This window comes from Macaca thibetana, chromosome 15, assembly GCF_024542745.1.
Source record: "Macaca thibetana thibetana isolate TM-01 chromosome 15, ASM2454274v1, whole genome shotgun sequence".
NCBI classification, from domain to species: Eukaryota; Metazoa; Chordata; class Mammalia; order Primates; family Cercopithecidae; genus Macaca; species Macaca thibetana.
In genome coordinates, this window is record NC_065592.1 from 29079181 (window position 1) to 29299553 (window position 220373).

The 220373-nt window shown below is 37.2% G+C and overlaps 1 protein-coding gene and 1 pseudogene across 4 annotated transcripts; one reads left to right on the plus strand and one right to left on the minus strand.

Annotated features, from left to right (window-relative positions):
* Positions 1-209: 209 nt before the first annotated feature.
* On the minus strand, positions 210-133070 carry MUSK (muscle associated receptor tyrosine kinase). 4 transcript variants are annotated; one of them, XM_050761433.1, is made up of 15 exons: positions 132812-133070; positions 119355-119481; positions 114591-114742; positions 108080-108207; positions 101655-101796; positions 63416-63540; positions 49473-49632; positions 35686-35692; positions 29728-29991; positions 21262-21437; positions 20588-20611; positions 12235-12436; positions 11528-11719; positions 9140-9288; positions 210-2876 (listed from the first exon to the last, which is right to left on the minus strand). In XM_050761433.1, the coding sequence occupies exons 1-15, from the start codon at positions 132888-132890 to the stop codon at positions 2194-2196; spliced, it is 2610 nt and encodes an 869-aa protein (XP_050617390.1). In that variant the 5' UTR covers positions 132891-133070; the 3' UTR covers positions 210-2193. The 4 variants fall into 4 exon arrangements, with proteins under 4 accessions (XP_050617390.1, XP_050617392.1, XP_050617391.1 ...); XM_050761435.1 differs by lacking the exons at positions 20588-20611; positions 29728-29991 and adding an exon at positions 69077-69106; XM_050761434.1 differs by lacking the exons at positions 20588-20611; positions 29728-29991.
* Positions 69169-70678, plus strand: LOC126937840 (40S ribosomal protein S21-like; annotated as a pseudogene).
* Positions 133071-220373: the final 87303 nt, after the last annotated feature.

Genomic DNA, 220373 nt, shown 5'->3' on the forward strand with positions numbered 1-220373 from the left:
ATGGTAAGATTTCAATACATGCTAGCTGATATTACAATTTTTATGATTACTGTTACTCTATTTCCTGTCAGCCTGATTTCTATGTCTGTCTTTTACAACAAAACTTTATCCGTGGAGAAAGCCCGAAGCTGTCTTTGAATTTTGCAGAGCATACATGAACCATCTAAAATAAGCCATGGATATCTATGCTAAAGTTCTAGACTTGCTGGTGGCCCTCTCCAACTTTTCTGCTTTCTTGGCGTCTGACTTTCTGTTTTGGACGCACACTGCAGCTTTATTCTTCATTCAGTCCTTTGGATGACAGTATCAATTTTGGACTTAGAATCATGATTTTTATCTGAAGCACTTCTCTAGGTCTCAGTCCTCAACGCTGACCTCGCTATTTGTGAACCAGAACTGTGACTAAGGACTGCCGTACTGTCATTGTATCCTGCAGAATCTGTTCAGGCCTGAAATGAGAGGAAGGCCAGATAATAGACAGGTGGACAACGGTGGAGGTTCAGTCGTCGGCTCTTGGGTTGAAGGGAAGAGGATGTCAGCAGGAGGATTTTAGGAAGTGAAACTAAATGAAAATTGAGGATGAAAGAGAGGGCAAAGTTGAGGAAAATTTCTACATTTTTATCTTGGTTGCCTGGAGGCACTATGAATAAGAAATGGCAGGTTTCCCGTCAAAGATGTCAAGTTGTTACATGAGGCAGATTTGGGGATTTCAGGCAGAGTTTTCCAGCAGACAGTGAAAATCTACTTTCAAGAACTCACACCATTCCTCCAATGCCCTAACTACCAATTAGTTTGAATTAAGATAAGCCGGTATAGAGTAGACTGTTATTTTCTCTTCCCTGTTCATTTTCAGGAGAATTTGGGTTCATGCTATATTGGAAATAAACTCAGATCATGTATGGACTTAGATAAAGATGTATTGTGTGAGGGTCCACTAAGAAAAAATCTGAACCTCCAGGAATCTGAGTTCCAGAGGTTCTTTTTTTTTTAAAAAAATAAAGTCATGAAATACAACAAAATCAGTTAATTCCACAGCCAATTGAATTTGTTTCTAAAAGGAATAAAATGTCAGAATGCACAGATATATCAGTTTTGAAATAACTCAGAGCCACAAGTGTATCTTTTGAAATCCCATATTATAAATTATGGTTAAGAGATTTAAATAGACTCTAGTAATAATATTAATAGGTGAGAATTTTGAAATGTGTGGCTTCAAAGGCAAATGCAGAAAAAAATAGTGATACTTTGCAAAAGGCATATACATGTCAACCTACAATGTTATTTAAAATGTTATTATTTCTGCCAGAGTGTTTATTATATGAATGAAATAAAAGGGAAAAAATAGCTAAATAACTAAAAAAGGACAGAAGTTCTGGAAAGAAGAAGAAATAAAGATTAAAGCAATGGAAAGGACACCAATACAATTTTTAAAGGAAAAGGTAAATCAGTAACATACAAAAACTTGTTTCAAGGAAACTGGAGGAATAAAATAAGCAGATTTAATTCATGACAAGTGCACAGAAAGGAAAAAAGGAGGGACACAGGACAGAAAAGTGAACTCAAAGTCACAGCCTTGCTGATTTGCTGTTTCATTCCTTAGAAACCCTCCATCAATAAAATATAACCACAACTCCGCAGAATACAAACAAATATAAAATTATGCATTAAATGCAAGAAAGATTTAACAAAACACTGAGACTCATCTTTGGGTGGAGAGAAAATGAGTGGCTTTTCCTTCTTTTTAGTTTTCTGTACTTCACCTAAGTGTCTTACATGAAGATTAAGCTATTTTCACAATGGACAGGAATTAACTCGATTAAAAAATGAAGCTCTGAATCCCATTTCATATTAAAATTTAATACAGGAGAGCTTTACTCTGTGACCAGCTAATTTGGAAACTGAACAAGATGACCTTCTTCCCTGTGCAGTGTCTATTACAAACCTTCATAAAGAAAAATAGTTGTCTCCATTATCTGACACATTACCTAGCCTGTGTTTCCAATCACTGGCCTTCAACAGGTCCGTCTACCACATGGGTTTTGCACTGTCTTTGCTCTCCCTGGGAAAAAACATGCTACTCATGTCTACTCTTACTCTTTCCTATGTGGGTCTTGTCGGGCCTCTGGTGTAGGATTCCCCTGGCTCACAGAGTCTGAGAGGAAACTGCAGCATTTTATTTGAACGTCTTCAACCTTAGACACTCACAGTTCCCTCTGCCCTCTCACACATGCGTTCCAGAATTCGGTGAATACTGGTGAAACTGGGTCTGTCTGCAGGCAGCTTGCTCCAACATAGACGCATGAGATTGTACAGCTCCACGGGGCAGTTCTCAGGGCAGGAGAGGATGTTGCCATCTCGCACGTAGTAAATGACCTCCTCATGGGCCATCCCATAGTAGGGCTGCAGGCCATAGGAGAAGATCTCCCAGAGGACCACGCCGTAGGCCCACACATCAGACTCTGTAGTGTAGCGGTTATAAAAAATGGACTCTGGTGGCATCCAACGGATAGGGATAGCGTCGTTTTCATTAGCTTTGTAGTAGTCTGCTGAGTAGATGTTCCTGGAGAGGCCAAAGTCGGCAATTTTTACCACCATGTTCTCGCCCACCAGGCAGTTCCTGGTGGCTAAATCTCGGTGAACAAACTTACGTTCTGAGAGGTAAGCCATACCAGCTGCCACTTGCCTGGCAATGCAAAGCTGCTCAGCACAGGAGAGGGGTGGGGGTCCAGGGCTGGAGACCTGGGCCCTCATAGACAAGTCACTGTGACTGAGGCTGCACATGGTGTGAGGGGACATGCTGCGGAGGAACTCATTGAGATCACCATAGGCCATGTATTCAAAGAGCAGGCACATTGGCTTCCCGACAGCACACACGCCTGGAACCAAAAGACCATCCTCTGTTAGTCTCAGTTTCTACAATGAAACAATGGAAAGAGCACTCCAAAAGCAAACAACCAGGTCAGAACATATGAAGCCCTGTTTTTTGTTGTAGTATATTTGTTTTTTAATATTTACATCCTTTTAATCACAACACAAAAGAAGTCTCAGCTAGGAAATGCACTCTGGTTAGTGGGATTTCCGTCCCTTGGCTAAAGTTTTTGAGGACTTCCAGCAGAGCGCTGTTGTCCTGGGCACTTGTCACAAGTGCATCATACATGGCTCATCAAGTACATGGTGCATATAAGTACATGGTGTATCAGTTCATTGGGGTGGCTCTTCTCTCTGAGATCTGGAGGCTCTGGTTTTTTGTTGACAACACCATAGTTGAACCATGACCCTGTTTCTCTGCCTAAACATCTCTCTTTGCCTTTAAGATTCAGTTTATTTATCTCTCTCCCTAGGGTGCCTCAGCTCCTGACCCTTCCAGTAACTGTTAGATTTTCCTGCCATCATCCTTTCACAGAGAACCTACCATCCTGTTTTATAATCATTTGACTATTTGAGGTTTCTCCCCGACATTTTAGCACTTTGAAAGGAGAGATTGCACCTTATTCTTCTTTAAAAATTCCCCACACCTACCACGTGTCTGGCAGAGCAGATGTCTCATAATGTTCGGTGAATTAATTTATGAATGGATGCTTGCTCTGAGTATGTAATATAATTGCTGTCTGTTTCTGTTTACTTCTATGAAGGATGTTAATAAGAAAGATGTGTCAAGTTTGGAAACAATAACAAATACAATTCAAGTGTCTTAGATGAAGTATTTAAGTTGCTGCCGTAAAACATTTTGAAATTTAGGTTTTACAATGTTCATGCTACCAAAAAATGTTAATATAAATAAAGTCTTAGATTTAAAGCCAGAAGATCATTTTCAAATCTTAAAGTCTTGATATTTGAGAGGGAAACTGGAGAACCTGGAATATTAGATAAGATGGGCATAATTTCACATCACCTTAAAAATAGATTATTAGATCTATTGGGTTTTTTTTCAGGCAAAAGTTAAAAGTAGCTGTTTGAAAAAGAGGAGAAATGAGGAATACTGCTATCTTGGTTTATTTATTTTGGCATTAAATTTTAATTGCAAGGACCTCAATTAGCATATTTATATAAACTAAAGGGAAAAAATAAAGAAATACCAACTGGGTAATACTTAGAAATTTCCTCTATGGGATCCTTTCTGGATAATCTTTAGTTAACAGGGACTTACCTATCTCATCAGCTGGCTTTACCATTGTTACGTTGGTTGAGTTTATTTAAAAATAATTTCTTATACTGGAAAAAAGTGAAAAATATTTCTCTCAGAAATAGAAAAAATTTCTAAGTTTATTTAATGAAATTTTCCAATCTGATAAAGAAAATATTATATAAAAGATTTCTACTTTGTGATCATTATGAACAATTACATATATATGTGTATAGATATAATTTATAATTATATATGTATATACATTTATTTAAGACCTTGAAATGTTTTCTATATTGTAATTACTCAAAACCAACTCTTAGTTGGGACTTCAAAATGGAATAATTATTGAGAGGAAGACTGTGTTTTATTCATCCTTGTAACCTCAGGTCTAACATGGCTCACTATGGGTTTTCAATATATGTTGATGGGTGGATGGATGAATTAATGGATAGGTGGATGCATGGATAGATTTAAGGATGGATAGGTAGATGGATGGGCATAAGAAAACCTCATGCCTAGCCCAAGCCATGTCTTTAAACTTTGGCATGACATCTTCAATGAATAATCTCACCTGATTGTTCTACTATTTGCTCCACTGCCAGAACATTCCGTAAGAGTCTACAATATTTAATGCCTACTCCCATTCTAAAATTCTACATATTTCTTTAATTATACCATTTTTTCCCAATTTATGACTACAAAACCATTGTACACTTTAGGATTTCAATAAAGGGGAGTCAATTTTTAAGATACGAACATGTTCAGTAAGTGGCTGATATTTCAAATATATAAAACAAAGTAGATTTCTTTTATTGATAGAAGTGAAATTTATGGACTTTCCCAATTCCCCTTTCTTCCACTGTTGTCATCTTATTTCATTGGGATTCACTTCCAAGAAACTATGAGACTAGTGGAATCACTTGCGTGAATGATTACTGCTTATGCATACTTGATAAAAAATAGAACCTGTGTTCATTGGATATTGAAATGGAATTTAGATATAGCATTTAACAAATGGCAACATAAGTTTCAGTTCTTGTTGGACAATAAAAATGAGAGAAAACTCCAAGTAGTGATGTGTAAGTATGCTACTGTGGTGATCATAATTTGAAAATTGTACATAGTTTGTGTTTGAGTCAATTTCAGGAATTCAGGATGTTATAAACTGTATATGAACACAGAGTCAACATTTTAAGAAAAGTTGAAATAGGAATTGCTTGATAATCTTGAAAATATACATGTGTATATGTTCGTTTAATGAGTAAATGTATACTATTTGAGAAAGTAAATAAGGAGGGTGGGGGCAGAAGCCAGATTCAGATTTTTGTGTGATGAAGAATGAATAAATGAATGTTCAGGATTTGAGGAAAGGGAAGAAGTATTTTCGAGATGAATTGTTATGTACTGAATATCTTTTACTCATTTATTGAACAAATATTTATAGAGTACCTACAATGTGCCAGAAAGTATTCAAGATGCTACTATAGAAATTCTTGATTTTGATATTTATCTAGATTCCTTCCAATATCCTGACCACTAAATTACTTTACTTCTTTCCTTAGTCCTCTGCCCAACTTCAGCTAATTACTCTCATTGTCATACTCCTGACCTTGTCATTCCATACATCTGTATACCTCCCATAATCTCATTTTCAGTTACTCTATTTGTTCATCACTTCCTCCCTTTTTCACCCTAGTTCACTGCCTCGAGTGCCCTAACTCTAAAAATCCTTTGACCCAACTGAAACTTTTAATCTATTGATCCTACCCCCTTTTAATGATCCCTCACTTTCTTCACGTTTTGTCTTCCTTCCTTAAACAACTTAAGTTCCTTGATCAATCATAATAATCACTCCTTTGCATATACCCCTCTTATTTGCCTCAATTTGACTTCAACTTACTTGCGTGGCAAAATGCTAATTCTGATAAAATTTAATTCCTCATTAATGGGTCTATGCCCATCTGGTGGCATTTGGATGAATACACAACCATGCTGACCAGTCTCATGTTAAATGTGTAATCTCTAATTTCAAGTAAGTTTTTAATTTTCTTGCCAATCATACTATATTTCTCTAGTCCATTTTATATTTTATGTAAAAATGGATTTTCTTAGATGACGATTTATTTCTTCTCTTCCCTCAAATCTTCAACTCTTCTCCCATTCCTCACTCTCAGATGAGATCTTGATTCCTACCTCACAGAGAAAACTAAATCAGTCAGAAGAGACTGTCTACAATCTTCAGTCAATACTGTCTTATTACTATGGTTGATCTGAGCATTCTCTTAACAAAGGCCAATCCATCCAACAGTGTCAAGATTCCATTCCCTCTCACTGTTCAAAGATGTTACTTCCACTATTTGCCAACCCTATAATCAATTTTTCTCTTTACTGGATCATTCTCATTAATTTACAAATATGCTATTATTTCTACATGAAAGGAAGCATGCCTCTTTCTGCCCCCTTCAGCTCTATCCATGTTCCTTGGTTCATCTTTATAGCAAAACAAGTTGTTTATACTTTTTCTCCAAATTTTCTCTTCCTCTTCTTTTGAGCTCACTTACATTTCCTCTTGCCCCCAACATTCCTAAGAAACTTCTCTTCTCGGGGTTACCAATAAACCTCCATGTTTACAAATTCAAAGTCACTTTATAGTCCTTCTCTTACTAGACTTAATGCATAAGACACGCTTACTTTCACCTATTTAAAATACTTCATTTGACTTCCAGGACACCACACTCTCTTGATTTACTCTATTTCATTGATTGCTTGTTTTCAGTTTGTTTTTCTTGTTCATCTCCTCTTTCTCATCCTAAATGCTGGAATGCTCCTGGCCTTGGTCCTTGGACCTCTTCTCTGTTCTGGCTTGCTTTTTCCATCCTTAGGTGTCTTGCCCAACCTCATGGCTTTAAATACTCTATATACTGCAATAGCCTTGGATTCATGTCTAACCAGATCATCCTTTTTGAACTCTAAGCCTCCATATCCACATGCCTCCTTAACTTCATGTGGATGTTGAATAGGCATCGGCAAAAAGCACATCTTTTTTTTTTTTTTTTTTTTTTTTTTTCAGATGGAGTCTTGCTCTGTCACCCAGGCTGGAGTGCAATGGCACAATCTTGGTTCACTGCAACCTCCGCCTCCTGAGTTCAAGCAATTCTCCTGCCTCAGCATCCCAAGCAGCTGGGATTACAAGCGTGTGCCACCACGCCAGACTAATTTTTGTATTTTCAGTAGAGATGGGGTTTCACCATGTTGGCCAGGCTGGTCTTGAATTCCTGACCTCAGGTGATCTGCCCGCCTTGGCCTCACAAAGTGTTGAAATGATAGGTGTGAGCCACCGCGCCCAGACAAAAAGCACATATTTAAATGAATTCCCACTCTCTCCACTAAAAGAACCTGTTCCTCCTGGGTATTCCTCAACTCAGCCAACGCCACCTCCATTCACTCATCTGCACAGCCAAATACCTTGATACTATGTTTGACTTTTCTCTTTTCTGCACATCTCAGATTTGGTCTGTCAGCAAATTATTTGGCTCTACTTTCAAATTACACATGAGAATCACTTCTCACGATCTTCACTACCACCACCTGGTCCATTCCACCACCTTCTCTTGCTGCATCATTGCAATACCTGTTTGCTGTCTTCCTGAGTTTATTGCTTCCTTTCAGGCAATGCCCTAGAAAGCAGCCAGAGAAGATCTGAAAAAATGTGAGTTGTGTCATGTCATGTCTTGGCTGAAACTCTCCATTTGTTTCCCAACTTAGATTAAAAGCCAATGTTTTTAATAAGGCCTGACAGAACCTGCCCACCTCCCCTATTACCTCTCTGATCTCACCTTTGATAACTCTCCCCATCTTTCACTCTGCTCCAGCCACATTCATCTCCTCACTATTCCTCAAGCATGCCACATCTGCTCTTGCCACAGTACCTTTGCAAATGCTTCTCATTCTTATTGGAATGTTCTTTTCCAAAATATCCACACTGTTATTCCCTTGCCTCTGCCAGGTCTTTATATAAATGTAATATTTTCACTGAAGACTTCAAACATTGTAGCTCACATTCCAAAAACGTCTCTGCTTTAACATTTTAAAAAGTCTTTAGAACTTAATATCCAGCATCCCATACTTTTGTGTTTATTTTTATTATCTCTCTCCTCCAATAGAGTGAATGTATGCTCTATGAGAGCACAGATTTTTTTTTTCTTTCTTTTTTAAAGATGGAATCTCCCTCTGTCGCTCAGGCTGCAGTGCAGTGGTGTGATCTTGGCTTACTGCAACCTCCACCTCCCCAGTGTAAGCAATTCTCGTGCCTCAGTCTCCTGAGTAGCTGGGATTACAGGCCCACACCACCACACCCAGCTAATTTTTCTATTTTTAGTAGAGATGGGGTTTCACCATGTTGGTCAGGCTGGTGTCAAACTCCTGACCTCAAGTGATCCACCTGCCTCAGACTCCCAAAGTGCTGAGATTGCAGGCTTGAGCCACTGCTCCCAGCCAAGAGCACAGATTTTTGAAAGTTTTATTCATTGCTGTGTAAGTAATACAAGCTAAATATTTGTAAAATTTGTGTTGAATTTATGAATCTGGGAATAAACTGGAACTCAACAATGAATAGAAAGATACAAATCACTGCTCATGACATTCTAGTTAGGGAAGAAAGAGGAGAAACAAAATAAATAAGTAAAATATATAGACTCTTCAATATTGACACATTTTGTGATGGAGAAGCAGTATTAATTTTTTACAATGGGGACATTTTAAACATTTTTGTAAATAGTAAGGAGGCAGCAAAGACAGAGACAAATTGAAGTGATGAATGTAAAGAGGGATAATCCATTAAGCCATGAACGTCCTATAGGGTTGGGATAGACCAAGGTGAAGAAGCTAACTTTGAAATGGAACAGAAATGTCTCACTGATCAAAGGAGAAAAGGAAAAAGCATAAACAAGGGAAGAAAACTTGGAAATCCTCTGTTTTCTGATGAAATGCATATCCTCACTTGTATTTTCATACCTAAGAGCTTCACAATGTTAGGGTTGTCAAATTCTGCCATGAGGGCTGCCTCCCTCTGAAAGTCCGCTTGCATATCTGCCGAGGCTTCTTCTTTGAGCATCTTTACTGCCACCATAGTGAAAGGTTCATAGGGAAGTAAACCTGGTGCCCTGAGAGATACATTTATTGAAAAAGAAACCAAAGATCATGGACATCATACATATTCCCATTATACCTAACCACATTTATACATATCCTCCCACTTCCCATGTGTAAAAGGCTCGTGCAGCCTTTCCCAGAGCCATAGGATCAAAGAAAACATACTTGAAACTCCTTGATGTCAACTAATAAAAATCACTGGTGTTATTTTCAATAATTTCAAACAATGAAGTTTGAAAGATGCATTATTTACAAATTATAGGAATTCTAAAGTATACACCCCCAATGGGATTACCATTGCCATCCTAACCTTTTTTTTTTTTTTTTTTTTTTTGAGATGGAGTCTCGCTCTGTCCCCCAGGCTGGAGTGCAGTGGCGCAATCTTGGCTCACTGAAAGCTCCACGTCCTGGGTTCATGCCATTCTCCTGCCTCAGCCTCCCGAATAGCTGAGACTACAGGCGCCTGCCACCATGCCCGGCTAATTTTTTGTATTTTCAGTAGAGATGGGGTTTCTCCATGTTAGCCAGGATAGTCTCGATCTCCTGACCTCGTGATCCGCCCACCTTGGCCTCCCAAAGTGCTGGGATTACAGGTGTGAGCCACTGTGCCCAGCTATATCTTAACCTTTTAATCTTTGTCCAGAATCTAAATTCCATGATGTAGGAACCATGGCTTACTCATCTTTGTACCCTCCATTGAGCCTAAAGTGCATCTTTGTACCCTCCATTGAGCCTAAAGTGGTGCCTTGCAAATTTTGGTTTCCAATACATATTTGTGTGAGATTTTCATTATGTATGTAACCTCTATGCCAGGGCCACCATGAGTGGAGATTAAGTTGTGTCTTCCCCAAGAGCACCAGGCCAAAGTGACAGTTGAAGATTAAAACCAAATTCATATTCTCTGGCTCAGCTGTGTGTCTGTAGAGCCACATCCATGCAGCAGAGAGGGTATTTTATTCCAGTTCACGCAAAGGTGATAAATAGGCTAATATTGGCCCTAATACATACTCCTTTCTTGAGCTCATTGTTTTATAAATTTTTGCCTTTTTATTCCTTTTCTGTTTGTCATTTCATGAACATCTACTTAATATCTACACATTATAATGTAAGGAGTTATTATTTAAAACAATGTAAGAAATTATGATTAAAAATATATGATAAATTCTTTCCTGAAAAGGAAATATTATTGAACTGTATTACTAATTTCTTATTTGAAAACTGTAGAAGTGAAGATACATTTACATCTCCCATAAATTACTTACTTTAAATGCAAAAAAAATATTATCTCCATATATACTACTATTTTCCAGCAAAGAGGAGAAATTAAGATTTGAAGTGTATTATGTAATACAAATAAGGTTAATGATGTAATGATGTAAATAATTAACTAGTCTTTTTTTTTTTTTTTTTTTTTTTTTGCGGGGGACAGAGTCTTGCTCTGTCACCCATGCTGGAGTGCAGTGGCACAATCTTGACTCACTGCAACCTCTGCCTTCTGGGTTCAAGCAATTCTTCTGCCTCAGGCTCCCGAGTAGCTGGGATTACAGGTGTTCACCACCATGCCTGGCTAAATTTTGTATTTTTAGTAGAGACAGGGTTTTGCCATGTTGGCCAGGCTGGTCTTGAACTCTTGACTAAGGTGATCCTCCCGCCTCAGCCTCCCAAAGTGCTGGGATTACAGGCATGAGCCACCACACCTGGCCAGAATTAACTAATTTGATAAAAACTTTTTATATAGTATATGAATACTATATAATACTGTATATTACACTGTGTGTGTATATATGTATGTGTGTATGTGTATATGTGTGTGTATACACACACATTATACATATATGTACTATATCATTAGCTTGATATATACATGTGTGTGTATATATATAATATATATTACATATATTATGATGATTTAATATAATTATAATGATTTAATATAAGGGGATATATTAATATAACATATTACAAAGTCAAAATAAAACCTTTATGGCAGTAGATGCCTAAAGCCATTTGAAATAGGACACTTGCAAAATTGGAGGTTACAAGAGACGCCCATCTATGACTTCTTAGTCTGAGTGTAGACCCAGTGATTATGCCCTGAGTACCAATGGCTAATATTATATATATATATATATATATAAAGCTAATATATATATATAAAGCTAATATTATATATATACCAAGCTAATAGTTTGGTAGCTTTTCAGACATAACATATTTCAATGGAGACTGTTTTTCCAAACATAACTTTACCTTGCTTGAAACACCCTTCCAAACGCTCCCTCTCCAATGTCTCTCACATATTCAATGTTATTTCTTGGATACTCCAGGCTGAGCAATTTGGGGTTCAGAAGGAGCGGCATCCTCTGGTACATGGGGTTGGGATGAAGTCTATCTAGTAAGAGCTCAGAAGGCAGTGTGGTGAGGGTTACTGCTGCTGATTCTCTGCAGGCAAGACAGGCAAGATCAGGAATGAGCTCAGAAGTAGGTACGATCTTTGTACTTAGACTTAGATTCTAAGAAATATGGCATTTAAGAGTAAAGAAAACAAATTATACTTAGGCAGCCAAAGATCCTTCGGTTTGAGAGCAATAAAATATTTTGTTTGTGGTCTAGAGTCAAAAGGCACATTTTCTCAGAAATGTTTAGCTCTCCAAGCCAGCAATGGCAATGGGCCTGAGAGAGAAGACAAGGAGCAGGAATAGCCATTTTCCTCCAAATTATTGTTTAGATTTTACCTTTTGTGAAACAGTAACCCTAGGGCATTTGATTTGATCCTATGCCAAAAAGTCATTGACATTTGTAAAGATCGTGATGGGGGTGCTTAATTTTAAAGCAGGGCTACGGATATATTTAGAGAGTTGCAGTGTCATATATATTCCTCGCGTCATACCAACTCCATATTAAACATGAGGTTTTAAAATATTACTACACGTGGTTAGCTGAAACTAGAATCTCACCTTTTCTTATTTTTCCATTGTTTTCTTCTTCGGCAGCAATAGAGAGTAGTGATGGTAAGAAGCGCAAATATTGCAAAGCTGGACATGATGGAGATTATTACAGTCATGGAGTATGTAGGTGAGACAGAGAAGGAAGAAGAGGAGGAGGAAGGCAAATTTGGAATGTCCACACTTGGCTTTGAGGATGTCATTGGTGGGAATGCTGTAAGTAAACAATAATTATTCATTTTCAAACCTTTAAGAAGCAACTTTTTTTTTTTTTTGTATTTAAGCAATCAGTAAAATAAATTTCATGTTAAGAATATATTTATGTATCAGGTTCTCCCTGGTTATATATCTATAAAGTTCAGTAAGGTCTAGTTCTAAGTAAATCCAGCTTGTAGAATAATAGAATTTTAAAGATGAGAGTCAGAGAGAGGAAATAGGTTTTTGTTTTTTTTTTCCCTGAGCTAAATGCAGATCTTGGTCTGGTGCCATTTATACTGAATCATGTTATCTATGACCTGACATAAATCATGGAAATTATCAAATAAAATATTTTCATGTAATTACACTTGACATCAGGATTGTCTAGAGCTGAACTTTTATACACATTTACTGTCAGTTTACAAACAGAAGAAAAAATCATGAAAGAAGATGAAAAATGAAAATATTAGGACACAAATGAGAAAAAGTTCATGTAAAAACTGAACTCCTGTCAAACTTCAATTTAAAAGTCCAATGTGATATATATATAAGTAAAATCAGCATTACTTTTGGAAAACAAAAGATGCCATACTCATACCACTATTTGTAGAGTACAAAGTCCATTGTATATGTATTAAAAGAACCTTATTAATCACATTTTAAATCCTTTTAATAGATTGAGTAAAGACAAAAACGGGGATACAGAGTATTTTAAAATAATCAACAACAATGTTTTAATAGCTAAGAATGACCTTTGTACCCCAAAATAGGGGATAAACCTTCTTTTCAAATATTTGTGGATTAATCTCAATAAATTTTAAAAGCAGAAATTATGCATATCTACTTAATGGCCAAAGTGCAATTAATAATAGATTAAATAAAATCCAATGGGACATTTTTAAAAAAGAAAAAAAATCAATGATCTTTTTATCAAAAAATAGAGAGTAACCATAGTTACAGATTAGACACAAGCCTCTTAAGAGTGTGTATTTTATTTAGCCAAAGTTGTGCTCAAAGATAAAGTCATAGTGTTATCTCCTTTCACTCGATAAAAAGAATGAAAGTGAATGAACTGAACATTTAACCCAAGACTTTGGGTAAGAAACAATAACTACAGAAAACAAAAGATAATAGGTAATAAAGTAACAGCCATACACAAGCAGAAATTAATAAGTTAGAATACACATAACGCAAATGATAAAATTAAAAGATCAATAGTTGGTTTTATAAATATTCATATAGTAGTCTAATCAATGGAATTTTAATTAAAAAGATAGAAAGGGTGCAAACATAGAAAATTAGAAATGATAAAAAAGTTATAACAGATTCAAAGTTAATTAAAATAATATGTAATTATATATTTCACACCTTAAAGAAAATGATAGGAACATATTAATCACCAAATTTGAAGCATTAGAAAATATAAATATTGCCATAGGCAGGAAGCTAGATTTTTAAGTCATCACATTATAAAAGACATTCTTTTAGTCTTGAAAGAGATAAAATTTCCATATTTATAATATGTTCCAGTAAGAGAAAAGTCTGTCAAATTATTTTAGAAATTATTATAATACTAATAGCACAACCTGGCAATGTTAGCAAGAAGAGTGCATACATAGATTATACAACCTAGGTTTAGAAGATCCTAAATGAAATGTTAGCAACTGACTACATTATAGTCAGAGAATAATGATTTAATATAAGGGGATATATTAATATAACATATTACAAAGTCAAAATAAAACCTTTATGGCAGTAGATGCCTAAAGCCATTTGAAATAGGACACTTGCAAAATTGGAGGTTACAAGAGACTCCCCATGTATGACTTAGTCTGGAAGTAGACCCAGTGATAATGCCTTCAGTACCAATGGCTAAGCAAGTGATGGTCACCACTGTGACTCAGGCAGGCACCTGGAACTGGAAGAACATCAGCACAGCAGTAAAACATCTGTGCAAGACCAGTGACAGCATGCCTCATCCAGCACCACAGGAGTGGTGGACTGTACAGACTGACTAGGTTCCTCTCTGACCGACTTGAAAGCTAGTCTGATTCTCTTTGGAATGAGTCATCCCAAGTTTTCTTGATCTAAGATGGGTGGGTGGGTGTGGGGCTTAAATTGAAGAGCTTTGCTTTCTGCTAATAATAAAGTTGGAACAATTATTAAAAGATAGGGAGAAACAACTATTTTTGTGTTTGGAGTTTACAGAGCCACTCACACCGTATATAACGCATGAGGGAATATAATGTAATTGATAAAATTGGTAGTGTAATTTCATTGGTAAATATAAGGTTAATTTTTCTAAGAAGAATCAGAAAGAATTTAATGTCATTTTAAAAAGAAAAATCTATGATGATTTAGTGAGTTTTTTTTTTAATGCAAGAAATGGCATAGTTGGAACAATATTTTTGCTTTATGGATTTAAATGTTTCTTTCCTTCAAGATAGTTTTGTTTTGTTGCTCCTTGATGACTGCTTCTGATTTGATCTGATCTTCCCTTGAACTACATTAATGAGTTCTTTGGATCTAAATGATCACTTTGAATCTTCATTCTTTTTCCTTTTTATCTTTTCTCTTCTCTCACCAATTTTCTCTCTTTATTCTTCCTCTGAACACTACAGGAGTTTATGCACTCATTCATCCATGTGTAAATGCATTCGCTAAATCAATATTGACTGTTAGGTATCCAGAAAACTGTGGTGAACATGACAAGCCTTTGCTTGTCATGAGACACAAGTGAGTAAATGGAGAAATAAAACAAAATATAAGAAGCATTATAAGAGTAGTAAGAACATGATGCTTATGAATGTTCAGGGCTGGCACTAACTCAGGTTTAGACATACTGGGGAGGTTTTCTAGAGTGAATAACTGTAAGTTAAATATAAATGGTGAGTAGCCAGTAACCAATTGAAGGTTATGATGATCTGAGACTTTGTGTCTTTCCCCCAAATTCATATGTTGAAATGAATAAGAATAGAGTCCTGATGAATAGGATTAATGCCCTTACAAAAGAGGTCCAAGAAAGCTCCCTGGCCCCTTCTGCCACATGAGAACACAGGGAGAAGACACCTATGTCTATGAGGAATGGGTCCTCACCAGATATCAAATCTGCTGGCGCCTTGATCTTGGACTTCCTGGACTCCAGAACTGTGAGAAATAAATTTCTGTGGTATAAGCCACCCAGTCTGTGGCATTTTGTTATAGCAACCTGAACAGACTAAGAAAAAGGTGAGGGCCGGGCGCGGTTTCTCACGCCTGTAATCCCAGCACTTTGGGAGGTTAAGGCGGGCGGATCACGAGGTCAGGAGATTGAGACTATCCTGGCCAACACGGTGAAACCTCGTCTCTATTAAAATACAAAAAATTAGCCAGGCATAGTGGCGGGCGCCTGTAGACCCAGCTACTCGGGAGGCTGAGGCGGGAGAATGGCGTGAACCCGGGAGGCGGAGCTTGCAGTGAGCCGAGATCGCGCCACTGCACTCCAGCCTGGGCGACAGAGCGAGACTCCGTCTCAAAAACAAGCAAACAAACAAACAAACAAACAACAAAAAAAAAACCAACGGTGTGTGTGGGATGGGGGAATTAAGGGAGTAGAATGGAGTCAGGGTAGAGAGACAGTATTCTACAAAGAAGGAATAGCATATACCAAGATCTGAACTAAGCAGATGTGATATCTTGCTAAAAGTGCACCTAGAAGTTTCATTGTTGGAGTTGGGGAGTATCTACAGGTAAGGCTGCAGATACCAGGTTTAGTGAGAAAAGTCCTTGTATACCGATTTAAGTAATTTGAACTATGCCATGCAGCAAATGGAGGGTCTCATAGGAGTGTTTTAAGAGGTGGAATAGCATAATCAACTTTTTGCATTAGAAAGATCTGTCTGCCATCCTGATTTCCATGGGATAAAGATTCCCCTCATAGCTTATGTCAAGCTCCCAACGTGAAGCCCTGATCATGGAGTTGGAAAGAGATGTTCAATAGCACATCATTAAACAGGATTTTCATCATACAGATATCACGGATAAAGAGAAAAAGCTAAAAGTTTCTACCTAGAAAGAATAAATTACTTATAGGAAAACAATAAACAAAATTCACACCGGACTACCTGCTTCCAACACTAGAAGCTAGAAAAGAGTGAAATCACATCTATAAACCACCCAGAGAAATGTCACTCAGGAGTTCCATTCCCAGCTAATACACCTTTCAACTACCCAAATAAAAGAAAACAATTCGATAATATACAAGGCTTCAGGGATTCTGTCTCCCAAGACACTTTCCCTTCTGAGGAAATACATGAGGTGACTCTTAATAACAATTGAATCAGAAAGTAACTTCAATATAAATCTAAATGGGCTGCGATGGGTGGAGTCTTGGCTAATTCACTAGATGAGACTCAATATTGAGAATCACTCTGCAAAGAGAAACCTAAGAGTACTAGGGGAGGTAAAGAAGAAGATCTGAGCATTCTGAGGATCTCATTGGAGGTCCTGAAAGTCCCATGGGGTGGGCAGAAATAAGGAATAAATAGAGCACTGCAATGTGTAGAAAGAATTGTGGTCTGACTTTCACTTAGCAGTGGAGAAAATATAACCAGTAACAAGTAAAGAAAAGGAAAAAGAAGAAGCAAAAACATAAAGTGACTAGAAAATGTACAGTTAAGATAGTAGGGATAAAATAGAGTATATCAGTTGTTATATAAAATATGAACAGGCTAAATCCTCCTATTAATAGAAAATAGCTATCAGACTGGAGTAAACCCAGGTATATGTTGTTTATAAGAAAAGAAAAATAAAAGAGGAACAAAGAGGTTCTAGGTTAATGTAAATACAAGGAAAAAATTACCATTATTAATACTAGAAATTTAAAGCTAAAAGCACTAAAACAAGATGAGAGTGACATTTTACATTGATAAAAGGTTTCATATAAGAAGAAAAGTGTCTTGGATCACCATGCCTCATAGCACATAGTACATAGAACACAGAACATATAAATTACAAATTATTATAAATGCTAGAAGAATGTAATAAAAATAATTATGAATTAATTGGTCTAGTAGAAAATGTATTAGAAAATCAATGAAATCAGTAAACTCATATGTGTATAGAAGGGCTATTAATGTCATGAGATTATTAGCCAACTAGCATGAGTTTATACTCATGAAAGAACAAGGCCTTGTCACAGAAAATACGGTTGCATTGAAATTCTGATCAGATCATGCTCTGTGCATTGTGTTCTATTCTGGATATTCTCAGGCTTGTGTGCAGCCAGTAAAGAGTAAACATGGAGGTGAAGATTTTGGAAGTCAGTTGCAAAAGAAAAATTTGAAAATTGGAGATATTTAATGTGAATAAGAGAAGACTACAGAGAGATTGAGTGCCTGTCTCCAAATATTTCAAGGACTGTCATATAGAATATAAATAAATCAAAGAAACAGAGTGAAGATCAGTTGTTGAAAGTTCTAGAGAACCAGAATTTAGTTCTACATAGCTAAATTGTTCAAATAATGTATTCTACAAAGGAATTAAGAAATAAATTCAGGAGGGAAAAGGGAATGTTTCTGTCAGAGATGCTCTAGAAAAGATTCTTTCATTGTGGGAGAGTTTGGATAAAATACCTGTTAAAGTTACTTTAAACTCCAATTTTCTATGAATGTGTAACTTTAATATTACCACAAAATTACCCAAACTACATTTCAATTATGAAATAATGCATGAGTTTTACACACACACACATGCACACGAACGCACACACAGAGACACTGACATTTTATGATTTCATTTGTGGGCAAAATGGTAGCTGATCATTATGGAAAAACGGTCTGGGACACAAAGCATGTATTCATTTAAACGTTAACAAAAAGTCAAATCATCACGTGGCCTGGGTGATTTAAAATTGTGAACAATACAATTTTTATCAATTGGACCTTCTTAAGAATAATCAATTAAAACAAATGTAAAAAGGTAGTGGTATTTATTCAAGAATGAACCAGTTAAACAATCAGTTAAGCTTTATTACACATGAGGTCTTAGAATTTTTTAAAAAATGTTAGTAATAACAGAAAGGCATGAGGTATAACATTCTGGCTCTGAAGACAGAGCCAGAATCAGATTGATTTGAGTTCAAATTCTGGCTTATCACCTTACTAGATGGATAAAATTGGACACATTGCTTAATCTCTCTTTCTCAGGTTGTGTTGTATGTAAAATGGAGGACATTCATAGTACTTAATTTTGTAGAACTATTGGGAGTATTAGGAGAGATAATGTATGTATCACACTAATCAGTTTGGATTTGGGTACATTCATTGGGTCCTTCATTCTCCATGTATATGTATAGAAAGAGCAAAGATGGGAGGAAAAAGAATTCAAGAGAATAGCAAATCATTATTTCAATGATTAAGACAGATTATCCTTTTTTCCACAGAAGCTCTGAAATAGAAGACAGATTCACTGCTGAGTGTTTCTGTAGTAAAGTATGTGAAGTCTCAAGGAAGAGGGGAATAGTGTAATCCTTGCTTAGCAGACAAATAATGTAACTAGCACAAAGGCATTGCTTGCTCAAAAAGATGTTTCACTTCAGCCAAAGAAATTATAAAAAAGGAAAACTACTGAAATTCTAGTCCCTGTGCTCAAGGAAGAAGAAAATAATACAAAGATAAACAAATGATTAACAGCTCTTTTGTGACCCCTCCACATGAGCTGGTGATATTCTTTAGAGTTTACTCAGAAATCAAGACACTCTTTGGAAAATATTTGAGGTCTTTACACGCTCCTATAAAATATGGGACACTGCCTAATAAGGATGTTTTCTTTGCTTCACTATTAACCTGCTAAAGCCAACTCTTTTAATAGTAATTGCCTTTAACTCAGGGAGCATACTTTCAGACATTCCCTACCCTATTTTCCATTTAAATGGTCAGTTCATGACATTAGGAGCTCATTTTCTTATATGTATCAAAGATTTCATAAAGCTTTTTTTTTTTAAAGACTAGAAAATTTATTATTGTAGCTAGTTTGCGCTGCTCAAAATTCCTTTATAATTAGTGTGAAAGGCAAAAATGTGGATGATTTTTGTGTATTGTTCCTGTCTAATTTAAGATGAATGGTCTGGTCCTTCCACACAGTAAACCCTCCATGAATGTTTGAATGGATGACTGAGTAAACAATTGATGGATAACAAAGAGCAGAGTAATCAATTCAAAGTCCAATCAAAGTAAACTTTGGCTGCTCATATAACAAAGAATTGAATTTTTTTTTATTCCTTCGATTTGGGAATAACAATTTGACAGGCTACCAGAATAAGAGATTTTTAAGGTTTCCATAACTCTTCTTGTTTAATAACTCTGAGTGATTCAACTAGGACCAGTAGCATTCTTTCTTTTAATACATTAAGTGTTGGTCCGTTAAGCAAGCTGGTAAAAATCAAGTCCTGGCACCTAGCCAAGTGCAGAGGGGATTAGGGCTGAAATATGTATTATAGGAAGTAAGTGCGATTTAAGCCTTAGAACACTGAGACCAGAGGAAGTTAATTGACATGAAAAGCTTTTCTAATTTCATCCTGAGGATTTCTGCATTCTGACAGGTTAAAGCACTATCTGATACAAGTTATTTTGTAGGACATCCCTTTTCAAGCTACCTTCTTGAATTATTTCCTAGAGATTTTTGTGATGACCTTTTTAGAGCCATTTGATTTGATCCTATAAACTTTATACTGGAAATCAGCTGTCTTAAAAAAATACCTAACTTTCAAAAGAGGGATCTGTTGTCACAAATGAAGATCACGAATTGGCTCAAGGAAGCAATAAATGTTGGGTTTCATCTATACATAGTTAGATTCTACCAAATCAAGAATATAAAATAAAAAGGTGACTTTTAAAATTTGGCTTGCTTTACAGACGTATAAGAAATAAAACAGGCTAATGACCTGGAGGTGGGAGATAGTATTTGTATGATTCGCTAAATATGGTACTCTCTACGGTCTAATTAAAAGTTACAAACTGAGACCTTCCATGACCTTCTCTCATGTTCTACACTGGATGAGTATGGTGAGAAGCCTTTGTGAGGGGCTGTACATTCTGTTCTGGGCATCAGGAAATATGAGTGTAAACACACATGCATGAATTCAATTACATACACATAAGGTTTCAAGGGCACAAACACAATTACTTACTTTTTGGGTTTTCTTTGTTATAATCTGAAGGGGAAAGGATAAAAATTTGTTTTAAGTGAGTATCCAGATATCTCACATATTCTGTGAGAGAGTGCTAGGAAATGCAAGCTCTCTTTCAGCTTTTTAATATACAACTGGAAAACATTCTTTGCATTCGAATGTGAAAGAGTTGGGTCTTTGAAATTATACCAGCTGTTAGGGATAACAACATAGTTCCTTACAAACAGAGTTCATTAAAGCAACATGAAGCAATTCAGTTTTGTTTTGTGAGATCAGCATTTTCAAACATGTGTCTTATTTTAGCATGCTTTCTTGGCTAAGAAAAAGGACTTTATTCCTTTATTCCACTCTTCTGACAAAATATGAGATGCTTCTTAGCCATTTTTCTGCACATTCCAGAAAATGTTACAAGCTCTCATAAGATTCCCTATGAAAGAATCTAAAATATCAAGCAGTAATTAAAAGTGCTGTTTCGTTTATTTTAGAGCAAATGAAATAAATCTTTATCCTAATCTGTGCAATTAGGATAGCATTAGGATTCCACTAGTAGGTATCTAAGGAAGGCAGAACTAAAAAAAAAAAAAATTAGAAATGTTAGAAGCTTTCACACCTTAGTTTCTTCAAAATAGTAAATTTCTCTTAACCTACAAAGTCTTGGGAGAACTCTTTGTTACCTAAATGTGGCAGTCTGGCACAGGCTGTAGGGTCCCAGTGCATGCTGGGAAGCTTGCTGCATTCTGGCACCGACAGCAAATGCATCTCAGATCTGTAGAGTCCTCTGTGGGTCTTCTCTTCCATTGCCAGCCATTCTTTTGCACAGAAGAGCTCCTTTACTGCCAAGCAGTACTCTCTAAAATAGTATATGGAGAACAAAACTTGATGAATCATAACATGTTAAAGCAAATTTGTGGCAAAGCCTAAATTCTATGTTTTCAAGACATCATCATAGTAAATTGTCTGTTCTTGAAAAGCGTTTATGAAAGAAACTTTTTACTGCAAATAATATGAGATTTCATGAAATCTAGTGTACTGTCCCATGAGATGAAATACTCTCTCGTTTTGTTGTGAAATACAATTAATGTTAGTCTAGGGGAAAAAATGTCAAATTTAAAATGTGTTAGTTTGGGAATCTCTGATATGTCTTCTCCCAACTCCATATTCAAATAACAACACAGGTAGAGAAATAAGGTATACAGATTAAAAAACACACCTACTAAAAGTCAGGATCATTGTCAATCAGTTTCCAGCTTGGAAGATTTTTCTACGATCTTGGGGCTAATGGGCAGGGCTTGAGGACCATAGTCTGGACCTCTGTGTGCTTTGTCCTCTGAAACAGAACAGCGCCACTTCCCTGGCAGCTTAGAGGAGGGCATGTGGGTCCTTACTCAGCCCTTACTTTGAGGCACAGAATCCTGTCCCATGGCTATGCGTGTTTCTATCTGAGAAAGCCAAGGTAATATCTGTTTGAATATGAAGCTGTTATGTTCATCTACATGTTGTATTATGAGTGAAGGGGCTGAAGAAACACTAATTGGACTACTTGGAATTTTGCAGATTAGTATTTGCTTAAGCCTGATAGAAAATAGGACAGACTGCATAGGAAAAACCTGGTTAATTTCAAATTAAGGTATTTGGGGTTAATAATAAGAGGAAATTAAAGATAATTAAATAAATTAAACATAATAGTAGCAGATGTCCTTTATTCAGTATGTGAAGGATTCAGAGAGGAGGAAATTGTGAGTGTGTGTGTGTGTGTGTGTATATGCCACAATGGTGTCTTTTTAAATACTTATTCCCACACTCCTGCTTTCCTAACTTGCCAATATGAGCTGATGGAGCATGCATAGAATAAAAGACTGTGCATATGAATGTGATGAGATGCAAATATATTCTTATATGAAGATAACAATGGGATTTATAATTCTTGGTGGGTGTGAGGGAGAAGGGAGTATAATGGGGCTTTCAAGACTTCTCAGGAGGTAAAGGACCTGAGGAGAGTTGCTTATCTTAGTTCCACCCCTGGGTTGTATAAACACATTTTTTTTTTTGCATGCAGACAGCATAAAGTGTGCAAAAATCAATATGGGACATATGAAAAAAATTCCATATTCCACATTATGCAGAAGAAGTAAATACCTGGGAAATTTTTTATTCTAAATAGAAGAACACATTAATGAATGACTTTTGGTTTGCTTTGTTTTCATTGCCATGCACTAAAGCATGCCCTCTATAGCAGAGTTGTTCACAAGAAAAAAACAAATCAAGATGAACTATAGACTGAAAAGTAGGATAATTTGAACATGGATGTAACTACAGAAAATAGAAACCACAAAAAATAAAACCAACACTTACAATCTTCATTGAAAAATAGAAAACAAATGGCACTGCAAGAAATAAACAAATTTGAACTAAATATTCAATTGAATGCAGAAAGAAAGGACCTAATTGAATGCAAGAAAGGCTAAACAGATGAAAATAATGTGTGAAATAACTGATAAAGTAGAGCAAGTAAGAAATTCAAAGTCAAATAATACTGTTTCTCAGCAAGAGAACCAGAGACATAAAAAATAGAAAATAATCAAAGATACGGTATAAGAAAACATTTTTAAGATGAAAAGGGCATAATGTTTAGGGCATATTACCTATTATATTTATATTCTTTATATTACATGAAAGAAAACAAAATAAATCTATCCCCAAATGAATTTTACAAATATTTTGAATCTCAACAATTAAAGAAATAATCTTTCTACAATCTGGAGAGAGGAAAATGTTCCTTACAAAGGAACAAAAGTCAGGATTGCTTTCTGCTTCCTCTTCATTACAACATGGCCAGAAAATAATTGGTCGGAGTCCATAGTGTTTGAGAACTAACGCAAAAGCTAACACTTATGTTAACACAGACTGAAATACCCAGTCAAAAACACATATGTACAAAGACAGAATTTTTTTTATATGTGAAAAATACCTACTCTACCTGAATGAGAGATGAGTAAAGAAGAGATGAATACACAAGAAGTGAATTTAAATTAAGAATTTAAGAAAAAGAAAGATTTCATTTGAAATGAATGAGTATCAATGATAAGTAACATAGTAAACTTCTCCAAGTATCTACTTATATATGATTATGAAATCAAATGTAAAAGCTAAGAATAATATTCCAAAAATTGAGCATATGCAAATAAAATGTAATTGAACAATACAAATATGGTTTATAATTTCAGATAAAGCTTCAAAGAACAAGTGTGGAAGATTCAGTACAATTATGCTAACTTAATTAGGTCTACCCTGAATACCTTATTTTTAAAGTTACAACTTTCTCCTCTTCCTTTGGTATTCCCGGTCTTCCTTACCCGAGCATTCCTTTTTTCTTTTTCCCTGACATTTAACACCTTCTAAAGTTATATATAAGTTGTTTATTATGTTCATTAATATGTCCTAAATGCCTAGTGTAGTACTTGGAGCCCAGAAGGAGATCAATAAATATTTGTTGGACAAATAAAATTCCATGTCATCATGCAAAGAGGCACACATCATTGAATGACTACTTATATTAGGTTGGGGCAAAAGTAATTGTGGTTCTTGCCATTACTTTTAATGGAAAAACCACAATTACTTTTGCACCAACCTAATAATTAGAAAACCATGAGTGATAGCATGCTTTTAAAAATCTCACAAGCAAGTAGAGGTAGAATATAAAATGGTTGACAACTTCTGAACTACTTTGATGAATAAAGGCAAACAGAGACTTTTTCAAAAGATATAACAAAAAAATGAAGATCAAACTTACCAGTTATCAGCAGTAAATTCAATTTTAGTTTAATATTTCTTGGTGCAAAAAGCAGGAGTCAGAATTGCAAGAAAATATTCTTAGAAACACAATTATTGTGAAAATTTTGATATATCACTATTAAACTATTGGATCAAATAGATAATACTCATTTAAGAGCAGAAAGGATTGAACATAAATATATGAATTTTATATGTTAATGGAAGAGACTATGTCTTTATAAATGCCAATTTTTATTTTTAATTATATATCAGAGAAAAGAAAACCTCTATAAAATATTAAAATGTAAAAATTTTTAGATTATATTTTCTTCAATTGGAACAAAATGACGATGAGGATTTTAAAAGATAACATTTTTCCAATAAAACTACTTATTTAAGTAACAATGGGAATTAGAAATACATTTTTAAATGTACACTGCAAATGACACATAGATTTAGGAAATAACTATGATTTTCTAATAAAGTTAAAATTTCAGTGAAAGAGATTTTTTTCTTTAAAAAAGGTGAATTATTTTCAATATAAGAAAGAACATCTGTGGCTCATGCATGTAAACTGAACTGGGACATAAATGTTGGAAAGTTAGTCAATAAATGTATTTTGTGCTAGCACACAAAGATAAAATTTAATTTTAATTCTAGTAAAAATTTCCAAAATTTCAACTAAGAAAGAGTACAATCTAAGATTTATAGTTTTATATTATATATAAACAATATATAATAGTTTATAATTATTTATAGACCATATTATTTCCATCAGAGGAACCACAGACTATCAATCAAAAATCTAATAGAATATTGTAAAGCAGTTGTTGCATATAAATACAATAAAATGAAATGGCTTTATTATATAGTAGTAACAACTTGTTAACAAATAAAATGAAAAAAATACTTGTTGGCAAGGATTAATGATTTATGATTGATGAGACTTGATTCCTCTTAATAACTAGGAGGTATAATATCAAACAAAATTGGAATAAACTACAAATTGCAGGAATAAATTATTTGGTTGATCCTTTGTGTCTAAAGCTGGTATCTGACTTTTTTGTTGCTGTGGTTGATGAGTCAGTCATCTTGAGTGGCCTAACATTTCTATACTAACTTTCCTTTTGATACTGCAGTTGTTCAAATGAATTGCTTTATAATTCTTAGGCAAAATGAGGGGGAGCTTGACCCTACCTACTTCTTCACGTAATTATTTCCATCTCAACCACGCAAATAAAAGCGGCAATGAAAAGAAACAAACCACTGTTACATGTAGCAATATGGATGAATATCAAAAACGTTATGATGAACAAAAGAAGTCAGACACAAAGCAGTATATATTACACCATTTCATGAGTATGAGATTCAGGAACAAGCAAAACTAGTTGTATGCTATGGTCAGAGAAATCAGAACAGCAATGCCTTCAGAGATAATGGGGAATTGATTAGAAATGAGCATAACAGGGCTGGGCGTGGTGGCTCACGCTTGTAATCTCAGCACTTTGGGAGACCGAGGTGGGTGGATCACCTGAGGTCTGGAGTTCGAGACTAGCCTGACCCCATCCCTAGTAAAAATACAAAAATTAGCTAGGTGTAGTGGCAGGCACCTGTAGTCCCAGCTATTTGGGAGGCTGAGACAGGAGAATTCTTGAACCCGGCAGGCAGAGGTTGCAGTGAGCCGAGATTGTGCCACTGCACTCCAGCCTGGGCAACAGAGCAAGACTCCATTTCAAAAAAAAAAAAAAGGAAAGAAAGCATAAGAGAACTTTATGGGTGGTGAAAACATTCTATGTCTTGATTGGGGTAGTGGTTACATAGTTGTATACTTTTGTCAAACTCTGAACTATATGGTTAAAGGGGTACAGTTTCTTGTATGCAAATTATACTTCTATAAACTATCTCAATAAAGAATACACTTTAAAAAATCTGATTAATATGATCCAAAATGTTACATAGTTCAACTCTAAAATGTAAAAATTCTAAAGAAATTAATAGCAGTTTTATTAAAATAAGGAACAAGGGAATTTAATTGCATCGCAATGTTTTATGGACATTCTAGCCTCCTGTAATAACTATATTATAATTAATACTCTTGCAACAACAGCAATGACTATAAAACACATCTAGTCGGCCGGGTGTGGTGGCTCACACCTGTAATCCCAGCACTTTGGGAGGCTGAGCAGGGCGGATCACGAGGTCAGGCGATTGAGACCGTCCTGGCTAACACGTTGAAATCCCGTCTCTACTAAAAATACAAAAAATTAGCCAGACATGGTGGTGGGTGCCTGTATCAGGAGGCCGAGGCGGGAGAATGGCGTGAACCCAGGAGGAAGAGCTTGCAGTGAGCCGAGATCGCGCCACTGCACTCCAGCCTGGGGGACAGAGCGAGACTCAGTCTCAAAAACAAAACAAAACAAAACAAAAACACATCTAGTCATAAACTTAATAAAAAAAGAAACATGTAAGACAGAAATCATCAAACTTTACTAGCAGGCATAAAATAAGATCTACATAAAAGGAATGGCATACCACACTCCTAAATGAGAATACTCAGTAATGTAAATATAGCTATTTGCCCTAAATTAATTGTATAAACTTACCATCATTCTGATCAAATTCTAAATGGTATTTACATGTGGACATTGGCAAAATGTAAATTTCATATTTAAAATAATTATATAATAAGTTATATAATATCATATAATTATATTAATTATTATCTATTATAATTATTAATCATATAAGTTATATAATGCAATATATAATTGTAATATCAAATTATAATTATATATAATTATATATTATATAACTTATATAATTATATATTATATTGTATAACATATAATTATATTCTCTTATATATTAATTATATAAGTCAAATAATATAACATAATTATATAACTTATTTAATATTATATAACTTATAAGTTATGTAATATAATTATATAACTTATAATATATATTATATATTTTATGTTATATAACATATATAATTATATAATATATATTTTATATAAATATAAAATATTATATAATATATAACTTATAATATGTAATATATAGTTATATAACTTATATGTTATATAACTTATATATTATATAATATTAGTAACTATTATATTATTAATTATTATTAATATAACTATTGTTAACTTTGTTATATAATTTATATAGTTATTTTTAGATACGAAATTTAGAAACATTTTGCCAATGTCAGCATGTAATAATTAAAAATAATTATATGAGTAAAGAATTTTTTAAAAGATGAAAACCTGTGAAATTCATAGCACAAATTGAAATTAATTATAAAGACAGTAAATAAATCCAAAGTCTGCAAAAATAGAGAAACCATCAATGAAATAGAATTCAGAGTACAGAAATATAGATATAAGTAAACATAAGTAAACACACACCTCAGTAGTGACCAACTCTCTGGGTTTTAGCAATGAAAGTACTGTGTTCTTTTTTTATACAACGGAGTCTTGTGGGTTGTGTAATCAGAAAACCACAATAGCTGTCACACACACAAAGAGTTTTTCTAATCTAATTATTATTTCTCTCAAGCATCTGTCCATGGTGTTGAGCTGATTTGCCTGAGTGTCACTGTGTAAGCATGATAACAATTCTGTGGCCACCACACATTATGTTAGTAGTACTAAAGGATAAAGCTGATAGAATCTACTCTCACTTTATTTTGCTGGTTACATTTCTGTTTATTATACACGTGCTACTTTCTAGCAAAAGGATTTTCATTGATGAGCAGTACATCAAATAAACAATTTTGGAGAATCCTATAAAGAAGCCCAAGGAGGAGAAATCTAAAGAAGTGATAATTAACAGAGGCACTATTTTTTCAAATAACTGCAAGGACAGTTGAAATAGCATCAGTATTTCTTAAGTCCTATTAAAACAAATTTTACTGCCTCTCACCTACTCTTCCCATTTTTTTTTTTTTTTTGGAGTAACTTTACTTTTTCTCTCCTTCTCTTTCCCCTTCTTATTCCGTCAATGCTGAAGTCCCTAGAGATTTTTAGATGACATGCCTGATCACAATACAATCTTCTTAGAGGAATAAACAAATTATATTACTCTTATAGTGTCTCCAAACCCTCAAACTTTGCAGTAAATTGAGGAACACAGAACTCTAATTTAATGACCATACTGTTGTTATTATATGCTAAATAGAGAGTGTCCTAAAATTATTGCAATATTTAAATAGTTTCTGGTTTTATCAAAATAGTGGAAATGTGCTGTGTTGGTAGTTTTCATGGGGTTTCTTCAACAGAAAATTTCAGAATAACAATGTCTATCTAGTTTCTGACATACTCCATGAGTGTGATTTATCCTTTAATCCTCTCAATTCTAGTGTGCAGATGAGGAAACTGAAGTTTAGCCAAGACCACACACATCGAGAAAGCAGAACTAACAGTATTTGAACTTTGTTCTATTTGGCTCAAAAATTAGATTGATTCTTTTTTTTTTCCTACATAAGGAGTATTTAAAGGTGAAGATAATTCTATTGAACATAAGTTTATCAATTTCAATATTTAAAAAGTATGAGAATTTTAAAAAATATCTATTTACAGTATAATTCCCTCCTACCCCACCCAAATGAGGCAACAGCATTAGAACTTAGAATTTTGGATGGAATGTACTTTAAAATAACATTCTGAAATGCTTGGCATGATCTCATTTATTGACAAAATGTACAGTTTTTATTTTCTCTATCTTGGCTTACTAATGAGGTCCATGTTAGTTTAAGATTTCTCCTTTCATTTGATAGAAATCTGGGATATTTATGGATACCATAATAATGTGAGCAATAACAAGAGTAATGGAATATTACACCATTTATTACATTTTCTAGAGGTTCTAAGTACTTGTATTTTAGGTTATCTTCAGTGATTTACATGATAGACATTTTGTCTGATTAATTACCTCCTATTTGTTTCTTTGTTTGAGATGGAGTCTCAACACTCAGGCTGGAGTGCAGTGGTGCAATCTCGGCTCACTGCAACCTCCGCCTCGCCGGTTCAAGTGATTCTCTTGCCTCAGCCTCCCGACTAGCTGGGATTACAAGTGCGCCACCACACCTGGGTAATTTTTGTATTTTTAGTACAAACGGGGTTTCACCATGTTGGCCAGGCTGGTATTGAACTCCTGACCTCAAGTGATCCACCCACCTTTGCCTCCCAAAGTGCTGGGATTACAGGCATGAGGCACTGTGCCCAGCCACTACCTCCTATTTTGGATGAAAACCGCTTTTTTCCTTTTACTGTTGCACATTACAACATTTTTCAAAAACTCTTTCTGTTGTGCAGATAGAAAAATGGAATTTTTCCTTTGAATTATTTTTGAGATTTTACCTGCAAATGGGAATAGGAGTCGGCACTACTCCAGGACTGCACTCCTGGAAGACGTGGTTACACAACAAAGCCTCAGCAGCTGGCCTGCAGAGTGGGCTCACTACTTTCAGTTCATTCCAGGCCGTGTGGACCAGCAGCTCTTGGGCCTCCTCAGGGTCCGCATAGGAGGTGTTGAGAAAAACAAGAGCGTCTTTTGCCAGGACTGCATTACACACCTCCCCTCTATACTGGGCGCAGTAGCCTTTGTTATCTTTCTGTGGTTTACTGAAAGAAGAAATGAACAACATTTCTAATCACACGCTATTTCTTGGCATTCATTCTGCTTTTCTTTCTTTCTTTTTTTTTTTGTTTGTTTGTTTGTTTTCACATCTGTGTCACAGAAATAGGAGAAAATTGTACTAGCAAATTGGTTGACATGCTCCATTTGAATATGGTCTTCATTTCCAGCTGCAATTATATCATCTGTAGCTACTCCACAGGGCTATTGAGAAGGCCAAATGTGATGATGGATGTGGAAAGCTTTGGGAACTATAAAGGACTGAATAGATTTGGGTATTTTTATTATTCTACATTATAAATAGAATCTGACTACTCTTAGTTAAGCCACCTTACAGACTGCTTGCAAAGAAGCTGATATAAGCAAAGATGCATCTGGAAGACATTTCATCATGATGGTTAACAAATAATTGAGCGTAATAATAACTGCTCTCAGCTAAAATATTTGCAGCTTTAGGGACATAGTTTATTTATGTGTTATGATAGTTTACCTTAGTTTTTTACAACATATACATCTTTGCAACACCTTCCATACTCAGATTCTCTCGCTCACACATCTTCCCAGAATTCCATTAAAGAAAAAGAAAGTGATGTAGGGAGGAGAAAGCGGAAATATGGCTTCCAGAGGAGCCAAGTAGAACCTTCAGCTTTGCTGTTTTCTCATCACATCTCATCACATGGAAAGTCAACTGGTCACCCAGTGCCTCAATGATCTATTCTGTTGAGTGATACAAGTAATTACTCTGAACTCAGATTATTGTGTGTTAATGGGCCATATATCAGGGAGAAACCTGTAAATGCTAGTGCTAGCACAAACATAGGATTAAAAACTTATCTGCTATAATAACTGAAGACAATTGGGAGAATGGAAAATGCTGCTGGTACTCTCTTCACGTATCTACTTGTTCCCTTAATGTAATGCTGGGAATTATAACAACTCATATACTCACCTGACAAACATATGTGGAATACTTATTATGTGTAGGCACTGTGATGGTCTCAGTATTTTCTTATGGCTTCTATCAGATCTTCCATAGTGTTAGTAATGACAGAAAAGTCTTAAGTTGTATTCTTATTTAGATTTGTACAGCTATTGAATTTAGCTTTTCATTGTCTTTATATGAAGAATTTAAAGTAAGAAAATTAAACAAATTAGAATTTGTGTCAAATTTTAAAATTGTTACGTGACCCCAGTTGAATTTAAAAAATTAATACTATAATTACAAACCATCACTGGCAGGTCTTTAAAGCAAATTCATTAGAATGAGATCTACTACATTCAGGTGAAACAATGAACTTCCAAGAAGCACAGCTATGCTTTAAAACAATATTTTGTAATATAGAGTCTTCCTTTAATTCATACTAGCCTTTTACTAATTAGGCAGCATGATTTTTACTGTATCCCTTTGTTTGTTGGGGATATTTAAAATGAAGGCCTTGAATAAGAAAGCACAAAACTCCATGAAAACTTTCTCAAGGTAAAGGTGAGAAAACCCCCAGAGAAAATTAGAAACAAGGATGCTGTTGTTCAGGCTCAGTAAATGACACCCCAAAGTGAAGGCCTAAGAAGCAGCCTCAGAAACAGATCTTCCGCCCTCCTGTCTCTCCTCTCTTTCTTCCCCGAGGCAAATCTTAGACACTAGAATCCCTCTTTTCCAAGACAGATCATAGACATCAGAATGCCTTTTCCTCAAGGCTAGCCATAACACCTAAATATTTACTCTACCCACCCCCCCCCCCCTTTTCTGTATAACACCTGACCATAAAGAAATTCAGACCTTCATTCCAGAGGGATCCTACCTCTTACCTGGGAGGTGCGAGTGCTGCACAGGGGGGCTGAGAAAAATCGGAACAGGCAGGATGGGCTAGTTTCCCCACTCAGCCTGTTAGCATTAGATCACATTGTGTCTAATCATATTTCTACACAGTTGTTCATACTTCATCGAACCTAAGCATAAAAATGGATTGCTTCGGCTGGGTATGGTGGCTCACGCCTGTAATCTCAGCATTTTGGGAGGCTGAGATGGGCAGATCACTTGAGGTCAGGAGTTTGAGACCAGCCTGGCCAACATGGAGAAACCCAGTCTCTACTAAAAGTATAAAAATTAGCCGGGCATGGTGGCGGGCACTTGTAATCCCAACTACTCAGGGGGCTGAGGCAGCAGAATCACTTGAATCCGGGAGGCGGAGGTTGCAGTGAGCTCAGACTGCACCACTGCACTCCAGCCTGGGTGACAGAGGAAGACTCTTGTCTTAAAAAAAAAAAAAAAAAAAAAAAAAAAAGGATTGCTTTCCCTGTATCTAGGGTCTTCATTCTGAAGGGTCCCACGTTATATAAAACTGTGATCAAATAAATTTGTTATCCTCTTCTCTTGTTAACCTGTCATTATTATACAGGTGTCAGCCATGACTCTTAGGATGGGAAGGAAAGGAATTAATCCCCATCCAGCTTCTACACTGTGCTTTAAGAAACTATATAATAAGTAGTGACCAGGAATATTTCAAACTGGTTTACAAAATGGCCTCACAAGTTGATGTAATATCTCAGTATAAAGGGGGGATGAATACAATCATGTGTGACCTTTTATAGGTAACAGAAAAAACCCCACCATGTAAAAATTAAATATTTCCCAGTGTCTCTGAGCTGAGAATTATTCATGCAGGTTTTGCTGTCATGTGTTAACTATTCAATGATGCTGGTATTCATTTCCTATGAGTATTTTTAAAAATAATACACATTCATGATGTTTCCTTTAATTATGCATCAAAACACATTTTTTTTAAACATTGGAAACTAAGAAAAAGTACACAAAAGAAAAATTGATGAAAATAGCTTCAGAGATAAGGATTACTAACAATCAACTAACAATGAATCCCTTTGTCTGAATTTCTGCTAGTATTGAATCCTCATTAGTTTTACAGCATTAAATATATAATGCAAAATAAAAATGAAAAAGAAAAAAGGACAATAGGTTTTGAATAGAAATGAGAAGATCTTGGTTTTAATTTCATTTTTTTCTTCCTAACAGCTTGATGACCACTAGCCTATACAAACCCTTTATGTGCTGGGAAAAAACCATACACACACAAAGTATATGATTATTATTAGTTTTCCACATTTCATTTCTATGATGTTCCTGGAATGATTAAGGACTTGGCTTTGGTAGTATATCGATGCTTGGATGAGCTCTAAAAGGTAAGGCACACATAAGACCGACTATCTATCTACCTATCTATTTAGATAGATAGATAGATAAATTTAGATAGATAGATATATAGATCTAAATTATCTATATATCTAAATTATATATACATCTCTGAATCTGTTGATCAACTACCTAGTTATAGTTTCAGTGTTTCAAACACTTCCTTTTCCTTTTCCTCTCCTCTTGTGCAGAAATATAAGCCTTAAATTTTACACAGTGATCAAATTTTAGATGCAAGACATAGAAGCCAATTGGGACATTTTGTTCCTCAGCCCCCTAAATCTATCACTTTCAACATTTTAAAAAGGAGCTCATGGCAAGAACTGGGGAATAAATTAAATGCAAATAATTTCCATTGGTGTCTTCTGTTGTCTTTTGTAAGTGACAAGACCCCTCCACATCCAGCTAAAGTTTTGTTTCTCTGCCTGAAGTTCGTGGGACTGCTGATGGGGCAACATTAGAAGCAGCTGGTCCTGTTGCTCATTAGAACAGTGGGACAGAGGTCACAGGGATCCATTCACAGAATGCTGGTTGTTTCGGAATGACCAGCCAGACTAGCTTCTAAAAATGCTAGTTAATATTGCACATGGAGCCAGACCCTCTCTTGCCTCCTTATAATATAAACTCAGTTGACTTCTCTTCCAGTGAAGTTCCTTTTCTTGTAGAGGCAATGATGGATATTTGATCTCACATCTCCTTTTCAACTTCTTTTATAACAGACAACCCTATGTGGTCAAAGGAAGTAGGTAAAGAATTCTCACTGCACCTCTTACTCCTATTTCTCTCTACTTTGAAATGTATGAATCACATTCAATAGAACATTTTAAAATGTTATCTTCAAGTTTCTCTGAGGGAGATGTCTACTCCCTTTGAACACATACTACTTTGTCTCAAGGGCATTCCAGATGACCAGCCATGGCATGTTTGCGTTGTGACAACCCCATGATTCTGGTGGAAACTCCACACCTTACTTCACTCCCTCCCTAGCACAGGCACACTTGACAGCTGTACCTCTCCTCTGGCTCAGATAAATCTTCCCCTTTTTAGCAACTGCCTTATCTCTCCTTGAACATTCCCAACAAAGGTAATGACAGATTCTATGCTACTTCCAACCTTCAAAGCAAACAGGAACTGTTTCTATTCTTTCCTGCCTAGTGTCTTTGCATACAATTTATTCTCCAAGGCAGGGGTCAGCAAGTACAACCCCCAGGACAAATTTGGCCTACTGCCTGTTTTTTTAGAAGAAGGGTTATTAAACGGCACTTTTATTAATTTTAGTTTAGATAAACTTTACTCTGCTAAGGCAGTAGCTCCAAAATTGTTAATATAAATTATTAAAGCAATATTTAGATTAAAAAATGGACTAAGAATTTTTTCTTTTTTTTTTGAACTAAGAATTTTTGATACCACATTAACACATTGGAATGCAGTCAATTATGACAAATCACTATCCCATATACTTACAACTAGTTCAATTTTTCATATAATGGGTATCATGATTTTCAGTGCTTTTTTTGGATGCAATATATACATCCAAATGGTATTTCTTAAGACTTTTTTAACAGCAAAACTTTCTTTAAAAAGTGTTTTTAGTTAAAAACTGTATTTTTTGTTGTTGTTGTGTACCACATGATGTTGTAAAACATGTACACATTGTGGGATGACTAAATTGAGCTAATTAACAAATGTATTACCTCATATACTTACCATTTTCTTATGATGAGAACACTTAAAATCCATTCTCAGTGATTGTCAAGAATACAATACATTGTTATTAATGATAGTCACTGTATTGTACTCTAAATCTCTTGAACTTATTTTTGCTGTCTAACCAAATTTTGTATCCTGCTGCCTGTTTTTAAACATAGCCTATGTGCTAAGAATGCTGTCTTTAAATTAATTACATTCCATAGAGTTTTATGAAAGTCAGTTTTAAAAGTACTGCAAATAAAACACTGTAAGTTGCAAAAGGTTATATTGCAAGGGATACCTTCTTATATATAGGATAGAGCTATGGGGGAGAGTTTGGAGTTCTGGGTTCCATTTCTAACTTTATCATTTACTAGCTGTGTAAGCCACTTGAACTCTCCAGTTCAAAGAAACTTTCTTAGGGTTTTTCCTTCTGCAAAATAGAGATAACAATAATACCTATTCCATGGGGATGTCTTGAAGATAAATTTAAATAATGCATGTGAAGCTCAGCACTGTACCTGATCCATAGTAAGTATTCAGTAGAGGTTACCTGTCTTTCACTTCATCATACTTACTAAAAGGATTAGAAATTAGAAAGTTTCTAAAATGTTACAGTGCTCAGCAAATAGTAAACACTCAATCAATGGCATGTCAAATAACAAAAACAAAACACATTCCACTGCACTCCAGCCTAGGCAACACAACAAGACCCACTCACAAACAAAAACAAATGAAATCCCTACAAAACAAAACATTGGAAACATTGGTACAATAAGTTTCTTACCTCCATTCTATTAACAGGAAAGGAAGTTCCCACAGGAAGTCAAATTAAAGGGGAAAAGAAAGAACATTAGTATATTTTCATCTTATGCTTTGAAAGAGATTGTTTTGATACTGCTGATCTCTCAGTTTCTGAAAAGTTCTCTGCTTCTGCCAGGAGGCCAGCTGCTGCATTAATGGGCAGACTTGGAGGAAATTAAGAAAATACTGAGTATCTTTAGGAAACGTGTTCTTTTCAAACTGAGTCAATCATGGGTAACATCCACCAAGGGAATATCTAAGCTCAGAATTTCCCTCCATTAGCTACCCAGGGACTTTACATTAAGAAAGCAAGATGTGGAGGTTAACAGAGAAGATGCATAAAGTAGACCTAGAGGGGAAAAAAAAAAAAGAAAAAAGAAAAAGGAGAAGGAGAAGGAGAAAAGAAAAGAAGATGTAGAGGAGAGAGGGTAGAAGAGAAAGTAGAAAGTAGGCAATGGTTGTTCTCATAGACCTGGCTGCCTCAGGGGTGGGGTGTGTGACCTGGGTAGCTGCACGGCACCTGCACTCAGAAGGGCCTCGGGCTTAATTTAATGTTCTGCTGTCACTACCTTGAAATCCTCACTGTTTTTTGAACACCTAGCCCTGCAAATTATGTAGCTGCCTATGCTCACGGATGTAAAAACTCAGGTCTCTGAGGAGACCATGCCTGTCCTCTGGTGGTATGTGATTTCCAGGACAAACGGCCCCAACTTAGACTCTCCCAAGGCATGAGAATCCTGGCAAGGGTGTGATATAACCAGCATTTCTGAATTATTCCATTTTCTTTCTTGTAAATTAAAAACTTCACACTCTTTACCAAGTGCTTTATAGTTACTTCATTCTGTCATCTCAACTTTCACTATGAAAGTAAACAGTAAAACATATGCTTTGTCTAAAATCAATTTGCCATATTAAAATTTCTCCTAATGTTGAGGTCTAACTTCTTTTTGAAGGTTTTAGATCCATTTGGGTGTCATTTTTAGGGGGATTTTTAAGAGCTCTAACATGAATTTATCTGAGAGGTCAATCTTCTTAAAATACAATGAGCTTGTATTTCTGATCATTCTCTTTTAGATTTGTGAGGGTTGGTGACTACAAGGTTTTTATAACTTTCAGTGTATGACTTTTTTGAATCTCTATGGGCTTTTTATTCAATGATCCTGAAGAATATTGTAACTTTGATTTTAGGTTCAGGGGTACATATTCAGGTTTGTTATGTAGGTAAACTTGTGACTTGGGAGTTTGGTGTATAGATTATTTCATCACCCGAGTACTAAGCATAGTGCCCGAAAGTTGTTCTATTTTTTTTCTAATCCTCTCCTTTCTCCAACCCTCTACCCTCAGGTAGGTCCCAGTGTCTGTTGTTCCCCTCTTTCTGTCCATGTGTTCTCCCACTTATAAGTGGGAACATGCAGTATTTAGTTTTCTGTTCCTGCATTAGTTTGCTAAGGATAGTGGCCTCCAGTTCCATACATGTTCCTACAAAGGACATGATCTTATTATTTTTTATGACCACATAGTATTCCATAATATTCCATGGTGTATATGTGCCACATTTTCTTTGTCCAATCTGTCATTGATAGGCATTTAGGTTGATTCCACATCTTTGCTATTATGAATGTTGCTGCAATGAACATTTGCACACATGTGTCTTTATGGTAGACTGATTTATATTCCTCTGGATATATACTCAGTAGTGGGAGTGCTGGGTTGAATGGTGGTTCTGATTTTAGTTTAGTTATCTTAGGACTTACCACCCTGCTTTCCACGGTGGTTGAACTAATTTATACCACCACCAGCAGTGTATAAGAGTTCCCTTTTCTCAGCAACCTCGCCAATATCTGTTATTTTTTAATTTTTTATTTCTTTTGAGGTGGAGTCTCACTGTGTTGCCCAGGAGAGAATGCAGTGCAGTGGCATGATCTTGGCTCACTGCAGCCTCCGCCTCCCAGGTTCGAGTGATTTTCCTGCCTCAGCCTCCCACGTAGCTGAGATTACAGGCACGTGCTACCACACCTGGCTAACTTTTGGATTTCTAGTAGAGACGAGGTTTTGCCATGTTGTCCAGGCTGGTCTTGAACAGCATCTGTTATTTTTTGACTTTTTAATAATAGCTGGAGTGACATGGTATCTCATTGTGGTTTTGATTTGCATTTCTCTAATGATTAGTGATATTGAGCATTTTTTCATATGCTTGTTGACTGCATGTATGTCTTCTTTTCAAAAGTGTGTTTATGCCCTTTGCTCACTTTTAAATGAGGTTGTTTTTGTGCTTGTATGTGTAAGTTTCTTGTAGATTCTGAATACTAGACCTTTGTCAGGTGTATAAGGTTTGTAAATATTTCTCCCATTCTGTAAGTTGCCTGTTTAGTCTGTTGATAGTTTCTTTTGCTATGCAGAAGCTCTTAAGTTTAATTAAGTTCCATTTGTCATATTTTGCTTTTGCTGCAGTTGCTTTTGGCATTTTTGTCATGAAATCTTTGCCAGTTCCTATATCCAAAATGTTATTTCCTACGTTATCTTTCAGGTTTACCATTTTAGGTTTTACAGTTAGGTCTATAATCCATCTTGAGTTGATTTTTGTATATGGTGTAGGGAAGGGATCCAGTTTCAATCTTCTACATATGGCTAGCCAGCTATCACAGCACCATTTATTAAATAGGGATTCTTTCCCCATTGCTTGTTTTTGCCAGCTTTGCTTAAGTCTAGATGGTTGTAAGTGTGTGGTTTTATTTCTGGGCTCTCTATTCTCTTCCAGTGGTCTATGTGTCTGTTTTTGTACCAGTACCATGCTGTTTTGGTTACTGTAGCCCTGTAGTATAGTTTGAAGTCATATACCGTGATTCCTCCAGCTTTGTTCTTTTTGCTTAGGGTTGCCTTGGCTGTTTGGGCCCTTCTTTGATTCTATATGAATTTTAGAATAGTTTTTTTTTTTTCTAGTTCTGTGAAGAATGTAATTGGTTGTTTGATAGCAATAGCATTGAATCTATAAATTTCTTTGGGCACACTGAGCAGCGTTTTGTAATTCTTATTGCAGAGATCTTTCACCTCCCTGGTTAGCTGTATTCCTAGGTATTTATTCTTTTGTAGCAATTGTGAAAGGGATTATGTTTCTGATTTGGCTTGGCTGTTGGTACATAGGAATTTACTGATTTTTGTACATTAATTTTGTACCCTGAAACTTTGCTGATGTTGCTTAACAGTTCAAGGAGCTTTTGGGCAGAGACTATGGGATTTCTAGATATAGAATCATGTTATCTGCAAACAGGGATACTTTGACTTCCCCTATTCCTATTTGGATGCCTTTTCTTTCTTTCTCTTGTCTGATTGCGGTGGCCAGGGCTTCTAATACTATGTTGAATAGGAGGGTGAAACTCCTTCTTTACAAAAAATACAAAAATTAGCTGAGCATGATGGCACACACCTGTAGTCCCAGCTACTTGGGAGGCTATGACAGGAGGATCATTTGAGCTCAGGCAGAGGTTGCAATGAGTGAGATCACATACCACTTCACTCCAACTTGGGAGGCAGAGAGAGACTCTGTCTCAAAACAAAACAAAATCTTTATCAATTAGATATCCTGATAAATAACATGGAATGGTGATCAAAAGAGGGACCCACTTTTCTTTATTCTTTTAAAATACAGGTACCTCACTAAACAGAAATGAGCTCTGAGAGTATGCTAATTTGGTTAATGCATACGTGTGTGTGTGTATATATATACATATATATACATATATATATATATATACACATATATACATACACACACACACGTAGAGTTCATAGACTCTTATAATAAAAGAAAGTAGCAAGGAGGCAATAATAATCAAAAGGTTCATTTTTTAATGGAATAAATTTTATTTCACTAAACATTTTTAGCAGAAATTCAAAATTGTAAAGAAATAGACTTTTTTGACAAATTGGCTGAAGAATAATGCAAGTGTTCAAAATGAGTGAAACAGAAAAAGACAGTTACAACAATATGTAACAATCTCATGATTCCCTATATGTGATAAAGTATTAGCAGTACAAAAATAAGTCATAAATACTCAGTCATATTATTTGGTAAAAGTTTCTTTTTTCTTTTCTTTCTTTTCTCTTTTCTCTTTTTTTTTTTTTTTTTTTTTTTTTTTTTGAGACAGAGTCTCGCTCTGTCGCCCAGGCTGGAGCACAGTGGCACAATCTTGGCTCACTGCAACCTTTGCCTCTGGGGTTCAAGAAATTATTCTGCTTCAGCCTCCTGAGTATCTGGGACTACAGGCACCTGCCACCCTGCCTGGCTAATTTTTGTATTTTTAGTAGAGATGGGGTATCACTATGTTGGCCAGGCTAGTCTCAAACTCCCGACCTCAAATTATCCACCCGCCTCGGCCTCCCAAAGTGCTGGGATACAGGCATGAGCCACTGCATCCGGCCAATATTTCATTTTTAATTCTAAATTTTCAACATTAGATGCAGTAGTCATCAGGCTAACTGAAATTGAATTAAATGAGTTAAGGCAAACTGGTTTTAGAAGTTGATTCTGGGTGAATTCGTCTATTATAAATATACTGAATTCATCCCATCAAAACACCAGTATTTTTATTTCAACTACTCACAGCATAGACCCCCTTGTATTTATTTATTTTTTCCACCGGTAGTTGACATGCCCTCAAAAAGTAAGACAAATGATTGTAGGAAATATGTAAACACACACACACACACAGACACACACACACACAACTTGATATTTTTCCTTGGAATTTCCTAAAAGGCACAATCACCCCAACCTTTGTTGCAATTTGAAGGCCCTATCAACAAATAGCTTTGGTTCTCATCCTTCAAATAAAGATGAAGGGCATCTCAGCAAATACAAGGAGAAAGGGATGAATTATTTCCCTAGATCTTCTCATTCTTGAGTGATGTAAATGATAACAACACATCTCATGGAGTGATTTTTCAGCTTCCTAAGAATTAAGAAACTAGAACTTAGAGACAAGGAAAGGGTTTGTTTTGTCTTTTTTTTTTTTTTTTTTTTTTTTTTAATAATATTACTGTCTAAAAAGAATTGCAACAATCTGAGGGCAGAGAGAGAGGATCCAGGAGTAGAGCTCCCCACCATTGGGACGGCAGGGACATGGGACATTCCTGTGTGTTTAGTGGATGCTATGAAGGTAGCTAAGTTACCAAGAAGACTGGACACCAGACAAAGAACCCCAGTCATAAGCAATTGCAGGTTACCTCAATAGGGATTGAGATCAAGGACTGGGGATTGTGAGAGGTTGAACCAGTAAAGAATCTCCCACATCAGGGCACTATGCAATACACAGTCCTCTGAAGGACCCTCCAAAGAACCCAAATGTCCTAGGAGACAGTCAGTATTCAGGTGCCTGCAATAGAGAGACATTAATAACCCATCAAGGCATTAAAAGTCTGGATGCTGCACCTGCTGGGTTTCAATACCGGTTCTGCCATTTACTAGCTATGTCAGCCTGGGCACCTTTCTGAACATTAGTTTTCTCATCTGTGAAGTGGGGATAATAAAAGTATCCATTTCATTGAGATGTGGGTATTAAATAAATTCATGTATATATAAAGCACTGGGCACTGAGAATGTACCTTGCAATTGTTAGCATTATTATTATTAGTCAGAGAAGCAATAACAATTAACAGAGAAAGAACTAAAACATATTCCATTTAGGAAAACACATTTGCCCCCTTCCTTGTAAATCCTCTTCTCCTTAAATATGCCAGAGATGAAGAGGAACAGGAGGAAAGGGAAGAAGGGAAGGGTGCATAACAGTAGCAGACTCATTTTGTCTACTCTCCATGTTCCTGAATGAAAGAATGGCTGGCCGTGGAGAGAGTGAAGCAGATGAGGTTTAAATTATATAAGAGGAGAGTTTTAAACTAGATCAGGCTGGGTTTTTAATCTCTAAACATTACCTGGAAATTATGGAATCCGCCTGAAAGTTTGTAAAGGATTTGCTCTCAGGAGGGGCAAGGAGAGGCTAAAAAGCATAATTCCTCAGTCCCCAGTGGTTGGAGAAGACAATATTTTCTCTGTGTACCTGTCAAGTTTAAATTGTTCAATACGCTGGTTACACACATAGCCTCAGATCTTCGTTACCTCTCTGGTTCCCATTTATGAGTGATTCAAAGTTGTTCTGCAGTCTACAATGGGCTTTACAAACAAACTTTTGACCCAGAATAGGGTTTTAGCCAATACTAGCCCTAAAATTTTATCCCTCCCCTAAATGGGTCACTTTGCTTAGGGACCGAAGGCCACATCTTTCTAGCAGTGAGAAAAGCTGGATTTCTTTGTGAAAATTCTTTATACATAAGAACTAACAGTCTCTGGAGTGACTATGAAGGAAATATCAAGATGTGTCTAAGTTTTGCAGGACTCCAGCTACCAGATAAGTTGCTGGACAATAGCTAAATCTTATAAATTTTATACCTATTTCCATTCTGAAAAAATCTAGTAGGTTCTCTCTCTTTTGCCGAGCTAGGCAGGTTGGGCTGTAGGATTGATATTTTGATCATCTAAGAGATGATGCCAATGATGTCTACAAATTATAAATTGTAGAGAATTTAAATTTTAGCGAACTGGGCAAGAGGCCTGCAAGAGTCTCTTAATTAAAATGATCGAAGGCTGTGAAAGAGAATGAAGAGGACTCTATGTCACTGCTGAACTCAAGAAAGAAGTGCCTTCATGCCCCCAAATCTCAAGGCAATTCTGCCATTGTGCAAATAGAATAGTGGGAAGAAAAACATTGGAATACTTGAAAATTCCTCCAGAGAAAATGGCATATAATTTGGAAGCACAAAGGCAGATTCTGATAGCAGCTGAACAGGAAGATCTATTGAAAAACAAGGGGGCCAAGGTTACATAAATTAAAGAGCCCTCATTTTGTACTGTGGAAGGAGGTTCCAAGAGCATGGAGATAAGTCAATGCCAAAGAGAATCCAGCCATAGTACTTGGGAGGAGATAATGAGCTTCTATAGGAAATGTCTCCACTTATAATTTCTTTTCTTTTTGTGGTGGGGAGTGTGGCTAGGAAATGAGGAAGGGGTCCAAGAACCTTGCAACTATAAAGTGCTTTAAGCTCAGAATTCAATTTTTAAAAAATTCTCAAAATATCTAACCAATATTTGTAGTATTTAAAAATTCTTAAAATATCCACCAACATTTGTAGTATCTTTACAATTATCTAGAAGTCAGTAAAAACATTGGCTCTCTTCTGAAACATAGAACTGTTCTAATATAAGAAAGCTGCCTGATTGTAAAAGAATGCTTACCTTTTATGCCTGACTGCAGAACATCTGGGAGCAATTTAGTGTGGCTACTACTGGCTGTTACCATTTATCCTTTTCCCTTTTATTAAAAACAAAAACAAAACAACTTTAATTAATTTAAAACCAGACAAAGCCAGCATGGAATGCCAGGGATAGTGTCTGTTTTGTTGATAAGAGCACTCTACCTACGATGGTTGAAGCACTGAGTAGTAAAGCAAATTACGTGCTACTGCTCTGTTACCAAGTCTCAAGAATTGTCTCCAACATTGGGAGGAAGCAGAAGTGTGGCTATCAGACTTGAGAAAGAGCATGAAACATGTCAAACATGTCAGTACATTTAATCAGCTACACTGATTATGAAATAGAGTTCAAAGTTCTATTTATTTATTTATTTATTTATTTATTTATTTATTTATTTTTACTGTAGTAGTGTGAAACATCACCTCTTTTGAAATAAGAAAAATAAAACCATGTGGTTCATCTGGGGAGTTTGGGAGACTCCAGTACTACCACATCAGATTTTTCCCTCGTGCTCAGTTTTGATAATACTACCTGTATTCATGTGACTTTTAAATTTAGTGACCAAAAGTCTCAGACCCCGAGGTCAATTCAAAGAAAGGGCAACATAGAAAGCGGGGGTTGTTGGTAGAACGGGGAGTGGCTTACATTAGATGGGTGTGTGACCATAGGCTCATCCCTGTACTCTGAGACTGGATAACCATGGACAGAACCATGGACCTCACTTTCTGATGAAGGACCTGTTGGTGCCATTGAGAATGGGATATACAAATACGTATTTTCTTTCTTTCTCTCTCTCTCTCCCCACTTCTCTTTTGAGATGGAGTCTCACTCTATTGCTCAGTCTGGAGTGCAGTGGCGCAATTTCAGCTCACTGCAGCCTCCGATTCCCAGGTGCAAGTGATTCTCATGCCTCAGCCTCCCAAGTAGCTGGGATTACAGGCATGCATCACCATACCTGGATAATTTTTGTATTTTTTAGTAGAAATGGAGTTTCACCATGTTGCCCAGGCTGGTCTTAAACTCCTGACCTCAGGTGATCTGCCCACCTCAGACTCTCAAAGTGCTGGGTTACAGGCATGAGTCACCACACCTGGCCTGTATTTTTCTCTTCTGAATCCCTGTGTCCATTTTGATGGTCTCCAGCTGTTCTGGGACTATGCTCACTATAGGTATCATGGGCTATCTTGCTTTCTTCCACAGGGCCTAGGGTTCTGATGACAAAGAGAAGCATCTTGTCAATTGCCCAGCATCCTGGCAAGTTTACTTTGCAACTTGAGCCTTGTGGGTTTGTGACTGGAGGGGAAATGCAACTTCCTGGTTCATAGGGGGAGGTTCCAAAAGTTTTTCTGACTCCTCTTGATGACTAACAGTAAATGTAAATGAGTCAGAAAGAAATATATCATATTTCTAAAACAATGCATAAGGACACACGGAAGGGTTTTGGAAAAATGAAGGCTGATTTTTTTTTTGGTTATCCTTCAAACACTAGAAATATCATCAGACATAATCCTAAGCATAAGCATAAGATCAGCTTTTTCCATTTCCAGTTTTCCTGCTGGGAAGAACAAATAAACAGATGGAGTAGAAGTTTCAAAGGGAAACACGAGGAATGTGACGGAGGGGGCTGTTGACTACTAGGGGTACTAGTCACGCAGGGGAGGGTAGAGATGGCTAAATGAAGACAGCAGAGTTTGGCATTAAGGAAGCATTGCCAGAATGGCAAAGAGGCGCCATGTCTGACTTGAAGCTCTGGACTTCCGGCCAGCCTCTTTGAATGCTGAGAGACGGGGGCCAAAAGCAGAAATGGAGAAATCAGATACCAAACTTGAGTTCTGGGAGATCTGGGGGAGCATAAGGCCATGCTTCTTTCAAATGACCGTGAATGAAAGAGGCTTCAAGGATCACTTTTTCATCGAAGCAGCCTCATTTCCCTAAAATATCAGTCCACAGAGCACCCCAGGGTTGGGAGGTAGTTTCCTTAGTGATTCCCGAGGGACCTTCATGGGGCTTCTAGCAGGTCTAACTCACAAGAGCAGGTCAAAGAGGAGGAGAAACTGGAAGATGTCTCATGGGACATCAGAAGTCTTATTCAATCACACTCATGACACACCCTTATTAGGTCTGCCTGGGGAAATTTTGGGAAAGGTCTGGGAGCGTCAGGTCCCCTAATAACCAGTGAGAATCAACCAGACAAATAAATCAGGGGTTGGACAAAAGGGTCTTATACCAGGGAATAGCACTAGATGTGTAGCAATTTTTTAATTAATAGACATGTTTCTCATTTATCATATCCACGCTAGACCTTTTTAGTCTTTTCCATTTTTCAGTTGTTAACAACTCTCATTTCTTTACTTGACTGTGAACATTGTACAGCACTATGATTCTGCATATGGTCAGATTTAATTGTTGCCTTTGCGGTTCAGAAGGGCAAAGTCCCAGGTCCCAGTTATAGGTTAACCCTCTCCTTATGCTGCCTGCTCTACCTCTACCCAAATTCCTTGGGTAGCTACTGTAAACATACCCCTGTCCAGAGTGGCTTCAAGCCTCACTTCCAGGGTCTCTAACTTCTCCCCACTCTAAAGCTGACCTCTATCACACTGCCATTGTCAAGCTCATGAAAAGTCATAGCTGGTTCTAGTCTACACAACTGTTATTCCTACAGAGATGACTGCTCTTCACAGGCACTCACCTCTGCTGCTGCAGCAGATTGCAAGCTGTTCTCTGCTGCCACATGCCAATCTTTGCATTGCTCCCAACATCCCTTCCCTCATGCAAATCCCACTGTTATTTTTCCTGGGTGGCCATTGCTGATTGTCCCCATCCTCACTCTGGTCTACTGATATCTAGGATGACCTCTCCCTACACCCTAGGACATGGCCTTCTTGTGCTGCCTGTCTCAGACCTTTAGGCTCTTTCTACCGCTGGAAGATGCAATTTTTTAAGGTTACAGATTTCCCTGTTGGTGTTCTATTTATGGAGTTGGATCAGGTTCTCATTTGGGCTAGGACAGGGATGAAGAGATGATGTTGCTGCATATAGCATGGTGGCAATCATGCCCTTTAATCTCAGCATCTTAAAGATTGTGTCCATGGGATGAATCTCCCCTTGTGTGGAGTAGATATACCCATTTTATTAGGTTCCTCTCAGTGGTTACAGCACTGCCTTCACAACCACCTTTGTACTCATGATGAGTCGGCTCTAAAGATTACTGAACTGAAGGCTGGGGGAAATTCCTGACCACCTGCTCTTCCTGCTTGGTATGCTGTGAAAAGAAGGAAGGTAGGAAAATTAAAAATTTGGTTATTTTATAGATTTTATAGATCCCTTTTCTGAACCCGAATCCTAGAGTAGAGGTGTATTGATCAATTAAGGAAAAAGCCAAAAACAGAGAGTTTTTCTAACTTCTTATTTAGGATGCTATAGGAAAAACAACCCACAGGGATCCCTTACTCCAACATGGATGGCAACATTAATGTGAAAGTGGTAGTATGACAAGGTTGGGAAGACAGCAGAACTGAGTTAGCAAGCCCAAATCTCTCCTGAATTTTGTATGCCTTGAAAGTGATTTAGAAGTTGCTTCAGGCCCTGTGAGGAATACTGAAGGAGCTGTGTTGAAATTCAGCAGGCCAGTGACAGGGCCACGGTAGGGACAGACAGGGAGACCTAGCTGCCGAGGTTGCAGAGCAGAGTGTAGACAAGGGCATGATGAAGGATTTGGCTGACATGCAGAGGGTCCAAAAGATGTCTCAAAGAGGCTGAGCCAGCCAGGGAGGTCCCCTGGGCCCTAACCAAGCCAAGAGATAAAATCACAAGTTCCACAGCTGCAGACTTCAATAGAGACCCAGGGGGTAGCAGTGGTGTAGGGGGTGTCCAGAGGACACCACTGCCTAAATACAAATCCTCTTCTCCTTTGCCATCTAGGGAAAGAGAAGGAAGGAAGAATAGGGGGAAAGAGCTCTGGCAGAGGTATCTTTGAGTGACTGAATAATGACCTGAAATGTTACTAAAATTAGTAACATTAATATTTTTCTTCTGCCCAGTGCAAGTGCAGGGTAAATTAAAGTAGATCAGTTTATTTTCTTAGATTGAGTATTCATAGGTAAATGTGATTCTCTGTGTGTGTGTGTGTGTGTGTGTGTGTGTGTGTGTGTGTATAAACATACATACACACATATCTATCTAAATATATATTGAGAGATTTTTATAAATATATGTTTATTTAACAATAGGTCTTGATCAAATGTCAAATCAAACAAAGACAGCGAGACCAGAATAATTCCAGGTAATTCAAAGGCATCAACATTTTTGAGTATTCTATTATCTCCTGGACCTTCTCTTGTTCATATGCTTTGGGTTTATATATTATTGTTTGTCCTGGGCACCTTTCAAAATCAGATACATCTGAACTCATTCTTCTAGCCCACTGCCATTTTCAAGCATTTGCAAACCTTATTTCTATCCCGATTTGTCCTGTGCATCTCTCCTCTTCCCTTTGAACCAATGCTGCTGCTGCTGTTCAGACCTTCATGACTTTTTGAGACACCTGGAAGAGCCTCCTGACCCCTTGCCACACTTCCCAACCTCCTGACACCTCAGCATCTGTTAATTTGCTAGAGGATATATCTGACTATTACACTTATTTCTTCTAAATCATTAAATGACTTCTCATCAATGAAATAATATACTTGACCTATGCAAGCTCTTCATAACCTGGCTAGAGCCCATGTTTCAACCTTTGTTTCCACTTTCCACCTCCCTGCTATTTCTCTCATGGTCTAGCCTTGACCACTGATTTGCTGTTTTTTGAACAGTTTTGAAAGGTTTGACTTCAACCTAGTTATCTCATATCCACATCTTCTGCTCCAATGATACCTTTTTTCCAAGGATTCCCTGACACCCTCACTCTCTTGTTCTGCTGTTGTATTTTGTGTATGCTTCTGCAATAGAATACAGTCTGTGCCATAATATATGTGACTAACTGACTTCCTTCTAGATTTAGAGTCCCTGGAAGGCAGGACCCATTTTTAAATTAACTTTTCATCTCTTACTCTACCCAACACAATGGGTGTCATCTAGAGTATTCGATAAATGCATGTAAAAGTGCTTTATAAACAGCAAAGTGCTATGTAAATAGTAATTCTTATTACTATTTATATCATATTATTTTACTATTACTGATTATATGATATTATTATTTGTTAAATGGAGTTGAATTTACTTTTAGAAGACTTCATTTTCTGGGAGAAATAATTTCACACCTGTGGAAATGCTAGAATAACTGACATGATGTCTGAAGACATGGTAGGCAGAGATATCACTGGGGGAGAAAGGAGAGGGAGCCTTGATTTTGAAGTCTTCCTTTTCCTTCACAGGCATGTTCCAGAGGGCCAGCCTTGTCCAGTGCTCCTTATCATTTATCTGTGGCTTTTATTCACCTCATATTACAAATCACAGACATTAATGGAAAGTTCCCCATCAGGGAAGATCAAAGAGGTGGCACTGTAATAAGAAACAGCAGGCTGTGGGGAGTTGCCCCTAGGCACAAGCTCTATCCGTGCTTGCCTTACATGTCAGGCCAAGCACCTCTCTCCTGACCCTTGAGCCATAGGCACGCTATGAATCTAATATGCCTGGCATTTCCTGATACAGGGATTATTTCCATCTCTAGGAATTCTATAAATGTTCTCAGAAGCCTTTGGGACATTTACATTTTAAAAATAAACCTTTAGAATTCAACACAAATATCCTAGAAATCCGCGTGTCAGCCTTTTTCTTGAAAACACCTGTAAGTCCTGCTGTGGCTTGCTGAAGCAGGAAAGGGAAAGACCACAAGGATCATGCTCATAGGTAAAAATGCCCGCAAGAAATAGCCATGCAGAAATTGGCATGACCATGTTGAAAGTCTGCCAACTTTTTCCATGAGAGCTTTGGAAAGTTTGATCAACCAAGAGAGAGAACGAAGAGCGGGGAAAAGGAAAGGAAATTAAAGAAAGAAAAGGAAAAGAGGGAGGGAGGGAAGGGAAGAGGGAGGAAGGAAGGGAGGGAGGGAGGAAAGGAAGGGAGAGGACGAAGGGAAAGAAGGGAAGAAAGGGAGGGAAGAAGGAAGGAAGGAAGGCAGGGAGGGAGGGAGGGAAGGGGTGAAGGAGGAAGGCAGGAAGGAAAGAGAAATTGAGAAAAGGAAAAAAGATAAGAAAAACAGAAAGGAAGGAAGGAAGGAAAAAGTGAGTTCCTGGAAGCTGTTACCTATCACTTGGGTAGGTATTGAGGATTTAGTTTTTCAGGCAGCAAATCTGCCAAAATCCATATCTAGGTTACCTCTGGAGTATCCCCATGGAGGAGGAAATAGCCCAAATGCAACTGAAATAAGAGATAAAAGAAAAGGGAGATTTTCTCCAATGCTGGATATTGTAGAATAGTATCAACTCTCCCCTCTCCTGGAACAATGCAAATGTGAAGGGGCATCCTACCTGCTATGCTGATAGTGGCTGCAGCCTTGGCAGTACTGAACTTCTCCCCATGCTTATTGGTAGCTATGCATGTGTAGAGTCCTGGCTTGGTGATAAACAGCTGCAGTCTTGAGTCAATCACTCGGTCTTTCACACTCTCTTGAATGGACCCAGAAGAAACCTGATGGAGTAAAGGAAAATAAAAGATAGAACTCAGTCAAGGATTTCCTACTATACTACGTCAGTAGATTTGAAGGGAAAAGCATTAAGATTATAATCAAGTGCATGTGGTACACTGCAAAAAGAGCCAAAAGATTTTCCCTCCCTATGCCCATGCCCTTGCAATGTGACTTTGTAGCTTTTCCCTCAAGAAGTAGCATTTTTCTCCATAATTTGAATCTAGATTAGCCTTGTGATGTGTTTTGGAATGAATGAGCAGAAACTAAAGTTCTTGCACATTGTGGCTTGCTCTCTGTTTATGGAACCTGGGGCTGCCTATAAACAAGCAAGAGCCAGCATGCTAGAAGATGAAACACACATGGCCCGTTTATCCCCACTGCCCCAGGTGGGAACCAACAACAACCATCCAAGGTATGCATAAGGCTATTCTGAACCAACTAGCACCCTTTCAACCTGTCAGTCACAGGAACTTGACCAACCAAGATCAGGCAGTCCTGCCCAGAAGCAAAACCAAATCAGCAAAACCAGCCAGTTGAACCACAGACTTGTGAGCACTAATAGTTATTGGTTTAAGTCACTAAGCTTTGGGCTGATTTGTTATACAGCCATAGATAACCAATACAAGGTATGAATGATATACAGCGTGGATCGTCCAATATATGTCTTCAATGTCCTGCAGATGACAGTTAAGTATGAGAGGTTGCAGATTTGAGGACTTATTTTCATAACTCCTGTTCAGTTCCCCATAAATGCATGTCAGATAGGTGAATGGTTATCAAGAAAAATGGTTGTGAAGCCAAGTCTGTCTTTGAGGCATGACATACATAATACATACATAATACCTCAAGGTCACTGAAAACATCCTTAGTAGGAAAGAAAAGCAGTTTTTAAACTGCCTGACCTCTCTCCTCCTGGACTTCATCCAGGTGTTGAAATAGTGCAGCAAAGAGACCAACACGTTAGGAGGTTCATGCAGGAGGTACTACTTAAACCAGAAAATCAAATGTCCTTAAAGAGCCAAGATATCAATGCAATATTGACACACAATTAACAGCTTAATTTATACAAATGCATATATATTAGTCAACATTACTCCAGCTCCATAGGAAAGATAGCTGCCCGGCACATTTTACAAGGTTGCATAGTTAGAATTTGCATCCTAGTGTGTCTGACACCAAAGCCTATGCTTTTAATCATTATGTTACAGTGCCTTCCCTAGTCCTAGAAGAGAGAACAAATGAGAAGTCATTAGAAAACAGGAGTAACAATTACCTTAACAAATCAACCAACCATGAACAAAATATGTATCTGACAAGTGTCATTGTTAAGGTGGTGGCATTTTTTTAAATGGTGGTTCTTTTTTCATTGTTTTCTTGAGCACAGTACCACTTTTTCAATAACTAATCTTTAATTAACACTACTTAGAGGAGGGAAATATGATGCCAATTTGAGGGACACTGGAGTGAAATGACAATTAAGGAATCAGCTGGTGTTATGCCTTGACTTTATCTTAAAGGAGTGGAGGTACGTCCTATGTTGGCCTGAGCTTGGCTGCTTGGCTGAAAGAGATTCCTCTGTCCAATATTAGGGAATGAGGCTGAGAATGAGACATTTTGGAGCCAATTATTTTATTGTATTTCATGAGAGCGGATTTTCACAGTTTGAATAGCCAGGAAGAAGAAAGCTCTGAGGTAAGGCCAGCTTTCTTCCTGGCTGCCAGGTGGCTGGCTATCCCTGGCACCAAGCACTGTGTAGCTATCCTACACAGTGAACGTTTGTCAAACTACCTTTTTATTCTTTACCTTCACTGCTGGTCTCAATTCTTATGATAAAAACTGGCTTATGTGAGTATCAATTTACCTTAACTGGGAATCTTTCCAGGTCAGATCAAGTATTGAGGCATTTTCCCCAGATAAGCAACCTAGACTCTATGAGAAATTTACAAAGTGAAGAGAAAAGTATTTTTAAGAGACATGCACTCAGTTGGAATTGAAACTAAACTCATCATTATCATATTTATCAGGAGTGCAATGTCTCATTATATGAGTATCCAAGTTAGATCAAGGGGACTGAAAATATTTGGACTCGACCGATATATATATATATAGCAACAATGAGAAAAAAAGCTAAAGACCCCAAGTCTCTATGCTCAATCAACAGACTTTATGTTATTTTGTATTTTATTTTTTGTTTATATCTCTTTCCAGTTTAGATAAGCAAAAGCAGAGCAGTTTGCAAAATCCTTTGCAAAGATAGTTCCCTCCTGCAAGAAGCAGGAATGCGCAATGCCTTAGAGACAACTTTGAAGCAGGAACTCTCCCCAAATGTTGCCCTAAGTCCCACTGTTTTCATGTTCACACCTAAGAAAGTCATTCTTAAACACCTCCTCAAGGTCACTGAAAACATCCTTAGTAGGAAAGAGAAGCAGTTTTTAAGCTGCCTGACCTCTCTGCTCCTGGACTTCATCCAGGTGTTGAAATAGTTCAGCAAAGAGACCAACACGTTAGGCGGTTCATGCCTGAGTACGAAGTGGCTCCTGAATGCTTTCCCCCCTGCTTCCAGAGGCCTTGCTTGATTCAGTTTGTGACTCACGCACAGCAGGCCCTGTTAGTCATAGTTTGAATTTGTTTTTCTTTCTTAATGGATCGTTCTGATCAACAGTTTAGTATTTTTGATGATCTGAAAATAAAAACAAATCCCTCTGCCCTCCATTTTGATATTTTTTTGCACCTCAGGTTTCAAAGATCAAAGGGGTGAGTCCAGATTAGTGCTGTGAGCTTTTACCAAGGTATGCCTAAGCAAAACAGAGTACTTAATTGAGGTGACTATGTCTGGTAGTTACAGGAAATACATGATTTTCTCCAAGTCACTCAGGCATATGGACCTGAGGGAGCTGGAGAAACAGCTCCCTGCTCTGGGTATGATGTTCTCTCTTTCTGAGTTAGCCATAACTATGTGAGGAGATGGACCTGTTAATTTGCTTGACTGTAGTAATCATTTCACAGTATATGTTTATCTAAACATCATGTTTTACACCTTAAATGTATATAATAAGAATCATAATAAAACTTTTTTTTTCTAAAAAGAAGCAGTAGGATAGGAAGCTCTATTAAATAGGCATAATAATTCGTACCTGACATAATGTGTATAAAAACTATTTGAAGGTGACGGAGCAGTTATAGACCCGTGGACTACTTCTTAATTTATCATTAATACATTACTAATGCTGTCCTGAGAGAATCTACCCCCAGCTATGGATAATCTGATAATTTTATGATTTGACCTTAGCTAGCAAAGACCTCTGAAAGGTATTCTGGCCTCAATGGCCCTGTCTTGCAGATAGTTCCAGCTGGCTGGGAATAGAATGTGGCCCAGCAGGGTGCAGTGGCTCATGCCTGTAATCCCAGCACTTTGGAAGACCAAGGCGGGCAGATCACAAGGTTAGGAGATCAAGACCATCCTGGCTACCATGGTAAAACCCCATCTCTACCAAAAATACAAAAAATTAGCTGGACTTAGCGGCACCTGCCTGTAGTTCTAGCTACTCGAGACGCTGAGGCAGGAGAATCGCTTGAACCCAGGAGGCGGAGGTTGCAGTGAGCTGAGATGGTGCCACTGCACTCCAGCCTGGTGACAGAGTAAGACTCCATCTTGGGGGAAAAAAAAAAAAAAGAATGTGGCCCAGTAGGGTTCATGTTTATGCAGTTGTAATAATGTCTGTTTATGAATCATAGAAAAAGGGATAATAAACCAAGAGGCATTTCCATAGTTTTTCTGATTAATGTAGCCAGAAATATTAGCCTCTTTCAAACTGGCTGCTGAATTATTCCACATAAGACTTGTTACGTGTAATTATTTTGGTTTACACAGCTAGTAAGATAAAAGAACTTCACAGGTCATATATTTTTAACCAAAACTACTGCCTCTTAAAAATATGTCTAAATATAGATAAGGCTCCCTTTAAGAAAATTCTAAAAGACAACCTTCAACCTAGGTGATTTGGCTGTTTATTTGATAAAATTCTTCTAATAAGTTAAAATTATTCAACTTCTGAAATATTTTAGAAATTATATTTATTGGACAAAGCAAGAGGGACATGAAATTTTTCTATATTAGTTGCATGCCAAAATAACAGAGATATATTACTGGTATGACTTTAAATAAATCTGGTTATAAAAATACAAATAATTTTCTTTTTAAAAAGTAAGCTCTGCTCTTTCCATGCCAACCACTATTTCCAAGATTGTAAAACAAAAGGAATATTACTATTTACTCTGAACTTCATCTGTGAATTCAGATTTCTACAAAAAAATGCTTGGTATTTCCATAGGAGGAAAGCAAGACAGTTTCTAATCATTTTGGGACACTGGGACACGTTGCTGGACTTTCTCTTGCTCTTTGGCTCTAACCGTTCAGGGTTTTGGTTTACTGGCAGGTTCACAGCAGGGGAGAAAGAGAGCACTCGCTTCTTTCAGAGTACCCATTGTACTGAGTAGCGTGCTATGGCATTAGTTTACTAACTTGTAGTGAGTGAAGAGCCGCAATTCAAACTCTGTTTTATTCTGTGCCAAATATCTCCCAGCTCCGCGTTCGTCTTTGTTCAGTCCACCAAACACGGTATCAGGACTATAGGATTCTCTGTGTTTTCCTCCATGGGATTTCTGGTTTGCTACTTTTACAACCTGAAATGCCTGACATTGCCTTCATGTCCTGTGATTTGCGTCAGTGTGGACAGTCATCTTGATTTCCTTTCAGACTTGGGTAGAATTACCAAGAACTAAACTTGGCTCTAAGGGCAGCACACACACTCTGACCGTAAGAACAGCGGATGTACTTTTGCTTTCTTCCTGGATGAAAGTCATTTTGTTTGTTTTATTCCTGTTTTAGAATCTGAGGTGATAAATGTATTTTGCCTTTCACTTTTTGTGAGTCACATGTTGAATGAATAAGTTGGGGTCTCAATAAGGCCGCACCTATCTTAAACTATCCTACTCTTGTTATTCTTGAACTTCGACAGAGAATAATCATTTAACTTCCAGTTCTAACCTCATATGAGTCTTTTGAGAATACTAGAAACTTAAAAAGTATATACCTTTCCATTTTCTTTATTACTATTTTTTACATAAGCAAATTAGTGAAGTTATATTGTCAGTCTCCCAATTTGGTTTTATTTATTTACTTTTTGAGATGGAGTCTTGCTCTCTTGTCCAGACTGGAGTGCAGTGGCGTGATTTTGGCTCACTGCAACCTCCGCCTCCCGGATTCAAGTGATTCTCCTGCCTCAGCCTCCCAAGTAGCTGGGACTACAGGAACATGCCACCACGCCTGGCTAATTTTTTTGTATTTTTAGTAGATACGAGGTTTTCACTGTGTTAGCCAGGATGGTCTTGATCTCCTGACCTCATCATAATCCTCCCACCTCGGCCCCCAAAGTGCTGGGATTACAGGAGTGAGCCACCACGCCCGGTCCAGTCTTCCAATTTTCTTAGGATGTCTTTATACTCCCTTGACAGGCTTAAGACTGTAGCAGTTTCCACAGAAGAGCCAAAAAACACATTGACAAACAAGAATCAAATTTTAAATGACACTTGAAATGTTCTTAGAGAGGTAAAGAAGAACAGGGATTCCAAGTTACTTTATTGTAACTGGACAAAATTAGAGAACATTAGCCCTGATGTCTCTAATTATACCATTAGAGATCATCTTTGACAGTCACCTGACATCTGTGTTAGTGTAGATATGAGAAAATCAGTGTCTGAGTGGTAAATGGACCCCAAAATCACATTAACTAAAGAGGGGCATTTACAACCCCAGTCTTCCAACTCCCCATCTAATTCTCATTCTACCATGCCTCAAGTTACAAGCTAGAAAAGCATGTTCATTTGTTTATGTACTGTCTTCGAAGGGATGTAGGATAGACAGATAAAATGGAACAATTTTATTAACAAATTACGAGAAAAATGATTTTGTTCAAGTAACAGAAAAGAAACTTCAGCGAAAACGGTAGTGAAAATGACAATAATAAATGAATTCTACGCCTTGGAGGGTGCCATTGCCATAAGACATTCTTTGTTATTGGGTTAGTCATAGAATTTGTTTTGTTTTGTTTTCCCGTTTTACAACATCGAACTAAAATTTCACACATTGACACATTTTGTTCTCCACATCCTTCTCTCCCTTCCCCTTCTTCCCTTTCCTGTCTTGTGTCCTAGTTCTCAACTTTCAGGGCTGCAGTCAATCAATCTTAGGGCACCCGGCTTTAGAGGGACAAGGGTAGGGCCAGGTGCAAGTAGAGAGCAAAGCATTATTCTTTGAGACTCCTTTTTTAAAAAAAAAAAATTTAGACTTTTAATTTTTTAGGCTATTGGTGGTATAACTCACAAACAGAAATTGTACATATTTAAGGAGAACAAGGTGATGTTTTGGTATACATATATATTATGAAATGATCACTGCAATCAAGCTAGTGAACTATCACCTCACATGGTTACCTTTGTGTGTGTGTTTTGAGAACACTTAGGATCTACCCTCTTAGCAAATTTCAGTTGTGCAATACAGTGTTGTTAACTGTAGTTCCCATATTGTACATTATATCTCCAGTATTTATTCATCTTGCATGGCTGAAACTTTGTACCCTTTGATGATCATCTCCCCATCCTCCCATCCCTGACAGCCACTATTCTATTCTGTGCTTCTATGAGTTCAACTCTTAGATTCCACATATAAGTGAGATCATTTGGTATTTAACTTTTTGTATCTGGCTTATTTCACTTAGCTTAATGTTCTCGAGGTTATCCATGTCAAGACGCCTTTGAATAAGGGTTCAGGTCTGGGAAACTTCACTCCCAGTCTTCTGAACACTCTTCCCTTCTATCTTTCTGAAACTGTAAGTTGTTTAACTTTATTTAAAAGCAGTATACAAATTCACGTATTACATGGAGATGCCTCAGGGTTACTATTCTTTCATGCCGCGAAATCCTTCTAAAGCCTACATTATGCAAGCCCTAGTGACGGGATAACTTCCTGTTTTAAGGCTGTTTTTTTATTTTTTGTTTTGTTCCAGAGTATTTGCCTTAGTTTTAGTCACTGTTATTTAATTTAGAGGAGGAAACCTTATGATGGTCTACAAAAGAGAGGAATAAAAACTAGGAATAAGAATTGCGTTATGAAAAAATCATTCTGGGATTTTTGGTGCTCATCATTGTAGGCACAGAGACACCAGAAGTGCACACACAAGGAGAGAAAGCCCTGTGAGAATACAGGGAGATAACTATGTGAAGCCATCTGCAAGCCAGGAAGAGAGGCCTTACCAGAAACCAACCCTGAGAGTACCTTGACTTTGGGCTTCCAGCCGTTAGAACCGTAGGAAGAAGAATTCTGTTGTTTAAGACACCCAATCTGTGGGATTCTATTATGGCAGCCATAACATACTAATATAATCCTGGAGAAGAGAAAGTCAGGAAGATATGAAATAGTTCAAGTCCCTGAAGGAATGTGCCTTGGATTGGGTAGAAATTATACTTAATATCATTTGAATTATACCATAAGGTTTTGCCTTCTTTAAGAAGAAGTCCCCCATTTTCTTGTTGTGATGCTTGTATTAAACACAATTTGAGATGATGTGGATATTAAAGTGTCCTGATTTGGACACTTCTTTGACCTCCAAATGGTACCATTAAAATATTGTAATATGATAATATATGTTCACTACAGCCAAGATACCAAAAAGTTGGATAGCCTATCCTGGAGGAAACGAAAACTGAAAATAGCCACCAGTTAGATGAGTTATCAAGGTTTAGGTTGTTCAGTCATAATGAAAGCCATTCTCAGTCCACCCAAAGGACTGGATTGGACATACACCCATCTCCTTAAGGCATAAAAGTATCCTCCATGGGACCACCTGGAGAGTTATATATGTGTTTTACTGCTGTGCAGTAAAAACTTGAAGGGCTAACTCAATGGACTCGAGGTGCTCAAACCCCCAAAGAAAGTTCTGGCCTTTGACTGGCTCCCGAGAGATGACATCTGACCCTTGGAATATCCTGTGTAATAAGAGTATCTTTGTATATCTGAGATTTGGGGCAATGCCAGATAGTTTATGATAGTAATGTGAATGATAGTGAATACTTGGGATCCTAGGCCACATTGTATTAGTTTGACCTTTAAAGGGGCTGGAAACTAGCTAAGACTAGTTATGTAAGCACTTCACATCTATGTAACAGAGCTCCAGTAAAAACTCTGGACACCAAGGTTAGGGTGAGCCTCCTTGGTTGACAGTACTTCATGCATGATGTCACACATTGCTGCTGGGAGAATGAAGTGCTATCCATGCAACTTCACTAGAAGAGGAAAACTGATTCCTGTGTGCTGATTTTAATCTGTATCATCTTCCTGCAATAAACCATAATCATAAGTATAACAGCTTTTCTAAAATCTGGGAGTCCTTCTAATGAATCATCAAACATGAATGTGATCTTGGGGACTCCAACACCCTTGCAATTTGGAGACACAGTTGACAAGCATATAATTCTCACCTGCAAAATCTAAAGGCTGTCTGGCAGCTCCAATGGAGGGAACAAAGAAGAGAGAGAGTCTAGCAGTCTGGGCTTCCAGAGTTTGTCAATAAAATGATTGTATAGAAGATCTGATTGGGAGTCATTTTCAATCCTCCCAAGATGACTTTTTGGGGGACTCATTAGACCCCAACACAGAGAGACTTTCCATCAACTAGCAGACTGGGGACTTGCTAATGTGGCCAAAAATGGCAAGCCTGAGGAAAATGCATCACTGGTATCATCTTAATGTTCCCTGATCTCTGAAGAATCATGAATATGTCTATGAGGGTAAGAGTCAGTTTTAAATAGCTGGCAGGCACAGAAGGTATAAAGCCAACTTACAAGTGTGTCAGTTGAATTAGAGCTCTCCTGCACCAGTTATTGCTCCTCCCTACCTCCCACCCAACCCTTTTGGGGTCATAAATAGCAGGGGGAAGAATGAATGAGCATGAGGTAAGAAGCCAACTGCAATTTTTTCTTACATGAAAGTTAAGCTGAAATATCCCTGAGAACAGAGGAACTGTGAATGCCATTGGATGCTTTGGTTATTACTTAGGACTAGACACTTAATTGACTAAGTTGGGACAATGTTAATGATTTAAAATCAACTAATAGTAACCAGAAAAGTCACAGAGCCTGCTTAAGGTAGGCTTAAATAGTAGCAAAAGAACTTGCTCTGCTGAATATTTTAAAATGACAAAGAAAATAATAAGATTGTGTTACATGCAAGTTATGTTCATTAACACCAGAGTTACAGTAATAATAATCTTAGCTCACATTTTTAACTCTTGTTTATGGACCTGAAATCCTAAAAGAGAAATCAAATATAAAATTAAGAAAAATAAGTATATAGAAAGATGGTATTATAATCAAAGAATCAGACATTTCCAGCAAATTCTGGGAGATACAGAGAAGTGATTGGATAGATAGAAAAATTAACATCAACTAAGTAGCTGGAACCTAGCGCAAAAGAAGAGATTTATTGAGAGGAGAATGGATACATTTTCCCCATAAAGTCATGGAAAATTTCAAACTTCAGATAGCATGGGGCTGTAAGCAGGAGCCAACTTTAAGAAAGTCAGCAAAGTAATTGAAGAACTCTGGGAGCTATTGTGTATGCATATGGCACCAGTCTGAGGCATCTACCTGTGAGATAGAGATTGTGAATGAGATTTTCCGTTGTGAGTTCCTATAGTTGACAATCATGGTGGACACTACAGCTTGACAATAACCTGACAGATAAAATGGGGCCCCCTATTTCCTCCATAAACATATGTAGAGCATAAAGAAGAGAAAGATTGAAGTTTTGTAAGAAATTCACTTAATTGGAATCTACATAGAAAGAATGTGGAGAAGAGAGAAGCAGTAATTACTGGTATAGTAGAGGACAATGTCTCTGAGTATAAGAGAGACTTGCATCTCAACTTTCTCACCTCGAGTTCTATATCAAAGGAAACTATGTAAACTTGCCAGTCTATTCTATGAGGCTGGAAAAATAGTAACCAAACCTGATCATCATAGCCTACTAAAAGACAAAATCATTTGTATTATTGAAAATATACAGAAAATTGAAACAGCACAATTAAAAAATTAAACAGGGCCGGGGGCAGTGGCTCATGCCTGTAATCCCAGCACTCTGAGAGGCCGAGGTGGGTGGATCACGAGGTCAGGAGATCGAGACCATCCTGGTTAACATGGTGAAACCCCATCTCTACTAAAAATACAAAAAATTAGCCGGGCGTGGTGGTGGGCGCCTGTAGTACCAGCTACTCAGGAGGCTGAGGTAGGAGAATGGTGTGAACCCGGGAGGCAGAGCTTGCAGTGAGCCGAGATCGCACCACTGCACTCCAGCCTGGGCAACAGAGTGAGACTCAGTCTCAAAAAAAAAAAAAAAAAAAATTTAAAGGTCTTGCTGTGTTACCTATGCTGGTCTCAAACTCCTGGCCTCAAAAGATCCTCCTGCTTCCCCTCCCAAAGTGCTGCATTTACAGGCATAAATCACTGTGCCTGGCTTTATTGTTTTAGTATCTAATCTAGTAGATACTTTACACAGAGCGAGACTCCATCTCCAAAAAAAAAGAAAAAAAAATTTAAACAAAAAAGCTATGTATTCAGAAATGAAAGAATGGTTCAACATAAGGGAAACTTTGCAGTTTAAAGTGAAAAATGACATGCTCATCAAAAAGTGGATGTAATTGATGATGAAGTGTTTTATTGATTTTAAAATATATTTATATTAGAAATAATTATCAAATTAAGAATAAAAATAAATTTTCTTAACCTCATAAAGAGTACCAGAAACTAAAGACTCAGTGCAAACCAAAGTGGTTAAAGTCTATACAATGACAATAAAAATCCATGATAGGTTTCTGTCTCAGATGTTGATGTTAGGTTATTCAGACAAAGTTAAACAGTGAAAAAAATTAAAATTTTGAAAAAAATATTTTAATAGATGTAACAAACTAAGAAAATCTCATTTACCCTTAGAGAATTTTCCAAACCCAGAAAATTTGAACTTTCCTTTGGATGGCCTTAGGGAGTCAGGAGATAAATCAAAACTTCGTGCCCATAGGAGTCTAATAAGAGATATAATAAATTAAGGTATAGAGTCTAATAAGAGATATAATAAATTACGATAAAAAAGAACTAGGTATCAGGGAGCTATCAGTGTGAACTACAAGTTAAATAGTCCACATAATGAAATACTGGCCATGTTATAATTATCTGGGATGCCCAAGGAGCTTCATACCTTGAGCTTAGCTGAAGGTGGTATGAGATTAGCAGTAACCTCTTGTCCCTGGCAGAAACAAGCAAAATTCTCTCTGGAGGAAAATACCTTCATCTAGACCTCAAAATAGTTTCTGATATTTTTACTCAAAACAATGCACAGCAGATAACCAAAGATAACTAGGCACACAAGGAAACAACACAAAATGAACAAGAATCAGTGGGAAAACAGACAACAAACAGACCTACAGTGGCACCTCATCTCACTCAAATAAAAGCAAAGTTGTCTAAATGACCACACAGGCCTATAGGATCCACAATGCCTACTTCTCATTTCTTGATTCTTTGCTTACTCACCTCTAACCACATTGGTCTCCTTGCTGTTTTTCTGACATGTCATGTATACCATTATCTCAGAGACTGTCTAGTTATCTTCCCCCAGTTATCTATGTAACTTCACCCTTCAACTCCTTCAGATCTTTGTTCAAATGTCTTTGTCTGAATGAGCCTTCACCGATCATTCTTTTAAAAATATAATCTTCCTCCTGAGGTCTTTCTGTTTAAAATGTTTCTTAATTTAAAATTTTATGGATATATAATAGTTGTACATATTTACAGGGTACATGTAAAATTTTGATATAATCATACAACGTGTAATGATCAAATTAGGGTAATTGGGATATCCATCACCTAAATAATTTATCATCTGTTTGTGCTAGGAACATTCCAATTCCACTCTTCTAGATATTTTGAAATACACAATAAATACTGTATTGTGCTATGTAGTTCAATATTGTGAACTATATATAGTTGTCCTACTGTGTGCTATTGCTATGGTTTGGATCTTTGTCCCCACCAAATCTCAAGTCAAATTGTAATTCGCAGTGTTGGAGTTGGGCCTGGCGTGGGGTGATTGGATCATGGGGGCAGAAGTCTCATGAATGGGTTAGCACCATCCCCTCAGTGCTGTTCTCATGATAGTGAGTGAGTGAGCAAATTATTGTGAGATCTGGTTGTTTAAATGTGTGTAGCACCTCTCCTCTCCCTTCGTCCTGCTCTGGCCATGTGAGACGTCTTGCTCCCACTTTGCTTTCTGCCATGATTGTAAGTTTCTTGAGGCCTCCCCAGAAGCAGAAGCCATTATGCTTCCTGAACAGCCTGCAGAACCATGAGCCAATTAAACCTCTTTTCTTTATAAATTACCCAGTCTCAGATATTACTTTATCATGATGTGAGAACTGACTAATATAGCTACTAAGCACTCGATGTTATTCCTTCTAACTATTGGTATGTACCCATGAACCAACTCCTCTTTATTCCCCCTTCCCCACTACCCTTCCCAGCCTCTAGTATCTATCATTCTACTCTCTATCTCCATGAGATCAATTGTTTTAGCTCCCACATATGAGAGAGAACATGAAATACTTGTCTTTCTGTGTCTGGCTTATTTCACTTAACATAATGTCCTGCGGTTCCATCCATGTTGTTGCAAATAACAGGATTTTATTCATCTTATGGATTAGTAATATTTCATTGTGTATATGTACCACATTTTCTGTATACATTCATCTGTTGATGGACACTTAGGTTGACTCTATATCTTGGTTATTGTGAATAGTGCCACAATAAAAATGGGAGTGGAGATACCTCTTAAATATACTGATTTTCTTTCTTTTGACTGTATACCCAGTAGTGGGATTGCTGGATCATATGGCAATTCCAGTTTTAGCTTTTTGAGTATCCTCCATAGTGACTGTAGTAATTCCTATTCCCATGAACAGTGTAGGAAAGTTCTGATTTCTCCTAAGGTTGAACTTTCTGTCTCCTTTTCCTGATTTATTTTTCTCCATAGCATTTGACACCATACACATACAACATGTATTTTCCTGTATTTCCCCATGAAAAGGTAAGCTCTTTGAGGGCAGATAACTTTGCCTGTTTTGTTTACTCCTGTATCCACAGGGCCTAGAATAGTGTTTGATGTTCAGAAGCTCAATATGTATTTGTAGAATGAATAAATAAATAAATGTATGTAGGTAAAGTGCTTGGAATAGGGCCTGGCTGAAAATAACTACTTAATATACATCAGTTATTATTACTACTATTAAAAATGAAGAAAAGAATGCTGAACTGACATGGATTCTAACTCCGGATTACTTTTCATCAAAGTAGCCTCTAGCAGGGAACTAATCTTTCAGTGATGAGTTTTATGAAAATTATTTTACTTATATGGGAAGATATTATTACTACTTCCCATTTATACAAAGGCATAAAGAAAGAATTTGGTTTTCTAGTATTCCTCACAATACAAGGAAGGAAGCAAACTTTTAGAGTTTGATTTCTATGGCAATGGCTTCTAGGACAAAGATATTGGGAGGCTTTCAAAAGTGGTGTAGATGAGACCAATGACAGAGATCTGGGTAACTACAAATATATGGTCTATCCTGCAGTTCACCACCAATGGGTCTTCCCCAGACAAGTCCCCACACACATGACACTCACAGCATTTCCGTTTTCAATCCAGGTGATGGTGGGGACAGGAATGCCTGTTGCTGTACAGTGCAGGGTCACAAAGGAGCCAAAGGTGACATTGTGGGATTCAGGAGCCCGCAGGATCCTGGCAAAAACTGTTAGGAAGACAGAAGTGGTGAGTGATGCTCCCGTAGGAAATGGTCAAGCTAGAGCGGTCTTTTAAAAATGCAAATTAGACCATGTTCCCCTGTGTCCAGTTCTTCAGTGTTTGCTCTGTTTTAAGGATAATACCATATGCCATGGCCGAGCCTCCAAGCCGTTTATGTTATAACCCTACATTTCTCACCACTCAAGGACACACTGAGCTTGTTCTTAACATAGAAACTTGCCCTTGTTCTTCCTCTGCCTAGACCACTCATCCCCCAGATCCTTAAGTAGTAGGTTCCTTGAATCATTCAAGTCTCTGTTTAAGTGACATTTTATGAGAAAGGTCCTTCTTAATCACCCAAAATCAAGTGTAATCCTCCCCCCATTCACTTTTCAGCAGCCTACATTATTGTCTTTACAGACCTTACAACTATCTGAAATTACCTTATTTATTTTTTACTTGTCTATAATTCCCCTTTCCCATTAAATTGTTTGAAGCCAAAAGCCTTGCCTTTTGTTGACTGCTGTATTGTTTCAGGCAGAGTTCCTGACTAGAGCAAGCACAGGATAGTAGTTTATTGAATTAATCAAATAATTATACTTTACACCCTCAACTGTAGCATAGTGGGAGGACAGACAAATTGTGTCAAACTTTTCAGATGACATATTGGGCAAAAAAAAAAAAAAAAAAAAAAAAAAAAAAAAAAAAAAAAAAGAAGATATTTTAGATAAAATGTAGGCAGGAGACTGAGTAATTTCTGTTCCTTTCTGACCCTGAATCCCCACTGATTAAGTAAGAGGAAGTTATTTTGATGTAGGAAGAAATTTTACCTTTAAAGAGTGGGATTGAGGTTCACAATGCATTGTAAATTGTGGGATACTTAGATTCACAGAATCATTAAACTTGGAAGAGACTCCAGAGATCAGCTAGATTCCTGCTCTTATCTTACAGATGTGGAAACAAAATCTTTTTTAATTTAAGTAAGTTGGTTTCCCAAGGTAACAAGTAGATGAGTGAGAAACCTGGACTCAGGTCTTCTGACTTCAAATTCAGTGTTTGTTTAAACTATTATGGAATCTTTTGGATGGCCTATTATACTGTAAATATATTTTAAGCTCCTAGTTTTTGATTTCTAGAACTTAGAGTATGAAGCCCCAATTAACACAATGCTTTGAAACTTAGTTCTAGTTAAATTGAAATTTGTGAAGATTGGATTCTAAACTAAAGTATGGGCAGACCACATGTGCTAGATAAGGAGATACGCAGGACAATGATAGAAGAGGTCCAGAGCGGTGTTTCAAGTTGGTCTGATTGTTAAATACCTCTTAAAAAGCATTGCATAATTTAAAGAGATTAAAGAACATTTGATTTGTCTGACAATTGAAGGCTTTTTGCAGATTTAAATTAATTTGACTTCCTATCTTTTGATATTGACATTTTAGATATAGAAATGTGGGGCCCAAAAGCCAGGAGAAAAGAAATGCAAGGAAGGTGCTATCTTCAAGGCAAAAAGATTATTTAAAAAATAACAAAGAACGCTGTCAAATGTTTAAAACGAAGCTGAATCTGTCCCCCAAAACCAAAATTGAGGCTGACTTTAAGTAAATCCTGGGGTCTAATTAACAAGCTACAAAAATTAAAGGGTTGAGGAACATTTCAAAGAACACTATGGAGATGCAATTCAATCAAACCCAGACATTTAACAGGGAAAATCATTAGCATTGGGGGATAAAAAAGGAAGAGTGATGATCCATTATAGACTACAAGAGATGTAAGAGACATATTACCCAAATGCAATGTATGGCTCTGCTTGGATTCTTATTCTCCCAACTTAATCTAAATTCACACGTTGTAGACTCTTAACAAGTAACACTGACAGGCATCCTAGTGAGGGTGCATCCAGGTACTCTTCTAATGTTTTCCGGTTACAATAATGGAGACATAGAGTCCACGTTCATCATCTGGCTAAAATAACTCTTGTAGGGGTTGGGGCTATGCTTGTGTTTCCTAAATTTTTTGAGTGTGGGACTACTGCGTGACCATCTATGGATCCCATTGCCCCTGAGAATCTGAAACAAGCAGGATCTTTGAGAGATTTGGAAAATCTAGCACATTTCAATCTCACATGTGCTAGAAAACTGTTCTAGTAACACTGACTATACCCTTGAACTTTTTGAATCAAAAAGGCTTTTTGAATGAAAGCCTTCTGGCTGAAGATGAGCAGAATAAAAAATTGGAGAATAATGTAATTTCGATTATGTTTTACTGCTTTAATTTATAAAGCCAAGAGTTTTAATTTGGGGACTTTAAATTCTTCCTGGAAATATAGTAATCAGAAAGGTTTTATTTTGTCCTAATTTACAGCAGTTTTTTTTCTTTTGGCTGTTATTATTTGGAATATCATTTGGGCTTATTGCAAAACCTCTGATTATCCACATTGCACAACACAAGTAAGCATAGTGTGGGATGGTAAATAAAACAGTCAATTCAACGTGACTTTGGAATTAATTTAACTAATGTACTATTCTGCCCTCCATTGGAACTTTTTGGGGGCTCCAGTGGGGCACAGGCGGGTACAGGAGTACTACTGACATTATAGGTAGCTTCATGAATGTGAGACTGCCGATAAACTTCTCCCTGAAGGGGGAAGATACACTTTCACTGACGATGGGCCTCATTAAGTGCAGTGGGTTAGGTTAAGAGGACAAAAAGGCCAGGAATTAAAGGGAAGCTGCTTTCTCCTGCACTCTCACATTCTCTAAACGATAACATAGAAACTCAACCCCCTTATTTCAGTATTGAAAGTTAGTTTCCACCCTTCCTTCCAGTCTTCCTCCCTTCTCAAAGGAGATAGCAGATGTCTTTTGGGTTTCTAATAAAATGTTTCCTTATCATAGTACTTTCTCATCCCCATTCCCCTTACCCTTGTTTATATTTTATCATAACACCACTATCTGAATCATTTGGTAATTACTGATTTATTTGTTTGCTTGTTTGTTTTTTGTCTGTCTCTCCCCTCTAGAATGTAAGCATCACAAGGGCAAGGTTTGCTTTGCTTTTTGACACGAGCTGACTGACACAATCTACATATCTATCTACGTATCTATCTCTAGTTCTAGAATCCTGCATGGTGCATATATATGGTAGGCACTCAATGAATATTTGCTAAGTGAATGAATAAATAAATGAATGAACATAATGACTTCTCTGATAAGGTTGGGGAAAGGCACTTGGATATGTTATGTGTATCTCAGTCCTATTCTGAGCTATCAGTCTCCCAGCTCTCTTGCATCTAAGAAGGATGTGTGTAAGTAAGTTCACCAGGTCAGGGCTTCTTCATCCTACATCCTTCACCCTTTCCCCTAGGAGTGAAGGGGAAAGAGTGCAGTGGGGAAGAGGAGGATGAGGAAACAGAAGTTATGTTAGTCTAATTCTCACATGGAATAGAAATCTTTATTTTTCATTCCAGCCTTATCAGCAATAAAGCTGATATATTTTTACCCAACTCTATCTGAGCAATTGCATAATACTCAGATTTACCATTTTCAAATATGAAAGATAAAAAGGTGATGAGGGAAATTTTGACATGTTTTTCAAGCATCATAAACAATAAAGTCAGTTGCAATTAAAAATAAATACCAGACTAAACTCCATGAATAATAATACACCTGCAATAACAAACTTGGACATAGGTCAACAGTAAATCCCATTATTTCAGTGGTAGTCACAAGCTGAAAATGCATTCTAGGTCATCAATTTAAAAAGTTATATGAAATGTTTCTTGTTAAATAAAATGGGCATAGAATATCCCTATATAGTGCTTTATTTGCATAAAAGAATATAAAAGTGTTTTGTTACATAAACAAACCACTTAATAGAAGGAGCATTAAATTACTTAGTTGGAAAGCATTTATAACTGTTTTGATATGGATTTTTAAACAAAAAAGTCATCAAACCACTCTTTCCGTACATAGTCTTATCCATAATTCTCCAATTCACTGTGAGCCCTAAGCCACTTGCTTTCCTGTGGGCAGGCAAGTGCATCTGCAACATGGAAAATAGACACAGGTAATATTTTTATCTCTGGGTTTTCTCTCATGGGATTTATTCATGAGTTTGGGGCTTTAATGTCTCTTGGGCAGACCTGCAGGCTAACTGCAAGTGGAGAATCCGATATTCAAAATTGGGCTCAAAAAGCCAGCAATTCTAAAATCTTTTATAACATACCCGCATTATATTCTCTCCTTATTTCAAAGCACTTTCAGATATATAATCAGTTTTATTATTGATTGTCATCTTAAGAAGTAATATATAGTAAAAAGATAAAGGCATAATTCACTCTGAAGTTGCACTGGAGTGTAATAAAAAGCCCAAGGGACAGGGATCCACATTAAGTCCTGAAATAAATGAGTGGTTTGGCTGGAGATGAACTACCTCTCTTGGTAAGGGAGCAGTGCCAGAGGAATGCTTAAGTCTCTTATCAATTTCTATTTCTGAGAAGTTATTTCAAAGGACACAATGAGCTCCCATGGATTTTCTTTTCCCTTGCTCTTTTGTTATTTTCTAGCTTCCTTTGAAAAGGGTTTTTAGGTTACATGATTCAAACCAGCAATAACTGATAGAAATAAATTAAGAAAAAAAATCACACAGGACCAGGCAAAACGCTTTTTTACTTGCATTTAGTTGTAAGCAACCCAGTATTTAAAAATAAGAAAACATTATCTGTACTTTATATGAGATACTAAGATAAGGAAGTATAAGGAGGTACTGTTTTAAATAATACCGGTTTAAGATTAATTCCTACAGACAACTCTATTACATGAGAACTCACGAATTTCATCCCCCAAATATCAAATTTTAGGTTAGAAGAGCACAAAGTTTGGGGCTTAATCAGAATGCAAGGAACTTTTTTTTTTTTTTTTTTTTTTTAACAGAAAACAGAAACTGTTGACAGAGAGCTGTTAGGAAAAAGTAGAATTTTTCCCAAACAAATTTAATTTCCAGCTATTTTCCTCTAATCATATTCCACTACATATATATGTCTCTGTGCAATTAAAATAACTTAATTTTTATTGATTTGGAGCAATTGCATAATACTCCTGATCTTGTTGAAATCATCACAGTAAAAACCAAATTGGCACCTTGACATCCTAACATTTATCCAAAAACTGTAAAGCCCCCTACTCCCCGCAAAAAGTCTTTTAGTCAAAGGGTAGCTTTCTTTTCCAGTCTATGTTGGATTTATACTCTCATGCCGATTTATTTCATTTCATTTTGTTTGTATTTCCAGAGACATCAAATTTAAACATTTCTTTTAACTCGATCTTTCTTAAGAAATGCAAATGGTCAGTAAGCATATTGGATTATATAATAAAGAAGCCTATCTAATAACACTGTTAAGTGCTGTGACTTAATATTCCCCATACATTGTTTGTTATTTCTTTAAAAAATGGCACTTAGGGCTGTTTATAAGGTCGGCAAAAATAAACAGTTGAAAAGAGCTACACATTTAAAAAGAAGCCATGCAGAAAGAAAAAAAATACCTTTAGTATCTTGTTCAGGTTCACTTTCTTCTGTTAATAAAAACAAGACAAAACAAACACACACAATAAACACGCAAACAAAACAACACATCATGAAAAGGGAAATCTTTGACCACAGAAACATCAATTGTGCAACAAGATTAATTAGAAGCTGCTTGTTTCTTATTTCAGTAAGAAACAAATGCAATCAAGGGAAACTGCTGACCTTTTGAAAGCAAACTATTAAACGACATAAGATTTCAAAATGATTACTTTTAGCCAGGCAGTATTATACAGAAAATAAACTACAGCATACCTAACAATGTAGCTCTTTCATGAATTTTTATTCTAATGTTGACAATTACCCTTTCTTTCAAGGCTACAGAGTGCCTACTATTCTCATACATTGCGATCCCCCCTCTTAGCTCAGAGTCTCCTCTTACCAGGCCCTGCTGTGAAGTCAGTGGTGTTGAATCTGGGATCTCAGCTATCATTTCTATGGCAATAGACTCATGTTGTGGTAAACAGAGGATTAGGGGGTTTCTGCAGAATAGAACCTACCACCAACAGAGATCTGCAACTCTGCACCAACACAGAAGCTGCTTGGAGAGCAGAAAAGAGCAAATCATTACCTTCTGGGAATCTACTAAGGAAGTAAGGTCCACAGGATATTGTAAAATGTTTAGATTGGATAGAAAAATTGAGAATTTATAAATGTTTAAAAATCCTAGAAGAGAGACAACAAAACCAAATTAATTGTTCCAAAATGTTTAATATAACCATGTTAGACATAGTCCCCACATGGAACTCTAGTTTTCTTTCCTGAAGTTTTATTTGTTCATGTCAATTTGAACCTTTCTTAGAGTTAGTAATAAGTCAACTGCAATATTTATTTGTAAGTAAAAAATGGTCATGCTATTGCTAACAAACATTCAATGACAATAACAACATTCAATGCATAGTCCTTCACAGATTATGGATATTTTCATGCACATTTTTTATGTGATCCCATTTAACTCTCACCACATCTCTGTAATTGAACATAATTGATATTATCCAGCCTAAGTTTGTGAACCTGTACATGCAGTGGAAATGATCTGCCAGCAACCGCATCATGGATGCCAAGGACCATGCATCCATCCAGATGAACTTAGCCAAGGTTGACAAGGTTATAGGCAGGTTTAATGGTCAATTTAAAACCTATACTGTCTGTAGGGCCATTCTCAGAATGGGTGAGTCAGATGACTCCATTCTCTGACTGGTCAAGACCAACAGCATCTCAAAGAACTTCTGATTGGAGAGAATTGTGAGTGTTGAATATTTGTCATAAATAAATAGTGAAACCCTTCACTTTCTCTCCCCAAAATTAGCCCATTTTCTGGACAAAGGGTCTAAGTCTTAGAGATTTGCTGCAGGTGCAGAGCCAGAAATTCAACCCCCTTTACAGATATTGAGTCTTCCCAATGAGAAGGTCTCATATTTACACTTAACACCCAATCCCCTTACATTTAAGTGAATTTGTAATTCCTCATTGAGATTCTACTGTCTGAACTTTCCCTACCTCCATCAACTCAGTGGTACATTCTTGGTTTTTGTTTTTAAGCATCAAGTTCAAAAACTATTTAAAACTTCTAAATTGAATACATTTATTGTTAAAAGGAGATTTAGAGGTTGTCCATCAAATATACCTTCAAATGAAGAAATCTTTTTTTTTACAATATTCCTAACGGTGCCTGGTGAAGCACAGGTATTGGATAAATATTAGTTTCTTCCATATTTAAAACTGGTCATCTGGACATTAGGAAACTGCAGATTCCCTGTCTGTATCACAGACTTCAATCAGGAGAAATAAAAAAGGTCCATGACTGGGCCTGATTAGACCTGAAAAATTGCATTTGAATGCCTTTGGGCTGGACACAACTTTCTAGAGCCCCAGAACAAAGTGCTTGTTTCTAAGTTTGGAAAAAAAAAACCCAAAACAAAACAAAGCAAAACAAACAAACAAACAAACAAAACATACTCTCTCTCTCCCTTTTTCTTTTCCCTTTATCAGCCAAGTAACTTAGAGTGGTTGGGATGGCCATGGTGTTTTTACAGGGATATTAAGTGTCTTTATTCTGCAACTGTGGTATCTCTAAAACTTTATTCCACTAAAGTTAAAGAGTATCAGTAATTTTTTTCCATCAGTAAATTTTGAGAATTATATTCACTTGTCATTTTCTTCTCTTAGAGTGTTCTTTGTCAGGGTTCAAGGGCAACTGCAGGTCAATTCTGAGTCTCCTTTCAGTTTTGCTCCATGACCTATACAGGACTATACTTGAACTCTACTTTGAGTATAGGCTCAATTTTAGACAATGTTAATTTTCCTTTGACGTTTTTCACTTTGATGTTATTGCTGTTACTACTGTTTGTTTTGCCTTATTTGTTTGGGATTGGAAGCAGTGCAAAATTTTGAAAGAATACACCTATTTCATCCACTGTAAATAAACAGTGGATGAACTCAAGAAATGAAAGAATGTCTAAGATTTGTCATTTTCCTAGGAGGAAGCTTGGAAGTTCTACCAGAAATTATAGTTTCAGTTATAGACTATCAAAATTTCTTTCTAATGCAAATATTTTATACCTCTTTATAGATACAAATTTATATATGTTTATGCATTAACATACACACATTTACATGCATGCGCACACAATTGAGGTTACTTTAAATTAGAGAAAATTATGCAAGTAAAGTCTATAGGCCTATTTCAGCTCAGGTATAGTTATTCACTGTTTGACTTTGTTGGTCATTTTAAGCTCAAACAGTAGTCCTAGTTTTTCCACATATCCTGCTTGCCTAGCCTACTATGATCACCCTTGACTTCTGAACTTGTTGTCTTACCACTTATCAATTTTAAAATATTCTGCTTCATATTCTTTATTCCCATTTAATGACTAAATTTTTATTTAACTGTTTTATATGTAATGCATTGTTCTTGTCTTCCAAACTGATTTGTAATCTTCTTTAGGGAGGTTAGGGCTAGAACTAAACTGGGATTAGTATCACACTTTTGTTGTTGGTTTATTTTCCTCTAAAGTCCAGCACAGTCTCTTGCAGAAAAAAGAACACGCTTATTGTTAAACAAGTTATTTGCCAGTTGCATTAGTGGGTCATTTTCATCCGATTTTGTTGGAATTGTCCAATAGGATATTTAGAATAATCAATGACTGCTCTTATTGGACTAATTGGAGATATAATTTATTCAGTTCACTTCAACATCCAAGGTAAATAGTAATCCATAATTTTCTTGAAAAGTTTTATTTATGAGAAACTCAGTACCATAGTAGCAACACATTTTGAACAACTGTGCTATAAAACAGAGAGAATATCTGTAAATCAAAATCAAACCAAAACCAATCTCTTTATAATCACTATCTATAAGACCTTTTTCCTACTTCTATCCACCTAACAAGAATGAAAAAAGAAATTCATCAAATAGTTTTGTTTCCAAGATTGATAGCCACAATTTCACATTCTGATTGCTCACTTTTGAACTCACGTTTCTCTTATTTTGTGGTACTCAGAACAAAGTTAACACAGAGAGAGTCTAACAAATTCTAAGAACAGCAAGATCCTAAGTGCTCAGCTTCTATGCAGACATATTTGCATAATTTTTATTTAGTGATATGACACAGCACATTAATTTCATTGAAAATCATGAATATCCAACCCTTGTTTTTAATATCTTCCTAATAGTTTATCTACCCAAGTTTGAACGTGAATGTTTGTGTGTGTGTGTGTGTGTGTGTGTTATGATTCTAGAGAAGATAAAATAAGTTTTTCCTACTCAATTCACTGTATTACTTGTTTGGAGAAAGCATTTGGAGGGAAAATCTATTGTTACATAGAAGAAGGAAAGCCATAAAGATTCCATGATAGAAATAAAAGTAAAAACATCTAGTAAAATCATACAGATTACATAGACCTGTGGAAAGAAAGAGACAAAACCAGAAGAGAAAACAGGCAGAGCTGTGGAAAGGTACTTTTTTTTGACACAAGAGTGGACGCTGCCAAGAAGAGAATAGGAATTTGGCCATGTAGAGTCAAAGTCTCAGAAGAGATTGAAATCACACATTCTTTGTGCTTTGTTAGATGGCACAGGGACCTCCTCTTTCTGCTAATGGAGTTATCATAAGACAAAACATGCAAATAAAGCAAACAGAATTTGGAGGTGAAGCCAAATAAGATCTGGCTAGCTCCACTTTGGGAGAGGTATTTTGGAAAGGTTTGAGCAATAATCAAATACTGAAATCATGAAGGGAAAGAATTTGAGATATGTATGAAAGGGCTCCTTTGAACATGGGCATTCCAAAGAGCTTTCAGGTATACTGGTCAATTTCTTATCTCAGTGATTAGGGTCAAGTCAATGTAAGTAATAAATCATGTAGTGGCATATAGCATAAAGATTAAGTGAAGAGACTCTGGATTTAGGCTGCCTGGTTAGAAGCCTTGTTACACAATTAATTTCTAATAGGGTATTTCTGCTATATAGGAAAACTGTTAATATATGTGTACATAAATATGTGTTTTATTTGTAAATAGGATTAATTATCATATTAGTTAAAGTAGCTTTGGAGTTGATACTCTTGTGTTTTCTAGATGGATAAAAACATCACTTTTAAACATCAATACTTTTGACTTCTTTCAAACAATAATATAAATTTTTATTTTTATATATTCAGCTGGATAGAATTTATATATATATAATAATTACAGCACAAAGAGTACGAGTCAAGTTGGTGTTATGATATCATAATTCAGTCATCTAGCTAGAATATAAGTACATAGCAATAATGAAGATATAATTTTTTGCTACCTAAAAAGACAAAGCCATATTAAAAAACAAGATGAACATCTCAGTATATAAGAAAGCAGACAAAACACAACAGATAAGCAGTCGCTGCTGAGTTCCAATTCTGTAAACAGAGAAAGGGACTTGAAGTTTGATTTCTCTAGAAGTGTACTATATGAGGTGGGGGACTGGAGGCTCACTGCTTGAAACCAAAGCAGTCATAGCATTGTAGTCAGAACATGTGTTATGCTTTTGACTATTTTAGTGACTGGGTCTGGATTGAATGCCAAAGCATTGCAGAATGGGGGCCTACAATTGCTCCTTGAAATATCTTATTTGAAAGAAGGAAGTAGAGGGCAACCCCCAAAATTACTGGAAAAGGAATAAATTATTTCAGAGAGATGATGATAAGATTTACAGTGGCAAATCATAATTTCAAAGCACATTAGGAAAACAATTGCTAAGCAAGAGCAAATTGACCTTTGACTTAATGAATTCAGTAACTGGGGGATTAATTTACTCTGGAAGAAAGTAAAGAAGTTCAAAAGGAGTTTAAGAACCTCATATAATAGTATCTGTATAAAAATAAATTATAAAACAAACAGGCAAAATTGATTTACATATAATAGTAGAAATGTTAGAAATTAAAAAGATAATAACAAGCAGAGACACAAAAGATATGATAAACTCAAGCTTGGACAAGGTCAAGTGAAGAAATAATGAATCAGACGATGGTACTGAAGCCATCATACAGCCCTGAGGCCAGAGAGAAAGACTGATGGAAATGCGAAAGGTTAACTAAAAGATGGGAAGAACAGATTTAGAGCTCCAATGTATGTTTACAGGAGTGAGAGAAGTAGAGAAGAGAAGGAATAGCAGAGAGGTTGTATTTGAAGACAAAATGGTGGAGATTTTCTAGGCTTGAAGCAATACCTGAATCCCCAGATCAGTTAAAGTGGTGGCTTTTAAAACTCGAAATTCATCGAATCACTTATGAAGTTTAAGCAAGCAAACAAACAAACAATTAAATGCTGGACACACGATTTAGGTTACTGAATCAAAATTTTTTGCCTGGGTTTTGGGGATGAGTATTTTGCAGAAGTACTTGAAGACTGCCTTTCAAGTGGCAGTGGGATTGCAAACCTCTGCCATAATAGTGCATAGGAAGATTAATAAAAACAATTTAACATTGTTGTTTTTAAAATTTTTTTCATTTCTGAGATTTTGGTGCACTCATCACCTGAGCAGGGTACACTGTACCCAATATGTAGTCTTTTATCCCTCAGCCCCCTTCCACTGTTTTCCCCTGAGTCCCCAAAGTCTAATGTATCATTCTTATGCCTTTGCATCCTCATTATTTTAGCTCCCACTTATGCGTGAAAACATACAATGTTTGGTTTTCCATTCCTGAGTTACCTCTCTTAGAATAATGATCTCCAATTCCATCCAGGTTGCTGTGAATGCCATTATTTCATTCCTTTTTATGGCTAAGTAGTATTCCATGGTATGTGTATATACACACACACACACACACATATATATACACATATATATATACATATGTATGTGTGTGTATATATGTGTCTATGTAGTAGTATTCCATGGTGTGTGTGTATGTGTGTGTGTGGAGATATAGATATTGATATCTATATCTATATCTATATATATATCACATTTTCTGTACCACTGGTTGATTGATGGGCATTTGGGCTGGTTCTATATTTTTGCAATTGCAAATTGTGCTGCTATGAACATGGAAGTGTAAGTATCTTTTTTGTATAATCACTTCTTTTCCTCTGGGTGGATGCCTAGTAGTGGGATTGCTGGATAAAATGGTAGATCTACTTTAATTCTTTAAAGAATCTCCACACTGTTTTCCATAGTGGTTGTACTAGTTTACATTCCCACTAACAATGTAAAAGTGTTCCCTTTTCACCACATCCAAGCCAACACCTATTATTTTTTATTATAGCCATTCTTGCAGGAGTACGGTGATATAACATTGTGGTTTTGATTTGCATTTCCCTGATAATTAGTGATGTTGAGCATTTTTCCGTATGCTTGTTTGGCCATTTGTGTATCTTTTTCTGAGATTATCTGTTCACGTCCTTAGTCCACTTTTTGATGGGAATTTTTTTTTTTTTCTTTTTTTGTCTTGCTGTTTGAGTTCTTTGTAGATTCTGGATATTAGTCCTTTGTCAGATCCATTATTTGCAAAATTTTCTCCCACTCTGGGGGTTGTCTGTTAACTCTGCTGATTATTTCTTTTGCTGTACAGAAGCTTGTCAGTTTAATTAAGTCCCATCTTTTTTTTTTTTTTTTTTTTCCCGAGATGGTGTCTCGCTCTGTCGCCCAGGCTGGATTGTAGTCACACTATCTTGGATCACTGCAACCTGCACCTCTCAGGTTCAAGTGATTCTTCTGACTCAGCCTCCAGAGTAGCTGGGACTACAGGCACATACCACCACACCCAGTTAATTTTTGTATTATTGTAGAGATGGGGTTTCAGCATGTTGGCCAGCCTGGTCTTGAACTCATGTCCTTAAGTGATCTGCCAGCCTTGGTCTTCCAAAGTGCAGGGATTACAGGCATGACCCAATACACCCGGTCAAGTCCCATCTATTTTTCTTTTTTTTTTTACATTTGCTTTTAGTTCTTGGTCATGAAGTCTTTGCCTAAGCCAATGTCTAGAAGAGTTTTTCTGATGTTATCTTCTAGAATTTTTATGGTTCCAGGTCTTTGATTTAAGTCCTTGATCCATCTTGAATTGATTTTTTTAAAAGGTGAGAGAAGAGGATCCAGTTTCATTCTTCTACATGTGGCTTGCCAATTATCCTAGCACCATTTATTGAATAGGATATCCTTTCCCCAGTTTATACTTTTGTTTGCTTTGTCAAAGATCAGTTAGCTGTAAGTATTTGGCTTTATTTCTGGGTTCACTATTCAGTTCCACCAATCTCTGTGCCCATTTTTATACCAGTACCATGCTGTTTTGGTGTCTGTGGCATTGTAGTATAGTTTGAAGTTGGGTGAGGCAATGCCTCCAGATTTGTTCTTTTTGCTTAGTCTTGCTTTGGCCATGTGGGCTCTTTTTAGATTCCATATGAATTTTAGGATTGCTTTTTTAAAATTCTGTGAAGAGTAATGGTGGTATTTCAATGTGAATTGCATTGAATGACTTAAAGCAATGACCATTGCTTTAGGCAGTATGGTCATTTTCACAATATTGATTCTACCCATCTATGAGCACGGGATGTGTTTCCTTTTCTTTGTGCCATCTATGATTTCTTTCAGCAGTGTTTTGTAGCTTTCCTTGTAGAAGTCTTTCACCTCCTTGGTTAGGTATATTCCTAAGTATTTTATTTTTGTAGCTATTGTAAAAGTGGTTGAGTTCTTGATTTGATTCTCAGCTTGGTCACTGTTGGTGTATAGGAGAGCTGCTGTTTTGTGTACATTAATTTTGTATCCTGAAACTTTGCTGAATTCATCTACCAATTCTAGGAGCTTTTTGGATGAGTCTTTAGGGTTTTCTAGGTATAAGATTATATCATCAGCAAACAATGACATTCTGACTTCCCCTTTACTGATTTGGATACCCTTTATTTCTTTCTCTGGCTAGGACTTACAGTGCTATGTTGAATAGAAGTGGTGAAAGTGGGCATCCTTATCTTGTTCCAGTTCTCAGGGGTAATGCTTTCAACTTTTCCCCATTCAGTATAATGTTGGCTGTGGGTTTGTCATAGATGGCTTTTATTGCCTTAAGGTGTGTCTTTTCTATGCTGATTTTGCTGAGGGTTTTAATCATAAAGGGATGCCAGATTTTGTCAAATGCTTTCTCTACGTCTACTGAGATGATCATGTGATTTTTGTTTTTGATTCTGTTTATGTGGTGTATCACATGTATTGAGTTACATATGTTAAACCATCCCTGATTCCCTGGTATGAAACCCACTTGATCATGGTAGATTATCTTTTTGATATGTTGTTGGATTCCGTTCACTAGTACTTTGTTGAGAATTTTTGCATCTATGTTCATCAGGTGTATTGGTCTGTAGTTTTCTGTTTTGGTTATGTCCTTTCCTGGTTTGGTATTAGGGTGATACTGGCTTCATAGAATAATTTAGGGAGGATTCCCTCTTTGTCTATCTTGTGAAATAGTGTCAATAGGATTGGTATCAATTCTTCTTTGAATGTCTGATAGAATTCAGCTATGAATTTGTCTGGGCCTGGACTTTTTTTCTTGGCAGTTTTAAAATTACCATTTCAGTCTTGCTGCTTGTTATTGGTCTGCTCAGAGTTTCCACGTCTTCCTGGTTTAATCTAAGAGGGTGGTATATTTCCAGGCATTTATCTGTCTCCTCTAGGTTTTCTAGTTTATGCCCATAAAGGTGTTCATATTGGCCTTGAATAATCTTTTGTATTTCTGTGGTATCAGTTGTAATATCTTCCATTTAATTTCGAATAAAGCTTATTTGGATGTTCTCTCTTCTTTTCTTGGTTAATCTAGCTAATGATCTATCAATCTTATTTATCTTTTCAAAGAACCAGCTTTTTGTTTCATTTATCTTTTGTATTGTTTTCCATTTCAATTTCATTTAGTTCTACTCTCATCTTTTTTATTTCTTTTCCTCTTCTGCATTTGTGTTTAGATTGTTCTTGTTTCACCAACTGCATGGAGAATTGGAAGTGTGGATTTGGATTGTATATATGTGCTTTTTCAGACTTTTTGATGTAGGCATTTAATGCTATGAATTTTCCTCTTAGCACCGCTTTTGCTGTATCCCAGAGGTTTTGATAGGCTGTGTCACTATTTGTTACTATTATCGTTCAGTTCAAAGAATTTTTTAATTTCCATCTTGACTTCATTGTTGACCCATCAATCATTCAGGAGCAGGTTATTTAGTTTCCATGTATTTTCATGGTTTTGTGGGTTCCTTTTGGAGTTGATTTCCAGTTTTATTTCACTGTGGTCTGACAGAATATTTGATATAATTTCTATTTTCTTAAATTCACTAAGACTTGTTTTGTGGCCTATCATATAGTCTGTCTTGGAGAATGTTCCATGTGCTGATGAATACAATGTATAGTCTGTAGTTGTTGGGTAGAATGTTCTGTAAATATCTGTTAGGTACATTTGTTGTAGGGTATAGTTTAATTCCATTTTTTCTTTGTTGACTTTTTGTCTTGATGATCTGTCTAGTGCTGTCAATGTAGTATTAAAGTCCCTCACTATTATTGTGTTGCCATCTCTCTTATTTTTACGGTCTAGTAGTAATTGTTTTATAAATTTGGGCACTCCAGTGTTAAGGTGTATATACAGTTAGGATCGTGATATTTTCCTGTTGAACTAGTGCTTTTATCATTGTATAATGTCCCTCTTTCTCTTTCTTAACTGCTATTGCTCTATAGTTTGTTCTGTCTGGTATGAGAATAGCTTCTCCTGCTCGCTTTTGGTGTCTCTTTGTATGGAATATGTTTTTCTATCCCTTTACCTTAAGTTTATGTTAATCCTTATTTTAGGTGAGTCTCTTGAAGATAGCAGAAACTTGGTTGGTGAATTTTTATCCATTCTGCTATTCTGATCTTTTAAGTGGAGCACTTAGGCCATTTACATTCAACGTTAGTATTGAGATGAGAGGTACTATTCTATTCATTGTGCTATTTGTTGCGTGAATACCTTGTTGTTCTTGTTGTTTTCATTGTGTTTTTGTTATATAGGTCCTGTGAGATGTATGCTTTAAAGAGGTTCTATTTTGGTGTATTTCCAGAATTTGTTTCAAGATTTAGAGTTCATTTTAGATTGTGGTGCTGGTTTTGTGGTGGCTAATTCTCTCAGCATTTGTCTGGAAAAGACCATATCTTTCCTTCATTTATGAAGCGTAGTTTCACTGGATACAAAATTATTGGCTGATAATTGTTTTGTTTTAGGAGGCTAAAAATAGGACCCCAATTTCTTCTAGCTTGTAGGATTTCTGCTGGGAAATCTCCTGTTACTCTGATAGGTTTTCCTTTTTAGGATACCTGAGGCTTTTGCCTCAGAGCTCTTAGTATTCTTTTCTTCATCTTGGCTCTAGGTAACCTGATAACTATGTGCCTAGGCAATGATCTTTTTGCAATGGATTTCCCAGGTGTTCTTTGAACTTCTTGTATCTGGATGTCTAGATCTCTAGCAAGACCAAGGAAATTTTCCTTGAATATTTCCTCAAATATGTTTTCCAGACTTTTAGATTTATCTTCTTTCTCTTCTTCCTTCCAACTATTCTTAGGTTTGGACTTTTAACATAGTCCCAAACTTCTTCAAGGCTTTATCCATTTTTAAAAATGATTTTTTCTTTGTCTTTGATGGATTTGGTTAATTCAAGCCTTGTCTTCAAGCTCTGAAGTTCTTCTGCTTGGTGATTCTGTTACTGAGACTTTCTGGTGCATTTTGCATTGACACTATTGTAGTTTTAAAATGTGTCCACAAATTCTCCCTTGGAAAAGTAGAGTATAGTTCCTCTCCTCTCCTTGGAAGCAGGCTGGACTTAGACTCACTTCTAATAAATAGGATGTGGCAGAAGTGACTGTGTGTGGCTTTTGAAACTAGAATGAAAAACATTACTAACTCCTCCCTGTTCTCTATCAGATCATCTACTCTGGGGGAAGCAAGGTGCCAGAGTGTGGGGACACTCAAGTAGCCTGAGGAGAGACCCACATGGGGAAGAAGGGAGGCTTTGCACTGGCCAGCTTCCATTTATACCAACTTAAGAGTCAACCACATTTGAATTAGATCCTCCAGCCCAGTCAAGCTTTCAGATGACTGCAGAAGTGGCCAACATCTTGACTGCAAACATAATCCAGAGATCAGCCTGGGACCACTCTGTATTTCCTGAGTTGTGGAAACTAGGAAGTGATTGTTGTTATTATTTTAAACCATTGAGTTTCTGTGTAATTGGTTAGAGAGAAATAGATAACTAATACAGATACTACAGCAAATTGTAGTAAAAGTACTGATTATCAAAGGTAAAGAGAAAAATGTAAAAGTTAACACAGAGAAGAACTCTGTTACCTATCAAAGAATTATAGTTACAATGACAGAACACTTCTCATCAATTGATTCAAGAAGACATAGGACAATGCTGAAGGAAAATATCTGTCAACTTAGATTTCAATATTCCCCTGAATGATCAGAGTAAAACAGTGTCATTTTCAAACATACAAAGACAAAGATGTCTGCTCACAGATCTAATTGAATGAACTAATAAATAATACATTTCAGAAATAAGAAATTGGAAACAGAAGAAAAAAGGCACACGAAGAATGAATGATGAACACAGCAATTGGTGGCATATATTGATAGAATTATTTAACTATGGACCATAAAATAATTCAATGTTTTAAGATAAATAAAATTTTGGATAATGCCAAGGAAAATGACAGAGGATGAGGGAAGATGCCATTAGAAGAGATTTTAAAGAATGATAAGATGCTTGCCTTAGTTAAGGAGACTGGAGAAGATACTATATGATCTTAAACTTTGTTAGAATTATAGCATCATATATGTATATTAAAATGTAAAAGTAATCACTGAAATATAACATTGTGATCCATAATTTCAAAATCAGCAAAGTGGTTGTGGGGTGGGGTAAAGTGGAGAATTAAAAAAACATATAACAATCCACCAGAAAACAGGAATTAAAAAAAGAAGCAGAGGAAAGAAACAGCATAATACACGATAGAAATCAGTCTAACGAATAATAGAAATAAATTTTCAGAATAAATACAAAGACCTACACTTATCTACTAAAAATAAAGTCTTTTGAATTGGATTACAAAAGTATTTAGCTATATTCTGCTTACAAGATGGGAAGGAGGTTGGAAGAAAGGGATAGAAGAGTACCAAACAAAGAGCATAGGAAAACACAAAACAAAAGAAAAATGTGATAATGATATTAATATCAAACAATTCAGAATTATGACAAAAGGCATTATAAAAAAAGGGATGAAGAGGAACATCATCCAATGGTTAAAAATACAATCTACAGAGGAGGAATTACAACAATAATTAATGTATATGCACTTAACAATGTAATTTCAAAACATAAAGGCTAAACTGATAGAATTAAGAGAAGATATAAGAAAAGCTGCTAAGGCAAAGCTAAAGTTCTCCAAATTAAAGCCTATTGAGAGTTTTTTGTGAATGTCCCCTGTGGAGAAGGCCAATTTTAAATGACAAGGGTGGCATTCAAAAGGAAGGCCATTTTTTTCAAACATCAAGAAAGGACAAACATGACAGTTGCCTATGATTCTAAATGCATTTTAGTATTCTGGTACAGTATTAATTTATTGAAATAGAAAATTAAAATATAATGTTTATAAATGCTACAGAGTATTTCTCAAAATAGAAAATTATAAATGCTTCTCAGTTTAAGTTATCCTTGCCTCTAAATTTACTTCTCAAAAAATGTTCTGAGCTTTCCATTACTTTGTGAGAATTTATTTGGTGACAGCATTAATGTTTAAGATGACTTGTGAAAATTTTAGAAAGTAAGAAGTGTGTATCAAGAAGAAGTGTAAAAATTATTCTAATTATATAAAGTACTCTGTCTTTTGCCATTTAAAAAATATACTATTTTCTGAAGATCATCTTATTAGGTTAGTGCAAAAAAAAAGCAATTGCAGTTTTTCCCATTATTTCTTTTGTACCAACCTAATATTTTCTTTTTTCTTTTTTTTTTCCAACTTTTATTTTAAGTTCAGGGGTACATGTGCAGGATGTGCAGGTTTGTTACATAGGTAAACATGTGCGATGGTGGTTGGCTGCACAGATCAGCCCATCACTTAGGTAATAAGCCTAGCCTCCATTAGCTCCTCTTCCTGAAGCTCTCCAGCTCTCCTTCCACCCACTCCCAGCCTCTGACAGGCCCCAGTGTGTGTTTTTCCCCCCATGTGTCCATGTGTTCTCATCGTTCAACTCCCACTTATAAGTGAGAATATGTGGTGTTTGGTTTTCTGTTCCTGTGTTAGTTTGCTGAGGATAATGGCTTCCAGCTCCATCTATGTCCCTTCAAAGGGCATAATCTCGTTCCTTTTTATGGCTGCATAGTATTCCATGGTGTATATGTACCACATTTTCTTTATCCAGTCTATCATTGATGGGCTTTTATGTTGGTTCCATGTCTTTGCTATTGTGAATAGTGCTGCAATTTAGTGAAATGGCACTATGAAAATAAAATAATAGTTGTTCCTAGATTATTTTATTTTCATAGTGCCATTTCATTAAATTGTTTATCATTTTCCTTATAGTCAATATGTTGAGAAAATCTCTGACCATTTGGTAAATAAGAACACCATTGCAGGGCTTTTTCAAAGGACAAACTCAGAGGTTGGGAAGTCAAAATCTTAGTAGTATGATACTTTCCTTACTCCCATGTACAATACCCTAACAGCAATGCAGGTGGTAGACTTGGGTCCTCACTTCACTCTCACTAGCTGTTTTTTCTGAGTTGTTGTTCAACTTCTCTGAACTTCAGGTTTTTTATCCAGAAAACGTAGTTATTAACTTCCAACTCATAGAAATGTGGAGAAGATTAAATGACATGATTTATATAAAGCAATTAATTAGTATAGCAGCTAACTCATAACTGGGAAGTACTAGAGGTAAATTTTGAAGCCAAGTCTTCTAGTTCTTTTTCTTTCTCCAGAGCTTCTTAGATCTCTAGGATATCTTTCTGAGTCATGAAAGCTGTTCCTTTAACTGACTTCAAAGGGAGAAGGCTTTATTTTATTTTGTAATGTCAATCTGCTTTAGCTGGCTACATCCTAAATATTGATCATGTTAAGTACCCTTTTCCAGGTGTTAAAAAGCACATCCTTAACTCCTTTCATAAACTGAATTATTTGAGAGACAGAAATCACTCTGTGGAGAGCGAAATTTATTATTTAGACCCTGTTATTAAAACATAGATGCTAATCTATATAGATTATTTGAATCTGTTCTTAAATAGATTATTTGTCTCATCTAGCAGCATATTTTAAGAATAACTGAGTTGGAGATGCCTGTTAGAAGGCAACGACTACAAAGAACAAAATGGGTCAAATTGTTTTTATTTTTGACTTAAAAAAACACGTGGCCCAGGGGTGGTTGAAAAAGTAATCCTATTGAGGCTCTGTGATACTTTGTTTCTGAACAGATACTTCTTTTCACCTCTTATCATTAAAAGAAAACCTAGCAATAATGACAAACCTAAATAAATACCTGGTTTCTCTTTCCTGACTCTTGGTAGCTAAAGCAAAGAAACCCGATCCTGGTGTACTGCCACTGTTTACATTTCTGTCTGCTTTGAAGCAAGGCAATGCCTGAAGAGGTTCACCCACTGTGGCTCCATCTCTGAAGGAGTCAGAAGGCAAGCTCCTTTAGAAAACTTAAACATCATCCTCAAATACAATGAGTCTCTTCTCCAGGACAAAATAAGGGCTGCCTGCCTCAATGATATGATTCCCTCCCATGGCTTGGGTTGGGAACATTTCTGTGGCCTTTGAGATGGTAACGTTTTTCTCACTTGTAAATATGGATGGTGAATGATGAGTATGAGCAAGAAATATTTACCATGTAAATCAGACGAGAGCTACACAAAGTTTCCTTGTTTTTGTTTCAGTCTTAGACGTATATAGAGCAACTGCACTTTTGTTAAACTGGTTCTGAAAATATATTAGAAGTTTAATCATCAGCCAATAAAATATGCGACTTCATTCCTGATTCACTTTTTTCTTCTTAAAGAAAGTTCATTTTCTGTTTTTGATGGGAGGAGATGCTAAATTGCTTAATCACCATGACAAAGAAGTATTTCTTAGTTTACCTTTCTGAAACGTTTTTATTTTGAAATAATTTTAGATTTACAAAGAGTTGCAAAGACAGTATAAAAGATTTTTTATAACTATAAAAGTTGCAAAGACAGTATAAAAGGTGAACATGTACTGTTCACCCAACTTCCCCTAATGCTAGCATCCTATATAGCCATGGTACTTTTATCAACATCTTAGTTTACTTTTAAATAACTTTTTTGATCTAAGCTCAGCAAGATGCCTGCACTCTGACATGCGTTAAACGAGCTGAGGTCTATTAAGAACAAGATTTTTGTTTTAGCTAACCGGAAATTTTAGTTGGAAAAATAAATAGAAGCCATAAACTTAATCTTAAATCATACCACAGTATCCTGGTTGCCTAAAGTGGCTTGGGTTGAGAACATTTCTGTGCGCTTTAAGATAGAATTCTGGATGCCAGATAAGGCCATATGCTTCCAAACCATAGGTTCCCACATTGTCAGGATGTTAGGTATCTACCCATTTAAAAATTATGTCTAAGAGAGGGCTAGCCACAGTGGCTCACACCTGTAATCCTAGCACTTTGGAAGACTGAGGCAGGTGGATCACTTGAATTCAGGAGCTTGAGAGCAGCCTGGACAACATGGTGAAGCCCCATCTCCACTAAAAATACAAGAATTAGCCAGGCATGGTGGTACATGCCTGTAATCCCAGCTACTCAGGAGGCTGAAGCATGAGAATTGCTTGAACTTGGGAGGCAGAGGTTGTAGTGAGCAGAGATTGTGCCACCGCACTTCAGCCTGGACGACAGAGAGAGACTCTGTCTCGAAAAAAAAAAAAAAAAATGCAAGAGGAGATACCAAAGAAGATGATCTCCATGTTAGCCTGTGAATCAAATCACAGTTTATTCTGTTTTTATAGCGCCACTAATACATACTGTCCCAAACTCTCTAATCTTTCTTTTACTCCCTGGTTATGAGTCAGCGTCAGGCTGTGCTTGCCTGGTAAATCTGAAATTTTTCCTCTATTTTCTTTTTCCTCCCTCAGTGTGATATGATCCTCACCAAGAGCTCCTCACTCTTCATCAATCAAAGCCCTGTTGGCCCTCACCTCTCTGAAGCTTTCCCTGACCTTTCCCTATCTTCTCTGTCTTGTGTGTATAACCCTACACAAAATTCTATCATTGTAACTATATTGCACTTTGCCTGTTTGCGTATCCATCTTCCTCCCTGGATTTGAATACTTCTCAAGAAATAAACTACGCCTTATTTTTTCTCTGTATCCTTAAGAGTTACCTCATTGCATAGAACATAATAGGCCTTCCACAGATGGGTGAATTTGAAGCTATTCTAGCATTTATATCTTACTATTTGCAGATAAGCTTTCTCTTTGAATTGTTTAGATTCATCTGGAATAAAGACCTTCTAAGTAGAAAACCTGAAGTCAATGTTTTTCAAAATGTGGTTCATGGGTCACTGCATTAAGGATCATTTGGGGTGTTGTTAAAAAGCACTAACATAAACCTATCAAATATGAATAACTGGGGAATGCATCCTGAAGCTGTCAGTTAGTAAGATCTCCAGATGCTTCTGATGTGCACTGGCATTTGAGAACCACTTGGAGAAGTTCCATGAATCCATCAACTTAGTTATTTCGTTCTCTTTCCACAGAGGTTTTAAGGAGGGTATAATTGATATGGCCATAAATTAAATGAATAACAATATATTAGGATCAGGGAGAAAACCTCTGGATGGTTTGGTGTAACAGATACTATGACTAAGCTTCAAACTGGATTCTAAGATACATGCCAGGCAGAGCAAAAAACAAAGTAAAAGAAAATTAAGTACACAGTACTTACTATAAGAAGGGATAAAATGTCAGTTTCTCAGGGGAGACCCTTCTCCCCCACCCAGGCACTAAGTTTTTTTTCAGAATAAGCATGAGTTAAAGGTTTTATTTAACTCATTCACAAGGAAACCAGTGAAGTGTTGTAACGAGATGAAAGGAGAATCCCAAGGACAGACACATTTATAGATCGGGAATATTAAAATGACCGTGCAAACAGAGCCAAATTGGGTTTTTTGGTTGTTTTTCCACTGGACAGAATTCATTTGTGTGTCTATGGACAAGAACAATTTAGCATTGCTGCCAGTTATGTACAATTTATAAAGCTGTAAAACAGCTCCCACAGAACTGGAATAAGACAACACAGGTGTGCTCTAGAATGACCACACACAGTTTTCCATTTAAGCACAAAATTTTCCTTATAGTCTCCCCACTTTTGATTAAAAAGAACCTCAAAGATTCTTGGTGACAAACTGAGTATGGCCTTATTAGATTTAGCCTGGTTCTTTACACAGGTGCATTAAGAATGTTAACCATATCGGCCTTCTTTAAGTTTGTTCCACTGGAGGTCTCTATAAGAAATCTCAGCTTGATCTTCTACAAGTTTCTAGTAATTTGCTGTGCTGAGGCTAAGGATGTAAGTCCAAGGAAATCTCTCCATAAAATTTCATCTGCAGTATCTATACATTTTGGCCTCATTCCTTTCTCCTTGAAATTTTCAAAACATCTCAAGGATCTTGGCCTGCCAGGAAAGTGACCCCCCTTACCACCTGCGAGGATGGACCTTGTATAAATCCAGGTCAGTTTTCCTCGGAGACCTTTGCCAATACTGGCTCCATCAAGTCAACCTTAGTTCCTAAAACAGGACTGATCAGGCACAGGCTATGGCTTCCCCAGGCTGGCAGGAAGCTCCTCTGCAGCCATTGTTCACAGAGTTGCAGCCAGGCACTACATTTTTAAAGTGATTTCTCACTTGGGATTTACTTGGGAGCAGTGAGTGCCAGAATGGATCAATATTTTCAACAAGATTTTTGGCAAATATCTATTTCTGTAGTGAATAAAATATGATATAAGCTCAGGATACACACTAAGGACACCTTCCCTTTTATGTTGTTGTACTATTTTTTTTTAAACAGGTTGACTCCAAATAGCCTCTCTCCTGTTAGCCATTAAAGGCATCTCTTTACACAGCTTCTTAGATAAGCTTCCCTTCATCACTTGTCACGGTGAAGCCACACCAAAGTTATAATCTCTAACAAGTAACAAGAATGCAGGTACAAAGCATTACTGATTGAAAGTAGATTTATGTTCTTTGGAGACCAGATGAGCAGTTGTTAATGTTGACATTCTATTTATGAAATTTGAGAAGCTTGACTAGCAGTATTCTCTGGATAGATGTCATCCAGCTTTATAACAATGTAAACAACAGACAATAATACCAACAGTAGCAAATACTTATCAAAGAGCTACTGCATGGACACTGTGAATATGCTATCTGAGTCCATTTTAAGAACCCCATGTTCTAGATAATATTAGCCCCCATTTCACAAATGAGGAAATAGACTTGCAGTGGTCAAGTCAATTATCCTACCTCACATAACTGGTAAGCAGCGCAGTCAGGATTAACACCCAGGTCTGTCTGATACTAAAGCATGTGAACTCTGTAGAGTATTATCTACACAACACAAATATTAAAAAGAGGAAAGAATCGGAATAGGTAGTGGAACATGTCCTGGACTAGGAATAAGACACTCAAGTTCCTTTGCCAACCTGGGCAGAGTAACAATTTGTTTGGTCTCAAGTGTCTTTATCTATAAAATAAAAGATGTTTCTGGTCTCAAATTTATTTTTTAAAAATATTTTTTAAAAAATATTTTTTGTAGAGAGGGGAATCTCACTATGTTTCCCAGGCTGGCCTCGAACTCCTGGCTTCAAGCAATCCTCCTGCCTCAGCCTCCCAAAGGGTTGGCATTCAGGTGTGAGCCACTGCCCCTAGTCTCAAATTTCTTTATCTACAAACTAAGGAATTGAACCATATGACTTTGGGGTCTCCTTGCAGATTTAAAGTTGGTTATTATTCTTTTGCTAGAACCAAAATTAATACAAATAAACTATTTAAAATAAAAATTTAGTTTTTGCCATTGGACTTTATTGCTTCCACCTCAGAGATAAAGATGACACATTGAAAAGATAGCTATAATTGTCTGTACCAGTGTTTAAATCTCTGCTTCTGTTGCACAGAAGTTATATTAGCTCTAGAACTAACATTGATCATTTCTATTTGGGTGTTTACTCTGTGTCAGTCACTCTTGTAAGAACTATAAATATATTACCTACTTCTACATTCTTCAATTTATGATGTAGATGGTATTATTAAACTAATTTTACCGGTGGGGAAACTGAAGCACAAAGAGACAAGTAATCTACTGGAAGTCACACATGTGACAGGTGGTAGAACCAGGATTTGGACTCAAGAAGTTTACCTGAGACTCTAGAGCCCACGCAGTTTTCTTGAGAGCCTACCACCCGTGTTATTAACCACTATATTAAGTCCTCTCCAAAAATAATGCCTTGTATAGCTTGTTATTCATGGAAATAAATATAGTAATTACAATGTCAGAGTCATATATTTGATATCTGAAGGAAATAACTGAATGTAAAATTATTTGAACTCCATATTGCCATAGAATTCTAATAACTTTCCATGATATCTTTGCATGAATCAAAATAGTCACATTTTAAAATTAAGCCCATGGAGGCATGGCCTTCTCTATCTCATGTTGCACCTGGAACATTGCTCCATGCATCTTTGTTGGATGAACTAATGCACTAAAGAGAAAGAAATTTTCCCTTACTGTGTATGTATGCTTGAACTTACACATCTCATTTTAATATCTGAAAAATTACATTAAAAACTCTCTCCAATTAGAGTCTGCATATTTCAGGTCACAATAACTTTTCATTTCAAATAATATAATGTCAACATACTAAAGAATTTAATTATTTTGAAGTACATTTTCTTCAACACTATAATTTAAGAGGGCTTAACTATCTGTTGACTTGAAGCATTATGTGTTATCTATTCAGTGCTACCATTATTATACAAGTGACTTTTTCTTAGAGAAATGTAGTGACAACTGTTCAACTAAAGGACCGCTTAACCATTCTTCTCTGAAAGCCTTATATAACTTTTTTGAGGAAACCATACCATAATATACCATAATATCCCCTAAAGTCAAAATCAATGGGTCAAGCTCCTCTTTTAGAACATGCATCCTCTTAAATCATGCAGATTTAATTTTCCCCATGATAGCCTCCAGGGATATCAGAGGGTTGTGATTTTTTCTTTTGTTTGGTTTTTAAATGCACAATGTACTCATGACAGCAAATCAAACCTGTTAGTGGCATCAAACAAGTAGGATTGATGCCGGGAACAGGACCACTGCAAATTTTATTAAAACTGCAATCACTGAGAGCACAGCACACGGTGGGGTTTTAAATACCTCTCTCTGTGGCATTTGTGATATTAAGAGCTGCAGCATAAACAAAGGAAAAAGCAAATCAAATGTGGTATAAACATTACATGATTGCTTCCACTTTTGTAGATGCAACAAGTAAATTTGATCTCTAGGAAAGAAGACAGCCAGAAGTCTAAAATTTTGAAGACAATGCTGATCTTTTATAGTTATATCTATTGACATCTGCTTCTGTGACATGATAGATAGATAAATAGATAGATAGAGATTATTATTTATTTTCATCTTTCGGAATTCTACTTGTCTTACCCATTTCATATGTCTGCAAAAATATCTTCAGATAAAAGCTTCTGAATAGATTTTGTTGGCCTTAAGGGTACATAGTGCAGCCTTCCAGACTGCAAAGAAATTGGGCTGGCAGCACTCAGGTGTCCTGACAAGTGATGGAGACTCATGCACTGAAGACACTTAAATTCTCCATATGACTTGCATTCCCTTGTCACTCCCCAAAATGCCTCTCCGTGTTTTGACAGGAGGCTGCTTTTCAAAGTCCTGAGGAAATAAGGACGCATTTAAACATTAGGGAACCCTACAATGACCCTGTACCTAGAAGGACTCTGTTCTTTTTGTTCTGCTTCTAGACCCTGCCTGGCTCTTATTTGCAGTTTTGTATTTGTGCCAAGACACCTCTTCCCACCAGCAATTGCCGACTGACAGTCCTCTCTTGATTCCAGCTTCTGCCCAATGTTTTCCTTAATGGCTTAAAGCTTCAAGGGTAAACAAGATAATAATAGAAAATGCAATCAACAAGAGCTTGATACACTCCAGCATCCATCTATTTTAATTTGGGTCTCAAGTACTCTACATTCAGCCAGTTTCTATACACAAAGCAGTATTTATCTGAATGTGATAGTCACAGAATGTAGTAAGAGCCACATTCAGCCTCAAATAAATAAGTGCATTTTTAAAAATCATAGTTAAGGCAAAGAATGTGAGGGGAAAAAAGAAAATTAGATATTTGTAAATTGTAAATGAGTCTTTTGCAATGATTAAAAAACTTATAACAAAGACACCCCCCAGCTATAAAAAACAATAATTATGTTATCACCTTAAAAGATTTGATTTCTATGGTCTGGTATTTTATTTTATTTTATTTTATTTTATTTTATTTTACTTTATTGTAGAGATGAGTTTTTGCCATGTCACCCAGGCTTGACTCCAACTCCTGGATTCAAGTGATTCACCCACCTTGGCCTTCCAATGTATTGGGATTATAGGCATGAGGCCCTGCACTGGTCAGAGGAACTAATATTCTTTCTCCCTCTCTCTCTCTTTCTTTGAGACAGGGTCTCACTCTGTCGCCCAGGCTGGAGTTCAGTGGCTCCATCTCAGCTCACTGCAACCTCCGCCTCCCAGGCTCAAGCAGTTCTCCTGCCTCAGCCTCCCGAGTAGCTGGGATTACGGGTGTCCACCACCATGCCTGGCTAATTTTTGTATTTTAAGTAGAGCCATGGCTTCACCATGTTGCCCAGGCTGGTCTTCAACTCCTGGCCTCGAGTGATCCACCTACCTCGACCTCCCAAAGTGCCGGGATTACAGGTGTGAGCCACTATGGTTGGCCCTCTGGTCTAGCATTTTAAAGGGAGCATATGCCACTGGTCAAAACAGGGAAGTAAAATCAGAATTTCAAAAGTTGTCCCAAGCAATCACGATAGCAAACCCTCATTGAAAATTCCAGCCCTGCCATTCAAATCAGCATGTTCCAGTGCCATATCCCTCTGCCCCTGAGTATCTGTCTTCCTGGCCTTTAGAGGTACTCAGGAGAAAATAATTTCAGATATATAAAAAAAGTATAGATCACTCTTTGACTACACACCATACCTAAAGCAGAATGTGAAGTGGATTAGAAAAGCAGACAAAACTGTCTCTTAAAAGAGAATTTCCTCTATATGGCCCTGAAAAGTCACTTAGTCTCTATTTCAACCTAATAAAATGAATAGGCAGCAAATAAAAGGTTTTGAGGGAAAAAGGCTAGCTGGAATCATCCCACTGAAAATAATGCTTTCATTTCTGTGAGGAACTAATAAAATTATTTCAAGCAGAAGGAAAATTTCTAGTTAAAAATTAAGCTTTATGAGCCAAGATGGCTGATTTATTTTTGTTTTATCACTGTATATTCATTCTCATATTTGGGGACAGCTAAGGAATGATCTTAGCTGGAGGGCAGAAGCCACAAACTGGGTGTGAATGCCTTTAGCACCTGTAAGACAAATTTCAATTTCAGAGATTTTAAAATATGCAACAAAGAAACTAAAATTGTGATTATAAGGGATTAATGACTGACATGCAACCCAGATATGCCAAAATATGAAAAAATGAACATCTTAGAATGCATGAAATATGATATGTAGATTTCTCTGGTGACATCAGACAATAAGATGTTCCCTGGTCACATCCTGCCATGAATCCTCTCCTAGAGCCCTGTGGCACACAGGGGCCTGAGACAGGGCTTAACCTTCCTAGAAGAGCCTCCACAGTTGTAAGATTGAAAACTTTTTTCTACATGCCAGATGACTGTGGCATCTGGGAAACAACAGAGGCTTCCCTGTCAATGTTAAATCAGTATACCTAAATAGTTATTACCTAGCGGTGCTTCCCTTTCCTGTAGGAGCTTACCTTTGTTTTACTTTTCCCTTTATGCTGTAAGTCAGTAACACCCAACAAAGTGTGGAAAATGTTCACTGAGAAATCAGAATCCTAACAAAACTTTTGTGCTGGATCCTCCAAACCATTCCAGACTATAAAATCATAAATTTCAGGTTTCCACCTATACGTAGAAAAGAAGAGTCAGCTGGGTGGAGACTTCATAAGCGGCTGCTGTTCTCTGACCCCCTTGACTTCCTCTATCTAGGTAGCTCTGCCAACTTGTAGGTCTCAAGCTTAGCAGCTTTAAGGATTGATTCCTTCCCAAAGGAAATGGTATGTTCCACATCCTGTTCATCAGGACCTCTGTTGCGGGAAGTCAGGGACCCCAAACGGAGGGACCAGCTGGAACCACGGCAAAAGAACATACATTGTGAAGATTTCATGGACATTTATCAGTTCCCAAAATTAATACTTTTATAATTTCTTACACCCATCTTACTTTAATCTCTTAATCCCATCATCTTCATAAACTGAGGATGTATGTCACCTCAGGACCCTTTGATGATTGCATTAACTGTACAAATTGATTGTAAAATATATGTGTTTGAACAATATGAAATCAGTGCACCCTGAAAAAGGACAGAATAATGCAATTTTCAGGGAACAAGGAAAGATAACTATAAGGTCTGACTGCCTGCGGGGTCGGGCAGATAGAGACATATTTTTCTGCTCGCAGAAAACCTATAGACAGATGTGTGAGTACGAGAAATATCACTGAATTCTTTTTGCAGCAAGGAATAGCCCTGGGGAAGGAATGCATTCCTGGGGGTAGGTCTATAGATGGCTGCTCTGGGAGTGTCTGTCTCATGCGGTTGAGATAAGGACTGAAATACGCCCTGGTCTCCTGCAGTACCCTCAGGCTTACTAGGATTGGGAAATTCCAGCCTGGTACATTCTAGTTAGACCAGTTGTCTGCTCTCGAACCCTGTTTCCTGTTAAGATATTTATCAAAACAATGTGTGCACAGTGGGACATAGATGCTCATCAGTAATTCTAATTTTGTCTTGCCTTGTGTTCTTTATTGCCCTTGAAGCATGTGATCCTTATGACCTACTCTCTGTTTGTACACCCCCTCCCCTTTTAAAATCCCTAATTAAAACTTGCTGGGTTTGTGGCTCAGGGTCACCATCACGGTCCTACCAATATGTGATGATACCCCCAGAGGTCCAGCTGTAAAATTTCTCTCTTTGTACTTTCTTTTTATTTCTCAGACTGGCTGACACTTAGGGAAAATAGAAAAGAATCTATGTTGAAATATTGGGGGCTGGTTCTCCTGATAGACTTTCACCTTCAAAATTCTTCAGCCAATATCCAAGTGTTGTGAAAACCTAATCAACATAGGAATCAATTGCCTTTGACAAAATTTTCCCATCTCTGAGTTTGTCCTGGAGCTCAATGGAGCAACAGAACTGCAAAAATATCAAACTAATGAACAGAAAGGTTCATGTTACTTTATCAAAATAGTATAATATTTGGAAGAAGTGTTTTTTTCCCAAAGCATAAATGCATGTATTAATTCTTCCTAATTATAAAGATCTCTTTATAAAGATGCAAAAAGTATAGACCTACATAAAGTATAAAATAGAAGTTACACCCATATAATTTTCTTTCTTTTTTTTCTCACACTGTTGCTGGGGCTGGAGTGCAGTGGCACAATCTCTGCTCACTGCAACCTCTGCCTCCCAGGTTCGAGCGATTTTCCTGCCTTAGCTTCCCAAGTAGCTGAAATTACAGGTGCCCACCACCACACCCAGCTAATTTTTTGTATTTTCAGTAGAGATAGGGTTTCACCATGTTGGCCAGGCTGGTCTCGAACTCCTAACCTCGTGATTCACCTACCTCGACCTCCCAAAGTGCTGGGATTACAGGTGTGAGCCACCATGCCCAGCACCCCTATATAATTTTCTATGCAGAGATGATGATTTAAGAGTTTGATATACATGTACTCTAAAATATAATAATAAGATATACTGTTCTTTAACTTCCTTTTTCACTTATGAACATATTATATTGGTAATGAATTAATATTCCAAAGCATTTAGAACAGTATCTTGTACATGGTAAGCACTATACAAGTACTTATTAAATACATGAAATAAATAATAAAACAGCAAATAATTATGTAGTATACACTATGTGTCTATATTAACTATTTAATAATCAAGCATCCTAAGAGGTAGGTTCTGCTTTTATCTCTATTTTAGAGAAGAGAAAGCTGAGGCTCAGAGATGGAAAGCAGATCCAAGTCACATATATGGTAATTTTAGAAGTTAATGTATATAAATACATCTCATTCTTTTTAATGGCTGATGGAATTTCATCACATATTTAGTTGGTCTCCTATTGATGCAAATTTAAGTTCTTTACAACTTTTTACTAAGCAGCTTTGTGACAAATAATCTTGAACATATACTTGTGCAAATATCCCTTTAGATAAATTTTCAGAAGTTAAATTGCTGAGACAAATCTATACATATTTTAAAGTTTGATTTTTATTTTTTGTAAACCTCCATGGGGCTTTACCAAATTGTAAGGATAGATGAAAGTGATAGTTTCCCCACACTCTATTGTTATCTTAATTGTTGTCCCTTATAAGTAATCTGTCTTCAATATTTTAAGATAATATCTTTGTCTTTGATGTTTCATTATGATTTGACGGGGTGTGAAATGCTTATTTCTCTGCTCTTCACTTTTACTGATTGGGACTTGGTGTGCTTCATGTTCTTGAAGATTTAAGTCTTTCATCAATGCTGGAAAGTTCTTAGTCACCATGTTTTGGAGTATTGCCTCTCATATTTTCTGTATTTTCTCTTTCTGTAATATATCTTTTATCATTTCTTAAATTCAATTTCATCTTTTCCATCCTTTCAAACTCTTTCTGTATTGAATTCTAAATTCTGAAGAGCTGATTTCTAATGGGTGAATTATCTCTTTATGTCTATCTAATATACTATTACTCATCCATTGAATTTTAATTTTAATTGTATTTTGCATTTGTTAAAATTATATTTAATTATTTTTCAAAACTGCCTGTCTTCCTATTTATTATTTATTATTATTATTATTTTAGACAAAGTCTCACTCTGTTGCCCAGGCTGGAGTGTAGTGGCACAATCTTGGCTCACTGCAACCTCTGCCTCCCGGGTTTAAGAGATCCTTTTGTCTCAGCCTTCCGAGTAGCTGGGACTACAGGTGTGCACCACCATGCCTGGCTAATTTTTGTATTTTTAGTAGAGATGGGGTTTCACAATGTTGGCCAGGCTGGTCTTGGACTCCTGACCTCAAGTAATCTGCCTGCCTTAGCTTCCCAAATTTCTGGGATTACAGGCATGAGCCACTGTGCCTGGCCCTAATGTATTTTCAGCTTTTCTTATTCCTCCTTTTGTATTTTTAATTGCTTTATGCATACTTATTTTATAGTTTCTATGATGTTATTTGGTTAACTGAATTTTCTTTGTATATTACGTTGGATAACACTCACTCGAGGTAGGTTGTTTTCTGTAGGTGTGACAATTTCGCATTGTGAACTCATCCTCAGTGAAACGCCTATGTAACCTGGGTAAAGTGCTTCTTCTTTGAACTTTTTTTTCTTGTTAAATTTTTGGCCTGGAACCAATGTTTTGTGTGCATGTGGGTTTTTGGGCCTGGAACCAATGTTTTGTGTATATGTAGGTTTTGTTGTTGTTGTTTTGCTTTTTTGTTTTTTTGAGACAGGGTCTCACTCTGTTGACCAGGCTGAAGTACAGTGACATGATCTTGGCTTACTGCAGCCTCCACCTCCTGAGCTCAAGCCATCCTCCCACTTCAGGCTCCCAAGTAGCTGAGACTACAGGCATGTGCCACCACACCTGGCTAATTTTTGTATTTTTTGTAGAGACGGAGTTTTGCCATGTTGCCCAGGTTGGTCTCCAGTGCTCAAGCCATCAGCCTCCCAAAGTGCTGTGATTACAGGGGTGAGCCACTGTGCCCAGCCTGAAACCAGTTTGTATGTTCATTTTTCCAGCTGAGAATTCCCAGGCAGTGCTGACGGTATTAAGTCAATATCAAGCCTATGAAAGCTATAGTCCTAGGTGTTGAATATTCACTCCTAAGAAGACCTGGTTTTTTTCTTCCTCACAACTAAAGACAGACAAGCCATTTTGTTGTGTTTTTGTGCCTGTAGATGGAATTTCTAGCCCATCTTTCTACTTTTGTGGTTCTCAGCTTTATACAAGGGTCTGAATGCTAACCTCCATTTCACATGGGCCACAACCCTGTCTCCTGCCCGTTTAAGGGTTTTCAAACTAATCCCTTTTAATGGTCTTCAAACCAATCTCCTAGTTTATAGAGATGAGCACCTGTCCCATTACCTTTAGAACAACAAGAAACCAGCCCATTGAGTTTACAGTTTTTGCAGTTCCTGTGCATTTTGAGCTTCCAGAGATTTACATTTTATTCTTACGAGTTATACAACTAGCCCAGCATTTCTGGGTGTTTGTAGTAGAAAGATTTTCATATTTTCTTGTCTGTCATATTGCTGGAGCTATAGTGTTTAATCCTAGGCTCAAATCTGAGGATATTTCATATTTGGATATTAAATCATAGGTGTGGCTGGGCATGGTAGCTCGTGCCTGTAATCCCAACATTTTGGGAGACCGAGGCTGGAGGATTGCTTGAGGAGTTTGAGACCAACCTGGGCAACATAGCAAGACCCTCTATAAAATAAAATAAAATACCTGGGCACAGTGGTGCACACTTGTAGCCCCAGCAAATCAAGAAGCTGAGGTGGGAGAATAACTTAAGCCTAGGAATTTGAGGCTACAGTAAGCTATGATTGTGCCGTTGCACTCCAACCTGAGCAACAGAATGAGACTTTGTCTCAAAACAAACAAGGAAGGAAGGAAGGAAGGAAGGAAGGAAGGAAGGGAGGAAGGGAGGAAGGGAGGAAGGGAGGAAGGGGAGAAGGGAGGGAGGGAGGGAGGGAGGGAGGGAGGGAGGGAGGGATTATAGGTGTATTTGGTACCTAAAGATTCCATGATTCATTGCTTCAATCTCTCTTTTGCAATAGTCTTAAATCCTTTGCCCTATTTTCCTTCCTGACAAAACCCCAACACTTATGTCTTGCCTTTGAATTTAGCTTTCTGCAATTTTCTGAACTTACAGCTGTATAGCAGAGCAACACTGGAGGAAAAACCCTGCAACCATGCAGATTGATGCCACTCCATATTCATGGTCCTGCTCTCTACTAAAACTTTAATGCTGCCCTACCTTCCTGGTTTACTTTGTGAGTCATCTCTCCCATCCCACAGCTATTTTAGAACTCACCTCATCCCCACCCCCTTCCCTGACCCTTTAACAAAAGTGTTTTCAAAAGATAACCCTAATTTCTCCTTCCTAGAGGAAATAGAGACCATAAGAACAGAATTTTCTGAAATTCCATCCACCAAACTTATGAACTAATTTATACTGAAAACAGCTCCCTTCTTCTTTCTTCCTAATACGAGGACATGCTGTCTTCCTGTCTAAGGAGAGTGACCATGTAATTTATCGTGGAAGCTTAGATACTTCTGAAAGTAAAAGAGAGACTCTATTAATAATGATTCCAGGACAACAGGTGTAAACCAGAACTGTCTTGGGAAAACTGGAACATGTGGTCACCCTCTGTATACAGTTTATCATTCTACTTGGCCCCCAAATACAACCCTTGTACATTTTCCAGCACCACATTCCCTTGAATATTTTCTTATGTATGTTCGAATTTTCCTTCTCTCTGAGCTCAGTCTCATTAATATTTTAACATTTAATTTTTTTACATTTCAATCTTTTTCAAAGAGAAATCTTGCAATGCAACATGATCTACACACCAAACATAGCTCCAGCTACTGCTCCCTTTTTTGGCTCCTCCCCTTTGTCTGAAAAATTTATCGAAAAATTTGTCAATACCTCCTGTCTCTTTTTTTTCAGCTCCCAACCTCTTCATTTGCAGAATTCTGGCTTTTCCCCTCGTTTTCGTCTAGACACTTCTCTTGACAATGTCACATAGGACTATCTCATTTTTTAATAGAACAGACAGTAGTCAGCCTTACTCAAATTCTTAGACATAGCTATCTGTGCAGCCTTGTGTAAGTTAGCTATCCTCTCTATTCCTCTGTTTCCTAAAATGGCAGAATATAGGGCCCTTGTTACAGACTTTTAGTGAGGATTAAACAAGATACTCCACATAAAACATTTAGCCTCAATGGAACCTTTTAAAATGTTAGCCTTCCCATTGGACATCCTTTCAAAAAGACATCCATGCTGCACCGTGCTTGAGTTAGATGGTTCCATCAATAATTCTGTATGTCACTGGTTGAACATTTTAAGGCAAGACCAAAGTATAGGATACCTTTACATTTCCATTGCAGAGATCCAGCAGTCTGAGAATGGCAACCTAGAAAGGGAGCTTTACTTCTGTGTGGTAGGGTGTTTCTTTCACATTTGTTACAGCAAAGATTTAGTTACCACATTGTACTCAATCCATGGCCTGGTATGTTTATCTTTATTAGAGGTTATCAATGACAAAACCATATCTTTTCCTGTATGCCCATCTGGGTTAAGTGTAGCCCAGCATCAAATGGCACCATAGAGTTCTGATTCGATATAGCCATTACATAACTAATTTGCAGGGTTACGACTTGACACATACATATGCTCGTCTGCCCCAACTGACCATGGCCCTGCCTCATCATCTTCAGTCCTCATCATTGCCAAACTAGCAGGCATCTGCATGTACTTTTGAGGTTTTTCCAGTCATTTCTCAGTTGCTTTTTTTTAAAACTTGTTCTGAGTTGTATGTTAAGGTAGCCCTACCTCTAAGTAGGTCACGTCTACATTATATCTTATGAAAATACCTCAACTATTTCTTCAAGTGGAAGTCAACCTTTCAGAGCTTTCAGAGCCAAAGCAAATTTATTACAATTTTATATTTTAATCATAAAAAGTATAGTAGATTCCATTTATTAAATGCTTATTATGTACCAGCAATTGTGCTAAGCATGTCACATATTTTGGCTATTTTAATAGTGACTAAGATGAGGGTAGAAATAGACATGTGTGCTAACATCATATTAACTACAGTTAGAGTAACTTTAAATGATATTATGAGCGCTCAGTACTAGCAAATTTAATACAGTCTCTAGCATATCTTAACTTTTAAAGCACTAAGCATGACCATTTATAGGTTATGAAAAAAGAGGCAGTATTCAGTGCTACTGACAGGCATGATACAAAATTAAATGGTAACACAAAACCAAACTGTATAATAACTCCAACTAATGGAGTTTGGTGATGATTTTCTCTAGGTCCAAGGTAAAGCAAGTTGTTTTAATATCTATGAAGCTACTGACCTAAATGATCAGTATTAAATATGATAATACAGAAGTCTTATTTTTAATATCTTAAAGATAAAGACTCTTTGTGGTATTTTATACAAATGGATAGCATTAATTCTGCATCATTCCTTAGACAGAACAAGAAAACACTGGATCTAGGCAGACAGATATTCAGTGAGTCTGAATGCGTGTCTGGGTGGGTTTGTAGGTTTCTTTAGTTTTTACTGAATAAATCACATCAACTGGTTGTTGAATACTGAGCTTTAAACAGCACTGATTATTTAGAAGATACTAAATTACAGCAACTTGCTGAAAATGTGTTTTTATATTCTGACAGCCACTATTCCCACCAACCTCATTATTTTCCATGAGGAATTAATGAATGTTTTATGAGCAATTGGTCCAATGACATAATAAAGATGTTACCTCAATTACAGGCAAATGTGGGAAACGAGATCATTAAAGAAGTGGCAGGAATGTCCAGCAAGGAAATAAAAATAATCTTAAAGGGGTTAATAGAAAACTATATGAGTGAGAAGGAAATATGCAGAAAAGGATAGATTTTGGCCTAAGGAAAGTAGGATAGAATCAAAGCAAAATATGGAGAACTCTTCAAGTCTTTTCCTGATTGAACTGTAATTTGTGCCGGTATGTGATACTCTAACACTTATCAATCAGATAAGAGAAAAGCAGAAAAATAGATGATAATTCTTATAGCCAACATTTATTGAGGGTGCACAAAGGACCCTCAATAACACTATCAACATCTAACTTCATTAAATAGAGCAAACCCCACTTAACAGGTGAGAAAGCTAGGAGCCAAAGATGTTAATTCTCTGGCATACAACAGGAAGAGCTAGGAAGGGTGTGTACTCAGTTTACTCACCTAATAGAGGTGTGCTGGTAGTTCTTTTTAAGCAAAATGTGGTGCAATTTTAGGTCAGGAAGGACCCGACTGACAAGTGAATAGAACACCTAGACCTATTTGGATTCTGATTTCTCAGTGAAGACCTTTCACACCAAGTTATTGAATTAGCTGATTAAAAAATATTTTTAGAAAGAGAAGAAAAACTATTTTGACAACATAACTCATAGAACTGAGATTATTTTTGGCTTTACGATTTGAGTTACTGTTTTATTTTTTTTTTCAAGCTTTGTGATAGAATACTATCTGAAAATAGCTACTTTTTCCCCCTTATCACATCTTTTTAAAGTTGCTCTGTATGATGAAAAAGATTAAAATTGTTGTGCCCAAGTTTGTAAATGAGGGAAGAATTGTCCAAACCAGGAAGACATTCTAAAATGGATTTCTGTTATTTTACTGTTACAGTAAATTTAGTCTGTTTGGTAAAAATTACCAGTGATTGTAAGTAATCAATGGAATATGACCTTTTATACTAGTGAAAATTTCTTTCTTTTTCAGTTTTCCTATTCTGTTATCATAGGCTTGACCTTATGGCCTAATATCTGGAACAACTGAGGGAACTGGGCTGCCCACATCTATTCTCTCCCAAGTCCAAGTGCAGCCTTCACAGTAGAGAGTGAGGCCCCTGGTCACACTGTGAGTGGAACAAATGCAGCTCCTTACCCTCAACTTCCAGCTTCACCACTTTTGAATATGCTGTCCCAAGGCTGTTTTTTGCCACACATCGATACTGTCCTGCATCTTCCTTTTGTATGTTATGAATCCTCAAGCTCCCAGATTCAAGAACTGCAGTTCGGGAATTTTCCTGCCAGAGATAGGGACGTGAATTCAAAAATGTTTAAGGGTCTATCAAGGATGCATTTGCCAAATATCATCAACTTATTGTCATCACTATTATCATCGAAGATATCACTTTGACCTTTATTGGGCACTTATTATATAAAACATACAATATTAAATGAAATAGTGCAGGAGTACCTAAGTTAATCTTCACCAGGGTCCTATGAGGTATAGTTTATTTTTATTTTCTTTCATCACATGAGTATATATGTAAAGGCTTATTTTACTTCCCTAAAGTCACTGCTAAATCTGATTAAAAGCATTGCTTTTAGAAGGGGGAAATATTGCAGAAGGGGGTGGTGAGGCATACAAAACTACATACTGGGTATAATGTACAGCACTTGGGTGACAGATGCACTAAAATCTCAGACTTGGCCACTATACAGTTCATCCGTGTAACCCAAAACCACTAGTACCCCAAAAACTATTGAAATAAAAATAAATAAATGCATTACTTTTAACTATCAAGTTTACCTTGCACCCTAGATGGTGTCTTTAGAAGAGTACATGTCCTTTGAAATACTAGAAAATTTCACACAAAATATTAAAATTACTCCTTAGAGTTTAAATATTACATCTGTCTTTTCTGTTTTGGACCCTAAATTCAGTAACATAAGTACAACCACCCTTGTTTGTCATTGTAGGAAATGCACCAAGATTTATAACAAAAGGAAAGCCAGATAATTAGATAATCATTAAAAATTAGCAATATTTATTTTATTTTAAATAAAGCAGAGCTGAATAATTTTATACCTTAGTTCAATTAATTGACATATGGTGACACCTTTGCATTCCCCATAAAATACACTATGCATTGTTAAATGAGAAACATAGTCTGTGATCTTTTAGGTGATACAAAGATGGAAAGACAATAATGATGCCATATAACAATTTATCAATAAATGTGGGGAGAAGATACAGAGGCAGTACAAAATAAACATATAGATAATAACTTTTTTTTTTGAAATGGAGTCTCATTCTATTGCCCAGGCTAGAGTGCAGGGTGCGATCTTGCAAACTCTGCTTCTCAGGTTCAAGTGAATCTTCTGCCTCAGCCTCCTGAGTAGCTGGGATTATAGGCACGCACCACCACATCCAGCTAATTTTTGTATTTTTAGTAGAGACAGGATTTCACCATGTTGGCCAGGCTGGTCTTGAACTCCCGACCTCAGGTGATCCGCCTGCCTTGGCATCCTGAAGTGCTGGAATTACAGGTGTGACTACTCTTCGTGACTCAGGAGGGATTTGCCAAGGTATTTGTGTATGAATCTTGAGTCTTTTCGCCTAACTTCTCTCCAGAGCTCTCATTTCTTTTCTTACGAACCTTGTCTCCATCCCTCCTTCCAGAAATTGTCAGTTCTAAAGCCTGAGTTTTAGTGTCTCTTTTTCATCCCCTATGTCTCAGATTCAACATTAAAAAAATAAATGACATAACCAGTCAACAAACACAAGTGATTCCAGGTTTGCTTTTGCATTGCCTCCTTTTCTATCTTTTTTTTAAAATGTAAACTATAAATTTAATGATAATGTATCAATATTAGTTCATTGGTTGTAACTCATATACCCTACTAATGCATTATTTTTTCTTATTATTATACTTTAAGTTCTAGGTTACATGCACACAACGTGCAGGTTTGTTACATATGTATACGTGTGCCATATTGGTGTGTGCCCCATTAACTCGTCATTTACATTAGGTGTATCTCCTAATGCTAACCCTCTCCCCTTTCCCTCTCCCCCTCCCCACAATAGGCCCCGGTGTCCAAGTGATCTCATTGTTCAGTTCCCACCTATGAGTGAGAACATGCGGTGTTTGGTTTTCTGTTCTTGGCGATAGTTTGCTGAGAATGATGGTTTCCAGCTGCATCCATGTCTCTACAAAGGACATGAACTCATCCTTTTTTATGACTGCATAGTATTCCATGGTGTATATGTGCCACATTTTCTTAATCCAGTCTGTCACTGATGGACATTTGGGTCGATTCCAAGTCTTTGCTATTGTGAATAGTGCTGCAATAAACATGTGTGCATATGTCTTTATAGCAGCATGATTTATAACCCTTTGGGTATATACCCAGTAATGGGATGGCTGGGTCATATGGTATTTCTAGTTCTAGATCCTTGAGGAATCGCCACACTGTTTTCCACAATGGTTGAACTAGTTTACACTCCCACCAACAGTCTAAAAGTGTGCCTATTTCTCCACATCCTCTCCAGCACCTGTTGTTTCCTGACTTTTTAATGATTGCCATTCTAACTGGCGTGAGATGGTATCTCATTGTGGTTTTGATTTGCATTTCTCTGATGGCGAGTGATGATGAGCATTTTTTCATGTGTCTGTTGGCTGTATGAATGTCTTCTTTTGAGAAGTGTCTGTTCATATCCTTTGCCCACTTTTTGATGAGGTTGTTTGTTTTTTTCTTGTAAATTTGTTTGAGTTCTTTGTAGGTTCTGGATATTAGCACTTTGTCAGATGAATAGATTGCAAAATTTTTCTCCCATTCTGTAGGTTGCCTGTTTACTCTGATGGTAGTTTCTTTTGCTGTGCAGAAGCTCTTTAGTTTAATTAGATTCCATTTGTCAATTTTGGCTTTTGATGCCATTGCTTTTGGTGTTTTAGACATGAAGTCCTTGCCCATGCCTATGTCCTGAATGGTATTACCTAGGTTTTCTTCTAGGGTTTTTATGGTTTTAGGTCTAACATTTAAGTCTCTAATCCATCTTGAATTAATTTTCGTATAAGGAGTAAGGAAAGGATCCAGTTTCAGCTTTCTCCTTATGGCTAGCCAATTTTCCCAGCACCATTTATTAAATAGGGAATCCTTTGCCCATTTCTTGTTTTTCTCAGGTTTGTCAAAGATCAGATGGCTGTAGATGTGTGGTATTATTTCTGAGGGCTCTGTTCTGTTCCATTGCTCTAGATCTCTGTTTTGGTACCAGTACCATGCTGTTTTGGTTACGGTAGCCTTGCAGTATAGTTTGAAGTCAGGTAGCACGATGCCTCCAGCTTTGTTCTTTTGGCTTAGGATTGCCTTGGCAATGCGGGGTCCTTTTTGGTTCCATATGAACTTTAAAGCAGTTTTTTGCAATTCTGTGAAGAAAGTCATTGGTAGCTTAATGGGGATGGCATTGAATCTATAAATTGCTTTGGTCAGTATGGCCATTTTCACAATATTGATTCTTCCTATCCATGAGCATGGTAGCATGGTATGTTCTTCCATTTGTTTGTGTCCTCTTTGATTTCACTGAGCAGTGGTTTGTAGTTCTCCTTGAAGAGGTCCTTTACATCCCTTGTAAGTTGGATTCCTAGGTATTTTATTCTCTTTGATGCTATTGTGAATGGGAGTTCATTCATGATTTGGCTCTCTGTCTGTCTGTTACTGGTATATAAGAATGCTTGTGATTTTTGCACATTAATTTTGTATCCTGAGACTTTGCTGAAGTTGCTTATCAGCTTAAGGAGATTTTGGGCTGAGACAATAGGGTTTTCTAAATATACAGTCATGTCATCTGTAAACAGGGACGGTTTGAATTCTTTTTTTCCTAACTGAATACCCTTGATTTCTTTCTCTTGCCTGATTGCTCTAGCCAGAACTTCCAACACTATGTTGAATAGGAGTGGTGAGAGAGGGCATCCCTGTCTTGTGCCAGTTTTCAAAGGGAATGCTTCCAGTTTTTGCCCATTCAGTATGATATTGGCTGTGGGTTTATCATAAATAGCTCTTATTATTTTGAGATACGTTCCATCAATACTGAATTTATTGAGAGTTTTTAGCATGAAGGGCTGTTGAATTTTGTCAAAGGCCTTTTCTGCATCTATTGAGATAATCATGTGGTTTTTGTCTTTTTGTCTTTGGTTCTGTTTATATGCTGGATTACGTTTATATCCTTTTTGTCTTTGGTTCTCTTTATGTGCTGGATTATGTTTATTGATTTGCGTAAGTTGAACGAGCCTTCCATCCCAGGATGAAGCCCACTTGATCATGGTGGATAAGCTTTTTGATGTGCTGCTGGATTCAGTTTGCCAGTATTTTATTGAGGATTTTTGCATCGATGTTCATTGGGGATATTGGTCTAAAATTCTCTTTTTTTTGTTGTGTCTCTGCCAAGCTTTGGTATCAGGATGATGTTGGCCTCATAAAATGAGTTAGGGAGGATTCCCTCTTTTTCTATTGATTGGAATCATTTCCGAAGGAATGCTACCAGCTCTCCTTTTACCTCTGGTAGAATTCGACTGTGAATCCGTCTGGTCCTGGACTTTTTTTGGTTGGTAGGCTATTAATTATTGCCTCAATTTCAGAGCCTGCTATTGGTCTATTCAGGGATTCAACTCCTTCCTGATTTAGTCTTGGGAGAGTGTAAGTGTCCAGGAAATTATCCATTTCTTCCAGGTTTTCTAGTTTATTTGCGTAGAGGTGTTTATAGTATTCTCTGATGGTAGTTTGTATTTCTGTGGGGTCGGTGGTGATATCCCCTTTATCATTTTTTATTGTGTCTGTTTGATTTTTCTCTCTTTTCTTCTTTATTAGTCTTGCTAGTGGTCTATCAATTTTGTTGATCTGTTCAAAAAACCAGCTCCTGGATTCATTGATTTTTTGGAGGGTTTTTTGTGTCTCTATCTCCTTCAGTTCTGCTCTGATCTTAGTTATTTCTTGCCTTCTGCTAGCTTTTGAATGTGTTTGCTCTTGCTTCTCTAGTTCTTTTAATTGTGATGTTAGGGTATCAATTTTAGATCTTTCCAGCTTTCTCTTGTGGGCATTTAGTGCTATAAATTTCCCTCTACACACTGCTTTAAATGTGTCCCAGAGATTCTGGTATGTTGTGTCTTTGTTCTCATTGGTTTCAAAGAACATCTTTATTTCTGCCTTCATTTCGTTATGTACCCAGTAGTCATTCAGGAGCAGGTTGTTCAGTTTCCATGTAGTTGAGCGGTTTTGATTGAGTTTCTTAGTCCTGAGTTCTAGTTTGATTGCACTGTGGTCTGAGAGACAGTTTGTTATAATTTCTGTTCTTGTACATTTGCTGAGGAGTGCTTTACTTCCAATTATGTGGTCAATTTTGGAATAAGTGTGATGTGGTGCTGAGAAGAATGTATATTCTGTTGATTTGGGGTGGAGAGTTCTGTAGATGTCTATTAGGTCCACTTGCTGCAGAGATGAGTTCAATTCCTGGATATCCTTGTTAACTTTCTGTCTCGTTGATCTGTCTAATGTTGACAGTGGGGTTTTAAAGTCTCCCATTATTATTGTATGGGAGTCTAAGTCTCTTTGTAAGTCTCTAAGGACTTTCTTTATGAATCTGGTTGCTCCTGTATTGGGTGCATATATATTTAGGATAGTTAGCTCTTCCTGATGAATTGATCCCTTTACCATTATGTAATGACCTTCTTTGTCTCTTTTGATCTTTGATGGTTTAAAGTCTGTTTTATCAGAGACTAGTATTGCAACCCCTGCTTTTTTTTGTTTTCCATTTGCTTGGTAGATCTTCCTCCATCCCTTTATTTTGGGCCCATGTGTGTCTCTGCATGTGAGATGGGTCTCCTGAATACAGCAAACTGATGGGTCTTGACTCTTTATCCAGTTTGCCAGTCTGTGTCTTTTATTTGGACCATTTAATCCATTTACATTTAAGGTTAATATTGTTATGTGTGAACTTGATCCTGTCATTATGATATTAGCTGATTATTTTGTTCGTTAGTTGATGCAGTTTCTTCCTAGCATCGATGGACTTTACATTTTGGCATATTTTTTACAATGGCTGGTACCGGTTGTTCCTTTCCATGTTTAGTGCTTCCTTCAGGGTCTGTTGTAGGGCAGGCCTGGTGGTGACAAAATCTCTAAGCATTTGCTTGTCTGTAAAGGATTTTATTTCTCCTTCAGTGATGAAGCTTAGTTTGGCTGGATATGAAATTCTGGGTTGAAAATTCTTTTCTTTAAGAATGTTGAATATTGGCCCCCAATCCCTTCTGGCTTGTAGAGTTTCTGGCGAGAGATCTGCTGTTAGTCTGATGAGCTTCCCTTTGTTCTATCTTTAACATTATTGGTTCCCATTTCTTTTTTTTCCTAGTCAGACCCAAATGAAATGCCATACAGTTTGCATATATGCAAACAGAAATATTTACATTTGGTTAAAATGTACATGGAAACTATTTTATATTAGAAGCTTGTAAGTGTGTAACTGAGTATGTAAAGAAATGTTACATTTTAAAATACATTTTATATACATGTTTTAATATCATAACCACTTACCCTGAGAGGGCTGTCTCCCTTTATCCAAGACACTGATGGTTTGGGATTACCCATTGTAGTACATGGTAGGACTGCTTTTAATCCCTCTATTATTTTCACATTTATGGGAGGACGAGTTATTTTAGGTTCTAAAAAGAAATGAAAATTAAAAATAAATAAGGCAATATGGCTTTATTAAACCTAGAGTTTCTAACTTTCAATTTACTTCTAAATATCTGTTTTAAGAATCATTTGAGGTATGTTACATTAAAAAATTCACCAAATGCTAAGACAGTTTTCTTCAGTAGATATCAAACAGAAATCAGTTTAGAAACACTTGGTTGTCTCTGCTTTATTAGAATCTTACTAGAAAAACACAAATTTATGAAAAATATTAAGAGTGTGAAGTTACCATAGCAGTCTTCATTTTAAAAGATAGTTAATAAAAGCCAATTAACATAGGCTGTCACCATAGCAATTTGACATTATTTAACTCATACTGATAGACATAAAACATTTAAAAAGAAAATTTTGATATAACTATATTCTTATATAGTTATAAATTATGACCTATTTTCCCTTTTGCTTCCATCTTAATTTGACTATTAAATTTGATGATTATTAATTAAATACATTCATTCTCTAGAAAGTAAACCAGATATTATTATATTAACAATCAGAAGAAATTCTCTCATACAATTTGGGGGGGACTCAATTCTGTAAAGCAAACATGTAATTTACTGTTCAAACACTCTTAATCTTTCAGAAGAAATAGTTTACACCAGTTAATTTTTATTCTGAAATATGAAACTTTCAAAGAATGTTATTAAATCTCATATACAAAAGAATTGATAAGTTCAGGATGCCAGTTATTTTAGTACTATTCATAAAATAGTTACAACTACATTTATGTCCTTAGGAATTTTATGCTACAGATACAGAGGGGGTCTTGGCAAGAAAGACTACTGAGAAATGGATACATTTTATTTCTTGCAGGACATGTGCCATAACCAATTTGTTGTTTTGACAAAGGAAAGCATAAAATAAGGACTTTTTTTCCTTCTAATTCAATGAGAGGGAGAGGAGTGGGGGCTTTGATGTTGTTGGTAGTAAGAGGTATTTGCAAAGCCTTCATGATCTGTTGGTTTTTTATTTATTTATTTTTTTTATTTTTTTATTTTTTTGAGATGGAGTCTGGCTGTGTCACCCAGGCTGGAGTGCAGTGGCAAAATCTCAGCCCACTGCAAGCTCCGCCTCCTGGGTTCACGCCATTCTCCTGCCTCAGCTTCCTGAGTAGCTGGGACAGGAGGCACCCACCACCCATGCCCGGCTAATTTGTTGGTTTGTTTTTTATTTTTTTTGTATTTTTAGTTGAGACGGGGTTTCACCCTGTTAGTCAGGATGATCTCGATCTCCTGACCTCGTGATCTGCCCACCTCGGCCTCCCAAAGTGCTGGCATTCCTGTTGGTTTGTAATCTAAGCATTCACTGCCATTTAGAGTTGCTGTGGCCCTGTGTTATACAAAAATACAAGGAAGACTTTAAAATATAGGAAAATAACAATTTTATTACTTTGCCTGCTATCTATAGCATACAACTCTCCTAATAAAGTGTAAATACCTACATTTAGATACAGTACTGGCCAGATTCCTCAATTGTGAGTTGTATTGTCATACAGTTGCTGGGAAAAACTTAGCTTAGCACTTGATATTCCTATGACAGTCAAATAAAGTGGTATCTGTGCCTTCCATGGGTTCCCTGAACAAGATCTATATGGTACACCTGAGGCACAGATAATGTCTTAGGTAAAGACCTTTGGTTAAAGCAAAAAACTCCTATCTTCTCAGTGACATGACATGATGTCTTGGTCATCTGTTAGGTGAGGGGTGAGGAATTCCCTTTTGGGAAATTGAATATAAAGTCAACTAGGAATGACTAGAGTATTGATGCATAGCCATGGATCCCCACTGTAAGGGAACATGATTCAGGGTGGAGTCATAAGTACTGACCAATAAGAACTGGTCACCTTAAAGCAGAGTGCTGGAAGTATCCTGCTGTGCCAGCATTGAGACTTCAGCTGATGGACCATAAGGAATTTAGGGGACGGAGCTCTTCAGGGGAGGCTTAAGAGAGCTGGAGTAGTGATAGGGGTTGGGGGATCTTGGGAGCCTTACAAAACAGGTCTTCCCAAGAAGTATGGAAGCATTCCAAAATTTTAGCAATTGGAATGGCCACACTGGTGTATATCCACATGAATGGATGAGATCTCCGAAAGGAGAGGTTGGAAAAAACAAGACAAGAAAAGGGGATTTAGTATAGAACCCAAATAAAGAATATTTGGGCCAGAGAGAATATGTAAAACATTCAAAAGAAAGGTAGTGTCACAAAGTAAGGAAATACTTGAATGTGTTTCATCTTCAGAATCAAGTCTTCATTATTTAGCAAATGAGAGCATTCCAACTTCCTTATTCTATTTCTTACTGCTCCGCATACTGAAGGGAAGCCTGCGTATAGGCAGATCCCCACCTACTTACGCACAGTAAGTACCAAATCAGTATTCCGTGAAGTCCTGCTATTCCCACCAGCTTTTTAACCTAATTAACTGAAGACTCCATGTATATTTATGACCAAAAAATAAAAGATCAATTGAGAAAAATTGTAAACATAAAAGGATGGAATCAAAACAAAATCAGTGTTTTTTTCTGAAGGAAATAAAATGCAGGGAAAGAAAGAAAATGTCTTTTTAAAAGATGCACTAGTGATATCTTTAGAAGCTTAAATGAATGTTGTATCATACAAGTGAGTTTGTTATAAAAACAGAGCCATCAAGGAAATTCTTAGAAATTAAAAATATAGTTTTTAAGACCAAAACACTCAGAATGACAAAACAGTCATACCAGAGACCACATTCATAATATGAAGGAAAAGTAAAAGGAATTTTCAAGAGAATAGAATATCAAGACATGCAGAAAATATGAGGAAAAAAATTTGAAGTCATAGAGAAAGAAAAATGAAAACAAAATAGAGAAAATGTACCGGATTTTCAAAAAAGCTTTGGTCTTTAGATCAAAAAGGCCCACCTAGGCTGGGTGCAGTGGCTCACTCCTGTAATCTCGATACTTTGGGAGGCCAAGGTGGGAGGATCATTTGAGCACAGGAGTTCAAGACCAGCCTGTGCAACATAGTGAGAACTTATCTCTACCAAAAAAAGTAAATAAGTAAATAAATAAAATTAGCCTGGCATGGTGGCTCATGCCTGTAGTCCTAGCTACTTGGGAGGCTAAAGCAGGAGGATTGCTTTAGCCCGAGCAGTCAAGGCTGCAGTGAGCCATGATCATATCACTGCACTACAGCCTGAGTTACAGAGTGAGATCTTGTCTCGAAAGAAAACAAAACAAAATAAAAACTAAACAAACAAAGAAAGAAAAAACAAGTCTCACCCAGAACTGTGTAGGAATAATTCTTAAAAATATACCTGGCATATTCTTGTGAATTTGTGAAATTTATAAACTCTAGAAATAAGAAGAAAAATCCTAAACTTTTTAAGAGAGACATCAGATTTATTTGTAAAGAAATAAGAAAAAGACTTCTCATTTGCAACAGAGAATTACCTACTAAAACTAAAGAAAGAGGCTTTTAAAACTCTGATTCTGCACACGGCAAAATTATTATCCAACAATGCAAGCAAAATGAAGACTTCCAAACATGCAAAAATTCAGGAAATATTTTACATCTTCACTCTCTGAAAAAAGTACCTAATGATTTCCTCCAGCAAAATAACAAACGATAAGAAATAAACGATGAAAGACAAAAACACAAAAACTAAAAATAAATGTCCCAAGTAGATCTAAATTCCTCTAATTTGTGTGGTGCCAGTATGTATGGTTGTAAGAGTGTCAGAGAAGAGAAGATGAAGGTTACATCATTGTAAGATTGACAGTTTGCAAGTAGCAGATGTTTACAGGACAGGAGGCCATGAGATTTAAAGATGCTGGTAAGGCAGTGTTTGATGATTCACCACCAGGTAGAAGAAAGAACGAAGTATGGAAGGAAATAAAAGCCCCATTGGGGAGTCAATGGAAAGGAGAACAGAGAGGAATCAAGGTAAGAGAACTTGATGATGTTGGTGATGCTGATATTGTATAGCAAGAGTAGGAGAATGAGAGAGATTGAGACACTGTTGTTAGCTGAGAAGGAGACAATGGAAGTTTGTGCCCACAAACCTACTTGAAGGCAAGTCATGAGTATGGGAAACTGCTTTGTTCATCTGGAAAGGCTGGACCAAAAAATGTCCATGATCAGAGAGTGATGTACTGGAGCTGAAGATTTCAAATGCAGACTACTTCCAGAGGGTGACAAGGCCAAGAGTGAATTATCGATTGGGTAGGCTGATAAAGAGTTCACACAAACAGGCTCATGACTGTAATCCCAGCACTTTAGGAAACCAAGGTGGGCAGATTACTCGAGGTCAGGAGCTCAAGACTGGCCTGACCAACTTGGCGAAACTCTGACTCTACCAAAAATACAAAAACTAGCTGGGTCTGGTGGCACATGCCTGTAATCCCAGCTACTTGGGAGGCTGGGGCAGGAGAATTGCTTGAACTTAGGAGGCAGAGGTTGCAGTAAGCCATGATCACATCACTGTACTCCAGCCTGAGTGAGACTTCATCTCAAAAAATATATACATTTATATATTATATATATATTTATATATAATATGTATTAAATATATATTTAAATATATATATATAACAAAAAAAAAAAAACAGTTAACACAAACAACCTAAGTACCCATTAATGATAGACTGGATAAAGAAAATGTGGTACATATACACCGTGGAATACTATGCAGCCATAAAATGGAATGAGATCATGTCCTTTGCAAGGACATGGAAGGAATTGGAAGCCGTAATCCTCAGTAAACTAATGCAGGAACAGAAAATCAAACACTGCATGTTCTCACTTATAAGTGGGAGCTCACGATGGGAACACATGAACACATGGGGGGAAACAGCACACGCTGGGGCCCGTCGGGGGTATTGGTGTGGGGAGGGAGAGCATCATGAAGAATAGAATGGATGCTAGGCTTAAAACCTAGTTGATGGGATGATCTGTGCAATATACCACCATGGCACATGTTTGCCTATGTAAAACACCTGCACATTCTGCAGATGTACCCCTGAACTCAAAATGAAAGTTAAAAAAGTAAAACCACTATTCCTCATAAACTACTACATATATGTGTGTACATATAGATTAAAAGTATGGGCCTTAAAATTGAAAAAAAAAATGACAAACATCACTGGATTTGTGGAGGTCAAGGAATTGTGAGAATTAAGTGGTTAGTCGTTCTATCTCATGGCTGTTAAAATTTCTTAGGGTGATTACAGGAGTAGAGATAGATAGAAAGATAGTAAGCCTGGAATCAAATTTTGTAATAAATATGGGGAAGTGCCTAGATTATTAGATGACATGATGAGTACAGTTAGAGAAAAGATAGGTCAGAATGGCATAAGCACTCATCAGAGGAAAGATTTTGTATAGGAATACAAAATAGAATGGTTTAAAAGCAACATTGAGGGGCTGAGAGATTACCTTGTAGACATGAAGTGGGGAAAATAGAACCGCTTCCATTGAAGCAGAAAATCACTCTGAAGAACATCGACTTTGAAATAAGGAAAAAGGGTAGAAGTGTCTGCAAAGAGGTTAGAAATAAAAAGGTATAACTTATACCTGATGTAAATGACGAGTTGATGGGTGCTGACAAGTTGATGGGTGCAGCACACCAACATGGCACAAGTATGCATATGTAATAAACCAGCACGTTGTGCACATGTACCCTAGAACTTAAAGTATAATAATAAAGAAAAAAAAACAAAAAGAAATAAAAAGGTGTTTGGTTGTGTTTCACAGATGTGGGGTAAGGGATTTAGAGGAAGGTTTCCTGGTGGAAGAATTCAGGGTGGAAGTCAGGAGATGTGTGAAGTTAAGAAAATGGGAGAGGACAGAGAATTGAGAGGCTTGCCTTAGGGTAGTGGTTGATGGCAGGTATAAGAGGTGTGGAATTAACTGGCCTCAGGGTTGTGCTTGAACTTCAACTTGTCTCACTGCTGAATCACCAGGCCTGAGAAAATCTCTATTTACTGACTGTTTTAAAGTGTACCAAGTCAGGGTGGGCGCAGTGGCTCAAGCCTGTAATCCTAGCACTTTGGGAGGCCAAGGTAGGCGGATCACCTGAGGTCAGGAGTTCCAGAGCAGCCTGTCCAACATAGTAAAACCCTGTATCTTCTAAAAATAGAAAAATTACCCAGGTGTGGTGGCATGCACCTGTAGTGCCAGCTACTCAGGAGCCTGAGGCAGGAGAATCACTTGAACCCAGGAGGTCGAGGTTGCAGTAAACCGAGATCACGCCACTGCACTCCAGCCTGGGCAACAGTGAGACTCTGTCTCAAAAAAAATATATAAAAAAAATAAATAACTAAGTGTACCAAGTCAACTTTCAAATCAATAGACGAATCTCTTTCCCACTCACTCATCTTCACTTGCAGGGCTCCACAACTCTCCACAGCTCCTCCCACACCATTGTTGGCCGTGCAGCAGTAAATGCCATCATCACTGTCTTCCACACTCAGGATGGTGAGGAGCTGACCATTCTCCCGGATGCTGTACCGGGTGTCAAAGAGCCTGCAGGTCACAGAGAAAAATGACAGATTAGTGCTTCATCTGTGATTTTTTTGCTATGATTAACTTATCAAACTGATGAATTGTTAATGAGGAAGTAGAATAAAGGTGAGAGGAAACTTGAGTGAGTTCTGAATAATAGAATAACCTTACTTGGTAATATAAAGCTACAATTATATTCTCATCTTTCTTAGGCTCCAATAGTCAAAGTACCATAGTCCTTCAAAAACACTTTCAAAGGGTGATGCCTACTGATAAGACAAAATGTAAAGTTTACTTTATTCAGGAAAGCATATAAAACCAAGATACAGGGGTCTTCTCCCAATAATTTCTGGGAAGTAGCAGCTATTAATAGATAATGAACATGCATACGTATAAATACAATGAACAGAAAGAGTTAATTATTTGTAGAAGTAACTAATGATTAGTTGAATATTCATTCTTTCATTAAACAATTGCTTATTACTTACTGAATGCTAACAAGTGCCAGGCACACTTCTAGTTACTTGGGATATATAAGGAAGGAAAACAATTTCAAACAACAAAAATATATGCTTTACATATATTATCTATTTAATTATATGCACACCACTTGTTGAGAAGGGAATTGGGGCGATAGAAAGAAATAGGAAGAGAAGCAGCAATATAAAAGAGAGTTTCTTTTAACCAAATAAGATTTTTTTAATGCCAAATGCATGTGGTAAGCAGAGTAACACTCCCACAAAGGTTCTTGTTTTAATCATCAAAATCTGTCAATATGTTACCTTATTTTGCAGATGTTAAGAATCCTAAAATGGAGTATTCTGGACTATTCAAGTGGGCCCTGTGTGATAATAAGTATCCTTAAAAGATGGAAGAAGGAGGCAGATTGATAAAGGGAGGTACGACAATGGAGGCAGAGGTCAGAGTAGTGCCATTACTAGCATTATAAGTGGAGTACGGGGCCAAGGAATGCAGGTGGCCTCTAGAAGCTAGGAAAGGCAAGAAATCAGATTCTTCCCTAGAGCCTCCAGAAGGAACTCAGCCATACCAACACTGACTTTAGCCCAGAGAGATGTATTTCATACTTGTGACCTCCAGAACGATAACATAGTATGTTTATGTTGTTTTAGGCCACTAAGTTTGTGGTAATTTGTTACAGCAAGAATAAGAAATAAATACAGGTTTTGGTGCCTGGAAGTGTGGTGCTGCTGCAATAAATACCTAAACATGTGGATATGGCTTTGAAATTGAGGAATAGTTAGAACTGAGAAAAATTTGAAAAGCGTGCTAGAAAAAGCCTGCATTTCCTCAAAGAGACTGTTAATAGAAATATGTGTGTTAATGATTCTGCTCCTGAGGAATTGGAAGGAAGAGAGTTGAATGGTAGAGAAAATCTAAATCATCTTAAAGAATACCTAAATTATCATGAACAGACTGTTGGTAGAAATATGTATGTTCAAAGCACTACTGGTGAGGACTTGGGTGGAAATGAGGAGCATGTTACTAGGAAAGGAAGAAAAGGGGATCCTTGTTATGCAGGACAGAGAACTTAGCTGAATAGTGTCCTGCAGTTATGTGGAAAACAAAACTTGTGAATGATGAACTCAGATATTTAGCTGAGGAAATTTCTAAGCAATGTGTCGAAGCTGTGGCCTCATTTCTTTTTGCTGGTTATAGTAAAATTCAAGAGGAAAAGATAAGTGGGAAAAACTGCTAAGCAAAAAAGGAACCAGGACTTGATGATTTGGGATTATTAGCCTATCCAGATTGCACAAAATACTAGAAAACCAAATTCAACAATACATTAGAAAGATCATCTGTCATGACCAACTGGAGTTTATCCCTGGGATACAAGGATAGTTCAACATATGCAAATCAATCAATGTGATACATCATATCAACAGATAAAGGGTAAGAAACATATGGTCATTTCAATATATGCTGAAAAAGCATTTGATAAAAATTCAGCATCCCTTCGTGATAAAAACCCTCAAAAATTACATGGAAAATGCCTCAGAATAATAAAAGCCATATACGACAGACCCACAGCCAGTATCATACTGAATGGGGAAAAACTGAAAGCCTTTCCTCTAATCTGGAATGCAACAAGGATGCCTGCTGTCACCACTGTTACTCAAAACAGTCCTGGAAGTCCTACCTAGAGCAATCAGACAAGAGAAAGATATTAAGGGCCATCCAAATTGGATGGGAAGAAATATCTTTTTTACAGATGATATGCTCTTATATTTGGAAAAGCTTAGACTCCACAGAAAACTATTAGAACTGATAAATTCAGCGAAGTTGCAGGATACAAAAATCAACATACAAAAATCAGTAACATTTGTATATGCCAACAATGAACAATATGAAAAATAAATTTTAAAATAATCCTATTTACAATAGCCACACATAAAATTAAATAGGAATTAATCAAAGAAGTAAAAGATCTCTATAATGAAAACTGTAAGACACCAATGAAAGAAATTCATGAGGACACCAAAAAATGGAAATATATTCCATATTAATAGATTGGAATAATCAATATTATTAAAATGTCTATACTACTGAAAGCAATCTATAGATTCCATGTAATTCCTATCAAAATACCAATGGTATTCTTCACAGAAATAGAAAAAAAATCCTAAAATTTAAGTGGAACCACGAAAGGCCCAGAATAGCCAAAAAAAAAATGAAAAAAAAACTGGAGGAATCACATTGCCTTACTTCAAATCATACTACAGAGCTAGAGTAACCAAAACAGCATGGTACTTGCATCAAAAGAGACACATAGACCAATGGGACAAAAATGGAGAACCCAGAAATAAATTCATGCACCTACAGTGAACTCATTTTCAACAAAGGTACCAAGAACATACACTAAGAAAAAGTCTCTTCAGTAAATGATGTGTGGAAAAGTGGATTTCCATGTATGGAAGAATGAAACTAGACCCCTATCTCTCTCCATATACAAAAATCAAATCAAAATGGATTAAAGACTTAAATCTAAGACTTCAAACTATGAAACTACTACAAGAAAACATTGGGGAAACTCTCCAGGACATTGGTCTGGGCAAAAATTTCTTGAGCAATATCCACAAGCACAGGCAACCAAAACAAAAATGGACAAATGGGATCACATCAAGTTAAAAGGCCTTCTGCACAGCAAAGGATACAATAAACGAAGTGAAGAGACAACAAATAGAATGGGAGAAAATATTTGCAAACTACCCATCTGACAAAGGATTAGTATCCAGAATACATATGGAGCTCAAACAACTTTACAGTAAAAAATCAATTAATCCAATCAAACATAGGCAACAGATTTGAACAATTTCTCAAAAGAAGACATGCAAATGGCAAACAGGCATATGAAAAAGTGCTCAACATCATTGATCATCAGAGAAATGCAAATAAAAACTACAATGAGATATCATCTCACCTCAGAATATGGCTTATATCCAAAAGACAGGCAATAACAAATGCTGGCAAGGATGTATAGATAAGGGAACCCTTGTATACTGTTGATGTGGGAATGTAAATTAGTACAGTCACTAAGGAGAATAGTTTGAAGTTTCCTCAAAAAACTAAAAATTGAGCTACCATATGATCCGGCAATCCCACTGCTGGATGCATAAGCAAAAGAAAGGAAATCAGTATATCAACGAGATATCTGCACTTCTATGTTTGTTGCAGCACTGTTTATAGTAACTAAGATTTGGAAGCAACTTATGTGTTCATTAACAAATGAAAGGATAAAGAAAATGTGGTACATAGACACAATGGAGTACTATTCAGCCATAAAAAGAATGAGATCCAGTCATTTGCAAAGACATGGATGGAACTGGAGATCATTATGTTAACTGAAATTAGCCAGGCACAAGAGATAAACATTGCATGTTCTCACTTATTTGTGGGATCTAAACATCAAAACAATTGAACTCATGGACATGGAGAGCAAAAGGATGGTTACCAGAGGCTGGAAAGGGTAGTACAGGGATCGGGGGGACTAGGGGATGTTTAGTGGGTACAAAAAAGTAGAAAGAATGAAAAAGTCCTACTATTTGATAAGACAACAGAGTGGCTATAGTCAATAATAACTTAGTTATACATTTTAAAATAACTTAAAGTGGGCCGGGCACGGTGGCTCAAGCCTGTAATCCCAGCACTTTGGGAGGCCGAGACGGGCGGATCACTAGGTCAGGAGATCGAGACCATCCTGGCTAACACGGTGAAACCCCGTCTCTACTAAAAAATACAAAAAACTAGCCGGGCGAGGTGGCGGGCGCCTGTAGTCCCAGCTACTCAGGAGGCTGAGACAGGAGAATGGCCCGAACCAGGGAGGCGGAGCTTGCAGTGAGCTGAGATCCGGCCACTGCACTCCAGCCTGGGCGACAGAGCGAGACTCCGTCTCAAAAAAAAAAAAAAAAAAAAAAAAAAAAAAAACTTAAAGTGTGTAATTGGATTGTTTGTAACTCAAATGATAAATGCTTGAGGGGATGGATACCCCATTCTCCATGGGCTACTTATTTTACATTGCATGCATGTATCAAAATATCTCATCTACTTCATAAATATGTATATACCTACTATATACCCACAACAATTTTAAAAAATTAAAATGTGGAATACTTACTTAATGAGAATTTTATTTCTGGTCCAGGAAATCTCAGGCTGGGGGTAGGATTCCACTGCACACATGAAAGTAGCCACTTCTTCAACTAAGGCATCCACAGTTTCAAGAGGAGTGGTGATGACAGGAGCTGAAAGGAAAGGAGAAATCAAAAGAGAACATTCCAGAATTTTGTTTATTAACCCTTCCTTAAGCAGTCAGAAGCCATTACATACCTGAATGAGAACTCTGTTTCCCCAGAGTGGAAATTTGCCAAAAGAAAGGAAGAGCTTATGTAAAGAATGTTATTTCTACTTCCAAACTAGGCATTTGAAAATCAAAAGAGAAGACTCTCAGGAGAGCAGGGCTTAGACTCTATGATATATGAGGAGAGGCAGATCCAAGTTTTATGGGGCCCAAGTGTATGCAACTTGAGTGTACTTTTTAAAGAAAAAATATAAAATTATGAATACAAAATTTCTGTGGCCACCCCAGTATTATCAGCATAAAGGAAAGTGACTCTGAAGGGAAGTCAAGGTGGAAAAGGATAATAATTTTAAAAATTGTTGTTTAAGAACAATTTTCCCCTGATTTTATAAAAATAGACACTCATATAAGCACATTACTAAAGCCCAGCGAGGGTCTTAGAAAGGGCTCCTGCAAACGAGAGAATCTGAAGCTTAAACTTCATCAGATTTGTAGAGAATTCACTGTGGCATACAACTAGAAAATGAAGAGGCACCACTTTGTGAATTGTACATTTTAAAGGGTAAAGCGCAAGGTATGTGAATGATATCTCAATAAAGCTGTTTTGTTCTATTTTATTTTTGTAAGACAATGGGAGGAAAGGCTATAGACATGGTCCCTTCTTTTTTCTCACTCCTCTGTGAAATGAGAGCTACCTGCATTTATACAATAAATCATATGGTTGCTTCAGTTAAAGGGCAAGGTATATATCAAAGTCAAATAAGTAGTGTGATTGACGTTTAGAGGTGAAATAGTCAGTGACAGACTTATAAAGCATCTAGAACAGACTGGCACATTGTTTGGCCATAAAAGATACATCTACTTTCTGAATAAACCTTATTATTATTATTATTATTAAATTGTTTTTTTTTTGTAAAGTCAAAGGCAAGCTCATCTGCTGAAAGTGAGAAAAAATGGTGAGTGGGAGTGTTTTACTTGCCCCATATCTCCCTTGCTAATGTTATTTTGTCTTTTAGGATTCGGTTTAAACATCCATCTCCTTCCACTTTCCCTGACATGCTAGGCAGACCCAAATGCCCTTTTCCTTAACCTTATGTTATCCTGTAAATGTCAGTCTTATAATGTCACTTGTCACACAGATACTATTTAAATGATCTGTTTACGTCTTTGTCCCACACTCAATTATTAAAACCTTGAGTGTTAGTTCAGGGATCATGTTTTAGGCATCTTTTAATTCCCAGGGTGAGCACCGTGACTGATATACTGTTTAAATGAACAAAACTGTATTTATAAGGCCTCCACAAAAGGAGTAAATACAAAAGTTGAAAGATAGTAGTTGAAATAAGAAAGCAGAATTTTTATGTAAAATGCTTCTTATACACAGTCATCAGGGCCACCTTCTTCCCAGCTTTTCAACAGAATAATCATTATACATTATAATAATCATAATATATATTAATATAATCATAATATAATAATCATTATAATATATTATCATTATAATATACAGAACATAGTACAAAGAAATACAGACATGGACACTATTAAAGAATAGTTAGGAGATATAAAGTATAGAATGACAGGCACTAATACACCTCTGATAGAAGTTTGAGAAAAATAAAAGAGGGGAGCAGCCTAGAAGCAATATATAAAGAGGTAAATAGCTGATAATTTTTCAAAACTGAAAAAGAAACCCAGGAATATTAAGATTGAAAGTACCCACCAAGTGACAAGACAGATTTTAAAGAAAGAAATTCAGCTGGGCATGGTGGCTCACACCTGTCATCCCAGTAATTTGGGAGGCTGAAGAGGGCAGATCACTTGAGCTCAGGAGTTCAAGACCAGTCTGGCCAACATGGTGAAACTCTGTCTCTACTAAAAATACAAAAACTTTAGCTGGACATGGTGGTGCACACCTGTAGTCCCAGCTATATGGGAGGCTGAGGCACGAGAATCACTTGAACCCAGGAAGTGGAGGCTGCAGTGAGCTGAGATCACGCCACTGCACCCCCAGCCTGAATGATAGAAAGAGACTGTTTCAGAAAAAAAAAAAAAAAAAAAAAAGAAAGAAAGAAATTCATACTTGGATACATTGAATTAAAACTATAAAAATTAAAGATAAAGAAAATCTTAAACTCTACTAGAAAGAAAAAGATTAATTCCTTAAGAATGCCAATTCAGGGTAACCTGAGATTATTCAGCAACAACAATTGATACCAAAAGGCAATAGGCTAATTGTCTTTACATGACTAAGTCAAAATAACTGTTAGCTTAGAATCATACAGCTAGCTTAGGTAATAATTTTAAAGTCAGAACACTTACAAACAAATATTGAAAGTGTTTACCACTCACAGACTTTCTCAGAAATAGTTACTAGAGTAAATAAACTCAGAAAGGAATAATTTATACCAGAAAGAAAGGGGTGAGTTATAAAAAACAATAGCATAAATGGTGGTGAAATATCATTGCAATTTTAACACACTATGGAATATTTTTAAAAACTCACAAATTTTTATGTTTAAAAAAGAATGGAATTAAATTCTAGACAAACAATTATAAGATCAAAGTTCATGGAAGAAGTTTAAAATACTAAATAGTTACAAAATGTTAAGCTCTTTGCCATAAAATGCAAGAGGATAGAAATGTTGACTAACTTCAAACAGAAAGAAAAATCTATGGTTAAATGCTTATGTTAAAACTTCATTAGTGGTTACCACTGAAAAACAGATAAAATGCAAAACTCCCAAAACAACAGGAGAAAAAAAGAGGTACTAGAAAGGCTTTATCAGTCAAAAACAAAAGCAAAAACAAACAGGAAGAAGAGGAGGAATAAATAAGCCTAGAAAAAGCATGGTTAACAGAAGACATAAAATAATATGGAAGAAACAAATCCAAATATACCATAAATCACAGTAAGTGCCAATGGTATAAGCTGACCTATGAAACGACAGATGCTATCAAACACAAAAGACACACCTAAATAAAATAAAACAGGAATGTTAAAAATAAAGGGGAGGGAAAATATGTATAAAGCAAACAATATCCCAAAGAAAGTGACATAGCAATATTAATATAAGAAAAATGAATATAAGGGCATATGCACTTATAAGGAAAAAAGAAACATTATTTAATGATAAAAGGAACAAACCATAAAAAGGTATGACAGTAGTGAAACTTAATTATATAAAAATATGGACTCAAATAAACCCAAAAGTAAAATTATCACAAGAGTACATGGAGAAATATTTTAGCATGGTGTAAGCCTTTAAAAGATGTCTTCAGACACTAATAAATCAAACAGAAATACAGTAAAGATATAGAAGATATAAACATCAAAATTGACACTAGATATAATGTACATTTTTAAAATACTTAATGAAACAATTAGAGAATACCTTTTTTTTAAATGACACATAGATAAAACATTCAAACGTACAGAAAATATACCAAGCTACATAGATTTTAACCCAGCGTGAAGAATTGATTTTATATAGACTATATTTTCTAACTATAATAAAATCTGTAAGAAATAGACAATAAAAAGATAGTTTAAAAAATCCCCATCCTGTTTATAGATTAAAAGACAAAAATATATATGTAGTAAAAGAGAATAACAGAATTACTAAAATTAATTAAACAGATATGCACATCAACTCTAAGCCTTGATAGATGACACATATTTTCAAATGCCCATGAAAACTAAAGATTAAATAAATTTTAAAAGCGTAGATTATATGTCACATTCTTGAACCACAATTCAACATAGCTAAACAGTAATGAATATTTAAAAACTAAAATCCAAAGAATTAAGAATTTTAAAAACAAAATGGTTCACATGTAATAAAAGGTGTGGTGAAATCATCAACAATACTCACAGAAGAAAAAGATTAGATTATCAAAGAACACTTCTGAAAAAAATATAATGCCCCGAAATTTTTCAGGTAAGTTTTAAAAAACTTTTAAGAAAGAATTAAGTCTCCAGTTACATAAAGCTACAAGGAGCCAGGTGCAGTGGCTGATCCCTGTAATCTCAACACTTCGGGAGACTGAGACAGTAGGATCCATTAAGCCCAGGAGGATCCATTGAGCCCAGAAGGGTCCATTGGAGGATCCAGGTGTTTGAGACCAGCCTGGGCAACACGGCAAGACCACATCTCTACAAAAAATACAAAAACAAGAAAAATTAGCCAGATACAGGTGGCATACATCTGTAGTCCCAGCTACTTGGGAGCCTGAGGTAGGAGGATCACTTGAGCCCAGGAGGTCAAGGCCGCAGTGAGCTGTGATTGCACCACTGCACTTCAGCCTGGGTGACGGAGAGAGACCCTGTCTCAAAAACAAACAAACAAAAGCTATAGGGAATATAAAATATAGAAAGCTTCTCAAATCAATCTTTGGAATAAAACAATGCTAATGTAAGTCAAGCAGGATATAAAGCCCTAAAGTAAAATTTTAAAAAGCAAATTAAATCATAAATTTCAAAATTATTACTATGCATTTAGGCAGAAAAAAAAAATCCTTGCAAAAATATAAGGATAATTTAATAGAAAAGTCCTTTAAACAGGATTTACTATAGTCATAGTTTAAAAGATACCCATCACAGTCAAAAAGGCAGTAACAGAGTTAACTATCCATTCCCTACTTGGAAACCATTAGTAGAGTAGGAATATAATAGTATTTCTTTAACATGATAAATAATGTTTCTCAACCACTGAACTTGATAAAACGAGGAATAAAAACAAACTATACAATACATTCACACACATTCACAGGATGATTCAAATTTGGCTTGGTGCAGTGGAGAGAAAAGAGTGTTCCGGGCAGAGGAAACGGTAACTGTGAAAGCCTGAAGACGGAGGGAGGTTGGTGCCCTAAGCCCATTAGAAGAAAACACAAACATTTATAAAAGATGGGTGGGAGAATGAAAAGTTTAGAAAAGAGACTGAGAGGAAGAAACCAGAGTTGTAAGCAAAGCCAGTGGAGGCTATTGGCAGAGCCCAAGAGTAGCACACATTTCACAAAAGATGGAGAATCAAATGCTGCCAAGAGGTTAAGTTAAATAAGGACCTAAAAGTGCCCATTCCTGATGAGAAGGTCATGTTGATTTTGGTGCTTGCAGATTTGGCGGAAGCCAGATTGCAGTGGTGGGAGTTAGGTGGTGATAAGGAAGTGGAAACTAAGAGGAGAAGGAAGACATTTTTTTGCAGCAGAGTTTAACAATAGAAGGGAAAAAAGGGGCTGCATGGTGCTGGAGGTGAGTATGGTGACAAGAGTGGGTTTAAATGCTGACTGAAAGCATCTAGTAGAAGCAAAAATGTAGGACATTGGAGAAAAACAGGAGATAATTGAAGGAAATAGGTCCCTAAGAAAGCAGATAAATGTGGGGCTCAGAGGAAAAGACAGGTTAACCACAGATGGGAGGAGAAAGTCCTCTTAAAGCACAGAGAGGGAGAAGGAGGACAAGATGGATGCAGAGAGGTAGGTTTTTCCCCTTTGCTGGTAGGGAGCTGAAGAGAGAGCTTCTTATGTAAATGCTTCTCTTTCCTCAATGAAGTAACAGCCTCTGAAATTTGTAAAGATATATGCACACCTATGTTCATTGCAGCACTATTCACAATAGCAAAGACATGGAATCAACCCAAGTAACCATTGGTGATAGACTGGATAAAGAAAATGTGGTACATATACACCATAGAATACTATGCAGCCATAAAAAGGAATGAGATTATGTCCTTTGCAGCGGCATGGATAGAGCTGGAAGTCATTATCTTCAGCAAACTAATGCAGGAACAGAAAAGCGAACACCGCATGATTTCACTTATAAGTGGGAGCTGAACAATGAGAACACATGGACACAGGGAAGGGAACAATACACACTGGGGCCTGTCAGCAGGTGGGATTGGGGGAGGGAGAGCATTAGGAAAAATACCTAATACATGCTGAGCCCATTTATTTAGGTGATGGGTGATAGGTGCAGCAAACCACCATGGCACACGTTTACCTATGTAACAAAACTGCACATCCTGCACATGTATCCCAGAACTTAAAATTTAAAAAATAAAATTACATACATATGTACGTACGTGTATATATACACCATATATACACATATATATACACACACATATATGAGAGAAAGAGACTGAAAGAATGAATAGCAAAATGCTAAGAGCATTTATCCCTTGCTATGAGCATTATGTGTAATTTTATATTTTTGTTTTTCTGTATCTTACAGGATTTTTTAAAAAAATGAATACATATTGCTTTCATAATAGAAAAAAAATTGTAGCAGATAGAATGCCAAAGAAATGTTAATTTTCAAAATGCAATGGAAGCAAACTTGTAATTCATAGAGTTTGAGAAAGTCAGTATCAATATAAAGTTATTTTCTAAACAACAAATGAATGAAATAAGCAATTAATAGTATAATCATCTAGATTTTGAGAGATAAAGAACAAAAACAATATTTTATGAAGCTTGGGGGGTGTGGTTAACAATGGGCCCAACGGTTAATTGATGATATTGAATGCTTTTACTGTTTAAAAAGAAAGACTAGGCCAGGCATGGTGACTCATGACTGTAATCCCAGCACTTTGGGAGGCCAAAGCGGGGCGGATCACAAGTTCAAGAGATTCCTGGCCAACATGGTGAAACTCCGTCTCTACTAAAAATACAAAAATTAGCTGGGTGTGGTGGTACACATCTGTAATCCCAGCTACTCGGGGAGGCTGAGGCAGGAGAATTACTTGAACCCAGGAGGTGGAGATTGCAGTGAGCCGAGATCGTGCCACTGCACTCCAGCCTGAGCAACACAGCAAAGCTCAGTCTCAAAAAAAAAAAAAAAAAAAAAAAAAAAAAAGACTATTGAGCAACTAGCCATTAAGAGGCAAAGTAGCACAGGACTTGAATTCACATCCCAGCTCCATCACTTGCTCTGCAAGTCACTTGACCACACTTAACCTCAGTGTCTTAGCTATAGCTAGAGATAATAATAAAGCCTCCACATAAGCTTGTCACAAGGACTAAATAAATGGAAACCATTTAAAATTGTCCTTGGTCCACATGGAGCACTGGGCAAATGTTACTTGATTCTATAATTTAGAAAAAGAAACCCAGGCTGTTCAATTGTTTTCCTTGTCTTTATTACATTCAAATTTATTATACCATTAATATTTTATCTCAGGCTGGGTGTGGTTGGTGACTCACGCCTGTAATCCCAGCACTTTTGAGGCTGAGGTGGGAGGATCACTTGAGCCTAGGAGTTTGAGGTCAGGCTGGGCAACACAGGGAAACCACATCTCTACAAAAAATTTAAAAATTAGCCGGCGTGGTGGCACACACTTTGTAATCCCAGCTACTTGGGAAGAAGCTGAGGTGGGAGGATCAACTGAGCTTAGGAGTTGAAGGCTTCAGTGAGCTGTGATTGTACCTCTGTACTCCAGCCTGTGTGACAGAGCAAGACTCTATCTCCAAAATAATAATAATAATATCATCATCATCATCATCATCATCATCATTTCTGGGAATCTATCCTAAGGAAATAATCTCACATATAGAAAAACATATAAGTGACTTTTACTGCGGAAAACACATCAGTTGTACTAAATTCTACTAATTGCAGTCAAGTGGGAGAAGATTGAGGCACACAGTTTTGTCTTCCACAGGTTTGCAAGAGCCACTTGGTAATTTTTTAGGGATTTTCAGAGGTGATTGTTATATATTACCATTATTAAAAACTAAGTTGTATACATTTATAATTAAATATATTAAAAACAAAGTAGTAATACTTGACATTCCTAATGATTTAACTACATTTTACTATTATATAAGTTCTTGAGGTTATCTCTAATGTATCTGTGCGGTAGAAATAATATATGAAGGAGGCATACTACACATGCTGTTTCCCAACTCAGTGCTCAGTATTTGAGAGTAGCTTGAGATTGGCCACAGACAAGATGGAGTCTTTTACTATGGAGTATTTATACTGCAGAAATCAATGAGAGCAACAAATCTGGGCCTTTTTTTCTCAGTGACGTGAATATTAAACATATATTAGCACACTGTTATCTAAACAGAATATTAGTCACTGCACATGATGTTTTGAAGATTATTAATAATATAGAATACACTTATGCTTTAGTGCTAAGTAAAAATACCATGTAGCACAATATTATTAGCACTTTAAAAAATACATAGAAAAAAATGAAAGAAAATAAACTAACGTGTTACTGGTCCTGGAAGAATGGGTGATTTTTTCTGTCTTAAATTTTATGTATTTTGTGTTTTCAAAATCAACCTTAAATACCATGTACTACTTTTATAAGACAGAAACTTTATGCACTAGTTTTATTTTCACTCAATACACAGATGCAGAACTGGCAGAGGTAATAGACTTAGTATTAATATTATCTTTCCAATGAGGTGACACATTGGAGGTGTCACATGAACTGTTGAGATCAGTTAAGATCAAAGAAGTAAGACTTAGAATGTCTTGGAAAATAGACATGGAGACATATGGAAGGTGTTACTAAGAACTTTATTAGGTTAACACCTTCCCATAAGATTCAGTGACATAACAGTCTTATGTGAAGTTTGACTCTGTTTTTACTAATATTAGCATCTAAAATTGATTAAGAATCTGGTATGTGCCATGCATTATACTTTTCATTCATCATCTTATTTATCACAAAAAATCATAAAGATAGGTACTATTAATATTTCCACTTGCAGACCAGAAATGAATACTAAAAATGGTTACATAACTTGTCTACATATCACAAAAATACGAAGTGATAGAGCTGAACTAGCTAAACTTCGCGGTTAAAGTTGGTTCCTTTCTCTAAGACATACTGCATCTTCAAGATCATACTGATTATGTACAGATGGATAAAGAGAAGATGTACATCAATATCAGTTTCTATACACAGAATGCAAAGTCCACATTGCCCATATTTCCAATTATCCAAATCTGTTTTCCAGTTTTCACCGACACAATCACATGGGTCAGTTGTATTTAATGATATTTGTTGACTCAGCACACTGTCTCTTGTTGACTTTCATTCTATCCAGCTTTCATCTCAGCCAGAGCCTGTTTAAACTAGGGCACTATTTCTTCTCTCAATCCAAGGACTACATGAATAACAAATACATGAAAATGAACACAATCCTTTTCTGGACCCAAAGAAAAACTTGACTTGGATATTAACTTCTTGATGAGAAGGATGTGACATTACTTTTCATTTGTATTTTACAGCCTCTCGCATATGGCCATTGACTTCCAACTTTTGATTGATTATTTTTTGATTGACATGACCCAATGATTGAGTACATAAAGAAACAAGGTGTATTTGCTCCTTTCTATTTTAGTAAAATTAGGGCTCTGACTTGGAAAATATTCGTGTTTCTCTTAACATTATGAATGCAGTATTTTTTTAGTATAACAAAACACTCTGGGGTTGGTTTAAACTTTTTAACCTTCTCTTCCAAGCCTTAAATATCCTTGTTTTACTTGCTTCATGATCCAAACTGTACGCATGGTATGCTGCCATATAACTCCAACTCTTTTACTCTCTAGTTCTTTAGCTATACTGACCTGGAAAGTGCCAATCCTGAATTAATCCAGCCATCTGTCCTCACTACCCTATGTTCACATAGCACTGCTGGGTATAGTGCAGCAAATGTTCAGGTCAGGGGCATTATAAAGAAAGCTGCAGTTCCTAGCCCCAGCTGGGTCCTCAGCATGGCCCATGTGATCCTCTCATCTTCCTGAATACAGCCACTCCCTTCAGGCCCCCTTTCCACCCCTCACTTGTTACACTTCTTCAATGACATCAGGTTTCATTTCACTGAGAAGCTGCCTACTTCATTTACCTTTGGAAATAAGGTAGAGTTTAAAGAGATCTTGAAATTTCTGCTCCTTCCTTCTTTTCTTTAAGGTCAATAATATTTGAAGCAACTCTGTTTACTCAAACATGCAATGAATAACTCTTTCAATGCACGTCAATATAAAATATTCATCCAGGACTGTGTGTCCTGGATTTCAATGACAGCTGTGTCAGTCCTGACTTAGTCATATGTCAAATCTGTGAATCCTATCCTTATATACATATAATTTAAAGGAGGAGGTTATTCAAATCTATCTAAAGATAACTTCATTTACACTCAAACACTTCAAGGTTTTGTAGTAAGTGGAGTATTTTGAAAGTAAGACATTTGACAGTTCTTTGTGCATATTAAGCAAATCCAGAGCTGCTTACATGAACTCTTATACTCCTGCAGAATCTAACATCGCACCATACATTTCATACTCCCTGATAAAGCATTAAGTGTTACTGATGTATATGGTTAAGCCAGTTATCCAGTGAAACATTGCTACTTTCATAAATGACAGTTTGTAAAATTCTACTACTTGGGTTATGGCATTGAATTCATTGCTGAAAACATCACTAGTTGAAATGATTCAGAAAGACAATTTTTCCCCCTTATCTTTGGGCATCAGTAGTCTCAATTAAACTAAAATGAAAACTATGAACAATTAATTCTACAAAGTTGGATATTAATTTTTATCAAAAAATAATGTGCAGAAAGTCAGAAAAGAATCCCCTGAATACTTTGTATTATTTTAAATATGTCAATTTTTTAGGTAATACATATTGTGCAATTTCCTTTATTCATCATGATAAAGGACTTAGGAAGAAGTATATTATCTAAAAAACTCTTTTTGTTATTACTGTCTGCCAAGAATGGGGAAAACAGTAGCTTTCTATAAATAGTAGAAATAGTTTGGGTGGGCCATTTTTATTAGTTTCAGTAGTATAATGACCAGCGCTGTGGCTCATGCCTGTAATCCTAGCACTTTGGGAGGCTGAGGCGGGCAGATCACGATGTCAGGAGATGGAGACCATCCTGGCCAACATGGTGAAACCCTGTCTCTACTAAAAATACAAAAATTAGCTGGGCGTGGTGGCATGCGCCTGTAGTCCCAGGTATTTGGGAGACTGAGGCAAATGATCGCTTGAACCTGGGAGGAGGAGGTTGCAGTGAGCCGAGACCGCACCACAGCACTGAGGCCTGGAGACAGAACGAGACTCTGTCTCAAATAATAATAATAATGATAGTAATAATATTTTATTGTGGCTCTTTTCTCCCAATGTATTCCTCACCCTTCAACATTTAGAATTTTAAGGACTGTACTTTCATGATATTATTTATTCTCAGAACTGGTATATGTAGTAAATAAATGTTTGTTCTCCTAGACATGGTGTTTTGGCTAAGGGTGATGTTAAACTCATACCAATTTAGATTTTATGGTACAATAGACTGAGAAAAAAATTGTTTTAATTTTTTGATTTTAAAACCTAATTCTAGTAGTAAGTAAATTATAAGAAATGAAATTGGATGAATGAACTGGTTAGTTTATTTAAAAGTCAGGATGTTTGGCTTTGTTATCTCGATGCCGCTATATTTCAATGTTTTCAAACTAGAGATAGTGTGCATTTGAATTAAGGGCTTTATTTGTAAAGTTTGGAAATGAAAATCAATTCTTTCTAGCATATAATTTAAGATTTATTCAGATAGAGAGGTTTTGGGGGTTGTGTATGTGTGCAACAAATCCTTATTTGAATCATCAAAATAAATGGTCCTGCTCTTTATAAGACTGTATTTTAGTATTTAACCCTATCATTTTTATGTAACTGCATGGTTTAGAAATATACAAATAAGACTTAGGACGACCCATACATTCAAACATCCAAGTGGGGCCTTACCGGACATCCGTTGTTTGATCAGGAAGTATTAAAATAATCTGAAGCCAATGTTAAGTCCTTCTAACTATTATTAGCTGTTTGAAAAGATCTGGAGTCTCTTTTATCTGTAGATGCCTTAAAGTATTCATTAGAAATTAAATGTTTAAATACATTTGAAGACACCATTTTACTCAAGTAAAATGGAAAAAGAGAAGCAACAAAATTAAACAAAAAAATCTGTGAAACTGGATTGTTTGTGAAGAAACCCATATCTTATTTGCATGTGAACCTTGACCGTATGGCTCCAGAATTTTTAGTGAACCACAAAATCTAAAGATATGTTTTGCATCTATATATAGATACCACCTTCATTTATCTACACAATACAGACTGTTTCAGAGCTTTGATTAATGTAAAGAGAAAATGATTAATTGGAACATGTCCTAAAGCAAAAAAAACTCTTTTTACTCCATTGTATAACATTTAATTTGAAAATTCTTTACCACAAAATCTAAAGATACGTTTTGCATCTATATGCAGATACCACCTTCATTACCTACACAATACAAACCGTTTCAGTGCTTTGATTAATATAAAGGGAAAATGATTAATGTGAACATGTCCTAAAGCAAAAAACCCTTTTAACTCTGTGGTATAACATTTAATTTGAAAACTCTTTTTTTGATACCACTCGATCTGCTTTCTCATGTCTTTTTTAAAAAAGATTTCAATGATGCCCTTAGTCACTTTGTAAATCACATTTTCCAGTCTTCCTGATTTAAAATACGCTAGTCCCAGTTTCATAATACACTGGCCAGAAACTATATCACTGGACATTCTTGCTACTGCAACAGGTGTTTGTCAGTTTCTTAAGTTGCTTTCCTTTCCCCTGAGGTGGTGTTATTTCCGGTACATTCCAAAGGCTCTGAAAAAAACTTTTGCCATCTCTTGCCAAGCCAAATCATGACTCCAGCCTCAAAGTTATTTAGAATCCATTGTCTTCCGGGTTTACTACACAGGCAAATTGTGTATGTCTTTCTGTATTTCCAATTTTTAGCAACTAAAATATTTATTAAGTGTTTGGCAAAGCTAAAACTGAAAATAAAAGTGATTTTCATTCAGAAGCCAATGCTCTGGATGTCTGAGAAGGGGGTTGATTCAATTCCTGGCAAACCTGATGCGAAAAGGTTTTCATCATCCACTTAGACCACCCTGAAATTTGACATACGCATAAACAAAATAGACCTTGATAACTTGCAGTGTACATGCTTACGTTTTGCCTTAGAAGTCAGAGCTCTGCATGCACTATGTGGCTAAGCCTTTTATTGCAGAACTTCGGAGGAAAATGTTGGTAGAGAGGAGACCATCAACCAATTGCTTATGTATATAGTTTCCTCCCTCATCCTACATCTCACCCTTCTTCAAGTAAAACTGAAGCCCACCATACTATCAATCAGTGGTGGACATATCTCATACACACACTCTACAACCATGACAAGGCAACAAGAAGACACGATTGCTCAAACCAACCTTTTGGAAGTTTCTCAGTTCCGCTGAAGGCAACCAGAGTAAGAATATGTACCAGTGGAATGTTGACGAGCTCTCTCATGATTAATCCAGGCTCACGCAGGACAAAGTTCCTTCTGGACAACGTAAGGAAAATGCCTCCACGGTTTACATTTTAAAGCATACTTTGTTGCAAAAGGGTCGTCTGCTAATGACTGTTTGTGTCAGCAGCTCCACAGGCTCTAAGTATAATCAGGAATTCTCAGACTTGGCTGCAATGATGGACACAGCCAGCTGGTGAGTATCCACGTAGGCCAGTAACGCAAGTGTAGGGCTAGAGGAACAAGGGCAAGAAAATCCTTTTAGAATCTCTTTTAAGACAGTGGCAGAAGGACAATACCAGATGCCTTTTGCAACCATCACTGTATTCCCAGAGGTATAGGTGTCCTGGCCATTGGATTCAGCAGCCCACTCTCCTGGACTCAAACCAGAAATCTGGGTTTATTTAGTCCTCACTCCTCCCCATCTCTCACCCCACCCCCACTCCCACATTCAGCCCATTCCAATTCCTACAGATTTTATCAACCAAATAGTCCTTGTAACTTCTCTCTGTCTTGGGTCTTAACCATTCTCTATCTTTTTTCAGATAGTCCCTCCTGCTCAGAAGCTTTTAGAGGCTCATCATCACGTAAAACTATATTTAAACCTGCCTAATCTGCCGAATATGACAGGCTTTACTGGAATCTGCATGCTTTGTTGTATGTTAGTATTATTATGATTCTTTTTTTTTTTTTTTTTTTCAGAGTCAAGGTCTTGCTCTGTTGTCCAGGCTAGAGTGCAATGGGGTAATCATAGCTCACTGCAACCTCAGCCACCTGAACTCAAGTGATCCTTTCAGAGTAGCTAGGACTACAGGCACCTGCCACTACAGCAGGCTAATTTATTTTTATTTTTTGAAGAGATGAGGGTCAGGTTATGTTGCCCAGGCTGGTCTCAAACTCCTGGTCTCAAGTGATGATCCCACCTCGGCTTCTCAAAGTGCTGGGAATACAGACGTGAGCTACTGTGCCCAGCCCCATTCAGCTTCCTATATTCAACAACCTGCTGATGGTTCCCTCTATACAGCTTTCCTACCTCCAAGAATTGCTCATACTGTTCCCTTTTCTTGGAATACTATTCCCCTCCTTTCCACTCAGTTCACACCTCTCTCAGCTTGACCATCCTCTCCTCCTGGGAGAAAAATTCCATATCATCCTAAAGCTGTGTTACGTTTGTCTTCTCTGGGTTTCCGTGATATACTGTGCACATCTCTACCATTGCACTGACCACATTGTTTTGATTTTTTTCCCCCATGTGTTGGTGTCTCCTTCATTCTTTGGCCTCATGAGTTCATTTATAGAAGTTTAGAGTCAGGTAGCGTGACGCCTCCAGCTTCGTTCTTTTTCCTTAGAATTGTCTTGGCTGTACGGGCTCTTTTTTGGTTCCATATGAAATTTAAAGTAGTTTTTTCTAATTCTGTGAAGAAAGTCAATGGTAGTTTGATGGGGATAGCATTGGATCTATAAATTACTTTAGGCAATATGGCCATTTTCACGATATTGATTCTTCCTATCCATGAGCATAGAATGTTTTTCCATTTGTTTGTGTCCTCTCTTATTTCATTGAGCAGTGGCTTGTAGTTCTCCTTGAAGAGGTCCTTCACATCCCTTGTAAGTTGTATTCCTAGGTATTTTATTCTCTTTGTAGCAATTGTAAATGGGAGTTCACTCATGATTTGGCTCTCTGTTTTTCTATTATTGGTGTATAGGAATGCCTGTGATTTTTGCACATTGATTTTGCATCCTGAGACTTTACTGAAGTTGCTTATCAGCTTACGGAGATTTGGGGCTGAGATGGGGTTTTGTAAATATACAATCATGTCATCTGCAAACAGAAACAATTTGACTTTCTGTCTTCCTAGTTGAATACCCTTTATTTCTTTCTCTTGCCTGATTGCCCTGACAAGAACTTCCAATACTATGTTGAATAGGAGTGGTGAGACAGAGCATCCTTGTCTTGTGCCAGTTTTCAAAGGGAATGCTTCCAGCTTTGGCCAATTTAGTATGATATTGGCTGTGGGTTTGTCATATATAGGTCTTACTATTTTGAGATACGTTCCATCAATACCCAGTTTATTGTGAGTTTTTAGCATGAAGACGTGTTGAATTTTGTTGAAGGCCTTTTCTGCATCTATTGAGACAATCATGTGGTTTTTGTCTTTGGTTCTTTTTATGTGATGGATTACATTTATTGATTTGCATATGTTGAACCAGCCTTGCCTCCCAGGGATGAAGCCAACTTGATCGTGGTGGATAAGCTTTTTGATGTGCTGCTGGATTCAGTTTGCCAGTATTTTATTGAGGATTTTTGCATTGATGTTCATCAGGGATATTGGTCTGAAATTCTCTTTTTTTGTTGTGTCTCTGCCAGGCTTTGTTATCAGGATGATGTTGGCCTCATAAAATGAGTTAGGGAGGATTCCCTCTTTTTCTATTGTTTGGAATAGTTTCAGAAGGAATGGTATCAGCTCCTCTTTATACTTCTGGTAGAATTTGGCTGTGAATCTGTCTGGTCCTGGGTTTTGTTTTGTTTTGTTTTCTTGGTAGGCTATTAATTACTGCCTCAATTTCAGAACTTCTTATTGGTCCATTCAGGGATTCGACTTCCTCCTCGTTTACCAAAACAGCATGGTATTGGTACCAAAATAGATATATAAACCAATGGAACAAAACAGAGGCCTAAGAAATAATGCCACACATCTACAGCCATTTGTTCTTTGAAAAACCTGACAAAAACAAGCAATGGGGAAAGGATTTCCTATTTAATAAATGGTGTTGGGAAAACTGGCTAGCCATATGTGGAAAACTGAAACTGGACCCCTTCCTTATACCTCATACAAAAGGTAACTAAGATGGATTAAAGACTTAAACATGAAACCTAAAACCATAAAACCCCTAGAAGAAAACCTAGGCAATACCATTCAGGATATAGGTATGGACAAAGACTTCATGACTAAAATATTGAAAGCGATGGCAACAAAAGTCAAAATTGACAAATGGGATCTAATTAAACTAAAGAGCTTCTGCAAAGCAAAAGAAAGTATCATCAGAGTGAATAGGCAACCTACAGAATGGGAGAAAATTTTTGCAATCTATACATCTGACAAAGGGCTAATATCCAGAATCCATAAAGAACTTAAACAAATTTACAAGAAAAAAACAAACAACCCCATCAAAAAGTGGGTGAAGGATATGAACAGACACTTCTCAAAAGAAGACATTTATGCAGCCAACAAACGTATGAAAAAAAGCTCATCATTATTGGTCATTAGAGAAATGCAAATCAAAACCACAATGAGATACCATCTCATGCCTGTTAGAGCGGCAATCATTAAAAAGCCAGGAAACAACATCTGCTTGAGAGAATGTGGAGAAATAGGAACGCTTTTACACTGTTGGTGGGAGTGTAAATTAGTTCAACCATTGTGGAAGACAGTGTGGCAATTCCTCAAGGATTAGAACCAGAAATAGCATTTGACCCAGCAATCTTATTACTGGGTATATAATGAAAGGATTATAAATCATTCTACTATAAGGACACATGCACATGTATGTTTATTTCAGCACTATTCACAATAGCAAAGACTTGGAACCAACCCAAATGTCCATCAATGATAGACTACATACAGAAAATGTGGCACATATATACCATGGAATACTGTGCAGCCATAAAAAAGAAGGAGTTCATGTCCTCTGCAGGGACATGGATGAAGCTAGAAACCATAATTCTCAGCAAACTAACACAGGAACAGAAAACCAAACACCACATGTTCTCACTCTTAAGTGGGAGCTAACAATGAGAACACATGGACAGAGGGAGGGGAGCATCACACACTGGAGCTTGTTAAGGGGTGGGATGCTAGGGGAGGGATAGCATTAGGAGAAATACCTAATGTAGATGACGGGTTGATGGATACAGCAAACCACCATGGCACATGTATACCTGTGTAACAAACCTGCACATTTTGCACATGTATACCAGAACTTAAAGTCTAATAAAAAAAATTAAATAAATAAATAAATCAGATTCTTTTTTAAAAAAAAGAATAAATATTAATAATGCTGTGTTCTTAATGATTTTCTTTTTGAATAAAAAAAGCACATACAATTATGCACATAATACTTGATAATGATAACAAATGACCAAGTTGCTGGTTTATTTACTATAATTTTATTATTTTACTGTGTACACCCTGTACTTATTTAAAAACATAAAAAATAAAAATAAATTAAAAACTGACTGTAAAACAGCCTCAGGCAGATATTCTAGAAGAATACATTGTTACCATAGGAGATGACAGCTTCAGGCATGTTATTGCCCCTGAGGACCTTCCAGTAGGACAAGCTGTTGAAAGACAGTGATGGTTTGATCCTGACCCTGTGTAGGCCAAGGATATTGTGTGTGTTTGTCTTAGTGTTTAACAAAAAAAGTTTAAAAAGTAAAAAATCAAAATCAAAATATAAAAATGTAAAGACAGAAAAGAACTTAAGGATATGAAGAAAAAATATTTTTGTATAGCTGTACAATATATTTGTGTTTCAAACAAAGTATTATTACAAAAAAGTCAAAAAGCTTACAAATTTAAAAAGTTTATAAAATAAAATAGTTGTGCTAAGCTAAGGTTAATTTATTATTAAAGAAGGAAAAATATTTATAAAATAAATTTAGTGTAGCCTAAGTGTACAGTGTTTATAAAGTCTACAGTAGTGTACACTAACGTCCTAGGCCTTCACATTCACACACCACTCACTCACTGACTTATCCAGAGCAACCTCCAGTTCTGAAAGCTTCATTCATGGTAAGTGCTCAATGCAGGTGTACCATTTTTAACTTTTATCCTGTATTTTTACTGTACGTTTTCTATGTTTAGATGCACAAATATGTACCATTGTGTTACAATTGCCTACAGTATTCAGTGTAGTAACATGTTGACAATTTTGTAGCCTAGGGACAACAGGCTATCCATACAGCCTAGGTGTGCAGTGGGCTATACCATCAAGGTTTCTGTAAGTACACTCTATGATGTTCGCACAATAACAGAATGAACTATGGATGCATTTCTCAGAACATATCCCTGACGTTAAGTGATAAATGACTGTATAATGTAAAGCTATAGTAATCAAAACAGCATGGTACTGGCATAGAAACAGACATGTAGACTAATGGAACAGAATAGAGAACCTAGAAATAAATCTCTGCCTTTATGATCAATTGATTTTTAATAACAATGCCAAGAATACACAAAAATAGTCTCCTCAATAAATTGTGTTGGGACAACTGGATAGCCACATGCAGAAGAATAAAATTAGGCCCTTATTTTATATAATAATCAACTCAAAATGGATTCGAGACTTAAATGTAAGAATGGAAACTAAAACTACTAGAATATATAGGGAAACAGCTTTATGACATTAGTCTGGGCAATGATTTTTTTGGATGTGACCCAAAAAGCACAGACAATGAAAAGCAAAAATAGACCAATGAGATTACATTAAGCAGAAAAACCTCTGCACAGCAAAGGAAACAATCAACAGAGTAAAGGCACTATCTACAGAATGGGAGAAAATAATTGCAAACCATACACCTGATGAGGTTAACGTCCAAAATATATAAGGAATTCAGGCAATTCAATAGCTAAAAAACCCAAATAACCCAATTTTAAAATGAACAAAGAAGTCAAGCACAGTGGCACACCCCTTTAGTCCCAGCTACTCGGGAGGCTGAGCCTAGGAGTTCAGGGCCAGCCTGGGCAACATAGCAAGACCTCATCTCTTAAAGAAAAGTGGACAAAGAATTTGAATAGACATTTCTTAAAAGACATACAAATGGCCAACAGGTATACGAAAATGTGCTTAAAATCACTAATCATCAGGGAAATACAAATCAAAACCACAATGAGATATCGTCTCACTCCAGTTAGAATGGCTATTTTCAAAAAGATGAAAGATAACAGGTGTTGGTGAGGATGTGGACAGAAGGGAACCCTGTACACTGTTAGTGGGAATGTAAATTAGTACAGCCATTATGGAAAGCAGTGTGGAAGTTTTTCAAAATCCTAAAAAGAAAACTACCATATAATAGAGCAATCCCACTACTGGATATATATTCAAAGGAAATGAAATCAGTATGTCAAAGAGATATCTGTATTCCCATGTTCACTACAGCATTATCCACAATAACCGAAGTATGGAATCAACCTACATATTCATGACTAGATAAATAAATAACAAAAATGTGGTACAGTACACACACACACACACACACACACACACACATACACACACACACAATGAGATACTATTCAGCCTTTAAAAAAAGAAAATCTTGTGATTTGGGATAATATGAATGAACCTAGAGGACATTATGTTCTGTGAAATAGCCAAACACAGAAAGACAAACACCACATGGTCTCACTTGTCTGTGGAATCTGAAAAAGTTGACCTCATAGAAGTAGAGACAATGGTGATTACAAGGGACTGGGAGAGGGGAAATGGGTGTTGGGGACATGTTGGTGAAATTATGCAAAATTACAGTTAGGAGGAATAAAAAATAATGATTATGAGTTTTGGGGCACCTAATTATCCTGGTGTTTCATGGTCTAAGATGTTGGGCAAGTGTGAAAGCTATGGAGAAGTTTGGGGTTTTGTTTTCTTCTTCTTTTTTTTTTTTAAAATGAGCAATAAAAATAATAGCTCCTTTATTTGAGTACCATGTATGTGCAGTTACATATGCTGAGTTTTTTTATTATTATTATTATACTTTATGTTCTAGGAGAAGTTTGGGTGTTTTGTTTTTTTTTTTCTTAACCAGAAGGAGACTATGCTTCCCTCTCCACCGGTACCGCAATTTCACATCTACCCCATACACAGCCTTAGTTCATGCCATCTTTCTTAGAGCTGGAGGTCTAGATAGTAAAGGAGAGCTACTGGTAGTGGGTTTTCATTTACATCTCAGGTTCTCCAACCTGCTCCTAGTGCAGTTTGTGGAGGAGAAAAGTACCAAGCCCTAGTTTTATCAAAACTGTTGTCTCCTGAGATAGTGTAGCCTATACACTTAAGGTAATCTTAATACAATTTCAGTAGTATTTTGGAAACTAGGAAGCTGATTTTAGAATGCATATACAGAAACAAAGTAAGCAAAAATAATTGGGGAAAACGTGGAAAAATAAAGTAATAAGGAATCACTTGCCTACCAAGTGTTAAAATGTATTGTAGAGCTTTAATAATAGCTTCATGTAATGATATGAAAATCCTGTGGTATGAGGCTATAAGTAGAAGGTCAATGGACACTGAAGGAATGATAAAGATGGCATTTTAAATTAGTCAGGAAAGATGACTTATTAGGTGAATTTGGTAGCCATTTAAAAAAATCAGTTACATCTGTACCTCATATATTACACCAAAATAAAACTTCAGATTTTAAAAGTACTAGAAAAAACATGTCTATGAGAGAGAATGAATATATCTATTAGATCTATAGCTTTATGGATGTTTTCCCCAACATATGAAAATACTGGCTGATTCTTTTCACTTAAAGCTCTTTTCACTTGACTTTTTTGATAGGGCTGTTTCCTGTTTTTCTTGTATTTTTTGTTTTCTCTTTCACAAAATCCTTTTTCTTCCATGGAGAAAATAAATGTCAGTTTTCTCCAAACTGAAGTTACTGGCACTTTTTTTCCCACTGTCCACACTTACAGCAGGAGGTAACATGTAAACACGTATGAATTCTACACCTGTATCTCTGAATTAAATCTCTGTCTTGGGAAACACCTGTATATCTGGTCACCTACATGCCTGTCTCACAAGAAATAAAAACTCAACTTTCGTGATATATTAAATTAATCTTTAAATGGTTTAATATTCAATTAGAATTAACAGGGAGATCAAAGAGGACTGATCACTTTTAAACTTTGCTTTCTTCCCATCACTGTGAGATACTTTAAAACAAAATGCCATGTTACAGGCCATATCTCCATAATGGGTGCTCACTGTCCTCACCAAGCCAAAATACTTCTGTAAACCAACACACATCCAGATATTGGACATTGTTCAAAATCCTTATACAGGCACAGGGGAAATGTTGGGGAATATGTGTCTCCTTCTATTGGTGAGTTTAATGAAATAGTGCCTGGCATATGTAATATGTTTGATAAACTACAGGTTGTATATACATTCAGAATTGTTTAAAAAAATTAACAGGTCTGTAAATTGACCTGAAAAAACATGAATTCTTAAAGTCAAAGTGCTCTTAAAGTTAAGATAGTATCACACAAATAGCTAATCCTAGACAGCTAACTTATCTTCAAATAAGATGCTATCTATCCATTTTGTTCCCCTCCTTGCCCTCTATGGAAGTGAGAAGAAGTCATTATGGGGAGTTCCGGGGGACAGTTTGGGAAGATATTAGACTTTTAGAGCTGATAAAATCTGTTTCAAAACTTTTTTCCATGTTGCTCAAGATCTAAAACAGAAATTTCTACTGACTGAAGAGTCTATCTTAATTAGGCCAGTATGCTTAATACTAAACTCATCAACTTCCCTGAAACCTGGGAATTCTTTCATCTCTGATCTCAGTGAATGTCACCATCGTCTACTCAGCTTCCCAAGCAATCAAGCTGTGAATCATCCCTGACATCTTGTTTCCTGAACCCTGTGTTTAATGAGTCCTATCAGTTTGACATTGTGAAACCTCTCTAGTTCAACCCTTCCTCACCACTCTCTGCCTCAGTTAGAGGCCTCATTAATTTATTGTCTGTTTACTATAGCAGCTCCTTCCCTAATGGGCCTCTCTGCCAGTCATTTCTCTGCACCAGTGTCAGAGAGCTCCTTCTAATACAGAAATTTGGCTGCATTGCTGTCCTGTTTGAAATGTTTTGACTCTCCATGGTTTTTTAAAAGAAACTCCACACTTCCTAGCCCGTCGAACCTCTGTTCACCTCTCCCCTCTCTTCTCTCATCTTCTCTTCTTCACACACTTTGCTCTTGGGCATAACTGTAGGTCCTTAAAATAACCATGCTCTTTCTAGCCTCTGTGCCTTTTAATGTCTTCCCTTCCACTGGAATTTCCCCTTCCTTTTTATCTTTAGCCAATTACCTTTGTCTTTCAAGATTCCACCTGGTTCTTACTTTCCTGAGAGGTGCCTTTTGATGCCTCAGACCAAGTAGGATGTCGTCTTCTTTGCTCTAATGGAGAGCTCCCACACCGTGCCCACTGCATTTAACTTACAACCCACTCTACAAAAGAATCTTTACCTGTTCCTGCATCTCTCTCTTTGCAAGAATGTGAGCTTACTGAAGACTGATTTTATGTCTTTTATCTGTGCATTTCCTATGCTTAGCAGAGTTCCTGATGTACTGCAGCACTAGGTACCTAGTTTATGATGAAAGAGGGAATAAATGAAATCATATCCCTAGGAATTTTAGGCCTTGGAGATGAATTCTTCAAGATGGGAATGAAATCATTACAAGTGATTTCCTTGCTCAGTCTCTTAGGGCTTATTTTTTCTTTTCCTCTTAGAGTCATGCTAAGCCATGGGGAACTGTGTTCTGAGTGACACAGAATTGCATTTGACAACTCAGGGAAATGATTTTTTGGAGGTGCACTCAACACTGGAGCAAAAGGACTGCAATTGCATAGTGCTGGATATTAAAGTCTATGCTTTTGGTAGAGCAAAATGATCTATGCTATTTATTCAGCTCATTAGAGAAAATATAGCGGGCAGGAATTCTGGGCATATTCTGTGTACAGGAAAAGAGTGAATTCTATTTGGGCTTTCCCTGGCCTTATCATTTGATATGTTGAAGGAGGTGGTAAGCAATTTCTTTCCTTGGTTCCTCTTATAATACAACTGGTAGCTGAGTATCCTGAAAGTCTCCCTTCTGCATCCTCATTTCTTCTGCCTCCCTCAATTTTAGACTTCATCTAGAATTTCCAAAGGTATTACAGAAAGACATAGAGTAGCTTGAAAACTATCACCTGAGCACTTACCAGGATGACAAACTCATCCTCATTTCTTTCTGCCTGTCTTCTTCTTCCTTCTTTATTATAATAACTGGAGTGTTCCAGACTCCTACTATATATTACACAAAATCGCTAGATATGTTTTTGGACCACTGTGGAAAAAATAGGAAAACAGTGAACTAGATCACCTCCAAAGGAAACATCCCATCGTATGAGTTTTATTTCTCAGTTTAGTCCCAGCCATTAGCACTGTTTATATGTTCTCACCATGGCTTAGACTGGTATATTTCAATCCAGTTCAGTAGATCATTGCTAGGGCCATGCCAGACACTAGAATCCAAAAGAAACATTGACAACTGCATCCACCAGGCCATGTGGCTATGTGAGGAAAGAAGTGCTTGGCAAGGCTTGGAGCACTGCAGAAGGATGACAGGCAATCCTCACCAAGCTGCCCTAATGGTGGACTGGACTTGAGGACTCACTTCTAATGAACAGAACACAGAAGAAGTATTGATGTGTTGCTACTGAGATTAAGTTATAAAAAGACTGCTGCTTCCATCTGGGATGTTAGAATGTTGGGATTTGTTGAGATGGAAAGAGGAATCAAAATGATGCCCAGAGTCTTGGACCAAATAACAATGAATGTGGTTTGGTCTACTAAAAGGCAGAACATTGGAAAAGGAAAACAGTTTAAAGAGGAAAAGTTTCTTAATCATTATTTTGAATTTGGACATTAAGTTTGGGGTATCTATGTGATATCTGAATCAAAATGTCTAGTAAGAAGGTCAGGTTTAGATCTGGACCTCAGAAAAGAAGTTTGGGCTTGAGTATAAATTTAGGAGTTTACAGCAGGTTGATGTTTAACCACATGGTGTAGCATGCGGTCATGAAATAGGTGGAGCAAAATAAGGGCCCAGGATTTCACCTTAGTAATACCAACCCATAGAGGCTTTATTGAGGAAGAAAAGCAAGTTAGTAAAACAAAAGAGAGTGAGAAACTATCGCCAGAGAAGTTGGAGGAATCCAGATGTGTCCATTCTTGTGAGAAGGGGAAGGAAGTTCCTAAAGAGAGAGAGATCAAATTGGTTAAATGCTGCTGAGAGGGTGAGTGGATCTAGACATGGGAAGTATCCATCTGATTTGGCCAGATAGTGACCTTGACAGGAGTAATTCATATTGCAGACTTAAGGGTTAATATGAGCACAAAAAAAGGGAGGTTGTTTTTTTTTTAATAGACAACATTTCACATGACAAGTCCTTAGGAGAGCTCTGCATCTATTAATTTCAGTTTGATTTAATTTCACTTGCATAATCCCTATTTCAGAAAATGAAAGCATAATATATTCAAACTACTAACACTATATTTAAAGTCGCTTTGCAAATTGCTTCCCAAAATTACTATTCCTCTTTCTTGCCAGGTTATTGAAAGGTAAGAAAATGAATACAATCAACTCTCCCTACTTCTTAACTAGCAACAATTACTTATTGCACATGCAGTATGAAAATGGTTCTGTGTGTGACTGAATACAATAATGGAATCTTCTCGCATCATCTATAAATAGTGCAGTACAGTTGTAGTGACGATGCTGGCTAAATAAGGGCTCAAAAATGTGTAATGTTAATGTCATGGCTACCTGGAAAATAATTTTCCCCTTTTGCAAAATATGCCGCCTCAGGAAAGAGAATCCTTCAGGTTAGTCCCTCAGAAGCTCAGCAGCACTAAATTATGCTGGGAGAACTATGCTGCACAACTGAATCAGTATGACATGTCAATTTATTCATAGCCTATTTTTAAAACAATCGCTTAGAGCTGATGCAAGATTAATAAATATGGTCTATGCATAACTCTGATGCTCGCAGGAGATTTAATTTAATAAAAATATACAGCCACAGATAAAACTTATTTTTGTAGTGTCCTGGTCATCACCAGGATTAGGAAAGCAAACCAGCTATGTTTCTGGCCCTTTCTCAAAGCCTGGGTGTGTGGCTTACGGACCAGACTAGAGGTTCCTCTAAATTAGCCCAGGGCAGTGGCTGGACTGAACTGTGTTGACTAGGGAAAGTCCTGGCAATTTTGAGCTGTGATTTACACAGGCGTTTATGTGTTATTACAATATGTACCCAAGAAGAAATTTTCTGTGGTTTTCTGTTTTCATCAGTGAAGTAACTTTGAGAGGTTTCTTTGGCAATAGCTTAATGAAACAGTTGGTGGTGGTATCTTTCCAGATTAGGAAATACTTGGAGACTGCAATAAACTAATATGATCTTTAGGCACTATTTGTTCTCTCACATTCTCTTTTTTAAAAATATTTTTCTGATTATAGTTGTTTATTATAAAATAAGAAGAAAAGAACCATAAAAGGTTGAGAACAACAAAAACAAAAACAACGATCATTTCTCAGTAGTGTCAAGACTTAGGAAACAAATATTATTACCATGTTTGTACTTTTATTTCTCATCTTCTTTTATATTACATATATACATAGAAAATGTGTTAAATAGGATTTTATATACATTGCACATTTTTATACATTTTACTATAATTGGTTATTATACATTTCCTTCCAATATATAGGTATATGCTAATCTGTGTAATCATTCACCTATTTTAGTTATTTCCAATTTCTAATCATTAGGAATAAAATGTCAACATCTCATCCATTCTTTTCATATGCAATCCTCAAATTATGGCATTCAGGTAAAAATAGAAATGGAGTCACTGAATCAAAGTCTGTGAATATTTATGAGGTTCTTGATCTGTGTTTCCAAATTTCCTTTCAGATGTTTTCAACAATGTATATTATATCATGACATTGTTATTTTTGAACTATGATAAATTGACAGGAAAAAAATTATTGTGTTATTTTGTGTTAGTGTCAAATTTAACCTTTTGTAGTATTCATATTCACCATTAATACTTCTTTTTTAAATTGTGTGATTTTGTTCTTAGCCATTTTTCACTTAGAATATCTTTTTCTTATTTAATTTATAAGATCACTATATATTAAGAACTTTTAGTATTACATACACTGTCTACCTTTTCTTCATTTGTTCCATTTGCTTTTTATGATAGAAGGAAGATTTTAACTTCTATGAAGCCTAATTTACCAGAGATTTTCTTTATGCCCCCTCACTAGCCTCTACTTATATGTTCATAAAAGATCTCTGGATCTCAAGAAAAGATAATCACCTATATCTTCCTCTAGACCATCTAAAATTTTGTTATATTTACATTAATTGTTTCAATTTTTTAAGCATATGATGAAAATTTGAAACATGACATCATTTTTTAAAAGTATCAATTGTTCCAACACCATCTATTGAGTAATATTTTATAATGTTCATCCCATTGATGGGATATTCAAATCCCACCTTTTTAGTGCATTCTATTTTTCAAGAAAATAAGATGGGACTAGGAAAGGCAAACAGGAATTACCTTGAGTGACAACTAAGATGATGGCACAGAGCACTGTGTTAAAACATATTCTGGAACAACTTTAGGATCAAAATGGAGTGCTGTGATTAATTACTGATGTCTCTCATGAGCACATAAGTGGGAGTGGAATAATACATATGCTTTATACTTATTCATTGTGTTTCATTAATGTCTATCTATTCTGGACCTACTATCATGTATTGTAGCTATGTGTACCTAATAATGTAGTCATTATATAAATATAAAGCAAAAGTTTATTAAATTACTATGAGAAAATGGCAAATCTACAACCATTGTGGAAGATTTTTAACACATCTCTCTATAATTGATAAGTCAATTGTAAAAATTATAGTTCCTATAAGTACTTTTTTTGGTAAAAAGAAAGTGAATTACAGATGAGTAATTGTACAAGATATTTGAGTTTGATTCAATTCTGAGAACAGTACACTAGTTTAATCTGTGGGATATTCATGTGGGCACAGGCTATAATCTTGTCTTAGGAACTGAAAATAGCAGAACGCCTATGTGAGAATTTGAAAAGACGGAGATTCCAACAAGTAAGAAGGTGAACAAATTAAGGCTCAAATATAGAAAGCCACCTCCTAAAGTCCCAATTTTTGCATTAAGTATCATAATGGCCTTAAAGGAAAAAAAAGAATATGTTTTGAAATGAATATTTTAATTCCAGGTAAAAAATGCTCAATTGTGAATGAAAATAAGCTCTTTGAGTAGCAGCTACAGCTAATGACCAGAGGGTGCACTACATGTATATATAGGATAAGAAAATTTGAAAAGGGTGGTTGCCCTTACTTTGGTTATTTTAGCAATGCATTTTCATACATTATTGTTGTCAGTATTTTATCATTGAAAATAACAGACAGTAATACATAAAAAAAATTGATAAAAGTTTTGATGATCAAAATACCAATTTATCAAAAAACAGAATCCTGTTTGTACCATGCTTTAGTGAAAATCCAAAATGTCATAAACCAGCCCTATTAGTCACTCAATAAATGTTAAATGAATAAGCCAGAGACTAAGACTGTTAACAACTATACAGCCAACTTAACAACCAAGATGTGCCTTATAACGTAGGCAATAAGGTGTTTTGCCCCATAGTAAAGCCTTTACAACAATATAAAACAAATACAATAATGATCACCTCTTTATAAAATAAAAAAGTTATTATACAGTTATATGTTATATAACATATATAGTTATTATATTCTTATTTTTTCCTTTCTAAATTTTATGATTTCCACCTGTAATATTGTTGTTCGTAGTTCACTGTTACAGAGATGTCCCTCCCAATAACTTGGAAATAAGAACACAGTTGCCATCAGAGTTAAGTTCTGAAATCTATGCATAATAGATCAGTACACATCAGTACATTCAAAACATTGTGAAAATAAGATAAAATATATTTCATGCTGAAAACTAACACAAGAACAGAAAACCAAACACCACATGTTCTCACTCATAAGTAGGAGTTGAACAATGAGAACACATGGACACAGGGAGGAGAACATCACACACCGGGCCTGTCGAGGATTGAGGGGCTAGGGGAGGGATAGTATTAGGAGAAATACCTAATGTAGATAGCAGGTTGATGGGTGCAGCAAACCACTATGACATGTGTATACTTATGTAACAAACCTGCACATTCTGTTCATGTATCCCAGAACTTAAAGTATAATAAAAAAATTATTTCATGCTGAAAGGGCTTTGGTATAACCTGTTTTAATAGTCATTATTTAATTTAAGAATTTTATAATAAAAAAGGTGGTTCTATTAAACATTGGAAACATAAATAAATATCTCCAGAGGTTAGTATTGATAGTACTATTCCAGTAATATCCCAAGAAAGCTGAGTTTTAGAAATTAGGCTTTCGACTTTTCTTAGAATTATTCTTAGTAAGATGATATTAACAGCTAACTCTGCCTGAGTGCTTACTCTGTGCCAATCACTGTTCCAAGTGTTTTGTATCTATTATTTAATCCTCATTAGAATTTAATCCTCATTAGATAGTATAACACCTATGAGGTAGATATTATACTATCATTTTCTCATTTTACAGGTGAGGAAACTAATTTTGTAATTTGCAGGCTAATGTGGTTTTTCAGAAGCAAAGCAATGATTTCAGTTAAGGAAGCCTGAATCCAGCACCTGTGCTCTCAGCCACCACCTTGTGCATTCATGTACTCATTCAACAAATGTGTACTGAATGCTCCTAGCTAAACCAGGCACTGTGCTAGGTGCTGAGAATAGTAGAGCTCAAAACAAATATGATGCCTGCTCTCCTGGGGCTTACAGTCTAGAGATAGACAAAACTTAAAACAACAAATAAATGTAGAACTACAGACTGAGGCAAGTGTTACAAAAGAAAATCACAGAGTGCTCCGGAGTATACATCAGGGCCCCTTCTTAGATAAGAAGACTAGGAATGGTTTCTCTGAGAAAGTGATAATTAAGCTAAGATTAAATGGCTTACTAAAAGTAAGCAGAGAACGGGGGTGGGGGAATGTGCCAGGCTTTGGTAAGAGCAGGGCAAAGTGTTTCTAATCCCTTTGATGAGATCTCATAGGGAGATAAATATATCTCTCTTAGGCCAGTGCCATTAAAATAAATGTCTCTGTGTACCCATATTCTGACTTCATATTTACTAAAATCTTCTTATAAGGTGGCTTCATGTATAGTTTGACAATAAGAGGATGCACTTATTCTGTAGACTTTTAGTATACTGATTATTATGAGTCCTCTCCCCTTATAAATTAATAAATGTGCATTTATACCCATCTCCAGTACCTTCTCTTCTTGTTACCAAGCTTATCAGCAACTTCAGACCCTGAGCCTTCAAAGCAGAAGACCAGATCCTTAAATGGAATGACTTAGATTCCAAATTGAGATCCCACCCAGCTCCAAGCTGCCTTTCCTTTAAATGCTTATATTGGATCTTGCTTATTGGTGAAGTTTTATAAATATGCAATATTTGGTAAAGTGGGGAAAAAGGCGAATTCTTTTGTATTAAAAGAAAATAATAGATTTAGTCAGCACACAATCCATGAGTATTCTGGTTAGTTTTACTGAAAAGAAAGTCTATCTGGGAGCGAGTCTGAATGAAATAATGTTTTGAATATTTAGGGAATAAAACAGACACCATTCTTGTCTTAGCAGTCATGTGCTGAGTGAGTAATGCTGGTATTCTTTTACGAGATTGTTTTAGTATAAAACCGTAGTAAACTGTGCTGGAAAGTATTTCTCCACTACAAGCATGGAAACGAGACTTACTCATAATATTTATTTCTTCTCCAGAGTGCCTTTGCAGACCTGAAACATCTGAACTAACAAAAGTCCTCCAATTTATAATATAACACAGCTGCTCCCAGGATTGCGTGCGGGCATGTGTGTGTGCATGATGGGAGGGGATTTCCTTGTATGTATTCATTTATGTGCCCTCTGGAGAAGGGGCCAGTTCAGTCCAACTGGAATTCTAAGTGTCTTTTACTGGGCATTTGTTATATGTAAAAAGCTGGCTCATGTCTAAAGTATCTTCCAGGCAGCGTGCAGCTGAGAGCCATAAAAGAGAAGATTGTGTATTGTGTGGGAACAGTGATGCTAATGGGGAGCATTTTCACAGTGAACAGTTAGTTTTTCTACCACTGAAGAATAGTGTATTTATTATATAAAGAAATGGGAATTATACAGAAATGATCATCAGAAGATATGTTTCTATCATTATTTTCTATTATTAATTATTCACAATCAGTAAGTTCACTTCCAACACATGTACTATACTTTTAACAGAGCGGAAACAAAAAGGCTATCAGTATCACAATTTAGTTCTTTCTTCATTCTTCACTTTTGTTCTTCCAAATTGTCAAAGCATGATTAATCTTAAATGTTACCAATTTAGAAAAAATCTACATATTCTAATAAATTGTTTTCTTCTTTTCTTTCCCATCTATTTTCCAAACCTATTTATTCATTTAACTAACTGAACTTGACGCCAGGAATGTGGTGACAGGTGGGTGAATCTCTATCAGAGAACTCACAGTCTGGCTAGGGAGATGGGTGACTATATCAACAATTAAGAGAGCGTGCAATAAGTGTTAGGCATGTTTAGAGCTCTTGGGAGAACAGCGTATGGGCACTTATAGGAGTTAGGCAATGATGGGGGCAGTCTGACATGACCACCCTGCCCCTCCACGAGAGGACAGCGCTTGAACTAAGCAATTGTTAACTGGGTAGATGTGAAGGCAGGGAGAGCAGCAGAGCTCACAGAAAACAACCTACAAGATGTCAGGATCTGAGAGAAACATGCCATGTCTTTTCTGGCCTAGTTTGTTTTTCCCTTGTACCTTTCCATGAATGCCAAGAGCAAGTCATGAGACAAGGATTCAAAGAGGTGAAACAAAATCAAAGAACAAATTGGTATCACTTTGCCTTTTGGAGAAAGGTGGCCACTTGACAACAGACAGATATTTTGCATGTTCTCCCCCAGTAACTAGTGAAATCACCCAGAAAATGGTGAAACAACTACATTCACATCAGAAACTAGGGAACCATCCAAATGCTAGAATTTCTGTTACTTACAGGACAGATGAGGCATATATGAAGAAGGTTGAGCAGGACTGGCTTGCAAATCACTTGCCTTAGAAAGCAGAACCTTTCAAAAATTAACAAGAGATTTTGAATGTCATAAATACCATTATTTATCTAGTCTAGGATTTGGATAAGTAATGGACCACCCAAACAGAGGAAAATCTCATTCTTTGAGGGCCTTTGGCAGAGGCTGCCTGCTCACCAGACTTCAGTGCTGTAGCTGCCTACGGAGAGTGTAACAGGATTCAGGAGTAGCTATCCCATGAGGTCTGGGCCATAGATGACTTTATCAAGTCACTGGCTGCTGGCAAGGGTGACATTGGAAAACTTTCGTCAAGGTCTAGGTCACTAACTCTTCAGAATGCTAAAACTGGGATGGTAGATGAAGGCATGTGAGGAATGATCTCCTGCAGGAGGTACGTTTACATTGGGTTCTCATAGTTTTTTCATATACTGCACCAGGAATGTGGTGCAGCCATAAATGATTTTGCACTGGTAGATAAGTATTGACAGACACAGATGAGAAACTCTCCTGAAATGAGATGTACCTGCCAGGAGTACCCACTGCCCCAGATCACTATGCACTCAATCTGGGCTACTGGATGAAGGAGCTGGAGGCTTCATTGTGAAGACTCAAGTGAGGTATGGGAAAATATAACGGGAATCCACTCATCCTACTTATAGGGAGATATACTAGGCCTTTAACAAAAGAATGAATAAACAGAACAGACTCTTTCATCAAAAGTGGAAAAAGTAGACCTTAAGAAAAATAAAATTATTATGAAAAACAAAATGTTATTACATAAGTAATAAGTATTCAAAATGTTAAAATTTCAGTTCTTTTTTTTTTTTGTGTGTGTGTGTGTGTGTGTGTGTGTGTGTATTTTTTGTTACTTAACATCCAGAACTTCTCCCCTCCCACACTTGGAGACTTGAGAAGAAGTCAAAGTCCAGCCTTAGGTTAAAGAAGCTGAAGGTTCCCGATCTCTTCTCCTTGCAGGAAAAGCCAGGTGGACACATGACCAGGATCAGCCAATGGGATGCTCCTGACCAGGGCATTGACTCTTGAGTAAGTCAAACCAAAGCAAAAAGGCACTGGAGAGTACATTCTCTGTCATGGTGCCAAGTCTGGAGCTGTAGTGTTGGTGACAAGATGTCACTAGAGCCCATCTGCTCCTGGGCATGACTTTGACTAAACTGTTGTGCCTCCCACCTAGCTTTCCTTTTTCAAGTTTTATTGTCTAGCCTTCCTGTTGATTCTATAAACGTCACAATATTCTTCTAATAATTCCTTTTCAGCCTAACTTAGGCAGAGCTGATATTAATTGGCGACACGTAATACAACAGATACAGAAATGTTTTGTTTTTGTTTTTTGAGTCAGTGTCTCCCTCTGTTGCCCACGCTGGTGCAGTGGCACAATCATAGCTCACTATAGCCTCGAACTCCTGGGCTCACGCGATCCTTCCGCCTCAGCCTCCAGAGTAGCTGGAACTACAGGAGCACACCACTATGCCCAGCTAATTTTTTTAAAAAATTGTATAGATGGGGGTTTTGCTGTGTTGTCCAGGCTGGTCTTGAACTCCTGGGCTCTAGTGATCCTCCCACTTTGGCCTCCCAAAGTGCTGGGATTACAGGCATGAACCACAGTGCCTGGCCTGGAAATGGCTTTTGTTTTCCCCCAAAAAAGTTTTGCTTAATGAAAAAGTGCATTTGTACTGTCTCATGAGCATTTAGAGTTTTCACAGGCATAAGCATGTAAAATTTTCTTGTCATAACTGATGAAGATTCAGTGCTGGGATCGCGCCAAAGTGACGTCCTAGTAGTTGGCACTCAGCTTCGCTGTGTTGTTGCCTGTTCTGATTGGCGTCTTGCTCCCCATAAACAGAGCTCATTGATCACAACTATTCTTGAAACATACTCGTTAGTATCAACCACCTTCTGCATTTGTACTTGATGCTCTCTGTATTTCTCTTACCTGGTTGAAAACCCTAGTTCCAACCTTTTTCATCATCATGACTTACATGCTAGGCCCTATGCTATATCTCACAGCTGAATCGGGTTAAAAATGTGACCTAATTAATTGTGTAGTATACACAGGACTAAATCCTATTGTTGAATACAAGCCAATTGTATTTCTCTCAAATGAGTGTCATAAAAGCTTTAGCAAGAACTTCTCATAGCTCAAAGAGAGACATGCCTGATTTATGACTTCTTGATAGCACTTAACATTTTATTTGGATTTAGAGATAACTCTAGATACATCAATCAAGCAAGCTGTTTTCCAATCCTTCTGCTCAGCTGTTCCCGGTGCCAGATTGTCTAACAAATAGAAGCATAAACAGATGTAATTTGTGACTTGTGGAGACCATTCTCTGTCATGCAATAGGCCAGCTGGTGGCATGAGCCACAGTACAGTCCACAGCCTGACTCACAGGCGTCAGGCTTCTCACTCCTCATACACGTGAGCAATGTTTAAAGATCACAGTTACATAAAAGTTTATTCTAGAAAATTCATTTAAATATTTGCTTACAAATTTGATTGTTGAAAGATGGTATTTTATCATAACATGTATCCTCATAATCAGATCTTGCAAAGTAGAACTTTCCTTACCTGATTAAAATAAATGTAGCTATGGTAATTAGTAAAATAAAACTTTGGCAAAAGAACCAACGGCATGTATGATTGATAGCCCAGAAAAATGACATATACTAATATGTATGCACACACTTACATGCATATATATACATATATCTGTGTGTACATGTATGTATATCCATGTATGTGTGTATATATATCATATACCAAATATGTATGTGTTGTGTGTGCTGCATATACAACATATACATATTTGGTATATGATAAAGATATCACAATTTTGTGAATAGAAAGGATTATTTGGAAAAGTTGCACCAGGATGTTTTCTTAACTATTCAGAAAAGAAATCCTCACATCATGTACAAAAACTGATTCCACATGGATTTAAACAACAAAAAACCAAACTATGCAATAGCTAGATAAAAATATAGATAAATCTGAATGATCTTGACATGGGGAAATATTTTGTAAGAATAAAATCAATGTGAGGAATAAAAGAAAGCATCAAGAGATTTGACTTTGCAAAAATTAAGATATTTTGTGTCATAAAAACAAAATATCTTTTTGTCATTAAGAAGCAAACAACAAATTACTGGAATTCAGAGGCTCAATAAATAAGACACCTCTACTCCGGTCAACTTCTGAACCAAATGGACAATAAAGAAGATGAGTCAATAGGATAGAGGCCAAAATATCACCTTTATCATTATTAAGCTAGGGTTGTAGAATGTTGCTGGACAGTGGTGGGCAGGTGAGTTTACTAACATGGGTCCCCTAAATTAGGCAGATTTATTCATCCACTCACGGGCAGCCTTGGAGTGACTCAGGCCTTCCTTTATAGTGTCTGCCTCTGTTGAACTTACAGTGTAAAAGAGCAAAAAAGAACTTATTCCTCTTGTCTCACTGTGGGGAGGTTTGCACCCAAAGAAAAAATCTGAAAAGGGGGTCAGGCTATATATGCCCAAGATTGTGCTACCAAACTCATCAAGTGGATTACAATGCTGCTTCTCCCCTTGAAAGAAACGAGTTAAAAAATAACCGGGAATCTTACGCAAATAGAGTTCACACATAAACATCAGAAATAAGGTAGAACTATTATTTGCCAAACAGAATTTAAGGGTACATATTGGTTAGGGATTTGGAACTGGCTACTACATATAGTGCACAAAGAGCTTATATAAGGGGAAAAAAGAGAAATTCCAATAGAAAATAGAGCAAAGGATACAAAAATTCACAGAATTACATATACCTAATGAAATGTGAACATTTTGAAATTTATTCAAAGAAATACTAATAATAAACATCATTGTTTTATATATATGAAGTTTCTTGGAGTTATTTATTCCACCTTGGGAGATGAAGAGAAAAAAGCAGGAACAATTTGCTAATATACAACTAGTATTGTGATAAGTCAAAGGAACTTTGTACTGATCAGCTCCTGATGACTACAAGAATGTCTTAATTTCTATTAAGCTTTACTTTATCAAGGAAGTTAAATCAAATGTACTAACCATTAAGAATTTGTTCTGTGTTTCAAGTTAGCAAATTGTAAGAGAATGTTAGTCAATGAAAAGCAGTGAATATACCATGCTTCTAACCCAAGCTCTAACTTAGTTTGTTCCAGTCTGTGTGGTAGGTAGATGGTGTAATGATATGACAGTTGATCAGAGCTAGAAAGACAGACAATATAGGGGCAGAGTGGTGTCCAGGGGCGATAGAGAGTGGGGACGGTATGGTTGAGAGGTTGGTGCCATTAAGATGTAGACACGGTGTATTCAGATAAAGTAGTTTAATAGAACATGACTCCTTGCCTCCTTCACTAGCCACATTTATTCCAGGGAGAATGCCCTTACTTGAATTTCTGTGGATGACATAGGTGTTAAATGGAATAAAATATAATGCTTTTAAAATGGAAAAGTTATATTTTTTGAGGATAAGTATTGCTACTGATGACATAGTGAGACTGGTACTCTTATTCACCGATGAAGATTGTGCAAATTAGTTAAAAATTTTTATCAAAAGCTTCATAAGGTCAATACCTTTACACCAACTAGTCCCACATTCGGTACTGTATCCAATACAGAACTGTAAAAGAGATTTACATCTATGTTAGCCATCTATGTTAGCCATCATAGCCTTAAAAAAAGCTGAAATAATCATGTTTTTTGAATTTAAGAATACAAATTTTGATCCATTTGATTATTATTATTAGTAGTAGTAGTAGTAGTATTTTGAGACAGGGTCTCACTCTGTCATCAAGGCTGGAGTGCAGTTGCATGATCTCGGCTCACTGCAACCTCTGCCTTCTGGGTTCAAGCAATTCTCGTGCCTCAGCCTCCCAAGTAGCTGGGACTACAGGCGCACACCACCACACCCGGCTAATTTGTATGTTTTTTGGTAGAGACAGGGTTTCACCGTGTTGGACAGGCTGATCTCGAACTCCTGACCTCAAAGTGATCAGCCTGCCTCAGCCTCCAAAAGTGCCATTATTGTTTTTAAAGTATAAGAATAAAATGTGCCTATATAGTATGGTTTGTACACATGCATATATGTAGCAAGAAAGAATACACTGAAATCTTTAGAATTTTCTCTCAGAGGTAGAAGAACAAATAAATTTTTAATATTTTAATTTTATATTTATATAAAGTTTCTATGTTTATATAAAATATATTTTTATATTCTTATTTTATAATTGAATTTTCTGATTCCCTATTCACTATGATTATGCATTACTTTCAACTATACACATACACATATATAATTTATAAACAAACATTTACATACAATTTTTACATCTATGCCCAGTTTTGCAGTTATGCTGACAACACTTTAGTCAACTTTATACATGATTCCTGCACTTATCAGTTCTTATATGTGACAAAACTATCTTGACTCACGAATTTTTTTTTTTTCTTTTGAGATGGAGTCTCAGTCCATCGCCCAGGCTAGAGCATAGTGGCATCATCTGGGCTCACTACAACCTCTGCCTCCCAGGTTCAAGCAATTCTCCTGCCTCAGCCTCCCAAGTAGCTGGGATTACAGGCACGCATCACCATGCCCTGGTAATTTTTTGTATTTTTGGTAGAGACAGGGTTTCACCATGTTGGCCAGGCTGGTCTCGAACTCCTGACGTCAAGCAATCCACCCGCCTCGGCCTCTCAAAGTGCTGCAATTACAGGCATGAGCCACTGCGCCTGGCCTTGACTTGTAAATTTTGATTCATTTTTCTATTAAGTAAAATATTTTTTGTTCTTTTTCAGGAGGGGTACATAGCTGTTTTCTAAGGCTTTGTGTATGAAAGATTGTCTGCTAAAGACTCCACTTATAAAAGGCAATAGATTGAATATAGTCTTTTCATACTGTTGACTGACATTTAATATTGCATGAGTTTGAGGCAAATCTAATTTTTGTACTATTGAAAGTCACCTTTTTAATTTTGTTTTTGCCTGGTTATTCATACAGTGTTTTATTAGCAAAATCGGAAAAACTTTGGGTCCATTTCTCTCTAATTTTATCCATTAAGACAGAGGCTTGTTTTAATTTGAAGGTCAGTGTCACCTGGAATATGGGAATTCTGGGGTCACCTCTGGTTCCTGCACCAAGGCCGTGTATGCTGTCCCTCAGATCACACAAAGCTCAGGGCACTTGGCAGAGCTAGGGCTGTGACTCTGCAGGTAAAATTATAGATATTCACTCTGACTAATTTAGTAATCATCCATGAAAAACGATGATGTGTAACCCACGAGTGAATCTTTCTAAATCCTACATTAGCTTTCCTCTGAGCCCCGTTGAGTTTTCATCATTTGAAGTTTGCTTCAGTCAAAGGACCAACTGACTCAAAATAAGGATAACTGGATTTCAGCTATCATAGAGCATTACAGCCCAGGAATGAATTATGGTTGTTCAAATCAATCCCTTGATGTCATGAAGGTAATTCTTGCCAAATTACATCAACTTTGCCATCTCGACACAGCTTCTCTGTCTTGGTAGAGGAATACTGTCTTTACTCTCGACCATACCAGAGACAAAAGTAGGACTATTTGTCAAGGAATATGCAAAATTTTCTGCTTTCAACTCCATCACTCCATGTAGCATCAGGCGTTCTGTACAGTCTATCATATACATTGCAAGTCTCCAGGGAAAGTGAGTGGGTGGGTGGTTGCACTTGAATTTACAACTGAATCTCTTATCCTACCCCTATAGCTGCTGTTATCTTACTTTCTTGCACCAGCCTCTTCAATGAGACATCCTGTCAAACCTCAGCGGTAAGAGCCTCTCATCACTGTCACTCCTTCTATTGTTCTCTGTAATAATGTCACCAGGCCTGCCAAAAGGACTGTCTTCTAATACTCCTGAAGCTGTCAAAACAACTTCCACTGCAGATGTCTAGGTGCTCCCACTGGGCACCCAGCCACAGGTGACAATCAATGCTATGTTAAGTCATCTTACAGAGTTCTAAGTAAAATCAGCACTTGAAGTTTTTATTTCCAGGTCTCTTTCTCTCTCTAATATAGTTGTGGAACTAAAACCACAAACTGTAAGATGTTTTTGCTGTGTGGGTTTGAAGCCTGGCTATATTACCTTGGGCAAGTAATTTAATCTCTTTCCTCCTTTCTAAAATGTTATAATAACAATAATACCTACCTCATGTAGATGTTTTGATGAGTAAGTACACCTATCCCTTGCTTAAAGAGTTTAAATTATTCCAAAAACTTTGTCATTAATCGAATGGCCGTAATTTTTGAAAATCCACTAATTTAAATGGGAACTATTCTAGTCCAGTTAGGCAGCTTCCTAAATACTGAGGACATAAAGATATTCCACATTCTTCTTTACAACATTTATACTATGGAATTCAGATCTCATTAATTCATCATATGTAATGCTATCACAGACCATGGTTAGGCTACAGTTTGAAGGAAGCCATTGAAAAATGGTAAGAAATATTTTTACAAAAACTTCTAATGCTACTGAAAAGATCAAATGTTTCAATAAGTTAGAAGCATATATTAATTGATATACTTATAAATATACTCATTGACAAACTAATTAGAAAGTATACTAAGTATAATTTGAGTTAAAAGCAAAACTTGAAATGAGGCAAAGGGCTTTTTAAAATAAAAATTAAAAAATCACACTAAAATATGAGTTATAAGCTATAATTCATTGAAGAATATAATGGTAAAATATATATAAGGAAAAGCAAATGTTTATGAAAAGAAATACAATTGTCAGAGATTTTGATATCTCTTCTCCATGGAAAATCAAATGGTTAAAAAAATACATAACATTGGCTGAGTGCGGTGGCTCATGCCTGTAATCCCAGGGCTTTGGGAGGCCAAGGCGGGTGGATCACCTGAGGTCAGGAGCTCGAGACCAGCCTGACCAACATGGTGAAACTCCGTCTCTACTAAAAATGCAAAAAAAAATAGCCAGGCATGGTGGCGCATGCCTGTAATCCCAGCTACTTGGGAAGCTGTGGCACGAGAATCGCTTGAACCCAGGAGGCAGGGGTTGCAGTGAGCCGAGATCATACCACTGCACTCCAGCCTGACTGAAAGAGTGAGACTCCATCTCAAAACAACAACAAAAACAACAACAACAACAAACACATAACATTATATAGAGAATCTGAGAAATACAAGAAGGTTATAAAATTTGAATTCTATATCATACAAATAGAGACTAATCCTTTTCGTGGTCCCTGAGAAATAGTTATTAAAATTTACCATAAAAAACACTCAAAGAAAAATTTAATAAACTTAAAAAAAAGACTTTTTTTTCTAAAGTAAAATAATACTCTCTTAAATAACACTTGGGTTAGTGACATTAGCTCATTTAGAATAGCCTTAATTGCAATGATGACTTTAATATATAAAGAGTATTCACAAAACAAGTAGAGAAATTATGAATTATTATATTTTTAAAAGGGTTAAAAGACATGAATATGAAATTCACAAATATCAAGTGGATCATTAATCTACAAAATGTTTGAAAATATTTAATCAAAGACATTATTTTAAATAAAGTTATATTTTGTACCTATTTTGAGACAAATGATTTTTAATGTAATATTCAATGTATATAAATTTAAAAAAAGAGTTCTAATTATTATACCCTTTCTTGGGTCCAATTTGAAAATAATATTTTAAGAATATATTCTAATACATCAGTTCCACTTTTGGGAATTTATCCTGTGGAGACAGCTAAATATGTGACCTATAACTCAGGAATTAGGCACAAGGATGTTCATAACAGTGTTATTTATGAGAATAAGAAATTGGAAATAAACTACATTTCCTACTACAAGTCATTGATTAACTAAAGTACGGTGTATTTACAGACCATAGAAAAGTCATGTTGCCGAGAAAGAGTTAATGACATGGAAATTTGACATAATACATTTTTATTTTCAAAATTCAGTTAGTAGGCTCTTGTAAAATAGATTCCATTTATGTGAATATAAAACTTGGCCATGTACTAAAATGTTAATCGCTGTTTTATATACAATTATGGATCATTTTAAATTTCTTCCACCTGTTTAATGTTGTTTTGTCACTATTCTGTAATGCATCGTCGTAACTGTTAACAGCTTTAAAAATATGTCATCAATTTTTAATACATCTAAGAACTGGTTTTTCAAGTTAGCAGTGCCATCTGCTGATCATCTTGGAGTGTCCTTCAGAACAACAATAAAATTTTTCGGAACTTAGGGAAATCAGTAATTATCATAATTAAACATTATAAAATATTGACGAAGAAAAGTGGAATGTATAAGAAGAAATATTGTGAAATTTACTTAGTTTAACCCTTACGTATGGTGTTCAGAATCTGAACACTGAATCTACCATTCTTTTATTCCTACATTTCACATTACAGTTTTATCATCTTCAATTTATAGTAATTCCTCATCATAGAAGTGATCAAAGAGAGACTAGCCAAGTTTAGAATGCTAGTGAAGTATAGATGCTAGCCAGAAAATTATAATAAGCAATAGTTCCAAGGCTCAAGGTAAAGTGAAATACCTTAATAAATAAATAATAAATGGGAAAATAAATCACGGTAATGAATGCTGAACAACTCTTTAGGACATGGGAGCAGAAAAGAATATGTTAATGGACTTCTTTTATATGGTGGGGTGAGTAACACAGATACGTCTAATACTTATAGGAAATAATACGAATCAGATGACACTATAATACAGCCTATATTTTCCATTTGTCCACAGGGATGTAATAAAAGATTTGTCAAATGTCTTCTCAATTTCAGATACATCATATTTACAGTAATCCCCCAAACCTATCCACCCTATTAAAGAAAGTAGTCCAGCGAACATGATAGTGCTTCTTCACAATGGACTCCTCTTCAACTAGTGCTTCACCTTAGTAATTCCAAACTACCTTTTTGATAACCATTCTGTGACCCAACTTAGGCTCATTGATAAAATTGTCTTACATAACTCATCTTTCACTTTGTGGAAATGTGAACACTATTTGCCCACATGCAATCTCCTTGCAACTGTCTCATGCCCCTTCATATCTCTGAGGATCAATAGCAGCGGTTCTGGTAGCTCAATAGCAAGTTCTCTTCAAGCACAGCCTGAAGAATTAAACATGTTTATCTTGGTATTCTCTTTATTTCAGTGCTTATTGCCCATCTAAGGCTCCAGTCATCTTCCAAGAGAGATGTTTTTCTAGACTTTTCAGTCCCATATTTGTATCCTTTAAAGAGAAGACAAAAGTAAACTTGTATCAGAGTGGCTCTATATTTTTTCCTCATTCATTCATATTTCATGATGGTATCAAATAAAATCTAATCCATGTCTGTGTGCTATAATCCAGATTTACTGAGAAGCATCTTGTGCTGCTGTGTGGGATTGTTTTAAAAATACACGTTGTTTTCAAAAGTACTTTTAATCAAGTTGATAATACATTAAAATTTACCACCTAACAATAAATCAGGGGAATTTAGGGGAAGCCAAAACAATGACAGTGGTGAATATTCAAACCTCCCAGCATAACTTTTAAAAAAAGAAGTCAGAACAGCAAAAGGAACCAATATGACCATGCAAAACACCTGCCTTTGTGAGTTTTATTAGTAGAGAATGCCCAAACTTCATATAACCTGTAAAGTAAGAAAAATAAAAACAAAATACCACTGAGTTACCTCTTATACTCATGACAGATGCATTCATGGAAAGCAAAACAGTCAAGTAAAAACTGAATAAAAGAGAAAAGAGGGGAACTAGCAGTGGGCCTACGATTAGCCTAAAAAGAAACACTTCCAGAGGAAGAAAATCAACCATAGGTATAAAAATACTGAAAAAAGGCCGAGTGTGATGGCTTACACTTGTAATACCAACACTTTGGGAGGCCGAGGCAGGAGGATCACCTGAGGTCAGGAGTTTGAGACCAGCCTGGCCAACATGGTGAAACCCCATTTCTACTAAAAAAAAAAAAAAAGTAGCTAGATGTGGTGGTGTGTTCCTGTAATCCCAGCTACTCAGAAGGCTGAGGCAGGAGAATTGCTTGAACGCAAGAGGCAGACATTGCAGTGAGCCAATATCTCACCACTGCACTCCAGCCTGGGCAACAGAGTGAGACTCCGTCTCAAGGAAAAAAAGAAAACTACTGAAAAAGAGTACTGATCTCATGGAAGAGACTTAAAAGTGTACCTAAGATATGAGGAGGCAATTATGTTTTTTAAAAATATAAATATTTGGAGGCAATAATGGTTAAAAGGATAGAAGAGGCACCTTTTGGAAAATTCACAGTGGATGAGAAAAAGAAGCAAGAGAGAGAAATTAAAGATCTTGGAATACAAAAGGAAGTAAAAATATCAAAGGACACACAATTATTCTCCCAAACCCCTACAGAAAACAAAGCTATCTAGAAACGAGGTCTACTTTGCTATATTGATGGAAAGAGGCAATTTTGAATTAGGATTCTTACATACTACACCAAGCAGGGACACAGTCTTTGTACAAATTACTGTTAAAGGAAAACAAATTAAAATAAAAACAGTTTATCTGAGGAAGTTTTTATCCAAGCAGAAGAACAGCAAAGCAAAACAAAACTATTACAATTTTTAAAACTGAATTAAGTATCCTCAAACAAGCATTCTGATATATGAAACAACAACAACAGCAAAAGACCTTGCATCTGAAATTGAAAAGTCAAGAATAGGAAGAAATGAAATGAGAGCTGACTGAATTCAGGGGCAAAAATTATACAAGAAATGAAGACTAAAGCACCTAGGGCACCTAAGGAGGACAAGGTGTGGATGATCACTTAATAAAGGGCAATGAGTAAAAGTGGAAAAACAACTAATAAAATGAAAAAATAAGAAGAAAAATCAAAAGAGAAAAATAAAATAAGCACGTTAACTTTTTAAATATAGGGAACAAGTGAAAGCTAACGGATACCAGTACAAACTAACAAAGTGGTAAGTAAAAGGTTAAGTATGGAAACAGAGAAATAATGATGTTTAAAAGCTATAAAGATAGATTCTCCATATGAGTGAGATCATGATGTATTGTGACTATAGTTAATGACAATATATTGTATTCTTGAAAAATGCTAACAGTAGATTTTAAATGTTCTCACCACAAAAATGATAACTTTGTGAGGTAGTGCATGTATTAGTTATCTAGATTTAACCATTCTACAGTGTTTATATATTTCAAAACAAAATGTTGTTCATAATAAATACATACAATTTTATCTATCAATTTCATTAAAAAGGCATTAAGATAAAGATGATCACTAGAACATTCTAAATAGCAAAATAAATTGTAAAGGTAAAACAGCAAAGAAAATATACGTAAAGGAAAAAGCTCAGCAATTATAACATAAAATGCATAATTATGACAAATAATATGTAGATGTGAGACTAGACAATCACACTAATAAACGTGAATGGACTTGATCCATATATTAATAGAAAAAGGGGGGCGGAGCAAGATGGCCGAATAGGAGCAGCTCCAGTCTCCAACTCCCAGCGCGAGCGACACAGAAGACCGGTGATTTCTGTATTTTCAACTGAGGTACTGGGTTCATCTCACTGGGGATTGCCGGACGATCGGTGCTGGTCAGCTGCTGCAGCCCGACCAGCGAGAGCTGAAGCAGGGCGAGGCATTGCCTCACCTGGGAAGCACAAGGGGGAAGGGAGTCCCTTTTCCTAGCCAGGGGAACTGAGACACACAACACCTGGAAAATCGGGTAACTCCCACCCCAATACTGCGCTTTAAGCAAAGAGGCACACCAGGAGATCATATCCCACACCTGGCCGGGAGGGTCCCACACCCACGGAGCCTCCCTCATTGCTAGTGCAGCAGTCTGTGATCTACCGGCAAGGCAGCAGCGAGGCTGGGGGAGGGGCGCCCACCATTGCTGAGGCTTAAGTAGGTAAACAAAGCTGCTGGGAAGCTCGAACTGGGTGGAGCTCACAGCAGCTCAAGGAAACCTGCCTGTCTCTGTAGACTCCACCTCTGGGGACAGGGCACAGTAAACTAAACAAACGCAGCAGACACCTCTGCAGACGCAAACGACTCTGTCTGACAGCTTTGAAGAGAGCAGTGGATCTCCCAACACGGAGGTTGAGATCTGAGAAGGGACAGACTCCCTGCTCAAGTGGGTCGCTGACCCCTGAGTAGCCTAACTGGGAGACATCTCCCACTAGGGGCAGTCTGACACCCCACACCTCACAGGGAGGAGTACACCCCTGAGAGGAAGCTTCCAAAGCAAGAATCAGACAGGTACACTCGCTGTTCAGAAATATTCTATCTTCTGCAGCCTCTGCTGCTGATACCCAGGCAAACAGGGTCTGGAGTGGACCTCAAGCAATCTCCAACAGACCTACAGCTGAGGGTCCTGACTGTTAGAAGGAAAACTATCAAACAGGAAGGACACCTACACCAAAACCCCATCAGTACATCACCATCATCAAAGACCAGAGGCAGATAAAACCACAAAGATGGGGAAAAAGCAGGGCAGAAAAGCTGGAAATTCCAAAAATAAGAGCGCATCTCCCCCGGCAAAGGAGCGCAGCTCATCGCCAGCAATGGATCAAAGCTGGACGGAGAATGACTTTGACGAGATGAGAGAAGAAGGCTTCAGTCCATCAAATTTCTCAGAGCTAAAGGAGGAATTACGTACCCAGCGCAAAGAAACTAAAAATCTTGAAAAAAAAGTGGAAGAATTGATGGCTAGAGTAATTAATGCAGAGAAGGTCCTAAACGAAATGAAAGAGATGAAAACCATGACACGAGAAATACATGACAAATGCACAAGCTTCAGTAACAGACTCGATCAACTGGAAGAAAGAGTATCAGCGATTGAGGATCAAATGAATGAAATGAAACGAGAAGAGAAACCAAAAGAAAAAAGAAGAAAAAGAAATGAACAAAGCCTGCAAGAAGTATGGGATTATGTAAAAAGACCAAATCTACGTCTGATTGGGGTGCCTGAAAGTGAGGGGGAAAATGGAACCAAGTTGGAAAACACTCTTCAGGATATCATCCAGGAGAACTTCCCCAACCTAGTAGGGCAGGCCAACATTCAAATCCAGGAAATACAGAGAACGCCACAAAGATACTCCTCGAGAAGAGCACTCCAAGACACGTAATTGCCAGATTCACCAAAGTTGAAATGAAGGAAAAAATCTTAAGGGCAGCCAGAGAGAAAGGTCGGGTTACCCACAAAGGGAAGCCCATCAGACTAATAGCAGATCTCTCGGCAGAAACTCTACAAGCCAGAAGAGAGTGGGGGCCAATATTCAACGTTCTTAAAGAAAAGAATTTTAAACCCAGAATTTCCTATCCAGCCAAACTAAGTTTCATAAGTGAAGGAGAAATAAAATCCTTTACAGATAAGCAAATGCTTAGAGATTTTGTCACCACTAGGCCTGCCTTACAAGAGACCCTGAAGGAAGCACTAAACATGGAAAGGAACAACCGGTACCAGCCATTGCAAAAACATGCCAAAATGTAAAGACCATTGAGGCTAGGAAGAAACTGCATCAACTAACGAGCAAAATAACCAGTTAATATCATAATGGCAGGATCAAGTTCACACATAACAATATTAACCTTAAATGTAAATGGACTAAATGCTCCAATTAAAAGACACAGACTGGCAAACTGGATAAAGAGTCAAGACCCATCAGTCTGCTGTATTCAGGAGACCCATCTCACACGCAGAGACATACATAGGCTCAAAATAAAGGGATGGAGGAAGATTTACCAAGCAAATGGAGAACAAAAAAAAGCAGGGGTTGCAATACTAGTCTCTGATAAAACAGACTTTAAACTATCAAAGATCAAAAGAGACAAAGAAGGCCATTACATAATGGTAAAGGGATCAATTCAACAGGAAGAGCTAACTATCCTAAATATATATGCACCCAATACAGGAGCGCCCAGATTCATCAAGCAAGTCCTTAGAGACTTACAAAGAGACTTAGACTCCCATACAATAATAATGGGAGACTTCAACACTCCACTGTCAACATTAGACAGATCAACGAGACAGAAAGTTAACAAGGATATCCAGGAATTGAACTCATCTCTGCAGCAAGCAGACCTAATAGACATCTATAGAACTCTCCACCCCAAACCAACAGAATATACATTCTTCTCAGCACCACATCATACTTACTCCAAAATTGACCACGTAATTGGAAGTAAAGCACTCCTCAGCAAATGTACAAGAACAGAAATTATAACAAACTGTCTCTCAAACCACAGTGCAATCAAACTAGAACTCAGGACTAAGAAACTCAATCAAAACCGCTCAACTACATGGAAACTGAACAACCTGCTCCTGAATGCCTACTGGGTACATAACGAAATGAAGGCAGAAATAAAGATGTTCTTTGAAACCAATGAGAACAAAGATACAACATACCAGAATCTCTGGGACACATTTAAAGCAGTGTGTAGAGGGAAATTTATAGCACTAAATGCCCACAAGAGAAAGCAGGAAAGATCTAAGATTGACACTCTAACATCGCAATTAAAAGAACTAGAGAAGCAAGAGCAAACACATTCAAAAGCTAGCAGAAGGCAAGAAATAACTAAGATCAGAGCAGAACTGAAGGAGATAGAGACACAAAAAACCCTCCAAAAAATCAATGAATCCAGGAGTTGGTTTTTTGAAAAGATCAACAAAATTGACAGCCCACTAGCCAGACTAATAAAGAAGAAAAGAGAGAAGAATCAAATCGACGCAATTAAAAATTATAAAGGGGATATCACCACCGACCCCACAGAAATACAAACTACCATCAGAGAATACTATAAACACCTCTATGCAAATAAACTGGAAAATCTAGAAGAAATGGATAATTTCCTGGACACTTACACTCTTCCAAGACTAAACCAGGAAGAAGTTGAATCCCTGAATAGACCAATAGCAGGCTCTGAAATTGAGGCAACAATTAATAGCCTACCAACCAAAAAAAGTCCAGGACCAGATGGATTCACAGCTGAATTCTACCAGAGGTACAAGGAGGAGTTGGTACCATTCCTTCTGAAACTATTCCAATCAATAGAAAAAGAGGGAATCCTCCCTAACTCATTTTATGAGGCCAACATCATCCTGATACCAAAGCCTGGCAGAGACACAACAAAAAAAGAGAATTTTAGACCAATATCTCTGATGAACATCGATGCAAAAATCCTCAATAAAATACTGGCAAACCGGATTCAGCAACACATCAAAAAGCTTATCCACCATGATCAAGTAGGCTTCATCCCTGGGATGCAAGGCTGGTTCAACATTTGCAAATCAATAAACATAATCCAGCATATAAACAGAACCAAAGACAAAAACCACATGATTATCTCAATAGATGCAGAAAAGGCTTTTGACAAAATTCAACAGCCCTTCATGCTAAAAACGCTCAATAAATTCGGTATTGATGGAACGTACCTCAAAATAATAAGAGCTATTTAGGACAAACCCACAGCCAATATCATACTGAATGGGCAAAAACTGGAAAAATTCCCTTTGAAAACTGGCACAAGACAGGGATGCCCTCTCACACCACTCCTATTCAACATAGTGTTGGAAGTTCTGGCTAGGGCAATCAGGCAAGAGAAAGAAATCAAGGGTATTCAGTTAGGAAAAGAAGAAGTCAAATTGTCCCTGTTTGCAGATGACATGATTGTATATTTAGAAAACCCAATTGTCTCAGCCCAAAATCTCCTTAAGCTGATAAGCAACTTCAGCAAAGTCTCAGGATACAAAATTAATGTGCAAAAATCACAAACATTCTTATACACCAGTAACAGACAAACAGAGAGCCAAATCATGAATGAACTCCCATTCACAATTGCTTCAAAGAGAATCAAATACCTAGGAATCCAACTTACAAGGGATGTAAAGGACCTCTTCAAGGAGAATTACAAACCACCGCTCAGTGAAATAAAAGAGGACACAAACAAATGGAAGAACATACCATGCTCATGGATAGGAAGAATCAATATCGTGAAAATGGCCATACTGCCCAAGGTAATTTATAGATTCAATGCCATCCCCATCAAGCTACCAATGAGTTTCTTCACAGAATTGGAAAAAACTGCTTTAAAGTTCATATGGAACCAAAAAAGAGCCCGCATCTCCAAGACAATCCTAAGTCAAAAGAACAAAGCTGGAGGCATCACGCTACCTGACTTCAAACTATACTACAAGGCTACAGTAACCAAAACAGCATGGTACTGGTACCAAAACAGAGATATAGACCAATGGAACAGAACAGAGTCCTCAGAAATAATACCACACATCTACAGCCATTTGATCTTTGACAAACCTGAGAGAAACAAGAAATGGGGAAAGGATTCCCTATTTAATAAATGGTGCTGGGAAAATTGGCTAGCCATAAGTAGAAAGCTGAAACTGGATCCTTTCCTTACTCCTTATACGAAAATTAATTCAAGATGGATTAGAGACTTAAATGTTAGACCTAATACCATAAAAATCCTAGAGGAAAACCTAGGTAGTACCATTCAGGACATAGGCATGGGCAAAGACTTCATGTCTAAAACACCAAAAGCAACGGCAGCAAAAGCCAAAATTGACAAATGGGATCTCATTAAACTAAAGAGCTTCTGCACAGCAAAAGAAACTACCATCAGAGTGAACAGGCAACCTACAGAATGGGAGAAAATTTTTGCAATCTACTCATCTGACAAAGGGCTAATATCCAGAACCTACAAAGAACTCAAACAAATTTACAAGAAAAAAACAAACAACCCCATCAAAAAGTGGGCAAAGGATATGAACAGACATTTCTCAAAAGAAGACATTCATACAGCCAACAGACACATGAAAAAATGCTCATCATCACTCGCCATCAGAGAAATGCAAATCAAAACCACAATGAGATACCATCTCACACCAGTTAGAATGGCAATCATTAAAAAGTCAGGAAACAACAGGTGCTGGAGAGGATGTGGAGAAATAGGAACACTTTTACACTGTTGGTGGGATTGTAAACTAGTTCAACCATTATGGAAAACAGTATGGCGATTCCTCAAGGATCTAGAACTAGATGTACCATATGACTCAGCCATCCCATTACTGGGTATATACCCAAAGGATTATAAATTATGCTGCTATAAAGACACATGCACACGTATGTTTATTGCGGCACTATTCACAATAGCAAAGACTTGGAATCAACCCAAATGTCCATCAGTGACAGATTGGATTAAGAAAATGTGGCACATATACACCATGGAATACTATGCAGCCATAAAAAAGGATGAGTTTGAGTCCTTTGTAGGGACTTGGATGCAGCTGGAATCCATCATTCTTAGCAAACTATCACAAGAACAGAAAACCAAACACAGCATGTTCTCACTCATAGGTGGGAACTGAACAATGAGATCACTTGGACTCAGGAAGGGGAACATCACACACCGGGGCCTATCATGGGGAGGGGGGAGGGGGGAGGGGGGAGGGATTGCATTGGGAGTTATACCTGATGTAAATGACGAGTTGATGGGTGCAGCACAGCAACATGGCACAAGTATACATATGTAACAAACCTGCACGTTATGCACATGTACCCTACAACTTAAAGTATAATAATAATAAATAAATTTAAAAAAATAAAAAATAAATAAAAAAAATAGAAAAAGATTTCCAATTTGGTTCACAAAACAAGAACCAACTATATGGACACACAAGAGACATCTCTAAAATAAGTGACTTAAAGGATAAAAATAGAGATAGACAAAGGCATACCAGGCAAATGGAATCTGTCAGGGAGGCAGGTGTAGCAATCTTGACGTTAGACAAAGAAAAATTCAATTTTATAAGTATTAAACGTGTAAAAATGACACTTCTTAATGCTAGGAACCATAATTCACAACAAAGTTATATTTGTGAATATATATGCACTAAATAACAGAATTCCCTCATTGAAGCAAAAACTACAACAATGCAAGAAGATATAAATGGAAACACACTCATTATAACTTTAGCACAGTATTCTCCACGTAAGACAGATTAAGTTCACAAAAAATAAGTAAGAAGATAAAAGACCTAAACAACATAATCAATAGGGTAAATTTTAAGGCTGTACAAAACTTTAAACTCTATTAATGGAGAGTGCACCCACTCAAGTGTACGTGGAAGTCACAAAAATTGACTTTGAGATCATATTACATACACACAAAGTAAGTAACATGAACTAGAAATATTACATATTCTCTTATCACTAAGCCAAGAAACTAAAAATTATTAGCAGCAAATAAAAGTTCAGCTGGGAATTTAAAAGACTTACATTAAATGATTTTCGCAGAATGGGCAAAAGGGAAATACAAAAGGTTGGTACAAAAGTAATCACAGTTTTGGATCATGAATTTTAAATCATTGTAACTAGGCACAAACACATATTTATTAATCAAAACAGGAACCATTACATTCAACACATTTTTGCCAATGAGAAATAAGTTTGTTTATACCTGTAACGTAAAAATTCATGCTTTGGAATTCAGTGAACTCTTGGAAAGCAATTTCTGCATCCTACTGGTTATGGAAGTGTTTTCCCTGCAAAAAGTTGTCAAGGTGTTTGAAGAAGTGGTAGTCAGTTGGTGAGAGGTAAAGTGAATGGTGGATGAGGCAAAACGTCGCAGCGTTGGTCGTATGATATATGGCTGGGCATTGTTGTGTAGAATTGAGCCCTTTCTGTTGAACAATGCTGGCTGCCCATGTTTGGTGCATCTCATCGACTTGCTGAGCATACTTCTCAGATGTAATGGTTTTGCCAGCATTCAGAAAACTGTAGCAGATCAGGCAGGCAGCAGACCACCAAACAGGTACCATGACCTTTTTTTGGTGAACGTTTGGCTTTGGGAAGTGCTTTGGAAATTCTTTTCAGTCCAACCTGAACTGGTCGTCACCAGTTGTGATATAAAATCCATTTTTCATTGCATGTCACAATTCGATTGAAAAATGGTTCGTTGTTGTGGTGTAGAATGAGAAGAGTACACTTCAAAAATGACGATTTTTTTGTAAATTTGCACTCAGCTCATGAGTTACCCACTTATTGAGCTTTTTCACCTTTCCAATTTGCTGCAAATGCTGAACAACCACAGAATGGTCGACCTTGAGTTCTTCGGCAACCTCTTGTGTAGTGTAAGAGGATAAGCTTCGATAATTGCTCTCAATTGGTTGTTGTCAACTTCTATGGCTAGCCACTATGCTCCTCATCTTCAAGCCTCTCGTCTTTTTTGCAAAACTTCTTGAACTGCACTGTAGGTTTGTTGGCAGTTCCTGGGCCAAATGCATTGTTGATGTTGCTAGTTGTTTCAGCTGCTTAAACATTTTGAACTTGATTGAGAAAATCGCTCAAATTTGCTTTTTGTCTGACATCATTTCCATAGTCCAAAATACATAAAAAAGCAAGTAATAAGTCATTAGCAAAAAACATACAGCAAGAAATGTGCATTAAAATGATGTAAAACATAACCACATTTCAGAATGTATTCCAATATCAAACAGCAAATTTCAACAATGCAAAAATCGCAATTACTTTTGTACCACCTAAAACATTTGCAAAAAGTCTTTACAAATAAAGTCACATTCACAGGAACTAAAGTTTAGGACTTTAACATATCTTTTTTTAGGAAGTTGGGGACACGGTTGGAGGAACACAATTCTACCTACGCAGAAATACAGGTTACAAAAACTACCTATGAGACATACAAAGCTTAAACAGATTAATTTCCATGAAGAAAGAGAAAAAGTGATAAAGGCAAGAACCAATAAACAATTGCCAGAAAGTTCTACCAGATTTTCATAGACCAAGCAATCTCTATATGTTTTCCATTGCCTAAACCTGATACCTAAATCTACTAGAGTATAAAATTAAAGATACTAATATTATTTATCAATATTCATGCAAAGTTTCTAAATAAAATATTAGTAAACAGAATCAAACACCACATTAAGAAAACAGCATGCTATGATCAAGTGGATTTTTACCAAAAATGCAAGATTGATTCAATATTAAGAAATTTATTCAAATAATACTTGTAATAATAAGCCTTGATTATATTCATAAATAATGAAAAAAGCCTTAGATAAAAATGAACATTTGTCTGATGAAAACACTCAATAAAATAACTGATGAATACTTTTTTAAAGTATATATGTATTGTCCATCTCTATATAAATCTAAATATTCTAAAGAATATAGATGTATGTTTGTGTATATGTATATATGTATTTTAAAACCCTGCCAAAAATAAAATACTTAGAAATATATTTAATAGAAAATGTGTAAAATTTATATGAGGAACACTTTAAAACACTTGTGTTTAAAACACAAAAGGGGATTTGAACAATTGGAAAAATATTCCTTGTTCTTTGAATGATTCAACATCATAAATACATCTCTAAGTTAATGGATAAATTTAGTGCAATCTCAGTAAAAACAGCAGCAAGCTTTTAAATGGAGTTAGATAAGTTGATACTGAAATTCATTTGGAAAAATAAACATGTAAGAATATCCAGGAAATTGACATTGAAACACATTACAGAACTGTCTAATAAAAACAGTTTGGGCCGGGCGCGGTGGCTCAAGCCTGTAATCCCAGCACTTTGGGAGGCCGAGACGGGTGGATCACGAGGTCAGGAGATCGAGACCATCCTGGCTAACACAGTGAAACCCCGTCTCTACTAAAAATACAAAAACTTAGCCGGGCGAGGTGGCAGGCGCCTGTAGTCCCAGCTACTCGGGAGGCTGAGGCAGGAGAATGGCGTGAACCCGGGAGGCGGAGCTTGCAGTGAGCTGAGATCCGGCCACTGCACTCCAGCCTGGGTGACAGAGCGAGACTCCGTCTCAAAAAAAAAAAAAAAAAAAAAAAAAAAAAAAAAAACAGTTTGGTACTGGCACACAAACAAGCAGACAGGCCAGTGAAATTAAATAAAAAGATACCCAAGTACATATGGAAATTTAATATATGATAAATGTTGCAAAAATCACTGGGACAGCCAGACATTTTAATAAATGGTGCTAAGTAGCCAATTCAAAAATGTTAAAATTAGATCCATACCTTATACCAGGGATAAAGATAAATTCCAATGATTCAGAAATCTGAATATAGGCTATAAAACCATACGAGTGGTAGAAGAAAATATGGTGAATTCCTCTTTAACTCCAGTGAGGAAAAAAGGTTTTCTAAGTAGGACTAGAAATTGAGAAGGTATAATTCATTGGACTATAAAGGAATAAAAATAAATACTTCTGCATAGCAAAAAAAAAAAAAAAAAGAAAGAAAGAAAGAAAGAAAGAAAGAAAGAAAGAAAGAAAGAAAGAAAAACAACAGAGTTTAAAAAATCAAGAGAAAATATTGCAATAATTCACACACACACACGCGTAAATGGAACTTAAACATATGGAAAGATGTTCAACTTTGCTTATCATGTGAGAAATACAAAATAAAACTGCATTGAGGAACCATTTCTATCCATCAGAGTGACAAACTTTTTAAAATATAACAACACACACTCAACTGGTGTGGCTGTGGTAAAAAGAAGTATATGTCCATATCAGTAGCAGGAATACAAGTTGTTACAACACTTATGGAGTATTTAACAAAACTACCTTTAACCCGGTGTTCTCACTGACTAGAAATATACACTAAAGTTTCCTCTAGCAATACAAACTACATATGTGGAAGTCATTAATTAAAGTATTGTTTGTACTGATAAAGTCTTGGAAATGCTGTATGTTTGTATATGCGGAGGTAGTTGAATAAACTATGTTACACTACACAAACGAATACTTCACAGCTGTAGAATTCATCTCATTAAACTAGAAAATGTCTCACCCTGAATAACTAGAAACCAAATAAAGTGCATGAAAAAAAACTGCTTTTAGACATTGGACAAGGGACAGCTAGAAGAGTGGTCCCTGACAGTAGGAAAACAAATGAGGTGAGCCCTATGGTTGCCAAGCTTACCATCGATGGAGAGTCTCCAGGCTGCAGAGCATAAAGAGAACATCCAAAAGCATCCAGCAGCTACTCTAAGTTCTGGGTCCAGGTAGGCTAAGTGGCTAGAATTTGCTGAGGAAAATATGCCAGAGGAGAAAGACCCACACAGAAAGAGACCTGACCACTACAAAGGAGTCTCCTTGAGTCTTTATAACCAAGTAATGACCTAATGCGAGTGTGAGTAAGGTACTCAATGCCAGGGAAAGAACTGATAGAATGAAGGGGAACCGTTTCTAAAATTCAGAGTTGGGAATAGTTCATCTTCCCATCAGCCAGGGTAGAAAGACCTCTTAACACATGGGTTTGGGGTAGAATCATTTAAAAAATACTGAGGCAAAATTATTTTAGGACTAAAGTGTGCTTTAGACACACACTAACAAAGCTTAAAGGCAAGAATCAAAAGAACAAATTAGTTCCAAGTAACTTGACTGCATCCCAGAACAAAACCCCAAAAATGTTTGAAGGAATACAACAAAATCCAGCACCTAACAATATCCAGCATCCAATTAAATATTATCAGGAATTCAAAGAAGCAGGAAAATATGAATATAACTCAAGAGGAAAATATGAGCATAACTCACATGAGAAAAATCAAGCCATGGAAACAGATCCATAAGTTATTATAAATATGTTTCATACATTCAAGAAGATAGAGGAAGGCATGGGTGTGAGGGTGGGGGAATAGAAGATGATAGATTTTCAAAGTATCAGGATTATGGCTATATTTATTGGGAGGTGTTCTTTACATTTAAATCCCAATCAAAATATTTTTTGAAAAACAATATTATATTATATTATAAGGCCTTCTATGAGTGATCAATTCAGTAGCTCAGCAATGTCAGCAAAGACACAGATTCTTTTTATCTCTTCCCTTTATCATCATCTGTGGGTGCTAACTTCCCTAACAGAGATAAAATAACTGCAGCAGCTTCAGGCATCATATCATTACAAACCAACATCTAGATATGGAACAAACAAACAAACAAACAAAACTTGAAAAACAGTCTCTTCTTTATGCCTCTTTTCAAGATTCCTGAATTCTTTCCAGAAATCTAGGTAATTTTCTGTCATATCTCATTGACCTAAAATGTTCACGTTTTGGCTTATCACTGGCTTCAACTAATCAATATTTAATTGATGAGACTGGAATTGAGTCTATCTTTCTCTTAAGCACGTAGATACACAAAAGTGTAGGGATAGAAAACAAGGTCAGGGTTCTATTAATAAAAAAAGAAAAAATAATGTCTATGTGACAAAACATTCTTTGTAAGAAGGGTTAAAATTATTTAATTTAGATAATAAAAACACTATAATAATAGACATCACATAGAGTTTAACCCTGTGCCAGGCTTTACACTTAGATTCTAATTGTTTTACATTTATTAACTGATTTAAGACTCACTAAATTATTATTTCCATTTTAGACATGGAGGACATGGAGTCAGGTCACTTGTCCAAGGTCAATTTAATAAATAACAGAAAAATAAATGGTGATACCCAGACAGAAAACTTAATCATACAACTCATCTGAATTTATTTATTTTATTTTATTTATTTATTTTTTTTTTCTCTTTTTTGAGACGGAGTCTGGCTCTGTCGCCCAGGCTGGAGTGCAGTGGCCAGATCTCGGCTCACTGCAAGCTCCGCCTCCCAGGTTCACGCCATTCTCCTGCCTCAGCCTCCTGAGTAGCTGGGACTACAGGCACCTGCCACCTCGCCTGGCTAGTTTTTTGTGTTTTTTAGTAGAGATGGGGTTTCACCAGGATGGTCTCGATCTCCTGACCTCGTGATCCACCTGTCTCGGCCTCCCAAAGTGCTGAGATTACAGGCTTGAGCCACCAAGCCCGGCCCTGAATTTATTTTTAAAATATGATTTAATGTGCATATATATACATACTTACATGTAATATATACACAACTGCAACATGTTTGAACTCAAACTATATTAAAGACATCATTCAATGTTTGTACACATAGTTCTAACTCATTTTAAGTGGAAACATTGCATCACAGCATCCTAGTAACAAGCACATATCATAATTCCTTTAACCCTGTATATTGATTACAATTTGACTGCTACACAAATATTTCTACAGTGAACAATTTTGTACAGAAATATTTTTACCCTGTTTGCTCATGTGTATATGTGTGTGCATTATAGTTTTAGACATTAAATTCCTTGAAGTGAAGTCGCTGTCTTAGCTTTTCACATTGTAACTATTTTTAGAGGGTGTAACACTGTCTTCCCAAAGGCTCTTTAATTTGCCTCTCCGTAACAACAGAAGAGAACGTCTCTGTGCCTACATCACTGCTAAACTGATGGAGTAAAAGGGAATTTCATTTTTGTTTTAATGTGCATTTCTAGGGTTCCTGGAGAAGATGATTTATTTTTTGTGTTCCTACACCATTTGCATTACTCCTATGAATTGCCTGCTCCATCCTTTGTTCATTATTCAGTCAAGTTTTGCCTTTCCTTATTGATTTGAAAGACTTACGACATTAATTCATGACTCATGTGTTGCAACATTTTCTTCTATTATTTGCCTTTTTAGTTTTGTTTATGAACCATCATTATCCCGAAAGAATATTTAAGTAATTATGTAGTTAAAATCTGTCAACATTTTTCATTATGGCTACTGGGTTTCTCAGGCCACTGAAAGAATGAGCTTTTGCTACTTTCTAGTGTTAGTTTTCTCCAATCAGAAATGCTGATGGGAAGAACAGGTGAGACAATGTGGCTATCACCATCAAAGACACTGGGACAAACACAGTTGTGTGATATCCAGAGGCTCTTCAGAACAAATGTTTAATTTTTATCATTCATTTATATCACTCCAATTATTTTCTCATAACTTTATTTTTGGCCTGCAACAAAAACCTCTCAATTCCTCTTCAGATCTTTCCTTCAAGTGGAGCTAAGTAGAACACATGTGACTCAGTTTTTAATTATTGCTTATCTTATTTAGATATGTTTTAGCCTCATTAAAATGTAATTATTATAGAAATGACAGCCCCATTGCCAGGAAAATTGGGAGTGCTACACTCTCTATTCAGCTTTTGGTAAAATTTTAATTCTATTAGGTCAAATTATTATTGTGTTATTTGTCTACTTTTGTTGCAACAGGAATAGAAGGCATTCCATAGATTGGTCAATTTGTTTGCCTTTTGTGTGTGTCTCTCCATAAGTCTCAATGACAAATGTCGTTTTAATTTATCTATTTATCTTGGTTTCTTTTTTGTCTATTAACCAAGCTTGACGTATTTTGCTTCTAAAGGGGTTCAGAACATGTCACCCCCAAATTTGCTGTTTTGCATATTGATTATTTTGAGCTGGAGATACTTGAGAAACAGCAGATACAGAAAATACTCTTTGAACACCTTTTACCTAAAAGCAGGCCATAAAATTTCCCATGAAAAAGGTGCCCTTCTTACACCAGGAAGAGAAGACCATCCTTATCATTGGAGACTAGGAGTTGACACCAAACTGAAACGTACAAACAAATCTATTATATAGTCCTTATCTTCCACTAGTCTCTCCCATGTATTTCCTAGTCACTGTCCCACATTTACTGCCTTTGGCCCAAGCCTCTTTGTTGTCACATTCTCACAATTTATTGTTCTTTGTTTAAAAAGATATATAAATGTTGAGGCCTAGTAGCTTCTTCAGGTCTTAATTTTCCTTATGAAAACTCCCGTGTACATATGAAAAAATTAAATAAACGTGTATGGTTTTCTCTTGTTAATATATCTTCAGTTACTTTAATTCTCAGACCCAGCCACAGAACCCAAGAGGTCTGAAGAAAACTCCCTGTACTTCTCAAATGCAGTGTGTTATGATTTCTATTGTTATGGTTTCTGTCTGCTTTGGTTTTGCGATCTCTCTCTTGAGAGTAGCCATAAGCCGAGATAGACACTCCCTGGGAGAGCCCTGATGCGGGGAAAGTTAGGTTCAGGTGTGTCAGCCAAGTGAGACTCAGTGAGGTTGTAAAACCAAAATGCATACAACAGAAGCAATTTATTACTCACCGGTTCCAGAGAGGTTGGGAGTGCCAATGTGAAGCCTATGGGGAAATCTGTAGGTAGTAGCAGGAAGCTCAACCAGTGGGTGGGCAATGAGATGGGGAGGCAGGGAACCTGTGGGACTATGTCTTTATGAAGGACCATGGCCACGGGCACTATCCCTTAGGTTTTCCTGCAGAAGTTGTGGATTGGCTAGTGTAAGGAAAACACGTGTGAATGAGGAACTTATTTATAGAGCTCTGGTGTTGACCAGTAGGTGTTATTGTGCTTGGCAATGGTGGGATGCATTGGGTTTTGAATCAGTGGGATGAGGCATAAGCATGTTATTTTGCAAACAACCTCACAGGAAGGGGGAGTTTTAACTAGGCCAAAGGTGACGGGGTATGACTGGGTTTCAAACAACTTATGTTAGGCCTAAAGATGAATGCTAAGGCTGCAACTATAATAAACAAACGTATGACACAGTGCATTTCCACTTTGGAATTTCCCCCAATTCAGTCATGTCCATTGGTCAATAGAATTATCTTACCGTCCTGATCTCAAATTTACTCCACTAAGACTTAATAGGAGGTGATAGAATAAACATGGCATTATAATGTGTTAGATTTTACTGCACTACAATACATTTATGAGAGTGTTTAGGAAACTGAAAGTATGTGCTAGAGTTTAAGGAACTATTCGATTAGGTTAAGGGCTTCATGAAGTATAATGGGAGTTGACATATTTTTTTATTTTAGATTTAAATAATGAAAACCACACCAAAGATAAAATCACTATTAGTAACTTAGACTATATCCTTTTAGGCATTTTTGTGTACATATATATAACATATAAACATACATATAATATACACATGCATATCCATTTCTAAAAAATGGAAAAAATCTTGTATATACTTCTCACCTTTTAAAATTTTTTTAATTTACAAAATATCTTATAACTTTAACTTCTACTTGATATGTTGTAGACTTGTCACAAGCCAATAACATTTAAATAAAATATAATTTTAATTACTGAGTAATATTGCATTTTTGATGGTACTGAATTTATATAATACATCTCCTCTTGTTGGACATTTAGTTAACTTATTTTTTCTAATTCCTTACTGCTATAAAAAACGCTTTGATGAGACATTTTATTTTAGGATTAGTTCTAAAACACATTTTCTGTACACTATTCTCAACATATTAAATGAAAACAAGTTGCAAAATTACTATGACATAGAAAGTTGGAAAATGGTACAATTGTTAAACCCAAGCATTCATGAGAACACCAATAAAATATACACAAAATTCCAATAATGTACCTGAGAATAAAAAACACAGACATTCATTATTATGAAGGTACAGAAAAGGAAGAAATTGCCTAAATAGTAAGAGACTATAATTCAAAAAGACAGACTGCAAATGAGCAAAAAGATGGAAATAATCGCACCACCTAGAGGCACAGTAGCAGACTATGAGATTTCCTCGACTAAAACCAAAAGAATATTCCAGAACCACAATAATAGGGAAAGGTAAAACATTTTAAGAATTCATCTAGAAGAGGACTCAATTGGAGATCACTATCTGAAACCCCAGGATAAGGTCTGAGTTATAGAAGATCTGGGAACAGGCGACAGTCAATGTCAAAAACCCCATTTTCTTAGATACAACAAGGTTTTCTCCTATGCCTACACAAGACACCAAATGAATTCAGAATGTAACTCTCATAGACCAGGGCAATAAAAAATATATAATTCTAATGGTTACCAGATTGCAGAAGATGTTTGTTGATGATATTTGCTGCTAAGGTCACATCTTTCTACAGCACCACATTGTAAGTTTTAGAGTACGAGCTGTTGATAGGGTGTTTCATACCTAAAGATAACACTGACACCATTACCCACTTTGTAAAGGGAACCAGAGAAATTTCTAATAAGCGAGATGCAATTGCTATCACCACTATTTCTTACTAGGAGTTTTCTGTGATAACACAGTTGAAGAATCTCTATAAACTGTCCATGAACAAATGCTAGTATTTATTGGCACCATCTATGGCAGTTGCTCCAGCTTAACCTTCTGCAGGTGGGAGGAGATGGGTAATGCATTTAGTCCTGGGACTTTGATCTTGATATGCCAAGGTCATATCTAATAGAACAAATACAAAACTGTCCAAGAAAAATCCCAAACCCACACACCTGAGCAGTCATACTCACCACAAACAAGGATCTGGGAAGGGACGGCGCTTGCTTTTCTCTTTTGAAGTTCTTCAGAGTTAAGCCACTGGAGGGCAGCAGAGACACAATTTTAACACACAAACTTCAGTTACTATTCATTGAACAATTCATGGATTCATTCGATACATAAGTACCCGCCGCAATGTGCAAGGCATTCACCTTTTATGACAGTCATATTGTATGCTTTTTCATTAATTATTAAGAAAGAATATTTGACAGATATTTCTATTTGAATCTCTACCGGATTGAAATCTACATATTCTTTGACAATACAATTGAGAACTCATAAAATTAGTCTTAAAGCTAGCAAAACTTATGGAACACCTATATCTACTATCTCTCTCTTGAACAATGTCATTATCTTTTCTGCTCTGTCTCATATATAAAAATGTTCATTGGTTTTCTTTTCTATGTGCTTATTCTCAAAGTTTGGAAAAATATAGAAAAGTAAAAAAATGAAAATAAAATTCAACCCTTAATCCTATCATTAGTGTTTTAATACAGTGCTTCCCAGTCAAATATGCATAGATGTATGTTTATTTAATTTGCATATTTGATCTTAGAATCTATAGCTAGAGCTTAAAATCATAGTATAATACTAGATTGCCATATCATTATCAGTAAATATTTAAAGAAATGTTATTTATGAATAAAATTGTTTTAGAAATACAACTGTTTACATGTGATACTGAGCAGGCCAAAATATTTTACCCAGGGAAATGCAATTATCTCTCTACTGAGCATATTTATTTCTCTAGATTAGTTAATGTGTTATTATTATTCTGCTTCCAAAACAAGAACACCATATTTAAGTTGATCTTGGAATTATTTTGTATTTCAGTCCATCATAATGCATTAAAGAATAAGAGGAATAAGTCACATATTATTCTCCATAAGAAAAATTGAGGCATTACTGATTTAAGTTGGAAATATTTTAATATTAAATTAGAATTTAAATGTTGTGTTAAAAAAGAGTATAAGTGTGTGCATTTACCATCAAATATTCCAACCCATGTAGTCAAGTGGAAAGGCAAATGAATGCCTCCCTCGTCTTTACCCCCTTGCCATTTTGAATGACCTCACCCAGAGAGACAGGAAGAATGCATGGCTCACTCTTCCACTTCCTCATTCAGCAATTTTTTGCTAAGGTATGCCAAAGCGCTATTTCACATAACGAGGTTTCCAGAGCAAGCAAGGTGTATTACCTGTCCTCAAGGGGTGTACAGTCCAGTAGAAGGGGCAAGGAAATAAATGACTTGCTGTGTTATGTGCTGCAAGGTGGAAAGCATAGGTCACTATGGTCATCTGACCTGGCATTGTACCTTAGCGAAGGTTTTACTGATAAGAAGATGTTTATGTCAGAAACTACAGGGTAAAGAAAAGAAGTCAGGTAAGGAGACCGGGCATGGTGGCTCATGCCTGTAATCCCAGTACTTTGGGAGACCGAGTGAGGTGGATCACTTGAGGTCAGGAGTTCAAGACCAGCATGGCCAACATGGTGAAACCCCATCTCTACTAAAAATACAAAAATTAGCTGGGCATGGCGGCGCATGCCTGTAGTCCCAGCTACTTGGGAGGCTGAGGCAGGAAGATCGCTTGAACCAGGAAGGCAGAGGTTGCAGTGAGCTGAGATGCACTCCCACCACCTAGATGATAGAGAGAGACTCTGTCTCAAAATAAATACATAAATAAATAAAGTTTTTTTAAAAAAGAATCCAGGTAAGGAGAGGAGAAAAATATATTTTTGGTGGAGGAAAGAGCATGCAAAGAACTAAGTCTCAGGTGAGAGCAAAGTAATTCAGTATGGCCAGACAGTAAGTGTAGAAAGGCAGAGACTAAGATGGTGAATAAAAGTGAGACTTTTGTAAAGGGCATTGTAAACCATGTTAAGGAGTTAGGCCTTTATCATACAATACAATTGTAACTTTACAAAATTTACTCTGGCTATTATGTGAAAAATGGGTTAGAGTAGCAATTGCTGGAGGAAGGGGGCCAAGTTGCATTGCTAAGATGATCGATACATATTATTTTTAAATGATAAGGAAATTATTGATTCATTGCAGAAACTAATATGAAAGCTAGACATAGTAGGTGTTTGATATATACTGAATAAGTGACTAAAAGGATGAATATATTTGTAAACAATGCAACACCTATATTTAGGCTTGCCTGAGGAGTCCATTGGTCCATTGCTATTTCTCCTACCACAGTTTCAGCATCACTTAATACTTCTTATTTGTATTTCTGTATCAATGTCAATGACTTGGAGTCATACACATTGAAAAAATAAGCCACTTAATTTTCCATTACCACTGTCAAAAATCAGAAGTCTAATTCTTTTCTAAATGTATACTTAAATTTCGTAGAAGGAGAATCTATTTAGTTTATTGGATTATTTTTACTGATATTACTTGCTTAGTCTCTAACTTCCCTTGGAGTGTTTGTTTGTGTAATCTAGTCATTTATTAAATGCTTACTTATCCGTGAAATGTACAAGACTTCATGGAAATTCATTACATTTTAGAATTCAAATTATAAAACCAGATCTGCATATTAAAAGAATTGTTGCATAAACCGTGCACATAGCACATAAAATACTGTTTCCTCAGGCATAATATAGCCACAGGGTCAGAGGGAAAATCAGAAGGGAAATGTCTGATTATAACAAAACATTTATATAGCTCTGTGTTTCTTGTGTACTTCTTCTGCTGTTTATTAAGAAACAAGCTGGGAGGAATGGAAATTCTTCCAACTTATTTTCTTTAAGAAACGTCCATGGAAGTATTTCAAAACTGCCAAATCTGGAAATGAAATTTTTAAGCATGCCAAAGTGTTATAGGAGCAGATGGTGCTACAGGATTTTTTAAGGATGGAAGGAAATCACATCAAAACAAAGGACAGTAAGATGAGGAAATATTTGAGTCATCTACAGCTAATAATATTTTACTTTGATCATTTTGTATCTGTGATGCTCATTTTAAACTGCTAAAATATGTCTTGTCAATTTTTCTTTTCAATTTAAAGTTGTATTATGTTGTCAAAAATAGATAGGAATAACAATTTTAATAAATAGCATTCCTTAAGTAATTTTAAAGATGCAAATAATGCTTTTCACATACAACTATCACACACACACAGTATCTCCAAGAGCCAGATGGGTTGAGTAAAAATATTAACATTTTCTAAGCCAAAAGTAAACAGTTTATAAAGTTGGAATATTTTGCATTTTATACTTGAATTCATTCGAAATATCTCCATCATTTTAATCACACAAAAATATATTTGAACAGGCCTTAAAATAATTGCAAAACCCCTGCTGGAATAGGTGGATGTTGTTCTTCCTGCTTACACATGCAGTCGATGGTGATGAATGAGTGAAAATATCACATGGATAAATGAATGTAGGTAATTCTGAATTGCACATGGATTAATTAATGCAGGTCATTATTATGGGTTGGTTAGTGAGAAACATCAGAAGTTAATTCTTCATGGGTGAGAGATGAGAGGGAGATGAATGGGGCAGGAGCTAGGAGGGTCATCAGGGACGATCATTTCACTTTGGATGTGTTGATTTTGAGATGCCCATGGAAATCTGGATGAATAATCTGTGTTGCAAGTGATTAAGCAAACCAAGAGTTTGGAGGGAGGTCTGGGCTGGAAATGAAGATATTTGGCATGAATACTTGAAAGCGAATGTGGTCATCTAAAGAGAATGTTTGGAGAACAAAAATCTGAGACCAAAACTAGAAATCTCCATAAAAGGAGCTTTAAAATGGTGGAAGGCTTCATCCAGAAGCTGGAAGAAGACAGAAAAAGAAAGAAGATTATTATAGTATGAGCAGTTTACATTACCTGTCAACATTAGTGGCAAACATTTGCCAAATAAATTTGGTCACGACAGTCTTTACTATCAGTTAAAGATAGTCTTTACTAAAACCCTGTTCTTTTCTTCATAATCTTTCAACTAACACTTTAAGTGGCAATTTTATAGCTACTTTCATATTTAGCATGAAATCAGGTTGAATGAAGCAGAAACAAGGTATGGAGGAATAGAACACAAATTAAGGTTCAGTTTATAATCTAGGTAGCATGTTCTTGGAAAAGCCAAAGATAATGAGGAAACCAAATGAAAATGTTGAAACTATACCATGGAAATTCGAGTCACCATGCTGAAGAGAAGAGTGAGAATAGCCTCTAGCTGGCTGTCCATACTTTATCCTGTCCAGAGCCCTTACTAAAATATCAATGAAAGCCAGATTATAACATCAATACAAAGCAACAAACACTGAAAAATTATTATTAACAAATGCTAGCTGGAATCTGGAAGAAATTTTCAGCAATTATCTTGCCAATGAAGGTGGTTATAAAAAAATATGGTTTGTGTTCTATACATTCTTCACTTCATGAAACAAAGTTGTTCCCGACACATGACAGTCTTTGGGACCATTATGAGTTACTCTAAGTCTCAACTTCTTAATTAGAAAAACCTACCTATTGGGATTTGTTTGGATTCAATGAGCTAATCCAGGTAAATTGATTATCAGCGTGCTTGGTATAAAGTAAATAACAAATAGTCAGTAGTTCCTAAATGGATTCTCTTCCATATTGCCAAAAACTGCCAATTAAAAACAAAAGAATGAGCATTAAAAATAACAAACACTGATAATCAGTGTTGACAAACAGCCTGTCTCCAGACCCTGGAAAGATATTTTCCGTAATCATTAAAAACTCCATTTATAAAAACAAGTATTTTTTTCCTCATTCTTCACTTCATGAAACAAGGCTATTCTCATCATCACCAACATTTATAACTTGCTACATGCCAAGTACTGCATGAAGCCTAGCTACCATTAACCTGGGTTCTAGGAGTCCTCAACTCTTGGTGGTCTTCAGGAAATCTGCAATCTATGAAAACTGTATGCAAAATTCTGAATTTTTCTGGAGACTCCATAGCTTTCATAAACTTCAGAGAACATTTTGTAACCCCCGTCTCCAAAATAGTTAAGAAACAGTGTCTAGAACCTTCTCATTTTGCAGAGAGCCTAGATGGACTTTCATCCATCTTCACCCATGTTCACTTGCATTGGTTACCTGTGGCCTCTATACTTTCAGACATGAACTCTGAGGCTGGTGAGGATTATCCTAGTTAGAATGAGAAATACACATATTACTGATCTGTTAAGTGCTGTATTCCTAATTAGGTTTTGGAAGATGGTCTTATTCCCGTGTTGTAAATTACCAAAATCAAGGGAAAAAATTACTTGACATTTTAGAATTAGAATTAGAAATTAGAAAGAGAAATACACATATTACTGATCTGTTAAGCACTGTATTCCTAATTAGGTTTTGGAAGATGGTCTTATTCCCGTATTGTAAATTACCAAAATCAAGGGAAAAAATTACACAGCTATAAATATCACAATCAGAATCTCTATGTGTTCCTCTTAAGTTTCAGAACTGCGGGAGCCAAATTTGATACTGTTCTTCGTATACTTAAAAGCAGAAATGTGAGTTACTGGTTTACTTTTACATTCTTGGTTAGAATTGATTATTTATACTTAAAAATAAACTAATGGATGGAAAAGCTGAATATTAATTTTTAAATATCACCAGAAAAAAATCCATATGTAATGTTGGTGGGATTATATCATGGAAAAGCAAGTGTTATGATAAATGAAGGAACAAAAGACTGCATATTGTATGATCCCATTTATATGATATGTCCAGAATAGGCAAATTATGGAGGCAGAAAGCAGCTTAGTTACTGCCTAGGGCTCAGATAGTAGAAAAATGAACAACGAGGTTTCTTTTGTGATGATGAAAAGATACTGAAAACCATAAAATTGTACACTTCAAATGAGTAAATTATATCTCAATAAAGCTGTTAAAATATGTAATCTTCCAGTGATTTGGGGAGCATTCTTGATTGAACATTAGACACCTTTACCTTAAAAAAAGAGAGTAATTTTGAATTTCTCATTATGCAACATTTCCAAAATATTTTGGTAATTTCTCAAAGATCATGGAATTTTAAAACTCATGTATCCATGTAATAATATGGAAATTAAGGTATAAAATATCCTTTAAATTGGTGCTTTGGTGCTAATTTCTTTCTCAATATTTTTACAAAATAAAATTTATTTACTGTATTCTCTACTCATAATTGCTAACCTCTGTATTCTGATCTTTTGCTGTCTAAAGTGTGATCCATGGATCAGCAGCACCAGCATAAGAGCTTTTTGGAAATGCAGAATTTCAGGTCCAATTCCCTATCTAATGAATCAAAACTGCCGTTTTTGTTTTTTTGTTTTTTTTCTTTTTTATTATACTTTAAGTTCTAGGGTACATGTGTACAACATGCAGGTTTGTTACATATGTATACATGTGCCATGTTGGTGTGCTGCACCCATTAACTCGTCATTTACATTAGGTATATCTCCTAATGCTATCCCTCTCCTCTCCGCCCCCTACAACAGGCCCTGGTGTGTGATGTTCCCCTTCCTGTGTCCATGTGTTCTCATTGTTCAATTCCCACCTATGAGTGAGAACGTGCGGTGTTTGGTTTTCTGTTCTTGTGATAGTTTGCTGAGAATGATGGTTTCCAGCTGCATCCATGTCCCTAAAAAGGACATGAATTCATCCTTTTTTATGGCTGCATAGTATTCCATGGTGTATATGTGCAACATTTTCTTAATCCAGTCTGTCACTGATGGACATGTGGGTTGGTTCCAAGTCTTTGCTATTGCGAATAGTGCCGCAATAAACTTTTAACAGAATCCTCAGGTGATTCATTTGCATATTAAAGTGCTCTAAAACAGTGATTCTCAAGGTATAGTCTCCAGGAAAACAGCATCAGCTTTAGCCAAAAATTTGCTAGAACTAGAAATTCTCTGGTCTCACCCAAATCTACTGAATCAAAAACTCTAGTAATCTATTATAGCAAACTCCCCTGGTGATTCCGATCATGCTAACTAGTTTGCAGTACAAGAGCCACTTCATGGCACAATAGAATCACCTAGGTAACTTTAAAAAATCTTGATGCTCAGGTTGCAATTCATACAATTTAAATCAGGGTCCTTATGTGGGATCCAGGGGTCAGTGTTTTTAAAATTCCTCAGGTGATTCCAGTGTGCATTCAAGTTTGAAAATCAGTGTTCTAAAGGAGAAAGACTGCAAATTCATTTTACTGGCTATAGTTCTTAGAATTACTATAAATTATTGGATGACATTACATATATCAGAAATAATCAACTGCCATTTTTGCCTTATCTTTTACGGGAGAGTCTGTCACACTTCATTCCCCTCACACTCTGTTGTTCCCTTTACTTAATCTAGTAGAAATCCTCAGGTGACATTATTACCACAAACGTGGAAAACATTTCAAAGTGAAGCGCAAGCCCTATGTTTAATAATCCTAGGGACTTAGAAGAGGAAACAAGAGAACAAAAAGGGAAGTATTTGTTTTGAGACAAGCAAAGCCTAAAAAAAGGCTAATTCAATGAAAGGGGATGGTAGGCAGCCGCTGCTACCTGGGCGAGCTTTACGGTAAATAAATTTAATCTCAATAATGCTGCTGAAAATATGTAATCATTCCATGATTTTCAGTGAAAGTGCGGGCATTTGCAGAAAGGTAGAAAGAGTGGAGTGGGAGTGAAATTTTCATGGAGAAGCAAGGTTAGCACAGGCCACAGATTCTGGTTATGGGGAAAAAAGGAAGAGGAAGGTCTCAGCTAAAAAAAGATACTGGTGGCAGCATTCAAGTGTTTCTGGAAAGTTGGGGATCATTTTAATAAGTCAGTCATAGTCCACTTGTAACTAAGAGGAGGAGTCTGGTTTGGGAGACACCACAGGGACCATGTTTTCCTGCTCTTAAAGTCATAGGGAAGATCTTGGATGAAAGTCAGAATTCCCACAGAGTATGGGAGAGACATGAGGCCCAGCTCTGGTGGTTTAAAGAAATTTATATTAAATATGGGGGTGGCCCTTGGGAGGTTCAAACGTTATAGCTTTTTGGCTTAACCCATGAGTCTATTGCACACTCTGTTGCTCCTGCACTCTCTCAAAATATTGCCAGCAAGAAGACATTCTTCTCATGATTACCAAGCTACTAGCAAAAATGTTGCCTAAGAGTATATATTTTTCCCTCATAGGCAGTATTAGCTTGGAGATACCACTCCCAAATAAGAAGAAATTGATTTTAAAAAAAAAAAAACTGCTTAAGCACTTCTAAGAACTATATCTTTGACATGTGTATTTTCTACCTTATAAACTAACAGAAACTAATTGGAAAGCTGGAAAGAAAGGAGGGAATCCAGAGGTGAACCCATAAACCAGAATTTACAGGCATAAGATGTATGAAAAAACAAGGCTTATAGACGTCCTTCAGCGTAGTAGCCTTGCCAAAATTATTTGGGCAAGGAACTTGGTTCCTTTGAGGACTGTTCATCCTTTAAAGCAGGAAATAAAGCTTATGAGACAAGCTACATGCTACCAAAAATTGGTGGATTTGGGGGATAGTGCTGTAAAACCCATAGAAGGCAAATGCTGTGCTGTAACTATGGCCGCACCACAGAAAGGTCTGCCAGAATGGTTAAGTTCTGAGTCAGAGAAGGGAGTAAAAACCTGGAGGAGATGGCTCCCCTGGAGATAGCCCAAAGCCTCAAATCCATCTGTAATGATGCTGGAAGCAGAAAGACCCTTGACTGAGAGTGCGGCCATGTAAAGAGTAGCAGACAAGTGTTTTGAACCTTCCTGAATGTGCACTAATACAAAGTATACACATTGCCGCTGAGGGTTTTGGCAGAGGGGAATAGGAAACGGGTTCCTAGAAAGAGAGCCTAGTCTGATATGCTTCAAAATGTTTCTGCAGATGCCTAAGGTTTCTGAGGTTCCTGAAGGTTATGTCAATTATCACTCTCAATAAATAAAGTTTTGGAATGGACGAGGGATGGTATTCAAAGTTAACAGAAAACAAGTAAGAGGGAAAAAATCAAAGCTTGGTAAAGATTCAAGACTAAGCTTGATGGAATCAGGCAATCGCTCTGAATAAAATCTGGAGAGTCTACTGACATAAATGCTTTTGGGGCGACTTTTGGCATTTATAATTTTCAAGGAATTTGTCCATCTCATCTAAATTGTTGAATTTGTATGCATAATATTGTTTATTGTATTCCCTTATTAGCCTTTTTAATATCTGTAGAGTCTGCAGTGATATCTCCCTTTCAGTCCTGGTACAGGTCATTTGTATCTTCTTCCTCTTCCCACTCCCCCCATGTTAGTTATGAGTTCTAAATTTCTTTTCAAAGAATCAGTATGTAGGTATGTTCAATTCTTTGCCTTCTACTTTTAAACTTAACTTCCTCAGAAAGCAACTGTTTTTGATTAACTGCTCCACCCTGACTCATTTCAATCAACTGCTCCACCCTGACTCATTCCAATTACCTACTCCACCCTGACTTCTTCCGATTACCTGCTCCACCCTGACTCATTCGGATTACCTGCTCAGTCATAACCATTTTTCCCACCAAACCATTCGCCCCATCACTCTTTAAATTGGCCAATCGGAATTAGCTTAGCCTGTGTGGTCTAACCCTAGCCAACAGGGAAAAGATAGAGCAGCAGAGGCCACGTGTGTCAGGGATAAGAACCCCTTTCCCTCCCTTGTCCAGGTGTGCACCCACCATTGCTCCATCTGTTAAGGGTGCACCCTTCTATAGAAGTACCTTGCCTTGCTGATAATTAAAAAGAAAATTTTATATTCGAGTGCTATTTCTTTTGCAGTACCGAAACTTTATTTATAACACCCACCACCCATAGAATGTCTGCGTAGAGTTTTAATTAGAGAAACATCTTTTGGTTTCATTGATTTTTCTCTACTATTTTTCTGTTTTCCACTTCACTTATTTCTGTTCTTATATATATCATTTCTGCCCTTCTGCTTGTTTGGGGTTTAATTTGATTTTTTTTTTTTTTTTTTACCAGTTTCTTAAGGAAAGAGGCTAACAAATTTGAGACCTTTCTTCTTTTTTAATATGAGCATTTAATGATCTTTCCATGTATTTCATAAATTATGACATGTTGTATTTTCATTTTTATTTAGTTCAAAAGCACTTTCTAATATCCCTTGAGATTTTTTTTCTTTCGCTCATGGATTTTTTAATTTCCACGTATTTTGGGATTTTCCAGATGTATTTCTGTTATTGATTTCTGTTTAATTCCTTTAAGGTTAGAGCACATACTTTGCATGATTCCAATTATTGTAAATCAATTAAGGCTTGTGTTAAGGCCCAGCATATGGTCTTTCTTGATGATGTTCCATGAATAGTTGAAAATATTGTGTATTGTGCTAATGTTGGGTGGTGTATTCTATAAATGTCAACTAGTGTTGTTTTAGTCTTCTATATCCTTATTGATTTTTCCTGTTTAGTTCTTCTAATTCCTGAGTGTAGATATCTTCAGATAGATTTGTTAATTTGCCTATTTCTTCTTTCAGTTCTCTCAGTTTTTGCTTCACATAGTTTGGTGCCTGTTGTCAGGAGCATATACATTTAGGATTATTATGTATTCTTGGAGAATTCACCCCTTCCTCAGTATTTAATGTCTTTTCCTATCCCTGATTATATTTTTAATTCTGAAATCTATCTGATATTAATATCGCAACTCCAGTATTCTTTTGATTGGTGTTTTCATGATATATCTGTTATCTTTCTCTTACTTTTATCTATCTGTATATCTATATTTAAATGGGTTTCCTGTAGTCAACATAACTGTCTTTTTAAAAATTGATTCTGATAGTCTGTTTTTAAATTAGAGCATATAGAAATATGCTGTTTGGGTCTGCTCCATGCATGTACCTCATTGGGTTAGTCTGAGATATAGTTGGTGGTTTATATTGTAGTTCACTTTTCAAAGCTATGCTTCTTTGCATCTGTTCCATGCATCTGCAGGTCATGGTGAAAACTTATGTTAGTGCATACATAGAATTAGGGGATACCTTTCTCCAGCTCTCTCCTACCTGCCATTTTCCATCATACTCTCTGGCTCTTATGGTTCCTTTTCTTATGGTCCCTTTTCCATAAGGACCCTAAGATCCATTGAGCACATTTCTCTAACCAGAAAGCCATGGTATCTGAGTTTTAGCCCCTACTCTGTGTGTAGTCTGTGCAGCTGAGATACTCCTCATGATGAAGTAGCAAGAAAAAGAGAGGGAGAGAAAACAATGATGATCCCCTCCATACTCTTTGGGCCATAGGTGTCCCTTTTCCTTGTTATTCTAGTGAGAGAAATGAGCTCTCTCTCTCTCCGGGCTTTGCTGCTGCCCACATTGCTGCTGCCATGACAAATTATCCTAAAACTTAGCGGCTTAACAAAACAAACATTTAGTATCTGACGTTTTCTGTGGTTCAGGATTCCTGGTGTCACTTAGCTGGGTTTTCTGGCTGAGGGTGTCTCATAAGGCTGCAATGAATCAGGATACTGCCCAGGGCTGCAGTCATTTCAAGGCTTGGCAGGGAGAGGATCTGCTTCCAAGACCACTCATATGGCTGTAGACAGGTTTCAGAAGTTCCACTTTCAAGCTCACTACATGGCTATTTACATGCTACAGGTCCTTGTTGGCTGTTGGTCAGAAACATCAGTTCCTTGCCATATAGGCCTTTCCATAGGATATCTCACAACGTGGCAACTGGCCTTCCTCAGAGCGAGAGAGATAGAATGAAAGAGAGTGAGAAACATGAAAAACAGAGTCGTTTTTTGTAACCTAATCTCTTGAAAGTGACATCCCAAGATTTTAACCATATTTTATTTGTTGGAAGTGAATCATTAAGTCCAGACCTCATTCAAGGGGAAGGAATTACAGAGCACATGAATATCAGGAAGCGGAGCTAATTTGGGGCCATTTTGGAAGTTGCCTGCCACACTGTCTTCAACCACTGCCCTGTGTGTGTAATTGTTAAGCACATATTGTATCTTCATATATTTTCCATGTGAATGAAAGAATATAAAATACTGTTACAGGTTTTGTTTTCTTTCCTGGTAAACATAGTTTCCATCTGGATTCAAAAGAAATTAAGGATGTTGAAAACCGCAAGGCAGATCTAGAAAGAGCCAAGGATATGGAAAATAAGTGCGGGTATGTTTAGTGCATCATTTTAATGCAGAATGGTTTCCTACTCTGAATATTATTAGGCAAATTATGTATAAGAAACATCTGGCTGGAGGAAAACAAGGCACAATTAGGGTGAACAGAAGTTAGTGGAGTATGTTACTTCATTTTAAACTGTTCAAGTTTGAAAACATTGTGAGTCTGAGATCAAATCATACTTCTGCAAAGGATAAATTAAGCTACCTCAAATTGGTCCTTTATCAAGGAGACATTCCTGTTTTTTTGGACTTTATATCAGCTTAAGACCAACTGAGCACATTAAAGCTCTTTGAAGAAATAGAATACTTGGGTATCGCGCTGGCAAATTGAAAAGCAAGGAGGAGATCTCTAAAAGAGTCAAAGTTGTGTCCAATAATGAGTGGCAGAGAGTATTTTACAAAGTGGTCCATGATAATATTTTCCATTCCACCGGCTCTTCTGTAATGTGACCTGGCTATTCCCTTATCAAGAGGTGGAGTCCATTTTTCTACCTCTTTGAATCTGGATTGGCCTTATATCTGCTTTGGCCATTGGAATATGGTGGAAGTGATGGCATGTCAGTAGCAGCCATCACTCTTAATAGATCCAGCAGTTTCTGCTTCCTATCTTTGGAGCTTTGATCCACCATATAAAAAGTCCAAGGTATTCTCTTGGAGAATCCTAGACATCTGGACATCTTGCTCATTTGAGCCTTTAGGTTACTCCAGACCCAGCTTCTGTCTAAATGCCATCACATGAGAAATCCCAAGTGAGGACCACTCAACTGATTCCAGTCAACACATAGAATCAAGAATGATAGTAAGACATTATCACTTTAGGTCATTAAGTTTAGGATGGTCTGTCACATAAAGCCAAAATTTGAAAAACTCTTTTATGTTAAATGTGGACATTTCAGGAGGTTTACAATATGACATTATTCAGCTATAGGACACAACTGATATACATTTTATAATATCTATCTGGATATAGATACAAATTTATATTCTGTAGCTTGATTACTTTCTATAGCTTAAAATATAATAAGTGACAATCAATAACTATTGTTCTACCTTAAGATAAATGTTATCACATATGTGTATGTTTCTTCTCACCTTTTCTATGTGTACATTAAAAATATTGCACAACTGTGTATCAGTTTAACAGTATGCATTAAGCATTTTTAACATCAGTTTTGAAAACATAAGCATAACTATGTATTTTTCTTTATATATATTTAATATACTTTATCTTATTATTATATATTAAAGTTGTTTCCAAGATTTCCAAAATTTCACTTTTGTAATATACTGTAAATTCTATCATATATGAATGCATGTGCTCATCTCTGATTATTTCCCTAGAAAAGATTTCTAGCTGAAGGATATGGCCATTATCATAGCTTTAAAAAAAGATCATATTATTGAATCAGACTGTCAAGGACTAACCAGGTAGAACAGCTCCACTATCTTCAAACCCTGGGAAGGGCAATTAGATTTCATCTAAAGTACCATCATTGATTAAATAGCAGTGTTGACCTGGTACTCCTTTTTGAGAATGACTGCAAGACCGCATCTGAATATGGCAGCAAAGAATGCTAAGATAAATTAGTGATGCTTAACCTCAATGAAGGATGGAAGCATGGAAGCACATGTGTTTTGTGTCTGCCAAATCAGCCTTAGCCAGTTCTGGGGATGAATATACATATATTCATTAATTTTTGCCAACATGAAATACCAAAGAAAGTTTCTTGTTTTTGTTATAAAGTGTATTTCCATAATTATAAATGTGGTTGAATAGTTTTTCATATGCTTGATGTCCATCTGAACTTACTCTTTTGTAAATTACTTTTCCATTATCCTTTGTCCATATTTCTATTGTCTTGCTAATAAGGACTTATAAGAGTGATTTATATATAACGATAATTACATTTTCTTCTACTATTTTCTAATTTGTTATTTTTATTTTTATGATTTTTTGATGAATAAAAGTGGTAATTGCTATATGATCAAATAATTTAACATTTTCTTTGTGGTTTCTTCCTTTGTGTGCAGGCTTAAAATATTCCTTCCTGCCCTACAATCTTATAAATATTTATCTATAAATTCTTCTGACTTATTTATAATTTAATCTCTTTATATTTATCTCTTAAATCCATCAGAAATCTGAGTTTATATTTTTTTGTAAGTAAGCAATTATCCTAGCATATTTATTAAACAATCCTTCTTTTTCCACTGATGTGAAATGCAATCTTTATTATTATGCACTAAGTTCTTAACTGTTATAGTGTTTGTTTCAAAAATTTCTGTGCCATTTCATTGATCCACTTCCTTAAATTTGCATCTGAGACATAGTATCCTTTGTCTTTATGTATTAATTTATCTATTTACTTATTTATCTATGTGCCATAGCAGTGAACATTTTTGGCCTATAGCCTGTCAAATCTAATGACTTTCAAAGTTATTACTTTTTATTGTACTAACCAAGAAAATTCAAAAAGTAATATCAAACACAGAATTTCCTGTTAGCTTATTAGTTTGTGGGAAATAATTCTTAGGCTTGAGAGGCTTGAGTGGAAATATTGATTATCCTTCTAATTACTATGCTGCAATGAGCAAAATCATCAGAAAGAGACCGAAAAGCAAAAAACTCATTCTGAGTTATCTGTACAACACATTCTCTGGACTTAAACTATAAGATTAGAACACAATTTAAAAGGAGAGAAATAATTTTTATGTAAACTATTATGTGTCTCCTCATTTACATATATATGGAAAGAAGGCAACCAGATATAGAATAGGTAGAGGGGGAGCTAAAACATTGCAGAGATGCAGAAGCTGTTGGGCATGTAGATGTTATCAAAGTTTATTAATTACTTCTAGGAAGGCTGCTTTGCATAATTTTTCTAAAAGAAAGTTTCCAACGAAATCCTAAGTAGTTTAGATAAATATACTTTTTTGGAAAGGAGAAACTCATTTTTGCTAAGGAGAAGGTCCCAAAGATTATATGCCCCATCTGGAGCATCAACACAGAATTCTTGCATTTAGAATCCCATGAGGCTCATGCTCATGAAATTCATTTAGGGTCATGTTCAACAAATAAGAACAATCATTTGACTTCTCCTGAAAGAAGGAACAGCAAACTTTTGATAAAAATAGAAACAATCGGCTGGGTGCGGTGGCTCACGCCTGTAATCCCAGCACTTTGGGAGGCCAAGAAGGGAAGATCACCTGAGGTCAGGAGTTCAAGACTAGCCTGGCCAACATGGTGAACCCCCGTCTCTACTAAAAATACAAAAAATTAGCCGGGGATGGTGGTGCACACCTGTAATCCCAGCTACTTGGGAGGCTGAGGCATGAGAATCACTAGAACTCAGGAGACGGAGGCTGCAGTGTGCTGAGATTGTGCCACTGCACTCCAGCCTGGGTGACAGAGCAAGGCTCCATCGGAAAGAAAGAGGGAAGGGAAGGGGAGGGGAGGGAAGGGAAGGGGAGGGGGGGGTAGGGGAGGGGGAAGGGAAGGAAAGGGGGGAGAAGGGAGGGGAAGGGAGGGAGAGGAGGGGAGGGGAAGGGAGGGGAAGGGAAGGGAAGAGAAGGGAAGGAGGGGAAGGAAGGGGAAAGGAGGGGAAGGGAGGGGAAGGGAAGGGAAGGGAAAGGAAAGGAGAGGAAGAAAGAATTGAAATTAAGTAATTAGGAATGCATGCTTATAATTTTAATTTTTATCTTTTTCTTAAGAATATTTGCAATAAAGTTTATGGAGTTATTTGCCCCTTTTCCTTTCATTAAGAAGTTAGCACATTTACTCTACTAACTTCTTCAGAATAGGTATGCTTCTGTTTTTTTTTTTTTCTTTTTTTGAGACGGAGTCTTGCTCTGTCGCCCAGGCTGGAGTGCAGTGACGCCATCCCAGCTCACTGCAAGCTCCGCCTCCTGGGTTCACGCCATTCTCCTGCCTCAGCCTCCCGAGTAGCTGGGACTACAGGCGCCCGCCACCATGCCCAGCTAATTTTTTTTGTGTTTTTAGTAGAGACGGGGTTTCACCGTGTTAGCCAGGATGGTCTCGATCTCCTGACCTCGTGATCCGCCCACCTCGGCCTCCCAAAGTGCTGGGATTACAGGCGTGAGCCACCGTGCCCGGCGGTATGCTTCATTTTTAATAAAGTTAGAATGGATGAAGACCATTTTAGCACCATGAAATAATTTTTTCTGTACTTCCAGTGGCTAAAACAGCATTTCCTAATTATCATATGTAATTTACACATATGTACAGAATTCATATATGGGGTGTGTTTGTGAATACTCACTCTTTTTTAATATTCTGGTATTCAGGTAGTACATTTGTAGGACGCATTCTCTTACCTCTGATGGAGGATTACAGAGATGTATGGGGCACTAAAAGTTGCCCATCTCCTTCCACTTCGAGAAGGAAGAGTTTCATAATATATGGCTCAGGAAAAAATAGATTTCTTAGGGGACCACTTTGGTCTGTCATACCAAGGCAATGATTCTCAACTATGACTGCATATTAGAATAACCTGGGGAATTTAAAAACTAAACAAAACAAAACACTCCAGAGATTCTCACTTATGTGGTTCAGGATAGGAATTTTTATTTTTTTTATTTTTTTTATTTTTTTTTTTTTTTGAGTCCGGGTCTTGCACTGTCACCTGGGCTGGAGTGCAGTGACACAATCTCAGTTCACTGCAACCTCCGCCTCCCAGGTTCAAGTCATTCTCCTGCCTGAGCCTCCCGAGTAGCTGGGATTACAGATGCCTGCCACCACACCCACCACACCCACCACACCCAGCCAAATTTTTGTTGTTGTTTTTTTTTGTTTTTTTTTTTTTTTTTTTTTGAGACGGAGTCTGATCTGTTGCCCAGGCTAGAGTGAAGTGGCCCGATCTCCACTCACTGCAAGCTCCGCCGCCTCCCGGGTTCACGCCATTCTCCTGCCTCAGCCTCCCGAGAAGCTGGGACTACAGGCACCCGCCACCACGCCCGGCTAATTTTTTTTTTTTTTTTTTTTGTATTTTTAGTAGAGATGGGGTTTCACCATGTTTGCCAGGATGGTCTTGATCTCCTGACCTCGTGATCCGCCCCCCTTAGCCTCCCAAAGTGCTGGGATTACAGGCGTGAGCCGCCATGCCTAACCCAGGCATTTTTTGAGTACTGTAGGTACTCTTAAAAATCTAAGGCATAGCCAAGGTTGAAAACCTTTATTCTTAGGGCTGGAGAATATGGTCTATGAATATATGACTTATCTCAACTCCTTTCTAGGTCTTGGGAAGTGCTCTCTTTCCTTTGGTGTGTTTTTCATGATTCATCTCTGGTGTCTCTCTTGCAAGCTTAAGAACACATGGAAGGAATCACACTGCTTTTTCCTTGCCTCCTGAGGACAAGGGCCTGGAAAATGCAGATGAAAGAAACCCCCCATGCTCCAGATGTGTTGGAGAAGTATGTGGAAAAGATCAGAAGGAGATGAAGAGATTATGAGAAATACAAAACCATGAAATTAACTTATCGGCCTTTTATGTGACAGAAAGCGTAAGCATAATCCAATTTTGTGGTGGCAGGAAACCAGGGCCTCAGAATAAATTTAAAGGAGAACTGAGGTTTTAAATTTTTAAGGGTACCCTAAAGTACAAAAGAGGATATCTAAAAGGCATCAGAAACTGGAGGTATCACTACTGCTAACTTCCTTTGAGAGAGACAAAACATTTTTTTTTTTTTTTTTTTTTTTTTTTTTTTTTGAGACGGAGTCTCGCTGTGTCTCCCAGGCTGGAATGCAGTGGCGTGATCTCGGCTCACTGCAAGCTCCGCCTCCCGGGTTCACGCCATTCTCCTGTCTCAGCCTCCCAAGTAGCTGAGACTACAGGCGCCCGCCACCACGCCTGGCTAGTTTTTTGTATTTTTAATAGAGACGGGGTTTCACCATGTTAGCCAGGATAGTCTCGATCTCCTGACCTCGTGATCCACCCGCCTCGGCCTCCCAAAGTGCTGGGATTACAGGCTTGAGCCACCGCGCCCGGCCACATTTTCTTTATTATTATTATTATTATTACTATTTGAGACGAAATCTCGCTCTGTCGCCCAGGCTGGAGTGCAGTGGTGTGATCTCAGCTCTCTGCAAGCTCCGCCTCCCGGGTTCATGCCATTCTCCTGTCTCAGCCTCCCAAGTAGCTGGGACTACAGGTGCCTGCCACCACACCTGGCTAATTTTTTGTACTTTTTTTTTTTAGTAGAGACGGGGTTTCACTGTGTTAGCCAGGACAGTCTCGATCTTCTGACCTTGTGATCTGCCTGCCTTGGCCTCCCAAAGTGCTGGGATTACAGGCATGAGCCACCATGCCCGGCCGACAAAACATTTTAAATGCCAGCATCTGCATGGGGCAGGTAACCAGCCTTGAGGAGGCGTTTTGTACCCAGTGAGAGATGACAACACCTAGCAGCCCTCGCTCATTCTCGGTGCCTCCTCGGCTTGGGTGCGCTTGAGGACCCCTTCAGCCCGCCGCTGCACTGTGGGATCCCCTCTCTGGGCTGCTAAGGCTGGAGCCGGCTCCCTCTGCTTGCAGGGAGGTGTGGAGGGAGAGGTGCGGGCAGAACCGGGGCTGCGTGCTGCACGGAGATTGAGGGACAGCGGGAGTTAAAGGTGGGCATGGGCTTGGTGGCCCCACACTCGGAACGGCTGGCCGCGCTGCGGCCCCGGGCAGTGAGGAGCTTAGCACAGGGGCCAGCAGCTGCGGACAGGGCTCTGGGTCCCCCAGCACTGCCGGCCTGCCCACACCATGCTCGAATTCTCACCAGGCCTCAGCCGCCTCCCTATGGGGCAGGGCTCAGGACCTACAGCCCGCCACGCCAGAGCCACCCCCACTACCGCAGCCCATGGGCTTCCGCGAGGCCAGAGCCTCCCCTGCTCCGCGGTGCCCGGTCCCACCCACCGCCCAAGGGCTGAGGAGTACAAGTCCGCAGTGCGGGACTGGCGGGCAGCTCCGTCTGTGTCCCCGGGGCAAGATCCACTAGGCAAAGCCAGCTGGGCTCCGGAGTCCAGTGGGGATTTGGAGAACTTTTATGTCTAGCTAAAGGATTGTAAATGCACCTATCAGCACTCTGTATCTAGCTCAAGGTTTGTAAATACACCAATCAGTGCTCTGTGTCTAGATAATCTAGTGGGGACCTGGAGAACTTTTGTGTCTAGCTAAAGGATTGTAAATGCACCTATCAGCACTCTGTATCTAGCTCAAGGTTTGTAAATACACCAATCAGTGCTCTGTGTCTAGATAATCTAGTGGGGACCTGGAGAACTTTTGTGTCTAGCTAAAGGATTGTAAATGCACCAATCAGTACTCTGTATCTAGCTCAAGGTTTGTAAATGCACCAATCAGTGCTCTGTGTCTAGATAATCTAGTGGGGACTTGGATAACTTTTGTGTCTAGCTAAAGGATTGTAAATGCACCTATCAGCACTCTGTGTCTAGCTCAAGGTTTGTAAATGTACCAGTCAGTGCTCTGTCTAGCTAATCTAGTGGGGACTTGGAGAACTTTTGTGTCTAGCTAAAGGATTGTAAATGCACTAATCAGCACTCTGTGTCTAGCTCAGGGATTGTAAATGCACCAATCAGCACTCTGTCAAAATGGACCAATCAGCTCTCTGTAAAATGGACCAATCAGCTCTCTGTAAAATGGACCAATCAGCAGGATGTGGGTGGGGGCAAATAAGGGAATAAAAGGAGGCTGCGGCAGCCAGCAATAGCAAGGGGCGTGCTTGCTGTGCCCTTCTGCACTGTGGATGCTTAGTTCTTTTGCTTTTTGCAATAAATCTTGCTATTGTTCACTCTTTGGGTCTGCACTGCTTTTATGAGCTGTAACACTCACCGCGATGTCTGCAGCTTCACTCGCAGCTTCACTCCTGAAGCTAGCGAGACCACAAACCCACCAGGAGAAACAACTCCAGACACGCAGCCTGTAAGAACTGTAACACTCACCATAGGGTCTGTGGTTTCATTCTTGAAGTCATTGAGACCAAGAACCCACCAATTCTGAACACACCAGGATGTGGGAACCTTGATGTTACTAGTAAAAGCTTGACAGGCGATTCTGGGATATTGGCACAGATTGCCTGGCATCTTGCCAGAGCTGAAGAGATGAGAATGTTCTCTTTTTTTCACTCCGTTAGGTTTAGCTTATTCTGTATTTCCCTTCTGAATCTCTGGATTAAATTAAGCTTCTGTTTTGGTGCAGGACTCGAAAAGTACAGTGTTCTGGTGGCACAAGGAGGCAGAAGAGCATGGTAAGAGAATGCCCATTGAATGGCAAGAGTGAGGGTGGAACAAGTGAGGGCAAGTCATGCAAATGCAGGGCAGATCCTTTTGTTAATTAAAATTGTGATATTTTGTTAATCATTTGTTTGCGTTCATTCTGCTATTTTAAAAATATTGCGTTAGGATGTCATTTATCTCAATTACTAAAGTTGTTGGGACCTCATTAAGTTTGTGCTCAAGGCAAGTGACTCACTGACCTCAACCCAGCTGTGTCCCACTGACTTCGTGGAACAGAGGCTGTACAAGATACCCAACCAAAGGCTGTACCAGGGACTGTGTGGGTGAGGGGCGGAAGGCTGAGTGACAGACATCCAAGTCAGGGATTGGATGCAAGGCATGACTCATCCTCAAGGGAAATTTCCTTCTCCTAAAAGCTGCTCAAGGGACCAGGTGTCTCTGCCCATGGGGCCCTCGCCTAATGTTCCAAAATACACTGGATCTGAAACCACAGTGGAGAAAATAAAGACAAAAGGACACTTCTCAAATGAGAAATCTAGGGCCAAGAAGCAAGTACACCCTTCTACTTCCTAAAAGCAGCCAATGCGGAACTGGTCCCTTGGTCTCTCCATATAGAAAGGCAAAGGCCACACTGGGAAGAGGAGAAAAGTCTACATAGCGTTTATGATTAAGGCTATGGATAAGAAATGTCCTAAATTATTAAGAAATAAAAGATTTTGCCTGATGATTTTGAAAGTCAACACGAATAGATGTCCTAGAGTTGGCTCTGTGGACAACAACCAGTGTTACGCTAGCTTTTCATTCTGAGCCCTTTCACCTCAGGTCACAAGCAGACTGTGACAGCTCAGGGCATTATGTTCTCACAGGGCCCCCCAAAAGGCAGAAACTAGGGTGTTTGTATTAGAGGGACTGGAGAGAACCATTGAGGAAAAGGTCTCATTGAACTCCCTGTCTTTCTCAGGGATGAAAAACCTTTCCAAGAAGCATCCAACTGACTTCCCCTTAAGTCTCTTTGGTATATTGGATCACATGACCATGTCCGGCAAGTGGAGGTTCTGAGAAAATAAGATTCTGTTTTCTTCAGCCACTGTAGTAGTGAGAATCTGTCAAGGGTAAAGGGGATGGGAGTGATTATTGGGGACCCAATTAACAGTGTTTACCACAACATCCAAGTTCATGGTTATACAATTTGTCTGTTATCTATATTCACATAGAGATGAATACACACATACATCTACACATCCACAAATGGAATAACAAAACCCCATAAATGTTAGTATGTGCGATCATAAGCTCACCTGCACGTAGAGTGGCGGGGCTTGGCGGAGTCGCTCTACTCGTCTCAGCTGGGGGCCCTCCTGCACCTGGCTATTATGGGCTGGGCTACGGAGACTTGGCTTTGCATTCCTTATCTCCATTCTGTCTCCTGGGACCAATGGGCTAATGCAGGCATGTTTTTTCTTGTGGCAAAAACAGAGGTTCGAGAGAGAGCTTACTGTGCTAATACATTTCAAGCCCAAGCTTGTGTGATTCTGTGAGCATCTTGTTTGTTAAAGGAAGTCACAAGGCTGAGCCCCAAATTAAGGCAGTGTTGAAGCAATTCTTCCCATGGAACTGAGGAGTAGAGACCAATCTACCCTGCAAATAAAATGGAAGGGCACAAAGGAAGGAGGCAAACATTCATTAAAAATAAAGAACCTAGAATAAAGTGACAGGAAACTAAATGCATTAGTTACAGCAATTCGTGAAAATGGGTTAATATCCTAATGCATCTCAAAGAGAGACAGACTAAAAAGGTAAAAAGAATGAGTAAAGAAATATCAAGCAAATCCTAAGTAGTAACGATGGTGATGATGACAATAATAATAATAGTAGTAATATTATAATAAAGGCGGAAGTGCCGTCCAGCTGTTTCAGACACAGATCTGTGGTGGCGGATTCCCTGATCTCTGCTAGTGATGTCCCTGACTCTCACTCCTACGGTTCTCCCAACTACTGTATAAAGTCTGCATCCTATATTAACCCCTTTATTCCTGGAAAAAAAGAAAGCTGCAATGTCATCCAGACATAGATAGAATTCAAGGTAAATATATTAGATGAATAAAAAGACTGGTTTTATGCTATTAAAGTTATGAAGTTACATTGTTAATAAATGAATGTTTATTCACAGTAATATGTAAATATGAGCATTTATGCATAAAATTTAAAACATCATAAAAATATAAAGCAAACCCTGGAAAAATACAAATATAAATGGTCAAAAACTGTACCAGATTTTAACAAACTTTCAGCCTCAAACAGATGGAATAGTTTAAAGTGACTAAGGATATAGAGCAATTGGATAATGTATATAATAATGTTGATTTATAAGATAAATTATACATATCTTACAACCAAAAGTGTTTATTTTTCTCAAAATCTAATGGTATGTTTTACTGCATGTCATATAATAGGCCACAAGAAATTTCAATAAGAACAGAGGATGTACAGGCTTGTTTTTAACTCCAGTGAAATAAAGTCAGGAATTAATTAAAAATAGGTTAAAAAAAAACAACATACAAATAAACACTTGGAGTTAACAACATAAAAATAAAACACACCATTATTTTAATAATTTCTGGGCAAAAGAGGAAAATAAAACCTCCAATTGTAGATTGTTTAGAAAATAATAAGGACACTTCACATAAGATTTAGTTAATGGAAAATTTTATCTGTAAAAGCTCTATTTAAAAAGCAGAATAAGGGAAAAGTAAATACAGCACCTTCAACTGAAATATCTGGGTTCTTGTGTTGGGACTGACTAGGAAAACAATTTGACCCATAGAGAAATAAGAAAAGCAGGGTGGAGCGATGGCCCACCCGGGAGTGGCACAGAGGCAAGGGAACCCTCCACCCCCAGCCAAGGGAAGCCCTGAGTCATTGTGCAACCATGTCTGGGAAACCACGCCTCTTTCACGTATCTTTGCAACCCTTGCATCAGGAGATCCCCTTGTGAGCACACACCACCAGAGGCCTGGGTCCCACACACACAGCTGTGCGGAATCTCGGCAGAGCAGCCGCTCAGGCACGCACAGAGACCCAGGATCTTTACATATTCGACCCTAGGATCCTTGGCAAGGCAAGAGGTCGGTGCATACCCCTAGGAAGGAGGCTGAATCCAGGGAGCCAAGCAGCGTTGGTCTGTGGGCTTCACTCCCAGAGCACCTCACAAGGTAAGACCTACTGACTTGGAATTCCAGCCTGCCAATGGCAACAGAGTGGAGCCTGCCTGAGATGGAGCTCCCAGTGGGGAGGGGCAGCTGCCATCTCTGTGGTTTGGCCAACTCAGTCTTCCAGACCACCAGCTTTGGAGAGTTCAAATGGTCCAGACGAAGAAGGGTCCCCCAGTGCAGCACAGCTGCTTTGCCAGATCATGGCCAGACTGCTTCATTAAGCAGGACCCCAGTCCACTTCTCAATGGGCAGGACCTCCCTTCCCAGGCTACAGCACCCCCAGCAAGTTTTGTATGGACAGAGCTCTGATCTCTCCCTGGGATGGAGCTCCTGTGGGAAGGGGCGGCCACCATCTCTGTGATTTGGTCAACTCAGCTGTTCCAGCTCACTGGCTTGGGAGGCTCCAAACGGTCCAGATGAGAAACAGTCTCTGGAGTGCAGCACAGCTACTTTGCCAGATTGTGTCCAGACTGCTTCTTTAAATGGGACTCCTGAGCCACTTGTGCTCATGGGACAGGTCCTCCCAGCTGGGACATCAAGCCACTCCTCACCTATGTTCTAAGGTCAACAAAGCTCTAACTTCCTCCTGGGATGGAGTGTGTAGGGGGTAGGGCAGGCTGCCACCTTGGCTGTTCGAGTTTCTCAGTCAGTCCAGCCTGCCAGCCCTGAAGAGCCCACACCGATCTGGGACTGAAAGGATCCCCAACACAGCACAGCTGCTCTACCAAAAAGTGCCAGAGTGATTCTTTAAATGATTCCCTGATCCCATTCCTCCTGACTGGGTGAAACCTCCCAACAGGGGTCTCCAGCCACCTGCTACAGACACATTCAGGCCCACAACAGTCCAATACCCATCTGGGATGGAGTTTCCAGAGGAAGGAGAAGGCTGCCACTTGACACTATTAGACAGATCACTGAGACAGAAAATTGACAAAGATATTCAGGACCTGAACTCAGCCCTGGATCAAGTGGACCTGCTAGATATCTACAGAACTCTCTGCCCAAAAACAATAGAATATACATTCTTCTCATCGCCACATGGCACTTACTCTAAAATTGAACACATAATCGGAAGTAAAACATTCCTCAGCAAATACAAAAGAATTGAAATCATAACAAACAGTCTCTCGGACCATCGTGCAACCAAATTAGAACTCAAGACCAAGAAATTCACTCAAAACCACACAACTACATGGAAACTGAACAACTTGCTCCTGAATGGCCATTGGGTAAATAATGAAATTAAGGCAGAAATCATTTGTGTCCACACCCAAATCTCATCTCAAAATGTAATCCCTAGGTGTTGAGGGAGGGACCTGGTGGGAGGTGATTAGAACATGGGGGTGGTTCCCCCGTGATGTTCTCGTGATAGTGAGCAAGTTCTCTTGAGATCTGATGGTTTTATAAGTGGCTCTTCACTTCCCACGCATGCTCCCTCTCACCTACCACCATGTAAGACATGCCTGCTTTCCCTTCCACCATGATTGTAAGTTTCCTGAGGCCTCCCCAAGTCATGTGTAACTGTGAGTCAATTAAACCTCTTTTCCTTTGAAATTACCCAGTCTCAGGTATGTCTTTGTAGCAGTGTGAAACGGACTAATACAGTAAATTTGTACTGGTATAGAGAGTACTGCTATAAAGATACCCAAAAATGGTGGAAGCAGCTTTACTTTGGAATTGGATAACAGGCAGAAGTTGGGACAGTTTGGAGGGCTCAGAAGAAGACAGGAAGATGTGGGAAAGTTTAGAACTTCCTAGAGATTTGTTGAATGGTTTTGATCAAAGTGCTAATAATGATGTGGACAATGAAGTCCAGACTGAGGTGGTCTCAGATGGAGATGAGAAACTTCTTGGGAACTGGAGCAAAGGTCACTCTTGCTATGCTTTAGCAAAGTGACTGGCAGGCATTTGCCCCTGCCCTAGAGATCTGTGGAACTTTAAACTTGAGAGAGATAATCTGAAATTGGAACTTATGTTTAAAAAGGAAACAGAGCATAAAATTTTGGAAGATTTGCAACCTGATGATGTGATAGAAAAGAAAAACCAATCTTCTGGGGAGAAATTCAAGCTGGCTGCAGAAATTTGCATAAGTAATTAGGAGGCAAATGTTAATCCCCAAGACACTGGTGAGAATGTCTCCCAGGGCATATCAGAGATCTTGATGGCAGCCCCTCCCATCACAGACCCACAGGACTAGGAGGGAAATATGGTTTCATGGTCTGGGCCCAAGGTTCCCCCTTCTCTGTGCAGTCTAGGGACTTGGTACCCTGTGTCCCAGCTACTCCAGCTCCAGCTATGGCTAAAAGGGGCCAAGGTACAGCTCAGGCCATTGCTTCAGAGGGTGCAGGCCCTAAGCCTTGGTGGCTTCCACATGGTGTTGGGCTTATGGGTACACAGAAGTCAAGAACTGAGGTTTGGGGACCTCTACCTAGATTTCAGAGGACATATGGAAATGTCTAGATGTCCAGGCAGAAGTCTGCTGCAGAGGAAAAGCCCTCATGGAGAACCTCCGCTAGGGCAGTGCAAAGGGGAAATGTGGGGTTGAAACACTCACACAGAGTCCCCACTGGAGCACTTCCTGGTGGAGCTATAAAAAGAGGGCCACCATCCTCCAGAACCCAGATGCTAGATCCACTGACAGCTTACACCATGTGGCTGGAAAAGCCACAGACTCTCAACACCAGCAGTGAAAGCAGCTGGGGAAGGGGACTCTACCCTGAAAAGCCATAGGGGCAGAGCTGCCCAAGGCCATGGGAGCTCACCCTTTGCATCAATGTGCCATTGGAATTAAAGGAGATTCTTTTGGAGCTTTAAGATTTAATAATTGCTCTGCTGGATTTTGGACTTGCATGGGGCTTGTAGCCCCTTTGTTTTGGTCAATTTCTCCCACTTGGAATGGCAGCATTTATCAAATATCTGTACCCCTATTGTATCTTGGAAGTAACTAACTTGCTACTTACAGGCTCCTAGGTGGAAGGGACTTACCTGGTCTCAGATGGGACTTTGGACTTGGTCTTTTGGGTTAACGCTGGAATGAGTTGACTTTGGGGGAACTTTTGGGAAGACATGATTGGTTTTGAAATGTGCAAAGATGTGGGCTTCTGAGGGGCAAGGAGCAGAATAATATGGTTTGGTTTTGTGTGCTCACCCAAATCTCATCTCAAAGTGTAATCCTTAGGTGTTAAAGAGGAGATCTGGTGGGAGGTGGTTGTATCATGGGGTTTGTTTCCCTCATACTTTCCTCATGTTAGTGAGTGAGTTAGTTCTCATGAGATCTGATGGTTTTATAAGGGGCTCTTTCCCCTTCACTTCTTTCACATGCTCTCCCTCACCTGCCACCACATAAGACATGCCTGCTTCCCCTTCCACCATGATTGCAAATTTCCTGAGGACTCTCCAGTCATGTGGAACTATGAGTCAATTAAATCTGTTTTCTTTATAAATTACCTAGTCTCTGGTATGTCTTTGTAGCAGTGTGAAAATGAACTAATATGATCATTGATGCAAAAATTTGCAATAAAATACTGGCAAACCAAATCCGGCAGCACATCAAAAAGCTTATTCACCACAATCAATTTGGCTTCATCCCTAGGATGCAAAGTTAATTCAACATATACAAATCAATAAATGTGATTTATCACATAAACAGAACTAAAGACAAAAGCCATATGATTATCTCAATAGACACAGAAAAGACTTTTGATGAAATTCAACATTCCTTCATGTTAAAAACTCTCAATAAACTAGGTGTTGAAGAAATATACCTCAAAATAATAAGAACCACCTATGACAAACCCAAAACCAACATCATACTGAATAGGGAAAAGCTGGAAGCATTCTCCTTAAAAACTGGTACAGGACAAGGATACCCTCTCTCACCATTCACATAGGATTGGAAGTCCCAGCCAGAGTAATCAGGCAAGAGAAAGAAATAAAGGACATCCAAATAGGAAGAGAGGAAATAAAATTATCACTGTTTTCAGATAACATGATTCTATATCTAGAAAACCCTATAGTCTTGGCCCCAAACTCCTTCAGTTGATAAACAACTTCAGCAAAGTTTCAGGATACAATGTCACCATACAAAAATTACTAGCATTTCTGCTATACATCTACAATAGTCAAGCTGAGAGACAAAACAGGAACGCAATCCCATTCACAATTGCCACAGTAAAATAAAATAAAATAAATAAAATAAAATAAAATACTTAGGAATACAGCTAACCAGGGAGGTGAAAGAGCTCTACAACGAGAATTATAAAACACTTCTCAAAGAAATCAGAGATGACACAAACAAATGGAAAAACACACCATCCTCTTGAATAGAAGAATCAATATCATGAAAATTGCCATACTGCCTAAAACAATTTATAGATTCAATGCTATTACCATTAAACTACCATTGACATTCTTCACAAAATTAGAAAAAAAAAAACCATTTTAAAATTTACACGGAACCAAAACAGAGCCCTAGTAGCCAAGACAATCCTAAGCAAAAAGAACAAAGTCGAAGGCATTATGCTACCCAACTTAAAACTATACTACAAGGCTACAGTAACCAAAAACAGTATGGTACTGGTACGAGAACAGACACATAGACCAATGGAACAGAATAGGGAACCCAGAAATAAGACTGTGCAACTACAATCATCTGATCTTCGACAAATCTGACAAAAACAAGCAATGGGGAAAGGATTCCCTATTTATCGAATGGTGCTAGGAGAACTGGCTAGCCATATGCAGAAAACTGAAACTAGGCACCTTCATTACAGCATATACAAAAATCAACTCAAGATGGATTAAAGGCTTAAATGTAAACCCAAAACTATAAAAATCCTAGAAGAAAATCTAGGCAATACCATTCAGGACATAATAGGCATGGCAAAAATTTTGTGAAGAAAACACCAAAAGCGATTGCAACAAATGCAAAAAGTTACAAATCGGATCTAATAAAACTAAAGTGATTCTGCACAGCAAAAGAAACTATCATCAGCGTGAACAAACAACGTACAGAATGGGAAAAAAGTTTTGCAATCTATCCTTCTACAAAGGTCTAATATCCAGAGTCTATAAGGAACTTAAACAAATTTACAAGAAAAAAACAAAAACAGATAACACCATTAAAAAGTAGGCAAAGGACATGAACAGACACTTCTCTAAAGAAGACATACATGTGGCCAATAAATATATGAAAAGAAGATGGCATCACTGATCATTGGAGAAATACAAATCAAAACCACAATGAGACACCATCTCAGCCAGTCAGAATGTCTGCTATTGAATAGTCAAAAAACAACAGATGTTGGCGAGGTTGTGGAGAAAAAGGAATGCTTATACACTGTTGGGGGAAGTGTAAGTTAGCTTAACCATTGTGGAAGACAGTGTAGCAATTCCTTAAAGACCTAAAAACAGAAATACCATTGGACCCAGTAATCCCATTACTGGGTATATACCCAAAGGAATATAAATCATTCTATTATAAAGATACATGCACTCCTATGTTCATTGCAGCACTGCAATGGCAAAGGCATGGAATCAACCTAAATACCCATCAATGATAGACTGGATAAAGAAAATGTGGTACATATATGCCATATGCCATGGAATACATGCTGCCATGAAAAGGAATAAGAGCATGTCCTTTGCAGGAACACGGATGGAGCTGGAAGCCATTATCCTCAGCAAACTAATGCAGCAACAGAAAACCAAACACCCCATGTTCTCACTTATAAGTGGGAGCTGAATGATAAGAACACAAGGACACATGTCAGGAAACAACACACTCTGGGGCCTGTCAGAGGGTGGAGGGTGGGAGGAGGAAGTGCCTTAGGAAGAATAGCTAATAGGTGCTGGGCTTAATTCCTAGTTGATGGGATAATCTGTGCACCAAACCATCCCGCAAATGTACCCTGGAACTTAAAATAAAAGTTAATTCAGAATAAATGGATTTAAGTCAAGGAACTACAAAAGACATTGTTCAGAATAAAAGCATAATTGAATGTATCAGAAAACAAAGAGTCTAAGCATTTGTTCCCTAAAAAGCATAACAACATAGATAAAACATTCACAGGTGCAATTAAGAAAAAAACAGTAAAATTACCTATACACAATATTGGGAACAAACTAACATCACAGATATGAAGGAGGATACAATAAATCAAAGCACATGCTACTCACATTTTCTGGTTAATAAATTTTAAGATGTGTTAATTTAAGGACAATTTCCTAAGAAAATATGAATTACTAAAACTTTCTTAAGAAGTACCGAACTTTTGGCCGGCTGCAGTGGCTCAAGCCTGTAATCCCAGCACTTTGGGAGGCCGAGGCGGGCGGATCACGAGGTCAGGATCGAGACCATCCTGGCTAACACGGTGAAACCCCGTCTCTACTAAAAATACAAGAAAATTAGCCGGGCGTGGTGGCGGGCGCCTGTAGTCCCAGCTACTCGGGAGGCTGAGGCAGGAGAATGGTGTGAACCTGGGAGGCAGAGCTTGCAGTGAGCCGAGATCGCACCACTGCACTCCAGCCTGGGGCACAGAGCCAGACTCCGTCTCAAAAAAAAAAAAAGAAGTACCCAACTTTAAATGAACAGATAACTTTTAAAGAGTAATTGAGGGGCAGACGCAGTGGCTCACACCCATAATCCCAACACTTTGGGAGATGGAGGCAGGCGGATCAGTTGAGTCCAGGAGTTCAAGACCAACCTGGGCAACATAGTAAGACCCTTTCTCTATTTAAAGATAATAGTAATAATAATTGAGGGAAAAAATACAATTGTTATTCAAAACATAATGAATCTAGTTCTGAGTAAAATGGAGTAAGCACACTCCATCCACCCTGACTTAAATCCATTTATTCTGAATTAAATTATTTTTAAGTTCCAGGGTACATGTGTAGGATGTGGATGTTTGTTACATAGGTAAAAGTGTGCCATGATGGTTTGGTGCACAGATGATCCCATCAACTAGGTATTCAGCCCAGCTCATCCCACTGAATGTAGCTAAAACTACCATTGCACAGTTGTAACTGAGACAGTGAAAGAGATCTGACTTAACCCACTCCATCTTTCTTCTAACCGGCAAGCTGTCCTTGTTCATTCCTGGGCATAGGCTGAACTAACTTCAGAAGAACTTAGTTTATAGTTTAAAACAAATATGATAACAGCCCTTTCCCAAACAAACCTCCTTCTTGCTTGGAGACTAGACTGCTTTTGCAGGACTAATAAATTAGCCACAAGTTTAGAAATTATGGTTTAGGAGTAATGCAGCTGGAGGCTACAAGATTCTGACCCTCTCTAAACTGTTCCCAATATCAGTGATTGAGATATTTTGCAGATTCTGTACTCGATCGATCAGCTGGTATCACCCAGATCAATAAACTGGCTCATCTGATCTTGTGGCTTCCACCCAGGAACTGACTCAGCACAAGAGGGCAGCTTCAATTCCCTATGATTTCATCTCCGACCCAACCAATCAGTACTTCCAACTCACTGGCCTTCCCCCACCCACCAAATTGTCCCTAAAAACTCTGATCTCTGAATGCCTATGGGAGACTAATTTGAGTAATAATACAGCTCTGGTCTCCTGCACAGCTGGCTATGCATGAATTAGTCTTTCTGAATTGCAATTCCCCTGTCTTGATGAATCGGCTCTGTCTAGGCAGTGGGCAAGGCAAACCCACTGAGCAGTTACACAGCTATAAAATCTGTAGAGTGCATGGAGCCATTATTTGAGGGCACTGAAAAGTTAATAGTAGCAGGTGGTTTTGGGGAGAAGGTTAGAATTTAAAGTGCCATGGAAGCAGTAGGGAGTTTACCAGTTTTATTTCCCTCTAGGATCCTCTGGTATTAATTCAACACAGCCTGAAACCCCAAGTAATCATGGATCCAGACAGAGAGCTCCAGAAGTGGCATTCAAATTCTACCTTAGAGAATGGGAAAGAGAGAAATTCCATTTGTTTTTCTTCTCTCTGTTTTCTTACTTCCCCACCCTTAGGCAATCTCTTGACAGTGGCAGCCATGGTAGAGGTTGTAATGCAACAGGAATCTGCAGGAGCCAAACCTTGGAGGAAAAAGAACCTTCTTCTCTTAATGGAGGACTTGTAAATCTAGGAGGATGGGGGCAAAACCTCTTGGTCCTCATGTCATTTTGATGCCAGAAAAAGAGGTCCCAATCCAGATCCCAAGAGAGGGTTCTTGGATCTCACACAGGAAGGAATTCAAAATTCAAGACACGTCACAGAGTGCAGTAAGAAGAGATAGTTTATTAAAAGTTACTCAGATGCACAACAGGGTGTCTTCAGAAAGCAAGAGGAGGAATGTGCCATCTGTTTTAAACCCTTCTCATATAGGGGTCTTATCTATGTAAAAGCTAAGCTACTTGTGTCTGCATGCAGGTGTGTGGTCATGACAAAATTTAGCACTTTGTTGAATTGATTGAAAGAAAGTTATTCATAGCATTTTAGTGCATAAGTATATCAAAGCATGACAATAACTATCTTAAAAACATATATTGTGCAGTATCAGGACATCTGGACATTCTGCTGTTGTAAGAGTTTGTCCTTGCAGGGATTCCTGAACTGGTTCCTTAATGTAAACATGACAAAATTTAATGCTTTGTTGAGTTGACTGAAAGAACGTTGTTCTTAGCATTTTAGTGCGTAAGTACATCAAAGCATGGCTATAACTATCTTAAAAGCATATATTGTTATGCAATATCAGGACATCTGGACATTCTGCTCTTGTAAGAATTTGCCCTTGCAGGCATTACTGAACTGCTTCCCTACCGTAAACATCTTATGACTACTGGTGGTGACTGACAAGGAATGTTCTTGCTAGTTTTAAGATGGAATTGATTTTAAAATAGTTTCACCTTGACTTTCCTATGCTTCTGTTTTCCTATTTGACCCAGATGCAAGGACACTCACAGAAGTGTGCAGGAGAGCAGGATAATTCAAGTCCCAGCTTCAGGGGCAGAGGTCTGGAAAAGGAAGCCCAGAAAACCAGAATGTAATGGGGGACATGTGGGGAGCAAAGGGCTTGGGAACTTCTGGGCTTACTCCTGAGCTGCTCGTCCATGAATCTGGTCTTCATTAGTAAGGGTATCTCAGATAGAATACTACCAATATCCCAGATTGACCAGTGAGGAGCTCACACACAGGAAAAACCTTAATAGTATTGCAGAAACTTTGAAACTTGAATTAACACTGGAATCAATACCCACAGAAGGTTGGTTACATCTTGTTATCTGAGCTTCCCCAGGTTAAATGTCAACTAAAACAAAATATCAGCACTTTCTATAGGATTTGAAGAAGACCCAGAATCTCATAACATAATATTAAAATATTCAGGATATGATTAAATATTACTTGTCCTACCAAAAAAGGACAGCTTGTATGGGAAAAGATGGCCCCAGATGAAAAATCTTAGAATTACATCATAAAAACTTTAAAACAGCTATCATATCATGACCCAACAAGCAATCATAAACACTCTTGAAACAAATGGAAAAATACAAAGTTTCATGCAAGAAACAGAAGCAATGAAGAAGGAAGTGAAAAATTTTAAACTGAAAAATATAATAACTGAAAATAAAAACTTATTAAATTGGCTGAATAGTATATTTGAGATAATAAAGAAAACGGGAATACTATCAATCCAGAATTATATATCCAGCAAAAATGTCTTTCAGGAATTTAAATGGAATAAATACATTTTCAGATGAAAGAAAACTAAGAGGATTTGTTGCTAGTAGATTTGCTCTACAAATATTTACTAAGCAAGTAGAGGGAAACTTGGAAATTCAGGAGTTAAAGGTTAATATCAATGTCAATATCATTAGCCATTTGGGAAATGCAAATTAAAACCATGATGAGAGACCACTGCACACCTATTTGGATGGTTATATGTGTGTGTGTATACATATACATCTGTGTGTGTGTGTGTGTGTGTGTATATATATACCTATGTATATCTGTATATATACACGTATACACACACGCACACAGAATACCAAATACTGAATGGAATGCAAAGCATCTAGAACTCTCATACATTCCTACTATGAAGGCGACATGGTGCCTGCACCACTCAGGAAAACACTGTGGCAATTTCTTAGAATGAAACCACACTTTTAGCAAATAACCTAGTAATTTCACCTCCGGGTATTTACCCTAAGTAACTGAAAAATAAATTAACACAAAGGCCTATACACAAACACTTAGATAAGGTTACTATGCTGAGTGGAAAGCATCAGTCTCCAAAAATTACATACTGTTTAATTTCATTTACATGTCATTCTTGACAAGACAAAACTATAATGTTGAAGGAAAGATCAATGATTGCTAGGGATTGGGGTGAGGTGAGGTGTAACTATAAAGGCAGTTTTTTAATCAGTGAAACTGTTCTGTATTCTGATTACAAAACAATTGGATCTGTGGTTACATAACCACAACCACAATTAGGATACAGAACAGTTCCTGATTTCATGGACCTCTACACACAAAAAACTCAATATTACTGTATGATAATTTACAAATGAAATTTGGCATGGTGGTTCACACCTGTAACCCCAGCACTTTGGGAGGCCAAGGTGAGCAGATCAACCAAGGTCAGGAGTTCGAGACCAGCCTGGCCAACATGGCAAAACCCTGTCTCTACTAAAAATACAAAAAAAAAAAAAAATTAGCCGAGCATTGTGGTAGGTGCCTGTTATCCTTGCTACTCAGGAGGCTGAGGCAGGAGAATCACATGAGCCTGGAAGGTGGAGGTTGCAGTGTGCCGAGATGATGCCACTGCACTCCAGCCTGTGACAGAGGATACTCTGTCTCAAAAAATAATAAATAAATAAATTTTAAAAAATAAAGTATAAATCTCACAGGACTTATAAAACAAAAATACAATTTAAAAACACCCAAAATACCAAGTTATATGGGCAACAAATAGAATAATGAATGAAACAGTATCTCACGTCTCAATACTAACATTGAATGTAAATGGCCTAAATGCTCCACTTAAAAGATGCAGAACTGCAGAATGGGTAAAAAGTAACCAACCATCTGCTGCCTTCAAGAGACTCACCTAACACATAAGGACTCACATAAACTTAAGGTAAAGGAGTAGAAAAAGACATTCCATGCAAATGAACATCAAAAGCAAGCAGGAGTAGCTATTCTCATTTCAGACAAAACAAACTTTAAAGCAACAACAGTTAAAAAGACAAAGAGGGACATTATATAATGACAAAAACCTTGTCCAACAGGAAAACCTCACAATCTTAAATATATATACACCTAATATGGGAGCTCCCAAATTTTTAAAACAATTACTACTACACATAAGAAATGAGATAGACCTCAATACGTTTTAGTGGGGGACTTCGATGACAGCACTAGACAGGTCATCAAGACAGAAAGTCAACAAAGAAACAATGAACTTAAACTATACCCTGAAACAAATGGGTTTAACAGATATTTACTGAACATTCTACCCAATAACCACAGAATATACATTATATTCATCAGCACATAGAATTTTCTGCAAGATGATAGCCCACAGGACAAGAATCAATAAATTTAAGAAAACTGAAATTACACCAAGTACTCTCTTAGATCACAGTGGAATAAAACTGGAAGTCAACTCCAAAAGGAACCTTCAAAACTATGCAAATACATGGAAATCAAATAACCTGCTCCTGAATGATTATTGGCTCAACAATGTAATCAAGAAGGAAATTTAAAAATTCTTCAAACTGAATGATAATGGTGACACAACCTATCAAAACCTCTGAGATACAGCAAAGGCAGTGTAAGAGGAAAGTTCATAGCCCTAAATGTGTACGTCAAAAAGTCTGAAAGAGTAAAGACAATCTAAGGTCACACCTCAAGGAACCAGAGAAACAAGAACAAACCAAACCCAAACCCAGCAGAAGAAAGAAAATAGCCAAGATCAAAGCAGAACTAAATGAAACTGAAACAAACAAACAAAAAATACTAAAGATAAATGAAAGAAAAAGTGAAAAGATAAATAAAACTGATAGACCATTAGCAAGGTTAACCAGAAAAAGAAGAGAGGAAATCCAAATAAGCTCAATTAGAAATAGAATGGGAGATGTTACCACTGACACCACAGAAATACAAACGATCATTCAAGGCTACTGTGAACACCTTTACATGCATAAACTAGAAAACCTAGAGGAGATAGATAAATTCCTGGAAAGATACAACCCTCCCAGATTAAATCAGGAAGAATTAGATACCCTGAAGAGACCAATAACAAGCAGCGAGATTGAAATGATAATTTAAAAAATTACCAACAGAAAATCTTCAGGACCAGATGGATTCACAGTTGAATTCTACCAGACATTCAAAGAAGAATTGGTACCAATAGTATTGATAGAGACAGAGGGAATCCTCCATAAATCATTCTATGAAGCCAGTATCACCCTAATACCAAAACCAGGAAAGTACATAACAAAAAAGAAAACTACAGATCAATATCCCTGATGAACATAGATGCAAAAATCCTTAACAAAATACTGGTTAACTGAATCCAACAATGTATCAAAAATATAATCCACCATGATCAAGTGGGTTTCATATCAGGGATATAGGGATGGTTTAACATACACAAGTCAATAAATGTGATATGCCACATAAACAGAATTAAAAACAAAAATCACATGATCATCTCAACAGATGCAGAAAAATCATTTGACAAAATCCAGCATCGCCTTCATGATTAAAACCCTCAGCAAAATCAGCATACAAAGGGATATACCTCAATGTAATAAAAACCATCTGTGACAAGCCCACAGCCAACATAATACTGAATGGGGAAAAGTTGCAAGCATTCCCTCTGAGAACTAGAATAAAACAAGGATGCCCACTCTCATCACTTCTATTCAACATACACTGGATGTCCTAGCCAGAGCAATTAGACAAGAGAAAAAAATAAAGGGCATCCAAATCAGTAAAGAGGAAGTTAAAGTGTTGCTGTTTGCTGATGATATGATCCTATACCTAGAAAACCCTAAAGATTTCTCCAAAAAAACTCCTAGAACTGATAAATGAATTCAGCAAAACTTCAGGATACAAAATTAATGTACACAAATGAGTAACTCTCCTATATATCAACAGCAACCAAGATGAGAATCAAATCAAGAACTCAACCCCTTTTACAATAGCTGCAAAAACAAACAAACAAATTTAGGAATATACCTAACCAAGGAGGTGAAAGACCTCTACAAGGAAAACTACAAAATACTGCTGAGAGAAATCATAGACAACACAAACAAATGGAAATGGAAACACATCCCTTGCTCATGGATGGGTAGAATCAATATTGTGAAAATGACCACACTGCCAAAAGCAATCTACAAATTCAGTGCAATTCCCATCAAAATACCACCATCATCCTTCAAAGAATTAGAAAAAAAAAACAATTCTAAAATTCATATGGAACCAAAAAGGAGCCTGCATAACCAAAGCAAGACTAAGCAAAAAGAACAAATCTGTAGGCATCACATTACCTGATTTCAAACTATACTATAAGGCCATAGTCACCAAAACAGCATGGTACTGGTATAAAAAATACACATAGACCAATGGAACAGAATAATGAACCCCAAAACAGATCCAAGTACTTACAGCCAACTGATCTTTGACAAAGCAAATAAAAAGCTAAAGTGGGGAAAGGACACCCTATTCAACAAATGGTGCTGGAATAATTGGCTAGCCACATGTAGGAGAATGAAACTGGATCCTCATCTCTCACCTTATACAAAAATCAACTCAAGATGGATTAAGGACTTAAATCTAAGACCTGAAACCATAAAAATTCTAGAAGATAACATTGGAAAAACCCTTCTACACATTGGTTTAGGCAAGAGTTTCATGACCAAGCGCCCAAAAACAAATGCAACAAATATAAATAAATATTAATACAAACAAATAGCTGGGACTTAATTGAACTAAAGTGCTGTTGCATGGCAAAATAAACAGGAGAGTAAACAGACAACCCATAGAGCGGGAGAAAATCTTCACAATCTATACATCTGACAAAGGACTAATATCTAAAATGACCCCAAACAAATCAGCAAGAAAGAAAAAACAATCCCATAAAAAATGGGCAAAGGACATGAATAAACAATTCTCAAAAGAAGATATGCAAATGGCCAATGAACATATAAAAACATGCTCAACATCACTAATGATCAGGGAAATGCAAATCAAAACCACAATGAGATACTACCTTACTCCCGCAAGAATAGTCACAATAAAAAAATAATAGATGTTAAGGTGGATGTGGTAAACAGGGAACACTTCTACACTGCTAGTGGGATTGTAAACTAGTACAACTACTATGGAAAACAGTGTGGCAATTCCATAAAGAACTAAAAGTAGAACTACCATTTGATCCAGCAATCCCACTACTGGGTGGGAAAAGAAAGAGGATACCTGCACAGACATGTTTATAGCAGAAGAAAAGAGGAAAAGAAAGAGATACCTGCACAGGCATGTTTATAGCAGCACAATTTGCAATTGCAAAAATGTGGAACCAGCCCAAATGCCCATTAATCAATGAGTGGATAAGAAACTGTGAATGATGAAATACTACTCAGACATAAAAAGGAATAAACTAATAGCATTCGCAGCAACCTGGCTGGGATTGGAGACTATTATTCTAAGTGAAGTAACTCAGGAATGAAAAAACCAAACATCGTATGTTCTCACTCATAAGCGGGAGCTAAGCTATGAGGATGCAGAGGCATAAGAATGACACAGTGGACTTTGGGACTCGGGGGAAAGGGTGGGAAGGGGCTGAGGGATTAAAGACTACAAATTGGGTTCAGTGTATACTGCTTAGATGATGGGTGCATCAAAATCTCACACATCATCACTAAAGAACTTACCTGTTCCCCAAAAAAACAATTTTAAAGAAGAAAAAATATAGAGTGGCAGATGTTCCCAACCTCTGTATGTGAGAGAATGTCTTTGTTAAATTCACGGCAGAAAGATATTCTTATAAATACAGTCATAATGCAGTCACAAGGTGGCATCTTCCTCCTATCTTCACTGCCTGCCACTGTGATTCACTGATACTGTGTTATAGTTTTGTTTTTAAAACAAAACAAAACAAAACAAAACATGACAACTAGCATGCGTGGAAACAGACATTTTTCCTGCCTCTGCTCCCATGACTGGACTTGATGCTTGGTATATCTCAGGTGGATCTTTGCCAGCACCACTCTCTGCTTTCTTCCTCGGTCCCTCTTCCATCCTTCCCCAAATGCACATTGCAACTTATCTGTTCACAGTATCTGCTTCAATGTAGAAAGATGGGTGCTGTGAAGTGAGGGTAGAGCTGGTGTCCTCAACTAAAGCAGAGGTCCCAACGGGTAGACAGGATTGAGGTTCCATTCCTGATTGAACAAAATGTGGGACTCTGAATCACAGTTAGGTGGTGAGAAGAATATAATGCATGCCTCTTGCCCTAGCCCACCAACACATTTTTTTTTTCCCCCAGAAGTCTTTATTTCATGAGATGAAGTCAGGATAGGTTTTTTTGCACTTCAGGTCCATGTTGTCATTTCTATACCTTTAAGTTGCTTTTTCTTTCTTTCTTTCTTTCTTTCTTTTTTTTTTTTTTTTTTTTTTTTGAGTCAGAGTTTCACTCTGTCGCCCAGGCTGGAGTGCAGTAGTGCGATCTCGGCTCACTGCAACTGCCACCTCCTGGGTTCAAGTGATCATCCTGTCTCAGCCTCCCGAGTAGCTGGAACTTCAGGCATGTGTCACCATGCCCAGCTATTTTTTTTTTTTTTTTTGTATTTTTAGTAGAGACAGGGTTTCACCATATTGGTCAGGCTGGTGTCCAACTCCTGACCTCAAATGATCCACCCACCTCAGCCTCCCAAAGTGCTGGGATTATAGGTGTGAGCCACTGTGCCCAGCCTTTCTAATCTTAATTTTTAGTCTAACAAGTTTTTATCATCTTCTGCATCTATTACTGTGGTATAGGCCCAAGTTTCTCAATTTCACCACTATTGTCATTTGGGGCTAGATGATTCTTTGTTGTGGGGGCTGCTAGTGCATTGTAGGAGGTTTAGTTGCACCCCTTACCCCTATACACTAGATGCCAGTAGTACTGCCTCATCCGCCAAATGTCTCCAGACATTGCCTAAGATTCCTGGGAGTGAGACATGCAAATTCCTCCTGCTGGGAACCACTGCTTTAGACTAGAGAGTAGAAGGGACTACAGAGCACTGGGAAGCAGTGGCAAGAGTTGGAGCAGCAGTCTTAATAACACTCAGGCAGGACTTCTCTAATTGATGTGTCCCCATTCTCTTACCATGAGGATAAGTAACATAGGCCTGACTGTTCATCTTGTTGGAGGTACACAATGCCAGAGTGCTGTTCTTAGGCATTCACCCTCAGGGCATGTGTCAGAATTATCCAGAGAGCTTTGAATGTGCCTAGGCCTATGGCAGACCTCTCAAAATACTATTAACTTGAGTTTGTGGGGTAAAAGTCTTTCTCAGGTTAT

Coding starts and splice junctions, on each gene's coding strand:
- MUSK (XM_050761433.1), bottom strand. CDS start 132,890: ATGAGAGAGCTCGTCAACATTCCACTGGTACATATTCTTACTCTGGTT. Junction 21,438..29,727: donor ACTCCTATTCCCATTTGCAG/GTAAAATCTCAA, acceptor ATACTATTTTAG/AGAGTACTGCTTGGCAGTAA. Junction 2,877..9,139: donor TAACATTGTGAAGCTCTTAG/GTATGAAAATAC, acceptor TTTTGGTTCCAG/GCGTGTGTGCTGTCGGGAAG.